We start from the raw sequence: 288,358 nt of genomic DNA on the forward strand, positions 1-288,358 counted from the left end.
GGAGGGAGGAAGAATCTTTCGAAGGGCAAAATAGATGGTTTGGAGAGAGGAAAAAATCTTTTGAAGAGAACAAATCCTTTTGGATAGAAACTTGAATGCTTTTGGAGAGGCAAAGAAATATCTCGAAGAGAAGAGTCGTAGTGGATTTTCTTGCGGAGAGAAAATTGCAGAGAAAGTAAAAGTCTGGTCGAGAATGCAGTAAGCGTAGAAAAGTTACTACGACAATGGCATATTTATAAAAGGACCCTTGGGGAGCCAAACCAGTGCAACTCGTAGAGGTGGATCTTTCAGAGAGGATCTACTCTTTGCATTCACTTAAAGCTAAACACGGAGAGTGGGGGCAATTGTCGTACCTCTCGTGAAGAAGGCCGTGAAGACTTTTCGAATGAGGCTTTCTCTCCGATAGGCTTCTCTCTCACGGGGAAAAGCGAAAAGCCTCTCAAAGAAGCCTCTCCGAGAGGCCAGCAAGGCCGTTGCACATGTGTCCCAATCAATCATTGAGACCTGGACTCCTATAAAAGGCAAGACACAACATGATTAGAGGGATTAGAACATTTGGTAATCGAATCTTGATTCTCTCAAACTTTCCTTTTCGAAGTCCTTTACATTTCTTTTCGTGACCTTTTCTTTTTCCCATGCTGACTTGACCATCGAAGGGTCCTTGCAGGAGATCCTTCCTACAAGCCTTCTAAGATTTGCCTAATGCTGTAGTTCTTCTGGAAGCTGAGCCCAGGTTGTCATTGTCCCTCCAAGAGAACCCCTGTTCTCTTTGAAGCTTCTGAAGCACCTTCCCGAAAGAGACTCCTTCTCTTTCAGAAGCCAATTAATTCTTCTCCAAGGGTTGTTCCAGACACCCTTTGAGAGTTACCTATAGAATCCGAGTGCCAGGCCAGTCATACCTTTCAGAGAAATGCTTTTTTTCTGAGAGGCCCCATTCGTAAGGCTTTCTCAGCCCTTTCGCAACTTTCTTCTCTCAGGAAGCCTTCTCTCCAAGAAAGCCTTTTCAGTTGTTGTACTCTCAAAGTCCAACATTTCACTTAGCTTCAGACAACGGTTTCCCTCACTCTAAAGAAGTTTTAATTGTTGTATTTTTGGCAACAGTAACATCAAATGCAACAAGCTTCTTGGAAGCATTTCTTCCTTTTCCCTTTTATACTCAAACCCTAAACCCTCACATACCCTTAAAATCGGACAAAACAACTAGGAGAAAGAGGAGAGGCAAGGGAGAAAGAGAAAGAAGTTTGCAAATAGCACATCGTTCTTCCCTTTCACCCTTTCTCCAGCTCACGGTTGAAACTGTTATAGAAAACGACAAGAGAACATTCCCAAACATGACCCTTATTGTAAGAAATGGTCTACATGTTGCATATCTGAAATGTTTTCTTGGAAAAAATATCTGTTGGTTTTCAATTGTTGCATTCATGAAGTCTGCGTGGAGGCCATACTGTTGTACATGTCTGTTGTTGCCTAAAGGAAAAATTCATGGTTGGAGTTTCCCCAGAGAGGCGCTAAATGCGCCATGAGAAAGCTCTTGTGTGGGAGGCTATGTGAGCCAAAGGGTAATAGATGTGGTTGTTGCATGAGATCTATGAGCTTGGACCGAGGTGACATCGTTAGGAACCTCTCGAGAGGCGCTATGCATGCGCCATTGAGAAAGCTCTCATTGGAGGAGGCTCATATGTTCACAAGGCACTTCGAAATAGTACTCGTTGTTGCCTCATACATTTTATACCTCATTATGCTCATACATAAACTATTTTGGAGTTCTGACTAAAAGGTTCATCTTTTAATTAGACTATGTCTCTAGAATATTCAAGCATTCCAGGTTCGACAAGCAGGTTTAAGGGAAATGAGATAGTTGAAGAATAATTTTATTTTGTTGTATGTAACATGTTTTAGCACATTCAATTTTCTCTTAAGAAATTACAAGCAGCTCGACGAGCGACTCTAACCGTTTCTTATATGATAGCTTTCAATGCAATAAAAATAAACTTCACGTTTGCATAAATTTCAAGGATGTAATGCAATTTATGCCAAATAAACAATCTAATATATAATAAAATATAAATTGCAAGGTTTTGGTGCAATTTGAATAAAGTCAAAGGTCATATACATATTAAACTAAACATAGTGGGTCTAAGTGCAATAACTCAAAACTTTTGGGTAGAAGTATCACTTGAAAAAATTAAAAACTTTTGAAAAATTACACATGCCAACCCCTTTGTTCTTCGGTAACCTTGTTGCTACCAGTAATGCTCCGATTATCATATTTCCTTATTGCTAGAAAAAAATTTGAAAAGTCGACAGAAGTTTCTCCATATTCATTTTCTCTAACAAACAAGGTTGTTAAACTAGGAAGTAATTGTGGAAATATATTTTGACATTGTTTCAAGATTAAAGGAAAAACTTTTCTAATTGTTCCACATCATGAGGAAGTGCCTAAAATAGTACAAAATGGCTCATTTTTGTCCTATTAAGGAAAAGTGGAAAAGGACAATAGAAGAAAAAATGGACTCTATGAGATCAAATCAAGTTTTGAAACTGGTTGATCTTCGTAAATGGCACAAAGCTATAGGAAATAAATAGGTTCTCAAAATCAAATGTAAGGTTGACGAAACCATGGAGATTCATAAGGCACGCCTCGTAGCCAAGAGGTATACTCAACAAGAAAGGATTGAATATGAAGAGATATTTATGTTGTAATATTTACCTATATACATCTTATCCTAGCAATTGTGATGAGTTTAAATTTGGAATTACACCAAATGGATGTAAAAACTATATTTCTAAACAATAAACTATAAGAACCTATAGGTTTCTTTAAAAATAGTTAAGAACACTAAGTATGCAAATTCACGAGATCAATTTATGGTTTAAAATAGTCTTCCAGATAATGGAACTTGAGATATCATCGAGTGATTGTTTCATATGATTTTCTTTTGATTGATAAAGATCGTTGTGTATAGGTAAATATTACAACATATGTCAGCATAAATTGATGTCAGCATCGATGGCAGATATGTAGAATAGAGTGGAATCCATGGAAAGAAGGATGGAGATGATGGTAGATCAAAAATTGGAGACAATGGAAGAGAGGTTGCATGTGGACATGCACGATTAAATACAGGAAGAGATGCAAGAGTAAGGGAATTTGCTACATGATCAATTGTAGTAATTCATGCTCATGTTCTCTAACCAAAATCAGCTAAGGATCTCTCCTGATTTCCTCCCTAGAGATAGGATGGAGCCAATCCTACCAGAGACTAGAACCAACAATCAGAATGTCGGATCATTAGAATTCGAGGTGGATTCAGCCATTATGGGAGAACATATGGTGGATAGAAGGTGGGAGGCTCAAATTCTACCGCACCAATTCGGGTTTCCAGTACCAGAGCTGGCATTACCAATATTCGAGGGACAGAAGCCTAGATGGTGGATAATGAGATGTGAGAAACTATTTAGTATCCATCAAGTAGCTGAAAATCAAAGGGTGACTCTAGCGTCGGCTTATCTCAACAACATTGGAGATGTGTGGTTCTAGGGTTGGTCTAAGGTGAGAGACAACTACACTTGGGGTGATTTTACCAAGGGATTATGTAGGAGGTTCAATGAGTAAGGGATGATGGACATAATGGAAGAGTTTAACCAGTTGAAGCATAATGGTACAATACAAGAGTATCAACTCAAATTTAAAAAGTTGAAGTCCCTGATGTTAAGTACGTAGGAACTCATTTATGACTAAAGAATACTTTGTATCCATATTTGTGCGGGGGGGGGGGGGGGGTGAATGATGAAATACAGTTTGAAATTAAGATATTGAAACCACAAACTATTCAAGAGATGACTGAGGGGGCCTCTTTGTAGGAGTTGACGGTTGAGGCATTAATGAAGAAATAAAAGGGACAAAGTAGAGGAGGAAATCCATGAGTAATACCATTTGGGGGAAAGATGTAAGGAAGAGAATTTCTAAAATGAGGAACAAGGATGAGATACCAATTCGTTCCATCATACAACCCAAGCCTACAGCTGAGGGATAAGCTCTTGGAACAAAGGAGACAAGTGGGGTTGTGTTTTAGATGTAGGGATATGTACTTCCCTAGACATCAAGGTATGAAGCATTTGCTTCTATTGGAAGGGAAGGAAGAGGAGGAAGACCTAGCAGTAGTAGAGGATGTGGAAGAAAAGGACAATGTGGTTATCTCCTTGCATTCAATTAAGGGAATGGCTAGCAGCAAAATCATTAAAGTCGAAGGGAAAATACAAGACAACACCCTAATGGTTCTAATAGACAATGTAACAACCCATTAGAGGGTCTAGAAGTTATTTAGAAATTATTTAATTCCCTATTTAATTAGTGTTTAAGAGATTTTGCCAATTAATTATTTTAATGTGGCAATTTAGAGATTTTGAAGGAAAATAATAGCATTTAATTCTATTTAATTATGTGGAAATTAAATACAAGGACATGATGGTCATTTAAGAATTTCTTATTAGAATTTAATTATTTAATTAGAGTTATTAAGAGATTGAGAGTTCATACGTGAGAAGGAGAAAGATTGAGAAGTCTTCTAGTTATATAAGGAGAAGGAGATGCGGGCTTTAGGGTTGCCTCTCCATTGTATATATAGATTCATAGCACAAAGTTTTCTTCACGCTGTGAAGAACAAAGAGTTGAGAAGCTTGCAACAGAGAGTTTAAGAGTGCAGTCCGTGGGGGTTTGGCATTGTAATCGTTGAGTCGATCAGAATTATCAAGGCAAGTATCTTCCCTGTAATCCCTTCCATTACAGGTTCTTGTGAGTACGTTTCAGATTATTCAATAGTTTCGTTAAGTTTAAGTTTTGTATCAATAAACAAATATGATTATATATCTATATATATGTGTGTGTGCATATAATAGTGAATTCATGAGCAAGTACCTATCCTGGTAAACCATTCTTACGGGATCATGTTTCAATATTATTCTCAGTTTCAGTAACTCTTTATTTGAGTTTTCAAATTAATCAGACAGTATGTTTATATATATATACATGCAATCTATCAATGTAGAGTGAGTTTTGATAAGCTATGCATAATTTTCTTGCAAGCGTTTCCTTTCCCAATATGATTGTCGATTCATCTTGATGTTATTCTATATCGGTTGGGATTGCTCTCTCAAGATTTCTTTCGGAATTGTGTAGTAATGTTAAGTTCTTGATTCAAGATATGGTCTCTGTTATCATAAGCTTTGTTTCGAATGGGATCCAGACATTCGAATGAGCCTTTTTATCATTCGAATGAGTTCTTAGTGTATCGCATCATTCGAATGAGTTTTGGGTGTTATCCGAATGAGTTCTCAGTTTTACCGTATCATTCAAATGTATTCTTGAGGTTTTGAGTGTGTCATTCGAATGAGTCTTCTTATCATTCGAATGAATGTTCTTATCATTCGAATGAGTCCTCGAAAGATCCGAGTAAGCCTTTGTTTTGCATCATCAAGCATTCGAATGTGTTACATTTTGTAACGCCCCGCTTTTCCGAGTGTTAAATAACTTAGGAATTTCAAGAATTTTTTTTTTTCAATATAAATCATTTCCCGACAATCCTGTTTTACCTTCTTAACATACCAAAATAAGAATCAATAAGCTAAGACAAGTAATCATCACATATGCGGAAGCTTAAAATCGAAACCTAATATGGTATATAACTGAATTCACTTAATCATAACATAAGAATCTGTATCGTCATATCATCAAATACTTAAATACATGGAGACTTAACATCAAGAGATAACAACTAAGTACCTCAAATGATACAATCTAATGATACCTAAAAAATACATTAAACCATAACAATTATACATGATCATCAATATAATAATATATCCTGAATCCTCATGAGGAAGCAAATACCGGGACAACTCGCCAAACCCATCGGCCACGTCATCACGTGCCGTTTCGTCTCAATCATCTCCTTGCCATATCTGCAAATCTTAACTGAAAAGTTTGAATGTTCCAGGGGCATAATCCGATTAGAAGATGAATCTTCTAGTGAGGGTTTAAAAACATGATACATGAATACATGATGCAAAAACATAAACAATCACATGCCCTAGTGTAACTTCTCTGGCCCACCAGCTCGGCACGGAACCCTAAGCAAAATCTCGACCTGCTTTCAGGATAATCCTAACGTTGTTCCATCATTTTCCCTTAGGAATTACGGCTACACTATCAGGGCGACATCCCAATTCCATGCACGAGTATCAATATGCTAATAATATCGTGCCATACAAAAAATCATGACTTTCCATGCAATATGATAAAATTATCACAACTTCAATAAATATCATGCATAATGAAGCAATCATGTCATATATAGGTTCTTGAGATAAAATCACTCACCTTAGCACGAAGTTCGAAATACCTCGAAAAATATGTATCACCTCGATTTGCGTGCCAACCTCAAAATAACGCAAATCATCAAGATCCTTGGCTAAATCACTTCCTGGCCAATCATTTCCAAAAAAAAGTCAATAATCTAATTTTTCCACACCTTTTCTTATTTTTCCTCTATTTTTCAGTCATAACTTCTTCCAAATTCAAAATAAATACCTAATCAAGTAATTTATTGAATTTTTTTCATTAAAATTCCTAAAATAACATTTCTAACCTCCATAAATTTTCTGAAACCTCTTCCTATTTTTTTCTAATTAACTTTCCTTTCAAAAATTCAAAATAATTATTTTCTCATGCAATTTCCAAACTAAAAATTCATAAAAGAAAAATATTCATTTTTCTTGTATTTCTGGATATTTTTATAGAATTTTATCCATCTTATTTCTATTTTTACTCTATTTTTCTTTATTTTTAGTATTTAAAAATAATAAAAAATACCTCCGGTCATCTTATCCAGCACCGGCACACTGAAAAATTTAAATGACTATACCAGAAGATAGCCTATCTTGATTCGATCACCTTAGCCAAATTTGAGTTTGAAACAACACCCAGAAGACCTCACTCCGAGCAAAAATTAGTCCAACTCCAGCGAGTTTTGATTTTTCCGACGAAACTTCGATCACCCCTCAGATGAACTCCAAAATTCCTCAAAATTTTTAGAAATGATCATCACCTCATGAGCAACAAAATCCCTATGGGTTGGTGCCTTAATTTGTTCAATAATGAGGTCGATTTGAAGCACAAATCTTGTAAAACCCTCGGCCACCATATCCTATATTTATAGCCAAATTCAGACCCCAAAATGATAGATCTCGAGCAACCCAAGGCCTCTGATGTCTCCCTTTGCCATATATCCATCTAAACCCCATCGAAATAGCCCTCAAAAGCTTGATTAAAGTGGCCAATTTTTCTGCCACTTTCGACTAAAATTTGGCCATTTCAGTCAATGCCAAGGCCGATTGTTGGCCTAGTTGTTGTCCCAAGGTCCCTCAACCCACTCCCTTAAGTCTTCCACCACCGAATTCGGTGATGGGAAAGGTGGCAAGAAGCTTGGTCTACTATGGCAGCTTCTAAGTTTTGAAAATTGCATTTTTGCCCCATTCATTTTTACTTCTTTACTTTTTGGTCTTTCCATGAAGCCCCAAAACTTTCTATAACTTCCATTGAGTCCCTTAAGATTTGAAATTTTCATTCCATCCTTTAAAATTCTGAAAAAATGTCATTTCAACCTCCCTCCACCAATTTTAAAAAACTGCACTTAAGCCCAAATCTTCATTTTGGCCATAAACCCTTTTGTTTCTTCCTGAAACCACTGAAGGGTTGTTCCTTATGAAAAATCGAAACCCCTTTAAGCTTTCATTGACTTCCCGGAAGTCATCTATAAAAATTCGATATTGCAGCCTAATTGACAGCTGCATTTTAGTTATACCGAAAACTATTCTCAATCTCATTTCTTTCGATACCATAAATCATGCCTCAAAATACTCAACACGGCCATATCATTTTCCATTAGCATCTCGGCTCCAGAGCACTCCCTGCAGTTGATTCGATCAATTATTTGGGCTATTTAGATACCAATTTGCCCCAAAATTTTATTTTTCTAATAAAACGCTTATTTTCAGATAATCCTAATTTTTTGGGTATTACACATTCTACCCGTTCAAATGCTTGGGAATTGGCAAATTCATTCGAATGAATTTGTGAGTCATTCAAATAGCACTAGTGTGCAAGTCACTCACACCAAATTTCCATACACGACATCCCTTTTGGTAACCAATATTCAAGAAACTCCAAAGTTAAGCATGCTCAGGTAGGAGTAATGATAGAATGGGTGACCTCCCCAAGAAGTTCTAATGTTGCACCCTCAGAATAAATAATTAACTAAATAAATAAATAAATATCAATAAAGTTGGTATTTTAAGGAAAAATACGAGTAATATTTGGACTCCAATAATAGTAATAATAGTTTGTGCATTTTATACTTTTGTTATGATATGTTTAACATTATTTCGTGAGATTATGTGCATACATCTTAGTATGAGCCTTGAGCATGACTTTATATGGAACACTACATATCATGTGCCAACATGTCTATGAGCATTACATTATGCGCGCCAGGCAATTAGTCTGTGGGGATCCCACCAGTTTCAGTTTCAGCTCAATTTATGAGTTACCCGCCTGGTGGCCACCATGGGGCTAGGGGCATATTGCCCACAATATGTGCTTATAGCTTTTATGTTTTCATGATTCAGATCAGTCAGGTATGTATTACAGTTATGCGGGCCTATGAGTCAAAGTTGCATACCTGCATTTAGTTTACAGTTATGTGTATTACATTTTGTGAATGCTTACAGATAGAGGTTATACTCAATAGAAGTTCAGTAAGTAATTTTTCAGTATCGATATTCTTTTATTCAACTTTAGTTATTCTTTCTAACTTATTACTTGTTGGACTTTATAGCTCACCTTGTACTCTTGACCATTCCAAGTCCTAACGGGGGAGTACCAGATGTGGGGCCTAGCAGCAGTGGTCAGTAGTGTGTGTACGTAGAGCCGCTCAAGATCAAAGATGTCTGGGAGTTTAGTCAATTTGTTAGTTTAATAGTGTCTTGTTAGTTTAGTGTTATTTTATGTTTCAGTTGTGGGATTCTCGCTTAAACAGAGTTTATGATTTTTAGTTATATTAACTCAGAGTTTTTAATTCAGTTTGATTGAGAGGCTCAGTTATAGTATCGGATTTCAGTTTATCAGATAGTTTTATTTTATTTTATTTTATTTTACATATTTTCCCCATAACACCTATTCTCGGGTAGTCTAGGAGATGGGGTGTTACAGACAATGGGAGCACCCACAATTTTATTGATGAGGGAATGACTAAGAGGATGAAATGCCAATTAGCTAATACACAACCCCTATCAATCACTATGGCCAATGGGAATAAAATGGTGAGCAAATCTGGTTGTTTGTGTTTTTGTTGGGAGATATAGGGGGGAGACTTCCAAGCTAATATGAGATTGCTTAAATTGGGGGGCTGCTATATCGTATTGGGGGTTAATTGGATGAGAGGAGTTAGTCCAATTAGCTTTAATTTTAACAAAATGGAGGTGACTTTGGAAAAAGATTGGAGGAGGGTGGTGTTACAAGGAAACATGGAAGTGGGGACCTATAAATTAATTAACGGGAAAAAGTTACAACAATTTTTTAGTAGGAAGATTTCTCAGATGGCGCAATTATTTTCAATTGAAGCCACAGAGCACTATGAAACAGAAGAGGGACACATCTCTAGGCCTAACTACAAACCACCTACAACCACTTAATAGGTACATGAAATGACTTTACCTGATTTATTATTAGTTGACTATTAGGATTTCTTTGTAGAGCCTAAATCATTACCCCCCAAGAGGTCTTTGGACCATTCCATACCCCTCTAACCAAATGTTAACCTAGTGAACATCAAATCCTAGGGATACCCACCAAAGCTTAATGTTGAGTGCAAAAATTAAAATTATGTCATATGGTTGATTGGCCTTCTCACACGGGTAATCATATCTATGATTGAATGATGCATAGATAAAAGATAGTTTTAAGCATATTAGAAAAGAAAGTTAAAGAGAGCTTAAGCTTGAAATGAAATTTCCTTAGTAACACATCAAGATGAGTCTACAATTATATCTAAGTAGTCGAGAGGTGAAGATTTCTCTTCTCACCTTATCTGTCTCAGAGTGCCAAGTGAAAGTCTTGTTTACAAAATTTGTGTGAAAAGTAGAGTTGAGCACTCAAGTTAGATGGTTAATGTATCTGAACTATCACCTATATTATATTTGTTTTTTAGCAGAGCTCCACAGGAAAAAAAAAAAAAAGAAAAATACTATATCATATGTTTTTACCATGTGTGCAATACTCAACCAAAATAGGGTAACGAAAGATATAGACCACTTATTTCAGTTGTGTAAAACCTTCAAGGTCACAAGGATGTTGTAATAATACCCTTAGTCCTTTAATTGTTTCATAAAGTTATAATTCAATGATGCTATCTTAGAATGCTATCTAGGATCATGTAAGATTCGAATAGATGGAACATATCTAGAAAAACAATTGAGTTATGATAGAAAGATTCTAGGAGGAATGGAGGACCATTTGAGTCTCATATTTGACTGTATTCATAAGTCAACCAATTATATTTTATGCATTAAATCATAATTGTGTTGTTTCTTGAATATAACAATAAAAATTTGTTTGTTTAGGAGAAACTCAACAAGCAGTTGGTAGGGCCTGGCAGAAGAATAAGGCTATGTCAGAAGACCAACAATGAAAAAAGCCATGGACCGTCCGAGGTAAGGCTCGATCTGTTGTCTAGGAAAGCAGAGGTTTAGCCGAAAAGAAGTGGTCACAATCACCCAAGAGAGCCTCTGTTGTTTGATAGAATTAATGTGTTTCTAGAAGAGATTTGCAAGACAGAGGCAAGTTAGAAGACACGTAGGGATTTCTCCCATGCAAGCCTTCCGATGCTAAAGTCAAACAATCTCATAGCAGAGTCTAGAATGCAGTATATAGTGAAATGCTATGCAAATGTCTGGGAAAAGGAATTTCTCCGAGAGAAATAATGTTGTCAGGTGTCTGGGGTGTGAAAGGTTGCCCAGAATGAAAAAGAGTAGAGAGAGAAAGTCTAAAAGTTGGAAAAAAAACCTCGAAATATGAGGGGTGAAGGGATATTTATACCCATCATTTGGTGATTGCGACACATGAAATGCACATGCAGGAACAAGGTGCCCTTTAGGATGGAAAACGAGGTGTTTGTCCCAAATGCAAATGATGTTGTCTCGGGGTTAAGCTGAAAAAAAGGCCTTCGTGAGAAACCCTTCTGAATGAGAGGTCCTCTTGGGAAAAGAAAGTCTAAAGCAGGCGGGCCATGTTGTATTAAACAATGTGGGGTAGAGTTGTTATGGGAGATAAGTCTCCCTAGATCTCATCCGGGAGCTTAGCTTGATCAGATGGACTATTAACTTGCAAGATATAGCTCAAGGAAGTAGGTCCTGGGAAAATTGTCTGGTGATCTCCTAGAAAAGATTGACCTGGTAAAACCCTTCTGAAGAGCGACTTTTTTCTAAGGATTTTGCCTTCTTCGAGAGAACTCCCCTCGGAGGAAAGACTACAACAATGGCTCCTCACTTTGCTTTGATTGAAAATAAGAGAAAAGAGTATATTGAATGTAAGGAGTTATTCTGAAGAGGGCAAGACTTGCTATGGATACGCAATTTGGTCGAGGGATAAAGGGAAGGTTATTATCAATCCGGGAGAAGGGTGCAGGATGGTTGTTCGGGAGAACCACGTGTGCAATTGATCAAAGAGAGTCCTACATTGCTAATCTGGGAAAGACATGTGATTACATGTCGACTTGCCTTTTAGGTATAAGGTTCATAAATAGCGTGGGCTTCCTCTGTGGGCTCCCTCTTCTTGTCTTTACATCTACCAAGACTCTTGCACATCCATACCATCTTAGAGAACTATTTCGTCTCGAAAGAGATTTGTCTTTGTCTTGAGGAATCTGATTAGTTATCCCAAGAAGTCTTTCCCGAAAGAACTGATCTCAAAGAAATCATACTAAATCATCCATGAATCCCAATTTGTTGAGGAAATGATAAGAACGAAGTTTGTCCTCTTTTAAGGTGAGCAGAAAAAAAATATCAATTACCGAAGATGCAGAGAGGCTCAGGAAGGCATTTGGGATGCCATGCTCGTGGTAGCCGAGAAAGCCAAAGAAGGGGGAGAGGACAACACACGTTGAAGGGGGAGGCATAGTTGTTCATAAAGATAGCCTAAGGATAGGATTGAGGTTTCCCCCTCTACCTATTCAGGATGCAATTCCTAAGAGAAAGAATGTTGACGCCTGCCTAACTACATCCCAATGGGTGCCCTGAGTTAGTTGGTTTCTTTGTTCAATGTAAGAATAAGGCATGGAGACTACAACCGAACTATTCAACAGCTTCTTCCACTTTAGGGCCATGAAAGAAAGAAAAGGGTTATTTAGGTTGCAAAAGGCAAGAAGCAATAATAAACCTTTGAAGAAGGTGGACCATTTTGAATTAGGGTGGATAGTGGTGAGGTCGTCAATGTCTTGGCAAGCTCCTCGATCTTGGTGTATCGAAGAGGCGAGAAAAGATGTGCCTAACACGCAAAAAGTTCAATTGGTGATAGGGAAAAACTAGGCCATTATCGACTAGCTTCTAAGAGAAAGGTCGGTCGTCCTCTTAGATCTCCTTACTGATGACCATATGAGGAGCGTTGGCTGGTCTATTGTGGAGAAAGGCAGTTCGTCAAGGCCAGTGGTACCCTGAGGCCCCGTTCCTTAGGAAGAAAGAAGAGAAGATAAGGACGACGGTGACAATGATGATGATGATGATGATGACGAGGATGAAAAAAATGCTTACATTTTCAAACAATGGTTAAAGCAATTGCGACAACAACAACATTGTCTGTAACAGTAACAATAGCAGTAGCAATAGCTATCGTAGTAGCAACAGGAGCAAGAGCAAGAGGTTGCTGAAAGCCAAGGGGAGACTAAAGTCCCCTTGGTAAGAAGAGGCAAGAGGTGTAACATCCCGCATCGAACGATATGAAGGACCGGAACAACTTACCCTAATGGGTCTATGCGAACTTCTTAAAGGGTCACCCATCCTTGAACTTCCCTAGCTCAAGCACGCTTAATCTGGGAGTTCTTTGCCTACATTCAGTCCAAAAGGTATTCAGCTGATATTCCTTCATTTCTTACTTATCCTCGATATATACTACCCTTCTTTGGGCTCTTGGGGTGTTACATTCTCCCCCGCCCCCTTTTGAGTACATGACATGCTCGTGATGCGACCTTACAATTGGTCCCACACCTTCTCTCCTTTAGGGGCTGCCATCCTAGAAGCCTGCCAGGAGTCGCTCCTTATACAGGCCATCGCGCCCTGACGCCACTCCTCACCCTCATCGAACCTCCTTCACCAAGGGTTAGCTCTGATACCACTTGTAACATCCTGCATCGAGCGATATAAAGGATTAGAACAACTTACCCTGATGGGTTTACATGAACTTCCTAGAGAGTCACCCATCCTTGAACTTTCTCAGCTCAAGCACGCTTAACCCAGGAGTTCTTTGCCTAAATTTAGACCAAAAGGTATCCAACTATGTTATTTCCTTTCTTACACTATCCTCGATATATACTAACTTATTTGGGCTCTCGGGGTATTACATTCTCCCCCCATTAAGCACATGACATCCTTATCATGTGACCTTAGAACTAATCCCAGATCTACTCCCATTTGGGGTTGCCATCCTAGAAGCCTGCCAAAAGTCGCTCTTTGTACAGGCTCTCAAGCCCCTGCACCACTCCCCACCCTCATCGGATCGCTTTCACCAAGGGCCGGCTCTGATACCACTTGTAATATCCTGTATCAAGTGATAGGAAGGACTGGAACAACTTACCCTAATGGGCCTACGTGAACTTCCCAGGGGGTCACCCATTCCTGAACTTCCCCAGCTCAAGCACGCTTAATTTGAGAGTTCTTTACCTACATTCAGCCCAAAAGGTATCCAATTGGTGTTGTTTCTTTTCTTACTTATCCTCCATATATACTACCCATCTCTGGGCTCTTGGGGTATTACAAGAAGACACATGTTGATGCTCGAGGCAATGCTGGCTCTTCAAATCGACCGCCACCTACTAACCTTCCTCCTTCACCACCCAATACTAGCCTTCGAGGGTGAAAAAATGCACCAACGCTTAGTGTATCACGCAAGGGAGTCATTGTGATTTTCAAAACTTTTTCAAAAACACATGCACGTAGCGGAAAAAAAAAAAAAAAAAAAAAAAAACTTGCAAGACTAAGTATAGATAGCCATATGCAAAATAAATGCATCAAAACAAAAAAAAAGAAGTAATGGTTACCTCACTCCATTGAGATGCTGTCGATTGCGCCTGTGTTGCACTTGGACCCGAACTCTTTTGGGCATAAGCAAGCTCCCATGAACAACCTCTTTCCAAGCTAGTCTACTCTGGTACCTGCTTCTTAGCTAACCAAGCTAACCCTATAGCCATAAAGACCAAGTCAGCCCATACCTAGGCAACACTAGAACCCTTTGCCTCACCCACATGCTAAATAAGTGAGGATGAATAAGGCTTCAAGTGGTGCTAGGTTCTCCTCAAACGAAGTCGACGGTCATCTCATGACCTTTGGATTAATAGAAACAAGGGAGCTAGGAAATGAGAGAAGATGATGGAGCAAAAGGAAGAAGATGAAGAGCAAAAGAAGGGGTTGAGCCTTTGCTTTTTTTTCAAATCGATCGAAAGGAGAATGGAGCAAGGCATGTAAGGGAAGTTGTTCCTTTCTCATTTTATTCTCCTTATTCTCCCTCCTCATTTATTGCGCTTTAGAACATATCAGGCATTCGATAGAGTATTTAATGCTCAGCCGATTAAAACGACGGAAAAAGAACACGCGAAATCAATCCTGTTTAGTGAAATTATCAATCATTCTAACTAACCAACTCACTAGTATACAATCAAACTATCGACCGTTTAAAAACATTGTCAATCGTTTCATGCGTTTAGTTCCAAGTTTCACCAAATTGCATCAAAGTCCACCGCTAACTCTTAACGGAACCTAGACTTCTTGTCAACTCTTAATGGCATGCATGTTAACTCTTAACGGTCTCCCTCTGTTAACTCTTAAGAGTTTGTTGATCCATTAGTTAACTCTTAATGAGACATCCATTACCATCATTAACTCCTAATGATTATCAAGAACACATGACAGCTAAGAACCATTAATCCAATGTATTACCTAGTTTGTGTGTGACTTTCTAGGCTCACTGCCATAAAGCAATCAAGACATGCCAAACTCTTTGACGCTGACCGATCACTTTGATCTACTATGAGAAACTCTATATTTCCTCACAACACCTCGAAAAGTCTTAAGTGATCTCCATCATAATGTTAGGATGATTTTAATGGAAATGGAGTCAATACTTTAGGTACACCTATTAGGGCTTTCGATTATCGTATACTATAATCCTTTCACTAATTAACATCTTGACTGAGTGAGAGCCATAAACTAATTAAACTCATAGGACTTAGTGGCTATGTTAAGATCTAATATAGTGTGATTGAGATGACACATCGAAACTCCTTCTGACATCAAAAATGCCTTTCCGATCATATACACCTTGGCTAAGGGTTTTCCAACCACAACCAACTGTAACAACATAGGATGTTCACCTCATGTCGGAGGTTAATGGATCCTATCAGCAAGCATTTGCCTCTATAAACTACTACACAGAGACCACACAAAAAACATTCCCATCTCTCACATCGGATGATTCTTCTCAACGGAAAATCTTTAACACCAATTGTAATACTCCGAGAGCCCAGAGAAGTTAGAATATATCGAGGATAGTGTAAGAAAGGAAACAACACCAGCTGGATACCTTTTGGGCTGAATGTTGGCAAAGAACTCTCAAGTTAAGCGTGCTTGACCTGGGATAATCCAGGGATGGGTGACCCCCCTGGGAAGTTCGTGTAGGCCCATCAGGGTAAGTTGTTTCGGTCCTTTCTATTGCTCGAATGGGATGTTACAAATGGTATCAGAGCCGACCCCCGAGCCTCTGAGCGCGGTGGTGGGGCAAACCTCAGCGAGGAGGCTGAGTCCCGAGGGGGGTGTGAGGCCCCTATGGGGGGTGCGTGTAGGCACCTTAGGCGAATCCCACATCGGCCATGCACGGGGGAGATCTGGGACTAGTTGTAAGGTCGCATGACGAGGACGTCATGTGCTTAAGGGGGGGAGAATGTAATACCCCGAGAGCCCAGAGAAGTTAGAATATATCGAGGATAGTGTAAGAAAGTAAACAACACCAGCTGGATACCTTTTGGGCTGAATGTTGGCAAAGAACTCTCAAGTTAAGCGTGCTTGACCTGGGGTAATCCAGGGATGGGTGACCCCCCTGGGAAGTTCGTGTAGGCCCATCAGGGTAAGTTGTTCCGGTCCTTCCTATTGCTCGAATGGGATGTTACACCAATGCTCAAGACAACTCTGCTGCCTCTAGTTTGAGGACCAGATACACAATCTAAAACTAGTAACAAATCATTAATCTTCCTAGCCATGTAATCTGTTACAAGCGTCACATTTAGTAGATGTTTAACTAATACCTACCCACATGTCTATTATCTGCATCTCATGCAATATGGCATGTGACTTACTATTATTTATCATTAATATCTCATACTAATCAAAGATATTAGCACATGTGCTACTTCATAATCAATTAATCATAGTCCCACTGAGAAATCTTAATGCTAGGAATACCTTTAAAAAATTCTATGTTATAGATCTTTGTCACATATTCTTAACAAGTTAAGAATAAGATCATCAAGAAATCTAGTAATTCATTCATACACAATTTGGAGAGAAATGAATGGAGAAATGACTATTTTATTAATTGCAAGAATATCATACGTGTAACCGTATTACATACTAGATGTCATCTAAATCTAGCATTAGGGTATATATCACTAACAGAGGGACATCCCAATCTGCAGAGGATAAGGTTAGGTTGAGGTTTGATGCCATGGCCCTTGAAAGATACACCAATAGGGACGAGCTACTTGTCACCTGCCTTTCCCTCAATTGCTAGCACATGAGAGTGTGATATTGGCCTTCGAGGTGGCTTTTCAATAGCCAATGTTTTCAGAACTTCCCCCTGTGCATGAATGAGAAATGTTGTTGCCAGATAATCAACGATTGTGATGGGTGAATTTTAGCGTTTACCCCAGGCTATTGAATACCGATATCGTGATAGACCCAAGGGTCAAGGTGAAACTCATTTATGGATGATCTCCCCGAGATGAGAAGGATTTCTTCAAGCAAGCTCCTAAAGATATGGACCGAGCCAAGAGGCTAATAATTGAGGTGACACATTTCTAACAAAGTCTAACCTTTCTAGTTGCAAATATTGATTTTGACTTTGATTTTTTGACACGCTAACTATGTTGTTTGCAGGGTGCTTAGGCAATGATCATTGCTAACGCGAATAGTTGGGTGGGCCTCGTGCGAGCTCAAGGGGACTATTACAGAAGGATTAACAAAACCACGTGATGGTTGGAAGAGCTTCAACTCCTCCAAAGGTGCATCCGAGATCTCGAAGCAGCCCAAGGCCAAGTCCAAAGCCTTAGGGCAAAGGTTGAGGAGCTAAAAATATGGAATCAATCCTTGGAGAGAGAATACGAAGGAATAAAGCTCACGAAAGAAGAGCAACATAAAGTAATGGAAGCGATTTAAGCCTATTACTTGATTTAGGTCCAACCCTACTTGAGTAATACTTTTGTTTTATTCAAGTAATGTATTTCAGTACATCAACTTGTTAATGGATTACTCAAGCAATGCTAAGTTGTCACTCAAGTAATGCTTTAATCATCGAATTTCTTACCCTATGTTACTCGAGTAATAAATCTAGGTTACTCAAGTAATATCTATTCAGTCTTAGTAATTCCTATGTTATTCAAGTAATATTTTCCATACTTGACTATTATTTTACAACTTGCAATTCTTTTGTAGGTTTGCTCGATTAACTTCTCAAGTTACTCGAGCGATCATGTAACCTTTTTCTATAATCGTTGTGTCAATTGATGATGATTCCCAGAACTACTTGAGGAATCATTGGTTTCATTTCATGTCTCAATTTTTCATAATTCTAATAGGTTTTCTGCGAATTTCAATTTTAAGTTTAAAATGACAATATTAAGGGAATACAAATCAAGACATCAAACAAATCATATTAATAATATGCATCTGAGTACAAATCATCCAATCAACATAATCACTCAAGATTGCAATTCATATGCATTTGAACACTCACCACAAGTCATCAACACACAAGTAATAATCATCCCACACTTTTAATTGTCAATCATCAAAGCACTATAGATGAACATATATATATATATATATCCAAATAATCAACCAATTAAGCTTGAAATTTGCAAATTGTCATGAAACAAAATTTCAAGTAAACTTCATCATTACCATGAATTTCACATTCATCATGTAAACATTTATTCTATTTGTAAGTATCAAAACTTACATGTCTACACAAACAATGAACACAAATTAATTCATGAGGGTACTTACTCATGAGCACATATTCACAATATAATCAATTAGTGCTTTCACTATCATATTATCAATAATGCATGTTAAATGATTCCTATATATATCTTATTCATTAGAAGAGTCAAAGTCGGTATCAACTGAGTAATCCTAAGAACAATTATTAATTTCCAGGGATTCTCATAAAGATGAAACATTCAACTATTGACTCATGATCACTGAAGTAATACCTTTGTGTTAATTACTTGAGTAATGTACCTAGTACATTAATTCATACTTGAGTTTTCTTACACTATTACTTGAGTAATAGTTTAAGACGGCAATGCTATGTTGCCCACTGCCGGGCAACATAGCATTGTTGTAGTTTAAGATATTGTAAATGAGGAATGTTAAATGAGTTACTCGAATAATCCTTAACTTGATTTTTGTATGATTTCTTATGTTACTCGAGTATAGTTTTTCACTTACTTGATTAACTTTTAACTGCTTGCAGTAGTTTGATAGATTACTCAATCAATGCTTTCTATTATTTGAGTAATTTTTTAACTACTTACAGTTTCTTGTTTTATTACTCGAGTCTTTGACAAATTTACTCGAGTAATTTACGTCCCTTTGTTGAAATGTTTTGTGTATCTCAATATCCGAGTATAATCAAGGGCGGATTCAAAAATTTATGTAGGGGGAGGCTGAAATTTTTTTTTAACATATAAAATTATACATCACAGATTTTGAGGTGGGCCATAATTTTTTTTAAGACTAATTTATTATTAAAAATTAATTTTTATATTAAAAATTAATTTTTATATTAAAAATTAATTTTTTTAATTTAAAATTAATTTTAATTGTGAGCTGCCCTGGGCTTCAGCCCAGGGCAGCTCAAACTTTGATCCGCCCCTGAGTATGATCATGAGATACTCTAGTATTTTGGGTGAGGCTCAAGAAAATTTAAGCATCAAGCACAAGCATATTTGTACTTAATCCAATACATAATGCATTCAAGACATAAATTATATCTTCCCCACATATATATTAATCAAAAAAATTACCTTTTAAGTCAAGTATTATTTTCAAAATCAAGAAAACTATAGATATCATATCTTTCATTCAAATTATATGTTTTTAACAAATATCTATATAGGAATTTTTAAGGTTGTAAATGAATCGAGTACCTCATAAGCGACTCTATTCGACTTGATAAGAGATCATTTGGAGTTCAGCTCATATTATAAATGAGTCGAGTTTGAGCTTTAATTTGGAGTTCGACTCATAAACGAGTCAAGCTTGAGCAAAATAAAACTTTATTTGCAAACAAGTTTATCACAAACAAACTTGTGAATGGGCTCATAAAATAAATATTTTTTATTATTATTTTAACATTTATTCTTATGTTTGTGATAGGAATGTTAATATTTATTTGAACAACATTATTGTATTTGTTTTGATAATTTATGCTTATTTTTGTGTAAACATAAGTTTCAATGACTTTAATTTAAAAAAAAAAAACACTTTTGACTCGGCAAGCCAAGCTCGAACTTTGTAAATCTGTAACAAGCTCAAACTCGAGCTTGTACACATCTATTAGCTCAAGCCAAACTCGGCTCGTTCCCAAAAGTCTAAGAAATTGTGGTCGAGCCAAACACAAGGATTTACAACCCTAGGAATCCAATCGAGGTCGCCAGAATCCTAATGAGCAAAACTCATAATGCTAGGAATTTCTTAAAGATATATGTAAATTAATTCAACTAATTGTAAAAGTTTTAAAAAATTCAAATGAGTAGTTCAAATTAAATTATAGAATATAAATTCGAATAAGGTAATTTAAAGTTGTATAATTTAAAATTTTTAATTAAAAATACTCAAGTTTCAAATTCCTTTATCCCTACCATTCAATTTGTGAAAATTAAATTAATTCAATTTTTTTAATTAGATATATAATACCAAATTTTTGAAATTTTGTTTCAACATTTAGAAAATTTTAGGTAGGAAATAAAATTAATAAAGTGGCACTAGAAATTTATAGGTTGAAAAGAATTGAAAGAAAAGATGCCACGCCACGCGGCAGCAATAATTTGGAAGTGTAAGATATGAGAAATTCTATTCGCAGCTAGGTTTCTATTCTTCACAGCCATAATTAAAATAAATTTAACAATTACTTTTCACACCGACTATTATTACTTGTTGTAACCACCTATATTCCAAAATTACCCTCATATATCTCATACATCACGTCGTCCTCTTCTTTATAGCCACTCGTCGCCATCCCCTTCTCTACAGCATTTGTTGCTTCTCTACAACCCCCACTCACCGTCGTCGCCTTCCCTATAACCGCATCTCTCTGCTCTGCACTTGGTGATAACACAGATAATTTTTACATATTTGAACTTGGAGGCTAGAAGGGGAGATGTTCGATGGGTGAAGGTGGTGGCCGCCTGGGTTCTAATCGGTCACCGTTATCGAACTGGAGGCAGCATGGCCTTCGAGCTGGGTTCGGAGGCGCAACCTGGAGTTCGGAGGCTTGGGCCGCTTTCGAAACCTGAGTTTCGAAAACTGCTCGCGCCTCCGAACTCCAGGTTTCGAAGGTGACCTGTGCCTCCGAACCCTAGGGTTCGGAGGCGTCCAACCCCTCCGAAACCTGGATTTCGGAGGCTTGAGCCGCTTCCGAAACCTGGGTGGTTTCGGAAACGGCCCGCGCCTTCGAACTCTAGGTTTCGGAGGCGCTGCCTATGCCTCCGAATCCTGGGGTTCGGAGGCGTTGGCTACCTCCGAACTTTGGAGTTCGGAGGTGTTGAGAGCCTCCGAAATCTGGAGTTCGGAGGCTCTCAATTTCTATTTTATATATTATATAATATAATATATTACACATTTCAATTTACATAGACCCTCCATTATTTTAATTTGTAGTTAAATTAATATAATATTATAATATACATATAATACATATATATTATGTTAATAATAATATTATTATTATTAAGATTTCTACCTCCGAACTCTAAGTTCGGAGGCTCCTAAAATATATAATATATATTATATATTTTAATTTTTGTTTTATATAATATGATATATTACACAGCACGAACCTTCTACTGTTTTAATTTGCAGTTAAGTTAATGTAATGTTACAATATGTATATAATATATATATATATATTATGATAATAATAATAATATTATTAAGATTAAAAATAATCGAGAGTGTAATATTTATTTAATAAATTATTCTCAAACTTTTAATTAGATATGTTCGTGAGATAAGACGTAAGTGCATAAGTAATTGATAATTTTATAGTTAATATTTATATTTATTGATAAAAATTTATTAAATCTATATTACATGCCATGCTTATAATTGTTAGAGGGACAAATTTATCACTTTGCAGCTGCAAATAATTCAAATGGATAATGACATTTTTTTGAACTTGTGTATTTGCATTTTAATTTTCTTAATTCTTCTTTCTCTTTTGATGGTCTAATATTTATTTAATAAATTATTCTCAAACTTTTAATTAGATATGTTAATGAGATCTTATTGAGTGAAGAGGTCAGTGCATATGATTTATAAGTAATTGATAATTTTATAATTAAAACACAAACATACACACACACACACATATATATATATATATACAGAGGAAGTGGCAGCCTTGGAGCAGCCATGGCTGCCGGAGGTGGTGCGCCTCGAACCCTAGGGTTTGGGGCGCACCTCCGATGGCCATGGCTGCCCTCATGGCCGTCGTTTCCTCTATGTGTGTATATATATATATGTGTGTGTATGTGCGCAAGTATATATATATATATATATCTGTGTATTTCTATATATGTGTGTATATCTATATGTGTATGTTTGTGTATTGGGTGCATACATGATTTTCAATGTATATATGTGTGTTTGTGTACATATGTGTTCTACTACTTTTATATTTTCATCTATTTTTTCGTTTTTATATCAGATTTGGTGTGTGTTTTTTGTTGCATTGTCTTCGTTATGAATATGAATAGGTGGGTGGTTACGTATGACTGGCTGAGGGAGAAAGTGATTGTGAGGGTAAAAATAAGTTTTTAAAAGAAGGTATTTTAGGTATATTAAAATATAATTGTGAAGAGTAAAAATGTGACTGCGAATAGAATTTCTAGTAAGATATACTTGATATTTGCAAAAGTTAGATTACCTTTCTGCCCTCACTTGATATATTGCACGTGGATGCATGAACTCTAGTAAAAGTATGCTTAAAATATGAAGTGGTGTTCTGTGTTTCAGTTTTAAATCTAGTTTTAGTTTTATATTTTAGTATTTTTTTTAAGATTTTTGAAAACCTAGTTTTTATCATTCTAAAAAATTAATTTTTTAAATAAAAAAATAAAAAATATATTTATTTTTAAAAAATATTTTATAATATTTTATTCAAATGTGATTATTAAATAATAAAATTAATTCTTTTTAATATAATATTTTATATTAAATATTATTATACATAATATATGTAATACACTTAATAATATATTATACGTTATTTAATATTTTTAATTATAATACAGATATATTATATTTTTAAAATTTTAAATAAATATATAATTTTATTTTTAAAATTAAAAAAAATTCTTTCTTTTTCTTTTTTTTTTCTTCTTTTACTATCTGCATCTTCTTCGCCGACAACGACCATCGCCAGTTAGAAATTCACACGATCAGAGCTTATCATTATAAACGCAAATCAAGAGGGTTAACATACACAAAAAAAAATAACTAATTTAATGGTTGAATTTTCATAAATTTGATTTTTAATTTTTGGGCAAAACTAAAAAACCCACTATCAATCGCCATCAGCCGCCATAACCGGTGGTTTCCGGCAATCAAATTTCTTTTTTACGTCGTCGGTAAAAGGATTAGGGTCATCGCCATGGTCGATAATGCGTCATCAACAGCCGAAGGCTCCATGGTCGTGAATGTTGCCTTCCACCGTTACCGATCGTCAATTTTCTCCTTCGCGCATCATCTTTGACTATGACCTTGAGCACCTTCACCATGTTCAACCGACCTTAGCCTTATACATCGCCATGGCCGTCGATCTTTATTGCACTGCCATAGCCATCATTTCTTGCCCTCGCCATGACAATGGATGTTGCTTGGCCATCACCATCATCATTGACTTCATGTGGCTACTGACAATGAATGATGAAGGAGAAAAGAAGAGTCGATGGCAATAGCAATGACAGGCACGATCAACAACACACGGAGAGAGAGAGAGACAAGAGATCTGTCAAGATCGGGAGTGTGGGGGATAGAGAAGGGAGTGTTTTTCGCGTTTTGGTGTTTTCAGTATATTTTGACTAAAAACACCCAAAATAACAAATTTTAAAAATACATTTTTAAAAATTTGTTAAGAGTTTTCAAAATATTATTTTGAATTTTCTTTACAAAATTTTTTCTTATTTTCGAATGCATTTTTAAAAATAACAAAGTAAATGCATTTTTAGTATTTTAAAAAATTAAAAACTCAAAACAAACTGAAAAAAAAAAAAGAAGTCTTATTTACGTATGTTGTTATACGATTACAACAATAAATTTGTAAAATGGGAAACCACCGATGGATGACCCTCGTATGGCGTATCTGAGCGATGAGTGAATCTCGTAAGGCATTTTCGAGCGATGGATGAGTCTCAGGTGGTGTTTCCGAGCGATGGATGAGTCTCCGGTGGTGTTTCCGAGCGATGAATGACCTATTAGAGAAAGAATCAGTTAGGAGCGCGGGCGAAAGTCCCCGCACGTACCCTCCGATGCTTAAGTTAGATCACCGTAGAAATTGAGTATTCGAAAACAAGAGAGTAAATGCGAGAGCCAGAGATTGCATACCGAATGAGGGAAAGTGATCTCCTATTTATAACAACAAGAGGGGCATCCATGTGTCGCGTGTTCCGAGTTTTGTGGCAAGAATCTCGGAGAGGCTTTGACCGAGTCTCGCGGGAATAGTCTTAGGCCGACTTTCTTGGAGGCGGTGGCGCAAGAATAGGGGGCACGTGGCACGTGGCACGTGGATGTCAGTGCGGCGCCTTGGGTGACCCTCACCCGGGGGTTTGCACGAGTACGGGCAAGGAGAGCACGAGGGGCCGTGCGCGCAAGTGCACGGGGCCAGGTGCGGAAGGGGGCCGTGCGCGAGGGCGCGCGCTGGAGGCTGCGCGTGTGAGCGGCTACGCCCACGGGCGGCTGCGTGCGCAGGCGACCGCAAGCAGGGTGTGCGCGGCCGCCTGTCGGCAAGGGCGCGCGAGGCCGCTCGTGCACAGGGGGGGTGCACTCGGGGGTACCTCACCCCCGAGTGACCCTCTCTCGGGGGGGAGGACCGCGCGCAAATGCGCGCGGCCGCCTTTGTGTAGGGGCGCGCGCGCGGCTGCGCGCCTGCAGCTGAGCGCCCCCAGGGGGGGCACTCGGGGGTACCCTACCCCCGAGTGACCCTCACTCGGGGGTGGCCCCCGCAGGCCAGGGGCGCGGCCTCCGCCAAGCAACCGCGCGCTGCTTGGCCGCGCGAGCGCGGGGCTGCGCGAGCGCGGAGGGCCGCGCTAGGCGCCCCCGCGCCCCTGGGTGGCCTCCTTTGGTCACCCAGGCCACCACGTGGCGCTTGCATCGCTCTTCAGTATCTTCACGCATAACAACGTATAATTAAATGGTATTGCTAATTACCTCTTTGGACTTTTAACTTTTCTTTTGAAAGTGGAAGTGCTAATTAAATGCTAGTGTTAGCAATGTTTAATACTTATATACTGTAAGTAGGCTGCAGGGCCTTAATTATAACTTGGCCATGGCTGCTCTTTGGACGCTTGTAAAAGGGGAATTCCTGCTTTTAGTGACAGGAATTGTATAGTTCTTTTCTTTTAATTTTCTTTTCTCGTGACTTGCCATTATAATTATAGGAAAGTTAAAAAGAGGGAAGGAGGCAATGCATCTATATGTAGCACAATGAAATTACATGCTTGCAACAAAGATCTATAATTCTGATCAATTGGTAAGGCAGAATTTATTCAATGAAAAGAGTTAAAAGAGCTGGAAGAAGTACCCATCTGGATTCTAGATTCCACCTCCTGTTGAAGGCACCAAAAAAGCTCTGGTAGTTGGCAGCTAGCAAAATCATGTCATGGTTTCAGTTTAAGAAATGTCTTTATAATTCCCATCATTTCACCTCCAGGAAAACGCCCGAGACAACCTCTCGCTGCAGCTATCTCGTTTAACTCGCAAACCGAATCACCACAGAAGGCTTGAAGCTGTTTAGTTCTCCCTGCCTCAAGCTCCACATTATCAGCTGAATCGTTGCCCGCGTGGACAATTGGAAGAGGAAATGGATCGAGGCAAGTCTCTATAAGAACGGCTTCCCCACCTGCTGCGGACACAAAGTCCTTTAATCGACACAATGCAAATGGAACTGGTTCAAAGCTGTGGTCACCATACTCAACAGGAGTAGAGTGATCACCCGTCACACACAGGAAGTATTGGAAATTGCTGGTTGATTCAGCCTGCCAAAGAAGCTTGGCCAGTTGCCCTATGGCTCGATCAACTGCCTCCAATCCTTTCACTTTGAAAATACTTGATTTATCATGACCTGCGTCATCAATTGCCTGCAAAAACGCCTAATCCATCAGTTCAATACTATTATCAACATTTCACAATCATTGAAGAACATTAATACTTGGGCCATCGCAAACATACATAATAGCTAGCTAGAAGTAATATTTACAACATGAACTCTTAGTTCCATCAGGTAGGACAGAAATTTGACCCCAGACCACGAAAAAAGAAAGGCACAAACTCTGCAGGAAAAAAGAGCAGAAAAAATAGAAATTCAATTACGTAACCACCTTAATATGAAGGAACCCAAAGTCATAGCCATCTGATCGACCTGGTTTATGCTCATCCTCCCCTGGTATAAAAACTCGGGGGCAAGATTGCAGAGGTGCTGAGAGTGCCTTAGCTATGGCAATTGCTTTAGAAGTCAAGAGTGTTCGATAGTCTCCTGTTGCTCCTGGAGCTTCCAGTATATCAATACCAAGTGATAAACCTAGGCCAGCTATAATTTTAGTAGGAGCTACCATGCATGGCCATAAACCATGTTGCTCGGCAAATGGAGGGACCTACAACACAAATAGGTTGCTCAAATTCTACAGTTTAAATAACTGAACAAAAACAGATTTCGTCTTTTAACACTACTTCAACTTGCATTGAATATCTCAAGGTTCTGCATTGAGGATATGAACAGATTTGAAATCCAATTTTACTTCAAAGCTAACCTTATTATTAATACTTCGAGCAACTGAAATTCCAAAAGACTTTCTTTCACTTAATAGCACACTGTCTTTTACTTCCTTTGCTCTTTGAATAATTTATTCATGCACAGAAAGCATAACTGAGTGCTTTCATTATTCCAGATAGTTGCCAGCTAGCAGCAACCTTCAGAAACATGTGGTGATTAAATGTGCGTGTGGGAGGGGAGGAGGAGGAAGAGAGACAAAGAAAGAGGTGCCTAAAGACTAAGCAAACATACCTCAATTCGAATACCACAACCTCGTAATAGGACAACATTTGCAATGTTCTTTCCTTCTGCTGCCCGTTTAGCATTCAGAGGATGAGAAATCAAGAGTCTTGAGATCTCCCTGGATAATTCATTAACAACTGCAGCTGTGTGTTTTGCTTCGTTGGTATCATCCAGAGCTTCAGCTTGTATAAGTAAGCGATTGTCCTTTAGTGGGTCTGTTCCTGATATATTTCCACTTAAGTTTGGTCCTTTCACAACAACTCCACATCTATGCTCTGTTGCATACCTTCAAAATATGATTTTTTTTTTTTTTGGCATTAATTCATCTACATCTTAATTTTGAAGTTAGAAGACGTAAAATAACTCCATGGGAAAAAAAATCAAACTGATATTTCTGTTGAGAATCATGAAGTAGTAAAACTTAAGGCTAGGACATCAACACATTTATATATAGTGATAAGAAACAAAGAAGCTGAGTCAGCTTCCATCATACCAGTTATTCTATATGCTCTGATCTGTGGTCACTGAAGATCCCAAGCCTTTTCACGCAATGTATAAAACAAAAAGTAATAATTTTGCATATAAAGCATTGCACCTGACTCTGACTTCATATTCAGGAAATGATGGTAGCTTCATTCCATCTAGTGCTGCACAGAGGATAGGCCCTTCTTCTTCAAAGTGGCGATCAGCCCTTCTACTGATGACAATTCCGGTTTTCTCATCTAAAGTTGCAAAATTTGACTCGAAAAAAGAAACAACCAACAATGACCAATGAATTCCAGAAGAAAGGGAAAAGATTTTTTAAAAAAAAAAACTTCATAAGACAAAATAATTGAAAATGAAATTTGCTATAAAAAATTGATTCATTGGACAAAACAATGAGGGTCAGAGGAGGGTCGTATTTGTCCACAACCTTCCCTTGGACATTTGCAAAGAGAGTGTTTCAACAACTTCAACCCGTGACCTTCAAGTCACAAAGGAGCAACCTTACCATTGCTACCAAAGTTGTCCTTGTGTAAACTATATTGTAACACCAAAATTTTGTTAGTAGCATGAAATAGAGTCAATCTGACAATGCAATGTTCAAGAACTTTCAAAACATGAGCTTGGATTATTAGTGCATACCAAATCTACAACAATTTTATATTATTTGTACTTCCATTCAATGTTGTTGTTGTCAAGATACAACAATAAATTTTAGTGCGGGAAAATGCGATCTCAAGATGTGATCTTGAGAGTTCCAAGTCTGGGTGCTGATGATCAAGAGACCTAGGGATTTTGATGCAATGATCAGGAGACCTGGGGGTCTTGTTACAATGATCAGGAGCCCTAATGAATGGGTGACTTTTGGTGACTGGGTGGCTGCTGATGAATAAGAGGCTCTTGATGACCGACAAGCCCTAAAATGACCGAGGCCCTAAAATGATCGAGAGGCCCTTGATGACTGAGAGACCTGTCAATACGAACAACCGGTTAGGGGAGCAGGTGGAGGTCCCCACGCAAACCCTCTGATGAATAAGAGACTCTTGATGACTGAGAGGCTCTTGATGACCAAGAATCTTGTCAAGACAAACAACCAATTAAGGGAGCGGGTGGAGGTCCCCACCCAAACCCTCCGATGCTTATGTTAGTCTTTGGGTGTTTGAGCACAAGAAATAGAGTTGGAGTGGCAGCGTGAACTTACTTGAGAGAGGAGGTCCTCCTATTTATAGAAGAGACAGAGGGGGACATGTAGCAGTCATCCCACGTTTCTTGGGTGGCATATTCCCAGCATATTCTCGGCATATTCCGTGAAATCTCAGAATATTCCTATAAGTCCGAGGGAGGGTCTTGGAAAGAGGCTCCCATGTTCAATTTGAGGAATGCCCCCCTGGGAGGGGGGGTCTGTTGGCTACAAGAGAGGCCCCTAGGGGTGAAAGATGGAAACGACCAAGCTTCAAGATGAGACGGGCAGATGGCATGCAACCAATCGAGCGATGGGACTTCCTTGCTTTCCTTTGGCTTTTTGCTCTTTCTCTTTGTTTGATTTGATTTTTGCTCACAAATGGACCATCTTCATAGCTTTTGATCTTCATCACTAAGTAAGGGGCACCCCACTCAATCATTCCCTTGATCTCCTTTTGTTTTGCTCCTTCTTTGTTGGTTTTGTTTTGGGTTGTGCAATGACACTTCATTTTAAAGGTTGTTCTTCTTCAACGGATCTAGGAGCGCCTTCAAAACGCATTGAACCAAACATGACCTTGTGGGGGGGTGGGGTGGAGGGGGTACCCACTCAATCATGGTTTTAATCTTCGATTGTGCTTTGTCTTTCTATTGTTATTTTGTCTTGGATTGTTGATTTCGACCCATTTGTGCATGTATTAGACCCAAGTGCCTGTTTATAGATTTGACCCAGATCTGCCACTTGGGTCTGCTCCATATCCAAGTTTGTCTGCTGTTTGCAGGGCATATCAAATGTGTTTTTAGAAACTCCATGGTCGAACAAATGTTGAACCAAGTAATTTCAAGTTTAGTTTTTATCCACTACTATAACTAGGATTTGGAGTCATCAAGTTCAACATGATAAAGCAGAGCATACAATGAGTCACAAGGAAAACCATTGCCTGGGAAGTTGTAAAGATGAAAAGGTCCAGAAAATTTCTTGATAAAAGAAAGGTGGGATAAGGAAAGAAGCAATAAATTGAAAGAGGGCAAGAAACAATCAACTAAATTACGAGGGTCAAGGAAACACCCATAGTTAATTCCAAATCATTTTTAACTCAATGAACATATAAATAATTGGAAACTGGTTTCTTGAAAAGTGTGTGTGTGTGTGTGTGTTATATTCTAGATACGAAATATTTTTGAGCCTATATTCCATAATGAGGAAGTAGAAAGTCCAAAGAGGGAATAAAAATACAACAATTTAAAAAGAATAGAAATATTTGCATAATGTGATGCTGACCTGTTCAGATTATCAATCTAAAAATCTTGGGATATCCTCCTTCTTTGAAGCATGTTGTTTCCTGTTTTATAGAAACCAACTCCAAGTTGTGTGGCTTCTAGTTAAGTCTATGATTCTATGATAAGACGAGAGATCAACCAGAGATACAAGAGCTCATTGTTTACCAGTCGAAAACATACGGCTAGAGCCTTGTGGTTTCAAGCTTTAAAAATTTGGCAGGCCATGAAATGTTATTGTCTGGGTGGCCATGCCTTCTTAAAATGTCAGGCTGCAAACATTTTGCTTGTGCAGGCTAAATTTTTCAAACCTTACTTTTCACCTTCACTAATAAAAAAAGTTGTTATATAGCACTTGCACCCACATCTACAATTATAAATTTTCTTCAAACAAGAATCTGTCCAGAGAAATTACAGAGATTTATCAAATAGATTAGTCTTCAGATACAAGAGTTGTTAATATGATGCCTTGAAAACAATATCAGGTTAAAATTTCTTAGGTAGACCCTAAAAAAGCATGGAAAGGGGACTCCATTTTAGGTCTAGCACAACTTAATAATGTTTCGAGAATTACTCTATACACAAGAAACAAATTAAGAGTAAGTTTGACAAATTAAGAAAGAATTCATCTTGGGGATAAAATGAAATGGAAGAATAAAAATACGTACTTTAAAAGCAATGTCTCCAGGTGACATTGCCAATCCAGCACCCATTGATTCAAAAGCCCCTCGACCTCGATAATATACTCTAGGGTCATAACCTAATAATGAAAGGTGTGCCGTGTCACTTCCACATGCCAGGCCTACTTCAACAGGGTCCATGAGGCCATTGACTCCAGCAGAAGCAATGGCATCCATATTGGGTATTTTGGCCACTTGCAGAGGGGTCTTGTAACCAAACCTCGGCAGGGACACATCACCCAACCCATCAATCAATACAAATGCCACTCTTCTCTTGGGCTCCTCACAGTTTACCACCATGCTTTGTTTTGTCAGCTGCAAGAGAAAGGCAATTAAGAATATGCCAATATATATGGTAATACAGAGAAATAAAGCTTATTGTTCTTGGCTATATATATTCAAGACCAGGTAACAAATTTATTACTTCCAATGAGGCTGAAATTTTAAATCAGAATTATCACTGGAATGTTCCAGTGAGTATATACCTGGAACACATTTCATGTAAAAATTAAACCAGGGACAAAGGGAACAAAAGGTACAATATATACTTCTGATCACAGCATCACATAAAAGGAATCCATCTAGATGGCAAAGGGCTGCGGTTCATTCCTTATTTCTTAAGTAAAACAGAAAAGGCTGATTGTTCTTGCATCCTGTTGTGAATGAAGAAGGTGCAAAGTAAAAGGGAAGAGATAAGGGGAAAAAAAAAAGCCAAGGACAATCATAATTCATAAACTAATTCAGTGCATTGGAAGACAAGGACATCCCTCTCGCCTATTTTCCATATATTCTTTTATTTTGATTTTATATTGCAGAAGTAACGTGAAAGGAAGAAATAACAGGAGAGAACCGACGCAGCGGCCGATCTGGAGGCGGCGACGACGATCGGAGGCTGAGGCGGAAGCGGAGGCGACGACCAGAGGTGGAGGCAGCGGCGACGACCGAAGGCGGAGGTGGATGGGTCGACGGCAGGAGTGAGTTCAGAGAGAGAGAGAGAGAGGGGAGGGGGGGAGTTGGGGAAAGAGGCAGGGATTTGGGAAAAACTTTTCGGCCTTTTCTTATTTTTTTTGAAACATTTATTTGTTAGATAAAAATAAAATTATTTATGAAAATAATATTATTAATTATTTAATTGATAAAAATAATTTATAATTATAATAACTAATAAAATAATAATTTTAAATAAAAATTTTAAATATGATAATAAAATAATTTAAATTATTACATCAAATTAATATTTATTTAAAAATATAATTATATTATAAATTTAATAATTATAATAAATTAATTTGATATATTAGATTATTTATTATTAGCTTGTTATCTTAAATAATTAATTTTTTTTCTATAAATAAAAATTACATTAAACAAATATCGCAGAGCATTTACAGATTATTAGAGATCTTGAGTCTCACAAATAAATAATGAGACAAAATTTATAAACAACAAAAGTAAAACTAAATATTGAAAATAAAATAAATTTTCAAAATTAGCAATATATGACTATTATATAAAGAGATGAAACAATGATCAATAAAACAACGAAGAGCTCGACGCATAAAGACGAGCATTGTGAGAGTTTAGAAATGGTTTTGATAATACTTCCATAAAAAATAAGAAAACATTTCGTGAATTTATATTAAAAATAATTTATTTCTAATAAAAAATGTATGTTCAAGTTAAATTTTAAGAACCATTATTATATGCTAAATTTATATTATTATTGTCAAGATATAACAATAATTTTTTTTATGTGAGAATATCTCGATCAAGATGCAAGAGAGTGTCTTTTGGCATTTTCAAGAGGCTTGCAAAGAGAAAAAAAAATTAGGACACAAATGAGATCAATTGCAAACCTTTTGATGTATAAGTTAGTCTTGTGTTCGAAGTGAAATTATAGTTTCACTAAAATTGTGAGCATATCTTAATTTAGCAAAAAATTCTCCTATTTACAAAGAGAAAAAGATTGATAAAGTAACCCCTAGACTCTTTTTATATAATATAATCTCTTGATACTGTTTTATTTTTGTGATTTCCAAAATTTAAAATAATAAAAACTTTAACAATATTATGGTTTTTAAACTTTTTATTTATTTTTCAAATGTAGTGTTTGTTTATATTTTGTACACATTTAATAAATATTACCAATAGTTAATTATTATATAACATTTATAGTGTTTGTTTATTACCAATTGTACACATTCAAATGTAGTGTTTGTAGGGGTGTGCATTCGGTTATAACCGAATCGAACTGCTCCATTTTTGCCTAATCGAACTGAACTACCGTTATGGAAATAACCAAACCAACTTAATACACTAACCGAAATAATCGAAACCAAAATAACCGATTTGAACTTTAAACTAACCGAACCGAAAAAATATTTCATAAACCGAATCGAATTAATGATTTGGACTGTAGACTAACCGAACCAAAAAATAAACCGAAAAGCAATCCAAAAACAAAACCGAAAACACTAAAAACACCAACATCAACAGCAAACAGTATCACTAAAAACTTATTAACAGAAAAAACACCTGATCAATACAAATATGCTGCAAAACATTCACCTGATCAATACAAAACAGAAAACACTAACAGAAAAGATATCAAAATAGAAAAAACACTAAAATGAAAATATTCATTAACAGTGCAATTCACTTATATATCATTGCTGCACAATTCACTTAACAGTGCAATTCACTTATACATCAATAGCAAATAGTAACACTAAAAACCAACGAAACAGAAAAAACATTTATTGCATTTGCTGCACAATTCACTTATATATCAAAACAATAACAGCAGAAAGCAAAACAAATTAAACAATAACAATAACAGAAAGCAGAAAGCACAGCTGCACAAGAATCCCATTAACAGTGCATTCTATATATCAATAACAATGCATTCACAAAGCCAAGTCAAAGCATCAACGAACCAAATCACACAATTAAGTTTTTTGTTTACTCTTTTGATTAAGCAAATCAGAACCACACGACGATTAAGATTAGTGATACAAACAAATTCGCAAAAGAGAAACAACGAACCAAATCACAACAAATTAAACAAATCAAACGAACCAAATCGTATTACCAACCAGATCAGACATGACAATCAAAACCACACGACGATTAACTGATTAAGTTGCCAAAATCGTATTAGTATTACCTTCTCAAATCGATGACGACCGCGATACCCGCAAGATCGTTCACTCCTAAGTTGTCGAAACCAACTAGATTGTTGATGTTGACGGTGATGAGGGTGAAATAACTTAGGGTTTTCTGTCGCGTTCGACAAGGTGGGGGGGCTGGGTCTCGGACAATCAGGTGCAGGGGGGTTGGGTGTTGGGCGGGGGAGAAGCCGACGGTGAAGGTGTTTGGGTCTAACAGCGAGGGCGAGGGCGAGGCCGACGTGAGGGTTCGGTTAGCCGGTGACCTAGGGCTAGGGTCGATGCTTCGACGACCGGGGGACTGGGTGTTGCCGTGTTGGACTTGGGTGGGGAAGAAGCCGACGGTGAAGGGGGTCTGACGAGGACGACGATACGTTGATGGCGAGGTAAGGGTTAGCCGCCAAAGACCTAGGGGACTAGGGTTGATGCTTCGACGACAATGACGAGTGAGGGGGGCTGGGTGTTGGGTTATGTGGGGGAGAAATCGACGACGAAGGCATTCGGCTTCGACGGCGATGGCGATGTGAAGGTTGACGATGGGTGGGGTGGGGGAGTCTGTGAGGCGGTCTCTCTCTCTCTCTCGGCTCGGGCGGGCTATCGGGTCCGAGTGTGATGCGCAAGGAAGTAGAAAGGCAAATAGGCAACGCAATGAATGTTGAATGGAGCCGAGAACTGAGGTGTAGCAGCACGGGTCGGTTAGCGCACAGGTCGGTTAGCGCCAGTCAGCAAGGGTGCGTGGGTTGGTTCGATTTTTCGGGTATTTTTGCCTAAATAATTGAATCGAATTGACTACTCAAAATTTTTGCAAAAAACTAACTAAATCCAAACCGGGTTCGATTTAATCGGTTAAACTGATTTTATGCTCACCCCTAAATGTTTGTTTACATTTTATAATTTAAATATAAAATCATAAATACGTGAATACCATACATATATAACATTTGTAATTATGTATGGATAAATTTATAAATAATTACTCATACATACGTAACATTTATTAATATGTGTGGGTAATTATTTAAAAAATTGAATTAAATTTTTATAATAAAATAAAAAGAATAATGAAATAAATTAATTGAATTAAATAAAATAAATTAATTGATTAAAAATAAAAGGAAGAGTTAAGATAGTTTTTAATTTTTTTATACATTTTCAGAATTTTATATATTTTTAATATAAATATTATATTATTTCCTAAATTTTTGCGACAGTATTTTAAAATCGTCGCAAAATTTATTTTTTAATTATTAAATGAATAAATTTTGTGACAATTCTTAATCGTCGTAAATATTAATTTTATTTTATTTTTTAATTATTTAATTATTTTTTAAAATTTTGCGACGATTCTTAACCTCCACAAATGTTAATTTAATTTAATTTTTAATTATTAAATTATTTTCTAAATTTTACTACTTTTTTAAAAAATTATCACAAAATTTATTTTTTAATTATTAAATTAATAAATTTTGTGGCAGTTATTAACCGCCACAAAATATTAAATAAACCGTCGAAAAATACCATATCTTGCGACAATTTTAAAAACCACCACAAAAAATCGTCGCAAAATACTCATTTTTTTTGTAGTGAAATTATCTGCATCTTCTATAATAGCGGGCCCTGCAGACTACAGTGACTTTCAATCCAAAAAGACAACTCTCTATAGCAACCTCATTTTTTTTGCAACCACTCTTGTTACAACCACCGCCCTCTCGGTCAATGAATGTTTGGCGTTCCATCCTAACTCACTCAAGTCTCGCAATCAGTTGTGACGAGAGTTTTGCATGACCCTTCACCATATCTCAAAGGCAAAGGATCGTTATAAGTGCCTACAGTGTTATATTGATCGCTTCAGAAATCATATTTGAAGATATAGAACCAAGTTGTTCTAGATCACAAATTAAAAGTCACCAACTTGTAAGCAAAAGTTGTCAAGTTGTCAAGTGAAGACATTACTAATTTAAAACTAACATCTTATAAATCACAGAAGTAGGTGTCTGTGCCGAACTGTGTAAACAAAATGCACCTAGATGTAAATAAGATATAAGGTAACATATATGCATGTATCTTCTGTTTTGCAGCAACTCACGGAAAGACTAAGAAGGACTAGGGAGCTAAGGAGATGGAAACTCTTAAGTTCGATCCAATGTCGATCTCCTATAATTATCTATAAATAGATAGATAGATACAAAATTACAAATACATTGTTGACAAAATATAAGATAATAATAATTTGATATTCTGTACGATCATGATGAGTCAATCAAATCATAATAGAATTGAATGAAATAATAAGATCTCATATTGTTTAAAGGAAATATATTATCTCCAAGTCAGATAATATCAAAATAAGAATTTTGATTAATTTGTATCTTGGAATCCCTTTATAATACAGATTTCTCCCATATAAATAGAGTGACGATAATATGGATATTTGGGTTGTACCTAAACTGCGTTTTATCATGTGTTTCACACTTGACCTAAGAAGATTAAGAAGATCGGTGGTACGATAAGGTTTAAATATATGAATTCTATAACTAAACAAGTATTGCATTATATTTTCGAACATGCATATATATATATATATACATATACACACACCCTTATTATTTAAAGGAATTTCTAACTCTTAAGAGTTTCAGCTATGTATAGACCTTTTAATGAAACGGTGAAGATGGTTCTTTGTACAACTGAACTTACCCGTCATTTGGATCAATGAACTAGCCAGCCACTCAACTAAGGAGGAGATGCTTTCCGCACACTGAGTCTATCTCATGGGAAACAACATGTTAGCTACTTCAATGTTCAACCAGCCATGGAACGACTTTAACTTATGTTCTTAAGCTAGTTAACTTTTCACGTTTTAGTGAAAGCAATGGGTGCAAAATACGTGCATTCATTAATTGTTGTTTTTTTTTTTTTCCTTTTAAAGCAAACCAAAATCTCGACATAGTGCAACACATCAATCTATAAAGCTAAATTATAAAATATGTATGCATATACATATATTTATACAAGGGACACTACTATGTTGCCCACCGTCCCGACTAAGAGAGAAAGAGGGTGGGCTCCATGCATTTGGCGTGGGCCCTACATGCATGGGCCCACCCCTTCTCAGTTGGACAACTATTATGTTGCTCGACAGTGGACAACATAATAGTTGCCTTTATACAAGTGCTTAAAAGAATTATACGAAGACTTACTCTTTGAAACCTCTCATAAAAATGATACCAAGATGTTGTTAGATCACTAGGGGGGAAGGGAGGGGTAAGGTACAAGGAAAGAACCAACTCAAATGGAGAAAAAAAGATATACAGAACAAGGTTTAGAGAAAGGGGTGAAATATGATGAAGTAATTCAAAGGGAGAAGAAGACTAGAGACACGAGAGTAAATTGGGGGGGGGGGGGGGGGGGGTAGGGATTGCACAGTTGTCAAATGCAATTTAACCAATTGCAAGTGGACAAGAAATATTATGAGTTCGTTGTTTTCAGGTTGATGGTCCGACTTTCAAAAATAAGGATCCATTTTGCATAATGATCATGCTATTTGTACATTATTTATGTACACCTTACGCTACACAAGGTACATAAATGACACAAATATCTCTTGTCTTATTGCGCTTCACTGTAACTCACCACTTTGGGTGAGAACATTTTAGACATTGATATATCATTGTGTAGTCTAAGGTGTACACAATGATATACCAATAACATTTTCCTTTGCACAATAATCTAGTGTAATATTATATAATAATAATAATTATTATTATTTTTTAAAAAAATATTAGTTGTTATAGATATATATTAAGGACCATATTGCTTACATCAAGGGACTACATATATGCAGGTAAATGATTAAAATATCTCTTGCGTTTCACTGTCTTGGTGAGAGGTATTTTTGTTATTTTAACTACATTGTGTTGTCCAAAATGTAGTCTAAGAAGTACAAATAGTATTTTTCATATATCAATATCTAGGAGAGGATATTACGATATAGACGAAAAGTATTTACTAGAATTTCATATTTAAGTAGATAAATACAAAATTACAAATGCATACATATTTATATATACATACATACATACATACATGTGATTTAAATAAACTTCTAAACCAAGAGTTTCATTTACTTACAAACCTTCACCGAAATTCTGATAATTGTGAAGATGATTTCACTATTAGTTTATCTTCTATGGGAACAAGTATTTGCTGCAATGATCTCACCATGAAACTCCCTCATCTCAAGAAAATATGACATTTGGATTATATAAATATTATATATTTTCTTAGTGGAGTCACACTTTGCACACTCAAAATTTAGCATTAGCAAATCCAAGGGGTTATTTGTTTACTTTCATACGAAATAATTTTGATTTTAGAAATAAAATAAAGCAGCAATGTTATATTAAATAGAAAGAAAACCATGTTAGTACACCAAATTGAACACCATTCTAATCTTTTTAGTAATATATTTTTAGACAAAAAGCATGCAATAAAATTTATATAATAAATATACGTTAAACATACCATTTGTTTCTTGCTAGATATGAAATAATATTTTTTTTTTATCTTGAATAATTTACCAATTTAATTGTTCAAATATTTAATATGACTTGATGTATAAATATGGCGATATATTGTAATCAAGGTGGTGATTGGTATTTTTCCTTGAATAAAATGTTATAGGTTTGCTGTATAAACAATGAACGATGATTATCACCTCATTTGTCATAATTGGGTGTTGATAGTGAATGAATATATGTATTAAATCATATGCATGAAAAACGATTTCTAAAGTGTTACTAAGGGTTCGTCATCTAAATAGGTATATTCATATGTGCCAACATGTGATCCAAGTGATTCATGGAGGAAAAAGAAGATGAACAACAGAAGATAAGGCTGTGTTCTCTTTATTGTTTTCAAATCATTTTTCATTTTTAATTTTTTAAAATAATGAAAACGCGTTCTTTTTACTGTTTTTAAAAATGCATTTTTGAAAACAAAAAAAAAAAATTGTAAAGAAAACTCAAAACAACAAAAAGTTGTTTTGAGTGTTTTCATTTAAAACAAACTCAAAACTCAAAATACATTTATTTATTTGTATTTTATTATTATAATGGAAAAAAATATTACAAAATTCATTAACTTTAAAATGTATATATATTTTTAATAATATATTAACATTAAATATTTCTAATTTACTGAATAATCAAATTTATTGAAGAAAATATTATTAAAAATTATTTTAAAAATTTTAGAACGTGTTTTCTAATTTTCTGTTTTGAGAAATAGTTTTTCAAAATGAAAAAGAGAACATGTTTTTAATTTTCTAAAAATAGATTACCAAAACAGAAAACTGAAAATGAATTCAAAACTCAAAATTGAAAATTGAAAAGTATAGAGAACGCAACCTAATTGTTTCTAATTTCATATTTAGAATATTCTTTAGTTGCAAAGCTTATTTTCATGAATTTATTTGAACATGGGAGTATGAGATACAAGCACTTAGATTATTGATTCAATGTTACATCTTGTCAAGGACCGATCTAGACTTTTTTTTTATGCAAAACTCTAATAGTTACCTTAATTATAGTTAAGGGGCTAACAAAGGGAAATTCATGGAATAATGTGGGTGTAAATGTATAAAAAAAATTCTTAAATTTCTAGGATAAGAACATGCCCGGAAATTAAAATGGGCATTATAGTGACTGTGATCTGTTCTCCTTCAAGATAAACTTAGAGTGTGTTTGATTGCACACATTTACCATAGAAAATATTGTAATAACATATTTTCTATGAAAATAATCAAATACTCTTAATTTTTCTATGAAAAAATGTGTATGGTATAAGCATTTAAAGTTTTTTTTCCATAAAATTCATTTTCCAAGAGAGTGTGATGGTTTTTGTTTTCTAGGCAAGGATTATCTAGAATTAAATTTTAGATAATGTAATCAAACACACCTTTAATGAATGCATCCAGTTTAATATCTTTTTATTATGAATACTTTCTAAAAGATAAATTTTTCTGAAATGATATATGCCTAGTTTAGAAGCCAAGCAAAATGAAAGAAAAGGAAATTTAATAGTTATGCTAAATAATGATTATTTGTCCATGAAGGAAAGAAAATAAGAAAGCATACATGCAATTTTAGTAGACATAGTTCATCATCATGTATAGATTTAAGATAAATTACCAAAAATTGAAATCTACACACAACTTATGATAATTCTAAATAAATTAAAAATATTTAACAAACTATGTGCATTAGTTAGAAAAGCAGCATTGAGCCTATACTGCCATTTCATCGTAGGGTTAATGATTTCCTTTGTGACGAAAAATTGTAGGATTGTGATCTTTTGGGTTTCTGATAGCTATAGGTGCAAAATATGTGCATTCATTCATTGTTGGTTTGTGAATCTTAACTTCATGCACAAAATCAATCTATAGAGCTATATTATAAAATGTATGTGTGCGTGCACATATATTTATATACAAAGAACTTAAAAAATTAAATGAAAACTTATCATTTGAAACCTTCTTACGTGTTAATATTTTTTATACTATTTTTACTTGAATTTATGCTTAATTCTTATGCTTATATATGTTTTCTATATTAATTTTAGGTGATTTATCATGTTGATAGGATTTGAAGGAAAAGTAAGAAATAAGAGCAAAAGTTATGAATTTTCGCTACTCAATGGTCTGATTAAAAATTAAAACTGTACTAATTGGAATGTGAAAAAATTCTGAAAAAAAATATATGTGAGATTTCTATATGTCTACTTTCTTATGCTTCAAACAGTGCGTAAATCCAAATTTTCTACAGAAAATTATAGTTATTGGAGTGACAAAAGGTCAAAATTGTCAAAAATTCAGCATTACTTACGAATTTTTCATTCTATTTTTTTCAATTGGGCTGATTTGTAGATGGATTAAGAAGGCTTTTAAGGGTTATTTGGGCTGCCTATTTCTTAAAGAATCAGGTCCAATTGGAACTAAACAAGTTAGTCCAAAAGTCTAATCAAATTAAGCTCATATCTTACAAAAATCCCTAAATTGTAATTATTGATATTTTGAAAGATTATTTTGTATTGAGTATGAGACCTAAACTTTTGAGTGAACATGGGTGGCATGAAACATAAAGAGGAAAACATGGAGAGAAAAACATGGAGGAAGAAATTATGGAGGTAGGGTATCTCATGTTTTAAGGAAAAAATTAAAGAAAAGAAGAAATGAATGAGTATAAATAGAGAATGAAGGCTGAAAAATTGGAGGAATTGGAGGTGAGAGAGCTTGAAAGATTGAAGAATTGGAGCATTTTTTGTGAAAGATTTCTTCAAGAATTTGTGACAACATTTTTGAAGAAGGAAATCCTACACATCAAAAGAGTTTTATTCTCTTTTTGCATTTCCTTTAAATTCTATTTTTATGTTCATTTGTTTTGTTATGGATTCTATTATTTGTAATATGAACTATACTCTATAACTATGGTGTTTTGATGTAGTCTAATTATGATAATTTGATTTTTATGGATTGATTTTCTTTATTCATGCAAATGTTTATTATTATGCTTAATGCTATCAAATACTTGGCTAATATTTGATTGATATGTTGATATAAATTTAGACCGGAAGAAAAAATCTATAACTTAATCTAGTTAATAAACACCGCAAGAATATAATTGAAACGGAAGTAAAAATTTGACTTGTATGGTTAATTATCATTACATGAATAATTAAATTTAGATTATCAACCATTTAAATTAAATTGGATTAATTAGGTGAAATTGAAATATCCTAGTGCTCTCCAAATCTTGAAACTCTTCATATTTACTTTATGTGTTATTATTTTATTTTCTTAAATTAATTCCCCATAATCAATTATTTAAATAACATTTGAGTTAATATAATTTTGATAATTATCACCCGATCCTCGTGGGAACGATATTTTACTCACTACTTTATTACTTGTGCGATCCGTACACTTGCGGAAAATCGTCATCATGTTTTTGAATACCCCCAAACTTAAATTTTTGCTTGTCCTCAAGCAAAAGAAACACAAATGAAAACTTAAACAGAAAATAAAGAGATCTTATTTGATTTAGATTTTTCAAAGATTTGCCTCAAAGATATCCACAAATTTATAACTTAAAGAAAATTTCTAATATTACAACAATTTATATTTAAATCATAAATCAATTTATCTTCACAAAGAAATTTTCGAAGCGTGTGTATGTTTAGCCAAATGTAAATTATTGATGCACTTCAGATGAGTTTATGCAAATAAGTAGCTAGAAAATGACCTCTAGATAGAAATGATTCAAATTCCATAGACATACTTTTCATTCCTCTCTCCATTAATGTAGAATAATGCACATTCAAATATCAATAGGTCTTTATTAGCTTATAATGTTAAGATTAGGATGTGGGTTAACAAGAAAAGATACAAAATGCAAAGTAAAGGAAAAAGTTGATGAAAATTTTTCCTCACTAACCCAAGAGAATTTCACTCAAAGTCCCCCAAAACACCACAAGATTATGTTAATACGATGAGTTGAATCCATATGAAGAACAAATTATTGTTGTTGTTATTATTTTTTCTTTTTTTTAATATATGTACTCTCTTTCACATTTTCTCTGTTTTCACCATTCCTCCCAAACTTAAAAAATGTAGCCTTTTTTTTTTTACTATATGTGGGAATGGTAGCTTCCATCTCATTTTCATCAATTTCAATAAATTAACCCTTAAATTTATAGCACTTACACTCACATTTTTTTTTTCACCAATAATTCCTTTTAAAAGGTAGCTTATTGTTTAGGCTATAAAAGATAGGTTAATGTGGTTTATCAAATAAAAAATGTTCAAATATATACAAGGCTCAAAGGGGTAAACTAAGGATAAATACAAAATATATGGTAAGTTTAAAGACTATTAATTTCGATCCAAAGAATACCTAAATCATATCCTTAATTGTGCAATACCTAGGATTTCGCATCGAGAGGTAATCAAGCAAGTTTTAGAGTTTGTTGAGATCAATTTAAGTAGCAAAACAACTCATTACTCAAGGCTATGTGCTCAAATTGTTCCAAAAATTCCAAATGAACAATAAACTAATTCAACCTTTAAATACAAATTATCATAATGTAGAGGATTTTCCAAAAGTCATAATTTATTTCAATCAAATTTTATCATAGCTTCTTCAATCATCCAAACAAACAAGCCTCAAATTGAAACAAAACAAATATTTTTTTTTCACATAATTTTTTATTTTTGATTTTTTTATATTTTTTTAAACATTTTTTTTAATTTTAAAATTTTCATCTACCCCCAAACTTAAACTCAATATTGTAAGAGAAATAAAATATAGAAAAAATAAAAATACTCCCCCAGTTTTACTGTAGTCTTGAAGGAACATGAGTGGTGCTTCAATACTTCTTTCATTGATATTCCTACAAAACATACAAAACCAAATTAAAGAACACATATGAGATTGAAAATTGGGGTGAAAAGATAAAATAAAATATAGCTAATAAAAAATAACTTTGGGTTGCCTCCCCAAAAGCGCTTGTTTATAGTTTTTAGTTTGACTATCACTTCTCAATTTGAAGTTCCTTCTCCTTTAAGTGAATCATTCCATGCTTTGGTTCTTGTGCTATAAATTTTGGCACTCTCATAAGTTTCATTCTTTTGAAATCTTCGTTGCCCACTTGCATCTAACCGCTTGATTACCTTTGGTTTCATTACCTCTTGCATGGTAGGATTAAGGCACCTTTGTGGTTGAGCCCTTTTTCCAAGTGATTCAAAATCTTTTCTCATGTCAGACTCAAATCAAGTAAAGCCAACTTTTTCTGTTGAGTGTAGATTTTGATGATTGATGATTGGCATGTGTGAATGTGAATGTTCATTTATATTTTATGTACTAACAAAGCATGAAGCCTTCATAAGGCTTACAAAGCTATTCTCTAGTGATTTCATGACACAGGTTATATATGGAAACTTCTTATATTGATATAGAGATTTCATTATATATGGAAACAAGTTTTTAAAGAGCTTTCTAGAAATTTGAGTATTTGAGCAATGTATGGAAAGTTCTTCTTGGAATGGAAAGTCTAGAAGATATATATATGGAATCCTTGTTGGGAAGTTCAAAAGATCTATATGGAAGTTTTTGAGTAGATTGGAGTAGTCCACTATATGGAGTTGCCATATATGTAACTTGGCGACATGGCAATGTTAACATGGCATTTTGATGACATGGCAGCCACGTGGAGCACACTCATCAAGGCTACATCATCTCGTTGGTCTAGATATGGTAAGAGAATCATGGAGTAAATTTAAAGGTTCCTAGAAGCTCCTCTACTCAGTTAAATATGGAAGATTTTTTTTGAATTGCATTCAAATGGAGAAGTTAAAGATTCAGCATAATTGTTCAACATTAATGGAGGAAATTAAGGTTTGAAAATTAAACCTTGATTGATATTACTTTCCTTTATTTTTGATTCTCTCTCATTAAAAGGATATGGAGACTCAAATCATGGAATCAAGTATCCTACTCATTATGGCTAATTGATATCTTCATTATGGGAGAATATTCAAAGGATATCTTGCATATATTCAGCTACACAAATTGATTCTCTACTTGTCAACATTTTTTAGTATGGAAACTTGATCAATTATGAGCTTTTGAAGTTATAATTGATATCTTCATTGTTGGACAAATTTGCTTCATTATTTGAGAATATTTGGTTGGATTTTACACCATTTGGAGGTTTAAATTCAAATTTCAAATTAGTTATGCTTGTTATGGAAGCTAAGGGGCCAATTGCACAATCAAAGGAGTTTGAAGATCAACTAGAAGTCAGAATTGATCATTTGTTATTTAATTTTGATTTTGTAAGAATTATGAAGGGTTTGGATGATATTTTTAATCCTTGAAATCAGCCATGCATTATTGGAATTGATTTGCTCATTCAAGGCTGATTGGAGATCTACAAAAGTCAAAGGTCTTGAAGATCAATCAAGTTAGTTGATTATGGAAGGTAAATCAAAAATTCAAAACGAAGGGCTGAGATTGGCTTGAAGACTTGACACATGGAGGGCTGAGATTGATCAAGGAAAGTCTTCTCTAACACTATATAAAAGGGTCTCTTGAAGGCTTTGGAACAACTTTTGGAAGCCCTATCATTTTCTACATCATTGGAAAAGATTTTCACTCTCTCTAAGTCTTTCTTTTCCCTTATCTTCTTGAGAGAAAACTAAGAGAGTTCTCTACGCTTCATTGTATTATTTTGAGAGAACCCTATTTCTAAATCTCTACTATTCTTGTATCTTGTAAAGAGCGTACAAAATCCAAACTAGTGAGTGTGAGACTCCAGAAGTAGTTTGGTGGTGGTGAAGCCGAGTGAAGGCTTCGGTGGTTGTAACAAAAGTTTCATATAATGGATTTGGTTGAAAATCCTAAAGAAGGAAATCCTTAAGTAGTGGATGTAAGCCATAAGGGCCGAACCACTATACATCGATGTGTTCTTCTTCTTTTCACTCTTTACTTATTCTTGCTTGATTATACTTGTTTGTTTTTGGTTTTGTGTGGCCAAATCCTAAGTCCTACATTCTTGTTGCTTATTATATTCTGATTTGCTTTAATTGATCATTCTTTGTACTCATTCAATATTCCATTTGGTTTATTTAAAGTCTTGTTATTGTGTGCATTCAAATCACATGTTTTCACCAAGTTGTAATTTGAAGAGTATATTGGATCTAAGCACATATTAGCACAGCTGGCGGATATCATATTATCCATCTAGTAATTAAGTGCTCCTGTACTCTCAACTACAATTTTGGTTTGTATTAAATTTGTTTTCTCATATATATACGTGCATAAGTTTTGCATTAGAATTTTTAAAAGGTGTCAATTCACCCCTCCTCTTAACTAGGTTAGAACTCAACATTTTCAACATGCATAAACACTTTCTTAAAGACTAGTTTAGATTCATTTAACGGATCATTAGACTTTTCTAGATAATCTGCTACACAATTATGCTTTGAGTCTATCCTTAAGCATGTATCATTTTCCATTGGATATTTAGAAGATTGAAAAACATTAAAACTTACCTCATCTTTCCCAACTCTCAAAGTTAGTTTACCTTGTTGCACATCAATCAAAGCTCTTCCAGTAGCAAGGAAAGGACGACCAAGAATAAGAGGTACCTCTTTATCTTCCTACATATCGAGTATAATAAAATCTACTAAAAAGATGAAATTTTTCACTTTGACAAGAACATCTTCAATGACTCCTAGTGGATATCTCACATATCTATCTACCAATTGCAAAGAAACAGTTGTAGGCTTCACTTCACCTAAGCCCAATTTCCTAAAAATAGAGAAATGCATTAAGTTAATACTTGCATCAAGATCACATAGAGCTTTATTAAATTTATAATTCCCAATATTGCAAGGTATAGTAAAACTCCTTGGATCTTTTAACTTCGGAGGTAATTTGTTTTAAATTATAACACTGCACTCCTTAGTCAGCATTACTATTTCTTGGTCATCTAACCTCCTCTTCTTGGATATAATTTCTTTCAAAAACTTGGCATAGCTTGTCATTTGAGCTAATGCTTCTGCAAAAGGAATATTAATGTGAAGCTTTTAAACACATCAAGAAATTTCAATAAATTCTTATCTTCATTGTGTTGGCGAAGTCTTTATGGAAAAGGAACTGGAGGAACATAAGGTTTGATTGGCTCTCGCTTGTATTCCTCTTGTTTCTTTTCTTCTTCATTGTGTGATTTTTCTTGAGGCAAAGGCACTGTCTTGGTTGAATTTTCTTCCACGCATTTTTGTTGTTGCCCCTATAACTGTTTACCACTTCTAAGAGTGATGGCTTTCACATGCTCTTTAGGATTTGTTTCAGTGTTGCTTGGTAGTACACCTTGTGACCTTGTTGCTAATGTGTTAGACAATTGCCCCATTTGTACTTCCAAATTTCTTATGGTAGCTTGTTGATTTTGGAAGTTTGTTTTTGTCTCTGTCATGAACTCTATTGTGGCCTTAGTGAATGTTGCCACCAAATCTTCTAAGGCTTCTTTTCTTGAGGCTGAAATCCAGGTGGAGGTACCCTTACACTATTTTGATTATTGCTCCATGAGAAATTTGGGTGATTTCTCCACCCTTGATTGTATTTGTTAGAGTATGGATTGTTTTGTTGTCAATTGAAATTTGAAATATAGTGAGCTTGCTTTGCATTCGATATTGCAAAAGGATTTCTAGCTTGACATTCTGATTAGTGGTCAATTTTGTAAAAAAATTCTTATAATTTCACCCTTATTTTGATCTTAAAATTAGTTTAAATTGAATATTAATATGCATTTTGTGATTGTGTGCAAGTTTAGAAATATTAATATAAAATAATATATAAAATAAAAAAATAAATATTATATATATAATATATGGATTGCATGCTTCACACAAGGAAGGCCCAAGCCCAACACAAGGAAGACCCAAGCCCAAAACTAAAAACCTAGCTTGTGGAAGCTTCTTAGATATTTTGTATTATTAAAATTAGATATTTTGTTTATCTTTATATTATTTAATTAGATATTTTGTTTATCTTTGTATTATTAAAATTAGATATTTTGTTTATCTTTGTATTATTAAATTAGATAATTGTGTGGTCTCCATTGCATCTTGTGGGTTATAAACAGTTCATTTGGTTGCACATGTAACGATATAATTTTCTCCTAAATAAAAACATAGTTGTGTTATTAGAATTTCTCTCTCAATTCTTCAACTTTAGTTTCTATATAGTTGTGTTCTGTTAATTTTTATCTTTATTATCCACCGCCTGATATGGTCGGTTAAATACTGTCTTTTAATTTCTGCAATTTTAATTCCCGTCTTTTTATTATCCACCTCTTGATATGGTTGGTTAAATATTGTCTTTTAATTTTTGTAATTTTAATTCTCGTTATTTAATTTCTGTCATTTAAATTTCTATTAATTAATTTTCATATGAAGATGTGTGGCTAATAATTCTCGGGCCAAGGCAAGGATAGTGTCCAATGCCAAAATTTCCCGAGTTAGCTGGACTTCATTGTAAGTTGAGGTATTAAAATTAATATTTAGATTTTTTTACCAAGCACTTGAGTTTGGATTAGGGTATATGCCTAACCCAGAACCCTCCTCCCATGTATGTGGGTTGCGCAATATGGAAATATCTCAACCTTAGGATGAGAAATTCTTAGAGAACACCATTCAAAAGTTTATGCAAGGTCAAATGAGCTTTAATGCACAAGTGACCAAATTTCGAGAACAAACCTGTAACATCCCGAAATTTGGAGATAAATAATAATTATTAAATTCTGGTACTTAAGGTCATTATTGAATATTTAGAAATTTAAAAGAAAGCATTTATTTATATTGTTTTGAGGAAATAGAAAATTTAGGTAATTAGTTATTTTATTTGAGAATATTTATGGAAATAAGAAAAGATTAAAATAAATTAATTTGGGTGAATTTCTAGAAATTTAGGGTGTAAGAGGAATAAGGAATAAAAGAAGTTTAAAGGCGTGAATGGCATTTTCGGAAGCTCCAAGGCACTGGTGCAAATTCTGGAAATGTCTTAGAAGTCACCTTAAAATTAATTAAAGGCACCTATATGTTGAAGGTGGCAGCTGGATCAGGCAGTTGCGCGCGAGGGTGGTGTGCTGGAGGTTGCAGGTTTGATTCCGCAAAAAGGCGCACGCTAGAGAGAAATTACTGATTTTAATCAGCAAGACTAGCCCGAAAAGACATCGTTTCGGGCTGGGGCTATGGCAGCCATTAGTGGCTGTAGGTGCGCCACATGGCGGCCCCTGGGCCGCCCATTCCACCTTACTCGCCAAGTAGCATTTTGTTGCGTTTTAAAAGGCCAATTTTGGGTGAAAACAGAGAGGAAAAGAGGGAGAGGGAGGAGACAAGAATTGGAGAAGAAAGAGGAGGCGCATGGTAGTTGGAAATGGAAGGAAAAAGGGAAGAAAAGTGAGGAAATTAAAGAGTTTTTGAGGTTATTCGATGCCTAAAATACCCAGGTGAGTGAGTAAAATTAATATAAGCGGTACATGTTCAAATTATGGATTTTATACGATGAAACTATGAATTTTACGCTGTTAGATTTGATTATTATGAATAGTAATCTTAGTATTTTCAGTAGAACATTTTATTTCGCAACAGGAGCATAAGAGAGGCCGGAATCAACCGGTTACAGGCAAGCTGCTAACCCTCTCCTCGTGTTCTTAATTTCCTGCTAAAGTCCCTGTGGTTTTTCGTATTTTAAACTCTCTCTCACTATGACTCGGTTCCACGCATTAATAATGATAATTCGCGTGGCAACCATTCCATGACTTGTATGTTAATAATGGCTTTATTGAAGATAAAATAAACTAAGTGAGTGATGTCTTGGTATTGTTTATTCCGTCCGTCACGAGGCTTCATATCGCTCTACTTTTTTTGGGAATGATGCCGAACCCGTTGGGTTAGGCTATTGGAAGAGTTGGTTATGGTTAAATGAGGCTATGTTATGAGTTTTAATGAGAAAAGTGCAGTGATCGGTAAAATATGTATTAAGACAGTTTTCTATGTTTGAGACGAGGGGAGAACGAGAATGGTATCATGATGTTTATGTGGCCAAGTACATGAAGAGTTATGGAGAAGTGTTATGTAATGCTAAGTTTAGAAGATATACAGTTAATGGTGTCTATGAGTGTTTAAGGGTATGAGCTACAAAGCCACTAACTGTCGACCGTGGGTTGTGGCAGTTGATGGCTGGATGTATGGGCGCAAGTCATCGGCTGTTACGATAAACGTTAGACGGGCCAGAAAAGCTGTTGCTGCCAGATTCCAGCCTTGATTGTGTGCATATCATTTTATGTGTGCTGCATGGGGTTGGGTTGCATTCATTGTTGGGACATGCGTTGTGTGTGATGGGATGTGTGAGCATTTGCATGACCCGATTGGTCTAAGAGCCAACTTGGGTTCCTTAGGTGAGCCGGTGCATTTAGAGCATATCGCATGTGTGAATTTCTACGTGGGTGTAGCATATCCTGATGCTTGGTTTATGGGGGACTTGTCATCACATTTATGCTGCAAAAGCCATTGCATTTCTTATGTGTTGCATTGCATGGTGAGGAGAGTGATTCTGATGATGCCATGGACCCGGTAGATTAATCGGGGAGTGCAAGGCTATGATATGGGTGGATTATGAGACACGGACCAGGTAGGTTAGCCGGGGAGTGCAAGGTTTTGAAGGACAAGAAAAGACAGGTCAGGAATGATGATATGGGTAGCCCATCTAAGGCTGCAACAGGTTTGTATGTGGGACTTGGGCGCTAATGTGTGTCTTATGTGGGCCCTAATGACCGTTTATGTGCAAAGATACTTTATGTTATGCATTCGAGGTAGAAGCACGTATGGTTCATGGCATGGTATGGTTTTACATTGGCATGATTTGCATAGGGTGTTATGGGAAGAGTTCTGTCTTTAACCCATTGCCTTTCTTTCTAGAGCTTGTTGAGTCTCGTGACTCACGTTTGCTTTCCATCATTCCAAGTAAGAGTATCTTGAGATCGCAGGTGTGTACGTCAGAGTTGGGTCCAGATCATCGAGTCATGATAGCAAGTACAGAGTTCTCCCGAAACAAGATCCTGGGTGTTGCGTGCTTGGTCAGTGTAGTACTCTCATGTTCATGAGTTGAGGGTATGTTATGTAAGCCAGGTGGGCACACAGTGTGAATGTTTATGTAAGGATTGTGATTATGAGTTATATGATGTAAAAGAAAAGGTATGGTTTCAATAAGGGTTATAGGTGTGTTTTAGCTTGTGTTATTGTTCGGTATCATCTAAGTAATGACCCTCTCACGGATCCTCTTTGTGCATAAAGAGGCTCCAGTAGACGAGCCGTTACAATACCAGTAGGGTCATAGGTGACATTTTAGAACAATTGACCGAGTTTACACAAACCTTGAACTTGAGTGAACCTGGCGAGCTTCCAATCCAACCCAATCAAAATTCCGTAGGTCAATGTCTTGGGGAGGAAAAATTGGACCAAAATGATGTGAGAATAGAAGAAGCCTAGGAGGAAGAAGAGGATAAAACTCAAGAGCCAAAATGTGAAGATACCATGAGCCTAGCCAAACGTGAGCCTAAATTTATGTCCTTTAGGCTAGTCTATCTAGAGAGGGATCACATAAAAATAGACATGTCCAAGGTGTTTACAGAAGTTAGAATTAACATTCCACATTTAAATTTAATAAAACAAACACCTCTGGTTTATGAGTTTTCAAATGATATTTGTGCTTTAATTAGAAAAATCAATTTACATCTTGTTGAAAATAATTTTGTAAGTGCTTCACGGTTGATGCTTAATGTTTTGATTCAATGCGTGACCACTTATTTGATACTAAATTGGAAAAAGCGAAAAAAATAAAATAATGCAAAAAAAATAATAAGTGTTTTTAGAAAAAAAAAAAAAAATTGTGAAATGTTGTTAGGTAAGTAATTGATAATGCATATAATACATTTTATTAGTGTTTGAAATTGATCTATTATGCAAATAATTTTGTTTGACTTGCTAATATTGTTTTGTGTGGTATATGTGATTTTATTGGGCCTCTTAAAAAAAACTCTAAGAAAAATAAAAATATATATAATAAAATAAAAAAATTATTTTTTTTAAAAATAATAATAAATAAATATATATATATACACACACAAAAAAAAAGAAGATGGAGAAAAGAAGGAGGCAGACTTAACGCTGATGGCAACCACTTTTCTCGGGCAGTGCAATCACACTGCCCTATAAAAGAAATGACACACTGCCATATAAAGAAAAAAATAGATGCCAAGTGTTGAAAAAAGAGACACCAAACGTGACCCTGCACTTATGGCACGCCTCGAGCCAAGTGTGGTTGTTGGAATAGTGACTTCCATTGTCCTATAAGAGACCCCATATCTGTATGAGGCAAGCCACACTTCTGTGAGCTCAATCTTTTATCATTTGTGTTGTTCTTCGATTAGGTACTCTTGTCTCTTTTGTAAGGTTCATAGTTTTGTTTTACTTTTTTCTTACTATAGTTGTGTTTTAAAAAAAAAATGATCTTTAGCTCTCAAAAATTCGCAAGTACTATCCATTTCTCCCACAAAATGATTTGAAAAAAATGTATGCTACTAGGTGTGAAAAACTTAGGCTGTTGATGTGTAAAAACATCCCTGAAGATATTCGCTAGTTGATTGAAGCAAAAGTTCGATTTACTGGCGAAACTCCACCTAGTTTTAAGCACTTTCCAGGATTGGGAAAGAGTAATTTTTCAAAAAAATGAAGAGCGAAAAGATTAAATAATTATCACAAATGTGCTTGATGGACCTGTAACACATGATGCAAATCTGTTGAGTTCGTGTCCATAAATCGAGAAGATAAAATTAATTTCATAAAGGATGGATTGAGTAAAGAGTCTTTGGATGATATCCGATTGACTCTTGAGATGCATGCGTGTGGAATAGTGCAACGAGAACTTCTTGCTTTATGGACCCAGTTCAGAAGTGACTACCAATGCTATAGTCTTGAGAATCTGATTAAAAATAACCATGTTTGCCAATTTATAAAAAAATTGGATGGGAAGCCTATCCCTACTTCATAGAAGGTGTTTAAGCCGTTTCTAGACGTAAAACCAGAGGAAGATGTGAGCTACAATCACAACTACTTGTATACACGCATGATTTTTGTTTGTGTTTATTTATTGTTGAATTTGTGTAGCTCCTTTTGATCATCAAACCTCTTTAACCAGTTCTACTTTCAGGGCATACATAAAGAACTAACATAAATGGATGGCCAGCTAATTCGTCGAATCAATACCATATGTATACTATGCGACTCTCAACTCGGGAGTGATAGTCGTTACACAGTTGCAACAAGCGAACTTAGCCTAAAATTGAGAGAGAAAAAAATTAATTTGGTATATGGAGGGGGAAGTTGTGGATTGAATGGATGTGTTTCATAAGCTGCACATCTTGGAAAATCATATGTGGTAGATGAAATGCCAATCCCTTTAGCTGATCCATAGATTTTCGGGATTACATGCGCTCAACTTATAAGAACCACTTCTGTGTTTGAGAGCATTGCTTGTAAGATTTGTCAGTCAGACGCCTTCATTACTTTACCAAGAGGTTTTGATACACTTAAACAAATCTTTTGTATAATCGCCTGGCCAAGATGAATCTTTATACCAAACTCATTGGACTTTTAAATGTTCACCATTTTTTCGAGGGGTTGCTCTCTTTTCTTGATCAGGCTGTGGACCAAAAGTTCATTTCTCTTTCAGCAAAAAAGATTCTCATTTCTGCATCCACCATTAAGGAGCTGCTAGAGAAATTACACGCTTATGTTTCACAGCATGATTCTTACGAGCATCGGATAGAATGGTCTAAAGCAATTAGAAACAAGCGTTAAAGGAGTCCGATTAATTTAGATTTATCTCTATAAGGCAAGTCTATGATACGATGGCTGAGTAAGGAGTACTTTTTGTACTCTTGAGACGCATCTCTTTATTTTATGACTTGCATGAATTTTTTTTATTTCGATGTGGACAAAATATATATATATAGGGTATTCTCACTTGTTTGTTGAAGTTTTAGCAATTCATAGTAAACTTATAGACTTGTGGAGTTATAGGTATTCCTAACAACCCTATTTTATTACTGCAATTCAAGTTGGGGTGAAGTAAGGTATATTTATGAAATATCGGGTCCATGTTTAACTATGAATTTGCAATTGCATGTTTGTAGTTTTGTGTGAATTGTTTATTTTTATCCCCACCTATTAAAAATTAAAAAACAAACTGTGTGTGCTTCAAATAACGCTATCCCTAAAGCTTTGGAGTTATACACTGATAGCTGGTTAAGTTTGCAATACGAAACATGAATGCATTGATTTCTTATTTCAAAATATATATGTATGGAATTAGAATATGTGATTTGCATGGATCGAGTGTTCAACAATTAGAAATTTGTTTATCAGTCATAAAGTAAAAGACAATGGTAATTAGCTGATTAACACACTGCATTATCCCTCAATAGAAGTGGAGATTATTACCTGAGTGAGTGTTTGAGCCTAATAACCGTCGATTCTAAGTGAAATAAAACTTACTTTAAATATGCTTTATTGTTTATCTCATCTTTTCAATAGTTTCAAAACATCAATTTGGTTTGGATGTCTAGAATGATAGAAGATGAATTTGGCTGGTTTAAAACTTTGAATTAGGAGATTGACTAACATTGTTTTGTAGAAACATGATATTGCAAAAGGATTTCTAGCTTGACATTCTAATTAGTGGTCAATTTTGTAAAAAATTTGTTATAATTTCACTCTTATTTTGATCTTAAATTAGTTTAAATTGAATATTAATATGCATTTTGTGATTGCGTGCAGGTTTAAAAATATTAATATAAAAAAATATATATAAAATATATAAAATAAAAAAAATAAATATTATATATATAATATATGGATTGCATACTTCAAACAAGGAAGGCCCAAGTCCAAAACTAAATGCCCAGCTTGTGGAAGCTTCTTAGATATTTTGTTTATCTTTATATTATTAAATTAAATATTTTGTTTATCTTTGTATTATTAAATTAGATAATTGTGTGGTTTCCATTACATCTTGTGGACAATAAATAGCTCACTTGGTTGCACTTGTAACGATATAATTTTCTCCTAAATAAAAGCATAGTTGTGTTCTTAAAATTTTTCTCTCAATTCTTCAACTTTACTTTCTATATAGTTGTGTTCTATTATTTTTTTTTTATCTTTATTATCCACTGCCTGATATGGTCGGTTAAATACTGTTTTTTAATTTCTGCAATTTTAATTCTCGTCTTTCTATTATCCACCGCCTGATATGGTCAGTTAAATACTGTCTTTTAATTTTCACAATTTTAATTATCGTTATTTAATTTCTGTCATTTAAATTCCTATTAATTAATTTTCATATGAAGATGTGTGGCTAATAATTCTTGTGTCAAGGCAAGGACAGTGTCTGATGCCAAAATTTCCTGAGTTAGCTGGACTTCATTATAAGTTGAGGTGTTAAAATTAATATTTAGTTTTTTTGCCAAGCAGTTGAGTTTGGATTGGGGTATATGCCTAACTCGAAACCCTCATGCCATGTATGTGGGTTGCCCAATCTAGAAATATCATCATCCCCAAGCTCAAGTGTACTTTATATACATTTCGATTTATAGTGGTTGCTTAAGTTAGAGTCGGCATGCCATGTATATCAGTTACTATAATTAGAACCATCATTATCCCAAAACGTAATCAATAGCAAAAAATCTTAATATTAATTTAACTTGATGATACTATCTTTTGTGAGTCTTGGGAAATACTTGGATCGGCACTAAAATTGTCTTGACCCGAGATGTTTGGTTTTCAGTCGCACATTCAATTTTTTTTTTTAATTTTTTTTCCTAATATCAGTTGAATTGGTCTGACAAATTCGTTCAGCATATAAAAATTATTTTCCCTGCTTTCATTTCTATTTTAATAAAGATCTTTTAGCGAATTGATATGGACTCCCATCCAGTAAATAAATTTGTGCTGCAATGCACACTCATGCGCTGGCGAGTATAAACGCTCGACCAATTTTGCATTGAAAAATGATTAAATAATATAAATTATAAGGTGGGGATAAGAGCAATCACATTCGCTTGTAACATGTTGCCCAGCATATAATTCACAAACCTGCATAACAGAATGAACATTAATACTCAACTGATCTAGTCTTTTATAAATAGAGTCTATCTTAGCATTTAAAACAATAAATGCTTCAATTTCATGTATCCCAGCTAATCTCTTTGGCATAGTTCTTTCTGAAAGCCACTGATAATTATTTGCAGCTATTTCTTCCATCAAATAATAAGCCTCATCAGTGGATTTGCTCATCAAAGCTCCTCCAGTTGCTGCATCAATAGTGATCCTTGTCGAATGGCTTAATCCGCTGTAAAATGTTTGGACCAACAACCATTTAGGAAGCCCGTGATGTGGACACCTTGTCAACAAGTCTTTAAATTTCTCCCAAGCTTCATACAAAGTTTCCATATCGGCTTGGCTGAAGGTTGTGATGTCATTCCTCATCTTTGTAGTTTTTGTCGGTGGAAAAATTTTAGTTAGGAATTTGCTAGCTAATTCATCCCAAGTAGGGATGGTATCTACAAGAAGTGATGTTAGCCAATTCTTTGCTTTATCTCTTAAAGAAAAAGGAAATAACCTTAATCTAATGGTGTCATCAGATACATCATTGTGTTTGAATGTGTCACATATTTCCAAGAAATTTGCAATGTGAACATTTGGATCATCACTGGGTAATCCACAAAATTGGACAGAAGTTTAGATCATTTGAATTATTGCTAGCTTGATTTCAAAATTGTTGGCTTGAACTGTCGGTCATATAATGTTTGAACTTGTGTAATTATTTATGGAACACCATATTCCCTCAATGTTCTATTCGCTACTTCGTTGTTCATGGTTGCTTGTTATTCTGTTACTCTTCTTTCTCTCCTTAACCCACGAACAGTGTGTTCAATTTCAGGATTAAATAGAATAAGCTCAAGGCTTCTAACACGTTGCATACACAATTAAAGCACAACACTTGGTTCAACAAAAATATAAAAAAATAATCATATGTAAGTAATAAGAAGAAAAAAAATTAAATTGAAATCAAATAAAATGAAAGGCAAGAAACAATAATAATAATAAAAAAATTAGATACCAAAGTATAAAATAAAAATTTTAAACGTAATATAAGAAAGAAAAATAAAATAAAATAAATTAAAATGCAACTAGAATATTTAATTTTAGTAAATAGTGTGGTCAAATAATAGTTTTGGATCTAAATGCAATATGAATAATAATAATAATAATAATAATTAAAATAAAATTATGTGCAAACTATACAACGTCATAGAGATATAGAAAAAATATAACAACTAATAGATAAACAACTAGAATAGCTTAGATGGCTAGAGTATGTAATTGTTAACTACGAGGTCTTAGGTTCAAGTCCTCTTTCAGCATCTTTAAAATTCTTTTATAGATTTTGTTTTTGGCTTTAATTTACTATTATGGGTTATGGTGGAGAAAAGTGTGCCAATTTATAGTGGCCAAGATGGTGGAGTGGGTTGCTAAGGTTTTACTTTAAATATATAAATATATATATAATTTTTTTTATTTTTTTATTTTTTTTAAATCAAATATATAACAATAAAAATCGAAGATGAAACACACAAACACAAAATTATAATAGTAAATTAACTAGAATGAGAATTGATAAATGGAATCTAAATAGTAGTTAATGGAACAATAAATAATAAAAATATAACATATATACTGGCACATACACAAAAGATAAAATATACAAAATTAAAAGAAAAATTAATACAGAATAAAATAGGTTTAAATTAACAAATGAGTTATTTGATAGTGATATTATCAACTCTCGATTCCCGGCAACAGCGCCAAAAATTTGATAGCGATTTTCCGCAAGTGTATGAATCGCACAAGTAATAAAGTAGTGAGTAAAATATCGTTCCCACGAGGATCGGATGATAATTATCAAAAATATATTAACTCAAATGTTATTTAAACAATTGATTAGGGGGAATTAATTTAAGAAAATAAAACAATAACACAGAAAGTAAATATGGAGAGTTTCAAGATTTGGAGAACACTAGGGTATTTCGATTTCACCTAATTAATCCAATTTAATTTAAATGGTTGATAATCCAAATTTAATTATTCATGCAATGATAATTAACTATAGAAGTCAAATTTTTACTTCCATTCCAATTATATTCTTGTGGTGTTTATTATCTAGATTAAGCAACATATCAATCAAATATTGGCCAAGTATTTGATAGCATTAAGCATAATAATAAACATTTGCATGAATAAAGAAAATCAATCCATAAAAATCAAATTATCATAATTAGACTACATCAAAACACCCTAATTATAGAGTTTAGTTCATATTACAAATGATAGAATCCATAACAAAACAAATGAACATAAATATAGAATTTAAAGGAAATGAAAGAAGAGAATAAAACTCTTTTGATATGTAGGATTTCTTTTTTCAAAAATGTTGTCATCAATTCTTGAATAAATATTTCACCAAGAATGCTCCAATTCTCCAATCTTTCAAACTCTCTCACCTCCAACTTCTCCAATTTTTTAGTCTTCCTTCTCTATTTATATTCATTCATTTCTTCTTTTCCTTAATTTTCTCCTTAAAACATAAGATACCCTACCTCCATAATTTCCTCCTCTATGTTTTCCTCTCCATGTTTTATGCCACCCATGTGCAATCAAAAGTTTAGGTCTCATACTCAATACAAAATAATTATTCAAAATATCAAGAATTACAATTTAGGGATTTTTGTAAGATATGAGCTAAACTTTTGGGCTAGACTTCTTAGTTCCAATTGGGGCTAATTCTTTATTAAATAGGCAGCCTAAATAACCCTTAAAACGCCTCTTAATTTATCTACAAATCAGCCCAACTTGAAGAAAATGGAATGAAAAATTCGAACGTAATGCTGAATTTTTTATATTTGACCTTATGGCACTCCAATAGCCATAAATTTCTGTAGAAAATTCGAATTTATGCACTGTTTGAAGCGTAGGAAAATAGACATATAGAGATCTCATATATATTTTCTCAGAATTTTTTGACATTCCAATTGGTACAGCTTTAATTTTTAATCGGACCGTGGAGTAGCGAAAACCATAACTTTTGCTCTTTTTTCTCACTTTTCCTTCAAATCCTATCAACATGATAAATTACCTAAAATTAATATATAAAACATATATAAGCATAATAATTAAGCATAAAATCAATAAAATAGAAAACATTAGCACATCAGAAGGTTTCAAATGGTAAGTCTTCATTTAATTCTTTTTAAGTTCTTGGTATATAAATATATGTGCACGCACACATACACTTTATAATATAGCTCTATAGATTGATTTTCTGCATGAAGTTAAGATTCACAAACCAACAATGAATGAATGCACATATTTTGCACCTATAGCTATCAGAAACCCAAAAGATCACCATCCTACAATTCTTCATCACAAGGGAAACCCTACGATGAAATGGCAGTACAGGTTCAATGTCGCTTTTCTTGAAATGGCAGTACAGGCTCAATGTCATTCATATCTTTTTTAGTATTATATTTTCAGACAAAATGCATGTAATCAAATTTATATAATAAAAATACATAAAACTTGCTATTTTTACTTTCTAGATAAGAAAAAAAATATTTTTTATCTCTATAATTTACCAATTTAATTAACCATGTATTTATTTATTTTGCTATTGCTAAAGAGAGAAAATGAAAGGTAAAACTAGAAATGGAGAATAATGAAGAAGAGGGATAATTATTTTGTAGATAGAAAATACTTATTACATGATATAGAATAGTATTACAAAATAATGATTTTTTTTTAAAACAAATTAATCATTAAAGAGATTTACAAATAAATAGATGCAAAATTACAAATGCATTGCTGACAAAATATAAGATAATAATTATTTGATATCCAGTGCTATCATGACAAGTCAATCGAATCATAATAGAATTGAATGAAATAAGATCTCATCTTGTTTAAAGGAAAGATATTATCTCTAAGTGAGATAAAATCGAAATGAGAATTTTGATTAATTTGTATCTTTGAATCCCTATAAGCTATGGATTTCTCCGTTATAAATAGGGTGTCTAGAACAAGGCCGACCCTACCTTGAAGCTATACATGCCATGGCATTAGGCCCCCAAAATTATAAGGTCCCAAATTTTAAAAATTTATAATATTTATGTGTATATTTTTTTATTTTTAATAATTAATATTTTATTAAAAAATTAAATACAAAATATTATAATTTTTTTTTAACTTCCCTTCACCATTTTTCAATTTTTAACCATTACTGTGGTGTTCCCGAATCCCAATATCCCATAAAACCAACTTTCCCTCCCAATATCCCATGAATGTATAGTTTTTTTGTTGGCATTGACCTTCTTAGAGTTTCAAGAAAAATTATTTTTTTTTCTTTGTTTATTATTGTAAGTTGTTTGGTTTTTTTTTTTTTTTTCTTATATCTGAGACATTATAATTTAGTTGAAATTTTATTATCATTAAGAGATTATTATATTTTATAGTTGATTGAATTTTACTTTTTTTATTTTTTTAATAAAATAATAAAATATTTATGTAAAAAAATGTATTATTTATTTTTTTATAAAAAAATTAATGCTCGAAGGCCTCAAAAAATCCTTTCGCCTAAAACCCCTAACTTTGTTGGGCCGGCTCTGGTCAAGAATATGGGTATTTGGGTTGTGCTTAGACTATGCTTTCTATCACGTGTTTTCATACCTAACCTAAGAAGATTAAGAAGGTTGGTGGTACGATAAGGTTTAAATATCTTAATGCCATAACTGAATAGGTATTTTTTATCTTTGTGGTTAAATAATGCACTTGTATTGCATGATAGGTTGCTTTAGATATGGATTATGTTTAGCTCATAGCTTTTTTGAGGAAAAAGCATTCTGGGGGGATCACTCCCCAGAGTGGATATTTTGCGATGGGGCATGTTATGGTCCACTGTAAAGTATGAGACTTGTTCCACATTGAAAGTTTAGACTTCTGGTGTGGGTTTATAACCTTTTAGGCACCCTCCCCTTAACAGCTAACTTTTGAGGGTGAGTTCTACCCAAGAATTATAGCAATGGTATTAGAACCAGCCCCATGACTCCTAGTGCAAGCGAGTGCCGACGAAGGTGATGTCGACATTGCAGTGTTTGCCCGAGACTAGCAGAAACTAATGCACAACCTACCGTCGTGGGCATCGGGCTGCGAAGCATGGTGGTATGTTATGGTCCACTATAAGGTATGAGACTTGTCCCATATTAGAAGTTCAGGCTTCTGGTGTGGGGTTTATAACCTCTTGGGCACCCTCCCCTTAACAGCTAGCTTTTGAGGGTGAGTTCTACCCAAGAGTTGTAACAGGGCACTTGGCAAGGAGGACAATCTATCCTACCTAGTGGGTCATGGGACTTGCGATAACGTCGAGATTGGCGCAAAGTGGATTCAAACGTCCACATATACGAAGTGGACTAAGGATTCCACTAATACAAGGAGGATTGAGGCGTCCACAAAAGAGGAATGGACCGAAGCGTACATAAATGAGGAGTGGATTGAGGTGCCCATGAATGTCGAAAGTGCTCTAAAAGCTTAGGAGAAAGGACTAAGCCAAGGAACAGCCCGGAACTTCAGTAACTATAGTAAAGTAGTCTGAGGCACTTTCTTGGCTAATTATAGCCTAGACACGCAGACATTACACTCCCAAATTTTAGAGTCCATTCCTGATTTCTCGTTTTCACATGAGGAACTTGTGCTGAAGACATTCGTACGAGGATGGACCGAGACTTTTTTAAGATACTAGACAATTGTGCCATCACTTAAGACTCGTGCTTGCATGTCTATATAGCTGAAATTGTAATATCCTAGAATTTTGAGAATAAGTAATAATTATTAATTCTGGGATTTGAGGTGATTATTGAATACTTGAAGATTTAAGGGAAAATATTAATTTATATTGTTCTGAGGAAGCGGACAAATATTTGGTAAAATCAGGGTATAAGTGTAATTATTAAGACGAGTGTAAGTGGGGTTTCTAGAATTTTTGGGGGATTGGGTGTAATTTCTTGGAAGTGGCTTGAGGTCACTTTAAAATTAATTGAAGGTGTATATAAGGTGAAGGACACGTGTGGCGCGGGTGATCGCGCGCTAGGAAGGCCAAGCGAGGGACGTGGGTTCAATCCATGGAGGCGCACGCGCAGCTGGGGGAAAAATTGTTGGATTTTCTAGCAAGCTGTCCCCAAAATGACGTTGTTTCGAGGAGACGGTGGTTGCCCAACAGCGGCCGCCACGTGGCCGCATTTTGGCCACTCGTTTTTGCCTTTTTTAAAGCCCATTTTGGGCAGTTTGTGAGCAGAAAAATCAGAGAAACAAAGAGGGGCTGAGCAACAGCGGGAAAAGGAGGAAATTGGGAGAAAAATCCAAGAAAACAAGGAGAAGCTCAGTTTAATTAGTGTTTAAAGTGGCCAGGTAAGTAGAAAAATTTATTAGAAGTTTTATATGGTTAAATTTAATGATTTTGGGGTCATGGTTTCATTATTTTCCATGAATGTATTACTTTGCAGTGAGAGTGCGGGAAAGATAAGAATCAGTCGTTTAAAGGCAAATTCCAAACCTTCTCTTCGTGCTCTTTAATCCTTATGCAAGTACCTACTGTTTTACATATTTTATTCCCTCCTTTCCCCCGATTCAGTTTTAAATATTAAACTTGTGAGTTATTGACGGTGGTTTAAGTAAACAAAGAACCCTCTGCGTTATTCAAATCTAACCGTCTCGGGGCTTTGTTTAACTCCACTTCCTTGGGAATGATGCCACACCTGGTTGGGTTAGATTGCAGATGGGTGAGTGTATGTGACAGTTGTGGGTCTCTTGTGTGTGAATTTAATGTTTATTTAATTACAGTCTGTGTGTCAAGATTTGGGAATTACATCAATGGGGGGGGCTATATGCTGTGAATGCTTGGGCACGGGAATTTTAGGGTGTCTAGAGTGTGTCTTACACGAGCACTGCATTGAGTGTGTTTTACTATGTGGGGGAATCATGTCCTGGTGCTTGGCTTATGAGGGCTTTGTATCACGTTTATACTTACTATGCAATTGCATTCTTATTTGTGCATTGCATGGTTCTAATACGTGCGGTTATAATTATTACTATTATTACTTTTATGCCCAGCAGGATTACCATGCCGAGTCGAGTGACAGGAGTACTTACTCAGGGGAGCTTCATCTCGATTTTCTTTGACTAGCTCGGAGGAAACCTGAGGGAAGGCTTTTAGATTAGCTTGGGAAGGTCCTGAGGGAAGACTTGATTGGACATGAAGATCTACGTACGTTATTTACGGGCGGAGGGACCAACCCGGGAAAGCTTTGGATTTAGCGTTGAAGCGCAGAGTACTTACGCTTGCTAGTTCATGGCAGCGACAGGTTTGTTAGGGACTTGGGTGCCGATGTCTTCTATGTGGTCCCCAAGGACCATTATGTGCATGTTTATTTATGGGCTTTTCCTTTGTCTCGTGGTTCATGCTGTGGATGTGTGTGTCTTGGGACTGTGGTGTACGGGTTGTACTAGGATATTCTCCCTAAACCTTTTTAACCTTTGTTTCTTGTGACTCACCCCTTCCTTTCCATCATTCCAGGTAAGAGGGATGCATGAGTTGGCAGGTTCGTTCGATGGTGTTGGGATTTATCTTTCGGGTCATAGTATCATGTGCAGAGCTCTCCTGAAGATAGGATCCTAGGTTTAGTTTTTGGTTTTGTCAGGTTAATACCCTTTTGTTTTTTAGAAAGACACATGTTATATAGTCAGGGGTTTCCATATGATGTATGTAGTTGCACAGGGACCTAATTTGTGTAACTGTGCGTTGGCTATGTGTGGATGGTTGTGGAATGTCATGTATGTAGTTCCTTTGATAGAGGTTTGGTGGGTTTTGTTCTATATCATCCTATTGATGGCCCTCTCACAGATCCTCTATGCTAGCGGGGGCTCTAGGAAGCGGGTCATTACTTGAAATATATCATGATGCAAGTAACATAGGCTTGGTGTGCATGTATGCATTTTGCACATATTTGTGTGCATTCGTAAAAGTAAAGTAGGAACAAAATAATAAAATATTAAAAGTCAATAATGAGTTGCCAACAACAGTGTGTAATATCTGATTGCTTTAGGTAGAGACAACGCATTTAGCGAGTACCTGTGTTCTTGTGAACACACATGGACACACAAAGAAAACCCAGCTCCCTAGTATGGCTATACTAGGGGACACCGGCTATAATACCCAAAATTTTCTAAAAGAACTCAAGCGTAATTTATCTTAGGTCGTAAATAGAATTATCAGAAGATTATGAGTTATAGTGTAATATTCTCACATATATGAGTGACCGAATTAACTGCAGGGAATACCTTGGAGCTTAGATGTTAAAGGAAAAAAGTATGTCACTGACGAGCAGCTCGAGGCATGATTGATAGCGTTGAAAGAAATTGGATTAGAGATAGTATTCGGTACAGCTATGGTTCTGGCTAAAAAATTGAATTATCATAAGTGACTTCTGAAAAGTCAACAAAACAATAAATGGATTCAAGTTTTGCATAAAGAACAACCTTGAAGTGGTTTTGAGATAAAACAAAAAGGATTCGCAATCAAAGCATACTTTCGGGCCTAAGTGTAATTTATAAAACTTGGTCGAAAGTGGTAAAATGAAACTTGGGGGATAAAATGTGAAAGAGGAAAGTTAGGGGTTCATTATGGAATTTTTAAAAACTCAAGGGATTACTCAGAAGGACCAAAATGCAATTTTGGAAATTGAGATGGCAAAAATGTAATTTTCAAAAAACTGGCAGTGTAGCCTCCGGTCACCTCTCCCATTGTCGATTATGGCCGTTAAGGGCTCCCAAGAAGGGCTCAGAGGGTTTAGGCCTAAGGGTAGCCTCATCGGGACCTATCCACGGCCAAGGATTGGCTACGTCGATGGCCGATTTGATCAAAATTTTGGTCGTGACATGGCCGAAAAATCGAAGCTCTGAGAAGTCAATTTTGTAACACCTTACTTTCTTGGGCGTGTTATAAATTGGGACAATACTGGGATAATAATTTTTTTCTTAAAAACTAATACTAAACCATATCATTTCTCATATCTATCCCAAAATCTTCATACATTCATCTCGAAAGAAAATCATCATAAACATTAAATGCAGAAGTAAGAATCGAACCTAACCTCTTAACATTAATCATAAATCAATTGTTACACCCTCATTAACCATAAATAAAGTTATACATCATCATTCCTCAAAACGTTCAGAATTCGAAGTAGGAGAACTTAAATACATGGGCTACATTACATTCAATTCATTATGCACTTTGTTAAGTGCCATTTCATGCCTCATTCATCTTCGTTTCTGCTACAATCTCTATCTGGTACGTTTGAATATTCCAGGGGCAAATCCCAAGTTAGATGATGAATCGTTAAAGTAAGGGTACAAAACATATTTCGTGCATGTATGCAAAATGCAAAATGTCATTTTCCATTTCATTTTGGTTTGAGTCGACAATACCTAACTGTTGCTCCCTATTTTTACAGCCTCATTTCTAAGCCGAGGTGTATAGGTCCGCCCTTGGTAGAGCAGTAATACCAGTGCATAATCCCAAACCCTTATGTGATGCATGATCAATAATATCACTGTGAACATATGCACATTTCATCATCAATACATGTAAATGCAATCTACATGACATATTCACATCAAAACATGACAACATGATAAAACCATTTACATAAAATTAGTTTTTGGGATAGAGCCGGCCCAACAGAATTAGGGGCCTTAGGCGAAAGGATTTTTTGAGGCCTTTGAGCATTAATTTTTTTATAAGAAAAGAAATAATACATTTTTTTACATAAATATTTTATTATTTTATTAAATAAAAAAAGAAAAAAATAAAATTCAATCAAATATAAAATATAATAATCTCTTAATGATAATAAATTTTTAACTAAAATATAATGTCTCAGATATAAGAAAAAAAAAAAAACCAAACAACTTACAATAATAAATAAATAAAAACAAAAGTAATTTTTCTTAAAACTCTAAGAAAGTCAATGCCAACAAAAAACTATACATTCATGGGATATTGGGAGGGAAAGTGGGTTTTATGGGATATTGGGACTTGGGAACACCACAGCAACAGTTAAAAATTGAAAAATGGTGAAGGGAAGTTAAAATTTTTTTATAATGTTTTGTATTTAATTTTTTTAATAAAATATTAATTATTAAAAAATATACATAAATATTATAAATTTTTAAAATTTGGGGCCTTGTAATTAAGGGTAGGGCCAGTCCTGTTTTGAGGTCAAACCACTTACCTCACTACAAGAAATTTGGTCATTAGTGGCGACACAAAATCGTCACATATGATCAGAATTTCGTCACAAAAATGTATTGGTGATGATTTTATGGCGTCATAACCATCGTCACGTTAGGTCCGTAGGGAAAAGTAATTAGTGACGTTTTTTATATTTTGTCACAAGTACATAAAGGAAAGGTGATGAAATTTTTGTTGTCACTGAAGACATCTCCTTTAGTGACGTGTAATTTTGCCACGAAAACCAATAAAATTGTGTCATCTTAGCATTCAAATCGTCACAAAACAGTTGTGATGAGGTTTCTTATTGTGACAATTCCTATCGTCACTAAAAAACTGTGACAACAGTGACATTAAAATCGTCGCTATAGTCTTTTTATATTTTGTCACTATTAGATAAAATCGTCATTGAATAGTTTGATCAAAGTTTGATTTGGTGACGCAAACTAAAACGTCACAAAATATCATGTAATTGGTGACACAAAAAATCGTTACTAAAGGCAACTACTTTTCGTCACAAATATTGATTTCGTCACTAATAAATTGGGTTTGTATGTTAATTGGTGACGCATAAATATCGTTACCTATCAAATATATTTTTTCACAACCTTTTTTGCCAAAACAAAATAGAAAATTTTTGTCACATATAGACCTTTTCGTCACTATAGGCATAACTTTTGTAACGTTAATAAAATTGTCAAAAAATAAGATAACCAATTGGTGACAATTTAAAAGCGTCTTAAATTCATACAATTATATATTATCTTTACTTAGTGACAACAAAATAAAATGTCACTCAAAATTGTATGTATAGATAGGTGGCCAATGTTTTATTGTCATAAATTCATAAATTAAATTTGTTAATTTGCTGACAAAAACAAGTCGTCACCCAAAATTGCACAATCTAATAAGTGAAAATTATTTTTGTAGCAAATTGTATAAACCTGTAAATGTTTTCTTTAACAAATATTATACTCACTATCAATTGATCCAAAATTTGAAATTAAAAATACTAAAATCATATTACACACACAAAATGGATTGATATATGATGATCAAATCTGTATCACAAAAAATAAATCTCAATATAACACATCCAAAAATATAAAAGTAATTAACATCTAATTAGTATCTCAGTAAAAGTTCTGAATTAAAAAGTAGATTTCACAAAACTTGTTCAAATGTGACGATACATTTACTTCAACATCTTCTCTCCAACCCTTTAGTTGATTCTGCGTGTCATTCATTGGAACTTGAAATCAATCACATTTGTAATTGTATTGCAATCATAGTCGTAATTGTGTTGGAAGGATAGAAACATGTAATATAAGATGGAAATTTGATCAAGTTGGACACATGTAAAGTTTATTTAACAATGAAGTAAATAGAAAAGTAGTTATTTTATTCTTACCTTGATTTAGGGTTAAAGGAGATAGAATCGAAGGAGGCAGTTGGATTCCTGAACTCACCAAAAATTGTAATAATTGGCTGTAATTGCTCATCACATATCCAATTTCCCTTCTAATTGAGTTGTTGTTATTTCAAACTTTATTTGACATGTTTGTAGCTCATCTTGAGTCTTCTTAAGCTTTTCCTCCAACTCATAAGTCCTTGTTTCTGAAGCTTTAAATGATTTAGGTTTAGGTCCATACCCAAATCCCTTAACATATCCACACCTAGTGCCTAGTACATTATCCACTATGTCATCTACAGACATTGGGTTTTCACTATCAACTTTGGTAGTCCTTATACTCCTTCCAAAATATGGAAAAATCATATTTACAAACATGGATCAGCTCATAACCAAGACCCAAGTCAGGAAACATGTTAATTGCCTCGTAATAAGAATTTGGAACTTTATTACCCTCAGGAAATGCCTTCTTTAACAATCCCAATAGCATATCAAATGATTTATTACTCCAATGATTATACACCTTAACATGCAAGACCTTAACAATGAAAGATAATGTAGAGAAATTCAAACAACCAGGATAAAGTTCATCGATAACTTTTCCAAGTAGTGCGCTTATCTCATCTATGTTCTCGGCTACCCTATTAGTTTCTCTTGTTGTGCCATCATCCATGGCTACTCCATTTTGCAAATCTTCTAACATATCAAGCAACCCATCATCATTTTCCATTTCATTATCCCAATTATCATTAGTCCGATTGTCATTCTCATAGCCATGACTATTATTGTTAGAGGAATTAGAAGGTTCACCGTGATAAACCCACTTAGTGTAGCTAATACTCATTTCGATCAACATCAAGTGGTCCTCAACTTCTTCTTGACTTAAGGTGTACACATTCAAACATTCTCGGCAAGGACATCGAATTTTACACTCGTCTCCCAAACTATCACGGACAAACTTCATAAATGAACGAACTCCCACTATATATTTGTCAGAGAACCTATGTTCCATCATCCAGCTCTTATCCATGTTCCAATATGAATACCTAACAATCATTAAAGAAAAATAATTAAAAGAATTCAAAATTAAAAAAAATACCCTTATAAACAATTTGCTCTTCAATTCTTTTAATAATTGGCTGCCTCTCCATGAAAATACCCTTATAAACATCTAATTTTGTTGTCTTTTTATAGACTTTTAATTTTGGATTTGACTTCTTATTGAAATTTGAACAAACGACGGAGCATAGAGAGCTTGTGAATTATGCACTTGATGTTGAATAATTCATTTGGCTTTTTGCATCAAATGAATTCGGACTCAAGATTAGTTATATACTTTGACGTTGGCATGATTGATGCTTTGATGATTATCTCAGAAAGGAGTATGCATGTTTGTTTAAAGAATAGAATGACTAAGATGCAGGTTGCTTGTAAACCTTCATGAATAAATTTGAACCTTGTAATGATTAAGTCATCCTACCTTTATTACATTTATGAAACTGGCAATTACTTATACATGATTCATAAAGAAAAAGATTTAGTGTATGTCATCATGTGGCAACCGCAATTGGACAATTAATTAGTTAATAATAATACAACTTAATTATTATTATTAATTAATTAATAATAATACAACTCATCAGGAACCACAGGATCCTCAATGGGATAAACAAAGAGGTTAACTTTTTATTATCAATTTTTAACAATTATTCTTCTCCTCTTAATTATCAATTTTTATTAATTTGTCTTATACATACATACATATATATATATATATGTTTATCAACTTCATCATTGGGTGACTAAACTGAGTGAATCTCTCTTGAATGTTTTTGATAAAACAGAGAGGTTAACTTAACTTACTGAAGGAAACAAAGCTTTCTATTCTTTTTAATGCATGTGTGATAAAATTAAAAACTTAAATGTACGTAATGTTCAATATTAAAAACTTAATTACCCTAACTTATGAATGTACGTAGGATAACATCTTCCTTCATCATACCACTACCATATATTTGGTTTCTCATTTCTATTTTCAAAAAAGTCATATCTTTTCCTATTCCTCAATGCCACATCATCATCATAGTTGTCTTCTTCTTTCTTTCTTTCTGTCTGTCATAGCTATAAATAAAAAGAGAGTAATATTCATATTCACCTACCCTGACTTCTTTTTTTTATATAAATAAATAAAATTGTATCACTCAAAAACTTAATAAATAAATAGCTGAAACTATCATAAAAGCATTTGAAAACTCACCAACCCCATGCCACCACCTATATATGTACTATATATATATATATATGCTACAGGTGTCAACCCAGACAGGGGACAAAGAAATCATCCATAGACTGATATGCATCTTAATTAGCCAACCACTACTACTCTTATACACTCACAAACAAGCAGTTGCAATGCAATTGGCAACAAACAAACGGTATGCGGTTATGTATAGAGGCACTTAAGCATTTCGTGATTGATGATCCATTCTTATAAAAAAAAATGAATGTTGTTATGTATGCTTTATGTATAGAGGCACAGAGAAATCATCCATTCTTATAAAAAAATGAAGATATAAAACTGCTCTGTCTAATGATATTATTATCATTTCAATTATTATAACAGTAATACAATTCGCCACATCTTCATCATTGGCACCATTGTTAATGCCCTTGTTAAGTAGAAGTAATTATACAGTTAGTTTCCATTATAATTGCACAAATAGCTCTTTTATTGCAGTACACCTTGGGCATGTGGAGTCAAGAGAGTTAACCATGGCTTAATCTCTAAGAGTAGTAGGAATATGCTTTTCATCAGACCAAACCCAAAACAGAATAGTTGCATTTGATTTTTCTCTTTTTGGAGAGTGTACAATATCCATTCTTGATAATGAAAACTTCTCATGGTGTTATACCCACCAAAGAGAATAGGGCAACGGAGAAGAAAGTAATACTAAGACAACCTAATCAGGAAGGGGCAATTCGACTGAAAAAATAAGGACCTGGCCATTGGACTCTGCAGTTTGGCAACAGAATCAGTTGGTTAACCATTAATGAACCAGACCCTTGAACCAGTGAACGGATGAATTGTCCTGGTTCAATCAGCTATTTTAATTTTTGTGTTTATCTGTAACAAAACGACAAACATTGATGTTAAGTTAGCAATTCTTTTAATAATCGGCCACCTTCGTTTTCCAATTTCTCCTTCAAAAGTCCCATCTCTCTCTATATATATGTGTGTGAAACATTAAAGAATGCCAAATCATATATATATATATATATGAATGTTCATGTATTTCTTCATGACAGATGTTTGATAAAAGTCTATATATGATTTTTTTGCAGATTTACTTGTTCTGATAGAAACATGATAACTTTTAACTGAAGAACAACAATACAAAACCAACAATATAACATTTTTAAAACAAGAATAACACCATACGCACATACAAGTTTCAAAACAGAAATAACATAAGGCAAACATAATAGCTTGAACCTGATGAAGCAACAGAGGAAGGAATGGATGCAGTTTTCATTCCCGCCCCTTTGTACTTATATATTGTGTTTTTTTATAATTATTTTTGATAAAAATATTTTCTAATTTTTTGGAGAAAATACTTTATAATTTCTGATTTTTATATACTTTAGTTTCTTTAGCTTTTTTTTTTTTTTTTTTTAATTTTAGAGTTGTTTATATAATTTCTGATTTTGGGGGGAAAATACTTTATATTTTCTAATTTTTATTTACTTTAGTTTCTTTAACTTGTTTGCAATAGCATTAACCTAATTATTTACTTTAGTTTCTTTATATAATTATATTTTCTAATTTTATATAATAAGCTGTAAAATTGATTTGATTTGGTTTTGGTATTTGAATGGTTTTGTTTTTGATTCAAAATTTAAGACACAAAATTGATTGGTTTTTTTTTCTTTTTCTAAATAATATATTTAGAAAAAATAAAAAATATATATGTTTGGAAAATATATGTTAGAATGTGAAAAAAATATGTTTGGAAAATATTTTCTATATGTCAAATAATGAAAAATATTTTTTTTATCATCTTTTCTAAATAATGTACTTATAAAAACAAATGTGGAGATTAATTCATGTTTTTGTTTTAAATTCCAAAATTACCAGCTTGTGTAAGTATTTTATTTTTTTCTTCGTAAATATCTATTTCCATTCACATAACTGTTATGAATTTTAAGTCAATAGAAGACAAACAATAATAACAATAATTTTACATATAAAGTACTAATTTTATATGTAATAATTGTTATTAAATATTATCAATAAAAAACTCAAATAGTAATAACTGTTATTAAATATTATTAAAATGTGATCAGATTATTATTTTTACATCAAATCTTAAAAATTATTAATTTTATATTAATTATAAAGTATTATGAGAGAAGTTAGAGTCCTGTTAAAATTAAACTTAAAACAATGTAACATGACAATATGTTTATTTTTATAGCTCATGGTAAAAACTCATTCTAAAATAACAATAATAATAACAATAATTTTTCATTTTTTTGGGATTATTATTATTTTTATAATTATTATTGTTATTGTAGTGCACTATTTAAAGGCAAGTGTGTTTATTAGTAAAACTTTATATATATAAATAATTCAAATGCTAAATAATAATAAATTAATCTTATTTTTAAATAAGATACATTTACTACATATTATTTTTAACATTCAAATAATTCTATTAGTTAAATAAATAATTCAAATCATAATATATTTATCATTAACTAATAAAATTATCTCAATTTTAATAATAAGATATAATAAATGCATATAATCTAACAAAAAAATACATTTAATAATAATAAATTTTAAGTGTCAATCAACTTACAATTTCTTTTCTAAAATAAAATTATATTATTGTCAATACGTCATTGTTTATTCGTCTCACTTGTTTCTGTTTTAGATAAAAGACAAGAACTTCAACATCAATACAAATAAATTTAAAAGATATTAAGATTGCATAATATTATAAATAATATAAATTCTATTTAGAATAAAATTTAATGTTTTGTTTAAAAATTAGTATTAATATTCAAAAAATTATTAATAATTCTTTATTAACAAGTAATTAATTACTCATTATCTAACGAATAACCATGCGTGACACATTTTTTCGTCACCCAATATGATACGTAATAGTGATAATTAATGTTTTGTTAACTTGTACACACAATACAAAAATTATCAATTAGTGATGAAACTCAACATCACTCAATGATACTCACAAATGTGATTATTTGTAATGTGTCACAAATAAGTATTTTTTCATATGTAACGTAAATAATTATCATCACTCAATGTCTTCACCTTATGTGTCAACCTAAAAAATTACTAATAATGGGTGACAAAACTCACCGTCATTTAATACTATTCATGAATATGACAATATGTAATGTGTCACAAATAAATAATTTTGAATACGTGACGTAATAGATCATCACTATCATGTAATATTGATTAGTGACATTTCTTAAATCGTCACCATATACATTAAATTAAAATATTACTAAGAAGGGATGACGAAACGTAATGTCACCTAATATCATTCATAAATGTGACTATTTAATGAGTCACAAATAGGTATTATTGCATACATGATGAAAAGAAAATCGTCATTGACTCTAATACTCATTATTGACATTTCAAAAGTAGTCACCTTATGCATCAAACCACAATATACTAATAATGGGTGTTGAAACTCAACGCCACCTAATATTATTCACAAATGTGATAATATGTAATGCATCACAAATAGGTTATTCTTGTATACGTGACACAAATAATATCGTCACCAAATGTAACACTGATTAGTGACATTCCTAAAGTCGTCATCTTATGCAACAAACTAAAATATTACTATTAATGGATGACCAAAGTTAACGTCACTTAATATTATTTGCAATTGTGATAATGTTCAATGCGTCCCTGATAGTCATTCATTCATTTGTGACATAAATGTATCGTCACCCAATATAATATTAATATGTTGATGTTTTATTTTTCGTCACCTACATATATGAAGTGTCACAAAATCATTTTCTGCAATTGAGTGTTGGCGCTAAAAGTTGATGCCAACTTATGCATGACGATTTTTTGTGACAAAATCTCAAAATCATCACCAACAAATAACAGTTCACAAATTTTGGTGACGAAATGCTTATATCGTCACCAAAAGTATACTTTTTGTGACGAAAATTTATAGCACCACTAAAAAATTGTCACTAATAACAAAATCTGTTGTAGTCCTTCTCAAGCTTATCGGGTTACCTCGATATTTGTGCCTTATCTCGTAAATACGTGCATCGTCTCTATTTGCGTGTCAACCTTAAAATTTGCACAAGTCATTTCAACTTAAGTGTCAAAGCACTATAATCATTATATTTATTTAAATAAGTATTAAAACCTATTTTTCTATAATTTCTTGCATTTTCTTTATTTTTCTCTCTATTTCTTCCTATTTTTTCTTCAATAAATCCAAACTAAATATTTCTCATATATTTTCTCCAATATTTCACTATAACAATTCATAAAATAACTTTCCTGATTTTTTGAAATTTTCTAAAAAATTTTACTTACCTTAACTTAGTATCTCAAGCTTCCTCAGTATGCGTGTCATATCCTCGAAATGTGTACAAATCCTCAATTCTCACGCGCACCACGTTGATTCTCATGCACTATCTCAATTCGCATGTACCGTCTCAATTTTCGTGTCTGACCTCAAAACATGTGCCGGACCATTTTTCTAGCCCAAATATCCGAAATATTAATAAATCTCATTTTCCTACTTTTCTAGAAATTTTTGGCATTTTCCTATATTTTTCTATTTTCTTTCTTTTTCTTTTTCTTCTTCCTCCTCTTCCCTTCTTCTTCCTTCTTGCACACAGCCCCTGTGCATGCACAACCATTGCCGCTAGCCACCCCCTGCCTTGCTTCCGCAAGCCACCGCCATGACCAGCACCGCCGTCGCCTGGTCGGCCCAACTCCATCGTGCACAGCCGGAGCCACTGCGGCCAGCCTCACTATGCACACAGCAACTCGGCTGTTGCTGGCCCGCGCCTCCAGCCGCATCTGGCCATCTCTGCTTCGCCCACCGACCACCCATGCTCCGCCCGTGCGCCATTGTCGTGCCACCTAGCTGCTGCAACAGCAACTTTGTTGCTTGCGGCTGCTGTGGCCATGGTCGCCCACTCATCTACCTCTCTTTCTCTCACTTCCCATTTCTCCTTCTAAGCTTTTAGATGTTCTCTCTCTGCTTCTTCTTCCTGAATCCCATCCCATTTATAGCCTCAAGCTCTCTCCCTGCCCTTACTCTCTCGACCCAAACTTTCGGCCATTCTCCCTACAACTTTCTACTTCCATTTCCATTCTTATATATATATATATATGTATATCCACTTGCATCGAATACGCCTTAGTCACCATTCTTTCTCCCGACATTTCTTCCAATTCTCTCATCCCAATGCCCTTAATTTGTGCCAATTTGCCCCCATGAAGCTTCGTAGAAACTTCTCAGAAATTGCCATAATCACACACGCGCATATGTATATATATCCATATATTACACATACTAAATCAATATATATGAGAACTTACGCATTTAAATCTCATATTTCCTCCTTATTACACTTGGGCGTTTCATTAATTACAAATGCACCCTCAATCGTGGAATTAATTTGTATTTCGATACTTAAAATGCATAATTAATAATTTTAAGCTTACTCGATAAGGATGATTTCATCTTTGTGCCCTCACAAGACCTTTTTTTCATCTCGAAACCACCACATGGTCCATCGTTACGAAAAACCAGAACCCCCTCAAGGTTCCATTTATTTTTCAAAAGTCTTCTACGATGATTCGATTTTTTTTAGCCTGAATAGAAACTGTATTTTGCCTGTATCGAAAATCATCTCAATTCTGATTTCTTTTAACACCATAAATCCTACTTTGGGATGCTTATCGAGACCATATCATCTTCCTTAGACAATTACACACCGGGGCATTCCCTTCAGTCGATTTGGCACTTATAATTGTAAGAAATTACACTTAAGTCCTTAATATTTAGATAATTTCACCTATGACCCATGTTAAAATTACTCTTAAGCTCTTTAGAAAATTTGGGATATTACAAGTTTAGGGGCTAATGATGATAGTTTTGGGTCGATTTGGGGCAAGTTGGGGCATTAAAGACCTCAGATTTGATAGCCAAGGTACATTGAGGCTCAAGGTTGAGTGATTTTGCAAATTTTAAGCTTGGCACAAAAATCAAGAGTGGTCACGTTATTCGAGAAATACTGAGTTTTGTTGAAATGTGAGTGGTTTTTCCCAAAAATCTTATACATGATATGTTTACCTATATTATGCATAATATTCATGAGGGTTGCTAAATCCTATGTAATTTATGAACATTTTTTCATATTTGTACATATACTGTTGGAGGTTGTGGTGGGTGCCAAGGCTAGGACTAGTTATCCAGTTAGTTTTTGTTTATTTGCATAAACAGTTATTGTAATGATATGATGGATGAATGATATGTATAAACTTACTTATGTATTGATTTACGAGATTTCATGAGGTTCTGATTTTGCTTCCGCTTATGAATAAGTTTACTATTCCTTAGTTTTGTTTTGGGAATGTTATTCTTATATGAGTATGTTGAGGATTTGAGTATGAACTGTGAATGTATGTGAGGAAAAAAATCCTAGCATAATAACATGCCCAAAAAAGTAGGGTGTTATAATTGGTATCATAGCGAACTTTACTTGGAGACTTATGAGAGATCGATAAGGATTTATGAACCCGAGGTTTAGAAAAACTTTAGTTAAGAAATTTGATGGAAAGAATTATTGAAATGCCAGAATGGAAGGAGACTTTCATGAGCAATTATGGACAACCCATTGGACCAGTCGATGGGAGGAAAGTGAACCGATAATGGAAGACATCTTCGACAGTCTGAATGTTCTCGAGAGCATCTTAAAGGATGTACCGCCAAATAGTTACGTACGACCTAATCTGAGTCGTGCTCTAATGGAATTCCTGATCAACCACTTAAAGGGAGATTGGAGGGCCCTAGCAGAATGGGTTCTCCAGCAAGGCAACTATGTGTCTTTATATTTCTATTGTCAGCAGTTTTGGGGTCATGCCGCTAAAATTTACAAAGAGGCCATAGTGGAAGAAGAAGCAAACCCTGACTCAGATGGGGATTGGGACTCAGACGAGGCAGATGAGGCCAACTTTGTAGAAGTTGTCGACTTGAGCTCAGACAAAGAGGATGGGGCAGCTGAGCATGACGACCCTAATGGACCAAGGGTAGAGTCTGGAGATGATGCGACAGGCAATAGTTCTCGGGTCTGGAAGTTAGTCAGTCCCTAAAAAAAGTCATGAAAAACTTTTGTTTTCTCTAGTTGTGTTGTTTTATTTCTCTTAAGGTTTTCGTACGTTGTACTTAAGGATTGTGAAGAAATAAGACTACCTTTTTGGAAGGATTTCTCGTGGAATGAGATATTGTCTTTTTTTTCCTTTCAGATGGTGACTACTAGGTGACAAGGAAACTGAGCTCTCGTCACCCCCAACTAGAGAAACGAGGATGATAGAGATAGTGGGATTCACCACTATAGTCATCTCGGTAGCAGTAACATAAGTAGTAGGGATTAAGAAAAAGGAATCTGCGGTCCCAGAGGGACAATTGGATAGAATGGAAAAAGTCATGGAGAACCTCCTGACTTACGCAACCAAGAAAGAACAAACCAGACACACGGACAACATGTTGGAGCAGTACCAGAGACAGCGACCACCTACATTTAAAGGAAGAGCCAGCGATGACCCTATCATGGCTGAGTACTAGCTGGAGAAAATGGAGAAGTTGCTTCAACACTTACAATGTGATGACCTAGATAAGGTGAATTGTGCCACCTTTATGCTAGAGGACGAAGTCGAGAGGTGGTGGCAGACTATGGAGTGACCTCTACAACGGTCTCACTCAAGGCAAGGGTCAGAGTCTAGCCAGACTCAGGTAGTGACTTGGGAGGTGTTCAAGGAAGTCTTCAATGAGAAATATTTCCCTAAAAGTTGGAGGCAAGAGAATAGTTGGGAGTTCATGAATCTAAAGCAAACTGGGGAGATGTCGGTAGCCTAATACGACATAAGATTCACCCAGCTTATCAAGTATGTGCCGATGTACGAGGCAGATGAATGGAAAAAGGAACAAAAGTTCCTGTCAGGACTATGAGTGGATTTGCAACATGCCTTTAAGTACTTGGTCCATTGAGTCTTATGAAGAAGCTCTGGATAGAGCTCTGATGACAGAAAGAAATCTCCTGCGAGTGAGATTGATAAGATCTGAGGAAACGAAAGGGAGCATAGAGCAGAAATCTGGGAATAAGAATCCCTAGAGAAGCAAGCGATGCCCCAAATGCAAGAAAAACCACACGGGGAGAAAATGTTTGGCTAGAACATCTAGTTGTTATTCATGTGGAGAAGAAGGGAACATTAAAAGAAATTGTCCCAAGGGGAAAGAAACACCTCCAGTGAAAAGCCCAGGGAATATGGTATGCTTCTAGTACGAGCAGCCATGAAACTTCATGAGGAACTGTCCGAAGAGGTTAAAGGTCGGATAGGTAGACGGGCAAGCGGAGAAGATGGGAGAAGCTCGTGGGACTCGTCAAGGGCGCATCTTCAACCTGTCAAAGGAGGATGTGGGTACAGATTTAGCAATAATTCAAGGTAAGCTCTTTATATTAGAAATCCCCGTGCATGCATTGATAGACCCTGGGTCAACACATTCATTTATGCCACATGAATTGGTTGGGAGTTTGAAAGTAGAAATCAAACCTATGGGATTTTCGATGATGATTTCGACACCTATGGATAAAAATATGAAGTCCTCATAAATGGTAGGAGGATGCAAAATTATCTGAGTAATATTCGATTTCAAGCTTATTTAATTTTGTTGGAAGTAAATGACTTTGACATAATCTTAGGGATGGACTTTCTATCCAAGTGCAACGCTAATATAGATTTCTGAAGGAAAATAATGACCATAAGGAAACTCGAAGGAGGGTGGGTTAAATTTCAGGGAGAAGGTGACCTTAAGGTTGGAAAAATGATTTCAGCAATAAAGGCGGTGAAGTTGTTGAGTCGTGGAGCTCATGGATACATAGCTTATGCTCAATTGGAAAAGAAAGAGGTACCAAAGCTCAATAAGGTACGAGTAGTACAAGAATATGAGAATGTGTTTCTGAGAGAATTATTGGGACTACCTCCACCTCAGGAGATCGAGTTCTCAATTGAGCTAGTGCTAGGAACCCAACCGATAACAATCACACGGTACTGGATGGCTCCGGCGGAGATGTAAGAATTGAAGAGTTAGTTACAGGAATTGGCCGATAAGGGGTTCATTAGGCCAAGCACGTTGTCGTAGAGCGCGTCAATACTATTTGTAAAGAAAAATGACGGAAGCCTGAGGATGTACATTAACTACCGTTAGTTAAAATAGGCCACAGTGAAGAATAAGTATCCACTCTCGATGATAGTTGAGTTGTTTGATCAGCTATAGGGAGCGAAAGTGTTCTTAAAGATTGATTTAAGGTTCAGATATTATCAGATGAAGATTAAACCTGATGATGTTCCAAAGACGGCATTCCGATCTCGATATGGTCATTATGAGTACCTAGTAATGCCATTCGGACTTACTAATGCACCGGCTGCATTTATGGACCTCATGAACCGAGTGTTTGTGCCTTATCTGGTTAAGTTTGTGATCGTGTTCATTGACGACATACTAGTGTGCTCACCAAATGAGAACGTTCATGAGGAACACTTGAGAGTAGTATTAAAGACCCTTAGAGAACATCAGTTGTACGCCAAGTTCTCTAAGTGTGAGTTTTGGTTGTCCCAAGTGGTGTTTCTGGGACATGTGATATCCACCGAAGGGATCGCAATAGATTTAACCAAGGTCGAGGCTATTCAAGGATGGAAACAACCAATTAATATGACAAAGATACAAAGTTTTCTAGGGTTGGCAGGCTACTATCGAAGGTTCATGGAAGGATTTTCAAAGATAGTCGCATCCTTAACAAAACTTTTGCAGAAGGGTGTCAACTATGAATGGACAGCCGGGTGTGAGAAAAGCTTTTAGGAGCTTAAAACTAGGTTGACTTTGGCACCAGTCTTAGCTACACCGAGTGGTCTTGGGGGATACGTTGTGTATAATGATGCCTCGAAGATAGGCCTGGGTTGCATATTAATGCAACATGGTCAAGTAATCGCGTATGGGTCACGTCAGTTGAAAAAACATGAGCTAAATTACCCGACTCATGATCTGGAATTGGTGGCCATGATATATGCTCTAAAGCTATGGATACACTACTTGTATAGTGAAACCTTTGAGGTGTTCACAGACCACAAGAGCCTGAAGTATGTGTTCTTGAAAAATGAGTTGAACCTTAGGCAGCAACGGTGGATGGAGTTTCTTAAGGACTATGACTGCACCATTCATTATTACCTGGGGTATGCCAATGTGGTGGCTGACACCTTGAGTAGGAATGTGACTATTACTATGGCCAAGTTGATGGCCTGTGAGTGCCATATGTTGGAGGCTTTTAGCTAACTAACGGTGAGTGTAGTACCGAAGGAATCATCCATCCTTATTGCTGGCATGGTAGTTCAACTAGATTTGGTGAACGAAATACGAGAGGCCTATGTGGATGATAAACGAATACACATATGGATAGATAAGAATGGTCAGCCCAAGAAATCTGATTTTGAGATACATGATGGTATACTCAGATTTCGGGGAAGAATATACATGCCAAACTTGAAGGACTTGAGACAAAGAATTTTAGATGAGGCCTACAGAGCTCGTTATACAGTGCACCCCGGAGCCACAGAGATGTATAGAGACCTCCGAGAAGTCTACTGGTGGATGAGGATGAAGACAAGTCTGGCAAGGAAGGCAGCTCAGTGTGACACATGTCAAAGGGTGAAAATTGAGCACCAGAAAGCAGCAAGGCTAATGAAACCCTTAGATATCCTTGAGTGGAAGTGGGAGCATGTCACAGTGGATTTTGTAATGGAGTTTTCCAGGAGTCATAGAGGCAATGATGCAATTTGGGTCATCGTAGATAGGTTAACAAAATCAGCACACTTTTTGCCTATGCACACTTTTTGCCTACGCAGATGGATAGGCCAGTTCAAAAGTTTATGGAGCAGTACAATGGAGAGATAATCAGACTTCATGGCACACTAATAAGCATAGTCTCTAATCGGGACCCGAGGTTCACCTTGAGATTTTCGAGAAGCTTGCAGTAGTGCATGGGAAAGCAATTAAATCTTAGTACAGCTTATCACCCGCAGACTGATGTGCAATCTAAAAGGACCATTCAGACACTTGAGGATATGTTAAGGTCATGTGCCCTAGATTTTGAGTGTAATTGTGAAGAACTCCTACCTTTGGTGGAGTTCACTTATAACAACAGTTACCACAATAGCATTGGAATGACACCTTATGAGCCTCTATATGGGAGAAAATGTTGATCGCCTATCTGTTGGACTGAGGTAAGAGAAAGATAAATATTAGGGCCTAAACTGGTACAACAGACTATAGAAAAAGATTCGACAAATTCAAGAAAGAATTTGAATCTCTCAAAGTCAACAAAAGTCTTACGCAAATAAGAGAAGATGAGATTTGGAATTTGAGGTGGGAGATCATGTTTATTTAAAAGTATCCCCTTAGCATTTGACTTCTTGAGGAAAGAAGAAAGATCAGTTAAGACCTCGATTAATAGGACCCTATCCAGTTGTAGGGCAAGTTGGACCTTTGGCTTATCATCTAGAACTTCCTTTTAGCTTATCCAACATCCATGACGTTTTCCATGTGTCTCAACTTCGAAGGCATATACCAGACCCAACCCAAGAAATTCGAGAAGAGATGATAGAACTAAGAGACAATCTAACTTATCCAGAGTCACCCGAGCAGATCTTGGATCTTCGCGACCAAGTGTTAAGGAGTAAAGTCATTCATTTGGTGAAGATTCAGTGAAGAAATCACGTCAAGGAAGAAGCAACGTGGGAGCTCGAGGATACAATTTGGGAAAAATACCCCTAATTGTTCGAGGAAATGGAAATAGAATAGCAAATTTTTGTGATTTTTCAAGAAATTTTATCAAAAATTTTGTGGAATAAAGAAATGATTATGGATAGTATATTTACTCTTGAAATGGTATAAACTATTTTTTATGTGTATGACCGTCAATGAAGAGTTATAACAGAAAATTCTGGGAGAAATACATTGCGTGGACGTATGGTAGGTTCAAAGAATGGTGGTTAATGTATTCAAATGATGATACTATTAACAATTAAAAGCTATATATATCAACTTGAGGAGAAAGACTAGTGGTCATAGTTGTTTCTCGCAGAATAGAATAAAGTGAAATGGAAATAGTGTTTTCCTTAGTCACTTGATCAAACAGATGCAAATTTTTAGGACAAAATTTCTTTAAGGAAGGGTGAATGTAATACCCAAAAATTTCTAAAAGGACTCAAGTGTAATTTATGTTGGGCCGTAAATGGAATTATCCAAAGATTAGGGGTTATAGACTTATAGTGTAATATTCTCACAAATATGAGTGACCGAATTAACTGAGGGGAATGCCCTGGATCTTAGATGTCTAAGGAAAAAGGTATGTCACTGACGAGTGTCTCGAGGCATGAGTTATAGCATTGAAAGAAATCGGATTAGAGACATCTTTCGATATAGTTATGGTTCAGGCTAAAAAATTGAGTTGTCGTAAGAAACTTTTGAAAAGTCAACAGAACCTTGAATGGATTCATGTTTAAAATAAGGAACAACCTTGAAGCGGTTTCGGGATGAAACAAGAGGGATTAACGATCAAAGCATACTTTCGGGCCTAAGTGTAATTTATAAAACTTGGTCGAAAGCAGTAAAGCGAAACTTGGGGGATAAAATGTGAAAAAGGAAAGTTAGGGGTTCATTATGGAATTTTTAGAAACTCAAGGGGTTGCTCAAAAGGGCCCAAAATGAAATTTTAGAAGTTGATGGGGTGAAAATGTAATTTTCAGAAAACTAGTAGTGTGAACACTGCTAACTGCCGGCCACCAGCCACCTCTCCAATCGCCTATTGCGGCCGTTGGGGGCTCCCAATGAGGGTTTAGAGGGTTTATGGCTAGGGGTAGCCTCATCAAGACCTGTCCACGACCAAGGATCGGCTATGTGGACGACCAATTTGATCAAAATTTCGGCCGTGACATGGCCAGAAAATCAAAGCTCTGAGAAGTCGGTTTGGGGGCTAATGATGATAGTTTTGGGTCGATCTAGGGTAGTTGGGGTTTTAAAAACCTTGGATATGATGACTAGTGTAACATCTCAAATTTTCAAACTCAAATATGATGTAATACCTGACGTTATTAGGTTCTAATATTTGAGAAAATAAGTCATTTCAAGAGATTATAAAAGCCTTGAGGCAAAGGTTTAGTTTCTGAACCGGTGACAAAATTGTAAATACTGAAGTTCGGGTAAAAGTGTAATTTACCTAAAATCTTGGGGTGCTAAGTGTAATTTATCCATTTTTTAGGAACTAAAAAGCACAATTAAAAATGGCTCGGGGACCAAGTTGCAAGAGTCTAAGTGCAAATTATCCAAAAAATTTGGGCCAATGTGTAGTTCTTGAAACCTTAAAAATATCTCTTCAAGGTATCATGGATTTCAAATTCAAATCAAATGGAGCTTTGGATTCCAAACTCTATTAAATTCAATTAAGAGACGAGTGGTGCATTTGGGTTGGATGCACATGGGAGAAATGATGAAGGCTTATCTTCAATGACACATGGCAATCAACCATTGGCCACTTGGAAGATAAGATAAGGTCACATGATGGCTCATAATGACCCTTTGAGGTGACATTGCATGATTGGCTAAGGAAAAGCTTATTTAGCTTCCAAGTTTTGCAAAAGTCTCCAAACCTTATCCCTAGATTATTCCACGTTCCAGGCAAGACAAGCAGTTAGAAAGGCAAATGGGTGATTGAAGCATGAGCGTGGTGGAGGTTGTGATGGGTCATATGCCAGGGCTAGGACTAGTTATCCAGATAGTTTTTGTTTATTTGCATTAACGGTTATTGTAATGATATGATGGATGAACGATATGTATGAACTAACTTATGTATTGATTTACGAGATTTCATAAGATTCTGACTCTGCTTTCGCTTTTGAATAAGTTTACTATTCCTTAGTTCTGTTTTGGGAATGTTATTCTTATATGAGAATGTTGAGGATTTGAGTATGAACTGTGAATGTATGTGAGAAAAAAAAAATCCTAGCATAATAACACACCCTAAAGAGGAGGGGTGTTACACCGGCTCACCCCAACTTGTGGGTGGTAAACAGTAATGTATATAGAGTTATGGAAGGAATGGAACAACTCCAAGGGTACAGAAATACTTAGCAAGGCACTATGAAGTACCAAGCCCTTATATATATATATATATATATATGAGTAGAATTCCAATAGAAATTCAAAATAAGATATATAAAACATCCTGCATCTAGCATCAACAAGTGATACCACTGCCACCACTTACGACAAGGGGTAATGAGGATGCTTGAATCCCTGAACCGCCTTAAACCCATCGGTCTCATCCGTAGCTTGGTTGTCTCTACTATTGCACCAGGACCATGTGAGAGGAAGGACACTGAGCCATAAAGTTCATTTGTGAAAAGGTCTAGCCAATATAAAGAGCAGACACACAATAGGGACACCTTATTATAGTGGAGGAGGTGAGTACCAGTAGACCTACATGAAAGAATGTTTACTAAATTACATTCTTTTCACCGATTGGTGCACGAATATGCAGGGTAAGAGATGCAGTCATTAGAGGGGGCGACCTTCGTCTTTGCTTCCAAAGACAATGGAACTATCTTGCAGGTCGTATCTTGTGCCCACTATAAAGAGAATAGCATGTGGAAAGGACATGGGCCCATCTACCTACTAGCACGAAGCGTGCCAGGAGGCATTCTATTTTGTTGGTGCATTTTGCTAATCTAGATTCGTGGATCTATTTTGTTTCAACGGTTCGGCAATTTAGTGTAATGACTACATCTGCAATCAGAGTATAAATATTTTGTTATGGCAGTTTGACATAACTCCTACTCAAGACGCCTGCTTTTGTATCCAGAATATAAATATTTTTGTTTTGGTGATTTGGCGAAATGCCTACATCCGTGATTGGATAAAAAGATAGATAGTTTTGTTTTGGTAGTTCAATGAAATACCTGCATCTGCGATTGGATAAAAAGATAGATATTTTTGTTTTGGTGGTTCGGTGAAACGCCTACATCCACAATTGAATAAAAAGATAGATATTTTTGTTTTACCAGTTAGGCGAAACGACTACATTTTTTATTATGTGAATGAGTAATAGATTTCTTGATTTTGCAGTTTGATGAAATGTCTACATCCACGATCAAATGATAACAGCATTTTTGTTTTAGCAGTTCGACAAAGCGCCTTCCTCTGCTATCATATCATTGACATAGCTAAGCGTTTTTGTTTCAACAGTTCGGTGGAGTTCTTATGCAAGACACCTACTTCCGCAATCATATGAAAGGATAGATATTTTTGTTTCAGCAGTTCGACGAAATGCCTACGTCTGCAATGATAACATACGTGTTATTCTTTTGGTAGTTTAGCGATACTCTTAAACATATGTGATTTTGTTTCGACTGTTCGACGATATGCCTACGTCCGCAATCATAACAAAGATGCTTTTGTTTTGCGATTTGGTAATACGCCTACATCTGCAATCATAACATATGTGCTTTTGTTCCAGCAGTTCGATGATAAGCCTTTATCCACAATCATATAGCATTTTTTATTTTAGCGATTCGTCGAAGCGCCTACATCCGCTATCATATCGATTATCAATATTTTTGTTTTCGCGATTCGACAGAGCGCCTACATTCGCGATCATATCAATGTCAATATTTTTGTTTCAGATGATTAGCTCTTTACTTACATTCCCCATTAGAGAAAATATCCATATTTTGTTTTGGTCGTTAGACGCAATGCCTATGTCTGTAACTAGAGAGAATATCCAGATTTTGTTTTGGTAGTTCGATGCAATGCTTACATCCGCAACTCCCAGGATTCATTTTTTTTTTTTTGGGGGGGGGGGGGGGGTTCTACGCGATGCCTACATCTACAACTTGAAAATTTTGTGAGACACACTTGTTTTGAGGGACACATTCACTCTTTTTCTTAGTCTCTAAAGGACCTGCCAATCACGGGGGTTAGTATAAAGAATAAGAGTGTTGTTGGGTACGATATGTTATCTTAGGCTGGCATGAAAGCATATGTCAGCTCCACAGTTTTAGAGATGCAGGGGAGCAGGTTGCTTTCAAGTGCAAGAATGAGATGCACGCAAGTGATTCCTAATTGCTTGCATTTTGCATGAAATTCCATATGGTCTGCCAACCATAAGGGTTAGGACAAAATAATAGAAAAGCAAGTATGAATTGATTCCTTGCTTTAAAATTACAATCATATGTGGAGGGTTAAAATTAAACCATAAGGATGCTTGCATATTCCTATTTTCTATGCACATAAAAGAAACCTGGCTTCCCAGGGCAACTATCTTGGGGATGTTGGCTCACCCAGGCCTTTAGGAGGTAAGGTAGTTATATATATTAAATTATGGAAATAGTAAAAGTATGAAATGTTTGTATGAGTAAGGGATAATCATGTAAATGATGACTTCAATGAATGTATCCATTGGGGGTATTGTTGTTTCAATCAAGAGTGGGGGGATCGCTCACACTCTGCCTTCCTGGGTTGCTTTAGACTTTTAGATATCATCGGGGTTTACTGGTTGTCACCACTATTCCCTTTCTTTTTCTTTGCTAAAGGCCCGAAACTTTATACGTTCGGTGTATACCCTCACAAAATATGGGAGGGAGGACATCAGAACCCATAAAGTTTCTATAAGAAAGGGCTAACCTTGAAAAAGTATGGTAGTACCCATTACACATCCCAGCGTAGTAAGTAAGAGTCGAGTTCTTCCCTTGATACTTATGAATTAATCACCAAACTTATAGATTGTTGGGCTTACAGATTGCCGGGTTTATTGTAATACCCAAAATTTGTATTAAAAGTATTTTAGAATTCGTAGAATTTTTTGGTTGAAACGCAGTATTTCATACATTAGGGCCAAAGTGCACTTTACGAATCATCGCCAAAAATGGTGAAAAGGTTGTGGCAAAGGCGAAACTTGGGGGATAAAATGTGGAAAGGAAGTTAGGGACTCGTAAACCCAAGGGGTTAGCGAAAAAATAATCAAAATGCAATTTTTTGTGCATTCGGGCCTAAATGCAATTTCTTATTTTTGGCTGAATGAGGTCAAAAAGAGATTTTTTTTTTTCTAAAGTTTCAAGGGTGGAATGTAGAGTTTGGAACTCATGGAACTTAATGAAATTGTTAAAAATTCCAGGAGCTTCAAGGAAAAGTCCAAATTGTGATTTAAAATTAAGTGGGGTCAAAGTGTAATTTCCAAAAGTTAAGTGAGAAGCCTACAAAAAACTGGTCAGCCATATTGTCACCGCTGACTAGCCACCTGTAGCCATTGGGAAGGTTGCCCAAGGCTTCCAGAGGGTGCTCCAAATCATGATGGTTCGACTTGTGATGGCCTTTGGCCGAGATCAACCATAATTTGACGGAATTTAATGTCAAAAGTGACTGAAAAATTTAGACTGCAAGTCGTGGCATTTTTCTTATGATTCAAGGCTACTTAAGCCACTTAGTGGCTAGATTTGAGGCTTAGGAATGAGGTAAGCTTGAGATTTGTTAGGTTTTGGCTAGAATTTGCCTATAAATAGCACCTCCGAAGCCGAGGGTTTTTCATTCAAGATTTAGTGCAATTCGTGTGTTTTTGAGTAAATCAAGTATAGTAGATAAAGGGATTTTATTCTTTGTGATTTGTAGAGTTTTTTCTAGAGGTTTTTGGTGAGGTTTTGTGTGGGTTTAAGCTAGTTTCAGTAAGTTAGCCAAAAAATTGGGCTTCGCCAGAGACGGACCTGTAAATAGCCGTTTGGCATTTTTTAGGTTGGTTTTTAAGGCATCCAAGGGTACCCCTAGGACTGACTTGAGGAGTACTTCAAGGGGGTAAGATCAGATTGGCCATCAGAACAATCACTAGCAATTGGAGTCGGAGAAGACGATCGACATTTGATGTTCACACGCGAATTCCACACGCAACACACATACTCAGTGCTTGAGGGTGCCTAAGGTATGAGGTATTTTTGAAATTATTTTTAGAAAATTATTTGAGGAATTTTTGTGGAGAAATATTTGAGAAAATGTTTGAGGATTTATTTAATGTGAAATTTTGAAGAAAAAAGAATTTATGGAAAATAAGAGAAATTAAGGAAAATTGAAAAAATTATGAAAAAAATAAAAAATTGGGAATATTGATTCCCTTGGATAAATTGTTGGTCATGAGGTGATTTGGCCACCAGACTTGAGCATTTGCACAACATTCGAGGTTAACATGTGTTTTGAGGTTACGATAAGAATTACTATTCAAAGGTGAGTGGTTCGATCCCATACCTGATTTGATTTCAAGCAAATGGTTGTGGCATGTGAATGGTTTGCCTAAATGCTTTTGTTTTACAAGCATATTGAGTATATTAAGTTTATCACATAATGCATAAATTGTAAATGTTTTGCAAAAGTTGCATGGCGTGTGGTTTTCATGACAGCGATGTGTTTGAATTTGTGTCATTACGTGTGTTCATTGGAACAAGATGCGGTCTTATTAAGAATGGGACCATGTTAATCTCAACCGTATGTGGGAATGGATTTTCCTCAAATGATGTCGATTTGCACCCCTGAGGTTAAGTAGGTCTTGGCAAGGTCAATCTCAATTGTATATTATGGAATGGGTTTTTCCACGGATGGTCGCCAATATGCACGCAAGAGATTGAGTATGCTAGCAATCAAGACATGTCAAACTCTTTGACGTAGATCAAACATTTTTACCTACAACGAGGATCTCTCCATCTCCACGATGTATCCTGAAAAACCCTAAGTGACAACTAGTATTATGTCAGGATGATCCTACCAGTAATAAAGTCTTACTTAAAAAATAACCTATTTAGGATTTCGATTCTTGTGTTCTATAATCCCTTCATCGAATAGCATCCCGATCAAGTGAGAGTCATGGACTGATCGAACTGACTAACTCGATATATATACCAAGATCAATGTGGTGAGATTGAGATGACACATCAAAATTCTTTCCGACATTGAAAGCACTTTCCAATGAAGTGTACCCTGGCAAGGGGTTTCTATAATCAAAACCACCACTAATCGCATAAGATGTTCACCTCGTGCTGGAGGTCGACGAATTCTATTAGCAATCACCTACCTTTATATGCCACTGCACACGAACCACATAGTGCATCTCCCACCTGATAAATAGATGGTTCTTAGCAACGACAAATCCTTGACACTAATATACAAGACAACTGTGTTGCCTTCAGTCTAAGGACCAATAACACAATCTGTAACACCTTACTTCAACCTAGCGTGGCGTTAATTCGGGATTTTGGGAACACATTTTTTTCCACACATACACTCATCCCGATACACATCAATTCCCAACAATCCCGTTATACCTTTTCAGCATATCAAACATAATAACTAATAAGCTGAGACAGGTAACATCATCATAAACGCGAAAGTAAGATCGAAACCTTAAATGATACATAACTAAAATCATTCATTTATCACCTCAGAAACCGTACCATTATTTAACATGACATTCTCAAAACTTAATACACAAGGACACATCTCTCAGCAATAACAACAGAAATATGCTAAAGATCACCTATGTAAACTACAGTTATATCTCGATAACCTCATTTCCATTGGCGCTGCTACTTTCATCTAGAACGTTTGAATATTCCAGAGACATAGTCCAAATTAAATATTGAATCATCTAAGTGAAAATTCAAAAACATTTTCATGAATAATATGCAAGACCATGAAACAAACCGACATATCCCGACATGTCCAAACCTAAAAGAATCTCACATAGCGCTTAACCCATACCACAGGGAAAGAGCAATCTCTTTGAAGGTAACACAACCACATCGACACATTGGCATAACACCATCCTGACTTAAGAGGGCAATATCAACGCCTCTCTCTGACACAACGAAAAACCCACGTTACCACTTTCAACATGGAAAGGTCAATGTCAACACAGGAACTCGAGGAATCACCCCACTATCATGTCAGGGATTGCATTTCCACTCAAAAGCATTCTGGATCACGTCAACACAAACCTTTGCCACAAGATGATCATATCAACATTATCCTTGGGAAATCACGTCGCCCTCAGAAATAATGCTTATTGCTCAAAGGATCCTGGGGTGGCGTCCACTCTTAGCCTCACCACAAGTGAGTATTAATCCTTGACACACACCCCTAGTGTTATCACTCAAGTGGCACAACACAGGTTGGCATCTCACACCAGGGGCGGAGCCAGGATACTTAAGTAGGGGGGCGAATAATGATGATAAAAAAAGTATTGTAATATGACGTCAAAATATTATATCAAACATCATTATAGTATTTCTACGTAAACTCAAACACATATTTCTCAAAACAATTCTTTAGTTTCACAAGTAAAAATATTGTACTTACATTTAGGTCTTCACAAAATCATAAATGCTCTCGTCGAGTCTTCATATTCTGAAACCGCTATATGATTTTTTGTTTGTCAATCGTATCAAATGTTTCCTTCTCAATATAAGTAACCAAACAATCATTCATCCATTGATCACCAATTTGACTGCGTAAATGATTCTTAACGAGATTCATGGCTGAGAAAGTTCTTTCAACGGTTGTAGTAGAAACAAGAATAATTAAAGCTAACTTCACAAGCATATACACCAATGGATATACAACATTCTTTTTCGTTTGGACTAATTTCTTTGCAAGACCATCAATCCCATTAACTTCCAAAAATTCATTATCAGACCGCACATCAATTATATAAGTCTCCAACTGATTCTTGAGTGCCATAAGATTAACTTCAGAAAATTCTAATGAATAAAACTGAGCAAGATGAACCAACTTATCTTTGTCAAAAGCATGAAAAGAATTATTTGGATTCAAACATGCCACACAAAGAAGTAACTCAGTATTTGTCTCTGTGAAACGACTGTTGAGCTCGTGAAGTTGTTTGTCTATCACCCAATAAAAGAGTTCAACTCCGTAATGATGCATATTAGTATGATGCTCAGCATTACGCCTTGAGCACCCCGGAACAACATAAACATCATCCATGTTCGGAACTACAATCTCATGTTTTTCACAAAAAGATGAAAGCTCATCAAGTAACTCATTGTTTGTAAACGTTGTTTGGATAATTTAACCAATGTCATGGCATTTACAATATCCTGATCTTTTCTTTGCAATGCTTGTGACAACTCACTTGTAATGCCCAAGACATTTTTCATCAAATGCAAGTTGAATACAAATTCAAAAGATTGAATTAAACTCAATAAAACACAAGCTTCACCTTTTTGCTTTGAACTTGTACCATCTTCTTCAACAATTTCCAGTACATCAATAACAGAGAAATATAAAACAATCAAGTTCATCAATGTACCATAATGTGATCCCCACCGTGTGTCACTGGGTCTTTGGAGACTACTTTCTTGATTTAAACCACGTCCACTTTTAATTTCCCCATTACTCAATGCTTCAAAGACTCTATTTGCCTATTTTTCTCTTAAAATATCTCGACGCTTACATGAACCTCCAACAACATTCACAACATTACTGAGAGAATTGAAAAGAAGAGCAATTTGACTATGACTTTTTGCAACTGCTACAAGAGCCAACTGAAGTTGATGAGCAAAACAATGAATATAGAAAGCAAATTGATTCTCTCTTAAAATAAGACTTTTAAGACCATTGAATTCTCCCCTCATGTTACTAGCTTCATCATAGCCTTGACCACGTAATTTTGACAAACTCAACCCATACTTTGAGAACAATGATTGTATTGTTGTTTTAAGTGATAATGAAGTCGTGTCATTAACATGAACTATACTAAGAAACCGCTCAATGACACTTCCATCTTTATTCACATAATGCAAAAGAACGACCATTTGTTCTTTGACTGGCACATCACTAGACTCATCAACTAAGATAGAAAAGAAATCATCTCCAAGATCATGAATTATTGCATTAGTAGTTTTAGTTGCTGCTGCATTCGCAATTTCTTTTTGGATATCATGAGCTGTTACTTTAAGATTTTTTGGAGCATTATTCAACACAACATTGTTGATAATTTCATTGTGATCAGCAAGAAATTTTAGAAGTTCCAAAAAATTACCTTGATTTAATGAACTTTCGGACTCATTATGACCACGAAATGCCAATCCCTTACGCAAAAGAAATCGAACACAATCTACTGTTGCAGTTAAACGGATTCGATACTCCTTTCGAGCTTGTTCGGATTGTCTAGAATAAAGAGTTTCAATATGTTGCCTTTGATTCATTAAAGCTTGACATTTGTTCGAAGCATGATTGTGAGCACTAGTGGGGCCTCCTACATGCTTTTGAAGTCTATCTTTTTTCTTCCAATTTTTGAACCCCTCTGAAACAAAAAAAAAAACTCACTTCCAATGCGTTGCTCGCTAACATACTCTCTCATAAGATAGCAACACAAACAAAATGCAGCATCTTTTTCAATGCTATACTCTAACCAATTGTTGAACTCATCAAAGCATTCTGATTGAAAACGATGCCTTTCATTTCCTTGTTTTTTTTGTGGAAAGTGGTGTCCTCGTGGTTAACATGGACCTCTCAATAAATAGGCTCGTCGAATTTCATCTCTCTCATTAGGATGATAATTAGAAATACTCTTTCGTAATCCTGGATCTACTTCAAGATTGTCTAAATCAACACTCTTATACTTAGAATGTTCTCGATCCCCACTTGCTTTAGAAATTGAATTTTGTTCCGGCCTTGTTCTTTTTATGAGAAATTTTTCCATATCTAAATAAAAAACAAATTATTATAATTCATATAAAGAAATGCTAATGCTATTATTTAATTCCTATAAATAATAGTGATAAAGAAACTTTTAGTATTCTAGATTTTATTTTTTCATGAATTATAATAAAATAAAGGGTAGACAAATAAACAAGAATAAGAAAGAAGAGGAACTTAACTATCAGTGAAGACAATGCACAAGTAGTTTAGTTCAAAATGCAACTCTATCCTAATGTATTTGTTGTAAAATAATGAATATTTCAAAAGATTTTTATCGAAAAATTAATTACTCATTTATTTAATTCATAAATTATAATCCCATTATCCAAACCAAATACATGTTGGATAATGATAAATTCCACCTCCATTTTCTGTTTTGACTACTTCAAAACATTTCAAATTGATATTTAAATTGTTAGCTGAGATGATTTCCAAAGTAAATTATCTTCTCAATTAATCAAATTCAAAATTCAAACTATATCTAATTAAGTCTCACGTGGCTAGATTCTCATTGTATCCTAAATATCATTGAAAACAGATACAATAACTTAACTAGAAGCATAGAATGCCAACATTGGATCCCTCTGAGGCAGTTATAAATTTTAGAAGGCAAAAGATACAATATTGGCATTCGGTGGAGATTATAACAAAGAAAAGGTCGCTTAAAGGGAAAAATATCTTCCAATGTTTAAAAATAATTGATAAAAATTCTAAAAGACATACTTTCTTATAGATCGGGGCCACTTTCACGGTGAAAATTCGATCAGATCCAAGATCAGATGATTAGATTTTATAAAATCAATGGTTTATAGATGTGTTATTTAGAGAAAATAAAAATGAGAGATTGAAAAAAATGGAGGTTTCAAAGGCAGTGAAATCGTGGAGGAAATGGTGGATGGGGAGGAGAGATATTATATATTTTTTTATAATTTTTTAATTTTATTAAAGTGGAGAGAAGAGACATTAGTGGGAAAGATTTAATATTTTTAATTTGGTTGAGTGGGATCACTGGGATGGCTTTCCCAGAATCGGTGATGGTAAGGGTGAGTGGAGGAGGGGAAGAGAGAGGGGGCAAATATATATTTATAATAAATATAATATATAAATATTAAATTTTATCTGAGTTTGGGGGGGCAGTTGCCCCCCTGCCCACACTGTAAATCCGTTACTGCTCACACCTCATATGGACAAACAAATACCCTAGTGTAACTTCCTTGGCAAGCCTGTTCGGCACTGAATCCTAGGTAGTCATCCCGACAAGCACAATGACACAAGATACTCCTATACATTATTCTGGCAAACACCCTTGGATAATTACGACTACACTATTAGGGCAACATCCCACATGGACAACACATAAACATGCCAATGCCACATACCATGATTTTATGCATCATATAAAATAACATTTCAATGTACACAATTTATCGCACAAAATTCAATGCACGTGTATAAAACATTTTGGGACAAACCTACTACATGAAAACAACCATCCACAAGTTAAACTATTTGCATGCAACAAAACCATTTGTATGAAACCAAATCAAGTTTGGGGTAAAAAAACCCACAATAGACTAGTTTAGTTAGTAACTTTCATCTCAAACATATCTCAAAATATCTTGATTCTCGTGCTCAATCTCAATTTCTATGCCAGGCTTCAATAATTGTACTATCACTCAAATTTGACCTTCAATGTACCTTGGCCATCATATTTATTCAAAGAAATATCAACACTTATTTTTTATAATTTCTTTTATTTTCTTCATATTTTTCCCTTGATAATTCCAAAATAAATACATCTTCAAGCATTTTCTCAAATTTTCCAACACCATAATTCATAAAATATTTTTCTCAAAATATTAAAAAAATTTCAAAAAATACCTAAGTCCCACGCGCCCTTACATGCCCTGCATGTGCATTGCAAGTGAAGATTGACGCGTGCACCTCATGTGCCGATCATTTTTTCTGACTTCGCCCATCAACGACTTCTGGATTTTGCTCCAACGTTGATCTACACCTTAATTCGATCCCAATGGTACCTTTTTAGGCTTGAAACAACCACCGAAAGTGGCTCAACTGGACGATTAAAAGCTCGACCTGGGCAACCGATGACTTTTCCGATAAGGCTTCGAAACCCTTTGAAACTTACACCAAACCTCACCAAAAGCTCTAGAATCACTCAATAAAATACAAGGAACAAAAGCCCCTTATCCTAAATCCTCGATTCACACTCTAAAGTCTTGAATTTGAGCTTTAACTTGAAGAAAAACCCTTGGCCATTAACCTCTATTTATACTCGAAATTAAGCCTAGAAACGCCTTTGGCCATCACATCCGAGGTCTTTAATGCCCTAACTTGCCTTAGATCGACCCAAAATCATCATCATTAGCCCCAAAATCCAACTTACAAAGCTTCAATTTTCTGGCCATGTCACAACCGAAATTTTGATAAAATTGGCCGTTGACGTAGCCAATCATTGGTCGTAGACAGGTCCCGATAAGGCTACCCTTAGCCTTAAACCCTCCGAGTTTTCCTTGGGAGCCCCCAAAGGTCGCAATCGGTGATGAGAGAGGTGGCTGACGACTTGTAGTGTTCATACTGCTAGTTTTCTAAAAATTACATTTTCACCCCCTCAACTTTCAAAATTGCATTTTGGGCCCTTCTAAACAACCCCTTGAGTTTTTAAAAATTCCATAATGAACCCCTGACTTTCCTCTTTCACATTTTATCCCTCAAGTTATGTTTTACCGCTTTCAGCCAAGTTTTATAAATTACACTTAGGCCTGAAAGTATGCTTTGATCGTGAATCCCTCTTGTTTCATCCTGAAACCACTTCAGGGTTGTTCTACTCACAAAATCAAAGTCTCCTACGACAATTTGGTTTTTCAGCCTGAATTACGGTTGTACCAAAAACTATTTCTAATCCTATTTCTTTCGATACCATAAATCTTACCTTGAAATGCTCGTCAATACCATATCATTTTCCTTAGATATCTAGGCTCTAGGGCATTCCCTGCAGTCAATTTGGTCACTCATAATTGTGAAAAAAAATTACACTATAACCCCAAATCTTTTAAAAATTTCACTTACGCCCTAATAGAAATTACACTTAAATTCTCAAGAAATTCCCGAGCACAATCGAAGCCTGTGATAAATCATAGATCCTCTCAGTCATGTGATCTATCATGTGCGTCACATTCAACATATGTTCCACTAACATCTACCCACATGTTTACTATATTCATCTCATGGATTATGACATACTACTCATAATCTTTTGTCATTAGTATCTCATACTAATCAAAGGTAGTAACCCATGTGCTAGTCTATAATCGATTAATCATAACCCACTTTTGAGAAATCTAAGGATTGAGAATACTATTAAGAAATCCTTAATTTAAAAGTCTTTGTCACATATTCTTAACACTTAAGAATAAGACTTTCGCTAGCAATTCTAAGGGCTCATTCATATGAATTGATTGGAGAGTTATGAATAAAGATACAACCTTAAAATATGAAAATATATTTTATTATATTTGTAAGGATTACATCATTAGTCCCTTAACTACAATTGCTAGATGTCATCTAAATCTAATATTATGGCACTAACACTAATAGCGTGATGGTATAAGAGGAGGTCTGCTTATCTCAAGGACCAAAGTGTGAGATGCATATAAGAAATTTTGCATATGTAAGTTTTGAGAATTATATCACAATGCGTATCTTTAAGTTAAGGTTAACAAACCTGAAGAATTACGTATCATAGGTCATAAGATAAGTGAGACTTAGACTGAGTGAAGGAGCACCATGCACTAGCTCCTTAGTGTGGCTTAAGCTTGGTCCTTGGTTTACTTTTTCAGCAATGTCATGTTGTTATGAGCAGGACATGAAAGTAAGAGTTAGTAGCAAGCATCGCACATGCACACATTACTGTCCATTATGATTTTTGATACATATGTTTTTGTTCACGTGATTTGGTGCATTTCACTTACGTTCGCGACCAATATGAAATCCAGCTCCCCAAATGCCTCTTTGGGTTGTAGCCATTCCCCAATGTGTGTTGACCTTGCCTTTCTTATCATGGAGGTTGAATTTTTGTACAATTCCCACAAACAACTTCAAATTGTTATTGGTAGATTATAACAATTAACATTTGTTTATCTTGGGATCAACCAAAGTAGAGTTCAAGCAAGAAGACGGAGGTCGACTATCATTGGAGGAGATGGGTAGCGTAGGGGGGGAGGGTTCGAACCATTAGGCGGATGAGCTAAGGAATGAAGCCTTGTAGGAATTGTAGGATCTACAAAATAGAAGATAGTTAATCCCTCGTGGGCCCCTCGATGCCTAAGTTAGTACAAGTCATGATGAACTAGAGATGTAGTATGATGCAATGTGCTCATGTATATGAGTGTATCATTTATATGGACTCCTCTTGTATGTGATCCATATAAATATAGAGATTGAGATGTGTGGTTAGCATATGGCATGCGAACGCAGGGAGCACAATTCCCCTATTGCACCCGGTGACCCCAAGGTTAGGCATGCTTGGAGTACCTTGAGAAACCCCCACTTCCCGGGAATGGTCTCGAGATGAATGAGAGCCTTCATGGGTTGGGTTGGGGTGGTTACTGTGAGGCAACAAGGCTGAGATCTTTGTGGGCCTTTGAGTAACCTTAAAGGTTACAAGAGACTTAACTGAATACCTATACGAATGCCTAGTAGGGTCATCCATAAATATCTGTTTAATATTAAGCTTGTGGTGTGGAACGAGGTGCAACACAGGGCCAAATGAATTTTCGGGAGGCCGAGAGGCTTCGGGTGGTCAAAGGCCCAGGAGACTTTGGCCCTTTCATAGGTATGGCTAGCCCTTTTTATAGGGCCAGTCGGCTAGCCTTTTTCTCTCTCCTCATTTATTATATATATATATATATGATGTTTTTGACATATTTGGCTATTTCCTTTGGCCCCGATGGGTTATACATCAATGGATGAACATCCAAGGGCACGTCTCCCAAGGATTTCTCTGAGGGGAATTGTCCCGGAGGCTATGCCACAACAACATTTTTTTTTTTTAAAAAAATGAGGGCTTTTTTATTTATAGAGAAACTTAAGATTTGAGCATAAGTATCCATAATAATCCAAGATCAACTAGGATTTGGACTTATCCATTATGAGTTTTTCGAATAGACTTTTGATATCATGTTTGTGCATTACTTTAGACTTCCTCATAAGAGGAAGAGGTCTTTAGGAAACCTTTTAGTCTCTTGGAACCTTATTTGTTAGCATTCTTTATGAGATTGTTGTAAATTCTTTGAGAGAATCAAGTCTATCAAAACTGTCAAGATAGTCTATCGAAAATCGTCAATAATTGTCCAATCTCCGAGAGACTATCGATAGTCTCTTAGAGGTTGGGTGGTTCTTGGGTTTTGAAGTGTCTTTTCTTCATAGGTTTGGGACTTTTATCTTTTTTTTGGATATTTTTAGGACTTCACTCACACGAACTTTTAATCTATGACACATCAATATTCATCTCTTATCAATATCCCATAATGTCTCTCAATTTCCTTGGAATCATCAATTAAAAAGCCCCATTGTCCTCACCATTTTTAATTCTGTTTAACTCATTTGGTCACGTCATAATTAACAACAAAACTAGCCATTTTATAGATATTTTATGAGTATAACAAAGTGACAATTTTATTTATATATGGCTAAACTTAATAATTCCTTTCAAAATTATAAAAAATCTAAAACTTTGATGAACATGCATGTGAAGTCACGTCCCAGGTCGCACGTGTGGGGAGGCTATAATCTAAATTCCTCAGCTTTGTATGAGACCAGGCATCATAATCCATCTGAAACTCTTAGGTGCACCATCTCCTTGACAGAGCGCTACGTCGAATTCACCGACCACCGCCACCGCCACCGCTGCGCTGCGCTGCCGCCTAGGGCGAGGGCCATTGCGCCGGGGAAGCTGTCCTTGCATGATCGGCGCCGGTTCTCTCCAATTCCCAATCTACACCTCATTCCCCAAAACCCTAGCAGAAACCTCCAGACCCCAACACCACCTCACGACGGCCATGAAGGACCGGCCGCCTCCGTCGTCTTACGGAGCTGTGTACGTCCCACCGCACCACCGGCTGCGCTCCGTCATCACTACTTCTTCTAACAATCTGTCCTCTGCAATCTCCATTTCGGACTCCAACTCGAAGTTTGTCGCCACTCAGCAAAACAACAGCTCCTCGAACCCTAGACCAAATCCCTACCCTTACTTGCCCCCCCACCAACAGCAGAAGAGGAATTCCCAGTCGGATTGGGCCGATGAGTTGTCCGAAGAAGGTTCTGATCGGGACATCGAGCCTTCCTCCTATCCCGTGAGTCTATGCATCGTCTCCGCCGCCTTCTTTCCAAAATCACGTATTTTTATTTGGTGCGGTTTGGTTAAATTTAAACTCGGTTACATATAGTCTACCTTGTATCGAAAACTTTTTTCTCCAGTAGAAAGTAAAAGTACGAACCTGTGTTGAAGCTGAACTAGTTGATATTTGGACTTGTGATTTTGACTGCATTTTAGTATTGGCTTGGTCCTCTGTTGCCCTTTGAAGACCTTTTGTTAAAACCGAACTCTGATATGGCCCAAGAATCACTCAATACTCTCACTGAAATCAATCACAACAAATTCAAAATAACAGAAAGTAGATAATTGACAGAATTTAAAAGAGAATAGAAATGCAAACCACAATGCAGCACACCCAATTTACCCTGGTTCATGCCATAAAAATGGCACTACATCCAGCACTCCAATGAAGAGAACAATCCACTAAGAATTTTGAAAAATCAGGACAAGAATCCCTCACTCTCCTTCTCTTATCTCTCGAATACAATAATCTACTCACATGAAAAGACTCCAAGAACTATAATTAATCACAACTCTCTCTCTTTTTTCACTGCACTCAAAATAAGAGAATGGAATGACAAATGATTAATGATGATCACAGTTTCCCCTGCCCTTCTATTTATAAACTAAATAGGCAGACCTTCCTTGGGGAAATAACCGACTAATGCAAAGTCTAAAATACCCTTACTAATTACAGTTAATGACAGATAAACCCTGCATCTTAACTGCCATCCGATTAGCCTCATTCTATATACTGATTTCTTTTAGACTTCTAGCACAATAACTAGGGCAAAACATCAACAAATCTCCACCATTTTGCCTCGAGTAAACCTGGAACTTCACCATTCTTTGTTCTGCTCTCTCCTGGATATCCCTGAAACAGGATCAATCAAACAACATCAAACTGTAATAGCCTTAAACAATGAAGTAATTTGGACATGGGAATAGTTTTAGTGAACATGTCTGCTGCATTATCATTACCTGCAACTTTAATAAGATCAATTTCCTTCTTCTCAAGAATTTCCCTTATAAAATGATACCTAATGCAAATATATTTAGTCCTTTCATGGTGGCTTTGATTTTTAGCCTAGTGTATGGCACTTTAGCTATCACACTTTAGGGTAACCTTCACATTATTTTCTAGGAGTTCACTAATCAATCCTTTCAACCACAAAGACTCTTTAACAACTTCAGTTACAAATATATATTCAGATTCTGTGGTTGATAATGCCACAATAGGTTGAAGGTTAGTCTTCCAACTAATTGTAGATTTTCACAATTGAAATACATAACCGGTTGTGGATCTTCTCCTATCTAAGCCTGATGCATAATTTGCATTAGTATATCCTATAATGTTCGGCTCCTCTAAATCCTTATCTCCACCATAGACTAAAACTTTATTAATTGATCCCTTTAGATATCTAAATACTCACTTTACAGCTGTCCAATGTTCCTTCCTCGGATTTGCCATAAATCTACTTACCACACTCATGGTATGGGCTAAGTCTGGCCTAGAACATACTATTGCATGCATAAGGTTGCCAACAACATTAGAATAAGGAATTCTCTCCATTTCTTTTAAGTTCTCTTCATCCGATGGAGATTGGGCATGCGATGATTTGAAATGTTGTGCAAAAGGTATATTTATTACTTTTGCGTCTAACATACAAAATTTTCTCATGATTTTCTCTAGATAGGCTTTCTGGGATAGCTGAAGTATTCTGATGTCTATTCCTAGTAATTTCCATCCCTAAAATTTTCTTAGCCTCACCAAGCTCTTTCATCTCAAAGGTTGACCTAAGTTTTAGCTTTAGACTTTGGATTTCAGTTGATGAATGACTTGCTATGAGCATGTCATCTACATATAACAAGAGATAGATTGCTATTTTAGAGGAAACATGCCTAAGGTAGACATAACAATCAAATGAGCTTCTTATAAACCCTTGACTTATCATAAAAGAATCGAATTTCTTGTACCACTGCCTAGGGGACTGTTTTAGTCCATATAAGGACTTCTTCAACAAGCAAACCTTGTCCTCTTTTCCCCTAATTTCAAACCCTCTAGGATGGTTCATTATAATTTCTTCTTCTAACTCGCCATGGAGAAATGCGGTGGTAACATCCATTTGCTCTAGGTAAAAGTCTAGATAGGCTGTCATAGTTAGCAGAATTCTTATGGAAGTGTGTCTCACAACCGGAGAGAACACTTCATTAAAGTCTATCCGTGCTACTTGGGTAAAACCCCTAGCTACTAGTCTAGCTTTATACCTAGGCTTAAGGCTATCTCCAGCTCCTTCTTTTACCTTGAATAACCACCTACAACCTACTATTCTTTTTCCCAAGGGTCTATCTACTAACACCCAAGTCTCATTCTTTCTTAAGGATTCCATCTTAGTTTCCATGACAGCCTACCATTTCTAAGATTCCTTAGAATTCACAGCCTCTTCATAGGATTGAGGCTCTTCTCCAGCCATCTCATCTGCACTTAACAATGCGTATGCCACCAAATCAGAGAAACCATATCTCATTGGTGGCCTACTGATTCTTCTCTGCCTACATTATACCTATCTTCAATTAAATCACTTGTTGTGCTTGATGAACCAGCACTGTCCATGTGCTGTTCTTCATCATAACTTGATGAATCCCTAATTTCTATAGATCTATCAAGACTATCTTGGCTTGAGGATCCTTCACCAGCACTTGGTTGATCCTGAATAGGTTCTAAGGGAGTATCATGTACAACAATCTCATCCTGTTGCTGTTGTTAAAAACTTACATCTTTTTCCTTCCCTTTCCTATCCTTATTTTCCTTGTCTTGGTCGATAAAAGAATTTTCATCAAATGTTACATCTCTACTTACCATGGTTCTAGGCATTTCTTCTTCTAAGTTCCACAACTTATACCCCTTTACCCCAAATGGATAACCGATAAACACACACTTCTTAGCCCTAGGTTCTAATTTACTTTGTTTTATATTTGCATAAGCTATACATCCAAACACTCTAAGATGATCTAGATTTGGCTTATGATTATTCCACATTTCATAAGGTGTCTTAAAATCTATGGCTGATAAAGGTGACCGATTTATCAAATAGGCTGTTGTAGCAACAGTCTCTCCCCAAAATGTTTTGGGAAGCCTAGCATGAAACAACATACATCTCACCCTTTCAAGAAAGGTCCTATTCATGTGCTCGGCCAATCCGTTTTGCTTGGGTTTATCGGGGCAGTAAGGTGTCGTAGGATGCCACTCTCATTACACAATTGGGTGAATTTCTTATTACAAAATTCTAGGCCATTATCAGTCCTAATGACATTTAATTTTACACTCTTTTTGGTTTTCAATCATAGTTTTCCAGGTCTTAAATGCATCAAATGTATTATCTTTTGACTTTAAAGCAAAGACCCAAACCATTCTAGAGTAGTCATCTATTATAGAAAGGAAATATCTAGCTCCTCCATGAGTTAGAGTTTGACTAGGGCCCCATAAGTCCGAATGGACATATTCTAGTGGGCCTTTAGAGATATGGAGTGCCTTCTTAGGGAATTTTACTTTCACAGATTTTCCATAGATGCATGATTCACATGTATCTAAATCTGTTACCTTTCCGGAGCCTAAGATCCCTTAGCTAACTAGTTCTCTAGGTCCTTGGATATTCATATGAGCCATCCTAAAATGCCATAGCTTTGTGTGCTCATAGGTCTTTTCTTCCCCTACAGCTGCATCCCCACATACTGTGGAAGCTATCATAACAAAAATTCCTTTTTTAAGGATTGCCTTCATACATACAAGTGATCCTCTAACTACCTTGAGAATATCCCATAGCCACTATAACTATAGCCATTCTTAGCTAGCTCTCCTAGGGAAATTAGATTCCTTTTAAGGTCTAGAACATACCTTATAGAAAACAGGATCCTAACTAATCCATCAAACATCTTAAGCTTAATGTCCCCAATTCCCTTTATACTACACTCTTGGTTGTTTCCTAATAAAACCTTGCCCCCCACTAATGTCTCTATAGTTTAAGAACCATTCTATATGGGGTGACATACTGGAGTCTAATACCCATACCTCTTTATCCGAATGTCTTGATACTATAAGAGCATCCAAACTATCATAGTCAGAATCATAAATTGAGTTTGAGAATTTTGGTTTACCTTTATCTGAAAAATCTTGCTTTTTCTTTGGACAATTTTTCTTTATATGCCCTTCCTCATGTTAATGAAGACATCTAAAGTTTTTCTTACCATTTCTTGACTTAGATTTAGACTTCCCCTTGGCCTTAGTATCTTTCTTTTCAGATCTATATTTAGTATCTAGTTGTAAGGGCATCACCAATAGATTTCTTTAATTCTACTTTCTGTTGTAAATATTTAGAATTAAGGGCACCTATAACATCCTCTAAAGATATGGTGTCCCTGCCATGCTTTAGAATGTCTACAAAATGCTCATATGACTTAGGCAATGAATGCAACAAAATTAGGGCCTTGTCCTCCTCATCATATGATATACTTAAGTTTTCCAAATCAAGACACTATTAGAATATGTATTTGTGTTTGCTGTTGCTTATTGTATAGAGCTTATGTTTAGCTTATGTTTTGTTGCTTTAAGTGTTCAGTTATTTGTGTTTGGCACTCATTAGCTTAGATCCTCGTTGGATATAAATATTCAGCTTGTTGTTATTTTACTTAAGATTTGTATTACTTGATTCACTGGTGAATATTGAGAGCTGATTCTTTTTCTTTCTCTCTCTCACTTTGCACCCTACACTTTCTTTAATCTTTCTGGTACTGTTCAGACACAATTTGTTAAAATCATCAATATGATTTTGGAGCTTTTTCCCGTCTTGCATTTTGAAAGTAAAGAACTTAGCTTTTAAATATAACCTACTCGAGAGAGACTTAGTAATATACAAGCTTTCTAATTTAGACCACAGAGCCTCGAAAGTTTTCATTTTAGACACTTTTCTTAGGACTTTGTCTCCTAAACTCAAGATTAGGGTATTGAAAGCCTTTTCACATATTTCTTGCCTTCGATTACTTTCTTCTAATCTCTGTTCATTAATAGCAGTTTCTGGGAATGGTTTTTGGGGTTCTAAGGCTTCTTTTAACCCTAAGTTTCCCATCAAGGCTTTCATCTTTATTCTCCAAAGTACAAAATCATTAGTGCCATCAAATTTTTCAATGTCATACCGGGCAGCAGGGGCTGCGGAAGTTATAGTAGACAATTGTTCTATAGGTTTTTAAAGATTCTATAGGTTTCTTGATGGTTCTTGATTGATTAACCTATGCTCTGATACCAGATTGTTAAAACTGAACACTGATATGGCCCAAGAATCACTCAATACTCTCATTGAAACCAATCACAACACATTCACAATAACAGAAAGTAAATAATTGATAGAATTTAAAAGAGAACAGAAATGCAAACCATAATGTAGCACACCCAATTTACCCTGGTTCATGCCATAGAAATGGCACTACATCCAGCACTCCAACGAAGAGACCATTCCACTAAGAACTTTGAGAAATCAGTCAAGAATCCCTCGCTCTCCTTCTCTTATCTCTCGAATACAATACTCACATGAAAAGACTCCAAGAACTATACTTAATCATAGCTCTCTCTCTTTTCTCACTGCACTTGAAATAAGAGAATGGAATGACAAATGATTGATGATGATTACAGGTCCCTTTGCCCTTTTATTTATAAACTAAATGGGAAGACCTTTCTAGGGGAAATAACCGACTAATACAAAGTCTAAAATACCCCTACTAATTACAGTTAATTATAGATAAACCCTGCATCCTAACTGCCATCCGATCATCCTCATTCTATCCGCTGATTTCTTCTAGACTTCCAGCACCAATAACTCGGGCAAAACATCAACACCTTTGTTTTAAAGGGAAGAGCTAGATTTAGCAAGAGGAAGAAAATGACTTGCCTTTTGGTGCTCAACCTTTAGCTTGAAAAAGTTTAGTTCAGGTTTTTCTTAGGTTGGAAAGAACCTTTAAGGTATTAATTGAGAGAAAAAAAATTGTTTTGTTGGTCTTGGAGTGGGGTTTTTCTAACCCATAATAACTTCTCAGATATTTTTGACGAGTTGAAGTATAGTGAATGTATGTGTCACGGAACCATGCCAAGTTTTGCTGCGGATTTATTTTTTTCTGCTATGTCTTTACATTGCTTGCTATGTTCTTTTGTTATTCCATAGAATTCTCTTTTATTCCAGCTGCTAGTTAGTTAGAGAGAATATACAGTTGTAAAGGTGTTTGGGATAGGACAAAATAATTGGTTATGAGAGTTGCAATCTGCTGTGGCAGCCCCTAGGATAGCTATATAAGCCCAAACGGCTCCTAAGAATCAGCATCGAGAATCAATCAACAAATTCCAGATTTACTCCCTGCTTTCTCTCTATCTCTCCCTCAATCTTCTTCTTCTCTCTAAACCTTTCTCTTCTACTACCATTCCCTATCCCATTCTAATACTCTTCGGACGGAAGTTGACAACAGTCCCAGCGACTATGACATTTGGTATCAGAGCAACGACCCTGGTCGTAGAGGACCACGCGGAGCAATGGCCGAAGGCACTTGCATGAAGAATATGGCTTCACAACTCCAACAAGTCACCTCAACCGTGGGAGAGTTTCAACATCGTGTGGACCGTTTGGAGTTGGGTTCCGAGAAGAATTACGAGGCTATTGGAGGACTCGAGAGTAGGCTTGAAAACGGTTTAAATCAAATGAGGGAGGATATCAACCAGATGAGAGAGGAGATGGGGAATCAGCTTTAGCGATTCATGCTGATGTTTACCCAGCAAAACCAGGTGCGAATGGCTCCTGATTTCCCTCCTCGAGCTAGAACAGAACCCATCTTGCATAATGAAGGGGTGAACCGAGGCAATGGAACCTCAGAGGTTGAGGTTGAGGTTGAGCAAGACGATGAGATTGAACCTGAAACAAGGAGAGGAAGGGAGGATAGAATTGCTCTGCCCCAACTAGGATTTCCAATGCCGAGAATTGAAATTCCGGTATTTGAAGGAACTAATCTTAGGTGGTGGATCAGGAAGTGTGAACGGATGTTCGAATGGTATAATGTACCAGTAGAAAGAAGGGTGGCCCTGGCCGCAGCTTATTTTGACGATGCAGTGGATGCATGGTTCCATGGATGGACCCGAACGAGGGGGATTTACACCTGGCGGGAGTTTTCAGAGAAGCTTTGTGAAAGGTTCGGGGAGAGGACCATGTCGGACACTATAGAGGATTTTAATAAGTTGAGGCAAGCGGGGAATGTTGGTTCTTACTTGAAGCGTTTTGAGGAGCTGAGGTCGTTGATGAGTGACAATGATCCCCACCTGTTGGAAGCTTATTTTGTTTCTAGCTTCCTTAGCGGCCTCAATGAGGACTTGCGACCGATGGTGAAAATGATAAGGCCTCGGACGGTGGAACAAGCTGCTGAGAGTGCCAAGCTGTAGGAGTTGGTGGTTGAGGCTCTTATGAAAAAGCAGAGGCAGCAACAGAAGATGACCACCGGTGGAAATTGGCCACAAGGGGGAAGCAGTAAAGGGACTTACAGAGATCCAACTAAAGGAGGAAGAAATATTGGTGGTCCATATCAAGGGGGACGGGTGGAGGAGACTAAGAAGCTTCCTAGTGCATGTTACAGGTGCAGGGATAGGTACTATCCAGGGCACCAATGCAAACGCCAACTATTATTGCTGGAAGGAGATAGGGATGGTGAACTGGATGTGGAAGAAGTAGAAGAGTTCAAGGAAACTAGAGGGGAGAACGATGGAGAAATATCCCTCCATGCCCTCAAGGGGATTACCAACAATAAGATAATTAAGGTGGAAGGGAAGGTGAAGGAAGGCAGCCTGTCAATACTGATTGACAGTGGGAGCACCCATAGTTTCCTTGACAATAGCACCGCTAGAAAGCTTAAGTGCCAACTCACTGGGACACCGCCCTTGAGTGTGGTCGTTGCTAATGGAAACCGAGTGTTGAGCAATTCGGCCTACCTGGGTTTCATATGGGAAATGCAGGAAGAGGAGTTTGAGGCAGATCTTAGATTACTGCAATTAGGAGATTGTGATGTGGTGTTAGGAGTGGATTGGATGAAGGGGGTGAGCCCCATAAGTTTTGATTTCAATCGAATGGAAGTCTCATTTGAAAAAGAAGGGAAGAGGATGACGCTTACCAGCGGACAAGAGGTTGCGACCTGCAAGATGATCACGGGTAAGAGGCTGCAAAGAGTTCTCAAGAGCAAATGGAATCAGTTCACACAACTGTTCTCCATTGTGGCAGTGGAAGAGCTTCCTGATGTAGGGGGGCAAGGGGAGCTGCGACTCACTGTCCATCATCAGCGTAGGAGTGACGACCAGGTATGCACATTACCCTTTATTGATAAATTGTTGGCAGACTTTAAGGACCTCTTTGTGGAACCTAAGACCCTTCCTCCTAATCGAACTTTGGACTATGTCATTAGCCTAAAACCAAATGTGGAGCCTATCAATGTCAGATCCTACCGTTATCCTCCCATCCAAAAAACTGAAATCGAAAGAATGGTAAAAGAGATGTTGAGCCAATCCTTTATTAGACCAAGTCAAAGCCCATTTGCTTCCCCTGTCCTATTGGTAAAGAAAAAAGATGGCACTTGGCGTTTTTGTGTAGATTATCGCCAACTTAACTCCCTAACCATCAAAGACAAGTTTCCCATTCCCCTTGTTGAAGACCTTATGGATGAATTACACCAGGTCAAGTTCTTTTCCAAGTTAGACTTGCGCTCGGGCTATCACCAAATAAGGATGAAGCCCGAGGATATTCACAAAACGGCCTTCCGCACACACCATGGTCATTTTGAGTTCTTGGTGATGCCCTTTGGGCTCACTAATGCCCCAGCCACTTTCCAATCTCTAATGAACCAGATATTTGAGCGCTATTTAAGGAAGTTCATCCTTGTATTCTTTGATGACATCCTTGTTTATAGCCCCACCTTGGACCAACACCTAATCCACCTAAGAACCACTCTTGAGGTCCTTAGAAGAAACCAGCTATTTATCAAAAAAATCTAAATGTGCATTTGGCCAAAACCAAGTGGAATACTTGGGACACTTAATTTCAGAAGAAGGAATTAGCACCGATCCCAGCAAGGTGGAGGCCATGCTCAACTGGCCAAAACCCACTACAATAAGGGCTCTTAGAGGGTTTTTGGGGTTGATTGGCTATTACCATCGATTTGTTAAGGGGTGTGGAGTCTTGAGCAAACCACTCACTAACCTGTTAAAGAAGGGGAACTTCCAGTGGGGGCCGGAGGCAGACTCTGCCTTCGAAGGGCTAAAGTTGGCAGTAAGCAGGGTTCCCACACTCGGGCTGCCGGACTTCAACCAGCCCTTCGTGTTAGAGACAGATGCTTGCGGAGTGGGGAGAGGCATGGTATTGATGCAGGATGGAAGACCATTGGCCTTTCTGAGCCAAGCCCTCAGTCCTAGACACTTGGGGCTCAGTGTTTATGAGAAGGAGTTCTTGGCTGTCTTATTGGCTGTTGAAAAATGGCGCCATTATCTAGAGGCGGGAAGGTTTATCATCAAAACAGATCACGAGTCCCTGAAGTTCCTGCTCCAACAAAAGCTTCAATCCCAACTCCAAAAGAAAGGGATGACCAAGCTAATGGGTGTGGACTACTCAATTCAATACAAGAAAGGGAAGGAGAACCTGGCAGCGGATGCATTGTCCAGGTGTCAAGAAGAAGCCCGATCGGCCGCCATGACTGTGGTAATTCCTGCATGGTGTAAAGAGGTGGTGGACAGCTATGAAGGAGATGACCGTATTCAGGCCCTGATGGAAAAATTGGCTCTGGGAAGCGGGGAGACAGAAGGCTATATGATGAGAGATGGGCTACTGAGGTATAAGGGTCGGATAGTAATAGGCCACAAGGAGGAGCTCAAGAGTAAAATTATGCAGTCACTTCATGAGTCTCCTATAGGGGGACATTCGGGCATCCAAAACACCTACTTGAGGGTGCGGCAGCTATTCTACTGGCCGGGACTAAGGGAAACAGTCAAAAGGTTTGTCTTGGGGTGTGACACATGTAAGAGATGCAAACATGAGAACGTGGCATACCCCGATCTTCTTCAACCATTGCCCATTCTAGAACAGTCATGGACAAGTGTGTCTATGGATTTCATCGAGGGACTGCCACGATCGGAGGGCAAGGACTGTATAATGGTGATTGTCGATAGGTTCACTAAGTTTGCGCACTTTGTGGGACTAGCACACCCTTACACGGCTCAGGAGGTGGCTCGGGTGTTCACTGACCGGGTAGTTACCATGCATGGGGTCCCTAAGATCATCATATCCGACCGGGATAAGATCTTTACCAGCCACTTTTGGAGGGAGTTGATGAAAAATATGGGCACGGAACTCAATCTATCGACTGCATACCACCCTCAGTCGGATGGGCAGACCGAAAGGGTGAACCAAAGTCTTGAAACCTACCTCCGTTGCATGTGTTTGTTGTAGCCTAAGGATTGGCATAGGTGGCTAGCTCTAGCCCAGTGGTGGTACAATTCCAGCCACCACACATCAATTAAGATGTCACCCTTTGAAGCTGTATTTGGGTTTAAGCCTCCAATTCTACCCGCCATCGAAGATTGTACCTCAGCTGCTGCAGTTGAAGAGTATTTCCAGCAAAGGAGAAGGGTGATACAACAACTCAAACAAGAGTTGGCATTAGCCCAAAATCGGATGAAGCAGCAGGCTGATAAGAGGAGGATTGACAGAGAATTCGGAGTAGGAGATAATGTTTATCTACGGCTGAGGTACCCCCATCTTAAATCCATTTCCCAAGGCCCGGTGTCTAAGCTCAGCCCTAAATACTTCGGGCCTTTTCCCATAACGGCTAGGATTGGCAAGGTGGCTTATCGTTTACAATTTCCCGAAGGATCCCACATTCACCCAGTCTTCCATGTTTCCCTATTAAAAAAGTCAACAGGGCAGGAACGAGTGAACCCAAGGTTGCCGGTTTTACCTAAGGAGAAGGAAGTCACAAGGGAGCCAGAGGCCATATTGGACAGAAGAGTCATCTACCATCAAGGGGGGGCTCCTCTTATGCAGGTGCTAGTCAAGTGGCAAGGAGAATCAGGAAAGGAAGACACGTGGGAGTACCTCCCCCAGTTACTACAACAATTTCCCCGAACCGCCAGCCTCCTAAATATTTCTAGAGGACAAGAAATCGCTGAAGGGAAGGGCATTGTCACGGAACCATGCCAAGTTTTGCTGCGGATTTATTTTTTTCTGCTATGTCTTTACATTGCTTGCTATGTTCTTTTGTTATTCCATAGAATTCTCTTTTATTCCAGCTGCTAGTTAGTTAGAGAGAATATACAGTTGTAAAGGTGTTTGGGATAGGACAAAATAGTTGGTTATGAGAGCTGCAATCTGCTGTGGCAGCCCCTAGGATAGCTATATAAGCCCAAACGGCTCCTAAGAATCAGCATCGAGAATCAATCAACAAATTCCAGATTTACCCTGCTTTCTCTCTATCTCTCCCTCAATCTTCTTCTCTCTAAACCTTTCTCTTCTACTACCATTCCCTATCCCATTCTAAGACACTTCGGACGGAAGTTGACAACAGTCCCAGCGACTATGACAGTATGATGCTCTTTTCTTGTTAAGCGGGTGATATCTCATCAGATCCTTTTGATATATATTAATTATAATAGGTAAAATTGAAAAAAAAAAAAAAGAGAGAGAGAGAGAAGTGTTTGATGGTAACATTCAGGTAGACGCTGGAGAATTCCTATGAAATGTATTCTTATGCTAATGTGTTTTCACATGCACTTTCATTGGTCTTTCACTTTCACTGTTTTGATGTGGTATTGGCTCACAAAGTCAAATTGTTTTATAGGTTATTAGTGTGAAATTGATCCCAGGCAATGCAATGCATGTTGCATTGCTTAACAGTTTTTGTCCCACACGATAACTTCTCAACTCAGCTGGACTCTATGCCATTAAGTTGGATGTTGTTCAATAAATTATATAAGTTGGACTGGATGTAGTTACATAAATTAGAACTGGATGCAGAAATGTCATTTATGAAACAACATGGGTGCTCCTTGTTGAAGCTTATTGGGGAGCATAATGGAACACTTTGAAACGGTAAAAGTACTTGGAGCACATTTCTTCATATTTGAGCTCATATCCTTTTAAAGTTAGAAAGGATGTTTTATCAGCTATTTATAATATTGATCCTCTTATATGGTATGAAATGTTAGGCAGTAAAGTACCATATATGCGAAATATGAGTGTAATTGAGTATGTTATAGCAGATGTGTGTTATGTTCCTAGGGTTTACCTAGGATTTAGAATGGAATTATGGAATAAATCGAGAGTGAGAGAATAGACAAGGAGGGAGAAATCAGGAGGAGGGGGGAGAATTCAAAAGAATGGAGGGAGAATTCAAAAGAAACGAGAGAGAAACATATTTCAAATTCATTCTTAAGCTTCCTATTCTCTACTTCTTTAGCCTATTTATAGGCTGTTACATCCTTTCAGTTAGTAATAAATTGAAAGTACAATACTACCACAGCCTAAGGTACAACAAAGGAAAAATACACGTAATAGAACAATTACTCTTATGCCCTTTGGGGTCGTGACAATCTCCCTCCTCGAGAGAGTTCTTGTCCACAAGAACATACTGCTATTGGCCCTGCCCTTCATCCAATCCTTGCCTTTGCGATCTGATTGATTCTTCTTTCTTTCTTTCTTTCTCCTTCTAAGCCTCTTTCTCTTTGCTCTTATGTTCCTTTGCTTTTGCTTTCCCTATAGACATAAACTGTAGACCTCAAGGATCTTTATGTCAAAGCTCCCTTCTCCAGTTTCAAAACTCCTGAACCATATAGCAACAACCTTATTTCCCTTCATCTTCTGAACCATATGGCTGTTCTCTTGTTTAGTTAGTTCAATTGCTTCTTTTCTACTAGAGCTAGCTCCTGTAATTGGTCTACACCATTTGAAATAACAAGAAGACTGTCATACTGTTCAAGATAAAAAAACACTCAAAAGCAGCAGTAGGGTTGTGTAAGTCCTTAGCCTCCAGCTTCTTTCTTTGGTCCAAGTCCTTGTTGCATGATTGTCTTTCATCAGCGGCATGGAAGCTATCTTCATTACCATCCTCATCTTCCAATGCTACTTCATCAGCTTCCTGCAAATATAAAATGTGATAACTCACTGATATCTTTGTCCAATCTCTCTTCCTTGTCGGAGTCTTTAGTTACAACTGGCCAGTCCAACTCTGATTTTTCCTCAAATTCTTGCTCTACTTGATTTGCAGCCTTAGGAGCTCCTTCGATCTATTGGCTGCTCTTAAGATAACTTTTAGGCAATAGCCTATGCTTTCTGTAAATGGCTTCTAGTACCAATTCTTGCAGCCTCGCCTTCTCAACCCCTTGTTCTATCGTGACAGGATGCATCATTTCACAGTAGGCCACAATGCATTGTTAAGACTATTAATGAATTTTGACACAAAGTAAGACTCATTCAAGGTTAGATGGGAATTGAGCATAAGTGCTTTCAGTTCCTCGAATCTGACCTTATAATCCTTTACAGAGTCTTCTTGTATTAGGTTATTGAATTCTTCGTTGCAACTCTCAGCCAAAATATTCCTTGTATTAGGTTTTGATTTAAGGAAGTAGAATATTCTTTAGAAAAGCATTCAGCCAGAATACTAACCTGAAATTTCTATGAAAATAGAATCAAAAAGTCGTCTAGCTTTCTATTGAGGTCCTTGATTCCTTTTCTTGTTGCAACACATTCTTTCTTGAATGTTTTTCCAAATGACTGTGCACTTTGAAGAAGTCCTTCGACCATCTCCATAGTTCAATTCCTTGAAAATTCATCGTTGTAATAGCCTCTTGAGTAGCTTCTATGGACCTAAGCAAACCTAAAGTTGCTGAAACCTAATTTAGTGTCAGAATGTGATTCTGACAAGGAGAAATTCTCTCCCAATTCAATGAGAATTGCGTGGGAATTGATGAACCGAGAGGGAAGGAAGAATACAGAGAGAGAGAGAGAGAGAGAGAGAGAGAGAGAGAGAGAGAGAAATTGAGAGGGAAAGAGAGATTGAGAGACTTGGGAGGGAATAAAATCAACTTTATTCCCAATCAATGCCTCTAAGGGGCCTCGATTGTTGGTTTATATACCAAGCCTTGGCGCCAACATTTAAATATTAAATTTGAATTTTAATCCATATGCTATAACTACCTTCATCCCCTTATTACAATAATACTCCCTATCCTTTCGCCTTAGTAATCTCTTATTTATAGTCCCGTGACAATTCCCCCCCTGCTAGAAACCTTACTTGTCCTCAAGTAAGTCAAAGTAACTCTGCTGCCCTGGGAAATTGCTTTAATAGATCGGGTAAGTACTCCCAGGTGTTGTTTTCTAGGTGGAGGTTGGACCAACGCACTAACACCTTTGTGATGGGCACCCTCTGCTTGTAGACGACCCTTTTTCCTACTATGGCTATAGGTTCTGCCTCCTGTTGGGTAGATTGAGCTGCTAGGGGTAGAGTAGAGCTTACTGGATTGTTGCCTGGAGAGAGTTTGAGGAGTGACACATGGAATGCAAGGTGTATGTGAGACCCCTTGCGAAGCTGTAGTTTGTAGGCAACCTTGCCCACCTTGGCTATTACTTTGTACAGGCCTTAAAATTTGGGGCTTAGCTTAGTGACCGCCTTTGGTGATATAGTCTTTAGTGGGCTTGCCTCAAATTTAAATACACCTTATCCCTCATAGAGAAAGACCTCTCACTTCTCTTTTTATCTGCAAATTGTTTCATCCAGTTTTGAGCACTAGCTAGCTCCTTCTTTAGGGTGTGCATTATCTGCTGCCTCAAGCCAAATAACTGTCCACAGTAGCCACTAAGTTATGGCTCCCTTCTACTGGTAATATAGGGGGTTTATACCTGTAGAGTGCTTCAAAAGGTGTTAATTTCAGGGAGGAATGGTGTTTGGTGTTGTACCACCATTGTGCCGGAGAGAGCCATTTATGTCAATCGGTAGGAGGCATTAGGCTTACACACCTTAGATACATCTCTAAGCACTGATTGGTCCTTTCAATCTTCCCATCCATCTCCGAGTGATAGGTGGGAGACATGTGTAGCCAAGTTCCTAGGGATTTCATTAGTTTTTTCCAAAGTAAACTTGTGGAAATTTTGTCCCTATTTGAAACAATTACTTGAGATAGCCCATGTAATTTGCCCACTTGGTCTGGGAATGCCCTTGCCACCTCTTGTGTGGTGAAGGGATGAGATAGGCCCAAGAAATGGGCATACTCTGTTAACTTGTCAACCACCACTAGCACACAATCTTTACCCTCTGATTTTGGCAAGCCCTCTACAAAATCCATGCTGATATGGGTCCATGCCTGATCAGGTGGGCTGAGGCTGCAACATCCCTAGGGGGGGGGGTGGATGTTTTTGTGTTTACATCGGTGTCACGACCCCAAGGATATATTAGTAATATATGTCATATGTTTTCCTTATTAGTTGTATTTTTTGTTGTTGTTAGCTTCTTCAATTGTAAGCCTATAAATAGTCTCAAGTAGTTAGAGGAAGTATGCTTAATGAATGATTTGAATTCTCTCATTTTCCATCTCCTAATTCCCCTAGTTCTTTCTCTCTTCTTCCTCAATTCTGTCCGGTTTGTTCTTTCCCTCCTTTTTTGCCCTATCTTCCTTTAATTCTTACCAAATTCCTTCCTAGACCCTAGGCAAATCCTAGGGTCGTAACAATCGATTGCAAGTATCACAGCTTTTCACATATCCGTCATTGCTCTTTTCAACCCAGTCTAATAGAACAGCTGTTTAACCTTGCTGTATGTATTTTGTACCCTTGAATGGCCACCCACAGGGGAATCATGTAAAGCTTCTAGTACCTTCTACCTAGGGATCTCATCCTCCCCAATCACCATTCTCTCTTTGTATCTTAACAATCCATTCCTCAATGTATAGCCTGGTCTGCTATCTTAGTCAAGAGCAAGTTACTCCATCGGCTCCTTGATCCACTCTTCCTTGGTGTAGCTGGATGTTACTTTTCGAAACCAATCAAGAGCAAGGGAGGTAATAGCAACTGAAGCCCCTTCTTCCGAACACTGAGAGAGAGCATTGGCTGCCTTGTTCACATGGCCTCTCTTGTGTTGCATAACATAATCAAACCCCATTAGTTTTGACATACATTTTCTTTGAAGATGGGTATGAAGTTTCTGCTGCAACAAAAACTTTACTCTCATGATTTGTCCTTATAATGAACCTTTCTCTCTCAAGGTAATGTCTCCACTTTTCAACCGCTATTAGAACAACCAAGAGTTCCTTATCATATAAACTGAGACCCAAATGTTTAGAAGCCAATGCTTGGCTAATAAAAGCTAAGGGCCTACCCCTTTGCATCAAAACTGCTCCCACCCCACAATCACTTGCATCTGTTTCAGTATGAAGGGTTGATTGAAATCCCAAAGACTTAATGTAGGTACCTCACTCATGGCAGTTTTCAATTTCCCAAAAGCTTCCTTCGCCGTCTCACTCCAATGAAATCCCTCCTTCAACAATTCTGTCAAGTGTTTACTGATGATGCCATAGTCTTTGACAAACCTTCGTTAGTACTTGGTAAGGCCGAAGAATCCCCTTTGGGCTTTCACATTGGCAGGTCTTGGCCAAGCAGTCGTGGCTGCTACCTTTTCGGGGTCTGTGCTTACTCCTGCCCTTGAAATGATGTGGCCTAGATACTCCACTTGGGTTTGTGCAAATGCACATTTGGACTTCTTAATGTACATCTTATTGAATCTGAGGACTTGTAGGGTGGTCCTTAAGTGCTCTAGGTGTTTGGAGAAGGTAGGGTTGTACACAAGAATATCATCAAAGAATACTAAAATAAATTGGTGTTGGTAAGGCTCAAGTATTTGGTTCATAAGGCTTGAAAAGTTGCTGGAGCGTTGGTTAATCCGAAGGGCATTATCAAGAATTCGTAATGTCATCGACTAAATGCAGTTTTGTGGATATCATTGGGGTGCATTTGTATTTGATGATATCCTGATCTGAGGTTAAGTTTAGAAAAAACTTTGGTTCCATGCAATTCATCTAACAAGTCTTCAATAATTGGTATAGGGAATTTGTTCTTTATGGTTAGGGAATTGAGTTGGCGATAATCAATACAGAACCGCCAACTGCCATCTTTCTTTTTAATTAGGAGCAAGGGAGAGGCATAGGGGCTGGTACTTGGCTGGATGATAGAGGTGTGTAGCATGTCTTTGATCATTCTTTCAATTTTTGGGGGGTATCTATAGGAGTGGATGTTAATTGGCTCAGCATTAGGTTTTAGGTTGATGGTATGATTAATCGGTCTTGGGGGTGGTAGAGACTTAGGTTCCTTAGACAAGTCCCCAAATTCATCTAAGAGTAAATTAAGAGAGTCCAATTGAGTTACCTCCCAAGGAGTTTGTGCGGAGCCCATCGAACTTAGCACGAGCTTCCCATCACCTTCTGTGTTTTCCTCCAGTTCAACAACATGTATGGAGAAAAGCTAGGCCAGTTGTGTCCATTTTCTCTTGAACAATTTGTGTAGCCTCTTGCATGTGATCATCTTACACATTCCTGCCTCAACATTGTCAATTAGGGTCGTCCTCCTCTCTCCCTTCTTGAATGTCACTTTCATCTTATTAAAATCAAAGCAAATGGGGCTGACTTCTCTCATCCAATCAACCCCTAGAACCATATCACATCCCCCCAACTTCAGTAAACGTAGATTAGCCTCGAAATCTTCTCCCTGCACTCGTCGATTTGCACAATACCTTCTACCTGTTAGCTACTGTGACTGATAGGGGCTGAGTCCCTCCCCTTGAGACTGCATTTCAACTTCTTAGCTATCCCTTCATCTAGGAAGTTGTGAGTGCTTCCGCTGTTAATGAGGATCATCAAACTACTCTCTCTTGCTTTCCCTTTCACCTTGATAATCTTGTTAGTGGCCACTCCCCTTAAAGCATGTAGGGAAATCTCCACCTTCTCTTCTTCTCCTTGATTGTTTTCTTCTTCTTCCCCAACATCTTCTTCGGTTCCATCCAACAACAGAGACCTGCTAACCTCCTATGCTCCACCAAATTCCCCAAGAATGGCTGAGGGTGCCGCCAACCCCTTGCTGCCCTGTCCCATGGTTCCTCCACTTCTACCCCGCCTTCTATTGTCTTGTTGTAAGGGCATCACCTGCCACCCTTTATTCACTCCCTTCTGCTTCTTAACCAATGCCTCTACAGTTAGCTCTTGTAATTTGGCACATTCAGAAGTTTGTTGAAATGTTTTCAGTTGGAACATCTTGACAGTGGGGAGAATTTCTTCGTTCTAGCCACTAATAAAGCTTGGCATGAAATATCCCTTCGTAAGGATGGGATTTGAGAGCAACATGAGAGCCTTCAACTCCTCAAACCTTTGTTGATAGGCTTGCATCGATCCCCCTGCCTCAGCTTATTGAACTCCTCTACCACGTCTAGCATTCCCTTTTCACCAAACCGCTAACACAAGCCATCTACAAATTCCCCCCAAGAGCACTTGTCCTTCACTCCATGCCTTGGTACCATGCGTCTCTCATGTCATTTAGATAAGCAGCTGTGAGTGTCACCTTCTGTTGCTCAACCACATTGTACATGCTGAACATCCTCTCGCATCGCCTCACCCACCACCTTGGGTTATGGCCATCAAATAGGGGAATCTCTATCTTACGCATAGGCAGACCGATTTGATGCAATTCGGTTCCAATTGCCTTGCCTCCTTGCTCCTACATTCTCCTCCATCATCTGATGTTCCATCTCTAACTCCGTAGATCCCTCCATAGCCATTTAAGATTGGCTTAGACCTCTCTCTCGGAGGAAATTCAGGTGAAATTCTTACCTGAGTTTGGTGCGAAAGCATCAATTCAAATTATTGCATCTGATCTTTAAGGGCTTGTCCCTGCTCCCTTATCTGATCCTCTAGCCTCATGGTCTGCGATCTGTTGTCCTTGCGCCACACATTCACAACTCTTTCGATCCTCCTCTCCACAGAATTTTGCAATGCCTCCATACGGTTTTGCATTTCCACCATTGTTGTTGTCACTTGTTGGAGCTACGAATTTATCTTCTTCATCCTAGTTCCGTTCGCGATCACCCACTTCGATTGCCCAAAACTATGCTCTGATACCAATTTGTCAGGATGTGATTCTGACAAGGAAAAGTTCTCTCGCAATTCAATGAGAATTGTGTGGGAATTGATGAACCGAGAGCAAAGAAAGAATAGAGAGAGAGAGAGAGAGAGATCAAGAGACTTGGGAGGGAATAGAATCAACTGTATTCCCAATCAATGCCTCCAAGGGGCGACGAAGGTTGGTTTATATACGGAGCCTTGGCACCAATATTTGAATATTACATTTGAATTTTAATCCATATGCTATAACTTCCTTCCATCCCCTTATTACAATAATGCCCCCTATCATTTCGCCTTAGTAATGTGTTATTTACTGTCTCGTGACATTTAACAAACCTAAGTCGCCACAATTGTTACTTCCAGTTCAGCAAACCTAATCTGCTTCAGAAATTGCAGCTAACTGTTGCCTAGATTTGAATCAACCTTTCAATTCTAATCAGAATTACAGCTAGACTATCGAACTGATTCAATCTCCTAAATCACCTGTTGCAATTGGAATTACTGCTAGGCTATTGAACTGATTCAATCTCCTGGAATCCATTCTCTAGCAATTTACTTCAGAATTACTGTCTCAATTCAACTGAAAGTATCACCTCTGATCAATTGTAACTGATCGTCGACGATTGCACTCTGTTGGTCAGTGATCGCTCAAGATCCGCTTTGCCTTCCTTCTCGCCTTTGTCACATGCAGCAACTTAGATCCAGTTGCTCTGGAACAATAGCCAAAACCTAAATATCAACCGCCAAGAAGCATAAGAAAACACAACCAAGAATCAACCTTCTGTTTCACCTGCAAAATTCGAACATGAACTGCTGGAATTCCCAGTTGAGGAACGATCGGCTCTATTCACCTTCAATTCTAAGCTCAGAACTACTTTGCTCTCTCTCGGTTACGATAGGTCTTTGATTCCTTTAGAATCGAATCAGAACAGTTAGAGATTACCTCAATCAATTCCGCAAAGAGTCGTCAGCTCAGTTGTAATCTTCCGAGAATTTGATCGACTCTGTTGAATTAGCTGCACTAAATATCCGAAATTGCCTGCAGAATTATCTTCACTACATCACGGCTATGAATCACCTGTCACACTTCCGCTCTGCCGCTCTGATCTGCCTTCAAATTCACTCAGAATCACTGTTGGACTCACCTGGTCTGCTTCGCCTTCAATTCCAAGCCTAGATCATCGGAATTTGCCTGAATGTTAACTAGAAATTTCTTTGCTCACAGCCGAGGGACGATCAGCTCTGATACCAATTGTCATGTTCCTAGGGTTTACCTAGGATTTGGAATGGAATTATGGAATAAATTGGGAGTGAGAGAATAGAAAGGGAGGGAGAAATCAGAAGAAGGAGAGAGAATTCAGAAGAAACAAGAGAGAGGAACAGATTTCAAATTCATTCATAAGCTGCCTATTCTCTACTTCTTTAGCCTATTTATAGGCTGTTACATCATTTCAGTTAGTAATAAATTGAAAGTACAATATTACCACAACCTAAGGTACAATAAAGGAAAAATACATGTAATAGGACAATTACTCCTATGCCCTTGGGGTTGTGACTGTGTGCAATCATAGTTTAAAAAAGACAGAATTGGAAATTAAGTTATGCACAATAATGCATATATGCGACTTAGATGGTTTGGTCAAGTGAAGAAAAGACCAATACATGCTCCTATTAAGGAAATGGATGGAAGTTTATAGCAAAAAAGTTAGAGAAAGACTTGTTAAGACCGAAGCACAGTTTGTACCCAATAACTCACTCAAATACTTACCAAATCAATTGCAATGCATACACAAAACAGAAAGTAAAAAAAAAAAAAAGACAGAATTTGAAACAAAAAAGAAGATCAAACCATAAGTCTTGCACGTAGATTTTACCCTGGTTCATGCCATGGAAATGACACTACATCTAGCAACTCCACCAAGAGAACAATCCACTAAGAATGAAAGAAATCAGTACAATGAATCACTTGCCCTCTCTTACAACCCGAGTACAATTCTCTCAAAAGACTCCAAGAACTATCCTTCTCACAACTCTCTCTCTTTTTCACTACACTCGAACAAGAGAATGAAATGATTTATGATTGAAGATCATAACTGATCCCTTGCCCTCATATTTATAAACTAAAAGGGGCGGACCAAGCTAGGCATATAACCGACTCTTATAAAGTCTAAACTACCCCTAATATTTTCAATTAATTACAAATATATCTTGCACACTGACTGCCATTCGATCATCATCGTAGTCTCCTTTGATTTCTTCGAATCTTCCAGCGTGCTAAACTCGGGCAAAACGTCAACAAATCTCCACCATTTTGTCTTGAGTAAACCTAGAACTTTATCACTCTTGTTCTGCTCTCCCTGGAAACCTGAAAAATGATCAATCAAACAACATAAAACTATACCAACTTTAAACAATGATTCAGTTTGAACATGGGAACAACTTTAGTAAACATGTCAGCTACATTATCATTACCTGCAACATTAATAAGATCAATCTCCTCCTTCTCAAGAATTTCTCTTATAAAATGGTACCTAATGTCAATATGTTTAGTCTTCTTATGGTGGCTTTAATTTTTAGCCAAGTGTATAGCACTTTGGTTGTCACACTTTAGAATAACCTTTACATTATTTCCTAGGAGCTCACTAACCAAACCTTTCAACCTCAATGACTCTTTAATAGCCTCGGTTATTGCTATATACTCTGATTCAATGGTTGAAAGTGACACAACCGGCTGAAGATTAGTCTTCCAACTAATTGTTGAGTTCCATAATTGAAACACATAGCCAGTGGAAGACCTTCTCCTATCTAGGTTTGATTTATAATCTGCATCTGTATAACCTATAATATTCGACTCTTCTAATTCCTTAGCTCTACCATAGACTAAAACCTTATTAATTGACCCCTTTAGGTATCTAAACACCCACTTTACAGCTGTCCAATGTTCCTTCCTCGAATTAGCCATGAATCTACTTACCACATTCATAGCATGGGCTAAGTTCGACCTAGAACACACCATAGCATACATAAGGCTGCCAACAACATTAGAATAGGGAATTCTTTTCCATTTCTCTTAGGTTCTCTTCATTCGTTGGAGATTGGGCATGCGATAACTTGAAATGATGTGCAAAGGGTACATTTACCACTTTTGAATCCAACATATGAAATTTCCTTATGATTTTCTCTAAATAGGCTTTCTGGGATAGCTGGAGGGTTCGGTTATGTCTATCCCTAGTAAATTTCATCCCTAAAATTTTCTTAGCCTCTCCTAACTCTTTCATTTCAAAGGATGACCTAAGTTTCAGCTTTAAACTTTGGATTTCAGCTGGTGAATGACTTGCAATAAGCATATCATCTACGTATAACAGGAGGTAAATTGCTACTTTAGTGGAAACATGCCTAAGGTAGACACAACAATCAAATGAGCTTCTTATAAACCCTTGACTTAGCATAAATGAGTCAAATTTCTTGTACCACTGCGAAGGAGACTGTTTTAGTCCATATAAGGACTTCTTCAACAAGCAAACCTTGTCCTCTTTTCCCCTAATTTCGAAGCCTCTAGGCTGATTCATTAGAATTTCTTCTTCTAACTTGCCATGGAGGAATGCGGTGGTAACATCCATTTGCTCTAAGCAAAGGTCTAGATGGGCTATCATAGCTAGCAAGGTTCTTATGGAAGTGTGTCTCACAATCGAAGAAAACACTTTGTTGAAATCTACCTTTGCTACTTGGGTAAAACCCCTTGCTATTAGCCTAGCTTTATACCTAGGCTTAAGGCTATCTCTAGCTCCTTCTTTCACCTTAAATAACCATCTACAACCTACTATTCTTTTTCCCAAGGGTCTATCTACCAACACCCAAGTCTCATTATTTTTCAAGGATTCCATCTTAGCTTCCATGGCAGCCTTCCATTTCTGAGATTCCTTTGAGTTTATAGCCTCTTCATAAGACTAAGGCTCTTCTCTAGCCATCCCATCCGCACTTAATAGTGCGTATGCCACTAAATTAGGGAAACCATATCTCACTAGTGGCCTACTAATTCTTCTTTGCCTATCTCGGCCTACATTATACCTTACAACAACAACATATCCAGCCTTTATCCTATTATGTGGGGTCGGCTACATGAATTCTAGACTTCCATGTATTTCTATCTTTTGTCATATCTTCATTTGAGATCCATACACTTCATATCAAACCTTAATGTCTCCCTCAAAGTCTTTTTAGTTCTGTCTCTACCTCTTTTTTTGATTAATTGTTCCATTTCATCAACTCTCCTCACAGGAACGTCTCTTGGTCTCCTTCTCACATGACCAAACCATCTTAGTCTAGTCTCTCTCATCTTCTCCTCTATTGGCACTACTCCTATCTTATTACGAATAATTTCATTTCTAATTTTATCTTTTCTTGTATGGCTGCACATCCATCTTAACATCCTCATCTCCGCTACACTCGTCTTTTGCTCATGTTGGTATTTGACTGCCCAACATTCTGAGCCGTACAAGAAAATTGGTCTTATAGCTGTCCTATAGAATTTTTCTTTCAATTTTAATGGGATTTTATCATCACATAACACCCCCGATGCATTTCTCCATTTTAGCCAACCTGCCTTAATTCTATGTGTGACATCCTCGTGAATTTCTCCATCTTTTTGAATCACTGATCCCAAATATCGAAAATGGTCTTTTCTTTGTAAGATTTGGTCTTCCAATTTTATTATAACATCCTCCACTCTTGCATTCTTACTAAATTTACATTCCATATATTCTGTTTTTTTTTTGCTTAATTTAAATCCCTTAGATTCTAAATTGTTTCTCCATAACTCAAGCTTAGTGTTCACTCCTTCTTTTGTTTCATCCACCAACACTATGTCGTCTGCAAATAGCATACACCATGGCACATCTGTCTGAATATCTTTAGTGAGTTCATCCATTATTAGAGCAAATAAGTATGGACTTAGTGCAGAACCTTGATGCAATCCTATTGTAATTTTAAACGGTTCAGTATCCCCTCCGCATGTTCTGACCCTTGTCTCTACACCACGATACATGTCCTTAAGGGCTTGTATATAGGCTATTCGGACTCCTTTTTTCTCTAAAACCCTCCATAATACTTCTCTAGGGACCCTATCATAGGCATTTTCTAGATCTATAAACACCATATGTAGGTCCTTTTGATGATCCCGATACCTTTCCATTAGGCGCCTCAGTAGGTATATAGCTTCCATTGTTGACCTACCGGGCATGAAACCAAACTGATTTTCTGAGACCTCTGTTTCTTTTCTGAGCCTCTGCTCTATTACTCTCTCCCAGAGTTTCATGGTATGGCTCATTAACTTAATTTCTCTGTAATTTTCACAGTTTTGAATATCTCATTTGTTCTTATATATAGGGACCGAAGCATTCTTCCTCCACTCATCTGACATCTTTTTTGATTTAAGAATCGCGTTAAATAATTTCGTTAGCCAGGAGATACCATCTTCTCCCATGCATTTCCATGTTTCTATTGGTATATTATCCGGTCCCACCGCCTTATGATTTTTCATCTTTTTTAATGCTTGCCTTATTTCATTTGGACTTATGCGTCGATAAAATGTATAGCTCACGTTCCCTTCGGAGTTACTAAGATGTCCCAACCTAACTCTTGTGTCGCCAACATCATTGAATAATTTTGTGAAATACTCCTTCCTTCTCTCCTTAATCGCTCCCTCATTCACTAATACATTTTGATTTTCATCTTTTATGCATTTCACTTGATTTAAATCCCTTGTTTTTCTTTCTCTTGCTTTAGCTAATTTATATATATCCCTTTCTCCATCTTTTGTATCAAGTCGTTTACATAGATTCTCCTATGCTTTTGACCTTGCTTCACTAACAGTTTTTTTTGCTGCCTTTTTTGATTCTTTATAATTTTTTTGATTTTCTTCATTGTTGCACTGATATACAGCCTTACAGTAATTTTTCTTATTTTTAATTTTCAATTGCACTTCTTCATTCCACCACTAAGACTCCTTAAGGTTAGGGGCTCTACCATTTGTCTCTCCAAGCACTACCTTTGCTGTGTTTCTCAGGACATTAGCCATTTCTCTCCACATTTGGTTTGTTTGTCCTTCTCCATTCCATTCTCTTCTACCCTTTAATTTTTCTTTGAAAATTAGTTGTTTCTCCCTTTTTAAATCCCACCACCTGATTCTTGGATTTTGTTTTATGTGATTTTTTCTTTTCCAATTTCTTACTTGGACGTCAAGTACTAGAAGTCTATGTTGAGTAGTCAAACACTCTCCTGGTATCACCTTACAATCCCTACAACATACCCGGTCCTCTTGTCTCATGAGGAAGTAATCTATTCGGGTGCTTGATGTGACATTTTTATATGTGATTAAGTGTTCGTCCCGTTTTTTGAACCTAGTATTGGTTATGATGAGCCCATATGCCATTGCAAAATCTAGAATAGACTTATCCTCATTATTAATTTCTCCAAATCCATGCCCTCCATGTACCTCTCTATAGCCGTTTCCGTCTCTACCCATGTGACCATTTAAGTCACCTCCTATAATCACTTTCTCTCCTCTTAGTATCATTTGTATGAGTCCCTCTAGATCCTCCCAGAATTTTGCTTTTATCTCCTCACCTAACCCCGCCTGTGGTGCATATGTACTAAAGATATTCATAGTCATTCTTCCTGGAATAACCGTCACCATAATAATCCTATCCCCTATTTTCTTTACATCCAATACCTCATCTACTAAGCTTTTATCCATAATGATCCCCACTCCATTTTTTGCTCGATCATTTCCTGTGTACCATATTTTATATCCATTTTCTGACAAAGTTTTTGCTTTTTTCCCTACCCATCTCGTCTCTTGAAGGCACATAATATTAATCTTTCTCCTAATCATCACATCTACCACTTCCATAGCTTTGCCTGTTAATGCTCCTATGTTCCATGACCCAATCCTTAATCTATGATTTTGTTTTTGGCTTTGACTTTGAATTTGATTTTGTTTTTGATTTTGATTTTGTTTTTGGTTTTGGTTTTGATTTTGATTTTGTTTTTTGTTTTGATTTTGATTTTGATTTTGATGTTGGATTAACTTCTTTACCCACATCCGTCCAAGCAAATGCGGGAACCCTTGCTCATTTGTCACTACATCCGGGCGTCGATGCAGCGGCCCTAGCTCACTTGACACTACACGCGAGCAGTGTAGCGCGTCGCTATGAAGGGTTACGTCCACGCCCAAACGTTTTTTCTTAATTTGTCTAGAGTTCATGTTTTGGATTCGACTAAATTTTACGTTGGTTGTCGGCTACCTAACACAACCCTCCTCCTTTATCCGGGCTTGGGACCGGCAGTGGATAACATCCCCAGGCGGAGTTGGCCTACATTATACCTTGCTTCAATTAAATCTCCAATTGTATTTGATGAACTAGCACTGTCCACGTATTGGTCTTCATCATAACTCGATGAATGCCTCACATCTATAGATCTGTCGAGGCTATTTCGGCTTAAGGATCCTTCACCAGCACTTGGCTGGTCCTAAATAGGTTCCAAGGGAATATCATTTACAACAACATCATCCTATTGTTGTTGTTCAAAGTTTACAACTTTTGCCTTCCCTTTCCTATCCCTGTTCTCCTTATCTTGATCAATAAAGGAAATCTCATCAAATTTTACATCTCTACTTATCATGGTTCTAGTCATTTCTTCTTCTAAATTTCACAACTTATACCCCTTAACCTCTGATGGATAACCAATAAACACACACTTCTCAGCCCTAGGTTCTAAGTTGCCTTGTTTTACTTGAGCATAAGCTATGCACCCAAACACCCTAAGATGATCTAGGTTTAGCTTATGATTATTCTACATTTCATAAGGTGTCTTAAAAGTTATGGCTGATGAAGGTGACTGATTTATCATATAAGCTATTGTAGCAATAGCCTCTCCCCAAAATGTTTTTGGAAGCCTAGCATGAAACAACATACATCTCACCCTTTCTAGGAGGGTCCTGTTCATGCTCTCAACTAACCCATTTTGCTTAGGGTTACCTGGGGCAGTAAGGTGCCTAAAAATGCCACTCTCTTTACATAATTGGGTGAATTCTTTATTACAAAATTCTAGGCCATTATCAGTACTAATGACCTTCAATTTTACACCCTTTTAGTTTTCAATCATAGTTTTCTAGGTCTTAAATGCATCAAAGGTATTATCTTTGGATTTCAAAACAAAGACCCAAACCATTCTAGAGTAGTCATCTATTATAGAAAGGAAATACCTAGCTCCACCATGAGTTAAGAGTTTGACTAGGGCCCCATAAGTCCGAATGGACATATTCAAGGGGGCCTTTAGAGGTATGGAGGGCCTTCTTAGGGAATTTTACCTTCACAGATTTTCCATAGATACATGATTCGCATGTATCTAAATCTGTTATTTTACCGGAGCCTAAAATCCCTTGACTAACTAGTTCTCTAAGCCATTGGATACTCATATGAGCCATCCTAAAATGTCATAGCTTTGTGCGCTCATAGATCTTATCTTCCCCTATAGTCACATCCCCACATAATGTGGAAGCTATCATAACAAATATCCCATTTTTCAGGACTGCCTTCATAGATACAAGTGATCCTCTAACTACCTTGAGAACATCACCATGGCCACTATAACTATAGCCACTCTTAGCTAGCTCCCCTAGGGAAATCAGGTTTCTCTTTTAAGTTATGGACATATCTTACTGATGACAGGGTCCTAACTATCCCATCAAACATCTTAAGCTTAATGTCCCCAATTCCATTTATGCTTGCTCTTGGTTATTTCCTAACAAAACCTTCCCCCCACCAATGTGTCTACAATTCAAGAACCATTCTATATGGGGGTGACATATGGAAAGAACAACTGGAATCTAATACCCCCACCTCTTTGTCCGAATGTCTTTATACCACAAGAGCATCCGAACTATCATAGTTAAAATTATATATAGAATTTGAGAATTCTGGTTTACCTTTATCTGAAAATTCCAGCTTTTTCTTTGGGCAATTTTTCTTTATATGCCTTTCCTCATGGCAGTGAAAACATCTAAAGTTTTTCTTACCATTTCTTGACTTTGATCGAGACTTCCCCTTAGCCTTAGGGTCTCTTTTTTCAGATCTATATCTAGTTGTAAGGGCATCACCAACAGATTTCTTCATCTTTACTTTCTGCTGCAGCTCTTTAGAATTCAGAGCACCGATAACATCCTCTAAGGATATGGTGTCCCTACCATGCTTTAGAATGTCCACAAAATGCTCATATGACTTAGGTAATGAATGCAATAGAATTAGGGCCTTATCCTCCTCTTTATATGATATATTTAGGTTTTCCAAATCAAGGCATAATTTGTTAAAATCATCAATATGGTTTTGGAGCTTTTGCCCTGCTTGCATTTTGAAAGTAAAGAACTTAGCTTTCAAATATAACCTACTGGAGAGAGACTAAGTCATATATAGGCTTTCTAACTTAGACTACAATGCCTTGGCAGTTTCCATCTTGGACACTTCTCTTAGGACTTTGTCCCCTAGATTCAAGATTAAGGTATTAAAGGCCTTTTCACCGTTTTCTTGCCTGCAACTATTTGCTTCTAATTTCTGTTCATTAGTAGCTATTTCAAGAAATGGTTTCTGGGGTTCTAGGGCTTCTTTTAACCCTAGGTTTCCCATCAAGGCTTTCATCTTTATCCTCCAAAGTCCAAAATCATTAGTGCCATCAAACTTTTCAATATCGTACCGGGCAGTAGGGACTGCAGAAGCCATGATAGACAATTATTCTATAGGTTTATAAGGTTTTTTGATGGTTCTTGTTTGAGTGACCTTAGCTTTGATACCAGATTGTTAAAATTGAAGCACAGTTTGTACCTAATAACTCACTTAAATACTCACCGAATCAATTACAATGCATACACAAAACAGAAAGTATATGAAAGACAGAATTTGAAATAGAAAAGGAGATCAAACCACAAGTCTTGCATGTCGATTTTACCCTGGTTCATGCCATGGAAATGACACTACGTCTAGCAACTCCACCGAGAGAACAATCCACTAAGAATGAAAGAACTCAGTACAATGAATCACTTGCCTTCTCTTACAACTCGAGCACAATTCTCTCAAAAGACTCCAAGAGCTATCCTTCTCACAATTCTCTCTTTTTTTCACTGCACTCGAACAAGAGAATGAAGTGATTTATGATTGATGATCACAACTAATCTCTTGCCCTCATATTTATAAACTAAAAGGGACGGACCAACCTAGGGATATAACCGACTCTTATAAAGTCTAAACTACCTCTAATATTTTCAGTTAATTACAGATATATCTTGCACACTAATTGCTATTCGATCATCATAGTCTCCTCTGATTTCTTCTAAGCTTCTAGCATATTAAACTTGGGCAAAACATCAACAAGACTAAGCAAAATTTGGTGAAAAACTCTTACACATGACATGGGTTATAATGACTTACATAAGATATGTTCATAATAAAGATGATTGGTGAGTTGAAATCATTGCAAATATGCACACACTATCTAGTCGGATAAATGTTTCGCAGGTTGTTATTTGTAGTGTTTTAGAAGGAGAAGGCACAAGGCATGGTGTTTTATCTTTGGTGGGGCCACAGAGTGAACAACCCAAGCCAAAGAAATTTTGAATTTTTAATATTTTAAAAATAAAAAGTATATAAAAAAATAAAAAAAGCTAGAAAATGAAGAAAAATATTAAAAAGGAAACATGACAGAATAAGCATAAAATGAACACATTACAAGGTCACAAAAGAGAATGATCTGAATATGTGAGGTGCTTGTAATCAAATGGTATTAGTTATCAGGGATATTTTTTTTGCTAGTATGCAATAACAAATAAGAGTGATTCACCAGAGTTTTATTATCCAAGTAATATAGAAAAAAAGTTAATGATTTAATTATTAGTAATTAATGGTACTAGTAAATCATATTAGTTAAATAAAATAAGTTCAATTAGTTCATTTGAATCAATAAGAATTCTATGCTAGTCAATTTTTTTTCTTACAATAAGTTTTCTAATTAAAGTCAAACTACCTAACAACTCTAAATATTATAGTTTAATGTTAGGCGTATGAATACAAATAGTCATTAAATTTTATTGTTCCACTGGGAAGCGACGGGGGCATTAAAAGCGCACCACAAATGCTTGATGCAATGCTTCACCAGTAAGGTGTTTTGCCCAAGGAGACTTTCACTTTTCCACAGTTTTGCTTTGCCTCGCCTGGTGCGCACCTCAACGTTGCCTTTTAAAACACTGGTTATTTGATGGGTTTTTTTTTTTTTCTGCTTATTTCAGCCTTTTTCTTGACCCATGCAACAACCTTTTAACTGTTTTTCTCATTGTCCTATTAGGTACATTTTCTGGAACTTGTTAATTAGTTGGGCCCATATTTTCTAATTATTAATAGTGCTGGTGCTCTTTTAGGTGCCTATGGAGTTGTTTCTGTAATTGCTAGTTACTATAATTGTTATAAATCCCAGAAGATGTTAGTATAATTCACATTAATTTTTATTTTTGCATTGTTATGTGTATTTAAGGTTCAGACCTAGTATTGTCTTTGCCTATTTGTCTATATCACTCATTTATATTGGTGTTTTTATCCAGTTCATAGAAATCATAGATAAGAAATACACCAAGTTGTGCTTATGTATGTGCATTTGATATCCAAAGACATAGCAGATGGCCCCTACTTTTGGTGTTTATTTTTGCATGTGCTGCTTACTACTTGTCTAAACTTTCTGCCATTTTCGTCAGGGTGCTTCCACCTCTGATAATCTCGATGGGTGGAAATGGAAGTTAACAACTCTTTTACGCAGCAAAGATAAACATGAGCTGGTCTCAAGGGACAAGAAGGACAGACGTGACTTTGAGCAAATTGCAGCCTTGGCAAGCAAAATGGGTTTGTATAGGTATCTTCAAATACCTTTGTGACAAAATGTATTTTGTCATTTTGTTTACTATTGATTAATAAATTGATTTTGAACTGTAATACTTTGGCAGTCATCTATATGTAAAAGTTGTTGTCGTGAGTAAGGTTCCACTGCCGAACTACAGATTTGATTTGGATGATAAGCGTCCTCAGAGAGAGGTATTTTATTGAGGTTCTTTTCTTAATTCATCGATTTTATCTGTCAGGGGATTCAGATATCTATAACATATTTAGGTTTAAGTCCTTTTCTGGTACTGCAGAGCAAATTTTTACATTTTTATTCATCATATAAGTATATATATATATTTTTTAATTTTGTTGTAAATAAGGAAGGTTTTACTGCAAAGGATGTTGCCAGAAATTCTGTTTTTCAATTTATCAGAGAATAATCTCACTTTTCCAGTATTATGTTTTCTTTGCAAGCTGAAAAGTCCCTACTTCCTCGGTGCTTTATTTTATTTATTCAAGAACTATTATTATTTTTTTGATTCATGATAGGAGGTATGTACATTGACAAAAATCGGAATGGAATATCCATGAAAAGGTTAAACAATAACTACCATTAACACAAGCCTTGCAAGCACATATAACACCACATAGGGAAACCACACATTGTTATAATTTGAGCAGGAAAAACATAATCATCTTATTCCAAGGATAAGTCTCCATATATACAGTTTTTGGAGAGTCAACAAGCCACTTCCCTAAAAATAGGACACTAACTTAACCACCTAATCTGAAATGTTTAAAATTAGAGATAAGAGGATAGAGATGAGAGAATAAGTCTTCTAATGGATCAACTTTGACTGCAACCTCCTATTCAAAGATAAGATAAGAAGACGAGATAGAATAGGATAAGATGCTTATCTCTTGATGCTCCCCCCTCAAGCTGGTGAATGGATATCTTCCATTCCCAGCTTGCTAGTTATTTGGTAAGACTCCCAGAAAATGTAGGATGATCCGATTCAATAGAAAAGAATTACAGTCCGATTATAGCCGAAAAGAAAGAAAACAGGAAACTAGGCAATTCGAGAGGGCCCTTAATCTCTCCTAACATTGTAAATTCTTCTCCCCCTCCTCACCTGCCACCACCTCTCTTTTATTCACTCCCTCTCTAACGAAATTGGAATCCCACATGCAGGTTGTTACACAACCTCGTAATTCTTGTTCTACCCCTTCTCCACCTAGCTGGCTGTTACAACCACCAGCCTAATTCCCAAACTATCCCCGATTCCTTGGATGCCTTTGGTATGTCTTCTAGTGAATCGGGGGTCTATCAACACTCCCTCCCCCAACTTTCACCTTGTCCTTAAGGAGGAAAAATGGAAACTGCTGTTGGATTATTGAATAGGGCTCTCAAGTGGCTTCCAATGGTGGAAGCCCCTTCTATTGAATCAACACTTCTGCTCCTCGCATGTTCCTGCTAGCCCCCGACCGCACTCCTAGCACTGCTGATGGTTCCACCACCATTTCCAAGTCTTCATTAAGCTGTTGGGGCAGTTCCATAGTGGCCTTCATTGCACCCTTAGCCTTTCGTAGTTGGGACACGTGAAATGTAGGGTGGATTTGGCAATGTGGTGGCAGTTTCAGTTTGTAAGCTACAAGACCTACCTCCTCCTCAATCTCAAATGGGCCATAATAACGGGCAGCTAGTTTCTCATTTGCACGAGCAACCAAAGACCTTTGTCGATACAGCCTTAGTTTCAAATAAACTAAGTCTCTTTCCTGGAACTTTACTTCTCTTCTTTCACGATCTGCTCTCTTCTTCATCATTGCCTGTGCCCTTAAGAGTTGTGCCTTCAATTCATCTAGGATCACATCCCTTTCAATCATTTGTTGCTCCACCATCGAGACAGGGGTAGTTCCCTTCTCAAACCGCAATAAGGGAGGCGGTTCCCTCCCATACACCACTTGAAAGGAGGTTAACTTGGCAGCTGTGTGATAGGAGGTATTATACCATAATTCAGCCCAAGGTAACCAAGTGAACCATGCCTTCGGTTTGGAGGAAGCAAAACATCTTAAGTAGGTGTCCAAAGTCTGGTTGAGTACCTTAGTTTGCCCATCTGTTTGTAGGTGATAGATTGTACTTATTTTGAGTTTGGTGCCCTGTAATAAAAAAATCTCCTCCCAAAATTTGCTCATAAAAATTTTGTCTCTATCCGACATAATAGACCTAGGAACTCCATGGAGCCTCACCACTTCCCTGATAAAAGTTCCAGCCACATCCCCAACTGTAAATGGATGTTTAAGGCCAATAAAATATCCATACTTGTTAAGTCGATCCACTACGGCCAAGATTGAGTCCACCTTGTTAGATTTTGGTAGTCCTTCAATAAAGTCCATGGCAATGTCGTCCAAAATTTGATTAGTAATCGGTAGTGGCTGCAACAGTCCCCTCAGTGCCAAGGTGATATATTTGTTTTGTTGACAAGTCGAACACTCACCTACATATTAATGCACGTCCTTCCTCATACCCGACCAACAGACATTCGCCGTCACCCTCTTGTAAGTTTTTAAGAACCCCGAATGACCTCCCACGCTTCCATCATGCACTTCCTGGAGTATCAACGGAATTAGTGCAGATCCCTTGGGTAAGTAAAGTCGTCCCTTGTAGACGAGATGCTTGTCCACGGGCTGGAAATTAGGATGGGAGGAGGGGTCAGTTTGTAACTCTTGGATAATTCTTTGCAGTCCTTCATCAGTGTCTATCTCACTTGCCACCCTCTGCAATTGGACCACCCTAGGCATTGTTAAAGCCATTAAAGCTGCTATGTGGCAGATTCTAGACAACCCATCAGCCGCATTATATTCCAACCCAGCCCGATAATGTATCTCAAATTGGTACCCCATCAATTTTACCATCCATTTCAAATATTCAAGACTTACCTCCTGCTGCTCCATCAAGTACTTGAGGCTTTTTTCATCCATTCTAATAAAAAAATTTTTGCCTAACAAGTAGTGCCTCCATTTTTGCACCGCAAACACTATGGCCATGAGTTCTCTTTCATAAACTAATTTCTTCCTCCCCAACTGACTGAATACTTGGCTGAAATAAGCGATCGGCCTCTACTCTTGCATCAAAACAACCCCTATTCCATGCCTAGAGGCATCAGCTTCATTGATGAAGGGTTTCTCAAAGTCTGGCAAGGCTAAAACGGGTAAGGATACCATTTTAGCCTTGAGTTGCTGGAAGGCCTGTTCAGCATTCACATCCCAAAAGAAGTTCTTTTTTAATCTCTCCGTTAGAGGCCGAGCCAGCTTACCATAGTCTCTCACAAAATGTTTATAATACCCCGTGAGCCCAAGAAAACCTCTCAATTCCCTTACCGTTGTTGGAGTAGGCCATTCTATCATTACTTGCACCTTGTTGCTATCAGCTGAAACACCTAGATAAGAAATAACATGGCCCAAATACTCAATTTCTAGTTGCCCAAACACACACTTCTTGCTGTTGGCCACTAGTTGGTTGTCTGCTAACATTCTTAAAACACATCGTAGGTGTTGTTCATGCTGTTCCAAACTGTTGCTATACACCAAAATGTCATTGAAAAACACCAACACGAATCGCCTCAAATAATCTTTAAAAATTTCGCTCATCAACGCTTGGAAGGTGGCTAGAGCATTCATCAATTCAAAAGGCATCATTAGGAACTCGTAATGCCTTTCATGAGTCTTGAATGCTGTTTTTGGAACATCCTCTGGCCTAACTCTAATCTGGTGGTAACCAGATTTTAAGTTAAGTTTGGAAAAGACCCTGGCGCCGTGCAACTCATCAAGTAACTCATCTATCACTGGAATGGGGAATTTGTTTGGAACAATAACCTTGTTCAAGGCCCTATAATCGACATAAAAACGTCATCCCCCATCCTTCTTCTTAACCAATAATACTGAGCTGGAAAATGGGCTGGAACTGGGTTGAATGATTCCAACGGCCAACATTTCACCCACCAACTTCTCAATCTCATCTATTGTAAATAAGGATAACGATAGGGTCTTACACTCATTGGTGAGGATCCCAGAATTAGGTTTATGGCATGGTCTCTTTCCCTACTAGGTGGCAGCCCTTCCGCAGCAGTAAATACTCTTCCAAATTCGGCCAATGCCCCTTTCAGTAATTTCGGAACTGCCCTCTGGTCTTCTTCAATTTTAGCTGTCAATGTCCCCAATTCCAGCAGCATCCCTTTCCCCTTCTCCTTAAATGCTTTTGTTGAGTTATATGGTTATAGTCTAGGGTTAATTCTATGTTAGAGTCCATGGCCCATGGCCCATGGCCCATTGTATTTGTATATATATATAGGTGTATAGTCTATGAATTTAATTAAGTGATATATACATATTAAAAGCTAGGTTTTTTTCCTAAGTTTCACATGGTATCAGAGAAGGAGCTAGATTTACTAGTACCAGCCATGTTAGACAAAATGGAGCCCTACAAGATCAACAGATCTGAAACAAAAGGGTTAAATAAGCCAAAAAATAAAGGCTGGATGATCCAGCACAGAGAACAGGCGCGCTGGAGCAACAACAGATGGCGGATGCCAGTGACCGACGGCCGCGGATGGTGACAAAACCACCGGGGCTGGGATGGACTGAAGAAGGCGAGTCCAATGGTGAAGACGACGTTGCGATCGGAGTACGGGTGAGAGAGATCAGAGCAAAAACGTTTCTGTGAATAGTGCGAGAGAGGCAGCGTGTGGCGGTGGCAACGGCGACAGTCTTCCAGGGTCAACAGATCGGAGGCCGGTGAACGCAACCGCGATAGTGGTGTGCGTGATCGGTGGCTGGACGGTGAAGACCTGTTGCTGACCAGTAGCGCGCGCAGTGGGCGGCGACGACTGTGGCACGACAGGCTGCGGCAGTCGGTGGCGACGTGACCGACGGTGGTCGTTGGTGATGTGGGCGGCGGCGTCAACGGTGACGGCGAGGACGGCTAGGGTTTGTATTAAAAGTTAGGGTTTGTATTTTGGCTCTGATCCTCTCCAAACATTGCTACTGAGAAGTTGATGGACAGTTCCAATTATATCTCTTGGTCCAAGGCGGTTGAACTATGGTGTATGGGTTAAGGTTTACAAGATCATCTAACTACCAAGGTCAAGAATGTGACCACAAATAAACCTGAGTGGCATAGAGTTGATGCTCTGTTGTGCAGTATCCTGTGGTAGTCAATTGATCTCTCTCTTCATTCGATCTATACTAACTATACCATGTGCTGTGAATTGTGGGCTCAGGTCAAGCCGTTATACACTAATGACATTCAACGTGTGTATTCAGTGGTGTCTAATCTGCTCAGTTTACGACAACAGGGTTTGACTCTTCTTGATTTTCTTGGTTGGATGGCCTTTATTAAAGCTGAATTTAACTCCTTGTTACCTGCTGGTAAGACTGCTGCAGGGGATCTAGCTCAGCGGGATAAGTTCTTCATGGTGTGTACTCTTGCTGCCATTGGTCCTGAGCTTGCTCCTGTTCGTGATCAGATTCTTACTAGTCCTACTATACCTATTATGGATGAAGTGTATTCTCTTCTTCTTCGGGTTTCATCTGTTCCTACAGTGCCTCCCTCTTCTGTAGGTGATCATTTAGTCATGGTTTCACAGGTTCAGAGTAGTGGCAAACAGGGAGGAGATCGTGGTAATCGGGGCAAACGCTCCAAGTGTAACTACTGTCACCAATGGGGGCATACTAAGGAACTGTGTTATAAGTTGCATGGCCGCCCTCCTCGTGTTAATGTTGCTCATACTGATGGTTCTCGATTTGAGTCATTTGATAGTCATTCACCGCAATCTGTCATTCTCACTGGGGTTGACTATGATAAGTATCTCAAGTATAAGACGTTCCAGCAAACCTCATCCACAGTAACATTAGCCAATGGGTCCAAAGCGGTTGCTAAAGCTATTGGCACTGCCGAACCCTTACCTTCTCTGCCTTTAGATTCTGTCCTTTATCTTCCTCATTGTCCCTTTAATCTTGTCTCTGTTAGTAAACTTACGCGTGCCTTAAATTGTTCTATCACTTTTGATGATCATTCTGTTATTATCTAGGATCGCGGTACGGGACAGATGATTGGCGTCGGATGTGAGTTGCAGGGTCTCTATCATCTCAACCTTCCTGCATCGTCTATTGCTTGCTCGGTGACTGAGTCTCCTGCTCTTATCCACAATCGTTTGGGACATCCTAGTTTGGCTAAGTTTCAGAAGATGGTCCCCAGTTTATCTAGTTTGTCGTCTTTTCATTGTGAGTTTTGTCAATTTGGAAAACAGTCTCGCACTTCTTTTCCAAAGCGTGTCAATAATCGGACTCAGCCTGTTTTAGGAAGTTACCCAGACTTAATCCACCTCACGGAATCCGCCGAGATCTGGGTCTGCTTCACTTCTCAATTTCAAACCTAGATCAACTCTAAATTTGCTTTTGAAGTCACCTAGGTCTGCTTCACTTCTCGATAATCACCTAGATGTTGTGTTGCGGCCTGGATCGGAAGTCAGTAGTCCTAATTGCATTTCAATCGCAGTCTAGACCGCCTTAATGAATCACACTCGCTGGTGTTCAACGATTGTTCCTTAGGTTTGATCTGACTCGTGCTCTCTAATGGAAAGCTTCGCACCTATCAGTTGGCAAATTTGCTTAGCCTCTCATCTACTTCCTCTGGTTCTGCTCCAATCGTGATCACTTCCAATCGCGAACCTCTTACCCATGATAGCCTAGCCAGTGATGCATCAATGCTTCTTGGTTCGTCGGAATTGATTGATCAAGTCACTCTATCACGGTGACATGAGCTCTGCTCGCCTATGCTCGGTTAACTGGAATGAATTTGATTAGTGGGTAGTTCCGATCGTGGTGGTGATCAACTTCAACAGCTTGGAATCAACTGACCCAGGCCTCTGTTCCTAACCCTCCCCCATGATTGAGTCTTGCCCAACTCGATCGCTCTATAATTCTAATCGGTGAGACGTCCACCCAAACTGCACGGTTCACCGGAAGGCTGCCTCGGCCGATGATCGCCTGGCTCTGCTTTGCAACTCTGAAACTAGCTTTCAATAATCGTTGGCCTGCTACAATCTCGAAGATCACTTATCTACCATTAGCTCCTAGAAATTGGTAAGCGAAGATCTTTCGAGAACCGATGGCTCTGTTGCAGTTAACAGAGGTCGTCGGACTCTTCTATGCTGTATCAGCGACGGAAATTATAGTTGGAAAAATCGACCAGCTCAATTACAACTTCCAGAGAACGATCGAATTTTCCGCGGAGGAACGATTGGCTCTGATACCATTTGTCACATTCCTAGGATTACCTAAGGTTGTGATTGGAATTAGAGGAGAAATTAGAATAATATGATTGAAGGACGGAGAGAAACAACAGAAAAGGGAGCAGTGTTCTAAAATGCGCTAGGCGTTAGTTGGGTGCCAAATTGGGGCCTAGCACCTAGGATGCCTAGGCGAACTGCTGTTTTTTTTTTTTAAGTTTTTGATGTGTGTGTGTATATATATATATATACACACAGATCAAATGGACTGGTTGGCGGAGAAACTTATATATATATATATATATAAACTGATGATGGGTGATGGCTGTACGTAATGGAGGGCGGAGCAAGAACAACCAACAGCGAGAGAGACGATTGGCGACGGGGGCCAAGGGAAATCGGGAAATTAGGGGCCAAGAGAGACGACTGGTGGCGTCGGCAGCAATGAGAGAGAAATTAGGCACAACACAGGCACTTGACTTTAATGATCGTTCGGTTCTTAAAACTTAAAAACCCTAACTTAAAACCTTTGAAAATTAGGCGACCCAGGTGGCTAGGTGCCACTGACGATCGATTAATCGGATTGGCCCCTAGGGAGGCCAATTAGCCTATATTCGCAGCGACCAAGGCCCGCCTAACGCCTCGGCCGCCTAAGCCGATTTTTAGAACACTATAGGCGTAGCTAACTGCTAAATGAATCCATAGCAGCACCCATGTGCTCCTAACAAATTGCGAGATATCTCCTAACAAATTATTATAACCCTATTACAATTTTGCCCCTCTATTGTTCCTAGGGTCATGACACCAACTTTAAATGGATGATGCATCGACAGGAGTTTACGAATGACCTGAGAATTTTGGAATTAGGAGGCTGTGATATTGTTATGAGAGTGGATTGGATGAGGACAGTGTCACGGCCTAAGCCTAACAATGCCTTCCTTCCTAATCTGATGTGAATTGGGAAGCCGTTCTCAAGGAACAGAGCATAGAAAGAATGAGAGAGAGAGAGAGAGAGAATGAAAGAAAGTAGAAAGAGAGAGAGTGAGTAGAATTCTTCTTGATATTTCTCGATAATCCATTTAGGGGATAGTCTGGAAAATTTACACAATCTGCCAAGGAAGCAGATTCTATATGCACTATGGTTATAACAACCTGCTGCCACCCTATAACCACTTGCACGTGGATTCCCCTAGGCTAACAAACTCTATAACAGTAAACAAAAGTTACAATAGTAAGAGAAAATTAAAAATTTGCATAAGATCTAGTCCATTGTGTGACATTCCCCCCTCCCCCCCTCTTAAAATTTCTTGTCCTCAAGAAATGTTGAGGAGGCTGGCAACTCTAGGAAATTGCTTGAGCAAGTTGGGTAGATACTCCCAAGTGCTGCTATTTGCAGAATAGTTCTGCCATTTGACCAAAACCTAAATAAGCGGTGCCCCTTGCTTGTACATCACCTATCTATCTATTATGGCTTTAGGCTCCACCACTTCTTTAATCTCTTTAGGCAGTAGGGGTAGTGTAGGACTCACCCGTTGTGTGCCTATAGACTTCTTCAAGAGGGAAACGTGGAACACAAGGTGAATGTGGGATTCCTCTGGAAGCTGTAGTCGGTAAACTACCTTCCCAATCTTGGCAATTATGGCAAATGGTCCATAATACCTGGGACTGAGTTTGGACACCGGACCTTGAGAGATAGACTTCTAATGAGGATACCTCGACCTCAAATACACCTCCTCCCCCACTGCAAATTTTCTCACTTCTCCTACGGTCAACAAACTGCTTCATCCTATTTTGAGTTAAAGCTAACTCCTTCTTCAACTATGGTAAAACCTTTTTCCGCTGTTGTAGATAATCCTCAACAGTGGCTACTGTAGTGTATTCCCCCACAGCTGGCAAGATAGGTGGTTTGTACCCAAATAGGGCCTCGAATGGAGACATTTTGAGGGAAGTATGGTGGTTAGAGTTATACCACCATTGGGCTAATGACAGCCACCTATGCCAACTTTTAGGATGCAGAAAGCTAACACATCTCAAGTAAGTCTCTAGGCTCTAGTTTACTCTCTTGGTTTGTCCATCGACTTAGGGGTCATAGGTTGTAGACATGTTTAACTTGGTCCCCAAAGCCGCTTTAAGCTCTTGCCACAAAAGGCCAATGAAGATCTTGTCATGATTTGAAATTAAGGTCTTTGGGACCCCATGTAATTTTATCACCTGATCTAGAAAAATTCTAGCCACATCCTGGGTTGTATAGGGGTGAGTAAGCCCTATAAAATGGGCAAATTTGGTCAGCTTATCAACAACCATCAGTTTGCTATCTTTCCCTTCTAACTTAGGCAGCCCTTCGATGAAATCCATAGATAAACTAGCCCACGCTTGGTCAGGAATAGGCAGAGGTTGTAAGAGGCTTGGATAAGCCACAGTTTCATACTTACATCTCTTTGCAAGTGTCACAAGCCATCACAAACTCCTTCACTTCTATTTTAAGCCTAGGCCAATAGAACAACTGCTTCACTCTAAGGTAAGTATTTTGTACCCTAGAATGTCAACACAATGTAGACTCGTGTAGGGACTGCAATATCCTCTTCTTGAGATCATCCTTATTCCCCACTACCAGCCTTCCTTGGTACCTCAACATGCCTCCCACCAAGGGTTTTATAAGAGTTGTTTCTGATGCATCTCTGTTCATTAAAAGGACTGCTAGAGCTGTGATATTCATTTTGGTTTCTGTTGACGATATCCTTGTCACGAGTTCTGACCCTATTGCTGTTCAAGCTTGTATTCAGGATTTGGACACTCATTTTGCTCTCAAAACCTTAGGTTCTGTCAACTATTTCTTAGGTTTTGAAGCTTATAGAGATGCTAGTGGTATATATCTTATCCAATCCAAGTATTCATTGGATCTGTTGACAAAAACAGCAATGCAAGATTGCAAGCCTTGTGATACACCTATGAACTTAGGAGTCTTGTTGACTGATGAAGGGGATTTTTTTTCTGATCCATCTCTCTATAGAACTATTATTGGTTCTCTCCCGTACTTGACCTATACTCGACCAGATATAGCTTTTGTAGTAAACAAATTGAGCCAGTTTTTGTCCTCTCCAAAATTGCAAATTTGTTGGCTTGCAAACGGTTGCTTTGGCATCTCAAAACCATTGGTTTGGGATTGCTGGCTGCAAAGTTACCAGGCGGTCCCCTAATGGGTTGTGTGTTTTCCTTGGTCAGAATTTGTTAGTTTGGAGCTCAAGAAAGCAGTTAGTAGTGGCTAGATCTGTGAGAGAGGCTGAGTATTGAGTAGTGGCACAAGGGGTGATTGAAATCTTGTGGTTAAAGTCTCTGTTTTCCGAATTGGGATATCCATTAGTTCGCGTTCCAATTCTATGGTGTGATAACCTAGCAGCAAAGAGCATAGCCGAGAATCCGGTTTTTCATTCTGGCACTAAGCACATTGAGATTGATGTGCACTTTGTTCGGGAGAAGGTGGAGAATGGAGAGGTTGAAATTCGATATGTACTCACTCTTCTCCATGGCTGATATTTTTACCAAGGAGTTGTCAAGGGACAAGTTGTCATTTTTGTGTAATAAACTTGGGCTTAGGTTGTTACCTATGCATCCTCGTTCTGCTGCAGTCTCAGACAAGCCAAAGCTTGTTCTACTTCTGCCAGGAGGTCTAATCTGAGGGGGAATGTAGAAGAGATTAATATTGAGTAGCTTGTATTGTTATATAATTGGTTATGCTGGCTGTTGTATTTAGTTCTGTTTAGTTAAGTTGTTGTAAATTGTTGAGGTGGTTACTGCTGGGTTGTTATCGAGGATAGCTGGATATAAATATACCAGCTATGCCTTATTTCCTATTGATTAATTCATTCTGATCAAGGCATTTTTCATGTCCTCTCTTCTTGCTTTCTTGTGATTTTCTTTCTGTTTCACACCAGAAGCTCTTGCTTCATTACTCAGCTTGCCTCTTCCCTTCAAGAATATGCCAACCAACTGAGACCATTTCAAATAGTTTTTACCATTCAGCCTATAGGCTGCTTGAATATTTTGCAGTTCCCCTGTTGGAGTTGTGAACTTGTTATCTCTGCTAACAGGTGCTGATGTAGGTGCCTCAGAAGCACCATTGGATTCAGTTGATGTGGACATGATCTCTTGGTATAAATCGCTTAATCTCTCAGGTGAAAATGGGGTAGAATATTGTCTTTGCAATAGTACAATTTGCAGGACTCAAGAACACGAAGAAGAATGCTTAGTTCCCAGAAAAGAGCCTACAGCTCTGATACCATGTTAGAATTTGAGAACATAATCATCTTATTCCAAGGATAAGTCTCAATATATACAGTTTTTGGAGAGTCAACAAAACAACTTCCCTAAAAATAGGACACTAACTTAACCGCCTAATCTGGAACTTTTAAAATTAGAGATAAGAGGATAGAGATAAAAGAATAAGTCTACTAATGACTGCAACCTCCTATTCAAAGATAAGATAAGAAGACCAGATAGAATAGGATAAAATGCTCGACACATGTTTCTGTTTTTTTATCATGTAATGAAGGACACTCTTGTCTCTGTTGATTCTTTCTGTGCAATTCTTATATGTGATTTGATAGGTTTTTCATCTTTCACATATTGTTGGCACTCTTTGGAGGCGAATCTCGCTCTATTCTTGTTTGTGGAAACAAAAATAAATTGCAACCTAAACCAGCTCTAGGTTCATTTATTGGCAGTAAATATTGCACTTCTGCATGTTTCAATTTCATTTTGCTGTACCCTCTGAACAGGGAAAAAGAAAAAAGCCTTGTTCCTTAAGCAATTAACCAACACTCTCAAGGATTAATAGGTGATCTTGCCTCCTGGTTTGCAAAGGAGAGTGGATTGTCATCTTGGAGATCATCTTTCTCGAAAGTCTGGGAGTGTGGAAAGTTTCTGGGATAATGCTTTTTCAAGATCAAGTAGTAGCTGTAGCATTGCCACTGACGAGGGCCTTTTTGAGCAACCTGAGCCACTACCAGAGAGTAAGGCTGCCATGGAGAAGATCATTTGGAGAAGAAGTATGCAATTGCGCAGCCAGCAACAAACTTGGCAGGTTTATACTACTTTGAGTCCTTGACAAATATGAAACAGCATTCCAATTGTGTGTATGTCAATACATTTGTTTTTTTTTTTTTTTTTTGTGTCTTAGAAGTTGAAACCAAGCATGCACTATGTCATGCATCCATACTTCGCTTATACCTTGTGTAAATAGGTAGTAATTGTGTAGTTAAACAATTCTGAAGGGAGCTGTATCTGCAATTTTTGCATGGATCTGATATAATAATCTACAGGTCAAATATGGCATGGTTATGTTTAATTGTTATATAATTACTTGTTTGACAATACTAATGAACTTTTCTGATGAATTTAGAGAACTTTACAGTCAGATCAAGGTAACAAGTATCTTTCCTGGATGCTGAGAATACTTGTGTTCTCAATGACTTAATGTATTACCTAATACCTATGGCATGCAATATTTGATGGCTTGTATACTTGATAACCTATCAAGTAATATATAAATTTTTTTATTGTGTCTTTATATGAAAAGAAGATAAAATGATTATAAGTATTGATGATACAGTGGTGAGCCTTCCCCTTTGTGGGCAAAAAGCTCTAGAGTGCATGAGGAAATTCTCCAAGTGAAAACACTTTCCCAACATTGGAAGTTGTGTGAAGTCTCTTATGATCCTCCAACTATAAAGTGCCTTAACGAGGATGATTTCACTCCTAACTCCTACAAAAGTCCTTATGCTTGTATTTTTTTGTTTAATATTTCTTTTTTATCATTCCAAAATTCTTATATAGTTTCTTGTTCATCTATGTTGGTGATCCTGTTTGGTTTTTCAATGTGTTCAAAGCAGATACAATTCCTTCCAATGAAACTTGATCATTTTCAATATTTATATTTTTATTTTAGGTCCTTAACATAAGACACGTTTGTTACCTGTCCATAGAATGACTGTGAGAGGCTTTTCAACCTTTATCGAATTGGAGTTAATGAATATTTCTTTACAGACAGACTTGTGCAAACAGGTTGGTCTTGGAGTGAATTCCTCTATGCCCCAGTTAGATAGGTTGTTTTTTTCGGGTCTTCAAATTGGGATGACCACTTTTCTGTTCTCATGGCATCCTCTTCAAGTAGTTTTTGGTCATTTTCCAAAATTCTAGAGTCTAAGGGCTTTTGACATGGCCCTATGCCTTTTTTCAAAAACATGTGTTTTAGAGAAGAGGGTTGTATTGATTTAGTTAAGAGTTTGCTGGTTGAGTTATGCAGTGAATGACACTAGTTGACTGAAAAGTATGATCTAAAGAGGTGGAGAAAAGAGTTTTTTGTTGCAGTTAGGGTTAGATTTGACAATTTGTTGCAAGCTACTGGAATCCCTGGTTAGGAGGGTAGGAGGCAGTTGTGAGGTCTATGATCACGTACTTCTAAAGGAGGAAATTGATCCCCCAAAAAAGTAGGAAATGGACAAACTTTTCCTTTTGGAGGAAATTATTTCAAGAGAGAAGCCTATAATGATTGGAATTATTTTATAAGATGGGTAATTTGGATAGGTACCTGAACTGTATAGGCATCATGAGAATTTGTACGAGAATTGTTGATGCTATCTGAATCATAGCATTTAGTTAAAATCTGTTACAGATAATCTTATGAGTTATTTAGGAAGACCTTTGGATGTTGTGGAGTCTCCCCCCCCCCCCCCCCCCGGGTTAAGGATGTCATGGGGGCTTAAATAGTATGAATATATAGACAAAAGGCCTAATATTGATGGGTTTACTATAACATTCTCATTGTTGTTGTTACATTTTTTAGGGCTATTTTATGGACTTTAATTCAGGTTTTCATAATTATCGTTGTTTCAAGAAGAGTTTGTAATGCCTTGTTCATTGCTTTCAACCTAAGAAATGAAGGGCTAAAAGCTTAAAAGGCTTTAGACCTATAAGTTAGGGGGTAGCAGTTATAATACCCTTTCTAAGGTTTTGTGCAGTTATAATGTCCTTTCTAAGGTTTTGTCCTTGAGATGAAGGAAGTCATGAGGGGCATGATATCAAATTCACATTATGCTTTTGTTAGTGGTAGGCAAATTCTAGATGCCATCCTGATTGCTAAAGAAATTGTATACTTGACGCTTAAGAGTCAAGTTATGAGTCTTCTATGCTAGTTAGATACAGAGAAAGCTTTTGATCTTGACAACAATAAGTTTATTTTTTTTGTTTTGGTTAAGATGGATTATGGGCAGGATGAATTGTATTAGTTTGAGTATCTCTGTAGTTAATGGGGCCCGAAAGCCTTTTTGAGAGCTTTATAGGTTTGAGTCAAGGCAACCTGTATTCCACTTTTCTTTTATTTTGATTATAGAGCCTTGAGTCTTCTGCATAAAGTCACTAGACTTTTAGTGGTTTTGAGGTGGAGAGCAGTATTAATTCTAGTTTTCCAGTATTTCATCTTCTTTTTGTGTGCAGTTCTTTGTTACTTACAGGTACTCATTTTAGAGAATTAAGAGTTTTGAGATGCATTTTGTTATGTTTTAATACCATTTAGGGATTGGACATTAATTAATCAAAAGCGATATTATACTTGCTAGTGATGATGTATTAGGTTGTCATGTCGTGACCCTTCCATCTACCTTTGGTTTGCCTTTTGGACCCTCTTAAGAACAAAGTTACATGTGGGGGATCTTGAAGACGTTCAAGAGGAGTCAACTTCTTGGAAGAAGTTCTATCTTTCAAAAGGAGGGTATGCTTGTGATGTGAAACAACCAAAAATTTGTGAAGGATAGAAGAAGACTAGAAGAATTTGGGTGGAAGAAGAAGAAGAAAGAAGATGAGAGGGAGAGTTCGTATTCAGTATCAATCAAAAGATTAATCTCTGATTACATCATAAGCCTACTGATAGGCATGATAATTACCCTAGTTATAATTATTCAATCACAAGTTAATACCAACTCACTCAAAGTGAGGAATTCACTGCTGCTATTATTAGATCCTATTGGTTCTTATATAACTCTAGATGTTCAGGGTTAAGCTTAGGCAATTCCTCTTTATGTTAAATTTGGAGGATTCACTCAATGAACAAGAAAACATTGAATCTGTCCAACCCAGGTTAAAGAAATCTGCTCACCTAAAATAACGTCAATTTATCTTTGTGGACACATAGCAAAGAGGTAACAGTAATGAGACCTTAGGCTCTAGAGCAGGTTCAGTAATGGGTTAACAAAAGTTCTTGAATATAATTTTTTTATATGTAACAATGTCCTCAACATGAATCATAGAGCTAAAACCACAGTTAATGTATTAAAGTCACATACATTTATTCTACTTGTTCTAGCCTCGTTGAACTCATAACACGATCCCCAATATAAAGTTTGATATGTTGTTCATGCAGACAAGACTGGAGTGTGTCAAGTGCTTTATCTAGCTCAACATGTTTAATGAGTTTCATTCTATGGTGAGGCGAAGTAGGAAGGATCACTCGTGAGATGATCTATGGCATACTGAATGTCAGGAGAAAGGGCTAAATTGGTTCAGGAATTCCTTGGGAAGACCACTAGATTCTTCAATTAACTAACAGGCTTCTTTTGATACTACAATTTGAGTATCTTTTGGAACTTCCTTAACTACTGTAACAGATTCTCCCATTACCTCTAGTTGAAGCTTATTTTGGTTGGTAATCTGAAATTCCTTTTGTTCTGTTACTTCATTTTGTGATCACAATCTTCATCTAAGTCACCCAATTCAATTATGTTGTGTTCATGAGTTTGTTCTTTTTGGTGTCCTACTTTATTTACGGTTATATTGTTCTCCATAATGAAAGTTAATATTGGACAACTAGCAATCAAGTGACAAAAACCCCTACAGTCACGGCACACTATGATTGTGTCTCACAATTTGAGGTCCCAATCCTAGGGGCTAATGTTGCAGACTGAGAATTCATGTGGCCCATCTGGCATTTATGGTGTAGTTGTTGGGACCTAGATGCTGATGTGTCAGACTCTGTTGCACTAGTAGGTATTCTCTCAGATTTTTTTTTTTTTTTCAGTAACTGCTGGAACGAAAGCTAGACAATGTTACCACTAAGGAAGTTCAAATATAAATTGAGGGCAATGTGCGGATGGCATGGGTAGCGAAGATATGTGTTTATGGGTATGGACTGTATGTTATAATGGGTGAATATGGTTAATGGATTTGGGAGTATAAACTGTAATGTGGAAAATATGGTTAAACAGTGAAAATAGGTATGTGAGAGTAGGCTAAAAAAGAGAATTAACACATATGTTAATTAATGCTAGATTTGTAAACATAAATTTAAACCAGAAATAACATCCTGTTTGTTAGCAATGATGCCCCTGTGGGTTTGGTTGTGGAGAGTTTAATAGTGGCAGGTTTAGCTTACTTTGGACTAGGCTTAGGTGTTTTGTGGATTGTAATTTGGTGAAGGGAGGACTCACAGGTTGTATGATCAGGGACTCTGGCAAGTGGGTCAAGTCTGATGGGCTATTTGTAATGGGTCAGGTAAGCTGTTTACGAATTGCAATAAATTGAATGAATTTGGTTTTTATTGGGCTTGGGTTTCTATAATGGATTGGGTGTGCAAATTGGGCTATGGATAATTTGGTTATTTGGAAGAAGTGAGATGCATAAGAGAACAAATCTAAAACTATGAGTTTTTGGAGTAACAAGAGGGGATGTGCAACCGAGAGACTTCAGGCTTGGCGGGTTGCATCTAGGGTTCATCAAGATCAGAGAGTTTCTGGCAAGAAGGTGGGATGTTGGTGTTACAAACCTGAGGGTAGTATGGACATTTGGGGGAAAAAGCCTATAACCATTTGTAACTAACAGGAGGTTGGGAAGCTGTGTGTAGTTAGGCCAGTAGTTAAATACATGTAACTCCCCCAATTGGTAGTTACCTTTCAACAGAAAGGGAGAAGCTTTTAAGAAGGCTGTTGTAGAGAGTTGAAGACAGTTTTTTGGAATAACAGAATCTCTTCATTTCTTTCTCTCTCGAATTCTCTCTCTCCATTCTTTCCTCTCTCCCGCTTCTCCTCTCCCTCGATCTATCTGTTTCTTCCCAATTTCTATCCTTTTTCTCTGGAATTCTTCCCAAATTCCCAGATTGCCCGACCCTCTACTCGAGGACGTGACAGTTGGCTAGGCTGATGGTGGTGTGACTACATACATCTTTGATGGTGTTCTTGATCATTCCAATGGCCTCAACTATGACTCGGCTCCAGTGAAGGTTACGGTAGATTCACTGCTTACAAAGGAGTTGGTGAAGGTCTTCAATCAATGTGAGAAGTTGGTGAAGCTTTTGTAGTGATCTGAAAAGGTCAGTGAGCTCTTGGCGATGTTTGGTTGGTGGTCAAGTGCAACTCTGGTGGTCTTCTTTGTTTTGTCAATTGCTGTCTTGCTCGAATCTGCCACCGATGTGTGTTAACGGTGAAGATGGTGGCTTTTGATTGTCAATTAACTCCGCAAAAATGGTTTGATGATGAATTCAATGATCAGGACTGTTAGTTTCTGCTATTGTGTTGTGCTTTTTCAAAGTTTGTGACTGTGACAACTGTGGATGGAATTTTGTCTTGTTTAGAGATGTTGCTGTGTAGTTGTTCGATTTGATGTTGATGATGGATGTCTGTTGCTGCTGATGGTCTTGGATGGTTGCTGAAAACTTCTGCGATGGTCGTTATGATGTGATGATGCTGCGATGGGGTAGTTGTTGGTAATGATCATGGATGGTGTTGTGATAGTTGTGTTGCTGCAAATGCGATGGTTGAAAGCTGCTGAACAGTTTTGATTTGTAACAGATTGCGAGGATGGATGAAGTTGGCCTTTAATACCAAATTGATGTAGAACAGCTGGAAAATTATGAAAGATAGAATACCGGGAGAATATGGGAAGAAAAGAAGAGGAGGGAAGTTTAAAAAGAGAAGAAGATCGGATGAAGGGACGGAAGGAGGGAGATCATTGATATCTAATTACATCATAAACCTATTTATGGGCTGAAATTCCAATTAAAATATAATTACCCAAGTTATAATTGTCCAAATCCTAGTATACTTTGAAAGTTAATAATCCTATTTCCTCACCAGCTTGCCCTTATAAAGAGTATTCTCTTGACCTGACCACTTTGCCATGTCTTTTTATGATTCTAATAGGCCCCCAATCCATTGGACCTACCAGAGGCAGTCCAAGGGACAGGGGTAGGGGGGTAAAATGCATGGGGCTCACATAACAAGAAGTAGGTGCGGAGGGTAGCAAGGGAAATCGCTAGTTTGTGTATCAAACTAGCATGTGCTGCCAAAGGCAGTTATGCTGAGTAGGACAGGGTATAAATAAGAGAAAGAGAGAGAGAGAGAGGGTGTGCTGAATTTTGGAAGAGAATTCTAGAGAGTTGGGGCCTCTTGGATGCCTTGGTTGTTTCTTTTCTTTCTTGAGCTATGTAAATTCCTATCGAAATTGAGTAATTTGAATAGAAGTTCAGTGAATTCGTTGGTATTCCAACATTCTGGTATCAGAGCAGTTGTCGATCATCATGGTAAACTTAAGCGAGAGAGTGGGGGACTTGGAGGAAAAGGTCGACACCATAAGGGGAGATATTCAAGCCATAGACCGGAACGTAGCAGTGATGCTTGAATAGTTCACCATCATGCGAACGAGGTGGGATGAACAAGAACGGGAGAGGAAGGCTAAGACCCATGGGGGCGAAGGGCCAACGGAATTTACCTAAGATTCCAACATGACCCCTGGAGTCGGCATGAACCAGAGAATGAAGGGTGGCGTGGGGGGAGGATGGCGACAGGAAGGGAGAGGTCGACGGCTGGAGATGCCGATCTTTAAGGGGAACAATCCAGACGAATGGATATTCCGCGTTGAGAGATATTTTGCGATCAATCAGTTGTTTGAAGATGAGAAGATTGAGTTAGTTGCATTGTGTTTCAAGGTAGGGGCCCTCTCTTAGTTTTAGTGGGAGTCCAAGCGCAGGGGATTTCGCAGCCGATTTCGTTCAAACCCAAGAGGGGTCACTAGAGGAGAGGTTCCTGGCTCTCCGGCAAGATGGGACTATCAAGGATTACAGGTTGATGTTCAAGACTTTGGCAGTGCCAGTGTCGGATGTTTCTGAGGCGTTCTTGGAAAGCCATTTCATTAATGGCCTTAAACCTGAAATAAGGGCTGAGATCAAGGCACTGCAACCTAGGGGGTTGGATCAGATCATGTCGATGGCTCAATGTATTGAGGATAAGAATGCAGCCATGCTCAGTTGCAGTAGGACGTTCGGGCCAGCTAGGAGTAATTTCCCTACCCACTCTACAACCAACGTCTACCGACCCTCTCCCATACAATCAAGAAGCCTGACTCCTCATTCGAGAGTCGTTAGTCAATCAAGCAGCAAGCTGCCAGTGGCTAGGAGTGGCAGCAATGTCCCTTTTAAATGACTTAGCGAGGCCGAGTGGAAATCCAAAAGGGACAAAGGCCTATGTTTTCGTTGTGATGAGAAATATTCTATAGGCCATTGGTGTAAGAACAAAGAGCTGCAAGTTATGATGATTTATGATGAAGAGGTGGAAGAGGAGGGAGTTGAGGTGGAAACAGGGGAAGGGGGGGAAGAAGAATTGGGGCAAAGGGGTGAGATCATTGAGCTCTCAATGAATTTAGTTGTTGAATTGACAATGCCACAAACAATGAAGCTGAAAGGGCATATCGAAGGGCAGCCAGTAGTAGTGCTTATCGATGGAGGGGTGACACATAATTTTATAGCAACCGAGCTGGTGCAACAGTTGGGTTTGGCAAGAACAGAAATTGCTGGGTATGGGGTGATTATGGGAACGGGAATGGCGGTGCAAGGGGTCGGCATTTGCAAGGGGGTGAAACTGCATCTACAAAACTTGCAAATTGTGGAGGATTTTTTGCCCTTAGAGTTGGGTAGCTCGGATGTGATCTTAGGAATGAAGTGGTTAGCTGCAGTGGGGAAAATGACTGTGGATTGGAAGCGTTAACTATGAAGTTTCAAGTGGGGGATATGGATGTAACATTGTAGGGAGACCCAAGCTTGAGTAAAACCATGGTGTCCTTGAAGGCCATGATGAAAGCTCTTAAGGAAAGTGGGGAGGGGATGCTGCTGGAATTGGGGACCATTACAGCAGAATTTGAAGAATAACAAGGTGAAATCCCAATGATGTTGCAAGGGGTGCTGGAAGAGTTTGAAGGGGTATTTTCTAATCCAGAGGGGCTGCCACCATGTAGAAAAAAAGACGATGCTATTAACCTGATTCCAGGAACCGCACTAGTACATGTGAGGCCCTACCGTTACCCTTGCAAAAAAATGAGATTGAAAAACTGGTGGGTGAGATATTGGGGGCTGGGATTGTTCAGCCAAGTTGCAGTCCATTTTCCAGCCCTATGTTGTTGGTTAAGAAGAAGGATGGAGGGTGGCGGTTTTGTGTCGATTATAGGGCATTGAACAAGGTAACCATTCCTGACAAATTCCCCATACCGGTGATTGAGGAGCTGCTTGATGAGCTGCACGGAGCTATGGTTTTCTCCAAGCTTGACCTAAAATCTGGCTACCATCAGATTAGAGTCAAGGCTGAAGATGTTCCCAAAACAGCCTTCCGGACACATGAGGGCCATTACAAGTTCTTAGTTATGCCGTTCGGGTTGACAAACGCACTCGCAACTTTTCAATCGCTGATGAATGATATTTTCAGGGAGTATTTAAGGCGATTTGTATTGGGTTTTTTTAATGATATATTGGTGTATAGTAGGAGTTTAGAACAACACACAAAGCACTTATGTTGTGTTTTAAAAGTGTTGGCAAAAAATCAGCTTCTTGCTAATAGGAAAAAATGCTTGTTCGGGCAGCTGAAGGTTGAGTATTTAGGCCACATCATTTCCCAACAAGGTGTGTTAGCTGATCACGCTAAGGTTCAAGTGATGGTAGATTGGCCTACTCCTACAACAATGAAGGAATTGAGAGGTTTCTTGGGGCTCATGGGATATTATCTACGCTTCGTGAAAGACTACGGCAAGATGGCAAGACCCTTAATTGAACGATTAAGGAAGAATAATTTTTATTGGGATGTAGCAGCCGAGCAAGCCATCCAACAGCTTAAGGCGAAGATGATTTCCCTGCCTGTTCTAGCCTTGCCAAATTTTGGAAAACCTTTTGTGGTTGAGATTTTGGAAAACCTTTTGTGGTTGGGGTGGATGCTTCGGGGGAAGGCATGAGGGCTGTTTTAATGCAGGATCACCAACCCATTGCTTATTCCAATCAAGCTTTCAGTCAGTTAGGAAGGACGAAATCAGTTTATGAGTGGGAATTGATGGCCATAGTCTTTGCGATGCAAAAATAGAGACATTATCTTTTAGGGAGGAAATTTGAGGTTTGGACTGATCAAAAGAGCCTCAAATACTTGATGGAATAGCGGTTGGTGAGCCCCGAGTATTAGAGATGGATGGTAAAACTAATGGGATTTCAATTTGAGATACATTATAAGCCGGGATTGGAGAATAAGGTGGTTGATGGGTTATCACGCATCAACCATACAACAACCCTAGTGGCTTTGACAATACTTAAAGTGATCCAACTGGATCAATTGGCCCGAGAAGTAGAAGCAAATGACAGGGTGCAGCGAATTATCAAGGATTGACAAACTGATCCTGCTTCCCAACCCAATTTTCAGTGGGTGGGCAACCAACTACTATATAAAGGGAGGTTGTATTTACCAAAAGGGTCCTCTCTCATTCCATTGGTACTACATGAGGGACATGATGGCAATCGAGGGTCATTTGGGATTCTTGAAGACTTACAAGCAAGTGGCGGCTAGTGTCTATTGGCAAGGGATGAAGAAGGACATCCATAAGTATGTGAGTAACTGTTATGTTTGCCAACAGAATAAATATTTAGCTTTGACACCTAGAGGATTATTGCAGCCTCTTCCTATCCCTAATCAAGTTTGGGATGATATTGCTATGGATTTCATTGAGGGGTTATTGAGGTCGGGCAAAATGGATTCAATATGGGTTGTAGTAGACTGACTAAGTAAATATGGGCACTTTATCGAACTTAAACATCCATTTACTACATGGGAAGTGGCTGGAATTTTTGTTAAGCAAATCGTAAGGTTACATGGCCTCCCAAGGTCCATTGTATCAGATAGGGACAAAATTTTCATGAGCAAATTTTGGGAGGATTTGTTCCGCCTCCAAGGTACGAAACTAAATCGAAGCATCGCCTATCACCCACAAACCGATGGACAAACAGAGGTACTAAATCGGACTTTGGAAACACACTTTCTCTGTTTTGCTTCCTCTCAACCGAAATCATGGTTCATGTGGCTGCCTTGGGCTGAACTATGGTATAACACATCCTACCATACAGCTTTGAGGAAGACCCCGTTTCAGGTGGTGTATAGTAGAGAACCTCCAGCCTTGGTGAGGTTTGAAAGAGGGACCACGCCAATGTCAATGGTGGAACAGCAACTAGCTGAACGGGATAAGATTTTGGATGACTTGAAGGCACAATTGCTGAGGGCTCAATCTGTGATGAAGAGAAGAGAGGTAAAATTCAAGGTGGGGGACTTTGTCTACCTGAAATTGAGGCCATACCATTGGAAATCGCTGGCTGGTCGCTCCAATGAGAAATTAGCTCCTAGATTTATGGTCCTTTTGAAGTTGAGAAGGAGGTAGGACCTACCGGTCGCTTACAAATTGACACTGCCCTCCCATTGCAACATCCACCCCGTCTTCCACGTGTTCCAATTACGTGAGGCAAGAGGGGCGTTTGAAGGCTAGTGTGGAAGTTTCCAGCCAGCTGAGTGGAGATTTAGAGCTATTGGTGGAGCCCGAGGTAGTCCTGGGAGTTCAATCTGGAACAGGAAGTAATCTATCTACAAGGCAGGGATGTTTAATTCAATGGAAGGGACTGCCCCCTTTAGAAGCGACATGGGAACCGTTCAACCTCATTCAGCAATAGTTTCCAAATTTCCACCTTGAGGACAAGGTGAAAAAGGGGGGGGGGGGGGGGGGGGGGTGGAGAGATAATGATAGGCCCTCAGTCCATCGGACCTGCCAGAGGCAGTCCAAGGGATAGGGGCAGGGGGTAAAATGCATGGGGCTCGCGTAACAGCAAGCAGGTGCAGAGGGTAGCAAGGGAAATCGTTGGTTTGTGTGTAACAAACCAACATGTGCTGCCAAAGGCAGCTATGCTGAGTAGGACAGTATAAATAAGAGGGAGAGAGAGGGTGTGCTGAATTTTGGAAGAGAATTCTGGAGAGTTGGGGCCTCTCGAATGCCCTGGTTGTTTCTTTTCCTTCTTGAGCTGTGTAAATTCCTATCGGAATTGAGTAATTTGAATATAAGTTCAGTGAATTTGTTGGTATTCCAACAGATTCCTATGGCTATGGAAAAAAACTTGTGAAGCATAAGAGGGATTTCCTGTATGTTGGTTTAGGAGATGGGTATAAATGACCCGTAGTTGATTGTAATAAGGTGCGTCTTCTCTTTGTTAGGGACAGGTAGGGTGTTTGAAGTCAGGCTGTCTTTAATAAAGCTCTTATCAGGAAGTGGCTTCAGTGGGTTGTGGCTGAATGAGGCTGGAAAAGAGTTCATAGTGGGTTAGTTTGGGTAACGGTGGATCAGGGGAAATGGTTGAGCAGTATGTTTTGATCTTGTGAAACAGGGCTGTGCAAGGGCATTACTCAGGTTTGGGATGTTTTCTTTGTGCTGCCCAGGCTCTTGTTATGACCATAGACTGCTTTGAGACGTCTTGACTGGTATTGCTTAGCTAGCTAAGGGCTCTTACGTATCTTGATATGCCATTGTCTGGAATCTTCAGTTTGGTTGAGTCTCCAGGATTGGGAAGTATGCCCTGTGACAGCGGTCTACAATTTGCTACGAGACCACAATCTGATTGGACAGGAGAGTTTGATTTGGATGCCTGTCAAGAGGTGGAATGTTTTTGTCTGTTCACTTTATGGGACCCTGTGTGAGCAATGATTTTATTTATTTATTTATTTTTTGGGTGGGGTGGGGGGAACTACTTGGGAGATAAGCCTCCTCCTAGAATGCAGTTGCAAGTGTGAGCCTTTTGGATGCAAGGCGCACATTTATTAAAAATCTGTATAAAAACACTTATACATCATTATCTTCATTACATACCTATAAAAAGGTAAATGCAAATTTATAAAATCCTAAATATAAAGGACTAACACTATATTACTATAATAACAACTAATTATTTCAACCACTACAATAAATTAATAAGACCTAATATTATTTCAAAAGAAATCTAAGATATCAACATAAAGCATTGTTTCAAATTCAAGTTTTGACACAAGAGACAAATTCATAAAATGACAAGTAAAATGAAATACAATTTGCAAACGTGATAAATCACAAATAATATTTAAATCATACTAACATAACAAAACGTCAAAACAAATAATTGTTTCAAATCTTTAAAAGTTAAAATTACACTCATTTCTCATTCCCCATCAAAATTAAAATTAAAAAATTACGTCATGGTGCTTTCATATTGAACCCCCCCCCCCCAAAAAAAAAGAACATATTCTCCAATGACAATCAAGCTAAAACTTTTTGGAAATAAAAAAGGAAAAACAAAAAGTTACCTCAAGTTTGTGCAGACAAGTTTAATACTGACATCTGATGGTTGAATCTGCTATTGGGTATCTTTCAATCCTTTCTCCTTTCTCACTTTGGGATTTATGGTTTTATGTTGAATAGCTATTGGGACTTGAGAGGTTTTGTTTAATGTTAGGGTTTTATGTTAGATAGCTAATGGGGTGTTTTATTATTTTCTCAAATTTCTTTCAATTTTGTTCTCGTTATTGTGGGTTGTATTGACCAGTCCAATAAAAAAAAGACATAGGTGCAAACGCACAAGGTAGTGAGTCTATCTATCATCTCCTTATCCTTTGTCTCATAGAGCTAGGGTTGCCTTTGATAGCCATGTCAGGTAGTGAGTCTATCTATCATCTCCTTATCCTTTGTCTCATAGTTGTCAAACGCACAAGGTGCACTGAGGCACAAATTAGTGCTTGGGGCCCAGGCATGAACCTCAGGCACACAAGATGCACATTTATTCAAAATGCTTATAAAATATTTATACACTAAATATTTACCTATAAGGATGTAGATGCAAACTCATAAAATCATAAATGACAAATAACCAACCCTATAATAACAACTAATACTATTTCAAAAAGCAATTAGTTTCTTTTGCAATGAGTTTCTTCTAACTGCAAAAGAGATTAGAGGAAAGAAAAAATTATAACACGACACACAAAAAAAACAATTAGTTTCTTCTAATTTCTTTTGCAATTAGAAGGAAGGAAAAAAATTACAGCAAAATATTAGTTTCTTTTAAATTGCAAAAGAAATTAGAAGAGAGAAAAAAATCAGTAGAGCACAAAATGAAAACATTCATTTCTTAGAAATTAGTTTCTTCTAAATGGCAACAGAAATTAAAAGAAAGAAAAAAAATTAGAGTAGGACACACAGCAAAAGAAAATTACAGCAAAGAATTAGTTTCTTTTAAATTGCAAAAGAAATTAGAAGAATGAAGCAAAATGCAGACATGAGTAGTTTTCCAGCAAGTGGGACATGTGGCAGACCTCGGGCTTACACCGCTAGGTTCGCCTTGCACCAATATACAAAAATATGCAATCAAATCAACAAGAAATGATATCTAAGATGAATAGATAAGAAATAGGGTTCTAGTACACTTTTATACAAGGCATGCGCCCCATGCACCTTGCACTTTGCATGAGGCGTGTGCCTCATGCACCTAGGCAGCGTCTCAAGCATGGCGTTGTACCTCTGTGCACCTTGACCTAGGCGTGCCTTTGACAACTATGCTTTGCCCGTCCAAAAGGTGTGGTGTATTTTCTTCTCCTTGTTCAGGATTTTGTAGGTAATGCCAATACCACTGTTGAATCTCTCATGTTTCTGTAGGTGCAGGTGTCAGGATCATAGCAGGTGTGACTTGAAATGGCTTCTAAATGCTGTGCCATGGTCTATGTGAATCTAAATTTTTTTTAATATGAAGTAAACTTCTGAAAATTACTTCACTTAACCAATCCCATTCCAAAATAGAAGGGAGTGAAACTATGCGTTAGGTGATTCTTTTGCAGCATTGTTCCTTTAGATACTTCTGAGCTCTGTTGGGGGGAAATTTTGAAATAATGAAATAAAAAATTATGTTTTACTTTTTGATGTTGGTTTCATTCACTTCTTGGTGGGGGAAATCGAGCAGATTATTGCTATTTAAAGTTTGTAGAAACTCACCAGCAGTTTTTTGTTTTCTACTGACCTTGCCTTTTGTGATGAATCATTCATTGTCAATTGTTGTGTGTGTTTTTCTTTATTTACCTGAGGAGTTATATTACTTTGTCTGACTCACAATTTTCAGGATAGAATGGTACAAATGTTGTAATGTATTGATTTGTTATAGGCATCTCCAGAAGGTGAAAAGATGCTGGAATTTCGTAGAAGTCTCCCTGCTTATAAAGAGAAGGATGCTTTATTAATGTCTATTTCCCAGAGTCAGGTACATCAGGACCTTAAATTATGTTATTATTATTAGTTTCCAGGGTTTAAGGTACTGTACAAATAACTTCTTTGAATGATGGATAGAATATTATTTTAATTCCTAGAGGCATATCTTTTCTCCATTGAAAGGTTTGTATGCCTTCAGCACCTTCAAATTACACATTTTTTATTTGGCATCAATAACTATACAAATGATGTAATTTTCTGGAGAATTCAACGTTAGAAACTAGTTTTTTAATAGATTTTGTTGCACTCCCATCCCCCCCCCCCCCCCCCCCCCCCCAAAAAAAAAATAAATAAATAAATAAATAAAAATAAATAAATAAACAATTGCAAATGATCTGATGTGATTCTCTCTTTCCAGGTGGTTATCATTTCAGGTGAAACTGGTTGTGGGAAGACCACTCAAATACCTCAGTTCATTTTGGAATCTGAGATTGAGTCTGGTCGTGGAGCCTTATGTAACATTATCTGTACTCAGCCTAGGCGAATATCTGCTATGTCTGTTTCAGAAAGAGTTGCTGCTGAGAGGGGAGAGAAATTGGGTGAGACGGTAAGTTTTTTTCACTTCTGCTACAAGCATAACCCCAAAGGGTTGCTATCCATTACCTTTTTTTGAGGGATTTTATACTATAGATTATTCTTTTGGTTCATGGTTAAGGTTGGGTATAAAGTCCGACTCGAGGGTATGAAAGGGAGAGACACCCATCTTCTCTTCTGCACCACTGGCATCTTGTTGAGAAGATTACTAATAGACAGAAGCTTGAAGGGTGTGACTCATGTTATTGTTGATGAGATCCATGAGCGTGGAATGAATGAAGGTATGTTACTTGATGGAGGTTATGATCCTTCGAAAATCTCCCTCCCTCCCTCTCTTTCTCTCTGATATGTCTCCTTGGGAATTTAGGATGTCATTTCTAACATGTTGCTTATTTAAACTAGATTTTCTACTTATTGTCCTCAAAGATCTTCTTCCTCGTCGACCGGAGCTAAGGCTGATTTTGATGAGTGCAACTTTAGATGCTGAGCTTTTCTCCTCGTACTTTGGCAAGGCTCCAACAGTTCATATACCGGTGAGGTTCATGACTATTGTACTCTAAGGTGGCATTGGATGCCTTTTTGTCTTTTACTTTCCTTGTTATTTGTTGGGAATGTTGTTATTGGGAAGATTGCTGTTGGGTACGCAAGAGAAAATATGAATTAAAATCCTAGCAAAAAAACATTTGAATGTTTGGTATTTTAGACACTTTCCTGGGAAATACATAAAAAATTTCGAAGAATATCCTATGACATAAAATAAAATTTTATGTGTAATAAATATTTATTAAGTATTAGTAATCCAAAAGGATTAGTTATCAAAAAATTACTAAACTTTGATCACTGTATCAATTCTACAATACTGTTAAAAACTTAAATAATTAATAGTAATACAACTATAAAAATATACAAATATATAATATAATATAAAAAAATAGATATGATTTAATATATTATGTACAATATTATAATAATTGTAATATTACATAGTTTGTATAATATTTATTTATATAAAAAATATATAATATATGATATAATATACATTATAAGATATCATATAGTATATAAAATGTTTTTTTGGATTACAGTTAATTTTCAAAAATTTATCAAACTTTGGCCACTATATAATTCCACAACAAACTTTAGAACTTATCAATTTTATGTCTTAACTTCTAATTTTGTATTGACTTTTCTACAATATCTTTAAAAAATTAATACTGTTGAGATGTATTAGTTATTGATTTTCTTCCCATTTTTCAAACTTGAAAATTAACTAATGCATCTCAAGGACATCAATTATTTAACGATATTGTGGAAAATTGATACAAAATTAAAATTTAATGTGTAAAAATGATAGGTTCTAAAGTTTATTCTAGAATTATTATACTGGCCAAAGTTTGATAATTTTTTTTGAAAATTAACTCTAATCCAAAGCAACAATTTATATATTGTATAAAAATATATAATATAAACTATATAATATTATATCGTATTATGTTGTATTATAATATTGTATATAATATTCAATACATTATATATATACAATATTATATATTATTTGAATATATTATATATTGTATGCGTTATTATATTCACATATATAATGTATATAATTCACCAAAATAAACTTAATATTGAGTTTTTATAAAGTAGCATAGTACCAAGCTTTTACTTGTTTTTCTGCAGACAAGCCCAAAATGGCAATTTTGACAGAAAAAATTGGGTTAACTTTCCCATTCCTTGGGAAAGTTACGTACTTTCCCACCTTTCCCATGTGGGAAGGACATTCCCATAAGACTTGGGTATCAGTTGCCCATGATATAAAGTTACTTTCCTGGAAATGTGACATACCAAATGTGGGTTTGTCTTTACCACCAATTAAATTCCTAGGAAAGTGACATTTTCCTCATACCAAACACCACCTAAAAAGGTTTTACCACTTGTTCTTGTGGTTGGAAAATAAAGATTTAGTTTATTTTTCATCGCTGTTATGGGTCCTTACTATGAGTTGTGCAACTAATTAATGGTTTTCTCCATTTTCTAGCGTTTGTGGAAATTTAGTTGTTCTATGGGGATGTGTATTTCAACTTTTGAGCTAAGAAGCCACAAGCCTTTTTGAGGAGCTTAGGTGAAATCTTAGAGACAGAAGTAGCTCTTCAAGGAAGTGTGGTAGTCCAGGTCAAAGAAGAGATAGAGACCGTAGAAAACTCACTTATGGAAGTGTGGTAGTCCAGGTCAAAGAAGAGATAGAGACCGTAGAAAACTCACTTATGATGTTAATTATGAAATCTAGGAGAGGGAGGTACATTGAACTGGTTGAAAGTGAAACTATTAAGCATCTTACGTCATGAAGCTGCACATTCTTTTGTGGAATGTTATGGACCCTAAATGACCATTCCCAAAAAAAGAAAAAGAAAAAAGAGAGAGAGAGACCTCAGGCAAAAACGTTTCTTAAAATAAGGAAAGTAGAAATTAGCTTGCAATATAAAGAATAAATCAATGTATATAACTCTTTTCTTTGGCCACCATTAGTAGCAGTTGCAGTGGTTGTTGGTTTGTTTGGTGCCTTTGACACTTCACTTGGGGTGCATGGTATTTTTGACTTTTTACAATTTGAGAGTTTTTGAACAGATTGGGAATCTTGAATGGTTCTTATTCTATCTCGTGTAAATTTAGTTGTACTGTCGATGATTTTGATTGAGTCTTCTCCAGAGTTTGGCCCCTCATGGGCAACTTAAATGTCATTTGTTTTGTAGAGAAATAAAGGGTTGTTTTGGTGGCTTCTTTAATTTAATTGAATTTCAGGATATGGTGGACTTGCCTTTAGAAGAGACCTCTTGTATGTGGCCTGGATTGGACTCTAATTCTTTAAGTACTCACATGGATTGGTTCCTTATTTCTTTGAACTGGGAGTGTCATTTCTTAGATGTGATTTAGGCTTATTTACGTGAAATTGTGCCAGATCACTCTCCTTTTTCATTGGACTTTGAAATTCTGGAGGTTTTACTCCTAGGCCGTTCAAAATTTGTTTTGAGAATATTTGGGAGGATGGTTTTTTGGATTTAGTTAACTCATTCCTAGGTGGATATAAAGCTAGGGTTCACCAAGTTTTTGCTTGGCTAGGAAGCTTAATTTACGTAAAGATATTAAATAGATGTTTGGTTAGATTAATTCAAGAATCAAGAGGCTGCTTTTCTCCTTGTTTGAGGAAAGTAGTTGGAAGTAAAAGTCTAGTAAATTAGTTCTCTGGTGTAACCTTTTGCCACCGTTGAGGGGCTTATTCATAGAAGCATATATTATCATTATTTTGCTGTGAGATGTGATGTATGTAGCATATTTTGGATATGATTCCGAAGCTTGTGCTACTAGGGACTATCTTCTTTTCCAGTTTCAGCAGTTCTCAGCTTATGTATGATAGCAAGCCTACTTCTTTATTTTGGCAACACATTTTATCAGAACACAAAAGCTGATGCATTGTGTTGTGTGGGAAAATATCCCCACATCTAAAAGTTATTTCCTGATCATATTCCTTGTTGATTTAAGAACCTTGCACCTAAGATAACTTTGTCTTCTGGTTTAATAGGGCTTTACCTACCCTGTTCAAACTCATTTCTTGGAAAATATTTTGGAGATGACTGGATACGGATTGACACCATACAATCAAATAGATGATTATGGCCAGGACAAGGCATGGAAAATGAACAAACAAGTTCCAAGGAAGAGGAAAAGCCAAATTGCTTCAGCTGTTGAGGTATAAGAAATTGTTGGCAGCTACATTCATTAAATTCATGTTTTGTACTTCCTCCTATGTTAACATCTTTCTGAAAATTCAATTAGGATGCACTCAGAGCTGCTGATTTTAAGGATTTTAGCCATGAGACTCGAGAATCTCTGTCCTGTTGGAATCCTGATTGTATTGGTTTTAACCTCATTGAATATCTCCTGTGCAATATTTGTGAAAAGGAAAGGCCTGGAGCTATTTTAGTTTTTATGACGGGGTGGGATGACATAAGCTCTCTGAAGGAGAAACTCCAATCTCATCTTATATTGGGAGACACAAGTCGGGTTTTGTTGCTTGCATGCCATGGTTCTATGGCCAGTTCAGAGCAGGTTAAGATTGACTTACAGATATCTGCAATTCATCTTTATTTGTTAATCTATCCCTCTATTGTACTCCAGAATATTTATCTGTGATTCATCTTTGTTTGTTAATCTATCCCTTGATGGTACTCCAAATAAACATTTTATGCCTTATTTATATTGTTTGGGTATGCTTTGATTTGTTCATCATTTGGTGAATGAAGCATTGAAACAATTTTCTGTTTCTTCACTTTATACCTTTTTCTTCTTTTATTGCCCATTGCATGTTCATGTATTTTACCTGGTATGAGGTCTGATGAAATGGTTAGATATTCTCTACTTGGCTTCTATTTATACCTTTTTCTTCCTTTGTTGTCCATTGCACATTCATGTTTGTGGCCTTATATTTTCTTTAGGCCCAATGAAATGCTTAGACATTGTCTTGTTTTCCTTCTGCCCCTCATCATTTGCATGTTCTTGGATGTTTATGTTTGCATGGGATACACAAACATCCAATTAAGTTACTTTACCTAATTAGCAGATAGATGACTCAGAGATTTCCCATGGTGTATCCATATTCAATGGCCAAGTAAGTTACACTAGTCCCTAAACTTTGCACTTCATAACAAATTGGTTGCTGTACTTCAATTTTTGTCATCATAGCCGCTAAACTTTTCCTCTTTTGATTTTCTGCTTAATTCTCTTAACAAAAGGTGACATGAAATACATTGATATAAACCTCAAAATTACTTGATGCTAAAAATAACCTGAACCTCACAACCAAGACCTCATCAGCTTCTGTTAACAAAATTTGATGGAAAATCAAAAAGAGACTGAATTTTGACATAAATAAAAGTTTTAGTGGCTATGGTGACAAAAATTTAAGTACAGTGACCAATTTGTTATGGACTGCAAAGCTCAGGGACTAATGGTGTAATTTACCCTTTAATAACCAATCTTGACTACTAAACTAGCACGTAATAACTTTTAGTACTGATGCAATTCATAATCAAAGAACCATAAGAAGTTACTGTTACTGCTGGGTTTACAGTGGGTTATCTTCTATTAACTTTTCACTTGTTCATGAATAGAGGTAACAGCTTGGTTAACTGCAAGTAGGGTGATGAAGGACAAGAAAGCAAATATTTTTTGGAAATACTACTCTAGGCCTAAATGTAGGAATCGTCATTATTTTATTTATTTTTTCTCCTTGTTTTTATTTATTCTTTATGTTTATCTCCTGGTTAATGTTTTAGTTATTATGTTCCATTAGAGTCCTAACTAAAGTATGATTACTAACCTATATGAACCTTTCTTGGATGTATTGGAATCAGCTTTGATATTGGTTTTTGTTTTGAGTGATCTGATCCAGTCTTTAAAATTTGTTCTTGTTCTTTTATAGTTCTGCATCAATTTGGTATCAAAGCCTTCTTGATCCACAGCCTTCGTTAATTTCAACCAGCATTGTATCACTTTTTCTGACCACTATGGCAACCAGAAATCTTCCAACAACTTAAATGAAAAAAACATTGCAGTCCCATTGTCTTGAATCATTCCCGACCATCATGTCACCATCCATTAACCTTCATCAGTGACAGTCCACCAGCAATGTCACAAAAAAATGAAAAAAAAAGAAAGAAAAGAAAAGAAAAGCATAGTTGCATGCCATTGTAAAATGACTGCATCATCGAACCATCATCACCATCAGACCCATTACTGACTGCATCAGGGGCCTCCAACCATCATCAATCAATCGGAACAACATGTAGCAGAGCAGCACAACCATCATTGTCAAATCAGAAGCTTTCAGCTATTGTATTTTGAGATCAGCTTTGATATTGATTTGTTTGTTCTATTTGGTTCTGCATCAAGAGGTCTGAGACTGGGAGATCCTTTTTTTTTCCCCTCTCTATTTTGGTGATTGATGATTTCAGTAGTTGATCTTCCTTCTTTGTGTTCATGGACTTGGAATAGGAGGTTTCTTGAATTTGTTGATGACAATTCTCTTTTTCTGTAGTGAACCATGTCTTTACTGTTGTTAGCCTGTTTCATGAATGGAATCCAAGTCTTATGATATGACTCAAATTCTTGTACCCAAGCCAAATCCCTTTTGGCACCTCATTATATTCCTCGTTAACTTCCAACTTGTCTCCTTTATACTGAACATGGAGCCTCCTTAATTGGTTTCCTCATGTATCTTACTCGTTTTTAGAGCTGTACTATGGATACTTGGGCAGAGTAGAACCTGCAAAAACATCACATTTGATGAGCAGGAATAATAGGATGAGTAGTCATCAATTTTTGTTTGCATCACGCCTTAAAGAAGGTTGTAACAGCTTGTTCGGACAAATCTGAAATACAAAGACCAATATAGTTCCTAATCATTCAAGATACATATGCTGACATGTTCTTTTCAACATTAGGCCTACTAATAAGTATACTACACTCAGGGTTTATTAGTACATCCTTGTGATAAACACCTTATGAAAGGCAAGACCATTCATGTGATAAACACTCTCTGGCTGTGTTTGTTTGAATTGGAAGTTTTGGGCTCATTTTGTACATGGACCAGAAGTTTTGCTAGTTGTAAATTCCACTATTTTGCTTCAAGCATTTTCCAACATTTCTAGGTTGGACTTAGAATAACCCCTCGTTGAAAAAGAGAACATATAAATGATGTATCCTTTCAATCATCAAGCTTCACCCATCTCCCCATCTCTCTCTGTTGTATCTTCTGTTGACAGGTTCTTACTGTTTCCATCATTCTAATTTTGTTAGAATTTCTGTAGAACCAAATGCATGTTGAATCACAAGCCTCCAATTCTTGTTCTGCCTCATCTGAGTTTCCTTGTACTTTTTCACTGCATATCTATTTTTAATTGAGAACTGTTGTATTTTATCTGTCTGTCTTTACTGGAAGCAGGATATTCAATAGCCAGCTGTTTTGCATTGTAATTTTAAATACATTGGAGGATTAAGTTGAAGTAGCCTTGTAATATGTTATGGTATTTTTTTACTAAAGTACTTCCTCATTTGATTGGGAACAGAGGTTGATATTTGATGAGCCAAAGGATGGAGTGAGGAAAATAGTACTAGCTACCAATATTGCTGAGACAAGTATAACAATTAATGATGTAGTTTTTGTTATTGACTGTGGAAAGGCAAAGGAGACATCATACGATGCACTGAACAACACTCCTTGTTTGCTTCCTTCCTGGATTTCAAAGGTTTCTGCTCTGCAGGTATGGTTTCTTTTCCAGTTGATGCATCTGAGAAGGTGGATACTATATTTTGTTGCTCATAGCTTAGCTTCTTACTCATTTTTCTCTTCCTCTTCCTCTTAAATTGTTTCCAGCTTTTTAAAGTTTATGTAGTTCTCGTCCCTGTGACATTTTTATTTTTTCTTGCAAATGAGAATTCACTATATCTTCTTTTAGGTGAAAAAAAGTTTTATTTTTCTTACTGTAACCTCATGATTCTGTCTCCATTCTTTTGAATGTTATTACAGGCCTTCCTTCGGAATGTGGCTTAAAATATGATTCATACTGGCGTTTCTAAGCTGCATATTATTTTGGTTGCGCAATGTCCCTATTCCTAGTGCTTATTCTATATATATTTCATTCTCTTTTTCCCTCAATTAAGCTCTCTGCATTTTGAATTTTGTGGTTGTTTCTTAAGCCCTTCATGGGTGCAGTTGAGATGCATTGACTTGAATCACCTTGGAAGGTTTTTTTTCTTTTCTTCCCTTTCCCCTTGTCATAAATAACAGTGTATAGAAGAAAAGAGTCAGGTATATGCAAGAAGAGCAAGGTTTAAGTTGCAATGGGAAGCCATGAGTATAATATATATATATTGCACAATACGTGTATTGACATCGTGTTATCATGCTTGTGGTGGTGATTCCCCATGGTTTCGTGTCTCTTGAATTAGGAATCTCCACTTGGTATAAGCAAACATATGTTTGTTGTTAGAAGACAAGCAGATTTCCTAATATGCAGATTTTCTAATATATGGAATCGGTAGCACCACTGAAGTCCCTTTTACGGGCAGTTCCAGCAATGGTGCGATCATCGGTGGAGAATTACAAAATATCCAAGTAGCCTATCAGCTGAATGGAAAAAACTATCTCAAGTGGTCCCAACTGATAAGGACGTTCCTAAAGGGCAAGGGAAAGTTGAGTCACTTGCTTGGAACCAGTCCTAAAGAGAGTGATCCCACGTATGCTACATGGGATGAGGAAGACTCACTAGTAATGTCCTGGCTCTGGAACTCCATGATTCCAGAAATCAGTGACACGTGATGTTTCTTACAACAGTTAAGGAGATCTGAGAAGTAGTGAAGATCACATATGTAAAGGTAAACGACACTGCACATATTTATGAGATTAGAACCAAGGTAGCAACCACTAAGCAAGGGACTCGGTTTATAACCAAGTATGCAAATTTACTGCAAACCTTGTGGCAAGAATTAGATCACTATCAGTGTATCCAAATGAAGTGCAAGGAAGATGCTGTCATTCAAAACAGATTTGTGGAGAAGGAGAGAACCTATGATTTCTTAGTTGGACTAAATGTGGAGTATGATGCAATTAGGGTCCAAATTCTTGGCAAGACTAATTTGCCTTATTTAAATGAGGCAATATCAATTGTGCGTGCGGAGGAAGGCAAAAGAAGGGTGATGCTAGAGACCAATCATATGGAGAGTTCAGCCCTTTTAATCGTGAAAGGCCTTAGTCAGGAGAGATTAACTTGTGAAGATAGGAAGGCTGCGGATTCAGTTAAAACCATAAATAAGAATAATTTGTGGTGCACTTATTGCAAGAAGCGTAGGCATACCATTGAAAAATCTTGGAAGCTTCATGGTAAGCTAGCCAAAGGAGGACAGCCAAAGAGATAGGCCTATGTGGCCAACAATCCGCTGATTACAAAAGGAAAAGCTCCAAAACAGGCTGAATCAATGGAGCTAAACCAGGAGGAAATAGAGAAACTAAGGAACCTACTAGGAACTCTTGAAAAAGGGCTAGGGGTAGGTACTTCTACCCTAGCCTTCATAGGTATTACTTCCACTTCTCTTACCTTACATGTTTCAGATTTAACCCTACAAAACACTTGGATTCTTGACTCTGGAGCCACAGACCATATGACCCCTTCCTCACACAGATTTTTGTCTTACAAACCATTTCCTAGCACAAAGAAAATAGTATTGGCCGATGGATCCCTAACAACTGTAGCTGGACAAGGAGATATCCTTATAAACAACAACCTAATCCTAAAGGATGTTCTTCATGTCCCTAAGCTTTTCACCAATCTTGTTTCCATTCAAAAATTAACCCATGATGCTAACTGTCGTGTCATCTTCTATCTGTCCTTTTGTGAATTTCAAGAAAAGGACTCGAGGAAGATGATGTCAGGTCCAACGGACCTGACAAGTATATCTCAAGAATTCTGCAGAATTGTGTAGAAGAGACTTGATTGGAGAGAGAGAGAAGAAGAAGAAGAAGAAGAGAGAGAGAGAGAACCAGTGAATTTAGAGAGAAATTCAAGATTCAATTCATTCATGCCTTTTTCGAGTGAGATTAGTTTGTATTTATATTGATCTCACCAGCCAAGTGGACAATTTGAATAGTTCCTACCAAAATTCTATACAATTGCTAACTACCATGTGCTACGGCTACTACTACCTTCCCACCTCTCTTTATTTAGTATGCACATGTTAGGCACATGACAGTTTACCCACCCCATGAAACATTTCTTGTCCTCAAGAAAAACAAAGTAGACTAGCTATCCTAGGGAACTGTGTGAGCAAATTAGGGAGATATTCCCATGTGTTGTGGTCGTTATGAAGATGAGACCACTTCACCAACACCTGAGTTATGGGGGTTCCATGCCTGTAAATGACCCTTTTATCTAGAACAACTGCGAGTTCTACCTAAGGCACATTGTTGCTTGTACCTTTGAGACAGACTTGCACTCACCTGTTGTCCTCCAACACCTCTCTTCAATAGCGACACATGAAACATCGGATGAATAAGGGAATTCTTTGGTAGCCGCAACTAATATGCCACCTTACCCAATATAGCCTCAATGGGAAAGGGGCCATAGTACTTGGGACTTAACTTGGACACTAGTTTTGTAGTCAATACCTGAATGTAGGTTGGCCTTAGTCTCAAATAGACCTCATCCCTTACTGCAAACTCCCTCTCGCTTCTTCCCTTATCAGCCTGTTGTTTCATTCTATTCTAAGCCATAGTTAAATCCCTCTTTAGCTGTCCCAAGATTTCCTACGTTTGTTGGAGATGATCTTCTACAGCTGCCACATTGATAGTCTCTTGAATAGCAAGAAGTGGGGGGGGGAGTGGGGGGGGGCGCCTTATACCCAAACAGAGCTTTGAATGGTGACATCCTAATAGCAGTGTGGTGGCTAGAGTTGTATCACCACTAGGCTAGTGATAGCCACTTGTGCCAGCTCTTGGGGTGGTGGAAACATAAGCACCTTAGGTAGTTCTCCAAATACTGATTGACTCTCTTTGTTTGTCCATCAATTTGGGGGTGATAGGCTGATGACATGCTTAGCTTAGACCCAAGGGATTTTAGTAGAGCCTGTCACAATAGACTAGTGAATACCTTATCACAGTCAGAGATGATGGTTCTTGGAGTCCCATGTATCTTAACAACCTGATCAAGGAATACTCTAGCAACTTCCTGCGTGGTGTATGGGTGAGAAAGGCTCAAGAAGTGAGCAAACTTTGTGAACCTATCCACTACCACTAGTATGCAATCTTTCCCTTCCAATCTAAGTAGCCCTTCCACCAAACCCATTGACAAGCTCTCCCATGCTCGGCCTGGAATAGCTAAGGGTTGTAAAAATCTAGGGGTAGCTACATTATCATGCTTGCATCTCTTGCAAGTATCACATGCCATCACAAACTTAATCACAGCTTCCTTCAATTTAGGCCATAAGAAGAGTTGCTTTACCTTATGGTGTGTGTTTTGAATCTTCAAGTGTCCTCCTAGTGGGGACTCATGGAGGGTTTGGAGTATCCTTTGCTTGATGTCTTGTCTATCCCCAATCACTATTCTTCCTTTATATCGGATCACCCCATTCTTAAGCATGTATCCTGGTTTGCTAGTGGGGCTTAAGATCAATTGCTCTAGTAACCCTTTGATATGCTCATCAGAATCATAATTGGTGGCCACCTCTTGGTACCAATCTGGTACCAAGGCAATTATGGCTACTACTTCTCCCTCCTGACTTCTAGACAAGGCATCAGCCACTACATTATCTTTCATTTTCTTGTATTGTATAGTATAGTCAAGACCCATTAGCTTTGCCATACCCTTCTTTTGTAATTGAGTGTGTAGCTTCTGTTGAAGCAAAAATTTTAAACTTTGATGGTCAGTCGTGATCACAAATTGAGCCCCTTCTAAGTAGTGCCTCCACTTGTCCACTGCCATCAACACAGCTACAAACTCTTCCTCGTAAATAGTCAGCCCCACATGTCTAGGGGCTAAGGCTTGGCTGAGAAATGCTAGGGGCCTTTCTTCCTGCATTAATACTACCCCAATTCCAATCTCACAGGCATCTATTTCCAGCACGTAAGTTTTGTTAAAGTTAGGTAGGCCGAACACCGGGGCCTCACTCATAGCCCTCTTGAGTTGTTCAAGGGCTGCTTCAGCCTAAGCATCCCACTTGAAACCTTCTGTTAGGATTCCCATTAAACAAACGTATCAAAGGAGAAAGGAGGGGAAAAGGGGTGGGGGGGACCGCAAGGGGGGGGCAACCAAGTAAAATGACCCAAGGCTAAAAAAAGTCACAAGTTAGTTAGAAGAGAATATTCTAGCATGTGGCTGGAACGAGTGGGAGGAGTAAGTATATAAGGGAGAAGAGAAGGAGAGAGAGGTGTGGAAAATTCTGTTAGAGAAGTCGTGGGAGAGAGAGGCCCTCTCGAATAGGCCTATTTGGTTTTTCTTTCATTGTTTTTGCTACATCCATTGTTGAAGCTACTGTAAGTGAGGAATTCCTACTGTTTTTGAGTGAAAGTTCAATCAATTTTTGAGAAGAGTTCTATCATTTGGTATCAGAGCGCTGATTCATGGGGATATTCGTTTCTGAGAGAGTGGGCGAGTTAGAGGGGAGGTTGGAGAATTATCAACAGCAGATAGAAGGACGAATGGAGGGATTGCAAGTCGGGTTGGATTCTATGAGGAATGAATTCCAGAAGGTGCATAACATAGAGAAGAACATGACGATGATGCTGGACCAATTCAACTTATTGATAGAGAAGTGAGAGTCGCAGGAGAAGGATAGGAAGGGGAAACGAGGAGAGGACAATGTACCCATGGGTTCTTCTTTTACCATGGACGAGACACCGGGGGTGAGAGAACGGGCCAGAGACGAAGGCGATGTGACCGAAGGCTTCGGAAGGCTAGAGACTAAGGGCCAGTGTTTGGAGATGCCCCTATTTGAGGGAGACGACCCTGATGGGTGGATCTTTAGGGCGGAGCGTTACTTCGCTGTGAATCGTTTGGCCAACCCAGAGAAACTAGACTCGGCCGCGCTCTGTTTTGAAGGGGCCGTGCTCGCCTGGTTTCAATGGGAGCAAAGGCGACGGCGAGTGAGGAGTTGGGAGGAGCTCAAGGCGCTACTGGTAAGTCGATTCCGATCGACTCAAGAAGGCACAGCGGAGGAGAGGTTCCTCGCGCTTAGGCAGACCAGGTCCGTCAAGGACTATCGCCTCTACTTTGAAACGTTGGCTTCGTCCCTTGAAGAGCTGCCAGACGTGTTCCTTGAGGGTCACTTTATAAATGGCCTGAGGACGGACATCCGGGCGGAGATGAGGGTATTGCGGTCGAACGGATTGGAGCAAATGATGGAGTTGGCCCAACGGATTGAGGAGAGGAATCAGGTGGTCCGTGGGGGTTACTTGGGATCAAACCCAACTCAGGTATTAGCCCCTTCCATTCCGACAACCGACCTTCAGCCGAAGTGGGCGACAATCAGCACTGCCACCTCACATCGGCCATCAGCCGTAGGTAAGTGGAGCACTCCTCCTTTCAAGAAGTTGAGTGAGAGTGAGTTGCAGGCCAAACGGTCGAAGGGGTTATGTTTCCGTTGTGACGATAAGTATTCGGTGGGTCATAAATGCAAGAATAGGGAGCCTCAAGTAATGGTGATTTATGAGGAGGAAAGGGATGAGGAAGAAGAAGATGTGCAGGAGACTGAAACAAGGGATGAATCAGGGGAAGGGGGAGACCAGGTCAAATTAAGGGAGGTGGTGGAGCTATCCCTTAACTCGGTTGTGGGATTAACCCCTCCGCAAACCATGAAAGTAAAAGGGGAAGTGGGGGGCCAAAAGGTGGTGGTCTTAATTGATAGTGGGGCTTCCCATAACTTTATAGCAGCTGAATTAGTGCAGAATTTAGGGTTGACCAGGACAGACAAAAGGTTATGGGGTGATTATGGGGTCGGGTATGGCTGTTCAAGGGGCGGGGGTGTGTAAGGGGGTGGTCTTAAGGCTACAGAATATGGAAATAGTGGAGGATTTTCTGCCATTGGAGCTAGGGAGTTCAGATGTGATCCTCGGAATGAAGTGGTTGGCTTCCTTAGGGGAGACACAAGTTGATTGGGGCTCATTGGTGATGAGATTTAAGGCAGGGGGAGCTACTGTGACACTACATAGGGATCCCAACCTTAGTAAGACCTTGGTAACCTTGAAATCAATGATGAAGGCATTCAAGGAAAATGGGGAAGGGGTGTTACTTGAATTGGGCAGCTTGATTGTTGCTGAAAACAAGGCTAGAGGGGCAATTCCAGACAGCTTGCAGAAGCTGCTCATGGAGTTCAAACATGTGTTTGGGGAGCCGGGGGGTCTACCCCCGCATCGAAAGCGAGACCATGTGATTACACTGCAATCAGGCGTACCACCGATGAATGTTCAACCTTATCGGTATCCCCACTTTCAAAAAAATGAGATCGAGAGGCTGGTTAAGGAGATGTTGGCAGCAGGGCTGATCCGGCCGAGTGTTAGTCCATTTTCCAGCCCGGTGTTGTTGGTTAAGAAGAAGGATGGTGGCTGGAGATTTTGCGTTGACTACCGAGCTTTAAACAAGGTAACAATTCCTGATAGATTTCTCATTCCAATTATTGAAGAATTGTTGGATGAATTGAATGGGGCTGCTATTTTTTCCAAGTTAGACTTAAAATCGGGATATCATCAAATACGAATCAGTCCTAAGGACATTCCTAAGACCGCTTTTCGCACACATGAAGGACATTATGAATTTTTTGTTATACCGTTTGGGTTAACCAATGCCCCCGCTACATTTCAATCCTTGATGAATGAGATCTTTAAGGAACAACTGAGGCAATTTGTTTTGGTCTTTTTTTATGACATTTTGGTTTATAGCAAGGATATGGCTGAGCACAAGGAACATTTGAAGTGCGTTTTGGGGTTGTTAGCAGTGCATCAACTGTATGCCAATGCAAAGAAGTGTCAATTTGGGCAGCGGAAGATTGAGTACTTGGGACACGTCATTTCTCACGAAGGGGTGGCTGCGGATGATTCAAAAATTAAGGCAGTCGTGGACTGGCCTAGTCCTAAGTCCTTACGGGAGCTTCGGGGATTCTTGGGCCTTGCGGGGTATTATAGGAGGTTTGTGAAGAATTATGGGAAGCTAGCATGGCCATTGACAGACCGCCTTCAGAAGGGGAATTTTTTTGGGGATGAATTTGCAGAACATGCCTTTCAATCTCTTAAAGGAGTGATGACCAAACTGCCGGTGTTGGCCTTACCAGATTTTTTCAAAGAGTTTGTGGTAGAAACTGATGCATTCGGGCATGGGTTGGGGGCTGTTTTGATGCAGGAGCAGCGACCTATAGCTTTTTTCAGTCATTCCCTAAATCCCAAAGGTCGACAAAGGTCTGTGTATGAGAGAGAGCTGATGGCCATGGTATTTGTGGTGAGGAAGTGGAGACATTATTTGATTGGGAGGAAATTTGTTATTCGGACAGATCAACGAAGCTTAAAGTTTTTAATGGAACAAAGGGAGATCAGTCCGGAGTGCCAAAAATGGGTCATGAAGTTGATGGGATATGAGTGTGAGATTCAGTACTGACCCGGGTTGGAGAACCGGGCAGCAGATGCCCTTTCACGTCTCCAATCTTCCGTTTCATTATTGACTCTCATCGTTCCTTGAGTGGTGCAACTTGACCAACTTAAGAAGGAGGTGGAGGAGGATGTGCCACTCCAACTAATAGTTAAGGAGGTGAAGGCTGATCCCACGCGAAAGCTAGGTTTTACCTTAGTGGATGGGCACTTGCTATTCAAAGGGAAGCTGTATCTACCTAAAGGCTCCACCTTGATTTTGTTAATATTGAAGGAGGGGCATGATGGTCGGATTGGAGGCCACTCCGGGTTCTCAAGACCTTTAAAAGGATCTCTTCGAACGTGTTTTGGGTGGGAATGAAGAGGGATATTCAACAGTATGTTCGACATTGCCCTGTGTGCCAACAAAATAAATACGAAGCATTATCACCTGGTGGGTTGCTGCAGCCGCTTCCAGTTCCAAGCCAAATCTAAGAGGATGTGTCTATGGATTTCATTGAAGGGCTGCCAAGGTCAGGGGGGAAAGATACAATATTGGTGGTGGTTGACCGGTTAAGCAAATATGGACATTTTCTTGCTGTAAAACATCCCTTCACAGCAGCAAGCATAGCAGGGATTTTTGTGAAGGAGGTTGTCAGGTTACATGGGGTTCCAAACTCAATTGTCTCCGATAGGGATAAAATTTTTGTTAGTCACTTTTGGGAAGAGTTGTTTCGATTGCAGGGCACTAAATTGAACAGGAGCAGCTCCTACCACCCACAGTCCAATGGTCAAACGAAGGTCCTAAACCGCACGTTGGAGACTTATCTTCGCTGTTTCTGCTCGTCCAAACCTACAGCGTGGTGCAGCTGGTTGCCATGGGCTGAATATTGGTACAATACTTCATTTCATACAGCCTCAAAATTAACTCCGTTCCAGATTGTATATGGGCGTGAACCTCCCCCATTATTGAGATTTGAGAGGGGTACTACAACAGTTTCAGCAATCGAACAGCAGCTGTTGGAGCGGGACTCCATTCTTGATGAATTGAAGTCCCAACTGTTGAAGGCTCAAGCTCGGATGAAAGAGTTAGCTGATAAGAAGCGGCGAGATGTGCAATTTGATGTGGGAGATATGGTTTATGTAAAAATTCGGCCCTATCGACAAAAGAGATTGGCAAAGAGATTGAATGAGAAGTTATCACCTAGGTTCTATGGGCCTTTTCCAGTGGAGAAGAGGATTGGGAATGTGGCCTACAAGCTGTCCTTACCCCTTTCTAGTGCTATCCATCCCGTGTTCCATGTGTCGCAGTTGCGCAAGGCGGAAGGAGCAATTAGGGAAACCCTCGAAATCCCTAATCAGCTTTCAGCCGAGATGGAAATGAAAGTGTCTCCGGAATTTCTGTTGGGAATAAGGCCAGGCACAAAGGAAAATCTAAGGAACCTTGATGTCTTTATTCAATGGAAGGGGCTGCCCCCATTGGAAGCAACCTGGGAGCCATACCATCAGATTCTTCTTCAATTTCCAGAATTTCACCTTGAGGACAAGGTGCGACTTATGAGCGGGAGTGTTGTTAGGACTCCTATTAAACAAACGTATCAAAGGAGAAAGAAGGAGGGGAAAAAGGGGGGGGGGGGAGGGGGGGCAACCAAGTAAAATGACCCAAGGCTAAAAAAAGTCACAAGTTAGTTAGAAGAGAATATTCTAGCATGTGGCTGGAACGAGTGGGAGGAGTAAGTATATAAAGGAGAAGAGAAGGAGAGAGAGGTGTGGAAAATTCTGTTAGAGAAGTCGTGGGAGAGAGAGGCCCTCTCGAATAGGCCTATTTGGTTTTTCTTTCATTGTTGAAGCTACTGTCAGTGAGGAATTCCTACTGTTTTTGAGTGAAAGTTCAATCAATTTTTGAGAAGAGTTCTATCACCTTCCTTCTTCAGTAATTGAGTTAAAGGCCTACTAATGATCCCGTAGTTCTTCACGAACCTCCTGTAGTACCCTGTTAAGCCTAGAAACCCCTTTAAGGCTTTAAGGGTGTTAGGCCTCAGCTAAGACTACATGGCTGCTACCTTCTTTGGGTCTGTGTTGACCCCTTAGCCCGAGATAATGTACCCAAGGTATTCCACTTGCCTTTGGGCAAAAGCGCACTTCGACCTCTTGATATGCAATTGGTTGACTCTAAGGATCTCAAAGGTGGCCTTAAGGTGTGTCAAATGTTGGTTAAAAGTACGGCTATACACCAATATATCGTCAAAAAATACTAGGATGAAGTTCCTTAGGTGGGGTTAAAAAATGTGGTTCATCAAAGATTAGAAAGAAGCTAGGGCATTGATAAGGCCAAAGGGCATTACCAAGAACTCGTAATGCCCCTGATGGGTTCGAAAAGCAATTTTGGGTATGTCTTTAGGGCTCATTCGAATCTGGTGATAGCCAACTCTTAGATCAAGCTTAGAAAAAATGGTTGCATCCCTTAATTCTTCTAGGAGGTCTTCGATGAGTGGAATTGGGTATTTGTCTTTGATGGTCATGCTGTTTAGCTGGCGGTAATCTATACGGAAACGCCATGATCCATCTTTCTTCTTTACCAACAATACCGAGGATGCGTAAGGATTGTGGCTAGGTTGAATTAGGGACTATTGTAACATTTCTTTAACCATTTGCTCTATCTGTGTTTTCTGGGCTGGGGGGTATTGATAGGCTCGTGCATTAAAGGGTTCAAAATTGAGTTTCAAATTGATGGAATGGTCATGGGTTCTAGGAGGAGGTAAAGTTGTTGGCTCCCTAAAGAGATCCTCATATTCAAACAAAACATATGAAGTTGGTCGAGTTGATTTACCTCCCACTTTGCTTGAGATGGGCTGCTGACTACCAGCAAGAGTTCATTGTCTATCTTTTGATCCTCCTCCTCCCCTTCTTCCAATGCCTGTATAGAGAAAAGTTGGGCCACCTAAGTTAGTTTATGCCTGAGCATCTTATGTAAACGCTTCCCCGTGATCATCTTGCACACTCCAACGTCCTTGCTGCCCACCAATGTCATTCCCTTCCCTTTTTTCTCAAAGGTCACTTCCATCTTGTTAAAATCGAAGTAGATGTGGCTCACTTGCTTCATCCAGTCTACCCTCAAGACCACATCACACCCCCCCCCCCCCCCCCCCCCCCCCCAGTTTTAATAACCTCATATATGCCTTGAACTCTTCACCTTGCATCTCCCAAAGAAAGTTAGCGCAAGATGACTTGTTCATCACCCTCAGATATGCCTCGAACTCTTCACCTTGCATCTCCCAAAGGAAGTTAGCGCAAGCTGACTTGCTCATCACCTTACTTCCATTAGCCACCGTTATTGAAAGTAGTTGTGTGCTAATCAGTGAGCACTTCAATTGCTTGGCAGTACCTTCGTCCAAAAAACTATGGGTACTCCCACTGTCAATGAGGATCATCAACTTACTTTCTCCTACCTTCCCTTCCACCTTGATAATTTTGTGTTGGTCAGCCCTCTCAAGGCATGTAGAGAAATCTCCCCATTGTCCTCTTCTCCTTCTTTAGGCACATCCAACATGTCTTCCTCTTCTACATTTTCCTCCTCTCCTTTCAATAAAAGCAATTGCTTCTTACACTGGTGCTCGGGAAAATACCTATCCTCACATTTGAAACAAAGAGTTGCCTGGCTCCTCTGCTCTATCAACCTATCCCCTTGTGTTTTAGTGCCCGTAAGTGGTAAGCTCCTCATCCCTTGCTCTCTTATCCAATTCTCCCTTCCCTTAATCTTTCCAACGGGAGCTAACACATTGTGTGTTCCTTCCCTGTTCATAAATCGTTGCTTCTTCATGAGTGCTTCCACCATCAACTCATGCAACTGGGCATTATCAGTGGCATGCTTAAGGGTCTGTGGCTGCAACACCTTCACCATGGGCTTTAACTCCTCATTTAATCCACTAATAAAACTGGAGATAAAATAAGCCTCCGTAAGGTAGGGGTTATGGTTGAGCATCAACGCCTTCAGTTCCACAAACCTCCTCTGGTACTCTGCCACCGCTCCATTCTGTCTGATCTTGTTGAACTCCTCCACCACATCCGTCATTCCTCTCTCCCCAAACCTCTCTCAAAATTCTGCTGCAAATTCTGCCCATGGACATTCCCCCCTTGTCTTAGCCCATCCATCCTTGGTACCAATCATCCCATCATCATTAAGGTAGGTCGCAGCCATGGTCACCTTTTGGTGCTCAAGGATTCTAAACCACTCAAAGTCAAAGGCCCTCTCACATCTTCTAATCCACCACCGAGGTGTACATCCATCAAACATGGGATATCCAATTTTGACATTGGTATCCTTGGGTGGCCAAGGCCTCCGTTCACCCCTGCCTTCGACCAACCACATTCTCCCCCATTTCCCCCGGCTCCTCCCCAATCTCAGAGGTTCCCGGTCTCCTCTGACTCATCCCATTGCCAGGAAGGATCGGATTTGCTCTTTCCCTAGGAGGAAAATCTGGGGAAAGGCTTACCGATTGTTGTCGCGCAAACATGACCATGAAACCTTGTAGTTGCTCACTAATCTGCACTCCTACTTCTTCTCGGATCTAATTGAATGCACCATCTAATTTGCGATCAATGGAGATGATCGCCTTGTAATTACAATTTGATCCCAATTCTAGCTGATCTACCCTCGCCTGCAAGTATGATAACGTGGACTCAAATTGGTGTGGTTGCACATCCATATTCATCCTCGTGCCGTCTACCATCACCGGATCTTTCCCGTAACTTTGCTTGGCCTGGATCGCTCTGATACCAAATTGTTAGGTCCAACGGATCTGACAAGTATGTCTCAAGAATTCTCAAGAATTTTGCAAGGAATTCTGGAGAATTGTATAGAAAAGACTTGATCGAAGAGAGAGAGAGAGAGCGAGAGAATTTCTAACAAGTATGTCTCAAGAATTTTGCAAGGAATTCTGGAGAATTGTATAGAAGAGACTTGATCGAAGAGAGAGAGAGAGAGAGAATTTAAAGGAAAATTCAAGATTTAATTCATTCATGCCTTCTTCAAGTGAGATCAATTTGTATTTATACTGATCTCACCAACTAAGTGGACAAATCAAGTGGACAATTTGAATAGTTCTCGCCAAAATTCTATACAACCGCTAACTACCATGTGCTACGACTACTATTACCTTTTCGCCTCTCTTTATCTAGTAAGCACATGTTAGGCACATGACAGATGATTGGGCGTGCTAAGGTAAAGGATGGACTCTATCATCTTGAAGACCTTGGTGGACAGATTGCTAAAAGTCAGATTTCCCTTGTATCATTTTTAGTAAAATCTAATAAGGATTTGCTTTGGCTTCATCACTTTCGCCTAGACATCCATCTTTTAAAGTTCTTCAATTTATGTTTCCCTCTTTGTTCAAGGGATTAGATGCTAGGGATTTCCAATGTGATGTTTGTCAATTTGCTAAACATAGAAGGGTTCCATTCCCTCTCAATAATAATAGAAGTTCGCTTCCTTTTGCTCTAATTCATAGCGATATATGGGGTCCTTCTTCGGTTACTAATCTCTCAGGTGCTCGGTGGTTTGTGTTGTTTGTAGATGATTGCACGTGAGTGGTTTGGTTATATCTATTAAAAGTTAAATCAGAAGTGTGCACCATCTTTCCAAACTTCTACACTATGATTACAAATCAGTTTGGGGTTGAAATAAAAAAGGTCCGAACAGATAATGCCAAAGATTTGTTATCCAATTTCTTCCAAAAGAAGGGTATAATTCATGAGTCTTCTTGTGTCTATACCCCTTAGCAAAATGGGGTGGTTGAGAAAAAAAATAGTCATTTGCTAGCTGTTACAAGGGCTTTGTTGTTCCACAATAATGTTCCTAAGCATTATTGGGGAGAAGTTGCCTTGACAGCAACCTACCTCATTAATCGGTTACCCTCTAGAAGTCTTGACTCCAGTAGTCTAATTCAGCTTCTTTCTAAAGTTTTCCCAAAATTCATGCCTTCTAATGGCTTTTGTCCTAGAGTGTTTGGTTGTCTGAGTTTTATTCATAATCACTCACCTAATAAAGGTAAATTAGATCCTAGAACTCTTAAATGTATTTTTGTTGGGTACTCCTTCACTCAAAAAGGGTATAAATGTTTCCATCCTCCATCCAAAAGGTTCTTTGTCTCAACTAATGTGAGTTTTATGGAGGATAGTTCCTATTTCAGTAATTCCTATCCTCTGGGGGAGATTGAATTCTTGGAAGAAAGAAATAGGGAATTGCTTCTTCCTACTCTTCCTTCTTCTTCCTCTAATCACTCTTTGCCTCATCCAAAGGATATCCCATAGGATTCTCTAAACTTGATACACAGGGAAAATCTCCAACCTTCTTCTAGTCCACTAAAGGTATATTCAAGAAAAAAGGTCTTGGCTCCTCAACCTATGCATGCTGAATTATCTAAACTAGGTTCAAAACCCTACAATCCTAATTCTGAACCTATTTCATCCTCCATTTAGCCTATGCCTTTCCTTGATCCAACTACATCAGAACATGATCCCAATACCCATCAACAACTCGAACCTGATCTTAATGACCTTGATATCCCCATTGCCCTCAGAAAGGGAACCCAAACCTATATTATACATCATGTGCATTTGTTCCTAACTTACTCACACTTGTCTCCTACTCATAAAGCCTTCCTAACCAACCTAAATTCTATTCCTATCCCAAAGACCTTCTCTAAAGCATTAAGTAATAAAAATTGGAAGGTTGCCATGAGAGTTGAGATGGCAGCCCTTGAGAAGAACCAAACCTGGGAATTGGTTAAGTTGCCAAAAAGGAAGCAATCTATAGGGTGTAAATAGGTGTTCACAGTGAAATACAAATCTGATGGGTCCCTAGAAAAATATAAAGCTATGCTGGTTGCTAAGGGGTGTACCCAAACATATGGAGTTGATTACCTTGAAACTTTTGTTGTTGTAGCAAAGATGAACACTGTCAAGGTGTTACTGTCCTTAGCAACTAATTTTGATTGGCCACTACACCAATTTGATGTAAAAAATACTTTTCTACATGGGGACTTAGAAGAAGAGATTTATATGGACATTACTCCTAGATTTGGTTTGCAAACTAAAGAGGAGAATGTAGTATGCTAGTTAAAAAAGGCTCTCTATGGACTGAAACAGTCACCAAGAGCTTAGTTTTGGAGGTTTGCAAGGGTTATTCTTGGTTTGGGATACAAGCAAAGTCAAGGTGACCACATTTTATTTGTACATCATTTAGTCACAAGGAGAATTACTGCATTGTTAGTCTATTGATGATATCATTGTCACTGGTGATGACAAAGAAGGAATGGAGCTCTTAAAGGGGTGTTTGATTAAAAAATTTGAAATAAAGGAGTTGGCAAAATTAAAATATTTTATGGGCATAGAAGTAGCTCGGTCTAAGGAAGGAAAATTCATTTCTCAACACAAATATGTGCTGAATCTTTTGATTGACACTAGTATGCTTGGTAGCAGGGCTCTTGATACACCCATTGAACAAAATCACAGAATTGGTATTGATTCTGAAAATGGTGCAGTTGATAAAGAATCCTATCAAAGGCTAGTAGGAAGACTTATTCATTTATCCCATACACGGTCAGACATTGCTTATGCAGTAAACGTGGCCAGCCAATTTATGTATAGCCCTAAGGAAAGCCATCTAAAGGCTATGCACTAAATTCTTCATTACCTTAAGGGGACTCCCAGTAAGGGTATTATGTTTAGAAAAGGAGGAGAATTGTCTTTGGAAGCATACATTGATGCTGATTATGCAAGGTCTCTTGTTGATAGGAGGTATACTTCAGGTTATTGCACATTCCTAGGTGGAAATCTTGTCACTTGGAGAAGTTAAAAAAAAAAATGTGGTGGCTAAATCTAGTGTTGAAGCCAAATTCAGATCTATGGCCCTAAGTATATGTGAATTACTGTGGCTGAAAATTATTCTAGAATATTTAAAAATCAGATGGTCAGCTCCTATGACGCTCTATTGTGACAACAAGTCAGCCATCAGCATTTCCCATAATCTAATTTAACATAATAGGATCAAGTATGTTGAGGTAGATAGGCACTTCATCAAAGAAAAACTAGAGAGTGCCTTGATCTGCTATCCTTTGTTCCTAAAGGAGAGCAGCTGGCAAATGTCTTGACTAATGGTTTACCGGGTCATGTGTGTCGCAAGATATTGAACAAGATGGGAATGTATGATATACACTCACCATCTTGAGGGGGAGTGTTACTATGTTAGAAGACGAGCAGATTTCCTAATATTGTTTGTATCGTATAGTGTTTGTATCGTCTCTGATTTGATTGTATTAGCAGCTGTAGTTTATTTCCTTTTCTGTACATATTTCCTAAGCTAGTTTAGGAAACTATCTAATTAGGAAACTTCCTAATTAGACTTAGGAAACTGCCTATACGAGTGATAGGCGTGTATATATGTTTCTGAATACCATTAGAATGAAATACGATTGGATTTTTTCCTTCTTCTTGACACTTGTATAATTATAACATATATACATAGCAAGGTGGAAAAGAAATCAGACGGGCAGCAGTGAACAAGGTAATTGTTGCCGCTAGCTAAGGAGAAGGAATAAGTTTGCTGCGGTGGTGAAGCAAGCAGAAAAAGAAATAGCTGTTGGTTTTGGTTCATGTATATGCCTTGCACTCTGAGATCAGGTTCAGGTCAGGTTACAGTTTGAACCTTACAACAGAACAACACCATCATTGCTTTTAGGAGTGCCAATTTTTCTTTGTTCCATGGCAGCATTTTTGGTAGAACCTGCACTTAAGTGTTGGGTAAAAAGTGTTGTTGAATCAATCACATATTTGTAACCTTGTATTAGAATTTTGGCACACTGACAGATTTCATTCAGGAACTATATGAAGAAAATGCAACCCGCAGAATCAATCTGGGTAATTTAGTTGAAGTATACTATTGTTCTGGAACTGCATAAGGAGCTGTAAATTGCTGGCTCAATCTGTGTACCCTATTTTAAAGTTATCCTCTCACGACCCCAAGGAACCCTAAGAATATATTAGTAATACATGTCATGTATTTTCCTTATTAGTTGCATTTTCTATTGTTGTTGTTGTTAACATCTTCAATGCTAAGCCTATAAATAGGCTTGAGTAGTTAGAGGAAGTCCGCGAATGAAAGAATTGAATTTCATTTTCCCTCTCTCAATCTCCCTCCATTCTCTCTCTCTCTCTCTCTAAATCTTCTCCAACTCTTGCTATTTCTTCCTCTCTTTCAATCTAATCTCCCTCCATATCTTCCAAATTCCCTTCATAAACTCTAGACAAACCCTAGGGTCATATCATTTGGTATCAAAGCCAATGATTCTCGGCGGTGATCTGAAAGTTTTTAGCAGTAACCAAGGCGATTTAGTGCAACTAAGCCTGGCGAAATTTCAGTGAATTGTAGGCGAAGCCGATTCCGTATTTCGATCCGACTTGAATTTTGAAGGCACAGCAAACAGAGCAGCATCAGGTGGTAACGGCCAAGCTCAAGCAATTCTTGTTTCGCTCTTAAAGGTGAAGCGGGACAGGGGAGTTCCGACAGAGACTCCAAGAAGATTGCAACGGAGCCAGTGATTTCAAAGCCAGTGGTCGGTGATTGGGTAAGTGGACGCAGGCTTGGGGAGATTAGAAGCAATTACCATAAGAATCCAAGCGAGCTGGAATCCGCAACGAATTTGATACAGAACGGGAGGATCGGATCTGCATGCGCGGCCATATGCAATTGATTTTAGTGACAAACTCAGACTTGATAGGAAGAGGAGTTACGCAGCGGAAGTTGCTTTAGAAGCGAGATAGTGGACGGTGATTGGGTGGCGACCATGAATTACTTAGATCCGGTGAGTAGTGAAGGCGCGACAATCCTTTGCAGTAGGTTTAGGAGTTGAGCAGTGAATTTCAACGATATATAGTAAGTATTTACAAAGATTGGCATTGTTCTGGGACTCATTCCTGCTAGTCTTGTTCGACATTTTTGTATCTCCATGCATGGTGGCCGAGCGATTCTGACTCCGAGAGTTGGAGGACGACTTGGTCGTGTGAATTGAGGAACGTTGCAAACGAGTAGACCGGTCGATTCTAAATTGGAAAACGATTTGGTCAAACAGATCGGACTGTGATTCCGACGAGTTCATAACGGTCAGGCTCGTATTGTGGAGGTGCAAGCGGACTGCTGAAGTAGGCGTATTAGTAGTAGCCGATTCTCGGCTACTGCATCGTAACAGGAGACGATATTGATAGGGCAGTTATTCTTGCAATTCCGGCAAATTCAAGCAATTCAACAAAGAAGAATCAGACTCGAAGATTGGTCTCAGTGGTGATTATTGGAGATTGTTCCAAAATCAAAGATTCAAGAAGATTATACAGAACGATTGATGGAAGATGGATTTCCGAGGTTGTTGATCATTCTAAAAAGAGGAACTATCAGCCTTAAAAGTAGCTAAGGCGGAGGTTTCTGGTGTACTTGGAAGCTCACATGGTCACTCAAGCATGACAAATAGAGGTGGAATTGGTGTTGTCGGAAGCCCGGGATTTAGTAGCAACAATAATGGAGTTGATGGTTCTATTCCTAGCATTCTGCCAACTGTTGTAGCAATGAGTAACCGTAGTGCGGTTCTAGGACTTGGAGTGTCACCAATTCTGGAAAATGCTAGTCCTCAAATAACCAATTCAATGGGAAATATGGTAGGTGGGGAAAGCATCAAGAGAAGCATGAGTTCTGGTGGAGGATTATCTATGCCTGGTCTTGCTTCTCGCCTAAATTTAGTTGCCAACAGTGGCTCTGGAAATTTAAGTGTTCAAAGCCCTAACAGACTAATCAGTGGTGGACTTCAACAAGGTTCTCCGCAGGTGATTGCTATGCTAGGAAACTCCTATCCAACTGCTGGTGGGCCATTATCTCAGAACCATGTCCAGCTAACCAGCCATCCTAGTTCTGCTAGAGGGTTCTCAAGGACAATTGGGTTCATTTTGTAAACAAGCCCTCGGAGTTAGTACCATTGTTCAACAAAACCAAGAGTTCAGCATCCAGGATGAAGATTTTCTGGCTTTACGAGGATTCAAAGGTGACAATGCTGGTTATGCCATGAACTTGTACCAAAAAGAACAGCTTCATGATAATAGCAAGTCTATGATGCAGTCTCAGCATTTTTCTATGGGGAGATTTGTTGGATTCAACTCAAGAGGAACTGAGAAAATTGGGGAAAATGATGTGCAATCATGGGAGAAAAGTTGCGCTAACTTCAAGCAAACACTGGATCGAATGGATGAAATGCTGGTTCGGCTTGCTAGGATGTATCAGGTCAGTATTTCAACTGAAATGGAGGTTAATCGGACTGAGTTTGTGGAGGATCAAGGTGACCAGTTTGGAGAGAAGTTAATGACTGAAGCGATTGACGAATTTCACAAACTTAAACAGGTTGGATCGGTGATGGAGTATCAGGACAGGTTTGAAGAATTAAAGTCTTTGATGTTGACCTTGCAACCTGCCTTAACGGAGAGATACTTTGTCTCCAATTTTATTAGAGGTCTGAAGGGTGAATTGAGATCATTGGTTAAGATGATGATGCCTGCAACTGTGAAACAAGTGGTTGAGAAAGCAAGGGATCAAGAACACGCCTTGGAAGCCATATTTAGAAAGAATGAACTACAGCCTAACAGATCTACTGAGAGCAGCCAACAGATTGAAGGAGCCTCTATGGCTACAAATCAGGTCGAACACAAATCTAAGGAAAACTTGGAGTCAGACCAGCCAATTGTAACAAAAAAATCCAGCAAGGTGGTAGGTGGGAATCACAGTTTATATGTGCAGGAAGTAAGAGATACCCCAATGAAGGAGACCTCTACTAAAGATGAGGAAGGAGCAGATGCTGGGGAGATGGTGGAGGAATTTTTTGTGGAGAGAAATGAGGCTCTTGCTGCTTTGCTTGTTTATATTTCCGTGGGAGAGTGGCAGCATCAAATCAGGTTTTGGCCTGCAAAGCAGTTCAAATTACTCTCTACTGTTGGAGAGGATAGGGTTGAAGGTGTGACCGATCAACTAGAATTAATTTTGAGAGCAACAAGGAATGGGTGGATGGCTGAAATAGGTGTTGCAACAAATCCTAATACTGCTGTTTTTGGAGAAAAAGACATGGAAAGGCAAAAGAAAATGAGAATACGAGATAAGTACAAGAAAAGGCGAAGAGGAAACCACATTGTTAAGGCTGGAATCGGCCGAGGAATGAGGTCAACAGCTGCCAATTCTTGGGGACAAGAATTATTTGAAGCGGTGGGGATTGTCACGACTCCAAGGAACCCTAAGAATATATTAGTAATACATGTCATGTATTTTCCTTATTAGTTGCATTTTCTATTGTTGTTGTTGTTAGCATCTTCAATGGTAAACCTATAAATAGGCTTGAGTAGTTAGAGGAAGTCAGCGAATGAAAAAATTGAATTTCATTTTCCCTCTCTCAATCTCCCTCCATTCTCTCTCTCTCTCTCTCTAAATCTTCTCCAACTACTGTTATTTCTTCCTCTCTTTCAGTCTAATCTCCCTCCATATCTTCCAAATTCCCTTCATAAACCCTAGCCAAACCCTAGGGTCATATCATATCCCAAGCTAGGTGTTCTACAAATATGGACTAGTTGGTAATGAATCAGCATGGCTGGACCTTTTTGTCATCTCCATCAATAGTTGTTTTTGGTGCCTGGTATTTACTATTAGTTATAACTGAAATAGCCCAATATTTGTCTTTTGATTTTCTGCTTGCCATTGTTAGAACTTTAGAGAAGAACTTTGTTAAGTTCTTTTTCTCCTGTTCCTTGGAAATTGGTTTTGGATATTTGGATGCATAGTCCTATACTGAGGGTATGCCTTATAGTTTATACTTTGTGACTAAAAGGTTATGAGTTCCAGTTGTGGAAATAGCCTCTTTGCAAAATAAGGGTAAGTTGCATATTATAATGATCCTCTGACGACTCTTGCAGAGGAGTTCCATGCTCTTCATAGTCCTATACTACCAAGTGGTGTCTGGTCCTTTGAGCTTGAAGTTATACTTTCCACTTGTTTGATATATGTGATTTATATCAAACGAAATGATAATGAAGACTACAAAACAAAGAGAAGAAGAAAACCATGTCCATCAGATGTTTTCCCCTGTCAAAAGGTGTCGTTTTGGTAGACATCTAATTGGAATGATCAGCATTTTTAATTATGTTTAAGTAGAATCAGAATTATGGACACTTTGTACTTGTTAGAGTGGTTAATTATGTCATTTGCTTGATATAGAAGGTATACAATGTTTCCCACTATTAGATGTTTGGTTGTGGCTATATTTCAGTTATCTGCCATGGCATTTTTTAGCTAATTCTTTATATTACATGTACACTAACAATTCTTTTTTCCTTTTTTTTCTATATATGAATAACCAGAGAAGAGGAAGAGCTGGTCGTGTTCAACCAGGAGAGTGTTACCACCTTTATCCCAGATGTGTATACGATGCTTTTGCAGATTATCAGTTGCCAGAAATTTTAAGAACACCTTTACAGTCCCTTTGCCTGCAAATCAAAAGTTTGAAACTGGGAAGTATTTCGGAATTCCTATCTAGGGCATTGCAGTCCCCAGAATTACTTGCGGTAAGCTTAATGAATCATCAATTTATAATTTCCACAAACTAGGCCTTTGTATTTTTTGGAGTGTTCATACTCATCACTTTTTTTCCTCCTGCTAATGTTTCCTTATTAACTCTTCAATATTATTTATTGTAGGTTCAAAATGCTATTGAATATTTAAAAATCATTGCAGCTCTAGACGAGAATGAAAATTTGACTGTTTTAGGTATGTGTGTGTGTGTGTATTAAATATTTCTTCAGCCAATTGATAAAAAAGATTGTATGAAGTTTAAGCTGTTATTGTTATTTGACCTAATGTGGTATGAGCCTTCAACAGGACGCTACTTGACAATGTTACCAATGGAGCCCAAACTTGGAAAGATGCTAATAGCTGGTGCAATATTCAACTGCCTGGATCCAATATTGACAATTGTTGCTGGTCTTAGTGTCCGGGATCCATTCCTAACACCATTGGATAAGAAGGATGTGAGTTGGGCTTCCTATCTTGTATATGGTTTAGATGGTGGTCCTGGTCATATGCTTTGTCATTCATAGCATATGCTCAAAAATTCAATATATGGAATTGTACATGTGAACTCTTATGTTAATTGTGTGTATCTGCTGCTATTACATTGCTTTGCTTAATATCTGGGGAGCTTTATGGGTGTTTTCTTCTATAGCCTTTTCTTCTATGTCAAACTTCCCACTCAACAACAACAACAACATATCCGGTCTTTATCCCACTATGTGGGGTCGGCTACATGAATTCTAGACTTCCATGTATTTTTATCTTTTGTCATATCTTCATTTAGGCCCATACACTTCATATCAAACTTTAATGTCTCTCCAAAAGTCTTCTTGGGTTTGCCTCTACCTCTTTTTTTTTTACTAATTGTTCCATTTCATCAACTCTCTTCACCGGAGCGTCTCTTGGTCTTCTTCTCACATGACCAAACCATCTTAGTCTAGTCTCTCTTATCTTCTCCTCAATTGGCACTACTCCTACCTTATTACGAATAATCTCATTTTTAATTTATCTTTTCTTGTATGGTCGCACATCTATCTTAGCATCCTCATCTTCACTATGCTCGTCTTTTGCTCATGCTGGCATTTGACTGCCCAACATTCTAAGTCATATAACAAAACTAGTCTTATAGCTATAGTGGTCTTATAGAATTTTCCTTTCAGTTTTAATGGAATTTTACCATTACATAACACCCCCGATGCATTTCTCTATTTTAGTCAACTTGCCTTAATTCTATACGTGACATCCTCATGAATTTCTCCATCTTTTTGAATCACTGATCCCAAATATCGAAAATGATATTTTCTTTGTATGATTTGGTCCTCCAATTTTATTATAACATCCTCCACTCTTGCATTCTTACTCTCCACTCATTGTAACAAAATTATATTGAGTTCATTATCAAAGCAAACAACAAAACCAATCCCAAGCCTTAATTCCATTCAGTGGGTTCAATTATATATGTTCTAGCTTTCAACCATCTATATCTATGGTTATATCTTCTGTAAGGCCATTATATCCGTTATCTTGTTTAAGGATTTTCCACCAAGTTTTCTCTAGGCTTCCTCCATTTGTTTTTCTATAATTTTTTTTCCATCCTATCAACTTGGTGTCATGACCCGAGGGCCTTTTTGAATGTATTGGCAGTAGCCAGCCGAATTAGTTGTTGATATTCAATTGTGCCCCTTGGTAATGCTGTAATCGCAGGGAAGAGCCTATATAAGGCTAAGTTGTTTGAGGATGGGAATTCATGTGAAGTAATAACAAGAATTCTTTCCCTCCTATTTCTTTTCCCTCTCAATTCTCTCTATTTCTTTCAAACTCTCCCTCCAAAACCCCCTTCTCTCTCTCTCAATCCTTCTAATTCTCTGATAATTCAAGTCTCACCCGAGAGACTAGACACCTGGCTCACAAGTGTGTTTGTTGGTCTTTTTTGTTTTTCACATATCCTAACCATCTTAATCTCATCTCCTCACACACAAGTGAGTCAAATACAATAAATGGCTTACAGCCCTTTACAGAAACAGCAATGATACAGCTCAAATGAATGCCTGAATGCTTGAACACCTTCAGCTTTGAATGCACAACTAGAGAACTGAATAAGCAAGTAAATGCTTGTTGTATTTGACCTCTTTAAAGACCTTAGTTGCTTCTAGCCGTTGGAGACATTGAGGATTTGAGAGAGTTCAAAATCCAAATCTGCTGATGACTTTGTCAACCTGAAAACTCTTAAGCTTTGCAGAGAAAAATAGCTTGCAGGAGTTCAGATAATTTGTTATGTAATAAGCCAACAGGAGGATGTTAAACAGATCAAAGACAATTAATGTTAGAAAGAAAAAAGGAAATAACAGTACTGTGGTGGTCTGTCAAACCATATTTCAGCGGAAAGTTCAGTGAGACAGAGGAAAACACAAGTTTGTCTCCTAAACCAAATAAGGAAATTTGTTTGACTATGATAAATCATACAAACAATTAAGAGAGAAATAAGTTCTTAGACAAAAATAGATAGAATAGAAAAATGTGGGTGTATTTTGATTGGTTTTGAGGACCAAAATCATTTAGAAAACATCTTCTGCAAACACTATTTATGAGAGACTTTAACGGATTTTGCTTGACCAAACTAAGACTTTGTTTGACTAAATTTGTTTGGGAAAGTGCCTTGTCATATACTGGAAGCCATTGGTTGGCTAACAGATTTTCCACTTTTTGTTTAGATTAGTGGAAAACTTCAATCAACTAATTTTATGACATTGGTTGACTAAACTGATGACCCAAAAAGTGGGAACACACTGCCCATCTTTGGTTGACTATATTTATGGCATTGATAGACTAAATTGGATTGAAAGCTTTATATTGCGTTCTGTGATACGTTGGCAGACCAGACATAGGTCAACCAAACTTTGTGAGATTTTTAAAAAATGCACGTTTTTGTTTTGGAGATTGGAGAGATACTAAGGTGAGAAAAAGTTTCAATATGTCAAAAGACTTAAACAAATATTTCAGGAGACACACATTGAGGTTTGAAAAGGGAACTGAAATAATGTTTAACAAAATAACCATTTTTGTTATAATCAAAAAATCATTAATTATCTCCTTGAGGTTAACAACATATATAATTATATAAATTGTCACTTCTTAAAGGGGAAGCCTTGGTAGCAATGGCAAGATTGTTCTTTTGTGACTGAAAAGTCACGGGTTTGAGCTGTGGAAACAGCCTCTATGCAAAGCAAGGGTACGGCTACACACAAAAACAAGCCTCTCCCAGTCCCATGCCAGGGACTTCCTTCAATTTAAAATATCACTTGTTCGTATATTTTTTGGTAAATTTGTATCTAAAAATATGGGTCTTCCTTTTTGCAGCTAGCAGAAGCAGCAAAAGCACAATTTTCACGTGATTACAGTGATCACCTTGCTCTTGTGCGGGCATATGAGGGCTGGACAGATGCTGAAAGAGACCTATCTGGATATGAATACTGCTGGAAAAATTTTCTTTCTGCACAATCAATGAAAGCTATTGATGCTCTGCGGAGGGAGTTGTACTCCTTGCTTAAGGATACTGGCCTTGTCGACAGCAACATGAGCACCTGCAATTCATGGAGTTATGATGAGAATCTCCTACGTGCAGTTATTTGCTATGGCCTGTATCCTGGAATATGTTCTGTTGTGGTAAGCCATGCCACCCTAGTTATTTTAACATCTATATAAAAATTCTTAGGCCTAGGATGGATCTCTTTCATCATAGTTGATTCTACGCACTGCAATATTTGTAGTTCTCAATTGATGGAATGTTAGATCTCTCTTTTTGTTACTGTTTATGAAACAAATCTAGACTTCTATGCACTACTTTGTTCCTTTATGTAGTTTTGTGAATACTAACTTAAACGCATTAACAGCATAACGAGAAGTCATTCTCTTTGAAAACAATGGAGGATGGTCAGGTTCTTCTGTATTCTGTAAGTTCCTCTTTTTGGAACACTGTTATTCTTAGAATGAATTGGAGCCTATTTTCACTGGGTGCTTGATTGATTCCACTCTAATTGCTTTTCCTTCTGTTGTCTGCATAGAACTCTGTCAATGCTCGAGAACCTAGGATTCCTTATCCATGGTTAGTTTTCAATGAGAAGATCAAAGTGAACTCCATTTTTCTCCGGGATTCAACAGCCATCTCTGATTCAATGCTGCTCCTATTCGGTGGAAACATATCCAGGGGGGATGCTGTGAGTTTCTTTTCCTATATGTGATTTCTTGTTTAAAGCCTCCACCTTTTTTACTTGCTTGAGGGGCTGGACAGTCAACCATGCACGCATGCTTTTATTTTTTTTATTATTTTTTTTTCTTCTGATTCAGCAGAATCATTCCTTGACTTGATAGGATGGCCACTTAAAAATGCTAGGAGGATACTTGGAGTTCTTCATGAAACCTGACGTGGCAGAATTATATCAAAGCTTAAGGAAAGAGCTCGAGGACTTAATTGAGAACAAAGTAAGTTGTTCCCCTAACAGAAGCCTTTCATTTAAAAGACCATTATTTTCACATCGGTTCTGTTATTGTGAAGGTGCATAGGTTGCTCCTGTTACTCTGTTGTGCGGCTTCTGAATATTTGTGCAATTTAGGCTCGTTTCCTCTCGCAGAGATAACTGCATTCTTGATTTCAAATATTTGATTACAACTGACCGATCAAAGTTTTTATATGCAGCTGTTGAATCCTAGGATGGCTCTTATGCATCAAGACCTTATGGTAGCAGTAAGGATGCTGCTCTCAGATGATCGATGTGACGGCAGATTTGTGTTCAATCGTCAGGTGCTTCAGCCTTCGAAGCCATCTATTACTGCCACACCTCCTGCCCCGCTTTCAAGAACTGAGAGTGGTCCAGGGGGTGATAATTCAAAGAGTCAACTCCAAACGTTGCTCACGCGGGCAGGTTATGCTGCACCCACCTACAAGACAACACAACTAAAGAACAGCCAGTTTCGAGCCACTGTGGATTTCAATGGGATGCAGATCGTGGGACGGCCTTGCAACAACAAGAAACAAGCAGAAAAAGATGCAGCGGCCGAGGCTCTGGAATGGCTTATGGGTGGGTCACATAGAGGCCATGATTATGTAGAACAGATGTCGATATTTCTGAAGAAGAGCAAGAAAGATCATCGTTAGTTTTCGCATGAGCATGGAATCAGGCAAGCTTTTTGGAGGGGTGGCAGATAATCCTTCATATGAGTTCAGATAAAAACCATCAGACCTGGTCCATGGCTGCCAAGCAGTAAGAGATAACGGGTTAATGACAGTGTATTTGTTTTGTCACAATTGCGCTCTTGTGGCCATGGACCTACTTGCCAGAATGAACACTTGCAACTTCAGGAGATTAAGCTTATTAGCTAGCTATTGTTCGTTCATAGAAGGCAAGCCACCGGGTGGGTGTGACTGGCAGTGTTGGATGGTGGCCGATGGTACAGAAGCATTTGAGGCAATTCAAAGAAAGAAAGAAAGAACATGTTGGGATTCCATCATCATTTTGTGGTGGAAGGATCACATTGATCCGAACTCTCCTTTTTCACGTGTGTGCGCGCGTGTATCGAATATATCTTTTAAAATATATATTATCACTGGGAACTTGTTTCTTTATGTTTTTCTTGGCAGGCGGCCAAGTTGAGGGTGTAGTGCTTTGATGGCACGTGTGGGTTATTAATTACACACTTGACTATTGTAGTCGTTATCAAAATGCTTTACTCTTGTCATAAGAGAGTTGTAAGTAGAACACTAAAAACATTGACTCGTCATATTATTAGATGAGACATTCCATTTGGAATAGATTAGAATATAATATATATATATATATATATATACATGCGTGTGTGTGTGTGTGTGTGTGTGTGTGAGAGAGAGAGAGAGAGAGAGAGAGAAAACACCCTTACTAAGTGTAGATTTTTGGTGGTAAGGGACTTAGCTGACTTCTTTTTATTCTTCTCTGTGTGTATTCATTTTAGTGCACAATTCAGAGATGGCCTGTGACTTGATCACTTGTGAGCACTGGCAGTCCGATTAAACTAACTCGCTAGTCAACTTTCATCAGTCAGCTAAATGCCATGCTCTGTTGCATGTACGTCAATTTAGACAATATATGTATATATATATATATATGCATGGATTGCATTGTGTTTGTAGTTGTTGTATATATTTTAAAATAAAATAAAATCATATAGAATAATGATTTGATTGTCCAAAATCACATGTGGTGTTGAAGTTGGATGTGGGGGAATCATTGTATTGTATTGGGATGGGATGGGATAGGATAGGATAATTATTAATTATGAATTAATTAGGTGGTAAAATAAATAAGACTCAGCCCCAGGGTGGGGGTGGGGGTCGGGGTGGGGGTGGAGATCTGAGCATATATGCGTTTTGAGACAGCTAGGGAAGGGCTGCCCCTCCTTTGTCCTCCTTCCGTCTTTCCGTACACCTAACTTTTATCTTCATTAATTTAGCCTCTCTTATTTTATTTCTCTGTAACTGTACCATAATAATAATAATAATAATAATAATAATTCATGGTCGTCAACACACCACAAAAAGGCTTCAACTTTGACGAGTGAGTGAGAGCAAATATTAACACATTTAAAAAATAGTAACTTCACTGTATTATAATGTGATGTTTCTTTTAAAGATAAAAGAACAGCACCAGAAAAAGTAAGGGTATTTTTGTCTTTTCCTAATATTTTAATAGCAGTGAATTATAATAATAAATTAATTATCGAGTTTTAGCTTATATTATTATAGCCGTCAATAAATTTTAATTTTTATTACGATTCAATATCACCTCTCTTTAGAATAGGATAGGATAGTGATTTTTAAATTTATACTAATTAATACACGTCGTGTTATTTTTTTATTAAGAGAATTGACAAAAAATCAAAAAAAAAGAATTATTGAATTATAATAAAAATAAAAGTTTAGTGAGGGTGATTATAATAATAAAAATGAAAACATAATAATGAATTTATTAGGAAGTTAAAAAGGAATAAGTAACAGAGGAGAGGGAGGATGGTGAGACGGTGATTGGGACATTTAAGTTATCTGTGGATGACAGTGGATACAGAATAACACTGTGCATATTCCTTCCTTGTATAAGCAACAGCAGCATGTTTGCTCTTTTTGCAGTGACATTAACTCCATGTTTGGGTCACATCCAAATTTGACCCAAAGCTTCGACAACGCTAATTATTATTATTATTATTTATTCATTATTGAAGTTGAAGTTGAAGTTGAAGGCCCCTTATAGTTTGTGTTGGGCCACTTAACAATGTTGAGTGGGTGCTTGGGGGGGGGGGGAGGGGGGGGGGGGGCATCTATCATGGTCTGTGTTGGTAGTTGTTGTTGGACCTAGTGCTAGTAGGAGGGGGGGCTTTGTTTGCAGAGTCCATTTTCAATGGCAGGCATAATAAATGATAAAACCCAAACATATGGTGATTACTACTGATTGTAAAAGGCTTTGAGATCCCTTAATTGGCTCTTGTGAACCCCCCCCCCCCCCCCCCCCCCAGTTTCTTTTTTTCTTTTTAATCCAATTAGGTTCATTTTAAAATCGCCCAAATTATGATTCTCATCTTTTCTTTTGATAACTTGTCCTAAATAATAAGAAAAATACTTCTTCTTAACAGTCAAGAGTGGTCATAAATTCTGTAAAAAAATGGTTAAAAAAGGGAGAAAACCCCACATTAACGCTGAACACAAACCCATATGGGTACTGTTCCCAACACACACACACACACACATATATATATATATATATACAGAGAGAGAGAGAGAGAGAGAGAGAGAGAGAGAGCAGCAGCAGCCGCCCCATAATAATAATAGATAATTAATTAGTAAAAACATGGATTCACTGATTGTGGCTTAAATTAAGTGAGTTTGTTTGACTAAAATAAAAATTCAACTCCCTTTGTGTGTCTGTCTATGTGGGTGTGTGTTTGTGGGGGTAGGGTCTGTTGTAGTGAGTTGGTGAGGAGTGTGGGGTGGAGGTGTTTTGTCGCCATTCTACTCTACAGCTATACTGCCCACATTCAATCTCTCTCTCTCTCTCTCTCTCTCTCTGGGGGGGGGGGTCCCATTTGCATTATTATTTCAACCTTTCAACCTCATGTTTTTATCTTACAAAACCTTATCTCAATGATTTAACGTTGAGATTTACCTAACTATGTTCTTCAAATTTAAAGGATGTTGACTCCACTAAGAGAATAGTACTCTTTGATGCTCTTTAGTCAAAAATAAGCATAGGTTGAAGAGAAACTTTAAAAAGTTAATATACTAAATATTTAAAGAGTTGGATAAGATGAGAGTTATTATCGAGATTTCGTATGCTGATTTAGTTATTTGAGTTGATAATGATTGAACAGAATGAGTAGGCATGCGAAAATCATATCAATCATGAGTTAGTAGATAAATATAGCTCATTTAATGTATCTTTAATTCGCATGACAATCTACTAATATTAATAATCATCTATATATGTACATATCAAATATATATATATATATATGTGCATTGTATCACTTCTTTTGAGGAGCAATTTTTTTCTTTTTGAAGGTCATTATTATCATCATTCCAATTCTCGCCTACCCATAAAAGCATGACTTTGTGACTTAATTTGACACTTAGTTACATTCAATTAATGATCATTTATATGATATTAAGAAGAACTCTCAAAGGATTATGAGTGACATTCTTAAATATGGGAGGCAAACACTAAACTTTATGTAAAGTACAACACTCAAATTAGAAATCTCTAAGCCTATTTGAGCTTAATTGTCACGAGACTATCACCGGACGACAACTCCATTTATTCTTTTCAGGTTAAGATTAAAATATAAAATTATTTGATTAAATTAAAAAATAAATAAACTCAATAAAAATCTAGGTTCGAGTTTAGAATTGTTAATGAAGCCCGACTAAATTCTCATCTCTGTTTAATTTTGATATACTAATTCTAGAATTTAAGAAATTTCAAAAGTCAACTTCTAGTACAATCAAATTATGAATGGTTTGTTTTAAGATTTTTCATCCAAAAAAACAATGTGTGAATGGAGGGAACACAAGAGTTTAAGATCATGTAGGGTACCCTTTGCTAAGAATGATGAACTTAAAATGGTCTGGTCATGGAGGGAGGCACATTAATTATTCCTTCCACTCAAGGAGATAACAAAATGTTGCATTATCATCTCCTCTGCACAAAGGTGGGTCTGTCTTCCATAAAGACAAGACCACCTCATTTCTTTGCAAATGATTCCTAAAACAATGTCAAGCCATGATTAAACACTAGCTAGTTCCTTCAATTTCAATTGTTGTTTGTTCAATCTCTTTCTCTCAATCACAAATCCATGCTTATAACCATATGTCCAAACATGGTGCAGTGGCTTGTTTGGCCATGTTGTGAGTTGGGAGAAGAGTATCTTTCAATAAATGAATACTTTTTTGTACACTTTTCGTATTACTTTGGCCAATACCAAACATGGCTTTTACAAGATAGCAAACTTTTTTTTTTTCAAATAAAAAGCCAAATTGGCCCTTAAACTTTTCTATCCTCAAAAACAGTGTACCTGTCAAACTTTTATTTGCTCAAATTAATCTTTAAACTTTTCAAATAGTTTAAGTGAGAGGTGAATTTTGAGCCCAAAAAAAAAAATAATAATATTTTAGCAGTAAAGTGAAAAAAAAAATATATTAAACTGACATTGAATGTATAGTTAGATAAATTAATAGATTAAGAATGTAATTCAATACGTGCTTGCGCTCAGGCACTCATGTTAAGAAGAAGAGTAATAAGTTAGCTTTAAGATCACCTAAATAGAATAGAGTAGGAAATAATATTAGAATAATATTAAAAGTCATGACTGATGATAATGTTATTAGTTAGGTAGTGCATCCTCAATGGAGAAGACTAAATGTAATTATTTTCTCTGTCTAGAGTCTCCTCTAATAAAAATGCGATATATGACTAATGACATGAGTTATAAGATTACTCGTAATGTTATTTTAGTTCTGATTACCAACTAACTATATTAAATTTTTATTAATAGCATCATTGGTCCTTCTTACTTAAATTTATAAATTTTTGAGTATAGGACCACTTCTTAATCATTAGTAAAGTTAAAAATTATACCCACAAACCAAGACTTAGAAGTGATATTTTTCAAATCCATTACCACTAAACTATCATAGCATAGAATGTTAAATTATAATGTTCTTTAGGTTAATTAAAAACCTTAATTGATAGATAGATGTAGTTTGCTTGTGAGGACAATATTATATATATATTATACATTAAAAATTTATTTTACGAAACATTTAATAGAATAATATGATATGATACACAAGTAAAGCGAGAGCAAGCATTTAGTATTGTCAAACTAATTAATTATATGCATGGGTTAGCGTACAAAGGTTTTTATTTATTTATTTATTATTGATAAAAAAATATAATTATTATTAATTAAATAATTATATATGCAAAATCTTAAGATGATGATGATGATGATTAACTCTTTCTTTTTATCTCTTCTATTAATATTCTTTTTAATTTTATAATGTGAAGCTAATGATAACACATCAAAGTATTGACCATAATCATTACAATTATGAATGATAATGATGATGACAACCAATAATTAGATCATGAAAGATCTCTCAATTGATCCCTCCCTACCCCCAAATCTTTCCTCAATAATAATGCCACTAATTTCACTTTTCTTAAAAGTTCTCAAAACTACTACTAGTCATTTGATTGCATGCAAAATCACATTCAAAACATTTTTTAACGTTAGATCCAATAAACCCTAAATGGTGGTTTTCTATTTTGTTTTTTCTTTAATTATTAGGTAAAATTTTTTAAAAAATAATTTTCATGAGGTATAATAGTACAATATTAAAAAAGATACTTTTACTATATATGAAAATAATAGTAAAATTAATCGTTTGTGGTTAAAAGGTTATATGATTGAAGCAAAACATCATTTTCTATAAAATATATATATATATATATATTAAAACAAAATCGTTTGTGGTAAACCACGTAAAAAAAAATTGACACTTCAACGACTCTCATAGAATACAAAATTTAATCTATTTTTATTAATATGTTGTTTTTTTCTTGAATATGGTCAAAAATATTTTATGTGTGACATCGTAAAACATGCTAGTTTTATTTCTTTATTTATGAAAAATTTAATGCAAGTAATTTAGACTTAATTAGAGTTTTAAAAAATATAAAATAGGTAAAAACAATTTAAAAGTTGCTACTCTCTCTCTCAACTAATCACCCCAATTATCAACTAATCATCCCAATTATTGCAACCCAAATTTATATACCATTAACTAATTAATCGCTCTAAAAGTTTAAGATTTTAAATTAGCAACAAATAGAATTTTATCAATGAAGAGGTTTTATCAATTTTTAATTTAGAACAAATCCAACATAGAAATTAAATTCATTCGATCACATTCATTCATACACAATCAAAACTTGAGACTTACTTACAAATTTAATGTGATTTAGCAAATTATCTATCCATGTCCATGAGCTAAGGATATTTGAAATTCACTTAAAAAGAGGTCTACCTCCGACCCTCACTCTTCAATCTCAAAACTCAATACTCTCAAAATTACATTCTCAACTAAAACTCTTAACACAATCTAATAATTTGATATGTAGTTATATTCTTAAACAATAAGAAAAGTTAAATGGGTACATTCTCAACTAATACTCTCGACACAATTTGATAATTTGATATGTGGCCATATTCTTAGATAATAGGATGCATTAAATATCTTAATTAAATTTGTCGAGTTTTAAGTTGATTACTAAAATCTTATATTTATAATAATTTGGGTTATAGACTATGCAAATTTGAATTCAAAACAATCTCAACATTTTAAATGACTTGGTTTGGGTTTTAAATTTTGAGTCTTCTAAGATAAAAGAAAAAAAAATTACTTCAAAATTAGAAAAATTTTCTTTAGTCACGCCTAAGGGTTGGCTTAATTTTAGAGGGTATCCTCTATATTTTAAAAATAACAATTACTTCATTGCATTTGAAAAATGAACTAAAATTATCATTTTACTCATACTTTATTCTATCTTTATCTCTCATCCTTCTAGTTACAAAAGAAGTAATAAGAAACCATAATGTTGGGCGGCCATTATGAACCCACCACCATCACTAAGTTCAATGCCTATAGAAAGGGATGATAAAGAGAAGAATTAAAAATACAAAAAATTGTGATTCATTGTTGGGTGGATTTTAGCTAGGGTTTCGATAAAATTTCTTGTCAATTTTAAACAGCATTTCAATCTCGCAATGCCTAAACGATTTGCTATATCAAGTAATGAATAAGTGGTGGCTTGTGAGCAAGATGTGGTTAGACCTTTAGGCATGCCTTTTGGTTGGTCTCACAAAGCCATCTTAGCAACGATAGTTTCTAATATAACAAATTGAAACAACAAGGATTTAAGGATTTCTAGAATTTTAGAATTTTTCATGAGATAACAATGACCTATCAAAATAAGATGTAGCATTTGAATTTCATTTGGGTTTCTTTTAACATCATGTTAGTTCGATTTTGGCTTTGTTTGATTGTTAGGTTTGGAATCCAATAATTAAATTTGGCACATGTTGGGTTGGAAGTGAAAGAGGGATAGAAAAGAAATATTGGTTGTTCCATAGTAAGAAATGGTGCATTCATTGTTGTTCAGATGTATAAATTCTTTTGTATCAAACATAAGAATCTTACATTCACTCTAATATCTATACCTATTGAAGTTAGATGAAAATGCAAAAAGTATTTTGGATGCAAGAAAAAGAAAGAAGTGAAAATTAAGGGCAATTGGTGGGGGGCGGGGGGCGGCTGTGTAATAATAATAATAATAAATTATTAATGTTTTGTAAAGTTGGGTGAAAATTGTCTTTTTCCGTTTGTTGTTATAATAATAATAATAATAATAATAATATTAATAATTATTATTATTATTATTATTATTATTATTATAATAATAATAATATTATTATTATTATTATTATTATTAATTAGAAATCAAAATCATGAATCTAAATCTATCAATCTGGCTGCCTGCCTGCCTGTCTAAACCCCATTTCTCATAAATCTCTCTCTCTCTCTCTCTCTCTGTCCCTGTCTTTGACCGTCCAACTCTCTCTCTCTCTCTCTCTCTCTCTCTAATGTTTAAAACAAAACCAAACAAATCGAATCGAATCATCAATCCTCACCGCCTTTCCGCCGCTCTTCCACTGCTCCTCCCCTCCTTCCCCACCCGCCGGTTCCCTTCTCTCCCGCTCTCCTCCCTACACAGACGGACACCAGAGAGAGAGTCTCTCTCTCTCTCTCTCTCTCTCTCTCTCTCTATATATATATATATATATAATTGATGATTACATTTATAATCACCTTCTTTTTCCAAATCTCGATGTAACCCTCTCTCATCATTGAAACCCAAATCTTCTCTCTCTAAAGGTTTTTAGTTCAGGTTCTCTGATCCGACGGCCACAATCTTCCTCTCGTCGTCCAATCGCACGGCCGGCCCGCCCTCTTCTGCCTGCGTAAGCCTCCCTAAGCCAGTGCCTTTTTGACCCACCTCTCTCTCTCTCTCTCTCGCTCGCTCGCTATCTATATATATATGTATATGTATGTATGTACATGTGTGTGTGTGCCTTTTTCAAATCTGCTCTTCATAAATACTGAACCTTTATTATGCGGTTCGTGTTCCGCTTGCTTAGATTTTTGTCAGTAAAGTTGGTTAGCTTTTGGTATCAAAAGCAATGCGTCTTCCTTTTTTCTAGTTCATGCACTAGATTGATTTGCATGGAGGGCTTTCGTTCAATTCGCTGATTTGATTTTGGGATTTAATCTTGTTGCCACAATATTTTCGCATGTATTTATGGGTTGCTGTTTCTCGGTGCTAGTCGATTTGTTTAGATGCTAATTTCTTCTATCAATTTCGAAACTAACTGCTCGATTTGTTTACCGTTTGTGAAATTATTTCTTGATCTTGGTATCTTGCTAGGAGTCATTTCTGTGTTGGTTGGTTTTGCTGATTTATCATGCACTGATAATATCTTACTAGAAAATTTTCATTTGGCTGGACAAACTCTTAGGTCAATTCCCCAGAATTCTTCTGCAACATTCATGCTCTTTGGCTTTTTAATTTATTACAGTAGCCACTATTCAAGACTCAGATTTTCAATTTTGAGTTACTTCAGGTTTTCGAATAAATAAACCATATTACTTCTTGTCCTTGTAGTTCTTAAAGTAATCAAGTGGAAGTTGTGGTCCAATTTTTAGTTGTGTATGGACCACACCTTCACTTGGTTTGACTAGTTTTTAGTCCGTGTGGTGGATTCCCGTTGCAATTATTTTTTCCCCTGATGTACATTAATCATGGTCTTGAATTGACACATGATAATGCAGTTCCCTCACATAGGATGTGATTATGGATAGAGATGACCAAAAATTTAGAATTCATGTAATTGACCCTACCTGGTGCAATTACGGACTCTGATTGTTGTTGTATATTCAAGATGTATTAGCCAAATCTGAAACCATTGCAGGTCTTCTTCAATTACTGACCTGTTTTTTGGCAGCCAGATACCATTGCATCTGTTAATCATGAGAGCTACTTTTTTTTTTCTCCTGTGTTTGTTTACTGTTTGAAATCTAACTTTCTTGACAAGTTTTTATTTTTTTATTTTTTTTCCCTTTCTAATTTGCTAATAGACTGTTAGAATGCATTTTAAATCTTCAAATTGATGTTTTACCTGTATGCTGGTTGTGATATGCTGGAAAGGATCCTCAATGTGGAGAAATAAAAAAAAAAAAAACGAAGAAAAAAGTTCTGTCATTTCTTTGACTTGTGTTATTATTTATGGATGTTGGTTATGGGTTTGAGGTAATTCATTGTTCGACGGTCAATGTCGTTTAACGAAATAATGGTTTCTTGTTTGTCTTCCCTCATCAAAATGTTATTATTGTTTTTGCATGTCTATTGATTCTTACGATGTTGAGAAATGATAATATTGTTTTTCTTTTTATGTTGTTCATAGCCAGTAATTAGAGTTCACTGTCGATTGTCTGCCGTGGAAAAAGGCCATCAATTGAACACTAGGTTTATGGAGCGAAATGGCTATTGGAGAACTCAAAGAAGAGATCACTATATTCTGGAAAATGGTGATGTGATTCCATGTGTGGTTGATGATGAGCTGGATCCTTGGACAGCATGGGCATACAGACCTCGTACAATTTCATTGTTACTTGTTGGCGCGTGCTTTCTTATGTGAGTGTCTTTGCCCCTTGAACAATGTTTACTTATGTGTTCTGTGGTTTCATTTTATGATATGGGGAGGACTACTTAAGGTTGGTAGACTACTAGGGTCCTCTGTGTCTTTATTTCCTAAGTTTTGTAAATTGCTGTAAGTTTAACTGGTATTCCTTGAATGGTTAAATTGACATTACTACTATCACTTTGGTGAATATTTGAATGGGAAGAATCTGTTATCCCTTGGAATTCTAATGTGTTGCCAAGTCCTGCTTTTTGGCATACAAACACACTTTGCTCTATAGCTACTTCGTTAAAGAAACCTTTATTTATTTATTTTTAATTTATTTGTTTGCATATGATAAAGGCCTGATATGATGTTGTTTGTTTGCACATGCTTACAGTTGGGCAAGTGGAGCTCTTGATCCAGAAAACAGTTCATCCAGTGATATTGTTACCTCTGTGAAAAGGTATGTGGTTGTTAATACATACGGGCAATTAGTATTCAACATGTACTCAACATGTTGTAAAGTTCCTTAATGAGTGTTGTGCTTGATAGGGGCGCATGGGCAATGATTGCAGTTTTTCTTGCTTACAGCTTGCTGCAAGCCCCATCAACGTAAGTTTCTCTTACATTAGTTTTAACGAATTTCCATTAAATTGTCTGACATTTGAGCATCCCAGAAGCACTAGTTATTGCTGTTTCTGTTCATGTACTGATTGTCATTTTGACACTGTTTAACTTTCTAGGACCAAAATTTGACATGCAAGGTCCTCAAAATTGGGATGTGAATTCTTCTAACTTGCATTTCCTTTTTTGTCACACAATCTTTTGTTTTAAGAAGTTGGAACAACATTTTTATATCATTTTTTCTGATCCATTGACTGAAAACTTGTCTTCCCTGTATGATATTCAATGCAAATGGTTTCTTTTTTCATCTATAATAAAGTAATCGGGACTCTTGTACATCCATTACATTTCTTTGCATGCAAGATGTGAAAGGCCGAGCTTCAATTCTGTTAAACAAGACGGTAGCTCTCTCTTTACAATCCTAATAACATATCCAATTTTTTTTACCATGCTGCGTTGTTATGTTGGGTCATTAGTAGAAGTTTCTACCTAAATAATTGTGTTATAATGTTGTCAATGTGCTTTTGACATTGCTAAATGTTCTTGTTTTTCAGGGTACTTATTAGGCCGCATCCTGCAATCTGGAGATTAGTTCATGGAATGGCTGTTATTTACCTTGTTGCTCTCACATTTCTTCTTTTCCAGGTTACTTTTGTTGGTTAAGTGTAAAGCTTGAATTTAAGTGTTAAAATTTGTTGGCCTTGAGAACTTTTCCCTCTTTACTTCTGGTAGGGTCGGCAGACTATATTTGAGAAAAGCTGTGATGTGTTAGTTTTAGATAATATTTATTCCTAAATGTCTTTTATGAGCTTTTTTTTTTTTGTGAATATTCTGTCCATGGAGTTATCAATGGTACTGAGCTCTTGTTTTTATTTTTTGACAAGGTTGTTATGAGTGTTTGTAATGAATTTGTTCTTGTATGCATGTATATATATTCCTGTTACATTTTATTATTTTTGCTCCTCTTATTTAGACTCCAGTAAGAAGTTACTGATGGCTTCATTTTTCATTTCCAGAACCGTGATGAGGCCCGTCAATTTATGAAATTTCTTCATCCTGATCTTGGAGTTGGTAATGAGCCTGGGTTATGAAAAAATGTTACTATTATTAGTTTTCTTTTTTTGATGTTATCCCATGCTGTATTATAGCTCATTTCATGTCAGTAACTGATGCATGCTGTAAACTATTGATCCTTGTTCCTGGATTAGGTTTTCATTGTTTATGCTAAACAGACAGTTCTGGTTTCCAACTTCATTTTCATGGTTGTTGCAGAACTTCCTGAAAGATCCTATGGTGCTGATTGCAGAATTTATGTCCCTGAAAATCCTACAAACAGGTTTAAGAACGTTTATGTATGATTTCTTCTTTCCCAATCCTTCTTCATTATCGTGTTTCTTGTTGCACAATTTCATATTTTGTGTGGTTCATTGTAAATTGGACTGCCAGAGTTCCTCTGATTTGGTATGCTGCTTTATAGGATACCTTATTTGATGAATTTGTGCTGGCTCATATCTTTGGATGGTGGGGCAAGGCTATAATGATTCGCAATCAGCCTTTATTATGGGTTCTGTCTATTGGATTTGAGCTAATGGAAGTTAGTAGCTTGACTTATCTATTGCAGTTCATTCTTATTTCTGATTATAGAGGTGCTCATTGTTTGTCTTGAGTATTCCTCCAAGTTCATGCTCTTAACAGGGCTCTTGTTTTGCCATTTTCAGCTTACCTTCCGCCATATGTTGCCAAACTTCAACGAGTGCTGGTGGGATAGCATCATTCTCGATATATTGATCTGCAATTGGTTTGGTGAGAATCCTGATGTCACTCAGCTTGTTTATTTTATGTTAGCATGCTCAAAATGGCAGGAGAAGACAGTCTTCTTTACTATTCCTTGGTGATTTGCACTTTCCTGGATAGGATCTTAGGCCTGTTCTGTTGTAGAAAACATTTTCTAATTTTTTAACTCCAATTTTACAACTAAACATGCCCTTACATTTATAGTTCAAAAAGCAATAGCATTCATTTCTAGAAAATTTAGAAAACATCTTTTTGATATTTTCCAATTCACAGTGTAAGGTTGAAATATTAGAAAATTCAGTTTTTCGTTTTCAAATTGGAGATTCAATTAGAGTTGAAAAATTAAAAAATGTTTTCTACAACTGAACAGGCATTTGTGTTTTCTTTTCCCTGTTTTTTTTTTTTTTGGGGGGGGGGGGGGGGGTGTTTTAGGGGTTTCATGCTTTGTGATTGTTTTGGATGTTACAATAACGGAAAAAAAAAAAGAACACTTACTGCAAACTTAAGGTCAACCATGAGAACCAGAAAGGTTCTATTCTATAACACTATTAGCAGAAAACACTTCACTACCCATTTTTTCTCTTTTGTTTTAACAATCCAACCCATTTACTCCTTTTTGGTGTGGTTCATACCAAGGGTGCTTCCCAATGATATGCATAGTGTTACTACTGTCTCAAGTTAGATACCTTCACCATGCTTCAATCCAGATCAAGAATTCCATCTCTAAGCTTTTAGATGTTGGAGATCCAGAATGTATCAAAATATTTAAATGTAAGATATGTGGGCCAATCATTGTCCTTTAACACCAAAGAGGACGTAAAATGCTATAAGCAAACTGAAGTTGGGAAATATTATCTATCTACGCTCAACTCTTAACCAAACAAGCTGGAAACATTGTCTATCTACTTTCAGCCACCAAGCAAACCTGTTTCAGCTTTTGGGTTGAATATGGATGGAATTTTGATATTCCAGGTGGACTGATCAGAAAATGCTAGAAAGGGTGTGGATTATAGAGATAATTTGAATTAAAGTTAGGTTGAACTAGAATTTAAGGTTCTGGTACCCCCCCAACAAAAAAAAAATAAAAGAACATGGTCAAGGTTGTTTGTTATCTGTGATTTTGAAAGATGTTTGGTGTCTTGCTCTTCATGCACTGGAAGTAGCTATAGTACTGCATGACAAAATCAATTCAGTGGCTGCAGTTCTTTCAATGGGTAATATGTGTTAATGTGTGTTGCATTCAAGCTGCAGTTTTTTAGTTGACCAGCTCTGCTCCCCTAAACAACAAGCAAGCAACTGTATTTGCAGCATTCAGTTCTGGCTTTTAATTCTGTGCAGGTTGAGAAGATAGAAGGTTGTTACAGAGATAGGAAGTTCCGCATTTATTCAGATAATTAAATAATACAAACAATTTCCTTGCCTAGGGATGCATGCATGTATACATGGAGTAGAACGCACCTGTGCACCTAGTGGTCCTTTGTGCATAGGCAGGTCAAAATTGTCAAAAAATTCCTTTTTTCGGACCCAATTTCATCTGTGTGCTTGCTATTGTTCTTCATGTTCTGATGGATGAATAACAACAATTTAGTATGTAAATTAACATTCAGTGAATCAGTATGTACCATTGCAAGGCTCATCTGCCTTAACAATATGAAGCCATAGTTATTGATTATCATTTGCTTAAAATTCATTTTAATAAATTAATTTTTTGAGTGACGTTTAAACGTCTGTATTTTATTTAATATAGGAACAGAACAGAAAATATGTTGCTCCATTGTGCTTTAAAATCCTGACACCTTTCATTTTAACCCCCCTATGCAAAGACATTGGTATTTCATTAACCCCCTGTGCATTCTCACTGTTTGTGGCACTAGTTAACACAGCTTGATCTCCTATGCAGGTATCTGGGCAGGAATGCATACTGTTCGGTACTTTGATGGAAAAACATATGAGTGGGTTGGTATAAGCCGGCAGCCAAATATTATGGGCAAGGTATGCATTAGTCCTCCTTCATGCTTTATCTGAATGTTTTAATAAAACAACTTTTAGTCTTTTATTTGTTTCTTTCTGTTTCCTTTGCCATAATATTCCCTTTATTTCTGCTGGATTTTATCAATTGAGAAGTTCTTTTTGTTTTTACCTGGAATTCTCTAAAACTATTAAAGTTTTGAGTGCCAACATGGGCTGTTGAATAGTTTCACAGTGACAGGCACTTTGAACATTTGACCAATATATGGAGAACTAATCAGTATTCAGAAAACAGGCGGTCCTTCAGTCTGAAAGCCCAACATAGGCAAGGCAATTGTAAAGAAACAGACATAATAAACATTTACAGCTTCGTCATTGAACATTTCAAAAGCAGCACAGCTGAGTGTTGTTTTTTTTTTTTTTTTTTTTTTGGGGGGGGGGGGGGGGGGGGGTGTTCCTTAATAATTTACATGAATGTGTATGTATTATTTATTCACTGATAGTCACATGCCCATCGTTATGGTGTACTTTATACAAAGTATTTCTGCATTGATGGATATTATGTTGAATGTTTTTATGCTATGTAACTGCAAGCGTCTGCCAATTTGCTGAGGACACAGAACAAAACTTGAGGCTTTATCAGAATGGCTGTTCTAACAATACTTAAGCATCCCATACCTCAGTATATGATGTCTCTCCCTCTTGTTGAATGATTAAAAAGGCATAATCAGATTCATTCACTGCATATGAAAGGAAATAGATTTTTTAATAGCAAGGATCTTTTAAACTGAGAAACAATTAACAGGAGGCCTTACTGCTGTAAAGCTTCACATCTCATTGAAATATAATGAAGAACACAAGAAGTAGACATTAGGTGGTACTCGTGAGAACTGAAGCCCTACCTGTTAAAGAGGAACAAAAAACTCTCCCCAATCTCAATCCCCGTCTCCCTTACCCCCCCCAAAAAAAAAAGATTACTTATGGAAAAAAATTATATAATGGCAAGTTGTATTTTTACACTGTCTGAAAGCACCTCAGATTCTTGCTAGTGATTTTGAATTGTGCCCCTCTTTTCATTCCATTGCTGCAGCTGTTGGATCTACTGCGGGCTTTTATTTGTAACAACATATCAAGCCTCAATTCCCACTATGTGGGGTTGGCTACATGAATTCTAGCTTACTTTATCTCCTATAAAGCCTTCTAACTTATATCAAATCTAAGAGTCTCCCACCATGTTTTTATTATTCTTTCTCACCTCTCTTGTTAAATGCTTATTGCATTCTATCCACTCTCCTCCGAGGAGCCTCTGTTAGTCTTTATGTATCTTAATCATTTCCTCTTTTGTTTGTAACAAAAATGTAAAATTTTGGACTAAAATTAAGTTCCTCATTAGGATTTGAATCTGATAATAAAAGCTTTAGGATTGATTTTATAGACCATAATTCAAAATTGGCAAAAGGAGAGCAACAGAGAACCACCTAGGGCTATCACATCTGTTCCAATAGTGGGTGCTACACCTCTACTCTTAGTTATTTATTATTTGGGGGTCAACACTTTGCCATTTGTTGCTCACTCTAGCCGGCTGCTCAGTTCTTTGGCTGCTGGTTACTTATATCCAGTCAGGGTCCAAAGGAAAGTGGGGTGCTTGTTTGGAATTTGTTTTGGTGGCATGGGGCTTGGATGAGTTTGCTCATGGTGGCTGCATACTCAGACAATCTACACGAGTACAAAGCATTTATGTTTCCATCTTGGGTCTTGCCAATGCTTACAAAAGTTATTTTTCTTTTTGGTTTGGTTTTTTTTTGTTTTTTTTTTTTTTTGGGGGGGGGGGGGGGGCGGGGCATTATTTTTCCATTATTTTTCCATGTAAAAATTCTATTTATGTTGTCCCATTGTTCATCCTCTGTTTTGGATAGAACTGACTGGCGTAATGAATGATATTCATACGTCAAGAATGTCTCTTGTGGCACCTTTTGCGGTCAGTTATTATTATTGATTTTTTTTCTTGGTTAAGGCATTTTTTAGACTCGTGTTGTTTTAAGGTAGAAATGGTTTAATGTTATCTCTTAAGAGAATATGTTATTTTCCCAGTTAATTTATGTCATGATCTCATGTTTTTGAGTGTCAATGAGTTATTTGAAACTTGTTTCATTATAGATTGACCAGGTTTATTTCTTGGATCTCATTTTGCTAGTGGGTTATGCAGGTTTGTATTTATATGTGGACATTATCTATTGTTTTGGGGTTTTACATATTGTGGGGGTGTGAACTAAAGGAGCTAAAAGCAATTGAGGTCAGTCTGTTTTCGAAGTTCAGTCCCCAAAAGTAGAACATATTTGTAGAAACACAAGGAAACTTGAATTGAATGAGCCATGTACTGCCAGAAATCATTGAGATCTTCATGCTCTACTTGTAGCTCTTGACTTGGGAATAGCAAACTAAACGTGTTCCATGTATGATTCTAGTGATTTTTGCCACAAAGGGTGACTCCTTCAAACTTTTCAGGTCAAGAGAACTCTAAGTCAATTTACACCAGCACAGTGGGACAAAGATGAGTGGCGGCCCCTCCTTGGTCCATGGCGTTTTATACAAGTTCTGACTTTATGCATTGTTTTCTTGACAGTGGAGCTTAACACATTCTTTCTCAAGTTTTGTCTATGGATTCCTCCTCGAAACCCACTAATTGTGTACAGGTTGATTTTATGGTGGCTTATTGCAATACCAACGATCCGTGAGTACAATTCTTACTTGCAAGACAGGTACTCTCTCTTTCTCTCACAATTCTTTTAGCCATACGCAAGGCTTGTTCTAAAATTAAGAAAGCAAGCCCACCTAGCATGCTTTACGGTATCTTTCTTACCCTTATGCCTGATTATTGCTTCCTCTCCTCCCCAATAGAAAACCAGTCAAGAAGGTTGGCGCATTTTGTTGGCTCTCTCTTGCTATCTGCATCGTGGAACTCCTCATTTGTATTAAATTTGGACATGGTGCGTTTCCTGTCTAATTGTTTTAACCAGAAATCATAGAATCATTGTTAGTTGCATCATGGTTTGCGTGCTTTCGTCGAGTTGAGTTTATCCACGAGGACTGCGAGATCTTATGTTTGTTCACTGCCAGGATTATTCCCAAAAGCGATGCCAATGTGGTTGGTAATTTTGTGGATATGCGCTGCCCTGGCCCTAGCGATAATCTTGACTATGTGGTCATGGCAACATCATCGGACTCATCAGAGGAAACAGCAATGATTTTGATTATGTTATAGCTTTGTGATTCTTTCATTCCTTTGTTGGCCGAAAGGGCAGCTATTATTCAACCTTTTGTAAATACTTCAATTTGTCTTTCCTGCTTCCGTCTTTGCTAAGATGTAAATGCTTATTTCTTAGTTTTATTGAAATTATTTCAAAGGTAAGAGTTGGAAATTAAGGATTCGCCAGTGTTAATTCTACAGCATGCTTCTTCGCTTTTGATGATTTTGGTGGGATCCCTCCTCTCTCTCTCACTGGTTCCAAGCAATGAGTGGTATGATGATTTGGAAAAATGTAAATTTACTGAGGATGAGATGATTTCTTACCTCTATTGAATGTAGAAGTCATCTTGGAATTCTATTTTGGGCCATTGGTTTGGGCTTCTTGGAAACTATTGCCCACTGTCCAGAAGTGTTAATTAGAGATGACTGACTTTTGAGGAAGAGTATCCGTCGCTGAATGTTAGGACAATACATGTTTGTTCTCAGCTAAGTACGGTACATGCTTGAAACAAAGAGAAGTCGAAATGCTCTACAATTTTCTCTTTTGAGGATACTTGAATGTTAAATGTTTCTGCACTCTAAGCATTATGTAAACTCTCTCCGACATATATATATATATTATTCACTATTCATTAAATTTATGGTCAGTTATGGTGCAAATCTTCATTATTTATTTATATTGGACTTATCAACTTTACTAATGCTTCTCACCGTTGTCAAGAAATGTGTTTAATGTCTGCAAATTTTCATGAAACATAAAGATCACAATAATAAATCTCTTTGATAGGCTTCTGTAATCATCCAAGAATAAGCAGTCTATTTAAGCCACCATGGAATTGGATAATACAAGGATCAACAAGTTCAAGCCTCCCTCCCTCGCCTGATAAGCCCAGCCTATATGCCAATGGTAACAGTAAGGTACAGAAAAAACAGAAAAGATGAGAGTAACAGCAATGGCTAATAAATGAATAATTAATAAATCTATAGAACATTATTCAGTTGTTCCTTGCACCATTGGACTCAACAAACAAAAACACGAAACAATATATCTCCAAAAACTTCCGCTTTTTCAAGTATGCAACCCTGCAAAGATGACAAGATGAATGAATACTCTCCCCTCCATTTACAACGCGTGTGTGTGTGTGTTCTTCTCTCCATTTACCCATATCATCCCTCCATGTCTAGCTTCTCCATTTTGGGCACCAACTCATGGCTCATACCAACAAGAAGCTCTGATTCAATTTGAGCCACCGAATCTCTTAAACGAGTACATGCTTGAGACAGCGTTTCAGAAGACCCTCCTTTTAGGTGATCTACCTCTGCCTGCAGTTCTTGGACATTGCTCCATATTTTCCCCGCAGCTGCCTTCATATGGGGAAATTCCTGTGGCGGGTAGAGACATGCGCCGAGCATATCAACTTGTATTCCAATTTCTTGGCAGAGCTTCAACAGTCTCTCCAAGGAGTTCACAAAATCGTTGCTCTTGTCTTGGTTTTCCTGCCTAAGCAAAGCAGTGATGGACCGGATGAGTTCCTTTATAACAACCAGAGCATCAGAGACGACCCCGCTTGCTAGTTGAGCAAATTTCATGTCTTCAGGTGAGAGGTCATTGCCCAGCTCGCCTCCAGATGAATTATCACTGTCATGGGGCTCGCTTTCGGCCTTTTTCAAGGAAGGCTCTTCAGAAGCTTCATCCATTGAAGCTGGCTTGAGCTCCTTTATCTCACGAAGAACGTCCTTCATGGAAACTGCAACTTGCGTCATTGCTCGCCCTATTGCAGTGATATTGGTGCTCGGAGACTTCTTAAGAGCAGAACATGCTTCCCATACTGTGCCTACCAGCTGAGGAATTGATAGTATTTGGTCTTTGTTATGAGATCCTGCACACACATTCAAGAGAACTCAGGCTCTGTTCATCTTAACAAATATAGAATGGATGAATGGGTCTGGACCATACAATTGTTATTAAGATACCAGAATAGCACGACACGTTATATAATTAAATCTATATAGTTCAGCCTCAGCCTCCAGCAACTGAAACCAAGTTCATTTTTTTCATAATCTTTCATCACAAATCATAGCCATGTCAAGCCTATTAAATAGCACATGACAGGCCCCCAGGACATAGGTCGGATGGCAAAAGGGCAAGCGATATACCAGCGTAGTGCGGTGGGTCATAAGTTCGATTTCTCTCCTATGCAAGGGCCAAAGGCCCAACCTGCGATTTACCTCCCCCTGCATAATCGAGTGTAAGAGCACAGGGGGCACGCAAGGGCGGTCATCCCAATAGCACATGACAAGTTATAAAATTAAATCTATGTAGTTCAGCCTCAACCTCCAGCAACTGAAACCAACTTCATTTTTTTCATAATCTTTCATTACAAATCATAGCCATGTCAAGCCTGTTAAGTGACTTTTATCCTCTGTATGTGCTTGTGCATCCATGGAGGAACGTCTTTTTCTTTCATTTTTTTTTTTATTATTTATGGATGGAGGAACATTGCTCCACCAAAACCAGATCAAGGACATCCTGTGAGATAACCCACACACCAAGCCTTAATCCCCTAAAGGGTATGCTGCAAAATTATTAACTTTGTTAAATATTGATCCCAAACACAACCATAAATAAAGTTGGTACAAATGTAAACCCTGTTGTCCTATGTGATATTAAAAGAAATAAATAATTTGTGTGTGTCACAGAAACACAAGTCGTTGAAAATTTTGAAATATAAAGATAGTGCATTCTATTTCAAAAAGTTGGCTGTGAACCTCCAGCAAAGTTTCTGCATGTCAGGTTGAATCTATATAGTGCGGTGCCAGTAGAAAAGATGAATAAAACTTGCCAGTGGCAGTATCAACGTCAAGGGAACAAATCTCAAATAATGACCTACCACAAGAAGGCCACAACCATCCAATTTGAAACATTGAAACAAATAACTACCGCCTAGAACCATCCTTGATTCTCAAGATATGCCAAAACAATAAAAATATCACAAATTTTAATCTCACTTGGCAGTCGGACACATGAATCCTAAGTCTTTTAATAATTTCTATTCCCAGCCATATCTTCTATATCACGTGTCATAGTCGAACTTGAGTAACCCAATACTCAGCTCGTTAGCTCACAAGCTGGCTCGTTTGTAAGTTCGTGAACCAGCTCGACAAATGGGCTCGTAAACGAAGCTCGTGAGCTGGCTCAATAGTAGGCTCGTAACCTGACTCGATAATTGGCTTGTGGTCAAGTTCGCGAATTGGCTTGGAAATGAGCTCGCGAGCTAGCTCGACTATGAGCTCGTGAATAAAATGAATTGAGTTAATTATGTAAATTTAGCAATATGCCAATATGTATAAAATAAAAATATATAAAGAAATAATGTTTTATTCCTTAAATTAAATGAGTAAATAATATCAATTTTATAAAAATTAATCTTATAAAAATATTAACATTATATTAGAAATAATCTTTTGACAGCCACATGAATTTTTATATAATAAATTGAATATCAATATGTATAATTTTTAAATAAATATCAAAACATTACAATTTCAAAAAAAAAAAAATATTGTTTTTGTGAGGATTCGAACCTACAACATTTAGATTTTTATATTTTGAAGAGCCTTTTTACCATTAAGCTAAGCACATTTGGTCAACATTTAGTTCTATATATTTTTATATAAAAATATAATATACACTTGGTTCCATAACATTTGTTTATATCTCATCTCTTATCTTCTTTCTCTTTTCTTTGGTTTTTTTGTGTTTAGGGTTATATTTACAGCTTTTTCTTATTGAATCTATTTTCATTAATTCTAACTAGAAAAGAATTATTAAGATTTAACTAACACTATTATAAGTAATTCTTAATATAATTTCTGTAAATAACAACAACAACAACATATCCAGCCTTTATCCCACTATGTAGGGTCGGCTACATGAATTCTAAACTTCCATGTATTTCTATCTTTTGTCATATCCTCATTTAGATCCATATATTTCATATCAAATTTTAATGTCTCTCCCAAAGTCTTCTTGGGTCTACCTCTACCTCTTTTTGTGACTAATTGTTCCATTTCATCAACTCTCCTCACAGGAGCGTCTCTTGGTCTCCTTCTCACATGACCAAACCATCTTAGTCTAGTCTCTCTCATCTTCTCCTCGATTGACACTACTCCTACCTTATTACGAATAACTTCATTTCTAATTTTATCTTTTCTTGTATGTCCGCACATCCATCTTAACATCCTCATCTCCGCTACACTCGTCTTTTGCTCATGCTGGTATTTGACTGCCCAACATTCTGAGCCATACAGCAAGACTGGTCTTATAGATGTCTTATAAAATTTTCCTTTCAATTTTAATGGGATTTTACCATCACATAACACCCCCGATGCATTTCTCCATTTTAGCCAACCTGCCTTAATTCTATGTGCGACATCCTCGTGGATTTCTCCATCTTTTTGAATCACTGATCCCAAATATCAAAAATGGTCTTTTCTTTGTAAGATTTGATCTTCTAATTTTATTATAACATCATCCACTCTTGCATTTTTACTAAATTTGCATTCCATATATTCTATTTTCTTTCTACTTAATTTAAATCCCTTAGATTCTAAATTGTTTCTCCACAACTCAAGCTTAGTGTTCACTCCTTCTTTTGTTTCATCCACCAACACTATGTCGTCTGCAAATAGCATACACCATGGCACCTCTGTCTGAATATCTTTAGTGAGTTCATCCATTACTAGGGCAAATAAGTATGGACTTAGTGCAGAACCTTGATGCAGTCCTATTGTAGTTGTAAATGGTTCAGTATCCCCTCCGCATGTTCTGACCCTTGTCTCTACACCATGATACATGTCCTTAAGGGCTTGTATATAGGCTATTTTGACTCCTTTCTTCTCTAAAACCCTCCATAATACTTCTCTAGGGACCCTATCATAGGCCTTTTCTAGATCTATAAACACCATATGTAGGTCTTTCTGATGATCTCGATACCTTTCCATTAGACCCCTCAGTAAATATATAGCGTCCATTGTTGACCTACCAGGCATGAAACCAAACTGATTTTCTGACACTTTTGTTTCCTTTCTGAGCCTCTGCTCTATTACTCTCTCTCAGAGTTTCATGGTATGACTCATTAACTTAATTCCTCTATAATTTTCACAGTTTTGAACATCTCCTTTGTTCTTGTATATAGGAACCAAAGTACTCTTCCTCCACTCATTTGGCATCTTTTTTGATTTAAGGATGGCGTTAAATAGTTGCGTTAGCCAGGAGATGCCCTCTTCTCCCATGCATTTCCATGCTTCTATTGGTATATTATCTAGTCCCACTGCCTTATGATTTTTCATCTTTTTTAATGCTTGCCTTATTTCATTTGAATTTATGCGTCGATAGAATGTGTAGCTCACATTCCCTTCGGAGTTACTAAGATGTCCCAACCTAACTCGTGTCACCACCATCATTGAATAATTTTGTGAAATACTCCTTCCATCTCTCCTTAATCGCTCCCTCATTTACTAAAACATTTTGATTGTCATCTTTTATGCATTTCACTTGATTTAAATCCCGTGTTTTTCTTTCTCTTGCTTTAGCTAATTTATATATATCCCTTTCTCCATCTTTTGTATCAAGTCGTTTATATAGATTCTCATATGCTTTTGATCTTGCTTCACTAACAGCTCTTTTTGCTGCCTTTTTTGCTTCTTTATAATTTTTTTGATTTTCTTTATTGTTGCATTGATATACCGCCTTATAGCAAGTTTTCTTATTTTTAATTTTCAATTGTACCTCTTCATTCCACCACCAAGACTCCTTAAGATTAGGGGCTCTATCATTTGTCTCTCCAAGGACTACCTTTGCCGTGCTTCTCAGAGCATTAACCATTTCTTTCCACATTTAGTTTGTCTGTCTTTCTCCATTCCATTCCCTTTTACCCCTTAATTTTTCTTTGAAGATTAGTTGTTTCTCCCCTTTTAAATTCCACCACCTGATTCTTGGATTTTGTTTTATGTGATAATTATTAAGCTATTATAATTAATTATTTATTGATAATACAATATATTAAAAATTATGAACATATTAAAAAGAATACAATATATCAAACTAATTTATTATAATTATTAGATTTATTATATAATTAAATTTTTAAATAAATATTAATTTGATACAATAATTTAAATTATCATGTTTTAGATGATTATCATAAATTATTGTCATAATTTAAATAATTTTATCTGTTATCATAATATTAAATTATTTTATTTTTATCAATTAAATAATTATTAATATTATTTTATTTAATAACTAAATATTTCAAAAAAAAAAAAAACTATTTCCCTCTTATCTTTGGCCAAAACCCTAACTCTCTCACTCTTTGAACTTCTGTCGTTGACCCCTCTGCCTCCGGTCATCGTTGCCACTTCCAGATCTGCCTTCGATCCTTGTCGCTACTCCACAAGGTTTGGTTCTCTCTCGAGCATTCTTCTCTATTTTGGTTTGCACCTAGGTTTTTTGCAGGGACTATTTCTTTGTTCGTCGTGCTCAGTCAGTGCGGCTGGTTTTGGAGTAATTTTTATTTGTGCTATCGTGGATAGAGTCTCCATTTTGTGGTTCCTTTGTGTTTGCTACTTCAAGGTTGTGCTGTTTGGGTTTGCCTTGTCTCTTAATCTGTTGGTTTTTAGTTGATTTGTGTGAATAGTTTGCATTTGCTCCGATGTCTAGGTGTTTGTTTTTTGGGTCTTGCTGGTTGTATTTGTGTTCTTTGGGGTAGTTTCTGAGCATTAGCTTAATCTTAGTAAGAACTTTCGCGTTTTTTTATAAAATAAAATGATTTGAGATCTTATTTAAATTTAGTTATGCTATTGCACTAGCATTGAATGAAATTGCATCGTATTATGCTCATTCCTTTGGGAAATTTTGAAATCTGAATTTGATTCTAAATCTCATTTCTATTCCAGCATTGAATAAAGTTATTTAAATACTGCAATGCAAACAACTATACTATTATAACAGTTAGAAGTCCAATTCGGTGTTATGAAGTCCTTTTAGATTTTATAATCCTAAATTATCCTTAAGGTATAATGCTCAAATTAGTTATTTGTCATCAGAGAGAAAGCCGGTCATTTAGTCCAAATATAAGAAGCTAATGTCACTAGTGGAGCTATTTAAGGATGAAGCTATCTGGGAACAATTAATGTGAAAAACATGAAGTTCTCACTGTATAGTACATAAGAAAGAAACTGTAGACTCCTAGACTTAATAATCAAACTGAACACACTTTGATTTTTTTATTGTTGAATAGAATGTCACAAGGGATGGAATCCACTCAAGAGTCCTCCATGTTTCCTGTTGATGTCTCGAGCAAGGTAGCATTAGAAAATCAAAATGAAAATTCAATAGAAAATGCAAATGAATGGGATGATAACCCTTTTGAAAAGAAGAAAAGAAAGAAAACTTCTAAAGCTTGGTTTGAATTCAAAGAAGTGACACATTCGGATGGAAGTAAGAAAGTTGAATACATTCATTGCAAACATCAACTTGGCATTGTTAAATCCAATGCCACAACACATCTTCTCCGCATTTGAAAGTTTGCATTCAACGACAAATTGTCATGACGGATTGTTTTTTCCCCCCTCCTTTTTATTACCTTTTGCTATTAATTAAACATGTATTTAATTGGATACATTTTTAAAATAAAAGAAATTTATTCTTGTTGAATAAATTAAATGTTTATGATGTGTTTTTTTATTTAGGGGCAAAAACAATTTTCAATTGCTATGACAAACGCTAAGTCAGAAACTGTAAATGCAATCCAAAACTTTAGATACAATCATGCAAAGATTAGAGAACACCTTGCTCACATAGTTTTGATACATGAATTGCCATTTAATTTTACTGAATATGAAATGTTCAATTTGTTTATGAGAACGGTGAGCCCTAATTGGGAAAAGATCAATAGAGTAACTTTGAGAAAAAATTGCTTCAGTAGTTATGAAGTTCAGAAAAAACAGATAAGACTTTATTGGATGGTGTTAATCGGGTTAGCATAATTATTGATATATGGACTTCGGAGTTGCTCTACTGATCTTTTCTCAATTAGGGCTCACCATTCTCATGAACAAATTGAACATTTCATATTCAACAAAATTAAATGGCAATTCATGTATCAAAACCATGTGAGCAAAGTATTCTTTAACCTTTGCATAATCGCATCTAAAGTTTCGGACTGCATTTACAGTTTTTGACTTAGCGGTTGTCATAACAATTGAAAGTTGTTTTTGTCCCTAAATAAAAAAACACATCATAAACATTTAATTTATTCAACAAGCATAAATTTCTTTTATTTTAAAAATGTATCCAATTAAATGCATGTTCAATTAATAGCAAAAAGTAATAGAAAGGAGGGGGAAAAAAAAACCTTCATGACAATTTGTCGTTAAATGCAAACTTTCAAATGCCAGAGAAGATATGTTGTGGCACTGGATTTAACAATGCCAAGTTGATGCTTGCAATGAATGCATTCAACTTTCTTACTTCCATCCAAATGTGTCACTTCTTTGAATTCAAACCAAGCTTTAGAAGTTTTCTTTCTTTTCTTCTTTTCAAAAGGGTTATCATCCCATTCATTTGCATTTTTTGTTGAATTTTCATTTTGATTTTCTAATGCTACCTTCTCGAGCCATCAACAGGAAACATGGAGGACTCTTGAGTGGATTCCATCCCTTGTGACATTCTATTCAACAATAAAAAAATCAAAGTGTGTTCAGTTTGATTATTAAGTCTAGGAGTCTACACTTCCTTTCTAATGTACTATATACAGTGAGAACTTCATGTTTTTCACATTAATTGTTCCTAGATAGCTTCATCCTTAAATAGCTCCACTAGCGACATTAGCTTCTTATATTTGGACTAAAAGACTGGCTTTCTCTCTGATGGAAAATAACTAATTTGGACTAATATGAGCATTATACCTTAAGGATAATTTAGGATTATTAAATCTAAAAGGACTTCATAACACTGAATTGGACTTCTAATTGTTATAATAGTATAGTTGTTTGCATTGCAGCATTAAAATAACCTTATTCAATGCTGGAATAGAAATGAGATTTAGAATCAAATTCAGATTTCAAAATTTCCCAATGGAATGAGCATAATACGATGCAATTTCCTTCAATGCCAGCGCAATAGCATAACTAAATTTAAATAAGATCTCAAATCATTTTATTTTATAAAAAAATGCAGAAGTTCTTATTAAGATTAAGCTAAAGCTCAGAAACTACCCCAAAGAACACAAATACAACCAGCAAGACCCAAAAAACAAACACCTAGACAACGGAGCAGATGCAAACTATTCACACAAATCAACTTAAAACCAACAGATTAAGAGAAGGCAAACCCAAACAGCACAACCTTGAAGTAGCAAACACAAAGGAACCACAAAACAAGACAAAATGGAGACTCTATCCACGATAGCACAAATAAAAATTACACCAAAACCAGCCGCACTGAGCACCAAGAACTCACACGACGAACAGAGAAACAGTCAAAAGAACAGTCCCTGCAAAAAACTCCTAGGTGCAAACCAAAACAGAGAAGAATGATTGAGAGAGAGAGAACCAGACCTTGTGGAGCGGCGATGACAATTGGCGGCAGATCTTGAGGCAGCAACGACGACCGGAGATAGAGTGGTCAACGACGAGAGTTCAAAGAGAGAGAGAGAAGGGGGGGGGGGAGAGTGAGAGAGAGAGGGGGAAGAGTGGGAGAGTTAGGGTTTTGCCAAAAATAAGAGAAAGATAGGAATTTGGGGACGGAAATAGTTTTTTTTAATTTTTTTAAATATTTAGTTATTAAATAAAAAATAAAATAATTTATAAATATAATATTAATAATTATTTAATTGATAAAAATAAAATAATTTAATATTATGATAACGGATAAAATTATTTAAATTATGACAATTATTAAATAATTTAAATTATAATTTATGATAATTATCTAAAACATGATAATAAAATAATTTAAATTATTGTATCAAATTAATATTTATTTAAAAATTTAATTATATAATAAATCTAATAATTATAATAAATTAGTTTGATATATTGTATTCTTTTTAATATGTTGGTAAATTTTAATATATTGTATTATCAATAAATAATTAATGTTTAATTAATTATAATAGCTTAATAATTATATTTGTGTATTTACAGAATTATATTAGGAATTGCTTATAATAATGTTAGTTAAATCTTAATAATTCTTTTCTAGTTAGAATTAATGAAAATAGATTCAATAAAAAAAAACTGTAAATGTAACCCTAAAAACAAAAAAACCAAAGAAAAGAGAAAGAAGATAAGATAAGAGAAGATATGAGATATAAACAAATGTTATAGAACCAAGTGTATATTATATTTTTATATACATTTTTATATAAAAATATATAGAATTAAATGTTGACCAAATATGCTTAGCTTAATGGTAAAACGGCTCTTCAAAATATAAAAATCTAAATGTTGTAGGTTAGAATCCTCACAAAAACAATATTTTTTTTCCTGAAATTGCAATGTTTTGATATTTATTTACTTATTGACTTATTTATTTAAAAATTATACATATTGATATTCAATTTATTATATAAAAATTCATATGGCTGTCAAAAGGTTATTTTTAATATAATGTTAATATTTTTATAAGATTATTTTTTATAAAATTGATATTATTTAGTCATTTAATTTGAATGAGTAAAACATTATTTCTTTATATATTTTTATTTTATACATATTGGCATATTGCTCAATTTACATAATTAACTCAATTCATTTTATTCACGAGCTCATGGTTGAGCTAGCTCGGGAGCTCATTTCCAAGCCAATTTGTGAACTTGATCACAAGCCAACTCACGAGCCTTCGAGCCAGCTCACGAGCATACTATCTAGCAAGCTCACAAGCTTCATTTACGAGCCCATTTGTTGAGCCAACTCGCGAGCTAACGAGCTGAGTATTAGGTTGCTCGAGCTCGGCTTGTTTAACTTTACGAACTTTAAATCCAAGCTCAAGCTTACCTCATTTATGAACCGAACCAAACACAAACAAGCTTTTTTCGAGCCGAACGTCGAGCCGCTCGCGAGCAACTCGGCTCATTTACAGCCCTAACCCCAAGAGGAGAAGAAACTACCCATAGACCAATGCCCATCAATGTTCACACACTCACCAGAAATCACACTTTTACACAGCCTGTCTGGATCCTCAGCGAACCTCCATAACCACTTGCCTAAAAGCACTTTAACATACCACATTCCTTGTCTTCTATTTTTTGGGCACGGTGCAATTTTAAGGACTGCCTTGGAGAAAACAACATGCTTCTGGGACCAGTGTTTATAGGAGAAAATTTAAAGCAAAAGCTATCTTCTTTTACACCTAAGCAAAGTTGACAACTAAAGTTGGGAGTTCATTTTTTGAACTTAGGAAAGAGACCCTTATAAGCAGCAATTATTGACCTCAGACAAAACCCTTCTTACCTGGAGTTGTAACTCTGGTTTGGAGAGACCAGAGTACTGAAAGTTTTGATGTTTATTCCTAGAAATGTTCTTAGGGAGATTAATAAAAATCTCAAGTGCCAACAAATAATTCTCCCATTGAAATTGGAACAAAAACTAATATATAAGGAAATAATTCTTTTTCTTTTTAAAGAAAAACCAAGACATGATAGGTTGTTGCTGAAGGCTGATGGCAGAATATCTGAGATAAAAATGAAACAAATTCCAGCTTTGTCACTTCTGAACTCTCATTGTTTAGAACAGTCTTATCCAGCCCCAATAATTTATAATTAGATGTTTGTGTAGCAAGACAGAAGCTCTACCATTTGAATTCTGAGCCATAGTTAGAGTCCCTTCTTTCTTCTATCTATTTCCAAATCATGTCACCTTTTCCCTTGTCCAAGATTTAAGATCAATATGATGCACATACACAGTCAATAACATAAGTTACAACTTAAAAACTTTTTGAAAATTTTCACTTCTGATAATATTTGACTGTATGCTTTGCTTCAGATGTTAATGTTTGAAACATAGAAGGGAGAGAGAGAGGAACTTGGGGGCAGGAAGAGGGGGATAAAAGCATACCGTATAGAGAAACGGACTCTTTAAATAGCATGAAACTGCTATCAACTACTCGCTTCACAGATGAATGCATGCAGGAATAGAGTGTAGGTCCTGCACCTACTTTGCTTCCATGGGAAAGCAGAAGGAAACCCTGTAGCGTATTGAAGTATATTGCCATGTTCTCCTCAAGTTCTTTAACTTCTGGCCTTTCTCCAGTCCAAAGCATTCCAGCTGTATGGCAAATCATAACATGAAATATAATTCTATTGACCCCACACAGACAACAACATGGTAAGATGGAAAAAGCAACTTTTCTGCTAGCAAAGGAAATAAATGAAGAAAAGATCACAAGAGTGCACAGGCAGGCAACTCTTCTTCATCATTCTGATTCACAAACTAGGCTTGCTGTTTTCTCCTTCCATGTGAATCAGATTATTATGGAAAGTTCAGGCATTATACTATTCCGCTCGACATACACTAGCATTGAGGAAACAAAAATTCAGTGACCTTTAATATTGTTAAGCAAAACACAATTACTATACTTGCATCCAAGATAGATCCTTAGTCTAATTACTCGATCAGTGCAGTAAGAATACATGTTTTTTTATGGAAAGGTGTTGGGGTGGGGAAGGGGGTTGTCACCAGTGGGCCTACATACAACAATCAGTTAATAAATAGACACCTGGGTTTCTATACGTGTTTCTATCCCTAATTTGTTCACACGATCCCTATTCACGTGACCTTTCATGGCAGCATATTTTTTTCTGGTTAGAGTCACTTTATTTGTTGGTATTGCATTTTATCTGAATGTTGGAAACCTTTTAGAGTGTAAAAGATATGAACAATTTACTTCATATCAACTTCCCAAAGTCATACTTTTTTACTGTGAATTTGTTCTATTTCAGATATGATCATATTCTTTTATTGTAGTTTCTTTTTACCTTTTGAATTGACAACTTATTTCATATCTATTTTTCAAAATTTTAATAAAAATTATATTTGGGCTTATTACTATTTAATATTATTAGGTATTTCAACACAAATAAAGTCGTCAAACATAATTTGAGTTTTTGTTTTCAATCTTGGAAACAGAACAGGTTGAATTTTTATTTCTCCAACTGAAGACAGAAACTAAACACAAAAAAATGAAAACAAACACATGAAAAAAGACAACAAAATCAAATGAGCCCTAAGTTAACAACTATGCCATTGTAACATGAACTCATCTTTGACATGAAGTATTATCAAATACAAGTTGTGATTACTGCTACAACCAACAAAAGGTCCAGCATTTTCAAAAGACTACAAGAAAGACAACTTATCAAGCCTTAATCCCACTACGTGGGGAGTTGCTACACGAATTCAAGCTCGCCAGCCAGCATTTTCAAAGGACTAACAGGAATTAATTTGAAGTATCCATAAAGAAAGGCCAACAACCAGGTTGAAATTGAGAGAAACCCATTGTACTAAACCTTAAAAGGAGCATATAACCCCCCCCCCCCCCCCCAAAAAAAAAGAGTCGAAATTGGAAGAGAGAACGGGAGATGTACCTATAGTGGCTTGCTTGGAAACTTGATCACCCATTTTAATAACCTCTTCCCAGCTAACTTTTTCATGAGATGAATCGGGGGCATGATCCAACACCTATATGCCGCATATTACTAATTTCTAATCAAACATCCTACATATATGTATGTATATATATATATAGATATATATACAGAGAGAGAGGGAGAGAGAGAGAGAGAGTGCGAGAGAGAGATGCATAAAAATGAACAAATATGAATAAAATCAAAACACAGAAAAGGGTTAATTTAAACCTGAAAGGTTTCATGGATGGTGTTCAGATGTTCAATCAGAATCCGATTCAGATTCTCCCTCGCCGTCTTTCCCATCTTTCTCTCTCTCTGGGGAAGGGTTTTGGTTTTGGTTTTGGTTTTGGTTATGGCTGCAGGGTGGGGGATCGAGTTCTACTCGCCCCGGCGGGGCGGGGGGGGGGGGGGGAATCAAACGGCGTCGTGTTGGATTCCAGCAGCCGTCTGTCAGAATTGACAGTCAGGCACATCCTTAGCCGCAAGATCTTCCATGCTGGTCTACGAGAAGGAAGGGACGTGATTGCATTTTTCAAAAAAGGGTAAATTATCACTCACATACACATTTTTACTTTCTTTTTAATTTTGGACTGAATTTTGAGTCATGCTACAATACCTGAAAGAGATTTACGCACAAATTGATTAAAAAATTACCAGACCATGCAGTGGGCGAACTTCATCACAGATGAAATCTGCTGGGCAGACTTCAACACAGTTGAAGTACACCTCGTTAACTTCGGGATGAAATTCACCCAAATTTTATTTAAACGGGCATACAGAATTTTCAAGACGAGACGGCAATTTCAAGATGAGAATATTTTTTATATTTGATATCTTTAGTCATCTCGTACGTCAACTAATTCGGATAAAGTAGAATAATCCCTGAATTTTTTATCTTATCAACTGTAGCATTCAATTTTAATTTTGAATCAGCTTCTAATTTTATCAATAATAACATTTTACTTTAAACTTGAAAGGTTTTGTGGAGCAATTACAAAAACTCTTGCGATAAGAATGGATCACTTAGCATGAAAGAACAACATCCAAACCAAAGCCTATCTAATCCAAAGAGTCACAGATGCACTTATTGTTGTCTACATACAATAATAAAATTTATTTACTGGGAAATAGTTTTCAAGCCGTTAGAATTTTTCAAGAAAGAAAACGATTAGAGATTATAGAGCATTTCTTATACAAATATTTCGATACTTAACTCAAATTTTTATTTTCAGAAAAGATAGTAGAGTTCTTTTATGAGTAAATATGACTTATCTTTGAGGAATAAGGACTCTCCTATCAAAGAAGAGATATAAGCCTTATCCTTTTGTGAGATTACTGAAGGGAATTTTGGAGTTATTTGTTTGCACTTCTTTACTAGGAATACCTTGTGGGAGAGTCTTTCGAGAGACCTTATGACTCTTGAAGCTATTTTTTTGTGGAAGTTTATTGAGACTCTCTTGGGGACCCCATGGCCGAGAAGGTCTCCTAAGGCCTTTTCATAAGAGATTTTTCTTCTATTCTTTATGGTTTATCTTTAGCTTTTGATTTTGTTGTTTGTGGTTTTATGCAACTCACAAAATTGTACAACTATACACAATCAAGACAAATAATAAAGTTTATACTAGGTAAATGCCTATTTTCTAACTTACATTTAAACCCAATAAATTCCACCAACTCTCAATTATTCCTTTCATTCACAAAGATAATAAATTTATTATTTCTTCATTAATTTCTCAAGACCACGGATCACCTTAAATACATATATTATTTGCTATATCATTTTCCCAAAAATATGGGTTGTTACAATAGAGGCCTTGATTTCATTATGAGATGATGAAAAAGTCATTAAAAGTTAATGGCATGCCTAAATGCAATTTCCATAAAGTTATTTTAAAGGGACAGAATCGGTCAACCAACCTTGGAGGTTATCGACTGGATCAAGGCCAAAACCAGTCGACAGGTTGAAATTCGGTCAATCGACTCGTGTTAAACGATCGATAGTTCCTTTAGAACTATAACGCCCCGATTTCCCGAGCGCGTTATAATTTGGGACAATTCTGAGACAAATTTTTTTTTTTCTTTCAAACACTAAAGCTAAACCACATCATACCTTGAATCCGTCCCAGAATTCCCATTCATTTATCTCAAAAGATAATTACTATACATCAAATGCGGAAGCAATGATCGAAACCTGATATCTTAACATTAATCATAAATAAATTCTTACATCTTCAACATTCCTCAAAACGTTCAAAATCTAAAGTAACAGAACTTAAATACAGGGGCTACGTTACATACATTTCATTTCTCATGCACTCTGCTAAGTGCCATTTCATACCTCATTTATCCTTGTATCTGCTACAATCTCCACCTGGAACGTTTGAATATTCTAGGGGCGAAACCCAAGTTAGATGATGAATCATCTAAGTAAGGGTACATAATGCTATGTCATGTGTGTATGCAATGTCTTACCTCGTAGGTGTCAACTGCACCCCTTATGCTACCTATCATTTTAGTGCCCCCTCTATCGAAGCCGAGGTGTATGGGTGCACCCTTGGTAAGTAGCGGTGCCAGTTCGTACTCCCCACGGCCTCAAATGCAAGTAATCAATGATATCAATGTATATTTATGCATTTCATAGTCATGTCATGTATGCAGTTTACGTGATGGATACATATCAGGGTATGCCAATATGATAAAAACATTTTCGAGGAACATAAATCACTTATAACCCAACCATTTTTTGTAAAACTAACTTTAATTGGGGAGTACCACTTACCTTCTCATGCTTATCGAGCTAACTCGATATTCATGCCTTGCCTCATGCTTTGCCTCGATTTGCATGCCAACCTCAAAATTTGCACAAGTCTCTTTAACTTAACCCTCAAAGCATCCTAATCACCATAATTATTTAAATAAACATTAAAACCTATTTTTTCATAATTTCTAACATTTTTCTTAATTTTCTTTATTTTCCTCAATAAATCCAAACTAAATATTTCTAAACTATTTTCTCAAATATTTCTCTACGACAATTCCTAAAATAATTTTCTTGAAATTTTGAAATTTTTAGAAAATTTTGCTTACCTTGACTTAGCATCTTTGGCTTCCTCGGTTTGCGTGTCATATCCTCAAAACGCGTGCTCGAGCCGTTTTTCTTGCCAAAATCTCTGAAATTTTACTGAATCCCCAAATCCCATTTTTCAAGATTTTTCTAACATTTTTTCTATTTTTTTTTCTTTTCTTTTTCTTTCTTTTTCTTTTTTTGTTTTTCTTCTTCTTCTTCTTCTTCTTCTTCTTCCCTTCTCCTTCTTCTTCTTCCTCTACACCGTGCTTGCAACTCCCGCGCGCTCCAGCCACCGCTGCCACCACCGCGAGCTGCCACTCGGCCCTCCACCGGCCACATCAGCCTCACCGGACCTTGGCTCCTCGCACACACCGCCGCGCGCGGCCACCTGTTTGCTGCCCAGCCGCCGCGAGCTTGCGACCATGGCTGTCGCTGCGAGCTCACGGCTCCTCTTGCCGCCTTCCGACCGCCACCGAGCTTCCTTAAACCCGCCGCAGCTCCGTCTTCCATGCTCGCCGTGCTTGCTGCTCGCGGATCTGCTCGCTGCAATGCGCCGCCATGGCAGCCCCTGCTCGAGCTTGCGGCTACAACTGGCCACTCCTTGGCCGATCATTCCCTCTCACGAGCTAGCTCTCTCTTTCTCTCAATCTCTCTCTCTCTCTCTTTCCCGTTCATCTTGGAGCTCTGCTTCTTTCGGCCAAGACTGCTGCCAATTTATAGGCAGTGGCTTCACATAATTTTTACTGTTGAATTGCTTGCCCACCACACACATCATTTAATATGAAAATCTCCACAAATCCTGCTGCGATATCCTTAAATCTCACTGCCACAATCTCCCAATTTTCAGCCAAAAATCTCGGCCATTCACAGAAGCTATTTCTGCCATTCACGCTCATATGCACGTGCATATATATATATAAATAACTATTTATTACACTTTAAATTAAGAGAAATTATATATTAAACCCCAATTTTATTTTATCATAATATCACTTAGGTAATTTTCTTATTGCAACCATGCCCTCAAACACTGATTAAACTTGTATTTTAATACCGAAAATCCACAATTAATAACTTAAATTTTACTCGATATAGATGATTTTTGCCCCAATAACCTTACCGGGCTACCGATTCATCCCAAAACTACTGAAGGGTTGTTCCTTACGCAAAACCGAAGCCTCCCTAGGGTTCCGTTGATTTTTTGAGAGTCTCCTACAATGATTCGATTTTTCAGCCTAAATGACAGCTATATTTTAGCTGTACCGAAAATTGTTCCCGATCCGATTTCTTTCGATACCATAAATTCTAACTCGGAACGCATATCGAGACCATATCATTTTTCTTAGACAATTTCACTCCGAGGCATTCCCTGTAGTCGATTCGGTATGTATAACTACTATCAAATTAATTTTTTGGTATTTTAAACTTATTAAAATTACGTGGCAATCTTATCTAAACATGGGGTATTACAAGAACTATAACCTATTTTTATTGTAGAGTGTCACGATCTTTTATCATTTCTACAATCGATTTTGAGGGCACATGGTAGAGAAGGACAACAGGAAGACAGTGTGCATCCAACATGCCTTTCCACTATCCCCTCTCTCTCTCCTCGTCATTTGTCTCATCTATGGGACAATTAGGGTTTTGGGTATTTGTAACGACCCCAATGACGACAACCAGTGGGGTTGTTAACTCCTTTGTAGTGTTCACACTACATTTGCTCACTTGCCCTCTTTCTTTCAATTTCTTTCACTTTGGCCCTCTTTCCTCAAGTCCTTTGGTTCTCTGAATTATAATTGATTCCACAAGCTTTGAAAAATTACATTTTTGCCCCGAAGTTTTGAAAAAATTCACTTAGACCCCAAAATAATTATACTCAAGTTCTTAAGAAATTTTCGAGTATTACATTCACCACTCTTTAAAGAAATTTTATCCTCAAAATTTACACCTGACTAATTAATTAACTAAGGGAGAACACAACTCATTACCTCATTTCAAATAATCTTGTCTGAAGCAAAATATTGCCATTGGCTTATTTCTCAAGTCGATAGATACTACCCTCTGAAAGTAAAAGAAAATCGTTACAGGGCAAACAACATAATTCAAAATTTTGAGTCTTATCCTGATCCCACTGATTGGATCAATGTCGAAATTAAAACAATCACATACATAATAAAATAAATCTAAGTTTTAGATTTTCGAGTCGTTTGCGAATCTAAGCCGTCCAAGCGTCCAGCCTCTAACTCGTGATACGCGGCACGCTTTCGTTGGCAATAAAAGCAGAATGGAAGTGCTAACTTCTTCTCATTTTCGCGACTTATGTATGGATGGAAATAACCTCCACGTTTTGAATCGATGTGGAAAAGAAATGAGAGAGAGTGAATGACAATTTTTCAACTATTGAAAAAAACACAAAATCATTCATTAATTTGGGCAACCCATAAATGGATATTTATAGAGGAGCATGGCCTCCTAGGGTTTCCAAAACTCTAGTGAATATGGGTCGACCCATTTATTCTGGTCCAACTAGTAATTAATTAAGTGGTCCAAATCCAATTATAAGTTTAAATAAAATATTTGGTCCAATTCTAATTTAACCCAAATATAATATTTAATTTAATATTTGACCAAAATCTAATTTAGCCCAAACATAATATTTAATTTAATATTTGGCTCAAATACTTTATTTAGCCCAAATATTAATTTAAACCCAAATATATTTTATTTCCTATTTGTTACTCCAATAAATAGAAAATTATTAAATTAGAAACTCCTTCCTAATTTAATCAATTGTCATTTTAGGAAACTTTTTTCTTTATGACAACCACTCGTCATATCAACGTTATTACATCTATTTGTTATTTTTTCGTAAGAACTTACGACGACACAACTTCTTACCGAAATGTCCCATTTAACCACATGTCCGCTCTCCTAGTTTAAGTCAAGAACTGTACCTATTGCGTATGACTCATTAGGCTTCCGAATATATTTGCAATGTGTCGGTATGAACACATAAGACAATATTGGCCTTTAGAAAGGCGCCTACCCAATTATTTAGAAGGATTCATAATCTGCAAACAACTTTTCACAAGCATGGTTACCGTGTAATTTGATCATCTCGTCAATGTATCTTCTGTGATCTCAAGTCTGGCGATGTGTTGCTTGATTACGATCACATGAGTTTTCTTCGATTATCCGGATATTTTCACTTAATAGAAAATGAATTAATAACTCTTTATTGTTCTCTTTCACCATGGCCATAGATTTAAGGTGAATATCCACTGAATGGGCCTTAGATACATCATCCTCTATCAAGGGATAGATGAGTCTCATCTTAGTTATGCACCCATCTCCAAAAGCCTCACAATATGCCCAATGATCGCCCACGTGCAATCTTTGTCTAGGCCCATTGAAACTATGTCAAAACATACCGATCTTCTAATGAGATGACCATGACAACCTCAAGTCCAAGGATTAGTTACATCCATCTCGTATGAGAATTCCATCAACATATAATCAAAATGGATTCTCAGGGAGAGTCATGTCCAGTGACACGTTTTCTAACATTGATCACCTATGTATTTGTTTAGGCATCTCCATGCTTATAGATGTGAGACCCCTATTGCTATCACATAACAAAAACATAGCACATACAAGTCTTACTGCAATTGTCAATGTCTATTCTTGACATTGCTACGACTTGAGACATTTAATGATGTCTAGAAACTGTGATACATCATCTCACATCTTTATAGATTAATCACAGTATATATCATATGGACTTATATCTAGTTTCATCAAGTCATTATAATAATAACAAGAAACTAATAGAACAACTTCTTATGTAATTGAATAAATCTTTATTTAATAATAAATATGATTGCAATTGTCAGTATATTACATGCCCAATCTGATTGGGTCTAGAACACCTACACTAACACCCTCAATTGTCAATATTATCATCACCTGAATACCTCAATCACATATTGTTTTTAACCTTAACAAATATTCTAGTTCGCATTTATTACACATCCAATGCTTAGAAGGCATGTCGTGTCTTTCACAGAATTTCCTATTGTAGCTCTTTACACACATATTCCAAAATAATCTATACCACTCCGTGAGTTTATTCTATAAATATATCATCTATAATCATCATTCACAAGATATTTGGTAAAATTTTTAGAAAATTGTAAGAATTCTTTATTCTATTTCCATTTCTTCAAACAACTGGGGATATTTCTTCTTAATTGTATCCTCGAGTTCCCATATTACTTCCTCTTCTGTGTGATTTCTCCACTGAATCTTTACTGAGGAATTACTTTATTCCTTAAAACTTGGTTGCGATGATCCAAGATTTGTTCTGGTGATTTCGGATAGGTCAAATTATCTTTTAGCTCAAACGTTTCTACTTAAATTTCATGGGTCGGATCGAGTATATATTTTTGCAACAGGGACACATGGAAAACATCATGTATATATTTTAAACAAGTTGGCTAGAAGCTCTAAATGGTAAGCCAGAGGCCGAACTCGATCTATGATCGGATAGGGCCCTATGTACCGTGGCTTCAATTTTCCTTTCTTCCCTCCACGTGTTGCCAAGTGTTGAGGTGATAACTTAAGGTACACAAGACCCCAACTTCAAATTCCAAATCATGTCTCCTCCTATCTGCATATGATTTTTGTCAGCTTTGGGCATCTCAGATCCTTCCTTGGATTAGCAGAATCTTTTCTGTGGTTTGCTGCACCAGCTTAGGTTCTAATATCTACCTCTCTCCTACCTCAATCCAACAGATTGGTGATCGACATTTTCTTTCATATAGAGTCTCGTAAGTGCCATCACAACATTGTCGTGGTAACTGTTATTATATGCAAATTTTACTAGTTGTAGGTGCTCTTCCCAACTACCTTTAAAATGTAGAGCATAAGATCTAAACATATCCTCAAGTGTCTGAATGGTCATTTTAGATTGCCCATCGGTCTACTGATAATAGGTTGTATTGAGTTTAAATTGTGTCACCATGCATTCCTATAAGCTTCCCCAAAATCTTGAGGTGAACTTCAGATCTCAATCAAAGACTATACTTATTGATGTGCCATAAAGCCTAACTATTTCTCCAATATACTGCTTTGCAAATTTTCGTGCTGGCCTGTCCATCCATGTAGGCAAGAAATGTGCTGATTTTGTTAATCTATCTACAATAACCCAGATCGCATCGTTAACTTTCTAATTTTTTTGGAATCTCTCACTTCCATTCAAGGATGTCTAAGGATTTCATTAACCTTACTGGTTTCTGATGCTCGATCTTGACCCTTTCACATGTATCACATCGGGCTACTTTCTTACCACACTAGTTTTCATTCCTAGCCACCAATAGATCTCTCAAATATCTCTATACATCTTTGTGGCTCCCAGATGTACTGTATATTGAGCTTTGTGAGCCTCGTCTAGAATTTTTTGCCTTAATTCTTGAAGATTAAACATGTATATCCTCCCCCAAAACTTAAGAATTCCATATCGTATCTCAAAGTCAAGATCCTTGGGCTAACCGTGCTCATTTACCCATAAACGTATATGTTTGTCAAACACATATACCTCTCGTATCTCGTTCATCAAATCCAGCTGAAATGTTATGCCATCAATAAGGACGGACAATCCTCTCGGCACTACACTCACCGTTAGTTGGCTAAAAGTTTTCAAGAGATGCCACTCACGGGCCATCAACCCGGCCATAACTATAGGCACACTCCTAGTCAAAGCGTCAACCACCACATTGGCACGTCCCGGGTGATATTGAATGGTGCAGTCATAGTCCTTAAGAAATTCCATCCACCATCGCTACCTAAGGTTCAACTTCTTTTGCAAGAACACATACTTTAGGCTCTTATGGTCAGTAAACACCTTAAATGTCTCACCGTATAAGTAGTGCCTCTATAGCTTTAGAGTGTATACCACAACTGCCAGCTCCAAGTCATGTGTCAGGTAATTTATTTCGTGCTTTTTCAATTAACATGATCCATAAGTAATCACTCGACCATGTTGCATTAACATACAACCCAATCCTATATTGAGGCATCAATATACACAACATACCCTTCAATCCCACTTGGCATAGCTAAGACAGGTGCTGAGGTCAAACTAGCCTTAAGTTCTTGGAAATTTTTCTCACATTCGATAGTCCACTCGAATCTGACTCTCTTTTGCATGAGCATTGTCAGGGGTGCAACTATCGTTGAAAATCCCTTCATGAACCTTCGGTAATAGCCTGCCAACCCTAGAAAACTTGGCACTTCAATTACACTAGTAAGTTGTTTCCACCCTTGAACAACCTCAATCTTGGCTGGATCCACCTTAATTCCGTCGGTCAATATTACATGCCCCAAAAATGCTACTTGAGACAGGCAAAACTCGCATTTCGAAAACTTAATGTACAATTGGTGTTGTCTAAGAGTCTCCAACATTGTCCTCAAATGTTCCTCATGCTTATCTTCATCCGAGGAATACATCAATATGTCATTAATAAATACAATCACAAATTTGTCTAGATAAGGTCGAAATACCTTGTTCATTAAGTCCATAAATATGGCTGGTGCATTGGTAAGTCCAAACGACATCACTAAGTATTCATAATGTCCATACATAGATCGGAATGCCATTTTTGGTACATCATCAGGCTTAATCCCCATTTGGCAGTATTTAGACCTCAAATCAATTTTGAGAACACCTTTGCCCCTCATAGTTGATCAAATAATTCATCAATTCGTGGAAATAGGTATTTATTTTTCACCGTGACCTTACTTAGTTGACAGTAGGCAATACACATTCTTAGACTCTTGTCTTTCTTCTTCACGAATAATACTAGTGTGCCCCACAGTGACACACTTAGTCTAATGAACCCTTTGTCAGTCAACTCCTGCAATTGACTCTTTAACTCTCTTATTTCTACTAGTGCCATTCAGTATGATGGTATTGATATGGGTCAATTTCCAGGTATTAATTCAATAGAAAATTCAATCTTTCTAGGTAGTGGTAATCCAGGTAGATCTTTCGAAAACACATCCCCTAATTCTTGTACTATTCATACTTGTTCAACCCTTGGTGTCTCTTTTTCCACTAATTAATCACTAGCTAGGTACCTATAAGCCCCTTTGTTCATCAGTCTTATTGCTTTATGTGCCGAAATTATCTTCCTTTTCTTGGGGTCACCCTATCCCTAAAACCTCACTAGTTTTCTCTTCGGCATTCCTTAGGGTCACCATTTTCTTCTAGCAATCCACATTGGCACCATGATTAGATAAGAAATCCATCCCTATGATGACATCGAAATCATTTACGTCTAGTAATATTAAATCAACTTGGGATTTACTATCACCTATGTTAACCCCACAATTTTTAATTTGCCTTATGGTTTCCATAGTCTTTCCCACAGGTGTGGAGATAATCATTAAACACCCTAAGGATTCAATTTCTATTTCCATTCCCCTAACCAATGCATGTGATATGAAAGAATGTGTAGATCATGGATCTATTAATGCATGCACAGGGATTTTCAATATGAAAAGTGTACCTTGAATGACTGCAAGATCTACCTTTGAGTCTTCCTCATCGGAACTGATCGCAATGATCTCAACACTATTTACTTCCTCTATTTCCCCATGGTCCCCATCCTTTTCTTGGTAGAGAATCGCCTCTTCATCTATAGCTTCCTCAAATATCTGAGCGACATGTTTGCAAAGTTATTAACAAAAGAAGTATAATGACTCATAGTCGCCTAACTATTGGATCCATTCTGCAAGAGCCCTCTAATCTCCCTCGAGATGGTTTATTAGGAAATCAATCTAAACATGTGTTAGGTTGGGCTATTGGTAACTATTTGGGGGTACATCCTCTATAATATCTTCAAGAACATTAAGATATCCAAATAAGTCAACGACCATGTAACACCCCGCTTTCCAAGCATGTTATATCTTAGGACAATTTTGGGATAATATTTTTTTTTCTATTCAAAACCACGACTAAACCATATCGTTCCTCATATCTATCCCAAAATTTTCATTCATCTATCTCGAATGAGAACATCATAAACATCAATTGCAGGAGCTAGAATCAAACCTTAACTTTAACATTAATTAATAAAAAGGTTATACATCATCACTATTCAAAACATTCAGAATTCAAAGTAGTAGAACTTAAATACATAGGCTACATAACATACATTCATTACATCATGCACTTTGCTAAGTGCCATTACATGCCTCTTTCATCCTCGTTCCTGCTACAATCTCCATCAGAAACCTTTGAATATTTCAGGGGCAAAACCCAAGTTAGATGATGAATCATCTAAGTAAGGGTGCGACATTTAATGCATATGTATGTATGCAATGCAACTCTCATTATTACTCTATGTTTGGGTCGACTGCACCCAACTATTGTCTGTCATTTTTACAGTCTCTCTACCAGACCGAGGTGTATAGGTGCACCCTTGGCAAAGCAACAGCGCCAGTACCTAATCCCAAACCCATGCAACGTATAATCGTGAATCTCATCATGCTCATATTCATATTTCATCATCAGAAAATGTAAATGCACTCTACGTGATGCATAGCATACCAAGATATGACAACATGATAACAAAACGCTTTCATGAAACTGGATTTTTGGGTTGAACCACTTACCTCAAACGCATATCAAAATATCTCGATTCTCGTGCCAAGCTTTTAACGATCTCAATTCCAAACCTGAACATACCCTAGTCATCATATTTATTTAAATAAATATCAATATTCTATTTTTCCTAATTTCTCATAATTTTCTCTATATCTTCCTATTTTCCTCAATAATTCCTTAATAATTTCAAACTAAATATTTCTCAAACATTTTCTCAAATATTCTCTATAACAATTCATAAAATAATTTTCTTGATTTTTTTAGAATGTTCTAGGAAATATTACTCACCTTAACTTAGCCTCTTCGGCTTCCTTGGTATGCGTGTTATGACCTTGGAATGCATGCCTGGACAATTTCCTAGCCCCAAGCATGCTCTTGAAGCCTCGAATTAATTCCTGCAATCTTTTGAAATTTTTCAGGAACATTTTCCCATTTTTCCTTATTTTTCTCCATTTTCTTTTCTTTTTTTTCTTCTTTTCTTTCTTCTTCTTCTTCTTCTTCTCTGTTTCTTCCTCCGCCGACTTACGCTCACAGCCCCTACTAAGTCGGTCATTCTCGTTTCCCCAGCCACCATAGCCCACCTTGTCGGTCGCTGTCGAAGTTCGCTAGTGCACCACCCAGCTCCATTGTGCGGCTTACTGCTCCCGGCCATGGCCACCGCATGCTCGTGATTATGGTTGCGCTTGCTACTGCGGCCGCCTTCGAGTGATGCTTCTATCGCGCGCCATCATGCTTGCTGGCCGAGACCTCGCCACCGGTCGCCTCCCGTCGCAGCTGCTCCGCCACCAACCTCTATCGCGACCGCTTCAAGTCGCTGCCATAGCCAAGGCTACTTGCTTCAGGCCGCCTTCGATCGGCCAACTTCCTCACTCTCTCGATCTCTCCATCAATCTCTCATTCTTGGCCTTGCCCTCTCTCCCTCGATCTCCTTGCCCTCTGTTTCTCTTGGCCAAGCTCTCTCTCAAACTCCCTGCTTCTCTTAGTTCTCTTCTTCATCTCTCTCAAATTCTCCCTCTTTAATTATGGGCTAACTCACTGGCCCACACCAGCCTTTGTCATCAATTATTGCGGATTTCCCTTCTCAAATCACGTTACAAATTTCCTCCAAATCTGGTGTAATTCTCGACCGACTCACATACATGCGCGTGCACAGCTGTAAATGTATATACATATATTTATATATATCACTATATTTATTACTCATAATAATAGAAAAATTACATATTTAAATCCCAAAATTCATCTCTATTTCACTTAGGTAATTCTCTAATTACATTTAGATCATCAAACATCAAATTAATTTGCATTATGATACCGAAAATCCAAAATTAATAACTCATGGCTTACTCGATAAGGACGATTTCATCCTTGAGCCCTCACCGGACCCTTATTTCATCCCGAAATCATTTCAGGGTTGATCTTTACGAAAAATCAAAGCCCCTTTAGGGTTTCGTTAATTTCCCAAAAGTCCCATACGATGATTCAATTTTTCAACTTGAATCGAAACTATATTTTAGCAGTACCAAAAACCATATCAATTCTAATTTCTTTTAATACGATAAATCCTATCTCGGGATGCTCGTCGAGACTATATCTGTTTTCTTAGACAATTACGCTCTAGGGTCTCTGATATTTTACTCTTAGTAATAAAATGGTTTTGATAATGACTATATGAAAATCAATCTCTACAATATGGATTACATAAATGAGAAAATAACTTTTATAATATGAAGCAAGGCATGAATTATGTAAATGAGAAAATAGCTTTTAATATGTGAATTGTGAAGTAAGGTATGGATTATATGAATGAGAAAACAAATTTGTAATACATGAATTTTGAAGCAAGATATGAAATCCTATAGAAGAAATATTGAGTTTGGTTGAGTGATATTTATTTTAAAAATATACTTTTGATAATCTCAACTTGCCTTCAAAAAGATCAAAACGAGGATTTGTTAAAGTTTTCTATGTTTTCAAAAGGATAGTCAACTATGTGTTTCATTATGTTGATTATGCCTTAGAATAGTCGACTATGCTGTTAAGGATAGTCGACTATGTATAAGGATAATCGACTATGTGAGGCATCTGTCGACTATTTCTTAATCTGTCGACTATCAAGTAAGGATAGTCGACTATGGCTTTTCATCTGTCGACTATTTTTGTTCTGTAAATTCAAAATTTTCTTCACATTTTCACATCTGTCGACTATACACTTGCATCTGTCGACTATGGGATTTTTATATTAAAAGATAGTCGATTATCGCTTTTTGTCTGTCGACTATGCTTAGCTTTATTTGATAAAATAGTCGACTAACCCATTTTCTCTGTCGACTATGTGTTTCACATAAACTTATAACGGCTAGTTTTGGGGGCATTAAATGCTCTCCCAACCACCCACAACGGTCCAAAAATTCAACTTGCCCACCATCAACTATAAATAGGTGGTTGAAAACGCATTGAAGGTTGCTGAAATATATTGAATATCTTGAACGATCGTGCCTTCATGGTTACATCGAGCTTTTAACTTTTCTCTCTGTATTTTCATTTAAGAGGCTTTAATATCTTACTGTTCTATTACTTTTAAGCCTCAATCTTTCATTTAAAGAGAGATTTTGTAACTAAGAGTTGTACTCTTAGAATCTCTATTTCATTCTCTGTATTTTTTCCTAGCGGTAGCTAGAGGACCCATTAAGTTGGGAGGTTGTAAGTTCCCTAGTCAAGGATTAGAGGACCTGCTCGTATTGAGTAGGGGGTTTGAGAGTAAAGATTGGTTTTAAAATCCTTAGTTGATAACTAAGGTAGTGGACTAAGCTTGGAAAGCTGAACCACTATAAATTCGTGTCTTCACTGTTTTCCATACTTTTCTTGCTTACCTTTGCATTTCTGTTTCTACTGACTTTGATTGTTCATTGATAAATTCATATTTACTCTTCACCATTTGAAAGTATCTTTGCTTCTCAAAAGAAATTTTTTAATTATACCAATTCACCCCCCTCTTGGTGTGTGTATCATATTAGTTCAATTCTATCATTCTCTACAGTCAATTCGGCACTTAACTGTAAGAAATTACACTTAAGTTCTTTTTCTTTTGACAATTTCAGCTATGACCCACGTTAAAATTATTCTTGAACCCTTTAGAAAATTTGGGATATTACAGACTGCCAATCCCCTCATTTCTAATCATTGTGCCTAGTGCGTCACCCAAAATTGTTTGAGATAGTTACCTGCTATTCTATTATTCCAATAATTCTCTCGATTAGTATTCGTAACTAAAATTTTCTAAACCTCAAAATCATAAATCCCTTATCAATATCTCCTAAGTCTCCAAGTATGTTTTTCGCTCTGATACCAATTGCAACGACCCCAACGCTGGCGGCTAGTGCGGTCGTTAACTCCCTTGCAGTGTTCACACTACCTTTGCTGATTTGCCCTCATTCTTTCAATTTCTTTCACTTTGGCCCTCTTTCCTCAAGTCCTTTGGTTCTCTAAATTACACTTGGTTCCACAAACTTTGACAAATTACAATATTTGCCCCAAAGTTTTAAAAAATTTCACTTACGCCCCAAAATAATTATACTTGAGTCCTTAAGAATTTTTTGGGTATTATAGTATTGGTATAAAAGTAGAGAAGAAGGAACATGCTTAAGGCTTTTGTTGAATTTCTGATGCTCTATTTTTCACTTGGCCAAAGCTATTATCTTCTTCTTCAAAGCTTGCTGAACCCTTTCCCATTTCTCTCAATTCTTGCTCCTTTGATTTCTCCATTGCTATAATAACATTCAACCAAATATAAAGAGTTTGTATTGGTTTTGGAGAACAGCACTTGAACCCAATATCAACATCATCTCCCATATTCAATCTGGCTAGCACATAGATTAAATTGTGAGACTCATCCACTACCAGGAGTATGGATTGACTAAGGACCTTGTAGTTTCAAGGGTCAGACTAGTCATCCAAAAAAGTATTTGAGAGCTACCTAGGAGGAGCAACTGTTGTTGCCATATGAGGATTTCAACCTCTACTTTAGCATTTTGAAACCACTGTGAGGTATTCATTCTCACCCTTATGGTATGGTTTCATTTGTTATGCACGTGATCATTTGATACCAAGTCTTGCAAAGTGATTCTCACTTTTATTTCCGTTGTATTTTTGTATGGTTTTTGAAAATCGATAAAACCTTCGCATTGATACACCAAATGTTGGCATTCTTTTTCAATGGTATCAAAGCCTCGGCTCGGTTTCATCGATCTATGCTTGTGTTTTTGTAAGATGTATGTGTTTTGGGTGGAATGTTGCTCTCTGTTTTGTAGGAATTTGCAGAAACAATCGACTGTGTACGACCATCAGACGACAATTTTTTGCCTTTAGCCCTGTAGAATGTCGATCGAAGGTAGACCAGTCGACTGACAGTAAGGAGCCTGGATAGACCTTGCGTTGATACACCAAATATTGGCGTTCCTCTTCAATGGTATTAGTTTTAACTCGGATTCATCGATCTATGCTTGTGTTTTTGTAAAATGCATGTGTTTCAGGCGGAATGTTGCTTTCTGTTTTGCAAGAAATTACAGAAATAGTTGACTGCGGGCAACCATCAGTCAACGGTTCAAATCCATCAATACTAGCATTATCAACTCATTCATTCTTAAATTTTCTATTGTTTGTTACTCACTCAAGCATCGAGAGGCCTTTCAAAAGAATCACCCCTTTACAAGAAAGCACATAGCCCTTACAAGCAATCAAACATGTCATTCCAAACTTGACCGTGATGTGGCAACGAAACCCTAAACTCATTATTCAAGGCATAAAAAAATACTATGATACATTTTGATGTCATAAAAAATAATTACATTTTACATGTTCAATAATACCCAAGTCCAGGGTAATGTATATTCTTTTCTCAACCTTTTAAGTGTGTTTGTTTTTTGTTTTCAGTTTTGAAAAAAAATCAAACTAAATCGAATTGAACCAAATCGGAATCAAATGGTGCTAAATTGTCATATATCTGATTTTCAACTATTTCAATATTATAGGTGAACTTAGACAGTCTTCTTTCTACATCATTATTTATTTAAAAATTATTTTTTTAGATGCAAAATCACTAATTTTATTTCATGATGATTTTTTGTTTGAATTTATATTCTATTTATTTTGTTATTCCATTTAGATAAGAAGACCCCTTTAACTCCCCAAGTTCAGAGATAAATAATAAGTAGTGAGGTGTCATTTAGATGAAGAGACTCCCCACTCTCCAAATCCACTTATCAATTTCCAATGCTAGGGAATAAATAGTGAGGTGTTATTTAAATGAGAAAGTCTCCCAAGTCTCTAAATTCATAAATTATTTTTTAATATTAGACAATTAATAGTAAAATATAAATCAATAACGTAACGAAAAAAAGGTAAGAAGTGGCATTATTTAAGGAAAATAATTTGATAAAATGATTCTTTAGACAAAAAAAAATTCATCTGAAGAATCTACATTGATCTGGTCATTAAAAAAAAAGTAAAAGTAAATCAATAACTTTTTAATTTGCAAAACTTGACTGTAAACTCTGTTCATTTTTTGATTATTCAATTCTTATGTTTTTCATATTTTTTTATCTTGTCTATATTGTCAATTGAAAATAAATTATTTTCTAAACTTAAATATAAAAATTTAATTGGTGATTTTGTATCTCAAAAAGTAAAGAAAATAGATTTTAAATAATTTTTAATATTTATTTATATTATTAAAGAACCACCAAAATAAATGCGACGGCCGTGATCACAAGTATGATTTGGGTGGTTTACAATGCAGTTGTTTACGTAGTTGCAACAGTATGCAGAGAAACATAGATTTCGACGTACATCTGCCTCAGCTAAGTTGTGAAGAATCCAACTCAGACAATTATCGCATACAAAATTGCATTGCAGTTCTATGGGACTAAGGAACGATCGATGGTTGTAACATAACCGAACTCTCTTCATGAGTCGCCTGTTCGGCAATGCTCCTCAAGATCTTGTCTCAAATATCCTCTCCCTTGCTTTCATTGCCTGCAACACAAACACTTGCACCTCAGAATCATATGAATTCAAGGGGGGGTCCAGTGTTTTCTCACCCCCATAGGGCTTTGAATGGATTTTCACGATACCATGTCTGGTAAATAGCTTTAAGAATAAATGGAGATGAAAAAGAAACCAACCTGCTTTTCCCAATTTGTACAGCTTGTTATAATAGAGAGGAGAACTGTTTGTAGCATAGCACCGGCTTGAATACCAATCCACAGGCCTCTTCCCCTTAATTGTACCCAGAAAGCCAATGTGGCAGCAAGCGGAATTCCGAGAAGGTAGAAGGCTCCAAGATTGACATAAGCCCCTAAATGCTGCCATCCACATCCCCTGGCAACACCTGCTTGTGAGAAAACGAGTTAGTTCATGTAACGGGATTTCATGCTCCGTAGCTGTAATGTGTACCACATATCATTGGAGGCAAAACATGTAACCTGAAAGGACCCCTTGTAAGCTATCCATCATGACAGATAGGCAAACTAGAGGTGCCATGTCGGTAACATAATCCACAACTTCTTTCTCGCTGCTAAAAGTATAGCCAAACACACGCCGTGTAGCAAACAGGGTTGTGATCACTACTGTAGCCTCTGCAACTGCCAGGAAAAGCACGGCAAATACAGCTACACGAGCCCTTTGTGGGTATCCAGCTCCTAATTCATTCGAGATTCTAGTGCTGAAGAAAAAGTGATTATATTACATAGATATCACTAATACATAGCTTAGTTGTAACAAAGCAAAATATCTACATGCAAAAGGGTATGTATTGTGTGGGTGAATCCACCTGGCAGCAGCACCCAATCCATATGGTATAGCATAGAGTGTCGCTATGGTGTTGAGACTGTTCCAAAAATCAACAAGAAAGGCAGTAGTTGTCTAGTTATCCATATCTTACAGGTGAACTCCAATTTACAGTTTGGAGAACTTGGAATATTAACTATTTTGATGGAGGACATACCATACAGATAGTACAGAAGTTTCGAGCTCTGGGTTTGGTAAAAGCCCGGACAATAAGATAAGCAGCTCAAACGACCACCATTCAAGACTGCAATGCATCCCCAAATGAAATCTCAATTAGGGTAAAAAGGGTACCGAGGGAAATCCTAAAATTCATTTAAAATCAACTAAAAAGTTACCAAACCATAACGGCAGAAGGAACTGCGAATCTGAAGAACTCTCCAATTCCACGTAGCACCTCCATTGAAATTGGGACCCGGGTTTTTGAACAGGCCGATGAGTACCTCATGTATAATAAGAGGAAGATCACATTCAACCAATTTGAAATACCAATTGCTATTGCCCCTCCAAGGTTATGAAGTCCAGACTTAAATACTAGTAACCAACAGAGAGGTATGTGGAGAGCAAGAGTGGCGCATGAACTAATGAGCATGGGAAGAAGCAGACTTTGCATTAGATAGTATCGGACTAGTGGTTGAAGAATTGCGTAAGCAAAGAGAGCGGGAACAAGCCAAATTATGAATTTACCAGCTTCCTTTGAGATCAAAGGATCCTGGCCTATGAAAGTGAGTATTTTCCCCATATTGATCCATATTATCGAGAGAGGGAGACAAACAATGATAAGGGAAAAGATAGCAGTGTAAGTTTGAGTTCCAAGCTTATGGTATTGCTGCGCTCCATACGCCTGCCCACAAAGAGTTTCCAAAGCCGAAGCCATTCCTAACTGTTTGACAAGAAAATTCAAGTTATTTCTTCTTGTTATTTGAGACTAGACCTTCTAGTTTGAATCATATATTCTTTTCTTATCAGTACTGATTGCGTAAATATCTGTTTGGGAGACACCCAGTGAAGAACTATAAATGCATAAACATACTCCATGAACGGTAAAGCTTCCGACAGCTTTGCCATCTAAGCCTTTTCCCTTCAGCAACAATTTTTTTACGTGTGAGTTGAAGTGTCAATTCTATCCAACAGTGATTGCACAATCTTTTCGTTGGTAAGTAAGTTTAGCAACAAGACTGTAGAAAACCCGGAAAGGATTTCCCGGATCATGTTCTCATACTAAATGTTAATTTGTTTATCCTGACGAAAGGTGAATTTTCAGAATTTCCACTAGAAGGTGTCAAAACCTACAAGCGGAAGACTGGACCATTTTCCTTGCTTAGACTTCCAGGCCGTGCTATGGTAAATCCTTCTTTAATAGACCAAAATATCCTTGGACATGGCCAGGCGCTAGTCGGAGGGGACCCATTATTGGAAAAAAATTTGGGTTCATGCATCTTGATCATAGAATCAAAAAGGAATCATTGCAGGACAAAAAGAAGAGTTTCCAGTCAATTTTGGAGGGATTGCACAAACAAGCACTAGCAGACAATTCTTCCCATGGACCTGTTAGAATATGTACCATACAATTCTAGGCTCCCAAGGCTTGAATAATAACTTTGTTTAATGCCATTAATCAACCTTTTCAGTCTCTTAATTATAAAAAGTGAGGGGAGAAAAAGAGAATAAATTACTGACTAGAACAGCAAGATCTGTTTCCTAGCCAATGTATCATCTTAAACCCTCTCTACCCAACCAAATTGACTGCTCTTTTTTTTTTTTTTTTGTGCTAATTAAATTAACAGTTCTAAAACTACTGTATTCTACCAATAAAACTTTAGAAAAGAGTTTCATATGCAATGTATCAGCCTCTTCTATTTTTTGTGTTCGAGAAAGAGAGAGTCATAGAAGGCTGCTGCCAACAAATTTCCAGTCAGTTTAGAATATGTCCTAGGGCCCTCACTAACTTTGACACTTTAAACCCAAAAAAGACATGTAGGGGACCAGATTTATCGGGATGCAGTCTTTATGTTTCAATGGTAGTGAAGAGACCCGAGAATCACTCTAATGCTGGACTGAAGAAAATAAATCTGTGTAGAACAACATCATATGGCCGCCTTAAAATCGATCATTTACGACAAAGTACTGAATAATATAATAGTTAATTATATGTAATAATAAAAGAGTGACACTTGGAAGGAACGGAGCGAATTCACAGAGAGAGAGAGAGAGAGAGAGAGAGAGAGAGGCTTACGAGGAGGCTGAAGCCGGAGACGCTGGAGAGGGAGATGGCGAGGGAGGAACTGGAGAGGTAGAGCTCGCCAAGGTGACCGACCATCATGGTGGACACCACCTGCAGCAAGTACTGAGACAGTGTCACCGCCATCATTGGCGCTCCTATGCACCCCAGCCGCTTCACCTCCTCCGCCACCGCCGCCCATCTTCCTCCCCCGCCGCCGCCCTCCTTCGCTAACAACAAAATCTCCTTCTCCTCCTCCATTATTAGTTGATTTTAATTTCTCTGTGAATCGGTGGGGAGAGACAGAGAGAGATTGGGTTTTTTGTTTGTATCTATTCCTCTTCTTCTGGTGCTCAGAAACAGGAGAGAGACAGGAAGAGGTGCTCAGAAACAGGGGAGAGAGAGAGAGAGAGAGAGAGCCTTCGGAATCGGAAGAAGTTCTTGTGCATCCAAAGCTAGAAATGTCTTCCTGTCCGATTCCCCGTTTTTTTGAACCTTATAACTTCCGAATATACATTTGTTTTATTTATTATTATTGTTTAGTTTGATTTTAAAAATATTTTCATAATAAAAAATTAAATATAAAATTTTAATACATTTTCTCTATTATAATTTGTTGATAATAAAATATGATACGACATGAAGTTATTCAGTGTGAACTTAATAGAATAATTATCATTTTAATTAAATAAAAAAATATTTAATTGAGTAAAAGTGTTATAATCGATTAATTTATTTTTTTAATTGAGTAAGATCCGATCATCCAAGGAATTAATTAATTATACACTTGTATTACTCAAATAAATGTTGAAATAGCACTATTCGAGTAACTAAAGAGTTAATTGGCTAATTAATGTATTAGATGAGAAATTATATATTTTAATCGAGTAATAAATTTAGAATAAAATGATAAGTCTCCATAGTTATATTATTAATTGACTAAATCAAACTTGGAATAGAATAATGTTATATTTTAGTCGAGTAACTAAAACTCTTATTCGAGTAATAATTTATAAGTAAAATGTCAAGTCTCTGTACTTGAGCATTTAGTAATCGAGTAATTTTATACTTAGTCGAGTAACTACATGTTTTAGTCAATAAAAATTATTGAACATATATTGAGTCTTTATACTTGAATCATTAATTAACTAAAAGAAAGTTGTAGTCAAGTCATATTTTACTTGAGTATAAAAAATATTTACTCGTCTAATTGCATATGTCACTTGAATAATACCTAGTTTACTGGACTAATGTTAGATTAAATTTCAAGAAATTAGTTGTTACAAACAACAATAAATGCACACATCTTTCAATTTTTAAACATTCTTACATACATTAAATGCTATTTGATCAATCGTTAATGAAAGTAATCTATAATTGAGCTTCAAGATTAATTCTAACAGTTGAAAATGGAAGAAATAGTATATTCTTGCAAATTACAAGGTTAATGACTTTATCCTCTAGACAAACTGTAAAAGTGCATTAAAGAAACCAACATTATATATATCCAAGACATGCACGATATTGAAGACCCTCTAATGAAATATTATCTTGAGGAGAATGAGAAAGAAAAGAAAGAAATAGAACAAGCTGAGCTAAAAGTCAAATCTTTTGTGTTCTCCTGTCTTCAAATCCTTGAAACCAAGAGAAAGAGTGAATTGTTTCTATTTTCCATCTTTTGTACTTTATGTTTGTAATATTGAAATCCTTTGTGAGCTTTCTCTCCTATTCTTTGAGGGTTTGCTCTATACCGTGTGAGCCTTTGCTCTGCATTCATTTGAGAGCTATATTTTCTGTGAGCTTCTACTTCTTATTTCTTTTCTCAAGTTACTGTAAAAGTTGTAGTTGAGTTTTATAAAAACTACTAAAAGGTTATAGTTGAACCTGTTAAAAGCTACTATAAGGGATATAGCCAAGCATTTGAAAAGCTATTGTTATAAAAGATAGTATTCCTCTCTCTAAACAGACACCTCTTAGTGGATTTGAGAAAATTCTTGGTGAGAAGCCAAGGGTTGGGTTGTGCCAAACCACTATAAAATTTGTGTGTCGTCGATTTTATTTGTCTAACATTTGATTTTCACATTTCAAACATTTTCTATATACATTCACAACATTGTTTTTCAAAAGCATAAAGAAGTTTAAAACAGTATTTATATAAAACTTATATCAAATCCAAAAAGTTTTGAAACACTCATGTTGTGGGGTGTCTTAAAATTGTACTAATTTTCAAATTCATTCTTCCCCGAACAGTCTTAGGGACAAAATCCCCTTAGACCCCTGATACGTCTCTGGGATCGGCATGCATCATTTTTTCCCAAGTCCAAGGACACCCTTCAGGGTCTCCCAGACCTAACCCATCCAGTGGCCTGAAGCCTTCTTCTGGGCCACCTGGAGATAGCCATCAAGATGTCCCACCCTGAAGACTTCTTCAAGCCTTTCGGCCTCCCTAAGGCACTCCTCGAAAGAGTCTCATGGCTCAACCATGGTTCCCACCAGTTCGTTTATAAATACTCGCCTTTTAGAAGATAAACAAACATTTTTGGATCTTTTGGCTCCACGGACCCCCTAGACTCATTTCATACCTCTGTCCCACCAACACTCAATCTCTCTCTCTCTCTCTCTCTCTCTAAAACCTATCTGGGAACACAAATATCCCTTCAGAACATGGAACATACATACACTTGCATTATATATCATACTTTGAATATACTTTGGACTATTATCTGACTTTGGCATTAGAGGGCCCGCATGGGGGAGTCTCCCGTGTGCCTTTCTGACTCTTATTTATGACAACAAGCTATGTCCAAGCTTAGCTCACCTGAAAGATCGGAAGCCCTATCTCCCAAAGACCTATCGAGATCACTTCCTCTTGACTACCTGAAGGCCTATCTGGGTAGCATATCTGGAAGCCCCCGATGACCTATCTGGGTTTTGACCCCGACCTATTCCAAATCCATTTGACCTCGCTTGTGGCATCTCGGACCCTCTGTTGTGGTGAAGGACTCTACTCTAGCTAATCCCAAGACAAATAAATTTAATTGTTGTAGTTAGATAACAACAATTTGGTATTGTTTGTGAAAATCAAACAAAAATCAATCCCTTAGCTGCCACCATAAGGGTCAGTTGTGTGAAGATGTTGTGGTCTCACTTCATCCTATAGTACCTGTAATACCGAAAAGTTTTGTAAGCTATTGTCGTTAAATAAATGAAATATCTTTCAAAAATTTAAGGGCTCGGGATGCATATGTAATTCTTGGAAAAGAAATTTGAGAAAGCAATGATGGAAGCCCAAATCCCAAGGGACACTTGGCGCCATGAGATGGAAATAATGATGATGGCCAAATCTCAAATGACACTTGGCACCATAAGAAGAAAGTAATGATGACGACCCAAATCTCGAGGGACACATGACGCCGTAGGATAAAAGCAATGATGATGGCTCAAATCCCCATGATATGTGGCGAAAAACTATTCATCTAAGGGATTAATATGTTAGGATTAGGCCCAAATCTCTAGGGCCACTTGTCACAAGGGGAGAAAAGTTATGATTAGGGTGCAAATCTCAAGGACAAGTGTCACTGTCCTAAGGAGCCAAGTGTCACAATCCTATGGGTTTAAAGGTTCTATATAAGCATGCATTGGGCTTAGCTTTTGGACACCAAATCAATGGGGTAAGTAGCTCATGTAAGAGTGGAAATTCTACTTGAAAGAAAGGAAGAAGCTCTAGTTGAAGGCAAAATCAGGTCACCAGTAATGACGAACTCGTTTCAAAGTTCATGCAAAACAATCCTCAAAATTTTAAGCTAAGCTCAATTTCTTTCTGTAATCATGTAGAGGGTCGAAAAAGGAGTCCATAGGTTCAAACGAGACTCGAATCAGAGTTAAAATGAGTAAGTTATGCCATTTTTAATTTTCAGTAGCAGAATCCGTGGTGACGTGTACGTCACACGTGCCCAGCAGGGCTGCACGTCTAGGCGCATGGCATCCCTTTGTGGCAGTTCGTGTGGGCATGTGAGAGCCCCTCTAGGCCTAAAATTTTGCATGGAAACTCCTATTTGTAATGGTTGCCTACCTATCCAAAAATATTTGAGGTTTTATTACCAAGAAGTCTCGGTTTTTACAGAAACAGCTCACTTGGAGCGGTGTTCGGCCTTAAACTACGTAACCAAGAAGTGAAAAGCTATAGTGAGTGGTTTATGCATGTATTTGGTACATATTGATCATGTTGCTTACATTTGTGCGAGGCTTGTGGTTGCATCTCACTTTTCCTTATGTTTCATGCATATCTTTCTTATGTTTATTTTGCTTTGCTTCATTTTGGTTGTCGCAAGTTTGGGGGACTAGCATGTATGGTCGTGGATCGTGAAATGGGATTGGTGTGATGGACATGTCAGTGCGGGGGTGATTGTAACACCCTGGCATGGGCTTCCACAAAGGGGGGAAAAACTACATAACATCTCATTTTCTGCACTTTCACGTACTTAATTCTTTCACTCCGCAAACCGCCTCACTTAGATATAATTATCTAACTTGAGTGTTTATACTCCTGGGATATTCAACGTCCTAGGTAGATCTGACATTCCAGGTATCCCGAGCTTGAGTTCAGGAAAAGGAAAGAAGGTGGCAGATGTTTAGATTTTGTACTTTTGGTTTTCTATATTGTTGTGCGAGCTACAAATTTGAATGTTGTATTATAAATAGCAGTTGGATCACTTGAATTAAAGTATGTACAAGACTTTTATTTTGTGGTTATACGTTGAGTTGTATGTGATTTCTATTAAAATCATAAGAATCCTAAACACTTCAGGTTCGATCCTAGCTTCTGTATCTCAGGATTCCTTTAACACCCTGATTATGATTTCGAGCTCTCATGTATAAAGAAACAAGGGTGTTATAGTGCCTCCCAATGAGCCACGCTTTGAATCCTCTAAGAAGGCACTGGGAAGCTTGTTGCGAGGTTTTTCTCCTGTTATTATGAGTCGTATAAGGTTCTTCTCCCACTATTATGCTGGCCCTTGGGAGAAGAACACACCTCCCCACCCTATATCCTTGCTCGGAGTCCATGTTGTTCATCAAAACATGGATTCAGGCTTGGCAAGTGGGAAGTAAGGATAAACCCCTCAAGGATATCTAAAGGCCAAGTTCGGGAGATTGTCTCTTCTCGAACTTGTATTTGATGATAGGGTCATCCTCCCTAGCAATGCCAATGCCCGTGGAGGATTTTGTTGTGAAGAATGAAGAATGTGAAGACCTCTTTCGCAGGAAAAGACCTCTAGGGATATGTCTACCAGAGGGTTCTATGAACCCAGGAAGTAGCCCATCTGGCATGCCAATTCCCTCATATATGTTCCTCCCATGCCAGAAGAGGCTTCTCCCCAAACTTCCCAACTTTCTCTGATATTTTTTTCAAGTTCGAGGAAATTCCAACACAGTGGGGTAGGCAAGAGTTGGTAAAGCTGCACGAAATTCCGACGAGAGGAGATTAATTATTAGCGCATTTTGCAGTAGCCCCGTAGAAGCTAAACTGTCGATCCAAGAAGATAACTCTACGATGGCATTTTTCTATAAACACTCCTGGATTAGTCTCATCTCTCTTTGTCGGAAGGTGTTTGGCTTTCCACCCTAGCTCATTTAAGCCTCGAGATCAACTGCGGTGAGAGTTTCTCATGACCCTTCACCATATTCCAAAGGTAAGGGATCATTATAAGTTCCTAAAACATCATATTGATCGCTTCAGGAATACCATATCCAAAGACGCAGAACCAAGTTGTTCTAGGTCGTAGATTAGATGTTGCTAACTTGCAAGAAAAAGTTGCAAAGTGAAGACATTACAAACTAACTTCTTGTAAATCGCGGACATAGGTGTTTGTATCGAATTGTGCAAACAAAATGATCTTGTGATGTAAAAGATATAGGGTAACACGTATATGTTTGTATTCTTTGTTTTGCAACATTTTAGGGAAATATTAAGATTCGGACTGGGGATCTAAGGGGATGGAAACCCTTAGGCTCGGCCCATTCTAAATCTCCTGTAATCCCAAGTTCAAAATCAGACGTATATGAATAAACAGGATTTTTGAGCAAAGGAATTCTCATAACATCATGAATTATTTGAACAGCTATCTGTTAAAGACAACCTCTAAGAGCGAACGTAGGAAAGAATCTGAACCACTAAAATAAAAACACTAAAACCTCGATTGTCAAAAAATGACACCCTTATCTTTCATATATTAGGCCACAAGAGTCTTGCCCTAATACATCTCACAAATATAGGCACTTTGCCGAACTGTGAAAACAAAAATATTCTCCTACATAGTGGAAGTAGGCATCCCGTCGAACTATTTGAACAAAACCTTATCATAGCAAAAATAGGCATCCCGTCAAACTACTTCGATAAAACCATATCATAGCAGACGTAGGCATCCCGCTAAACTACTTTGATAAAATATATATTTTGATCTCGTACATAAGTGGCTTAGTAAAATTTCCACCAAACCGCATCACTAAAAAAGAGTGCCCATTGGCACACTCCGTGCCATTAGGGTCCCTGTCTTCTTCACCGAAAACTCTCTTACAGGCTTAACGCTCTTACATCTCAAAAATCCCATCGTCTTTGGATGCAAAGACCATGGTCACTCCCTTAAACGATTGCTCCACTGCCCTGTGCATCGATGCACCAATTGGTGGAAGGGATAGAATCTTAAGAAATTGTTTTGCCTCTGTGTAGGTCCATTGGTACTTACCTTTTTTACTACACTAGGGTGTCTAGGATCGTGTACCGTTCCTCGCAACCAGACCTTTCCACAAAGGGACTTTATGGGTCGGTGTCCTCCCTCCCGAATGGCCTCGAGGCACAGTGGCGACATCCTGGCTATGGATGAGGCCAGTAGGTAAAAGGAAGTCGCTGGGCTTGGGCACACGTCTAGCCCATAGTTGCAAGTGGTAGCAGTAGTACTCCCGAATGATGTCAGATGCGGGATGTCTCACACCTTACTCTAGACCTATGAATATTTATCCTAAATTTTATATATTTCTAGGGGCTGAATGTTCCCTTTTGCCCCAACAAGTTTACCATTACTTTCGAAAATACTTTATTATCTCTTTCTTCATTTCCATAAATTTATATATAATTGATTGATTCACCCTTTATGAGTTTGAAAAGAGCAACATCCCTCATCTGGGGAGTTGGATTATCTTTATATGCGGACATGCACACATGTATCAGGACCTCCCTCTAAGAAAGGACACATCTTCGACGGTAACAATTAAATTATTTTCCTACTTCGTTCTTATTCATACTCCATGCATTCATATAGCTCATGCGCATGATAGAATCTTAATTGGTCATCCAAATAGCAATCCCCCAAAAAAAACATGCTCACTGCATTAATATCTATTCAATTCTCAAAATACAAAAAGAATAATGACTCCAAAAAGGCAAAATAGGGTAAGAGGGCAGCAATAAGTCTTTCCTAAATCAAAGCCCAGAAAACTTGTTGTAATGACCCATTTATTTAAGAATTAATGTAAATTTTTGTGTAAGGAATTAAGTGGAAAAAAATTAAAATTTATATATTTTTTATCAGGGGAGTTTTAGCAATTATTCGAAAATACTAGGGTTTAAGTGTAATTTTGGAAATTGGTGGTTGAATCACCTTAAATATAAGTTATGCACAATATTAATTAAGAGAGCATGTAGGCCAAATGGCATGCGTGTGAGAGGAGGCCAGGGGCGATCATGGGTTCGAATCGTACAGTAGGTGCGTAGCTGAGGTTAGTGGAAAGAAATTAGGGGAAACTTTAGTGGCATAGGCAAGCTTAATTTTGAAAATGTTTGGCTGCAACGTCAGCAACCCTAGTATGTTGCAAGGATTAAGGACAAATATCTAAGGCAAGTTCTCTTCCTATTTTATCAAGTTCCGTTCTCCGTACCTTGTTGTTGCAAGTTCATGCTTCTTAACTTTCTACTTTGCAAGTTCTTATCCTTTTATTGCAATTTCCTTCACGTTCCCTCTATTTTGCAAGCTTTTAGCACTCTATTACCGTTGCTTCTACAATGCCTTGATTTCTTGAGTTTGGGTTAAGTAAACCCTCAATTATGGAATAATTGGTTTGCATGTGGGCTATGAGGTTACTTAATTTTTCTACTGAGTCTCAAATAGGATTTTGTATCACCCTATCTTTCTTTGGGAATGATGCTTTATTGGGAACATGCAAGGGTTTGATGTTGCTTTGCATAGGTTCTGTTCTCTCATGTATGTTGCCTCGGGGTAGTCGTATGTCTGTTATATATAATGAGTTATTATAATATGCATAGTTGTGATTATGCATATGATAGGTTTAAAATGCTATGGCACACACCCAAGAGAGGGTGAATTGGGTTATTTAAAAATTAGCTTGAAAACTTAAAATCTTTTTTAAAACAAATAAGAATCTAATGCAAGTGAGGATATTGAAGTACTAGCAATGATAAACAAACCAAATAACACAAGCAAAAGAAGTGCACAAAGGATTTATAGTAGTTCGGCTTAAACCAAGCCTAATCCACTACTTAGCTTCTCACTAAGGATTTTGTAAACCAATCAACTATAACCTCCTACTTGAACCCAAGTAGGCCCTCTGGTCTAAGACTAGGAATTACAACCTCCTACTTACACAAGTAGGCCCTTTAGCTACATAAGTTAGGAAATACAAGAAATGTTTAATAGGGAGTTTCTAAGAGTATATACTCTTAGTTATAATGTCACTCAAAATAAGATACAAAGGCTTGAAACTAATTTTACAATATGATACACAAAGCCTTATTGAGAGAAAAATAAAGCTTAAAGCACAATCGAGAAGATGAATAAATTTTGCAAACTCACTTCACTTCATTCCCATCCATTAGCTTCTTCTTGATCATCCTTGATTTTTATTTATAGGTGTTCCACAAGTTTCAAGAGAAAACTAGTCGTTTTGAGCAGTTAGGATTTGAAAAACTAGTCATTATTTATTTTCTGTGAATTAATCGGGCGACTGATGACTTAAATTAGTTGACAGATTGAATTTTTAAGCTTCTGTTAGTCGATAGATTAAAAGCATTAGTCGACAGATGCAAAGGTTAGTTAACGAATGAAAAGACTTAGTTGACAAATGAAATGAGTTAGTCGATTGATCAAGGCAAAATAATTTTAACTATGAAAAACATACACACTGTCAGGCGACAAAAGGAAATGGATAAGCGCCTAATTAGTTAAAAAACACACATTACTCATGTTGTTAGAAGCCTAATCAAGGAAAATCAGTTGACTAACACTTCTATAATCTTTAAAAACTCTTTTTGCCTTAAACCTCAAATTCATTTAAAAACATTTTGAACTATTAATATAAATACAAAAAATGAGATACTTGTCATTTACCTTGAGATATGATTTCCAATATCACTTTATTTAATCTCTCATTGATCCTTATTTGAAATTGAAAAATGTACGCTTGAATGATAAATTTAATTTTTATTTTGGTGCTTAATAAAACAAATAAAAATAATTTAGGGCACCAAGTCAATAAACATCAATGAAATAATTTCATCATCAAAATACAATTAATTTTCATCATCAAAACTATATCAAAAGCAAAAACATCAATCTATCAAAAACATACATGGTCTTTTGCCTTTGAAAAAGTTTTGTTTCATTTATCCAATGGTTCAAAACCAATTTGTAAAAATTATTTAGGAGATTTTTTTAAATCTTAATATTTGTCTTTGCAAATCTCCATGTACAAGAATAAAGAAAATTATAATTCATTTTATTTTCATTTTCATTTTAACAAAGCATTTGAAATTGATTTTTGTTTCCAAAACATATACTTTGATTAAGAGTATAAAACCATTTGATGTTTTTCATCATCAAAACTAAGCACAAGAGTAAAATATAAGCATATAGAGCATGTGCATGAAAAGGGTTTTGAAATGCCTAAAAGTTTCATGATGCGCTCGACAAACGAGATTTGCAGGATATATCCATAGAGATAGTTTCAGCTCAGAGATAGACTTCGGTCCCATGGTTATGATATGGACTTCGGTCCCATGGCAATAGTTTTTAAAAGATTACATAAAAGCACAAATGGATTGTTCGTCATGTTATCATGAAGAGTGGTGAAATGAGGTGTAGCGTAAGTGCCTTAAATGTTATGCATGGTCTTTATTGCTTCTCGATACTTATGATTCTCATGCTCACTTCCTTTCAGTTATATTTGTTGGGCCTTGTGGCTCATATTTGCTTGCATCATTTCAGGTAAGGGTAAGGCTAAAGAGATGGGCGAGTCAAGTGAAGTTGGAGCCATGGGGTAGAAGTGTGTACAGAGTCGTCCCAATCGGAAGGTCCTTAAGGGGTGTTTTTGAGATGTGTAATACTAAGTTATGTTTTATTTATGTTCTAGGTTGTACCCCTAAGGGGATATGGTAGGTATATGGACCCTAATATGTATATGTCTATGAGTAATGATGTATGAATGTGGCTTCTGTTGTTAATAGCAAGGAATATGCGTGACGCTTCTAATTGGGTTTTACGTATATGCTATCTTTTCTGATGAACCCTTCTCGGATTCCTTGAATGCGAGGTCTCTAGTGATGGGCACGCTATAATTATCAGAGCTTGGCTAAACGAGAAATGGAGAGAAATTAGGGGCGTTACATTTCTTCTCCTGACCAGGAGCTCTATAATACCTCGTATTGCATAGTGTTAAGTAAGTTCAAGGAATTGGAAATCGGTTTGAGAATTTAGTTAATTAAATGTCAAATCAATGGAAAAGAGTACTCCGAAACATAAATATCTAAGAAAAGAGGTATGTCATTGACGAGCATCCCAAGACAAGATCTATGACGTCAAAAGAAATCAAATCAGGGACAATTATCAATACAACTATGATTTGGTTTGAAAAATCGAATGATCGTAAGAAACTTCTGAAAAATCAATGGAACCCTAAACGGGCTCCGATTTTATGTGAGAATCAACCCTGAAGTGGTTTCGGGATGAAGCAAAGGTCCTGTGAGGCTCAGGGATGAAATCGACCTTATCGAGTAACCTTAGATGTTTAATTTTGGGTTTTTGTCAGTTTAATCCAAATAAAATTTATATATGAGGGTGTAATCATAATTAGGCAAAGTCTAAAATGAAATTATGAAGTTGATTGATGATTTAGGTGTAAATAATAATAATAATAATAATAATAATAATAATAATAATAATAATAATAATAATATACTATGTAATATAAATAATAGATATATACATATATATAGGCATGAGCAAAGGAAGCAAATTAGAAGCAGAGAAGCAATTGTGGGCTGCAAGTTACAAAGCAATTGGCTGCAAGTTGGAGGAAAATCTATAAGAAATCTGGAACAGGTACTGTAAAAGATTTGAGATAAGATTTGATAATAAATGTGATGTATAATATATATCTATATAATAAGGCAGGACTGTTTTTGAAAATGTCTCAAAATGTCTTTTGATCCCATGGCTGAAATTGATTTCAGTGTTAATGAATGGCTTGGATTAATTTTCAGATTTCAATTTCACGCCCACTCTGTCTTTCCTCTTTCTGTCCCTCACACCCACCCCCCTTCCACGCCAGTACTCTGCAATTCCTCTCTCCCACTCCCTCACTCACTATCTCTATCCCTTCTCCTTCCTATCTGTCTCTCTCTCTGGTTTGCCTTCCACCGGTCGATCGCCGCTCCACCATCTCCGATCCTCTCTCTGTTCTCCTTCAAGCCAGCCAGCACCACCATTGTCCCCCACACCGCCTACTTCATCTCTCATTCCGCCCATTTCATCTCTCCATCGCGAACCAATCGTCATCACAAACCCACCCACCCATGCCGTCGTCGCCCCTCCCTCCGCCGTTAGTTGCACCCCCTATCGACCTAGCCCTGCCATCGTCGCTGCAACCCCTTCTCGAGACCACCGAGGAGAAGCTATTCATCGATGGGATTTCATGGGAGACCACCAAAGAGAAGTTGAAGGACCACTTCGAGATCTACGGTGAGGTTTAATGGCCACCACTGCCTTTCGGCCCAGAACTGCCGTCATTGCCCCCCATTTTCACAGTTTGCCGCCAGCCCCTCTTAGCCCAGAACCGTCGTCGGCAAAGTGAAATTTTGTAAGCGAATCTCTCAAATTTTCTCCATTGTGGACTCTCTCTTTCTGTGTATGTACTTTCAATCTCTTCTTTTTCGTGAAGAGATCTTTGCGTCGCCAGTTTTGGTGCCTGATCTGTCAGTGGCTTCGTTTTGCTTGAATTTCTAGGTTCTGTTTGTTAATGTGTGGGTTTGAGTTTTTGTTTGGTTGATTTGAAAATGAGGTAAGAGAAATGAGAATGAAGGCCAGATTCTTGACCTGGAAACTGAAATTGTGGGCTCTCTGTGTTAATATGTGCATTTGAATTTGCTTAGGGTGAGTTGAAAAATGGAAGTTGGAATCTTTTCTTGGGAACTGAAATTTTTGGTTGTTTTTCTTTTGGTTTCATTTGAGATTTTGTTGGAAGTTACGTAAATGAGGGAAAAAGAATGAAAAATAAAGTTGAAATCTTTTCCTGGGTTGGAATTTGTAATGGAGTGTGTCGAATTATCCTATTTGGTTTTGTTTTGTGTTGGCTTTTAATGGTTATAAAACTTTTTTGTATTCTAAGTCACCAAATTGGGTTGTAGTGGTTCTCCTTGCTTGGATTTTGCTTATAGGCTGGTTTTTTTTACCTTGGCTTTATAACTAAGACATCTCCCTGGAAAGAAGAATACAAAGAAAATAAAATAACTAATGGACATACATTTTATGTATATATAAGTACATTTGCTGTTGTTTCATTTTCTTCGCTTCCACAATTTTGAAACACAGTGGTAGTGCCATTTTTGTGGTTAAATTTTTGAATGGTAGGGCTTATGGATTTGTCCTTCAATAGATCTTATCATTTGTTCTGCTGAGTGTATAAATTGATGCACTTTTTGTGGTTGTGAAGATTGAATGTTAGAAATAGGAAATGTATATATCAAGTTACCAAATGATTTTATTTATATTTTGTAAATGGAAGAGACTGAAATTTGTTTTTTTGATTTCTTATGTTCTGAATTCTAATTTGTTCCTGTTACTTTTGGTTGCTTGCATGTGAGATTTTGGGCACATGTATATATGGATGCTCCAAACAACAAGTTCAGTTGGCATAAGCCTCAAATACTTAATTTTAAATATCAATTAAGTATAAGAAGTGGTTGGTTGGAAATGAAAGCAATGAATAATAAGCCCATTACATTCGTTTTGTTTTTCTTGATTGGTTGGGAAATCTGATATTGTTGCACGAATCAATTTTGTGGAAAGAACAGGTGGTTTTGTGGCAGAGATTTGGATTTTTAGGGTTTTGGGCAGAGTATTTAAGTGGTTATTATTTATGTTTTTATTTGCTATATTTAGTTCTGTTCCTTCAGTTGCTGACAAAAAAGATGGGAAAGAGATGAAGAATCGTGTCTCTTAGATTCTGTTTACAAAATAAATTTTTAATTTCTGGTTTTTGATTGAGATTTGAGGATTTTGGTGTGACTTTGCTTGATGTTTTCTGTTAATCTCCCAGACAAATACCAACAAATTCTTTCAGGACGTTGAAAAAGGTGAGTGTATTTGGTTCTTTATATAGATTGTAACGAAACAATAATATTTGAGATTAGATGCTATTAGTTAGTCTTTGGGATAATGCAAGACTGTAAGAAATGGTATTTGAGCTGTTTGCTGAAGACCCAAAATATATAAAACTGGATGTAATGGGCTTATTATTCATTGCTTGCATTTCCAACCAACCACTTCTTATTCTTTATGTTCTTAACTTTTATTCTTTATGTTCTTAACTTCAATACTTAATAACATATTCAAATGTTATTGACTACAACATTTGAATTTTTTTAAACAAAAAAACACCAATAGTGTAAATTTTAATTTTTTTTTTTTAAATTTCTACGTGATTTTACCACTACTGTTTGTTGCATTGAAATCTGAGGGGCTTGAATTGCTTGATTTAGCCTAAGTTTTAGGGTATGGATGTGGCATGTGTAGCTGGCTGCACTCTCACCCTGCAATTAAAATACAAAACAAAACACAATAAAAATTTTATATATATTTTTTTTATTTAGGTGAGAGGTTTATACTCGTCAGTGTACGAGTGCAGTTGTAGTCCAAATTTAAATTTATATTTTCTGGATGAGTCCAGGTCGTCCACTGAGAGATTTACTTATGGCAAAAGCAAAAGAATGTCACACACACGCACACGCATTTAGATGAATTGGTAACAAGATTTTGTTTTATGAATTTTTTTTTATAACAAATATTAGAAAATAAAGCAAGGTAGAAGTTAAAATAAATGCTTAATGTGAGGATATTAAATTGGATAGCACTTGAGTTAAGACAATTTTAGCACCAACCCATTGATTCCCAAATTTTAGCAAACAAGGTTAGTAACATTAATTTAATTTCAGATATGAGGGTTTGTTACTAGATGCAATTAGAGATGATGATAATTCTAGTTTAAGCAATCCCCATACATGATATGCGGGATTCTAATTTAAGCAACTACCATAAATCTAATTACAATTAATATACAAAACAACTAAATTAATCATCCGGGTTTGGGTATGATAGTGTTTCCAGTTCTAGTAACTCTCATGCATGACATGAAAGCTCTAAGTTAGGCTTACGCTCCAATCCAAACCTAGTAATTTCCCAATAATTAAAACTCACTCATACTGAAATTTAAATTAATGATACTCATTTTAAGCGCAGCTTTCTTTGGAAATCATTGGCGTTGGACACTGTCCTTGCCTTAACCCAAGATTAGGTTTAACTACTCATTTCCATTTAAAAGTTAATTAACAAGAATTTAAATGGCTTAATTTAAATAACAGAATTTAAATGACAAGAATTGAAATAGCAGAAACTAACCAGTCATTTAGGCGGTGGATAATTGAAAGACAAGAATTAAAATTGCAGAAATTTAAAGGCAGAAATTAACCGGCCATTTAGGCGGTGGATAATAAAGTAACAATAAATGACATAAGAATTTAAAAGAAGAAAGAAAAGAAGTAAGATTACAAGAGAAAACAAGAGAGAGAATAAGAGTAATTCTCTAAGGGAAACTCTAAGAACAAAACTAAACTTTGATTCAAGTAATAACCACTTCCTCACAAATGCACCAAAGTGAGCTATTTATAGCCCACAAGATGCATTACAAGCCACACAAATATTCAACAAAACATTCACCTAACTAATGGAAGAAAATTAGGTAAAAGACAAAAAATACAAAAGACTTTAGGTGGTAAAACATTTATAAAAAAAATACAAAATAAAGAAAAGTCTTCTACAAATTGGGCTTTGTTGGGCCTTTGATTGGTTTTGTGCCTTTTTTTATGTTGGATTCTACTTGATAGTTGGACTAAGTGCACTTGAAACATCCTCTAGACTCCATAGTTGGCCCATGATTTTGAGCAACACTAATGGGTAATCCAACGTCTTCGATTTATGCCCCTAATTAATTATAGAAGTCAACTTCCTTGCTTCATCCTGTAATAATATGTAATACGAATAATTATTTATTTTAAGCATAATTATAAAGTCAAAATGGGGATATAATTCATTAAGATTTAGGAAATATTAACCCCTCATCAGTAGCAAGTTCTAATCTTTTGATTTGTTGTTTGTAGCAAGATTGGGATTTTCTTGGAACTTGCCTTCCCACATTGTGTTGTAAGTTCATGATCTAATATATATGTAATTGTGGTGGAATATGTTAGTGATGAAGCAAAGAGAATGAGTATGACACTGATGTACAATGAAAAAATGACTGACAGGGTTTGGTTTCTTGGTTTTATGTGGGTAATGGGTTGTTTGATTTTTGCATAATTCCTTGGATTTTGATTTTATACAGGTTCCAAAGTGGCCTGAAAAGATTGCTTTAGCTAAATATAGGTTCCAGAGTTCAGGTACGTAATTGATCCACTTTGCTTCATCCGAGCTCTATTATTATTGTTATTTGTATATATGATTGTCCATGTTTATGAGGGCATGTGTGTGTATGTGTTTAAGGGGTGTTTTAGATGGAGAAAGCTGAATTTGGGTTCTGAAGTGAGCATTTGATATCCATGCTAAATTATCTATTGACTTAAATGAATTGGAGCTTATTTACATGACTTAGGACGTGACCTGATGTTTGAGTCTATCCTGTTATGGGTTGTCTTGGTGTTCTGCCCAAATTCTATTAAGGGATTAGGAATGCATAAGGTCTCAAGGCCATGAAGATTTGTCTTCAGCTTCACTCTTAACTAATAGAGAAAAAATAATAAAGCATACATTTTCAGTTATCTCAAAGAGAAAAAATAATAAAGCATATGTTTAACACCATTACTTACCTATGTGTACCAAATGAACAAAAGGCATATTTTCAAGGCAAGTATATAATCTTCCCATGGTTGCCTAGAATACATGTGAACCCTATATTCTGTATAATACCATATGTGCCACACCTCAACATTAAAATAAAGCAAACCATGGTATAAAATATTGGTCCTTGGAAAAGGGTGATACTTTTTTTGTGTCCATTTGTTATGTATAGCTCTTATTTTTGGGTTAAGTAATTTGTACAAGGGATTTCAAGACTTTAATACTTGAGTTGGGCAAGTGAATTAAGTATTTCAAGACCTTCGTTCATTGCTATATGTGTTGTGATTGAGATATGTTGGTAAAGACTTAGTTGAATATGTTAAAAGTTCTTAGTACTTTTGAGTCTTCCTCCAATTATTACAAGTTTTTATTTGAATATTTAGTACTTATCAAATTATTTTTGTTTGTTGCATACGGAGTGTATTTATCTATTTTTTTTTAACTTGCTTACACGATTGATATTATTACGTTCTTATGCGTATTGATAAATAATTTTGCTAAGGCAAGATTGTGTGGGTAATAGTTTCTATATTTTCAATTGCATGTTTAGTTATTTCTCTCTGTTTCTTATATTTGTAGCCACCCTAGTGTACTAACCACCAATGCAAACTCACAGGATTGAAAAATGAACAATCTCACCATTTTTGGTCATGTAAGTTTAAACCTCTTCTATTTTCTTTTATTTTTAACACCGCAACATATTCACATATCTATTTCACTTTATTTTCATGCATCTTCTTACAGATTGATGACGACTTAGAACAAACTGTAAGATGAGTTTCATTTCACTCATATATTATTCACAGTTTGTTTGTTTATTAGATGGTAAATTGTGTAATTAGTATTTTATTGATTGTCTATACAGGTTGATAATCTATTGGAATCATATTTTTAGGAGAAATTATCTCTAAATATTTTATTGTTGTACATTCTTCCAGTTGGAAGATGCAGATTTGGATTGATACAATGACATTCAAAGTTGTGATGGAAAGAGAGAGAGTATTTACAATTACAGGTTGATAATCTATTGGAATCATATTTTTAGGAGAAATTATCTCTAAATATTTTATTGTTGTACATTCTTCCAGTTGGAAGATGCAGATTTGGATTGATACAATGACATTCAAAGTTGTGATGGAAAGAGAGAGAGTATTTACAATTACGTGTAGATAAATGACCCATTTTGATAAAGTAGATTAAAGAATGACCCATTTTGCAAATGTACTATATATAATTATGTTTTGTGGTAATTCTTTAATCTTATTTATGTTTATGCACAACTATGAGTTTATTTTGCAATGGTAAATAGTTCGAAATAGGCAAAACAATGGTTATTATTGTTTTGATGCCTAAAACAATTGGTAAATAGTCATGTTAGGCATGACGATGGTTAATATTATGATGTTTTATGGTAATCAGCATGCATATGACATGGTTTGGTTATGATTATAAAATATATAAATTTTGTAGACATGTTGATATATTTGTGGTATTATATTTTCAAAGGATATTTTGTCGAAAAATTGAAAATTTCTTACATTGATTTCAATTTACATTTTCAAATGATACTTTCTCATTACATGATTTTTGAATTAAGCAAATTTTTTTAGTGACCCAAAATGTAATTATTGACCTCTTGCTTGGTTTTTGTTCATTCATTGAGATAGCAATTGATTTATAAGTAGTTTATATCATTTTATTTTGTGATTAAAGTAGTCTGTGATTAAAAAAATTTATGAATTTATTTTGTCTGTCGCTTTTACAAGTATTGATATAGTTGTTTGTGTAGGAAAAATTGTGTTGTGGTAATTAGTACACAGTTAGATTTCAATGTGCATATGACATGATTTGATGATGATACCCTGTCAAATTTCTGACAGAGTATCCACATTTTGACCATTCTTATTTCACTAAAGTCATGACATCAAACGATTTTTAGGTTAATACATGCTTATATTCATTGTTTGATTATTTCGTGTTTAAGAGCTATATACATTGTCTTCACACACATGATTATTTTTCGTTCTAATTCAATGTTCGATTTTTTTTTAGTTGTACCGTACCTTCAGGCACAGGTTATCCCTAGTATATATATATATATATTGTGGAGTACAAGCAGTGGGTTGCCTATAAATTGGCAGAGGCTTTGGGAGAAATGGAAAAAGGAAATGGAAATTCAAAGAGAAGAGTGTGAGAAGAGAGAGTACAGAAGGAGATCAAAAGGCGTCTAACAGTTACGGCCGAAGGCGGCGACCATGGCCGCGAGTAACGGCCACAAGCAACAGGCGACAGGCAGAGTACAGCTAAGTCGACGGTGACGCGACTAGCAGCGACGGCGATGGCATGCGATGGGGCGTGGTAGTGGTGTAGGAGATGGTCGGCTGCTAGCACACACAAGAGGTGGCTAACGGTTAGAGTAGCAGCGCAAGGAAGAAGAATGAGGAGAAAAAAAGAAAAGAAAAAGAAAAAAAGAAAAGGAAAAATGAGGGAAGGAATGGAAAAGAATGAGAAAAGCTTCCAAAAAATTCTGAGAAGTAATTAGGAGGCTAAAGGAGCTTACCTGAAGTCAAGAAATGAAATTTGAGGCACACATACTGAGAAAGTCTAAAAGGCTAAGTCAAAGGTGAGTGGTTCGACCTTAAAGCCGATTTTATGTAAATGGTTTTATCATGTTGACATGCCTTGCTATTCTATATATCATGTAAATTGCATTCACATGTCATGATGATGAAATATGAATATGTTTATGATGATATTATTGATCATGCATCACATATGTTTGAGAGTACGGATAGGCATCGTTGTTCTACCAAGGGTGCTCCCATACACCTTGGCCTGGTAAGGAAGTTGTAAAAACGGAGAGTAGCAATAAAGTGTGGTTAATGCCTTGTTGGCTCAAACGAAAAGAATGAAGACATTTTGCATCTTGCGTACATGCACGAAATATACTTTTGTACCCTTACTTAGATGATTCAACATCTAACTCAAACTATGCCCTTGGAATATTCAAACATTCCAAATGGAGATTGTAGCAGAAACAAGGATGAAAGAGGCATGTAATGGCAGTTAGCGAAAGTGCATGAGATATGGGCTTTATGTATGTTCAGCCTATGTTTTTAAAATTCTGCTACTTTGAATTCTGAACGTTTTGAAGAATGATAATGTATAACCTTATTTAGAGTTAATGTTAAAGTATAAGGTTCGATTCTTATTTCCGCTATCAATGAAATACCTAGTCTAGCGTATATGATGTATGATGAATCTAATGCTAGATAGGATGATAGAAATTTTAGGAATTTTAGAATGATTGTGTAGCAACCCTTCTCCTAGAACTGCCCGAGAAGAGGTGTTACAGGAAAATAAAATAAAACTAACTGATAAACTGAAATCTAATACCATAAATGAATATCTCAATCAACCGAATAAATACTTTGAGTCAATATAAACTAAAAACCATAAACTCGATTTAAAGGAAAATCCCACAACTGAAATATAAAATAATCCTAAACTGACAAGACACTACAAAACTAGCAAACAAACAAAACTCCCAGACACCTTTGATCTTGAGCGGCTCCACGTACACATATTATTGACCACTGCTGCTAGGCCTCACATCTGGTACTCCCCCGCTAAGACCTGGAATGGTGAAGAGTATAAGATGAGCGACAAAACTAAGCAAGTAATAAGCTGGAAAGAATAACTGAAGCTGCATTGAAGAATATCAATACTGAAAAAATTACTTACTGAACTTGCACTAAATATAACCTCTATCTATTAACATTCACAAAATGTAATGCACATAACTGTAAACTAAATGCAGGTATGTAACTTTGGCTCATAGGCCCATATAACTGCAATACATACATACCTGACTGATCTGAATCCTGCAAACATAAAAGCTATAAGCACATACTGTGGACAATATGCCCCTAGTCCCCTGGTGGCCACAAGGCGGACAACTCATAAACTGAGCTGAAACTGAAACTGGTGAGATCCCCGCAGACTAGTCGCCTGGCGTGCATAATGTAATGCTCATATACATGCTGGCACATGAACATGTAGTGCTCCATATAAAGTCATGTTCAATGCTCATACCAAAATGTATGCATGTAATCTGACGAAATAATGTTGAACATGTCATAACAAAAGTATAAAATGCACAAGCTATTATTACTATTATCAGAGTCCAAATATTACTTGTATTTTTCTATAAATACCAAATTTATTGATATTTATTCATTTGTTTAATTAATTATTTATTCTGAGGGTGCAACATGAAAACTTCTCGGGGGGGGGGGGGGTCACCCATCCTATCATTACTCCCACCTGAGCATGCTTAACTTTGGAGTTTCTTGAATATTGGTTACCAAAGGGGATGTCGTGTATGGAAATTTAGTGTGAGTGACTTGCACATTGGTGCCATTCGAATGACTCACAAATTCATTCGAATGAATTTGACAATTCTCAAGCATTTGAACAGGTAGAAGGTAACACATTCGAATGCAACAGTACCCCATTCAAATGAATGAATGGAATACACACGGGTCATTCGAATGACAGGGAATCTCATTTGAATGCTAGATGATGCAAAGCAAAGGCTTACTCGGATCTTTTAAGGACTCATTCGAATGACAAGAAAACTCATTCGAATGACAAGAAAACTCATTCGAATGACACACTCAAAACCTCGAGAATACATTCGAATGATACAGTAACACTGAGAACTCATTCGGATAACACCAAAATTCATTCGAATGACACAAAACTCATTCGAATGTCTGAAACATCATAAGAACAAACTTGAATCGAAGCTTAATATTACTACACGATTTCGAAAGAAATCTTAGGAGAACAATCCCAATTAATATAGAATAACATCAAGATGAATAAACAATCATACTGGGAAAGGAAATGCTTGCGAGAAATTTATGCATAGCTTATCAAAACTCACTATACATTGATATACTGCATGTATATATATAAACATACTGTCTAAAAACTCAAATAAAAAGTTACTGAAACTGAGATTAATCCTGAAACATGATCCCGTAAGAATGGTTTACTGGGATAGATACTTGTTCATGACCTCACTGTTATACGCATACATATATATATAGATATATAAATGTATATGTTTACTGATGCAAAACTGAAACTTAACGAACCTATTGAATAATCTAAAAACGTACTCATAAGAACCTGTAATGGAAGGGATTACAAGGAAGATACTTGCCTTAATAATTCTGATCGACTCAACGATTACAATGCAAAACTCCCACGGACTACACTTTTGAACTCTCTGTTGCAACCTTCTCAACTCTCTGTTCTTCACGGCATGAAGAAAACTATGTGCTATGAATCTATATATACAATGGAGAGGCAGCTCTAAAGCCCACATCTCCTTCTCTTTATACAATTAAGAGACTTCTCAGCCATTCTCCTTCTCACGTATGAACTCCCAATCTCTTAATAACTCTAATTAAATAATTAAATTCTAATAACAAATTCTTAAATGACCATCATGTCCTTGTACTTAATTTTCACATAATTAAATAGAATTAAATACTATTCATTTTCTTTAAAATCTCTAAATTGCCACATTAAAATAATTAATTGCAAAATCTCTTAAACACTAATTAAATAGGGAATTAAATAATTTCTAAATAACTTCTAGAACCTCTAATGGGTTGTTACAGATTGTATTAAGCATGCGAAGATTTTTTAGTCCAGAATTTCCTAAGTTATAACACGCTTGGAAAAGCAGGGTGTTACAAGCTCCTTCTATAAATTCCAAATTAGTGAACTTAATGTCCTCTAAGGCACCTATGGCCTCCATTTCTTGAGAAGTCCATGCGTCAGCTGGCGTGTCCGGCTCTAGTACATATAGGCTCCATGGACCAACAGGCTTGTCGAGATCCTTTGCCTCTTCATTCAAAAATGCCTTAAGCAATATAGGATCAGGGTCCTCGAATAACCGCCAGTCGCGGATATCCCCTATTTTGTCGCCTGTGAAGATGACTCTGAAAAATCGATGTCCGGACACGTTTTCTTTAAATACTCCCAGGCCAAGTAAAATCCATACTTCGTGAAGCCCATAGGATATCTTTCTTTGTCCTCAAAACATACATGGGACGATCGATACTCCTTAATTGTTTCAGCCTCGATGGCCTCAATACTCATTCCCCCGAGCTGATCGAATATCTCATCAGCCCGCCTTTTCTCTTCCAAAAATTGGGAGCAGACGTCATATATTTCTTGTAAAGCTCGTTTCATTTTAGCAGATAGCTCGGAATTAGCCCCTGACAGCGACGCCTCAGTTTTTCTAATATGCTTCACATCTCCTTTTAAGGAGTTGTTTTCCTTCTTCACCTCATCTACCTCATGCTCAAACCAAGAGGCTTGCCTCTCATGTTCCTTAAGGTCCCTGACTTCGTACTCCAGGTCCCTCGCTTTAGTTTGTAGGCGTAGAGCATGACGGACCATTCAGTACCTATCTGCTTGGGTCTTGAGTAGGTTAGCTCGAGCCTTCGCGATAGTCATCGCCTGGCGTTGAATTCCCTATTAAGCAAAAGTCATAATATCATAAGCCATAATAAACATTAGGGAAATGTGAAAAGAGAAATTCAAAATTCTCCATACCTCAGTTAAATGTTGTTCTGCCATGTCAAGTTGGCTTAGTGTATCCCCTGAGTAACTTGCTTCATCTCGTGACATTATCGAGCTATACATCAGCCTCGCCGCAATGCTCGACTCCAAAAGAGTATATGTATCTAGGAGCCCTAAGCGAGTCAAAAACTCGCGCCTCTCTACTTGTTAGTGCCTGTCTTATGCCACTCCTTGATAAACGAGGCCCAGTTTAGGAAATAAGGGTGGATACGCCCTAGTCTTTGAAGCTAGAACTCTCCTTCCCAGTCACTCCGTCGGCTATGGAAAAGTTAAATTACTAATGGCTTGATTTTAGCCATGATGCCTCTCCATCTTTGCTTGAGCCTCCCATTCATCTTGTGCAGCTGTTATAGTCGCTTGAGCCCATGGGCTCAATGGTGACGACTTTGGAATCTCCCTCCTCAATAGCCTTGTCAGTGTGTAGAGGGAGGGGATGGCAGAAAGTCAGCTATAGAGAAATTGCAAAATCCTCTGAAAGTGGGTCCATATAAATTTTCGCTAAGCTAAGACCCTCTCAATTTATCCTGGCCCTCTTGTTTCTCCGATCTTGTAAAGTTTCTTCTCCATCAGCTTCTTGCAAGGAAAGGGCCTGGGCGGTTGACAATTGTGTTCTTTGGAGGGTGAAACCAATATTTAAAAAGTTTTTAAGCTCCAAATAAAAAGATAAGGGTCAGGCTAAGCACCCTTAGGGTCAGACTTCCTTTCAAGCCCTTCTTTCTTTTCTTCGAGGGCACCAGAGTCCCCTATAATATTCACCTCTTCGTCATCTCCCTCGCATTTCTCCCTTTTCCCTCTCTCATTGTCATTTGACGAAGAGGATAAGAAGGATACAACCATTTGAGTTTGAATAAGTTCTGAAGGACTAGCGCCATCGGACCCATTAACAACCATCCATCCAGCCTTAATAAGGCGTGTATCATCTATTAAATCCGATAAAATTACTAAGCCTCATTTCGTCATTTTATTGATATCATCCTGGTGATCCTTCACCAATGAATCTACTTTTGCCCAATAGCACCTTGTGCTCCTCAATCTCTCAGTTCGCCAATATTGTGACAACCCCTAGTGTTCCATGGTCAGTGTGACCACTATCCACCTAGTCTCAAAATCATCTATCTTTTGAGGTCCACCTCTAAATAGTTTAATCCTAAAATGCGTATGTTGAAGGGACACGAATTCCTTCTCCCTTCTTATAGTGCGAGCGCGATAAAAGTAGTGCAATAAGGATGTTGTGGGTTCCACCCTCCACTCATTTCACAAAACAAAAAATCTCGCCAACATGACCCAGCCATTTGTTAGGTTTAAATAGCAATTACACCAACACCAAGAGGGGGTGAATTGGGTTATTTTAAAAATTCGATTGAACTTGAAAATCCTTTTGATGAAAAATGAGATTTTAGAGCAAGTGAGGATTATTGAAATGCTTGAAATAATAAATGAAAGAAAGAGCACAAGTAAAAAAGATACACAACAATAGATAGCGGTTCGGTTTAAACCAAGTCTAATCCACTACCTTAGCTTCTCACTAAGGATTTTTCAATCAATCCACTAAAACCTCCCATCTCTCCGGATAGTCCCTCTAGCAACAAGCTACCAAGATAAAATCTCTTACTTAACCAAGCAAGCCTTCTAGCACAAAGCTAGGTATTTCAAACCCTTGCTTCAATAAGCAAGTCTTTTAACACAACAAGCTAGGTATTTCAACCCCTTTCTTCAATAATCAAGTCCTCTATCACAACAAGCTAAGAATTTTAAAAAGTAGTACAAGATAAGAGATGATCTAAGAGTTATCACTCTTAGTTACAAATTCTCTCAAAAATACAACAAGACTTGAAGATAAATTTACAAAGATAAGCACAAAGCCTTTTGGAGAGAAATAAAATCACCAATGAAGCTCACAATAGAGTAAGCACTTGGAAGCTTGAAATGTAATCTCTTGGTTGTGTTGATTCATCCATTTGATCTCTATTTATAGTGCACTTTGAGCCCATTCAAAAATATAGCCGTTGGAGACTTGAATAGTACAGAATTTAGCCGTTGGAAGCTGTCTGCCACATAAACTATCGACATTTGATGAAGAACTATTGATAGTATTGAAGAAATATCAACATTTTTTATGCAAGAACTGCCGACATTTAGATACAGAGAACAAGGTTTGAAACTGTCGACAGTTTTTATAAAACTGTCAACATCTTGAAACAAACTCTTGATAGTTTCCCAAGATAAAAATTCACTGATGCTATAAAATTAAATTTGATTTGATGATACAATCCATAACATATTTACATTCCATTTACTTTAATTTATATAAGTAAATGTCCATTTACTTTAATATATAAATGTAAATAAGAAAGTACCCCCCATTTGGATTCACTAAAAATATCTAAAAAATCAAAATCCATAATAATAAGAAAGTAGGATTTTGGTTTTAGTATAAATTCAAGATTTAGCAATTTCACCACTCCTAAAATACATACCTTCTATTTCTTGAAAAATTCATTAAAAATTATTTTAACAACAATGAATATTAGATATCAAAATACCGAGAGATAGTTTTTCAAAATGAAAACATTTTAATATATGTCTCCTTATAATGTAATGATTTTCCAAACTTAGAAAAAATTATAGATCATTCGATTTTTATTTTCACATAGGTACTTGAAATTGATTTTTATTGAAAACCATAAACTTGACTCATGACTTGGGGATCAAATTCAAATGATGTTTTTTATCATCAAAACTAATCACAAGAGTAAAACATCACCATCCGGATGCAACTGGGATGGCACTAATATTTCCTCCCTTAAAAATTGCATCTCAAATGGGTGCAAGGGAATCCTAAGTCCTGCTCACAAACTATCTAAATGTATCGCTACATTTCCTCCCTTAACAGTAGCAGTAAACTCTACTCTCCTAGGACCTTTTGGTTTCCAGAACTCAAGGTACAAAATGATCGCACAAGGTCTTTAGCATGTTTGGCCTTCACAATGAGGGTCTCATCTGTGGGGAGATGATAATATCAGTAGGAGGTTGCTCAAAATCCATTTTACCTCTAAGAGTTGTATTTTTTAGCAAGAGTAAGCCTTTAAGAGTATAAAACTTCCGAAGCCGGGCAAAGGTCTTTGGGACTGTAAGAAGTCTTCGGGAGCTTCGGATGACTTAGGCTCTTCGGGGTAAAAGTGTGGCCCATTCAGGACCATCATCTATTTATAGTCGTAACCTTTGGTAGGCCAAGTATTATGAGTCCCCCGAAGACTCTGCCCCGATTAGCCATTAGTCACCTGCTTATAAAACTCTTTTTTTCGCCTTTCAGCCCAAGGCAAGAGTGGGGAGCTATTGTTGTGGGGTGCCCTAAAATTCTCCTAAGTTTCAAAGTAATTTTCAAGTTCATTCTTCACTAGACAATCTCCAAGATAGAAGCATCCTGAGCCCCCGAGATTAGCTTGCATCATTTTTGCCTAAGTCTAAGGACACCCTTCAAGGTTTCCTGGACCTAGGTCATCCAGTGGCCCAAAACCCTCTTCAAGGCCACCCAGAGATAGCCATGGGGGTGTCCCACCCCGAAGACTTCTCCAGGCCCTCTGACCTCCCTAAGGTACTCCCCTGAAGAGTCTCCTAACTCAACCATGGGTCTTACCACTTTGTCTATAAATACTCGTCTCTTTGAAGGCAAAAAGAATTTTTTGGATCTTTTGTCTCCATGGACCCCCTAGACTCATTTCATACCTCTGTCCCAACACTCAATCTTTCTCTCTCTAAAACCCATTCGAGAACATAAATATCCCTTCGAGACACAAAATAAACATACACTTACATCATATATCATACTTTGGACATACTTTAAACTATTGTTTGACTTTGGCAACGGAGGGCCTATGTCCCTTTCTAACTTTCATTTGTGATCGCAGGCTAAGCCCAAGCTTAGATAACTTGAAGAATCAGAAGCCCGGTCACCCAAAGACCCATCAGGATCCCTTCCTCTTTACATCCAGAAGCCCCTGAGGACCCATCTAGGTTCCTACCTCATCGGGTTCTGGCCCCAACCCATTCCAAATTCGTTTGAGCTCGCTCATGGCATCTCAGGCTCAACCACTAATAACTCACCATGTCATCTTATGTTAGAATCCACTTTCGTGGTTCCCCAACTACAATAAAAAATTTATAGTGCGGGTGAGATATGGGTGACCCAACAAGTTTGGTGTGAGTCTTCTGAACTGAGTGATCCAACAACTTGGGAATGAGTCTTTTGAATAGAGTGACCCAACAAGTTGAGTATGAGTCTTTTGAACTGAATGACCCAACAAGTTGGCTAACGAGAGAGTCTCAAAACAACAAGAGACCTACTGTTAAAGAAACAAGTTAGAGGCGCATGTGAGGTCACCCGCTGACCCTTCTATGCTTAAGTTAATCTCAACTAGAAAAGGAATTAGAGTTTTTAAGTGGTGCAGTGAGCATACATTTACTAGTATGAGGGGTCTCATATTTATAAAGTGGGAGATAATTAACAAGTGACGGGAGATCTGAATTTTGTGCGAGCACCTCGGAGATCAACTTGACCAATTCAATTGTGACTCTCTGACAGGAATGGTTGCATGGTCGTGGGTCACTCGGTTGAGCATAGGTTACTCGGTTGGGCGTAGGTCACTTAGTTAGACACAAGGCACTCAGTGGGCATAGGTTACTCAGTTGGGTGCAACCTTGTTGCCCACTTGGTTATGTCTTATACACTCATTTAGTTATGTAACCCAAGTCACTCAGCCATGTTCACCCAACTCATTCGGTTATGTGGGACTTAAGGTACCTAACTCATTCGATCACATGCCATGTGTACCTTAGCTTTGAGCATTAGGACCAAATGACCCACCCGACAAACTCAGTCCTAGCCTCTTGGCTCGTGTTTGGCTAGCCTCTCAACCCATTTCTAGTTTACCCTTAGGTGGGATGACTCCATGCTTCACAGGCCTACTTGAACTCATAGCATTTAGGCACAACACCTGGGCATAACAATTACTCCTCACTCTTCCCTCTAGGTTTCCCAGTGGAAAAAGTAACTATTGACTTATCTTCTCTTAGAGACTTTTCTTGAGGGTTTTTTCTTTAACACTATGCTTCTTTATCACAAGGATCTTACATTCCTTTTTTGCTCAAGCAACTAAGGGAGCCCTGAGACGACTGGCGAATTTAAATGTAGAGGATCCATATCAGTTTATGAGAACTTGAACTTTGTGCTTTCAGAGGGTCTTTGTTTTCTAACTTCGTTTTGTCTTAGGAATTGATCTCCGAACCTTGTTTTTTTATTTTCTCACTTCAAATGCTAGGTTTTCCTTAGATCTTTCTTGCGCATTGGTATTTTGGCTTTTTATGCTATTCTCACGCCTCATGCACTTCTGATTCAAGGTTTGTGCTTTTTTCTCTATGTAACATGTTAGTAGCTCACAAAGTATATAAAAATTTGTAATTTAGCTTTTGAATAGTATATCTATAATACCCAGATTTTCAAACTCAAATATGATGTAATACCTGAGATTATTAGGTGCTAATACTTGAGAAAATTGGTTATTTCAATTGATTATGGAAGCCTTGAGGAAAAGTTCAGTTTCTGAGCCAAGGGTAAAGTCATAAATATTGAAGTTCGGGTAAAAGTGTATTTGGCCAAAAGTCTTAGGAATTAGTTTAAAATGAAAGAATTTCAAAATATCTTGGATTTCAAACTCAAATCAAATACAGCTTTGGATTCCAAACTCTATTTAAATTCAATTAAGGGACAAGTGGTGCATTTTGGTTGGATGCACATGGGCGGAATGATGACGCGACACATGGCTCGATCGGATTCGCCGAAATATCCTATAAGTATAAGGCGTTGGGTAATTCCTTCGGGCATTCTTCAATAGTTTATAAGAAACCTCTAATAGATTAGCACAAGTAAAGATCAAACAATGATTAAGTTTGAGATGACAAAAATCATTCGAGGACATGTGAAGACCAAGGTGGCAAGGTAGGACCACTGACTTGTTGTGGCAGTCTGAAAGCTTATGAAACAACCTAATGAGGACAAGATATGTGGTAATGTATATCTGTGATTATTGAGGATCAAAGGATACATGAAATAGTTTGATGACATAAAGTATTTCTTTGGGGATCAATTCAATAAAGGGCAAGATGCATCTAAATCAGGGACTTATGTGCTAAGATTGGAAAATACCAAAGCATGATTGATAAGTACAAGATAAATGACGTCGTGAGAAATTGGCAATAGATAAGTGATATGTATAAGGATATTGATTGGATGACTTAGTAAAATGCAATTGAAAATTGATTATATGGATATGAGAGCCGCGAGCTCAGGATGATGTTATGTTACTCGAAGCATGCCAATGAAATGGCTGATGCATTGAGTAGGAGTATGCCTATTGAAATAATCAGGTTGATGGCCGGTAAGTGGCATTTGTTATAGGCTTTTAGCCTATTGTCGGTGAAAGTAGTGCCAAAATGATCGTTAGACCCTATTGCTAACAGTTCGGTTGAATCTGATAAAGAAATAAATGAGGCATATAAGTCTATGAGTAAATAAGTAGGGCCAGCCTATAGCAGGGTAATACACGATGAAAAGTAGCATTCTTAGGATTTGAGGAAGGATATATGTAACTGGGATAAAGGTTCTTTGAGATTATGAGTTTCAATCAAATTTTGAGGACGAAAATTTTGTAAGAAGTGGAGAATGTAATACCCCAAATCAAAATAAGTAATATATAGAAATATTCCATATTTTGTGATATTAGAAGAATCAAGTTTAAGGATCTAGAAGATAGTTTAAGCATCTTAAATAGCTGAATCAACTACAGGGAATGTCCTAGAGTGTAAATGTCTAAGGAAAATAATATGGCATTGACAAGCGTTTCGAAATAGAATTTATAGTATTAAAAGAAATCAGAATTGAGACTATTTTCGGTACAGTTATGATTCAAGTTGAAAAAATGAATCGTCGTAAGGGATCTCCGGGAAATCAATGAAACCCTGAAGGGGCTCCGATTTTATGTAAAGATCAACCCTGAGGTTGTTTTGGGATGAAACAATAGCCCAATAAGGACACTAGAGAGAAACCGTCCTTATTGAGTAACTTAGAATTATTAATTTTGAATTTTTAGTACCTCGATGATTGTTAATTCGATATTTGAAGGTGTAATAGCAATTATGTAAAGTCTAAAATATGGATTATGAAATTAATTCAGGGTATGGCCTTAAGGTGATGAGAGGTATGGTGAGATATGATGAGGTGATGTGATGTGAGATATGGTGAAGTGAGGTGAAGTATGGCGAGATATGGTGAGGTGATGTAAGGTATGGTGAGTTAGCAAGAGTTATGATTGTGGATTTCAAAAGTCGAGTTATTCTAACTTTGAATCACTTTGGAGTTCAAACCTATAAATAGGGCTTTGGGGTTGTCCTCAAAGTCATTCCAAATAAGTTGAAAGCTTGGGAAGGAATGAGAGAGATAAGAGAGATGGCCGGCAATGGTGGCCGGTAGAGCAATCGACGACGGCGGGATAGCAGCGGCTGGCGAGGTCGGTGGTGGCAGCGGCGGCTGGCACATGGCGGTGTTCAAGCGTAGAGAAGAAGAAGAAAAAAAGCAAAGAAAAATGGGAGAATATGGGAAAAAAAAAAAAAGGAAAAAGCCTCCAAAAATTTCAAAAAATTCTAGAGAATTTATTTGGGGTTAGAGACGCATGTTGAAGTTAGGAAATTGTCCGAGCACGTGTTTTGAGATTAGGGCATGCATACCGAGGAAGCATAAGAGGCTAAGTCAAGATGAGTGGTTTCTCAAAAATTATTTTATGAAAAATGTTTGAAGAATTATTTAGTATGGAATTATTGAGGAAAAATAGGAAAAAATAGAGAAAAATTATAAAAAAAAATTAGAAAAAATAGAATATTGATATCCTTGAATAAATATGATGGCCAGGGTATGTTGAGGTTCTTAATGGAGTACATTAAAAGCCTAACACTAGAATCAAGATATTCTGAGATACGTTTAAGATAAGTGGTTCGACCCTAAACCTAATTTTATGTAAATGGTTTTATCATGTTGTCATACCTTGATGTGAATATGTCATGTAGATTGCATTTACATGTTATGATTAAATGTGCATATGTTCACGATCATATTGTTGATCATGCATCGCATATATTTGAGAATATGGGTCGGCACCGCTGCTCTACCAAGGGTGCACACATACACTTTGGCATGATAAGGAAGCCGTTAAAATTGGGAGTAGCATTAAGGTACGGTCGGCTCAAATGAAAGGAAAATGAAAAGAACATTTTGCATATTGCATCCATGCACAAAAGATGATTATTGTACCCTTACTTAGATGATTCATCATCTAACCTGGGGTTTGCCCCTGAAATATTTAAAAGTTCTAGATGGAGATTGTAGCGAAAATGAGGATGAATGAGGCATGAAATGGCACTTAGCAAAGTGCATGATGTATTGATCGTATATTATGTAGCCCATGTATTTAAGTTTTGCTACTTTGAATTTTTAACGTTTTGAGGAATGATGATGTATAACCTTAATTATGGTTAATGTTAAAGATTAAGGTTTCATTCTTAACTTCCGCATTTCATGTTTATGATGATTCTTTTTCGAGATAGATGAATGAAAATTTTGGGATGGATATGAAGAAAGATATGGTTTAGCATTAGTCTTGAAAGAGAAAATTTTATTATCCTAAAATTGTCCCAAGTTATAACAAGCCTGAAAAACAGGGTGTTACAGGTTTCGTCCCTCCTTTCGCTCCACTCGAGGAGTTGATTCTGAGATTTTTCAAAAATATTGTAGCGGAAGGAACCCGAAACCTCAAGTGAGCGCCATCCTTCTCCAACTCAACTAACTTGAGCCAAGGATGACTACCCTAAGCTTGGGTGACATTTAGGCTGTGTTGCTTGAATCGGCTTTTACTCTTGAGCAAAATTTTATCTTTATTTGCCCAAAATTCCTTAGTTGGCACGCTTTTTGAGAAAACTCATTTATTCATTTTTTTTATCAAAAATATACAAGTTCTCCTAGCATTCTCAAAATATTGGGCTATTTTCCCATGCCTACGGGAAATTTCTCACATATCTTTATTTTTTCAAAAATTAATTTTTTTTTGCCAAAATTGCACAAAAATCCCTTTTATTTAAAAAAAAAAAATTCAAGTCACAAAATCATCCAAAATGGCCCAAAAATATCTCAATATTTTCAAAATTTTAAGAAAATTGTCTAGTAGGGCCTGTTGGCGCACCCAGGGGAGGGTGCTAGCAGTGGACACGCGCTGGCCACACCTACTATGGCCCAGCCACTTCTGTTGGCCCCCAACTGCTGCCTCATTTCCCCCTTTTAGCCCATTTTGCACTTTCTTTGACTTTTCGACCTCCAAAGCCTTCCAAAAATATTTATTTGAATATTTCTTCCATTAAGGCCATAAATGTACAACGAGGGTCCAACCCAAATACACATAATTACAACACAATATTTATACAAATTTAACACAAAATTACAACAAAAATATCTTGATGCTTCCAAAGCTTCAAGCTTCCAAAATCCCATTTTCTCTTGGCACATGAGAGACCAACAAGGTGAGGTAAAAACCTCATGAGCTACAATGCTCAGTAAGGGTGCAATGCAAATGTAAATATGCCATATATTAAAAATGTAATGCCAAGTACATGCAAGAGTGGCTAGGTCTTTTTGCCCTCACAACTCACTTGGTTCGAGGCATCAACCTACATTTCCCTACTATTTCCCTAACTACCCATATGGTCATTGGTCTCATGTACATAATGGAGCATGTTATCTTGCAACAAAATGAAATCTATCCTACATACTCACAAAGCTTGCAAGGCCACCTCCCATGGGGCCATCCCTTACCTTTTAGAACTGCTTGGACTTGAAGTGGTCCTTCTACCCTCCAATGCCGTTACTTCCAACTTTTTTACTCAAAAGAAACCTTAAGAAAAACAAAGTGGCTAAGCCACCACTCAAAGAGAAACCAAAAGAAAGAGAAATTTACCTACCATAACATGGAAGAATTCTTACATTTTCTTCATCCCTCTTTCTTCTTCTTTTTTCTTTCCTTCTTTCATTTCCTTTATTCTTTTCTTTTCTTTCCTTCTTGTTGGAAGACTTCTTCTAATTCCTCTCTTGAAATTTCCTTTTTATATCTCTCAATTCCAAGATCCAATCCTAACCATTAGATTTACTTTTTGAGATTAAATCTCATCCCTCCAAAGAAGCACAATCCAAGTGCTTATGGGAGACTAAATCCTAGCCATTAAATCTATTTTTTGAGATTAAATCTCATCCACACAAACAAACACAATCCATGCCATTATGTAGCATTGAATCTCCATCTTTGGATTCTCTTGTCTTTTTCAATACTCAATCTCCACCACATAGAGAAAACACAATCCATGCTATCTTGGAGACTTTAATATAAGCCTTTAGATTATCTTTATCTTTCTCAAGACTTGATCCCAACCATTAGATCACTTTTGTCTTTAAATTCCAAAAATGACAATTTCAAGATTTATTTAATCTTGACTAATTTCACCAATCACTTGAGTGACAATTTACCCTTTCCTTTTTCATTAAATAAATCTCACATTTTCACATATTAACGAGAGACTAATAAAATTTCATTTAGAATTTTCTTTAATCTCCACCATCATTACTCCCATAAATGCTAGAATGACTATTTCTTTTTTTTTTCTTTTACATTTAAATAAATCCGTCCATTCTCTTGGACCAGAGTTTGCCAAGTGTCACTCTTAGACACTAACTTAGCCTCCAAGTTTCAATCCAAGTCATCCATGTGTCACCACCACACTTGTTCACCATTTTAGGAAAAAATAAATTACTTTCTCACATAAATGAATTATAATTATTTTTCCCTTTTCAATAATTTAATTCCCTCATGGAATTATACTCCAAATTATCAAAATACCCTTAGTGAATTATCAATCCCATTTATCTCCTCACAAATGCACAAATGAGAATAATTCACAACTATATCATTCCAAAGAGTATTTATTTCCAAGCCACCCAATTACCATTTGTTGAGTCTCACTATCTAAATTTACCAAAATGCCCATCTTCTATGGCACCATTATTCCCATATATCCACTTCTTCCTCAAGGGCATTTTTGAAAGTTTCAAACATCATTCCTTATTTTATAACACCAATAACACAGGGTGTTACATCCAACACCCCTTAAAAGAATTTCATCCTCGAAATTCATCTTTCATTATTATTTATCTGAAGACTATCCCATTCTCAAGTCCATTCCTAATTCTGACACTTAGGAATCTCATAGTCTAGCCATTGCTCGCCTTTTCCTTGAGTAACCATTTCTCAAGCCTCTACTTAGGCTACCTGTCCTTTCACTCCTTAGGGCACTCATTCCCTATAACATTTTAGTCATTGTAACGCCCCGCTCCCACTTACAGGAGTTACTCGTGAACAATTACCCGAACTGTTCACCTGCCCAGTCTGAGATGAAGGGCGGACTATGTTTCAAGAAGAAACGCCCTAGGTGGGAACTAGGCTTCGTCTGGCCCTTCGCTTACCCAGGATCCATAAACACCCTAGGACCTCGCGAGTTTCTTATGAATGAAGAAATAACCCGCTACACCGCCCAAGGGCTTCAAGATGCTTCTTAACGCCGGGCTAAACTAAGGGGAAAACTCATACTCGAAAAAAATCCTCTAATTTTTCCAACATTTCATCGCTCGGGGACTCCTTCGGGGATTTTATAATTTCTTCTATAGCCCAAAATCTCCCAAAATTGGGCCCTATTATTTCCCCTTTTATTCCCCTAATTTTTGAAAATTTTTCCCCCTTTTTTTTTTTCCGTGAGCGGGCCCCACGGCCGGGCTGGGCCCTCCCTAGGGCCCGGCCGCGCGCTGCCTGGGGCGGCCGCAGCCCGTGGCCGCGCGGGCTGGCCGCGCGCACGCGCACCCCCGCACGCCCCTGCGCGCCTGCCGCGCCCGGCTGGCCGCCCGCGGCCTGCTGCTGATGCAGCAGCCCACTGCTGCCCCCTTTTTTTTTTCTCTTCTTCCTTTTTTTTTTCTCTTGGGGCTTCCAAACCCAATTTCTCTTCTTTTTTTTTCAGAAATTAAAATGAATAAAATACCTCACTTTTCTTTAAATTTACCTTTATTTCTCCACAAATAAGGCTTAAACAAAATTCTTGATGCTTCCACAACACACATCAACCATTCACTAATTTGCAACAAAGCTTACACAACCCCTTGATGCTTAAATCCCCTTTTATTAAGAATGTAGCTTTACAATATATTTGCTACATCATACATCAAAAAAATAAAAGTAATTTACAACATGCTTAGGCTTCCAAAACCCAAGCTAAATTACATGAGTTCCTTAGGGTCTTCATTTCATCAAGTATGCTTAACCTTCCAAGATCCCTTCCTTCTTGCACATGAGATACCTACATGGTGAGGATAAAAACCTCATGAGCTATTAAGCTCAATAAGGGTGCAATGACAATAGTATCAACATGAAAATAAATGTGATGCCAATGCATGTATGCAACATGGTTAGGGCTTCCACATCCTCACAACCACCTTGGTTTGAGGCTTTAATCTACCCTACCCCACTCAACCTCATGGCCATAGGTCCTAGCACAAACACATGCCAATGCACACATAGAAATCATGCATCATACTTACAACTTGCAAGCCACCATCCCATGGGGCTATCCCTTACCTTATTCTTGAATCTTCCAATCTTCATTTCAAGAGAGCTCCCATCATCATCTTCTACCATCTAAGATGACATTCCAACAAGAACTTACTTTGCATACAAAGAAAACCAAAATAAAGAGAAGAAAATTGGATCTTACCTTGACCCCTTACTTCTTCTTCTTCACTTTTTCCTCCATGAGAGATTTCTTTCTCTCTTTCTTTCCTCCTTCTTCTTCTTCTTCTCTTTTCTTTACTCATTGGAAGGCTTCTCCTTCCAAGCTCTACAAATGGAGAAAAGTTTGAGCATAAAGCCATCTTTCTCTTTTTATACTCATTTCTAACATTTCAAGAATAAATCCTCATCATTGGATCTTTCCCACTTTATGAGAGAAAATCTCATCCCTCCAAAGAAGCACAATCCAAGTGCTTTTTGTCTTCTTTAATCCCATCCATTGGATTTTAATTACTTTTCAAGAGAAGATCTCAACCTTCAATTACAAGCACAATCCATGCCATTTGGTCTTCTTAAATCTCCACCCTTAGATTTCTTTTCCCTTTTTCAAGACTAAATCCCTACCATTCAAGAAAACACAATCCATGTGCTCCTTGACTTTTAATCTCAACCCTTGGAAATTCAAGACCATTTCTCCACCCTTGATCTTGTCTTTAAATCTCAAAATAGGATTTCTTTTCTATTTATTTAACTTGGTCACTCTCCAACCATCGCATGAGAGACCAATTTTGAAAGACATAAATACTTTCTTATGCATTTAAATAAATCTCATATTTTCCAAGGCATTAATGGTGACCATTTACCATTTTGTTTTGGATTTTCTTTAATCCAAATTATCATGCCTCTCATTAAATGCTTGAAAGACCATTTATCATTTCTTTTGTATTTAATTAAATCACCCCAATTATACTTGAACCACAAAATGCCAAGTGTCACCACAAGACACTAACCTTGGCTTCCAAGTTTAATCTCATCTCTCCAAGTGGCATTACCACATTAATTCATAACTTAGGAAAAATATAATTATTCTCCTCCAATAATTTAATATCCACCATTTTTCCTATCTCCAAAATTAAATTTCCTTTATGGAATTAAATTCTAAATTCCCAATTACCCCTTGTGAATTTATTAATCCCATATATCTCCACATAAACACCAAATTAGGATTTTATTCACTTACATACCTAATTCCACATAGGAATTATTTCCAATTTACCAAAATACCCCTCTCATAGGGCACCCTCAATCTCAAGGATCCAACACCTTCTCAAGGGCAATTTTGGAATTTTCTCACTTTCTTTCTCATTCTTTTAACACCTGTAACACCGGGTGTTACAGTCATCTACCAAACTCCACAACTATTAGCTGGTCATAACATCTGACTATCACATCAAGAGGCTTTCATGGTTTCAACTTAAACCCATGTTGTCCTTCCTTTTGATGGGTTTCTTTCTACTTCTCAACGTCATTCCACATATAACTTTTCGCTTTCCACACCAAACCAAACTAAACCCAAAACACGGTAATGCCAATCCATCTTCACAACATTGCAACATTGATCAGTCGACAACGATTTTACATCGTTCACACATGACAACGTTTCCTCTGCCAATCACACATGGCCACAATTTTTATGTTGATCAAACACAGCAACGTTTCAGCACTCTCATACCTTGACCAGCCAACACTTACGTGTCGTTATGGCTCAAGCTTGTGTTGATACCTTATGGAGCAATTTCATGCTTCAGCCAAACACATGCACTACTCGAATCAACACATCGGGTTTAACTATTCAATGCCATAACACTCGCCCAACTAAGGATTCTTTCCATATTCAATGGAGATACTCAGTCCATTTTTTTTTCTCGTTTGGCATTTAATAACCACTGACTGGGTTACTTGACCACATCTACTATCCCTTACTGGCAACCCTTCTTAAACTCTTCTCTTACTCTGCATCCAGTTCTTAGCATTACACAAAATCATATCCCACTCTAGGCTTTACTTGGGTTGTAAAACCAAACGTCAAGCGAGTAGTTTTTATCACTTACTATTGTGTTGCGGGATCGACCACATCCTTTGTCACCCCTATCATGCATGCCATAGATCTTCATCCCCTGACCATCTACACAATCACTGTATTGGATGCATTAGGTGAGTCAACACCCAATCCTCACAACTGTGTTACTCCCATACAGTCACATCGAGGCCCAACACCAGTTCCCAGCAGCATGGCTCAGATCCATCACTAATTATATCGCACTCGTAGTATGACTCTGGGCTTTCGGGTCCCACCTCCACTACCACAAACCATCGTGGTTACTCCACCACCCTCACAACAATCACTTCGCTAAGTTCGCCAACCTAGCTATAATTCCATTGGAACATTTCCAAATTCCACGATTTTTAACCATAGCCTCACCCTAAACGAGCACGAGATTTCATGACCATCTCAAGTCAAATCAGCTTACAATTGACACTCGACCCATAGATTCAACCATGCGTAATGGTTATCTCTATCCTTCTCAACAATACTATTACCACAATCGTGGCGAGTCTCTTTCTAGGGTCATGGTATATTTAGTCTCATAGGTCGTTTCAACACTACTACCCCAATTCTGGATTAGCCATTTCCCCTTTAACCTTGCTATTCAAATAATAGCTGATTAATCTCAAAGGAACTCCGATTTTCCTCTGATTCTTCCTATACCCTTCACCTCAATCGGATTCACATCATTCGGTTAGTAGCAACATTGGCTCTAATGCTATCGCAACCCACTACTATTTTCTTTCACGATCATTAACATGGGGGTTAACTCTTATTGATTTCCCACACACTAGGGCATTCCTCTTAGCTGTATTATCACAACTATCAGGCGATCTAATCGTCACCCCAATCATGTCATTCACAGTTATCTGGTGATCTAGCTATCACCCAGATCCTAATTATGGACACCCAATCACATTCCCATGAATTTCTCATTCAAGCTCTTGATACCTATTGGTAAAACCTTAAGTTTTCCCTCAACCTCCGTTTAATCCACTCGATTAGACTCAACTGAACTATCAGGCTCACAACTAATACAACAACCATCAAGCGCTACACTAGCAATCATTAACTCATTCCCCAAGTAGTTCTCACTCATGAGAAATCACCCTAACCACATATGTGGAATTCACACTTCCATACCATGTTGTAGGACCCATATTCCTACTCAAGGCACATGTCATCACGTTGCACTACAAAAAATCAACGTTTTAGTGACGGAAAATTCCGTCGCTAAAACATAAAAATCCGTCGCTAAAAAATTTAGTGACGGGCACATTTCCATAGCTAAAAAGGGCGTCGCTAAAATTTAGTGACGGGAGTATTTTAGCGATGGAATCAACGACGGGGGTTGTACCCATCGCTAATCAGCGATGGGGTTGACCCCGTTGCTAAATTTTAATTTTTTTATTTATTTATTTTTATTTTTTAGCGACGGGGTCAACCCCGTCGCTAAATTTGAATTTTTTTTATTTATTTTTTTTAATTTTTTAGCGACGGGGTTGACCCCATCGCTAAATTTAAATTTTTTATTTTTTAGCGACGGGATTGACCACATCGCTAAATTTGAATTTATTTATTTATTTATTTATTATTTTTTAGCGACGGGTCGACCATGTCGCTAAATTTTAATTAATTAATTTATTTATTTTTTAGCGACGGGATTATCCCCGTCGCTAAATTCAACGCATGTCAGGCCCCAGCCACCCCTCATGTGCTCCACGTGGCAGCGCTGGGATAATACTCTCAGCAATTATCTCATGCTCTCAACAAAATTCGAACCCCCAACCTCTCATGACCAAGTTTCGCGCGCGAGCTAGCTGATTTAGAAGCCTTCTTGTTCATTAATGTATATAAAATATATTTATACTATTCTCTTTCAAATATTTCAGAATTATATTTATACACCAAAATTTCTCAAACTTATTTAATGATATTAATTTTAATATTTAATGTTAGTAAAGGGAAATGAATATTAATTTTAATTTTATTTCGTTATTAATTTAAATAAAATTTTATTAATTATTATATTAGCAGTGAAAAATTATGTTTTGATTTTGATTTTAATTTTAATATATTTAAAAATTATTAGTTTAATTTTTACTAATATTAATGTTAGTAAAAATTATGGTGATATGTTTAAATGTAAAATTTTAAATTTTTTATTTAATTTTTTTTATTTTTTAGTGACAGGTTGACCCGTCGCTAAATTTTAATTCTTTATTTAAATTTTTTTATTTTTTAGCAATGGTGTAGATCCCGTTGCTAAATTTTAATTCTTTATTTTTATTTTTTTTAGTGACGGGTTGACTCGTCGCTAAATTTTATTTTTTTATTTAATTTTTTTTATATTTTAACAACCGAGTTGAGCCCGTAGCTAAATTAATTTTTTTTTTAATTGTTAGCGACGGGAAATATCCCATCGCTAAATTTGAATTTTTTATTTAATTTTTTTTATTTTTTAGCCGCGGGAGTGACCTCGTCGCTAAATTTAAATTTTTTATTTAATTTTTTTTATTTTGATCTAATTTTCACCATTAACAAAATTATACAAGGACCAACTCTCAAGGATCTGTTAGAAGAAAAGGGTTAGGCAATTTGCAAAGTATATGTGAGAAGATGAGAGGTTAATGATTCACGAAGGATATGTAATAAGAGGAGAGCTTGATGATTTGTGAAGGATCTGTGAGAAGAGAAAAGACCGATGATCCGCTAAGATAAGAGTCCAATGATCTACAAAGGATACGCAAGAAAAAGAGAGCAGGGTGATCCTCAATCCTTCAAAGCAAGAGCTAAAGTTGAATGTTGTGCGATGAAAAGGAAAGGTTAGTAAATGATGTACATCAATTAGTGATATATGGCCATTCATATTCGAAGTAGAGGCTCTTCCAAAGAAAATCATATTTTTCTTTGGAAATAAGTGAGAAAAACAAGGTTAAAATTTACAAATGAAACAGTGAAGAATATCTTGAAGATGTTTTCTAAAACTTAGTACAAATTTGCAAAACATAAAATTTGTTTTCTATTCTCTATCTTAGAAAAAAATGTTTTGAACATAGTTTCTAATTTTTTGTGATGGGTATTTCCCGAACCATTTCTTATAGGCTGAACTCAACCTAACAGGCCACCTCAATCTCCTAAAGCCTAATAGGCCCAAGGTTGAGCTCGTCAAAATAAGGTCACATGTCGCTTAGGCCTAAGTTTGGGTCGCGAACCGAGCGAGCTCCCAACGATACTTCCAAATCTAACCAAGCGAGCTCCCAGCAATACTTCTAGATCGCTAGCCTAACCATTTAGCTCACTGGTCAAATCGTTCAACTTGCATAACAACAAATCCATGGAACAACCGGAGGCAGGGACCCACCTACTTTATTTGAGGCATACCAGATCCCTGATAATACGGAGTCCACTCCCGATTTTATGGAGATGATAAGGACGCATTGTCCCCCATAATATCATCTTTATACTTTTGTATTTTATGCAATTGTAAACACCCATTACTATAAAGAGGGGTCAAAACACTATTGTAAAGAGAGAATAATAATGACATACTATTACTTTGCTGAAATAACCAGAGAACAGTCGTAGAGTAGGTATCGTTCTGATTAAACCATGTAAAAAACTTTCCTATGTTGGTTTACCATTCATTCTACTCATTTCTCCTCTTTGCATTTTGAGCTTATTCTCTCATTACGGACCTACGAATCGCAGTCGGCTAATTCTGAATGTCGACATTTTCTATTTCTATGAATTTTTTTAAAAAAAATATTTTAATTTTCTATAAGTAAACAGCCCTTCATTTTTATTTTTTTTTTAAATTATCTTTTTGTCTAGTTGGCATATCTTAAGAAATTCTTGGAACTGTCCAGTGGGCAGATTTTTAAAAGCCTATTGTGACGTCTCCTATTTTACTCATAGTAGAATATAGATGTGTAAAGTTTTAGGTTCTTAGCTCTAAGAAGTAACCCATTTTATAACCAAATTAGAAAAGTTTAATAAAAATAATTCTAGTGGAAAAGGTTTAATTTTTGTTTTAATGTTTCTAAATTTAACCCAATATATGCTATGCAAAATTTAAGGGTAGGAAATATTTTTTAATTTTTAATTCCAAGTGTACAATTAAACATGTTCTAGCATCTTATATGTTTTAAAAAATAATAATAAAATTAAAAAAGATATATTTTCTGGTATTTTCCAATCTTAGTATAAAGTTGGAAAAATTTAGGAAAAAATGTTTTTTTTTGCTTTTAATTAGAAATTCAGCCATTTAATAGAAAATTAGAATTAAAAAATTTATGGGCACGGTTCTGTTTCATTCAAACAGAAAAATCATAATAGTAACTCATGATTATTTAAAATTAATGCTTCATAACTATGATAACAGTCTAATCTTTTTATTTATTATTATTTTTTAGATAAATTTTACTTGGACTCTATATAATTTGGGTTAATTACATATGCGGTTTATTTGAAGTACTTTGACTTCCTATAATCAAAGTGCCACCATCGCTCATGAATTCCTAACAAATTGCTCAAGATTAATGTAGGCAACCTTTTCATGAACATGAGATTATTAAAGTGGTCCAGATTATTGGTGGGGCCTCCCTTCAACTAGTCAGCCAAAAGATAGAATTCCTATTGTTGATAAGAATGAATTTAGTTGTTAGAAACTGTCGTAGACAACCTGTTTAAATCTGTAAAAAAGAAAATAGTTAGAGAGTGTACCTCCACGTAAATACTCTAATATTGAAAGTGATAAAAACCAAATATCAGTATTTATATCAATATCAGATATAACCTCTTTTTTAATAAGTATTTGTCTATTTATAAAGGGATTTGGAGTAATTCAAGATAGTTCAAAATTAGAATTATTATAAATAATACCCATCTTGATTATTCCTAATTTGATTGAAATCAGGATTACTATAGATGATATCTATTTTTTACAAATAATATTTATCTTATTCTTTTGAGGATAAAATTTCTTATAGATAATTGTTTGTCCATTTTTAATAAGAATTTTCAACTGTCAAAGTTATTAAGTTTACGTGCTGTGGGGGGACTTCCCATATTTGGGAAAATAGTAAAGTGGTGCACCAAATTTCTTATGCACTTCGATGAGACCGTGAATTAAGGCCACGGTTGAGGGCGCAAATGTGGAACATGGTCTTATAGTCGCAAGCGCGAGCTGTGGCACAACCATGAGCCATGCTTTTGATTTTGATCTTCTGAGGTCGTTTTGGATTTCGCACGCCTTTTTCTTATTCTACCTCTTTGAGGTGATTAATTAATTTAATTATTTTTTTATTTTGTCTTTTTGGACTTTGGCGTATCAACACCATTAGTGCCTTCACAATCGCCTCCATATTCAGCTTTATTGGGTCTTGCCTTGCCATTAACACCTCCTTGATCGATGCCCAACCTCATTGCACTTGAAACATTTTAAAAGAATAGGTTTTGCATAAGGATTAAGGGATTTTAGAAGATTAGAAGTAGTACCTCGAATGTTTCCCCCCGTTGTAGCCTTATTAGGGTTGATTGTATGGGGTGGATTGGAGGGTTGCGCTCCTTGAACCGACTTGCCTTTATCAAAAGCTGGTTGTTTATTTTCATTTCCACTATACCGACGATAGTTGTCTTTACGAGATCTCTCACTCAACATTAACTCAGCCTTTAAAGCTAAGTTCCTTGCTTTTTGCACACTCAGAACCATCTGAACCCCAATTTTATCACGAATAGCAGGCTTCAATCCATTCAAGTAACGAGCTGCTTGTTGATTGTCACTTTCTGACAATTGGTTTCTCTCCGCTAATCGTAAAAACTCAGAGGTATATTCATTCACACTCTTCATTCCATGTGCACATCTTTGATAAGCTTCAAACATATATTATTCATAGTCAGGGGGCAAAAACCTACCTCTTAACAGTTGTTTCATTCGTCTCCATGTCTGAACTGGTTGTCGGCCTTCCCTCGATCTCGTTTCTCTTAATCGCTCCCACCAAACAGATGCACCACCCTTCAACCTGTAAGCCACTAACTTTACTTGTCGTTCATCTGGGATCTCCATGTATTCGAAAAAACGGTCAACCTCAGTGATCCAATCCAGGAACCTCTTAATATCAAGATCTCCACTAAAGGTGGGACTATCAACTTTTAGTTTATACTCATCATTGCCCTAGTGGTTGTGCTGATGCGTATTCCTCCTAACCCCTCTACCACCAGGGTTAGCTATTGTTCGACCAAAATCATCCTCTTCATCGCTATCTTCAATCACTGGTCTTCTAGGATTAACAAGGACATGATTAATGGGTGGTCTTCTCGCTCCGGCTTGATTCACCCCATTATTCAGGTTCCTGTCATTATCAACTCGTAGTAAGGTGCCCAATTGGTTGCTATGTTGCTCCAATCGTTGCTGGATAGTACGAGTTACTTCTCGCTGTTCTTCGATTGCTTTCCAAACTGCGAACAACCCCTGATCACCGTCACAAGGCTGGTTGCTATCGTTACTTTCAAGATTGGCCATCTGATTGGTTGATTAACCGCTCTGATACCACCTGACACAGCGTGTAGCGCGAGTGTGGAGAAAACACACCAAAATAAACACTTGAAAGAGCAAACTTCAATGGCCGAAACTTGGCTTTCAAGAAGACGCAAAAACAATACTGTTTTGCTAAGAAAACCCAAATAGGTTGCTGAAATTTGATTAAGAAAAACTTGATTACAAACTCTAGATCTTATTCATATTTATAGTATTTGGCTAATCC

The 288,358-nt window shown here is 37.0% G+C and overlaps 5 protein-coding genes, 1 non-coding gene and 1 pseudogene across 12 annotated transcripts; 3 read left to right on the top strand and 4 right to left on the bottom strand.

The window, feature by feature from the left end:
• Window positions 1–25,480: 25,480 nt before the first annotated feature.
• LOC127806739 (uncharacterized) lies at window positions 25,481–31,732 on the bottom strand. 4 transcript variants are annotated; one of them, XM_052344221.1, is made up of 6 exons: window positions 31,563–31,732; window positions 30,697–31,023; window positions 27,684–27,829; window positions 27,098–27,374; window positions 26,415–26,687; window positions 25,481–26,174 (listed from the first exon to the last, which is right to left on the bottom strand). In XM_052344221.1, the coding sequence occupies exons 2-6, from the start codon at window positions 31,006–31,008 to the stop codon at window positions 25,695–25,697; spliced, it is 1,488 nt and encodes a 495-aa protein (XP_052200181.1). In that variant the 5' UTR covers window positions 31,009–31,023; window positions 31,563–31,732; the 3' UTR covers window positions 25,481–25,694. The 4 variants fall into 4 exon arrangements, with proteins under 4 accessions (XP_052200181.1, XP_052200180.1, XP_052200183.1 ...); XM_052344220.1 differs by having other exon boundaries at window positions 31,559–31,732; XM_052344223.1 differs by having other exon boundaries at window positions 31,549–31,732.
• Window positions 31,733–55,933: 24,201 nt separating this feature from the next.
• Window positions 55,934–56,040, top strand: LOC127807049 (small nucleolar RNA R71). The gene has a single exon (XR_008024588.1). It is a non-coding gene; the product is annotated as a small nucleolar RNA R71 (small nucleolar RNA).
• Window positions 56,041–90,124: 34,084 nt separating this feature from the next.
• On the bottom strand, window positions 90,125–92,471 carry LOC127805550 (uncharacterized; annotated as a pseudogene).
• Window positions 92,472–98,329: 5,858 nt separating this feature from the next.
• On the top strand, window positions 98,330–191,525 carry LOC127805864 (DExH-box ATP-dependent RNA helicase DExH5, mitochondrial-like). 2 transcript variants are annotated; one of them, XM_052342676.1, is made up of 19 exons: window positions 98,330–98,844; window positions 129,875–130,029; window positions 130,121–130,208; window positions 142,119–142,364; window positions 156,783–156,878; window positions 157,245–157,433; window positions 157,542–157,701; window positions 157,823–157,953; window positions 161,001–161,168; window positions 161,255–161,527; window positions 164,545–164,739; window positions 186,015–186,218; window positions 186,351–186,420; window positions 186,532–186,680; window positions 189,580–189,885; window positions 190,113–190,172; window positions 190,284–190,436; window positions 190,591–190,701; window positions 190,916–191,525. In XM_052342676.1, the coding sequence occupies exons 1-19, from the start codon at window positions 98,455–98,457 to the stop codon at window positions 191,372–191,374; spliced, it is 3,603 nt and encodes a 1,200-aa protein (XP_052198636.1). In that variant the 5' UTR covers window positions 98,330–98,454; the 3' UTR covers window positions 191,375–191,525. The 2 variants fall into 2 exon arrangements, with proteins under 2 accessions (XP_052198636.1, XP_052198637.1); XM_052342677.1 differs by lacking the exons at window positions 98,330–98,844; window positions 129,875–130,029 and having other exon boundaries at window positions 130,127–130,208; window positions 142,060–142,364.
• A 7,911-nt stretch (window positions 191,526–199,436) lies between these two features.
• LOC127806511 (CDP-diacylglycerol--serine O-phosphatidyltransferase 1) lies at window positions 199,437–209,349 on the top strand. Of its 2 annotated transcripts, none has more exons than XM_052343861.1 (13): window positions 199,437–199,821; window positions 201,322–201,551; window positions 201,938–202,003; window positions 202,093–202,152; window positions 202,719–202,809; window positions 203,181–203,235; window positions 203,437–203,516; window positions 203,642–203,758; window positions 203,883–203,967; window positions 205,859–205,950; window positions 208,432–208,685; window positions 208,825–208,913; window positions 209,044–209,349. In XM_052343861.1, the coding sequence occupies exons 2-13, from the start codon at window positions 201,388–201,390 to the stop codon at window positions 209,169–209,171; spliced, it is 1,281 nt and encodes a 426-aa protein (XP_052199821.1). In that variant the 5' UTR covers window positions 199,437–199,821; window positions 201,322–201,387; the 3' UTR covers window positions 209,172–209,349. The 2 variants fall into 2 exon arrangements, with proteins under 2 accessions (XP_052199821.1, XP_052199822.1); XM_052343862.1 differs by lacking the exon at window positions 199,437–199,821 and adding an exon at window positions 199,871–199,977.
• A 769-nt stretch (window positions 209,350–210,118) lies between these two features.
• Window positions 210,119–223,228, bottom strand: LOC127807015 (uncharacterized). Its single transcript, XM_052344677.1, has 4 exons — window positions 223,096–223,228; window positions 222,826–222,919; window positions 221,297–221,506; window positions 210,119–211,053 (listed from the first exon to the last, which is right to left on the bottom strand). Exons 1-4 carry the CDS (start codon window positions 223,168–223,170, stop codon window positions 210,341–210,343), a joined length of 1,092 nt encoding a protein of 363 aa, XP_052200637.1. The 5' UTR covers window positions 223,171–223,228; the 3' UTR covers window positions 210,119–210,340.
• Window positions 223,229–240,314: 17,086 nt separating this feature from the next.
• LOC127806795 (protein DETOXIFICATION 12-like) lies at window positions 240,315–244,129 on the bottom strand. 2 transcript variants are annotated; one of them, XM_052344310.1, is made up of 7 exons: window positions 243,685–244,129; window positions 241,787–242,331; window positions 241,609–241,695; window positions 241,435–241,491; window positions 241,088–241,326; window positions 240,788–240,993; window positions 240,315–240,638 (listed from the first exon to the last, which is right to left on the bottom strand). In XM_052344310.1, exons 1-7 carry the CDS (start codon window positions 243,928–243,930, stop codon window positions 240,597–240,599), a joined length of 1,422 nt encoding a protein of 473 aa, XP_052200270.1. In that variant the 5' UTR covers window positions 243,931–244,129; the 3' UTR covers window positions 240,315–240,596. The 2 variants fall into 2 exon arrangements, with proteins under 2 accessions (XP_052200270.1, XP_052200271.1); XM_052344311.1 differs by lacking the exon at window positions 241,435–241,491.
• Between the last annotated feature and the right edge of the window lie 44,229 nt (window positions 244,130–288,358).

Source organism: Diospyros lotus, chromosome 7 (assembly GCF_014633365.1).
Source record: "Diospyros lotus cultivar Yz01 chromosome 7, ASM1463336v1, whole genome shotgun sequence".
Lineage (NCBI taxonomy): Eukaryota > Viridiplantae > Streptophyta > Magnoliopsida > Ericales > Ebenaceae > Diospyros > Diospyros lotus.

What these genes read in the sequence shown, in the direction of transcription:
- LOC127805864 (XM_052342676.1), top strand. Translation starts at nt 98,455, where the DNA reads ATGATCGGCGCCGGTTCTCTCCAATTCCCAATCTACACCTCATTCCCC. An exon ending in TGTCTATTTCCCAGAGTCAG is followed by an intron (nt 156,879 to 157,244) that starts GTACATCAGGAC and finishes CTCTCTTTCCAG; the next exon opens with GTGGTTATCATTTCAGGTGA. An exon ending in AGGACTTAATTGAGAACAAA is followed by an intron (nt 190,702 to 190,915) that starts GTAAGTTGTTCC and finishes TTTTATATGCAG; the next exon opens with CTGTTGAATCCTAGGATGGC.
- LOC127806795 (XM_052344310.1), bottom strand. Translation starts at nt 243,930, where the DNA reads ATGGAGGAGGAGAAGGAGATTTTGTTGTTAGCGAAGGAGGGCGGCGGC. An exon ending in CTTACAAGGGGTCCTTTCAG is followed by an intron (nt 240,994 to 241,087) that starts GTTACATGTTTT and finishes TCTCACAAGCAG; the next exon opens with GTGTTGCCAGGGGATGTGGA. An exon ending in GTACAAATTGGGAAAAGCAG is followed by an intron (nt 240,639 to 240,787) that starts GTTGGTTTCTTT and finishes TTTGTGTTGCAG; the next exon opens with GCAATGAAAGCAAGGGAGAG.
- LOC127806739 (XM_052344221.1), bottom strand. Translation starts at nt 31,008, where the DNA reads ATGGTGGTAAACTGTGAGGAGCCCAAGAGAAGAGTGGCATTTGTATTG. An exon ending in CTGGAGACATTGCTTTTAAA is followed by an intron (nt 27,830 to 30,696) that starts GTACGTATTTTT and finishes TCTTTTTTCGAG; the next exon opens with TCAAATTTTGCAACTTTAGA. An exon ending in GTTGTGGTATTCGAATTGAG is followed by an intron (nt 26,688 to 27,097) that starts GTATGTTTGCTT and finishes TTTGTGTTGTAG; the next exon opens with GTCCCTCCATTTGCCGAGCA.
- LOC127806511 (XM_052343861.1), top strand. Translation starts at nt 201,388, where the DNA reads ATGGAGCGAAATGGCTATTGGAGAACTCAAAGAAGAGATCACTATATT. An exon ending in ATTGTTACCTCTGTGAAAAG is followed by an intron (nt 202,004 to 202,092) that starts GTATGTGGTTGT and finishes TGTGCTTGATAG; the next exon opens with GGGCGCATGGGCAATGATTG. An exon ending in TTGTATTAAATTTGGACATG is followed by an intron (nt 208,914 to 209,043) that starts GTGCGTTTCCTG and finishes GTTCACTGCCAG; the next exon opens with GATTATTCCCAAAAGCGATG.
- LOC127807015 (XM_052344677.1), bottom strand. Translation starts at nt 223,170, where the DNA reads ATGGGAAAGACGGCGAGGGAGAATCTGAATCGGATTCTGATTGAACAT. An exon ending in CCATCCATGAAACCTTTCAG is followed by an intron (nt 222,920 to 223,095) that starts GTTTAAATTAAC and finishes TGCGGCATATAG; the next exon opens with GTGTTGGATCATGCCCCCGA. An exon ending in AGAGTCCGTTTCTCTATACG is followed by an intron (nt 211,054 to 221,296) that starts GTATGCTTTTAT and finishes ATGTGTGTGCAG; the next exon opens with GATCTCATAACAAAGACCAA.